Source organism: Coloeus monedula (genome assembly GCF_965178545.1).
Source record: "Coloeus monedula genome assembly, chromosome: 6".
NCBI lineage: Eukaryota > Metazoa > Chordata > Aves > Passeriformes > Corvidae > Coloeus > Coloeus monedula.
Window position 1 is genome coordinate 58,960,292 of NC_138786.1, and position 260,289 is coordinate 59,220,580.

At 45.2% G+C, this 260,289-nt stretch overlaps 3 protein-coding genes across 4 annotated transcripts; all 3 read right to left on the minus strand.

The window, feature by feature from the left end:
• Nucleotides 1–21,185: 21,185 nt before the first annotated feature.
• Nucleotides 21,186–30,264, minus strand: SNAPC1 (small nuclear RNA activating complex polypeptide 1). The gene is made up of 10 exons (XM_082283253.1): nt 30,092–30,264; nt 29,233–29,392; nt 28,016–28,156; nt 27,461–27,565; nt 26,397–26,555; nt 25,903–25,977; nt 25,202–25,264; nt 24,125–24,266; nt 23,367–23,447; nt 21,186–21,555 (listed from the first exon to the last, which is right to left on the minus strand). The coding sequence occupies exons 1-10, from the start codon at nt 30,217–30,219 to the stop codon at nt 21,521–21,523; spliced, it is 1,089 nt and encodes a 362-aa protein (XP_082139379.1). The 5' UTR covers nt 30,220–30,264; the 3' UTR covers nt 21,186–21,520.
• Nucleotides 30,265–33,955: 3,691 nt separating this feature from the next.
• Nucleotides 33,956–68,472, minus strand: HIF1A (hypoxia inducible factor 1 subunit alpha). Of its 2 annotated transcripts, XM_082282808.1 has the most exons (15): nt 68,355–68,472; nt 53,680–53,870; nt 52,585–52,730; nt 52,399–52,483; nt 49,084–49,196; nt 47,818–48,020; nt 46,054–46,160; nt 45,723–45,870; nt 44,572–44,792; nt 44,106–44,386; nt 43,466–43,588; nt 42,853–43,247; nt 41,905–42,013; nt 39,033–39,159; nt 33,956–38,874 (listed from the first exon to the last, which is right to left on the minus strand). In XM_082282808.1, the coding sequence occupies exons 1-15, from the start codon at nt 68,387–68,389 to the stop codon at nt 38,723–38,725; spliced, it is 2,436 nt and encodes an 811-aa protein (XP_082138934.1). In that variant the 5' UTR covers nt 68,390–68,472; the 3' UTR covers nt 33,956–38,722. The 2 variants fall into 2 exon arrangements, 1 of the variants encoding a protein (XP_082138934.1); XR_014226446.1 differs by lacking the exon at nt 41,905–42,013 and having other exon boundaries at nt 38,755–38,874.
• Nucleotides 68,473–112,093: 43,621 nt separating this feature from the next.
• PRKCH (protein kinase C eta) lies at nt 112,094–224,827 on the minus strand (the record flags this gene model as incomplete). The annotated part of the gene is made up of 14 exons (XM_082283005.1): nt 112,094–112,240; nt 113,678–113,821; nt 129,857–130,045; nt 130,975–131,113; nt 156,311–156,465; nt 170,685–170,858; nt 171,575–171,718; nt 173,817–173,944; nt 174,825–174,954; nt 176,563–176,651; nt 177,608–177,642; nt 178,464–178,614; nt 197,797–197,860; nt 224,468–224,827. 14 exons carry the CDS (start codon nt 224,825–224,827, stop codon nt 112,094–112,096), a joined length of 2,049 nt encoding a protein of 682 aa, XP_082139131.1.
• Nucleotides 224,828–260,289: the final 35,462 nt, after the last annotated feature.

Sequence of the window (260,289 nt, forward strand, 5' to 3'; positions counted from 1 at the left end):
AAACCAATTACACCCTGCGAGACGTTTGCTTTTGGTCATTGACATCATGGAATTATCCATTACACTTTGCACATGCCTGCCATTTACAGGAAAGCAGTGTGACCTTGCCTGCCTGAAGTTTGCATCCCTGCATCCTGGTGGAACAGCGTGGCAGGAGCTCGAAGCAGAGATGCCCATCCCTGGCTGGGGAGTGCCTGAGCTGCAGGCTGTGAAAGCTGGGTGAAATTATGAAAGGAGAAGCAGCTCTCATGTCAGCCCCACTCCTGTGCTCCTACCAGGCACTGCTTGCTCTCAGAGATGAGGTGCTGACCAGAGAGATCTACTTCTGACTGCAGTCACCCTTCCCTCCACAGCCCCAGGGACAGACTGGAAATCTTCATTATTGCTCTGTGTTTGCCAGTGCTTCAAGGATGGCTCCTACATCCACCTTCTGCCAGTGTGCCAGGCAGGTCCTTCTGTCTCTTCCCACTCTCACACACCGGGCTAACAATGACTGCATTAAACTCCAGGGCAGGCACATGCTAAAGCACTTGCAAATTGCTTAGACCACCCCACCATCCCTTGTGGCTCCCATACTCCATGGCCCTGGCAGACAGGTTCAGGGGATGAGCCAGGAACCAGCCCTTTTATCTTGGCAAAACTGCAGCAGCCTTGTCGAGTCGCAGAGCGATTTGCGTTCGTGACGCCCACCAGTCCCTGTCTTGCACTTTCTACTTGTAGCAGCAGCAATTCACACCATCCCAGCAGAGCTCTGATGAGTCTGTGCTCCCTGGGAAAGGACCCAGCACCAAAGGGCCTCCCAGGAGGTGCTGTCTTCCCAGCCTCACAGTACTTTCTCTCCCATGTCACCTGCTCAGCAATGGAAAGGAGCTCTCCTGCCACACTGTGACTGACACGTGGATGTGCCCTGCTGCCACACGACTTGGTGCTTTCTTTCTCACAAGTTAGACAGGAAAGTGTTTGTCTCAGCACTAAAACAGCCAGCATTATTTGAGGAATAAGTGTGTTGAACAAGAGCATGCAGGAGAGTGCTGTACCTTCCCTAGCACTGCTGCCAACTTTGCCTTTCCATTTCAGGTGCTTGTTCAGATTTTCTCTAAAGTTGGCACACGCCTGTAGCTCCAGCAGGTGAGGAACAGCCCTCACAACTTGCTCGAGTGAACTGCACTTCATTTTAAAACCTTGGTAAGATCTTCCAGTGTAGAAAGTAACGCCAGTGAAGTTGGGGAGCTGTGATGGTTATGTCTGACCCAGCCTGTAAGCCATGAGCACAATTTTAATGAGAGTATATAAATATATAGAGAGGGAATATTACCCTCCAAATACTTCTCCCTTCTTGCAAGAGCAAGAATTACAAAAGCAGTGACACCAGGAGAAGCCTTAGGACCTAGAGTCATCATGTTTGATTCTCTGAGTTCCCAACTGACCCAGCTGAGTGAGGCAGAACTATCTCTCATTAGTAGAACAATTAACTTTCTGTGTGCCCAGGCACTGCTTATACTGAATCTATCTCAAGTTTCTGGACTTTTCCTTAGAGTGTTGGGGTTTTTATCTCTTGCTGTTAAAAAAGGCAGAATTCAGCCAAGTTCACTGCAGATCACTCCCATTAACAGGAGGCCAAATCCCTCAGGGGAAAAAGGGCAATAAATACCACCACTGCATTTAAAGGCTGACAACCATATTGTGACCCTCAAATTTTAGGAAAAATAAAATCCCTCCTCCCTGTTATTCACCCAATTCTGAACACCTGGAGCATCAGGCAGTCAAAGGAATGGTGTGAGGACAAGCAGAAAAGATGGCCCTTATTTTAAAAAAATACAAAAGAGCACAAAAGAAATGCTAATGACAAGAACTTGCAGCATATCAATTCAATGGCATTAAGCCCGTTGGCTATCTCTCTTCTCCAAAAATCAAAGCAGTCTTAAATAATAACTGTATGAAATTAAGCTGATTTCATACTCTTTAATCTAAATGAAGACAGCACACATGGCTCAGCTTTAAACCATAGAGGAAATAACAAGCTTCATTCAGAAGGAGAGTGTGTAGACAGAAATTTGGCATCATTCTGTTAATCTGCTTTACAGTCATACCTAATTAGGAAACACATAGGGAAATTAATTGGTACAAACATAAACTAGCAGTAATCTCTACTACAATAACACCTATGCAGCATTCATCAGGCAGCAGCCAATCTGGTTCAAAAAAATCTGTTACCAACGGGTCTCCTACTTGACAATGCTACATTTTGGTGTCTGAAAACCAGGGTGGTCTGACAGGCAGCTTGTTAAATTCACCTGGACAAACACCACCAGCAGCAGCTCTTCCAAAAGCTGGAAAGAACCTGGATAGGTACTGCTGCAAAAAGAGAAAAAGTTATGGTAGAACTGTGGCATTTGTAGGTCTCATGTACCTTCTCTTTAAAGGCAGAACTGAAGAAAATAAAGCAGATAGAAGAGAGAGAGAAAACACTGTGTATTTTTTTAATGTATTATTCTTGAAGTATGTATAAGCAATTTTCCTTGCCTCAGATTGAAATGAGAGCATTTTATTTTTCACCTCAGTTATGTAAAGTCCCCTCTCTGTTATCCACAGCCCTTCCTTTCCTCTCATCGTCTCTAATTTTCACAGGTGAACAAGATGTACTCTATTTAGAAAACAAACAAATATGTATTTCAAAAGCATCAGTTGTCTAATGCTGAGCCCACATACAGATCTTTTTCATTCAGCCAGAGCAACTGCTTGGGATCATCTTCCCTCTCCTGCTGTGAAAGGCAGTCAATTTTAATTTGGAAGAAGTATTGCTACCATGAAAGCAAATAGAAATCCATCATGTGCTGCCTTACAGAGGGGTCAGAGCACAGTCCTGGCTCAAGCACTTCTCTGCTGGATTTCAGCATTGGTTCCTCCATGTCCAGCACTGAATGACCCCCTGTCCACATGAGCAGCACAGTCCACACAGACTGGAGACCTGAACTCCCACACGGAGCAAAAATCCATGCCAAATGCTCACTAAATAATCAGCCAGCCATACATAAGCTGTTTATGGGGTAGCAAGGAGCTACCGACCCCTTCTGACAGCAGGAGCAGCCTCCAGGTTGTGGCTCGACATCCTGAAGAGCAGGTTGACACCCTGAATCACCACCCTGCCACTCTGGATGCAGCCTTGGAACATTATCAGTAGGCAGGTGTGTGTGGCACATCTGAGCTCCCACCTGAAGTGAATTCGAAACCTTCCAGCACAGGGAAATTTTGCTTCAAGCTGTGCTCTGCTGCTCTGCTGACACAATGATTTATTGATTTACCTCTGTGCAAGGAAAACAGGAGCACCTCCAGTCAAAGGATGTGTTGCATTATAAGGTTGTGCTGGAGAAGGGGAAAAACAGTGTAAAAACAAACAGTTCTTTTGTGGACTCTGCTAGAAGCACAGGAGGGATGAGCTTTGGTTTGTTTGTTTCCTTAAATCATACACAAATATTGTACTTTCTTTTTTTTCAAGAGATTAAAAGCTTTTCAGAATTAGTACAGCCAGTCTAATGTTCAAAGCTCCTCTAAAAAGAGGGCCAAGCCTTCTTGGTACAAAAAGTTTTCATCTATCAAAATTTTCTGTGAAATAACAAAAACTTCTGCTTAATTCGGTTTTATTTTTATCTATTTTAAGCAATCATCCTGCAGAGTAAGATTCCTATGAGCAAATTCTGGAGGCACTCCCATCACAGGGATGCTGCACTGCCCTCTAGAGCCTCTCTCACTTTCTCATTCCAGCATCTAGGCAAAAATTCTTACAGAATTGGCTCTAAAGACACCACAGAGGGGAGTGCTGTCTACCAGATACGAGGCACAGCCAGTAATTAAGACAAGAATTCAGACTCAAACTCCTCAGGTGGTTGTCAGTGTATTTTGGACAATATTTCACCTGTCCCTGCCTCTATTTAGGAAGGCACTTCTGTGAAATACAGTATTGCATTTTAGGAAGGACTTTCAATATCAGCATCTCTATCTCCTATAGAAATAAATATGCTAACAAAGAGAAAAATAAATATTGTATTTTTAATGACTTGCTCCTTTCCCCAAAGCCACAACTATTCCTGCAACTTGGATCCCAGAACGAAGAATCTACCTGACCCTGTCAAGATGGAAAATTGCTGCACTCAGACCTGCTGCATCCAAACTCTGTGCAGTGCTAGAGAATGATGGATATTGCTCCTGTGAGTGTTTTGCTTTGATTTTAAATTAGTTTTAGCGCCTTTCAGATTCGTAATGAAAGATCCTCCAACACAGCTCACTAGCATACCTACATACCCACCTTCAAGCAGCTGACTGTAATAATGTTTTCCATTCATAATCCAGCAAGGAGAGGATAAAACATACCTTAACCCTAACACATCAAACTACAGCAAATACCTCTGTTAATATCACATCCTAACAGCCACACAGACACATTTGCATCACCCTTGTAGCAGGAGATGGACTGGTACACCTCATCCTTCTCCTCTGGGATTGGCAGAGCATCTTCCACACATCATTCCAGACCTCCTGCTTCAACCCACATACTGCCCCAACAGGTGATATCTGCCTTGCTGTCCTGAAAGACACAATTTTGCCCACAAAAAGGGGATGAAATGAGGACAGGACCTGTTTGGTTTGGTTTGTCACTGCCCACATCAAACTACACAAATGGCTGTGGGAGATGATTCATTCCAAGTGCGTAACAGGACACATGCCTGAAGGGACACAGACACACAAAATACCCTTCAAAGAGCACAGAGACGTGGCTGAGCCACCCTTCTGCTGTCGATTAGCAGCTGCCTGCTGACCTTTGCAGCACCACAGCAGCAACACTGAGATCAGCAACACTGAGGAGAAGGTCTCTGCTTCATGAGCCACAGGGAAAAGGGAGCAGGAATAAGGAGCACTGGGGAAAAAGAAAAAAAAAATGAAAAGAATGGCTGCCCAGTTGCTAAGAGATGTTGGGAATTACAAAACCAGGACTGTTGGGACCCTCTCAAAGTAGTTTGAGTTTATATTCAGACTTACAGAGCCACAGAAAATGAAGCGTCTCTAGAAGATGGTCCTGTACACTGCCCAGACAAACTGCTGGGTGACAGTGGGAACATCAAGGACTGCTTTTTGTGCATGCCATTTCAAATCACAGAGGAAAGGGGCACAGGACATGGCTCTTAAATGTTTTTCTGGCTACATGCCAGCATCTGGAAGAGGACTGAGGTCTCAGAGAGGTATCATGATCTCTTAGTCTCCAGCAAACCTCACAAAAGAGTCAAGAATTTGGGGAGTTTGTGTTATTCTCTGAAGTTTACTTGTTTTTCTGAACACCACATCATCTCTGCTGTACCCTGTCCCACCAAGCTTGAGCTTGCATGGAAATTACAGCACATTAAACTCACTCCATGGCCTAACTAAAGCACCTTGAGTGACACTGAGCCTGCTGAGGAGATCTTCTATCTCCTTTTCTATTAAAGTCAGAAAAGATTACCCGCCAGCTAAAAGACACACTCTGTTGGGTGTCACAAACACAGCTCTGAAGTCTTCAGCTTAGCAAGGCTCAGTGTAACCAAATCCCTGCTCCCTCTCATGACACATGACAAACTTACTCTACAGCTTACTCTCTCTGCCTCTCTCCTCCAGACTGGATCCCCAGGACTGCCCTTAGCTATCTCCTAGTTTGGGTCCAAGCTTGGCTCGTTCTGAGGCCTCTCAGGTGGAAGGAGTTTGCTCTTGACAAAGACCTCACTGTCAGGAACAAGATGTGAATGGACAAATGTGTCCTCATGTTTTTAATGCTTCCCAGTCCTCCTGAAAGTGTTACATTCCTTTGGCTTATCCATCTTCACCTGCACTCCCTTACCTTCTTCTCTGTCCTCAGAGATGTACTGCAACCTCTATCCAAGACAAAGTTAGAAAGCTTTTAAGTTGGCCAAATGTACATCACACTGAGTCACGCTCAATTAACCTAATCAAGTATTTCTCTTATCAAAACATACGTTTCTGGGCTGGCAGTTTCTGACTCAACCACAACTCATTCAATCTTAAGGAAAAATCATTAGAAAAACCATCTGTTCTCTTTAAATAGAGAAGCTATTTTTGCATTCACAATGAGCCCAAGTAATTATAAAACAAGTGGAGTGGGTTTCAAAAAGAAAAATAAAAAGGGAGGGTAGGACAGCTGTTACCTTGTGATTATCACGGTACTAACGCATTTCTAGCCATGTGAAGTTCAGGCCTTACTCTCCTCACCCTATTATGCAACATGTAACCTATTATCATCCCACTAGCACAGTAAATGCTACAGGGAGGCACTGGGGGCAGAGTGCAGAAGAGTGAGATTTGGTGAATGAATATTTACATACTAGAACTGAACACCAGCAGAATCCCAAAGTTAAAGTTCTCAAAAAAGGGTTGATTCTCAAAGGAAATCGGTGACAAGGTCCCACGCAACTGCTATTTTTATGTGCCGAATTCAAGACTTCATTCCTCAAAATCATCAGTCAGTTGACACCTAATCCTAAGGGATATGACATTTTTTGCATTAAAATTCCCTGGGCACCCACCTGCTCACAGAAACCATGACAGCATGAACCAAAACAGCAGAACTCTTTTATACCTTATCCTCTCCGTAACCCACAGCACAGAAACTTCTGCCTACATTTCCTGCTGAGATCATCTATTACTAAAGAGTTGAAGCACCATGTGAGATCATGTGGGCAGCACTCTTCCTTTCCAGCATGGCTACAAGATGGAACAGTCCTGAGGGGAAGTCCTGGCTTTGCCTAGAAGGATCTGAACCCCACCATCCTCAGTGCCCTGGCCTGTGAGGCCCTCCTGAAGAATTAACTCTCAGTACACCCTGCTGAAGCTGCTCCTTTTAAATGTTCAGTGGACCAAAGAGAAAGGCCAGAGAAGCACAAGCCCATTGTGAACTCCATTGTGAAAGAGTTTCCTGACCTAAGGCAATCTTGACTTTTTGCTCATGCTCCAGTGATTGCTGCTGCCAAGCACAGGGAACATGGACAGCAGTTCAGGAGTGTGAAGACTCCTCTTTCCAGTCCAAGAAAGGGGCACATTCCCCCTCTTTGCCGCTCTGCCTTTCACATTGACTGACTTACAGCAATCCACACAAGCTGCTGGCTGCAGGGCTTCCCATGGAGACACCAGGCTGGTCACTGGATCTGTGTGACTCTTCTGTCTGAGGGCTGACAAAAGCTCCTCATGGATCTCGCTGCAGTGTCTGGGAAGGAAACATTCTTTCAGCGTCTCCAGCTCTTGAGTGAGTAAGCCCAGCACAACTCCCAGTTTTCCATTGCCCTGGAGGGAGACAGGGGAAGTGAAGAGGGTGAAGAACTGAACCAAAAAAAGCAAGGAAGCAACGGGAAGGCAAATGGGGAGAAGAGCAGCTCTGGAGGTCTGCCCTTGTGCCTTCAGCAGGGCAAATAAATGACAACATACTCTGTGTAGTCATTGCTGTGGGAGCACTGAAAACAAATGTGCTCACTAGAATCACTCCTTCCCCCCTTGAGATTGCCTGTTGGGAAATCTTTTTCCATTCCTTTTCCTCTAAAAGGGGAACCTGGAGCTCTGTTCCCAGAGTTGGTAGCACATTTAAGTTATTTGGTGTTTTTCTTAACTCTAACACTTGGACCCAAGTTAACACAAAAGAGAAGGTCAGCTTTGTTTCATACTTTTGTTTCTAGGTCATGTTTTTGCAGGAGAAATATGTGGAAACCAGAGGTAAGCAGAGTGAAGGTCAGAGTCAACCAGGATGTGTGTGCTTTTTGAGACTTAAAACTACTGATTTGTCAACATTAGTTTACAGGGTTGGCAGGCCTGGGCTGAGGAACAAGTGGCAACTGTGTCACCTTGACACCTTCACGGAGCCTGAAGGATGTAATTCTTGATAGGACAAGGAGTAATGGCTTCAAACTGAAAGAGAGTAGGTTTAGATTAGATATTAAGAAAAAATTCTTGGCTCTGAGGTTGCCCAGAGAAGCTGTGGATGCCCCAGCCATGGAAGTGCTCCAGGCCAGGTTGGATGGGGCTTGGAGTAACGTGGGATAGTGGAAGGTGTCCTTGCCCACAGCAGGGAAGTACAAATGAGATGAGATTAGATGATCTTTAAGGTCCCTTCCAACTCAAACCATTCTGTGACTCAGACACACCTAAACCAATTTTCAGAGTGGCAAGGAACCATCTCCTGCCTCCTCTGCCCCACTTGGCCTTCACAGCACAGACCCCAGCATGCCCCAGTGATAAAGAGGAAACCCACGAGCAGCACCAAACCAGGACACACTGACTTGTACCAGCATAGACAGTACAGTTTGAGGGCTCCTCCTTCAGGTACAACTTTCCATTTGTCTTTGCTAAATTACAGCTCTCTGGTCATTTTGTCATTTGGGACAGATCACATAATGTGTTCCTGGGTAATGAAGAAGGTGAGGTTGCCAGTATTTGGGCTAAAATGAGAAGACCATCAGATGCAGTCAAGACTCTGTAATTGAGTGGCGGGATCACTATTTTGCCACCCATGAAGTGCCCCTTACACATGGGTCTTATGAATTGGTAAATATAGATATGTAATTAATACACAATTAGGTGCACATCATGTGGTTCAGTCCATGACAACACTGGCACGTGGCTCTTGGAGCCAGGCAGGATGACCACCCTGATACAGATAGAAAAACCTGCAGAATGTCAGATCCCTTCTGTGAACTGCCTTAAAAAACACGGCAGAACTGCCCAACGCAAATGACGGGAACAGAAATACTCCTTAATTTGTTCACAGGCTGTCTGCTGACTTCAGCATGAAATGCACTCTGCTCCCATTGAAAACTCTGTGATATGACAATCATGCAAAATCCAAGTTGAGCTGGGGAAACAGTTATTACTGTTATACTGAAATGCAGGGAGCAAACCAGGTAATTCGAACTGCAGAACAAAACCCAAAGCTGCAAAATGCTGTGAGCATTTGTACATCTCATCTATTACAGCTTCAGTAAAACCTCAACAAGCATTTAGTCTGAAGTACAGCAGCAGAACCTCCTGGGCTAATTTTTCAGTAGGGCTCCCAGCACATCTGTATCCCCCACATGATGACCAATGAATATAATTGCAGTGTCAATGTTATAGAAATTCTAAAGTCATTTTTGCACCTGGCAAATAAAATAATTTGTAACTATACTCATGTTTCATGGAGCGTGCACATTTTTTAAGACTTTAAAGGCAACTATCACAACTTCACCAACTAAATTCTACACCCTCATCAAACACTAACAGGTATTTTACCTAAATGTGTAGATCTGAAGTAAATCATGAGGCAAAAATATCAGCTGCTATAACAAATAACCTTCTAGTCCTTGTGGCAATGAAAAAAAAAAACCTTCTTTCTTTCTATCTGCTCCTCTGGAGAGAAACTCGGGAGATTTCAGGTGCTGCAAAACAAGAAAGAGGACAAAACCCTCCCACATACGAAGCATTTTGTGTGATTTCTATGGTGATTGTGTTGTTCTTCAGGGTTGACTCAAAGTTTTTAAGCACAAAACATAACCAAGGCACTTTATGCAAAACGGGTTTCAGACAACAAACCTTCTTAAGTATTTTCAACAAAAGTTATTGATGGAAAATGTTGGTTCAAAAGAGCCACTAAGAAACAAGAGAGAAGAACCACCCACTCTAGAACAGCACTTCATGCCCCGCTGCCATTGTCTGATAAAGACATAACAAATTCTTTGCTGCAGACAACAACATCAGATCCCAATAGTTACCTTTAAACAGTGGCCCAAATGCTTGAGATTAAATTCACATTGCCAGCAGGAATCAGCATTGTGTAGATGCCTTCTATTTGCAGAATCCCTCTCCCCACACTGGAAGAAATAATGCTTAGGAAAAAAGAAAGTACCGCACTGAAGAGCAATAAATTCTCTTAGAAAGCTCTCTTCTTTCAATTGCAGTGAGACACCACTAGGGCCTGAGCAGATCTGTGTTAAAATCACTGGATTTTTGTTCAGCTACTAAACATTTTTGTTTCCACTGTACAAGCACTTTGTTGTCAGAATAATGTGATGGGAAAGATTTGGGGGACTTTTTTTTAAAATTTATGTACATTAACTGAATATGCTCCCTAAACACTTCTGAGATGTAAACCACGTTTTGATTTTCCACATTTTTATAAGAAGTGCTTCATTGTTTCAAAACTCTGGTTTTGACCCAAAATAAGTAGTTCTGGCATCTGCAAACCCGTATTTTTTATTTTTTTTTTTAGAATAACAGCAATCTTAAAACATGCCTGCCAGCTGTAGGAGTAAGCACTATCTGCAAGTTTCTAGATGCTTTCAAACCCTATCAAAGCCAATGAAGGTTAATTAGGACTGACTCTCCTCTCCTTGGAGGCACCCAGTATCTTGTGCATTTGAGTTATATCATCATCATCATCATCATAAATTTCATTACAGAGCACTATAGAAACAGCACAGGCCAACAGGAAGGGGAAGCAAAACCTCCACAGTCTCAAAGTCAGCATCAGAGCAAGGTCTGGTCTAGTGGAAGGTGTCCCTGCCCGTGGCAGAGGAGTTGGAATTAGATGATCTTTCAGGCCCCTTCCAACACAAACCATTATAGGATTCTATGGCTGATGCCCAGCACAAGTCCCAGCTGTGCCCCCTGCAAGGGGGGTGCTTGTGAAACAGAGGGGTCAGAACGGTGTGAGGTACCCTAAGAGAGGAAATAAACCTGCCCCATTCCATCCCTGCCCTTCCCCAGGGCCACTCAGGGACCCTGCACTCCTGTCACAGGGTGCTGTCGCCAGGGAGCAGCACACAGGTGATTGCAAGCCAGAAACGGGGACTGTGTTAATGGAGAGATGCCACCCATCTGCTCCACACAGACACATGGAGGAACAAGTGTCATTTTGTGGGTTTGCTTGCAGGGTGGGCTCTGCAATACCCTCCCAGTACCCTTTCTTTAGCCAACACTCTCTCTGCCCTCCCCAACCCATCAGTTGCTCCTGATGTAATCAGAGACTCTGTTCTTGAGATCATATCCCTCTCGGTGCTGCTCTTCTCAGGACATCACAAATGGCATCTTGTTTCCCTCATACCCACTGAGAAGGCTGCCACAAGGTCACTTTTCATTGCCTTAACCAAGTCCTGCAGCTGCTGATGGGTAACACTGGCAATTTTAACAACTGTTTACCCACTCATTTAACCCTCCAACACAAAGCCAATCTATCTTAAACATAAAAAGGAAGATATCCAAGAAGTTAATTCTGGATAGCACAGGCAACAGAGTATCCCTGATTGATTAAAACATGCCTGATTGGATTTGATTACAGCCACTGTCACAGGCTGGGTGTATATGTGTCTGGTTGATAACCATATTCTCCTCTGATTGGGAGTTCATCTCCCAAAACTACACAAAGAGCAGTCTGTGCAAAGTCAGAGTGCCTAAATAACAAGCAACCACACCAGTCTGTAGAGGTAGTGGCTTGCCAGCTCTGAGACAGCTTAGACTCAAGCCCTTGCTGAATAATTGATCAAACTTTCTCCATGCACAACCAGAGCCATCAACAACAGATCACACAAATGGGACAGGAACACAAAGTCTCCTTAACTACTGCTCAGCCCCATCAGTCGTGACAACAAAAATAAGGCACATCAGAGGCTGCTTTCAAAATAAAGCCACCTGATGTTTTTAGAAATGTCCCCTGACAACTATGACTGCTCCTGTTTACTTAAGAGCTGTCTGTACATCTGAGCAGCACCATCGAAGCACATACCCAGATGGAACTCACTTGTTTCCCACGTGCACAGGAAGCAAAAGAACACTCCAAGAAGGCAAATAAACACCCCAGACTCCTGCAGATGGGTCCTTCAGGAAGGGCTGGCATCATTACTTGGAGCAAAGGCAAGGCATGGTGCTGCACTTCCCAAAACCTGATGCAGCTGGAAGCGCTCTCGCTGCCGCAGCGCTTCCAGCGCATTCTCAGCCACACCACACCCGCAGCTCTTCCTCCATAATTACCCCTCTGCACCGAACAGGGCCCATTTCAGGGTGACCTAAGCATATTAAACCAGGGCTACAGCCATCAGCAGCACAGCTCGGAGGATACATTTGGTTTAAGGTGTCCTGCAAGCTCAAAAACATTTGGTTTGGTAACTCATTTCTTGTCTTCAAACCTCTAAAAACGTTATTAAAAGCCTGGCTGTAGGATCCACAAGCCCAGCAGCCCTTTAGCTTTTGAATGCTCTCTGCACCTCTGTAACTGCAGCCCACTCCTTCAGCGAAGCCCCCTCCATCCTCTCCTCCAAGGCATATAAAGTTGCCTGTCTCTGTGAAAAACAAACTCTCCTCAGAGGCTGCGTCCCTGGAGAATACCCCCCCTACCTTGAATCAAAACAGGAAGGAAACAGATTTTAAATGTTCTCCTGTTTACGTTGAAGTCTGACTGTGTGCCTGAATGTTTTCTCACGAGGACGGGTGTATATGCACAAATACAGGCTCTTTGTAAAAGTAGCTGTGTTTCACATATTTAGAAAAGCACACAAGTGCAATCAATATTTTCCACAAAGCAGGCATTTTTTAAGATTTGCTTTCAACACAGCCAGGTGTGATGCAGGTCTGTTATTACCAAGAATTTAAGCAAATGAAACACAAGAGGAAAACCAAAACTGAGATACAATGACATGAGCTTTCAAATGGAAGCCAGTATACTCCCAGTGTTTAAAAACTACTCTGAACAGTCATGTGTATGTCTCCTCTTTTAAATATATTCTCTTGGGAGATATTTGATTTTAAAATATACAGAATGGTCTTAATATTACGAGGATACCATCAAATCATGAAATCATTTAGATTGGAAAAGACCTCTAAGATCACCAAGCCCACCCAGCACTGCCAAGCCCACCACTAAACCACGTCCCCAAGTGCCACACCTACATGTCTTTTAAATACCTCCAGGGATGGTGACTCCACCACTGCCCTGGGCAGACTATTCCTATGTTTCACAACCCTTTACATTAAAAAGGTTTTCCTAATATCCAACCTAAACCTCTCCTGGCACAGCTTGAGGCCAGTTCCTCTTGTCCTGTCCCTTGTTCCCTGGGAGCAGAGCCTGACCCGCACGAGCTCCACCCTCCTGCTGGGGAATTGCAGAGAGTGATAAAGTCTCCCCTGAGCCTCCTTTTGTCCAGGCTGAAGCCCCTCCAGCTCCCTCAGCTGCTCCTCATCAGACTTGTGCTCCAGACCCTTCCTCAGCTCCCTTCCCTTCTCTGGACATGCTCCAGCCCCTCAAGGTCTTCCTTGTCATGACAGGCCCAAAACTGAATGCAGGATTTGAGGTGTAGCCTCACCAGTGAGAGTACAGAAGGACCATCACTGCTCTGGTCCCACTGGCCACACTATTCCTGACACAGGCCAGGTGCCATTGGCCTTCTTGCCACCTGGGCACACCTGGCTCATGTTCATTGCTGCCAACACCCCCAGGTCCTTTTCCTCCAGGCAGCTTCCCAGCCACTCTTCCCACAGCCTGTAGTGGTACATGGGGTTGTTGTGACCCAGGTGTAGGCCCTGGCACTTCACCTTGTGGTCTCATACAATTGGCCTTGGTCCATCAACCCAGCCTGTTCACATCCCTCTGCAGAGCCTTCCTTCCCTCCAGCAGATCAACACTCCCACCCAAATTGATGTTGTCACCAACACACTCAATCCCCTCATCCAGGCCATCAGTAAAGGGCTGAACAGGACTGGCCCCAGTACCGAGGTGTAGGGGACACCCCAGGTGACCGCACACCAACTGCATGTGACACTGTTCCCCACCACTCCCTGGACCCAGCCATCCAGCCAGTTTTTTACCCACCAAAGAATGCACTGGTCCAAGCCATGAGCAGACAGTTTCTCTGGGAGAAAGCTGTGAAAATGGTGTCAAAGTCTTTATGAAAGTCCAGGTAGACAACATCCACAGCATTGTCCTTATCTGCTACGTGTGTCTCCTTGCCATAGAAGGGGCTCGGGTCAGTTAAGCAGGGCCTGCCTGCCATAAGCCCCCTCTGGCCAGGCCTGTCACTTGGCTGCCCTGTACGTGCCGTGGGATGGCACTCAAGGTGATCTGCTCCGTGACCTTCCCTGACACCGAGGTCAGACTGACAGGCCTGTAGCTTTCCAGATCCTCCCTCCAGCCCTTCTTGAGGATGGGTGTCACATTTGCTAACTTCCAGTCTCCTGGGGCCTCCCTGGTTAGCTAGAGCTGCTGGTAAATGATGAAAAGTGGCTATGTGAGCATTTCCACCTCCTCCTTCATTGCCCTGGGTGGATCTTATCATGCCCCACAGACCTGTGTATAGCAGGTGACTATTTCCCCTTGGATTATGGGGGCTTCATGCCATTTTTCATCCCTGTCTTCCAGCTCAGGGGACTGGGCAGCTTGAGAACAACTGATCTTACTATTAAAGACTGAAGTAAAGAAGGCATTACGTACCTCAGCCTTTTCTTCATCTTTTGTTACTGTTTCCCCCCACATCCAAAGGATGTGGGTTCTCCTTTTATTGCACATATATATAAACATTACTTACTGTCTTTTACAGTAGCAGCCAGATTAAGTCCTAATCAGGTTTTGGCCCTTCTGATTTTCCCCTTGCATAACCTCACAACATTCTTGCAGTCCTCCTGAGCTGCCTGCCCCTTCTTCCACAGGTGGAAGATTCTCTTTTTATCCCTGAGTTCCAGACAGAGTTTTCTATTCAGCCAGGCCAGTCTCCTTCCCCACTGGCTCATCTTTCAGCACTTGGGACGGTCTGTTCCTGCACCTTTAATTAAAACCATTAGAAATGTATTCAAATGATCCACAGTTCTGTTTGGCACTCACCTGAACTCTGTCCAAGCTAGACTCATTTCCAACTGTGCTGAAGCCATAATTACTGGAAACCAAACTTCCCTCACTTCTGATCCTTGAGCCAGCAGGAATGATGAATAATTAAGCAATTAAACCAGAGCAGACAGCTGTAAAATATATCCCTGATCACCTCAAGTCATCACTGCCACCTCTTCTGGCAGCTCAGAAACACAGAGAAGGAGAGACTGTCTGGCTCCTTTGCCCTTCTCAGACGAACAGCTCTGACACAAGGACAGTAGTGGACACTACCTGAGCTCTCAGGATGCCTCTGCTCCTCCCAAAGCTCCCCAGACAAGGGAATCTCCTGGCCCTGCTGATGGTGCCACTGCTCCATCCAAGTACACGAAAGGCTGGCATCTGCTGAGGTTGGATATAAAGCCAAACAGAACAATCCAGACTTTCCCACTCCAATAAAAATCATAGCTTATATCTAAGTGGAATTTAATACAAGTACACCAAGTCCAAGGAATGACAATTTATTCATTTTAACATCAGGCTTCCCTCCAGTCTCTTTCATTTCAGGTTATTATTTCTCAATCAAAACATCTAGCAATTTTCAAACAGATGAGGAATCAACTGTCAGACACCGATCCCTGCTTTAAAAATCAAACTCATGGAAGGACAGATTCTGCAAGGTAGAAGTGTACTATTACTGCTCTAAACAGACCAGGTTAGTTCCAAATTCTCCTAAGGCCACGCTGAAGCACCAAATGACTCCATGTTGTAGAAAATCCACAACTTCACCCATCAGCCTGGGCCTTGCCTGAGATGACCCTTCCTTAGGGACACAGCCTTGAAAGAAAATGAGGAACAGCAAACACAAAGGAACACCACTAAATGGCAAAAGGGGGAGAGAAATTAGACTCCCGATTAAGTAAAATATTTTTAATAAAAAGCTCAAGTCTAGGATTTTTTCCTGAGAGCTTATAAACTGCTATATGCCATCCTGGCATCTCTTAAAGGTTCACGTGATTATTTTCCCCAAAGCTGGTAAAAGATGAAGCAAAATCAACCTGGCAATCTTCAAGAAGCGTTGAAGTTGGCACATTTATAGTAAATCAGGAGGAGACTGCCAGGACTGTGTCTAACAGCAGTAGTTTAGGTTCAGCAACTCGCCAGTGCTGTGATCTGAAATATTAAGGGAAATACCTGGCAGCAGCACCACTGCCACAACCACGAGCTGAGCCAGGGTGGGTCAGCAACACCATCCATCAAAACAACACCCTCATCAGTCAAAAATCTGGAGGCAATCATCCCTGAAATCATTTCTATTATACTGTGGTGAGAAAACCCAACAACTCCCAGGCTCCCATACACAGACAGGTCCCCCATGATTAGAAGAACACCTGTTCTCCGTTAATATCTCAAAAGCCGGCTTTCCTACTCCTTTATTCTCCCTAAAATTCGGGTGTGTGCACACGAACCCTTTCCGTGTGGAACACACACGCAGCACACCCCGCCACCACTCCCTGTGAAACCCGCGGGCAGCGGCCGAGGGGCACCGCCCGCCGCCGGCCAGGGAGGGACAGAGACCCCCGAACCTGCTTCTCCCACCCTCCGGGCCCCGCGGCGGAGGATCCCCGCCGGCACAGGGGCAGGGCCGCTGGAGCTGGGCCCGGTTCCCCCCTCCGTGCCCGTTCCCGGGGCGATCAGCATCCCTCAGCGCCCCGCTCCCATCAGCATCCCGCAGCATCCCGCAGCCCGGGCCAGCGCGGGGCGCGGCCGGTGCCCGAGCTCCCTCCTCGGGGCTGCCGCCCCCGCCCCGGGCGCCGCCCGCACTCACCGTCCGTGGCCATGGCCGCGGCCCGGCCTCCCGCGCTCGCTGCGCGGAGCGGTGCGGAGCCCCGCGGGGACGCGGCCGGCAGCGCGGAGGGTGCGCGCTGGCCCCGCACGGCGCATCCCCGCCCGGCGCGGGCAGCGGGGGGAGCCGGGCGCGGCCGCGGGGTCCCGCGGGGCTGCGGAAGGGAGCAGCGCTGCCTCTCCCGGGGCGGCACCGGGGGCCGGGGCTCTGCCACCTTTCACCCCGAAATGCGGCTTGAGGAGGGTAAGGGCTTCGCTGCTTCTTCCAAGATGTTGTACCGTATCTTTTCACGGGTCCTCAGGACTGGACTGACCGGCTGGTAGCACGTGCGAAATACAACAGGCAACCCCCACTCCCACCGGGATGGACGCTGAGAGCTCGCAGCCCTGTGTCAGAATCACCTGCTCAGCAAGGAGCACTGAGCCTATCTCTCGGATTTAATTGCTACCTCACTTTCAAAACCCACACAAAACTCTCTTATAAGAAAAAACAAGTTACTCCCCATCTCCGATAACCCTTAGCAGCTGATGGCTGGCTCCTACATCCTGCCTTATTTCCCATATCCAGGTTTACATTGCTGTGACCAAAGAGGAAGCAGTTCGGGGTCTGTTACAGAAAGCTCAAGCTGCTGAAAGAGAATGTGGCTTTGATGGTTTCTATTGCAGCCAAACTATGTCGCAGCATAGAGATTGACCCAAGGGCTACAAAGATGGTGAAGGGCCCACAGGTGAAGCCATATGAGAGCAACCGAGGTCACTTGGTTTGTTCAGCTTGGATGAGACTGAGGGGAGACCTTTCCACAGCCTACAACTTCCTCATGAGGGGAAGAGAGGGGTAGGCATTGATTTCTTCTCTGGTGACCAGTGACAGGACCCAAGGGAATGCCTGAGGAGATTTAGAGGCCAGAGGAGGTTTAGACTGGTATCAGGAAAAGGTTCTTCCCCCAGAGGGTGGTCAGGCACTGAACAGGCTTCCCAGGGCAGTGGGCACAGCACCAAGCCTGACAGAGTTCAATAAGCATTTGGACAATGCTTTCAGGCACATGGTGTGAATCTTGGGGTGTCCTGTGCTGGGCCAGGAGCTGGACTTCAATCATTGTTGTAGGTCCCATCCAACTTAGGATATTCTACAATTCTACATCCTAAGTGCTAAGAGCAAGACAGAGCTTAGCACATTTTTCAGTTCCTTGTAGCTCATGAAGTTCTGCAAGTCCCACTTCCAAGTGCTGGGCTGCACACAGGTGAGGGAGAGAAATATTCCATTGACTGGCTTAATCAGGTGCCCAGATTTGAGGACCAAGAGGAAGATGGACTGAGGAAGCCACATAGCAGGCTTTGTAAAATCTAAACAGGCAACTCCACACATAGAATGACCTTGAAAATTAAACACTCCAGAAAAGAAGGGATAAAATATCAGTGTCATTTGAAGAAACCTGCTAAGCACATGTGATGAGAGAATACAAACACTCTGCATAGGGTCCTGTTACATAAGACACGTAAGTACAATACTAGAATAAACCTTGAAGTATCCTTAGTCCTTTGGGATCTTTAGAATCCCAAGAAAAGGCAATAAAAAGAAAGCAGAAGAGAAAGAGTTTAGTCTGAAATGAAAGGGTTTAGAGTGAATGCAAGTCTTTCCAGCTTTGTAACGTATTTTTATGCAGATAGTGATTAATTAATTGTTCTCCATGTTCACTACAGTAGAGATGTGCAATTTCTAGCAACATGAATTTACTTAATAAAAGAATTTCAGTTAAGAATTTGGCCTTATAACAAACAGCAAAATCCTTTTTACTGTAGGATTCTCCAGTTATTCTAGAGGTGATACCTACATCGACACCAAACTATACCCACCACAGATCTCCACTGTCATCCATGGCATTTGGAATTTTTTCCCATCACTCTCATATTGCTGTTTCAACTTCAGTTTGAAGGCTGCAAAAACCTCCAGATTGAGCACAGCTGCTTACAGGAGCATTCCCAAGCTGGTATTTGAGCTTAATTTGTCCAGCCTTTTGCAATTACTTTGACTTAATTAGACTATGTTGGTTGCTTTAATAAGAAGAATAAAAAATACACCGTAAACTGTCTTCCACTTAAACAGTTTCCAGGTGTTCAAGAAAAGACCATGGTCTGGTTGACAAGGTGGTGATCAGTCAAAAGCTGGACTCGATGACCCCAGAGGTCTTTTCCAAGATAATCGATTCTGTAATTCTGTAAACTGGTGTCACTTGTAGGTGTTTGAGGTTTATTTTGCTTTTCATCACCCACATTATCCTTGCTAACACTGAGCACTGGCTCAAGCCTCACTAAGAGGATCTTTTAGCTTAGCCAAAGAAATGGTGACTACTTCTGGTTGAACAGTTGTGTATCTACCTCAGAGAAGCTTCAGCCAAAACGTACGTATTTCATTTATTTCTGAAAACTGTAACAACATCCAGGTACACACTGTCATATGGCCTCATTCCTATCCATCAGCACAGCTGGAAGTTAGGCTGGCATTACAGAGATTACATTTCCTTCCAGCTTTAAGCTACTGCAGAAGCTGAGGCTACAGGCAGGAGAAGAGAATTTAGATCCCAGAAAGTCATCTACTACTACTACTGTTTGGAAGTCTAGAATTGTTGTGTTTTTTTAATGACAGCTGGTTTCTTCAATGAAGCATTTTAGGAAGTCCCTCTCCTGTTTTTCAGAACCTGTAATTGCGCATCAGACTGCAGCAAGGGATTCTTTCTTTTCAAAATTACACCAGCATTGTGAAACTCTGCTTACAGCTGCCTCTAAATTCTCGGGATTACTGTTTTGAAACATCACCATGCATATAGTTAGCAGTTCTAAGTTTCTTCTTAATCATAACTTCCATTTTACATCTATGTAATTTTATAAACAAATTACAGAACATTTGTTTTCATTATTACAATATGAAAACTGCTAGTTGAATGCATCCATCCTTGTGCCTAGCCAAGCCTTTGCATGCTTTGCAAATCATTTGCAGAGGAGTGCAGGGAGGACTCATGTCACGGTGTACCAAAAATTGTGACAAATTCCATCCCTTACCCAGGTCTTAGGACAGTTCAAAGATATAAGGGGATGCAAATAAGATGCTCATGTTATGAAAAAGTGCCATTGCAGGGAACAGTACTAAACATGTCCCTTAAACGTGTTACTGAGCAAAAGGAGTCTGATTGTTTCCCTTTGAGGTCTCTTTTACGTCTCTTGTACCTGCTCATCAAAAATTAGGAGCAGAAATGCACAGAGGGAGAGTTTGTGCTGGTAACAAAAAAGCACATGCATTGTTAGTCAGAAAACCCAAGTAAAACCAAATTGTACGAATTTTACAGAAATGACACCTCCAAAGCCTTTGTAGCCATAGATGAGTCCTTTTAAACAGACCACATCTCAGGTGTGTTCCATCCACAGCCTAAGCCCAACCTCAGGCCAAAGAGTGCGGTGGAAGAGTGAACGATAAACCAGAAAAAAAGGGTAGAAACAAAATGCATATATGATGATTTTAACTGTATTATTACCACCATAGGGATTTTTAATCTGTGTAGAAGTATTCTTTTTCTATAATCATTAGATCCGGGATAATAATGACTTTTGGATTAGACTATAAAGACTTTGGTTATTCAACTGAATACTCGATTATTCAGTTTACAGTGCAATAAGGTTTGGCTTTATAACAAAGTGTTTCCTCTTTTCTCATTAACAAGGTGGAGTGCAACACTGGCACTTCACCATCAGCTTTTCCAGTGTCCAACCTCTTTGTCATTTAGGCCCATTCCTCCTTGCCAAACAACATATTTCATATTTTTAATAGTAAAACTATTTATATCTCCATTCAACTGTTTTTTCTTCTACGTAAGAGCAATTCCTCTGGCCTTTGAGAATCATACTAGCAAACTAATTCATTCAATTTAGGTCCCTTTTATATTCAAAATCTTCTGAATTTCTATTTTATATTCCTTCTTGTAGAAAAGGACAGTCCAACTCCTTTGGCCTTTCTTGAAAGAACAGCTGTGATCAACTGGAGAAATTCCAAGGAGAGTAACTATCCACATTCTTCTTAAATTGTTGTGGTCAGGTGGGGATATTTAAGGCTACAGCCTACCAAGGCTGAGTGACACAAGTTCTACTGGTTTTAGTGCTTACAGGAAACACTCCAGCTGATGATTCTCAGTCCATTTGCTTTTTCTGCTGCACTGTTGCCAAGAGAACATTTCCCCATGCCGTGCCTGTTCTCAGTACTGAGATCCATGTTTATTTCCACACCCACTTCTTCCACTCCCCTCCAATTTATAAAGATAATTCTGAATTCCAGTCCTGCCCTTGTACAGTTTAGGGTTATCTGCAGAATTAATAAACACACTTTACACCCCTCCATTTGAATACACAGTAACTCCAGATCTGCTGGAGCCAGGGTACAACAAAAGGCTTATCAGCAAGTTCATTTCCACATCTGTGAAGTTTACACACCATAAAACGGAGCAAGTCAACAGTGAAAAATAATTTATTGCACTAATTTTCAACAGTCAACAACCTTATGTTTGGAGATAAAGGATTATAGATGCATCTTATATGGGCAAGTAGTTTCTGAGCCTTCTCTTTCCATCTCAGACAGGACACAGCAACTTTGTCTGCCACATGAAGCATTCACCAGGGGAATAAAGGCACCAGGTGCTGCACCACGAGACAGCTGAAGTATCCCAGTCACTACCAGTATTCCAGCACTTCTGTAATGTTCAAATGTGTCCAAAACAAGCACTTGCTGTTACCTCTGATATTTTCATTTTGGCATTAACACTAGTGCTTCTCCAACTGGGTCCTCTAACGTCGTCTTCTCCTCTTGGGGAGAGATACTTCTGAAAGAAAATCAAGAGAAGGGTTTCTTTACAAGCTTTTAAATCTATCTTCCCCCATGGGAATTGTTCAAGTAGAATTCATTCTATCCAGCACAGGAAATTAACTAGATGAGCTCTTGAGATCCCCTCCCAATCCCTCTCCCCATGTTTTTTAAATAGGAAAAAGAAAACCTTTCTAGATTCTACAGCACAATATCATTCAAAGTATCAACTGAAATTCCATTGATGAATACTGTACTTCAAAACTTACTCCATCTTAAAAGCTTTCTGCTCATCACCAACACCTTCCAGATTTTGCTGTGAATTTGACAAATGGAACACTCACAAAATTAAGCACAAAATATATGAAGAAACTGCTTATGGGCATTTTTAATGCTTCAGAATTTACTGGAAAATTCTGAGAAATGGAGGATTTTCCTGATTTAGAAAGAAACTTTGTCCTCAACAAGTGGACAAGTGAAGGGAAAGTAAACAAAGTGCAATATTAGATGCACCATGGCACCTTCAATCTGACCATTTAAAATTCAATGAATTCCCACTGTCTACAAATAAAACTGACCAGAAAATGTAATCTCACTTCAGTACTATGAGATGCTCTTTTATTTCTAAAAAGAGCATATATAAATGTACAATGTCACTAAAAATGCATTTTAATAGTTATTACACTCCCTTGTATTAAATATCCTTCCTTTACATACAATTTTGGATAGAAAATTAACTGCAAAAGATGTACTCCTCACGCTCATCTATTGCCATCAAAGCTTTCCAGAAGTTGTGGTTAACCCTTTGCTGCCCCTTTAAGCAACTTAATTAATTCCTCTTTTCAGGTTAAGAACCAGTACCTCTGGTCTACCAAGTTTGCTTTCCACTACACAAGCAAACCCCATCAGCCTCAGAGTAGCCAGGGCTGCCAGTGGAAATTCCACTTTTAGCTGGCTAGCTCCTCTCCCAGGAACACCTCCTGTGTTTGAGACAGGGCAGCAAAGCAGTTCCCTGGGCTCTTCCCAGGGCACAGATAAATAATGTATCTCATGAAAAAGAGGATGAAATTTTCTTTGTACTGTGCCACGTTCTCCTCAAGCAGCTGAGAACAGACCCTGAAGCTTCTGAGTTGCAAAGCAGCTCAGTATCATCCAACATCTCCATTTGATGCTTCTGCAGAGCAACTCCACAGTAAGCTTTGAGCAATCTGTTTGACCACTCCTTCCCAATTAAAATGATATTATTTACAGCAGCCTGAGTGACAGCAAAGCCATCCACTCCTCTGCTGCAGTTTCCAGAGTCCTCCCCCAGCAATGTCAGTCAGCTTTCAGTACAGCAGAGGATGCTATTGCTGTAGTGGAGCTCAATCCCTGAAACACTGCCAAGATGAAACTAAGGTTAGAGGGGAACCTCCCATATCCCCTCAGCAAAGGTAAGGGCAGCAAAGGCTATTCTTTCCTGAGTTCCCAGAGTTACCAGAAAATGCATCTTCTGTAAGTGAATGAGTAACCAAAAAAATCACTATTCCCTACACAATGGAATTCCTCAAGACAAGCCTGTATTACAGAAGAATGAGACTCCTTTAAACTGGACCAATTTTAACTCTGAACACACTATGATGAAATCAGTGCAGAAAAAATTACTCTCCGGATTTTGCCATGGTGTTTCAAAGTTTCAATTTTCATGCAACAATTTACAGGCTAAAACCAAATCTAGCTTTTGCAAGGCAGCAAGACATGATCCAAAATATCAGCTTTAGTTTCAGAAAAACACAGCAGAGGGGTATTTAAAAACAAGTCACAGGTTTGCTGGAATTCCAATCACTGTACCTCCTTCATCTGAGTTCTCTTCTGTGATTATTGGCATCCCGATATGCCGAGTAACAGTTTCCTTTGCCACTTGCATTTCACCTGCACACAGATTTTGAGGAAAAACTGTCAGCTTTTTTTTGCTTCTCTGTCCCTTCTCCAGTAGTTAAAAGATTGTTTGCTGCTGCTCTCCTGAGATTCTGGTCAAATGCTGTAGGCAAACCTACTTTTCACAGTACCATCAATATGGCTCACTAAGAAACCTCCAATAACAAGGAATTAACACTACCAATTTAAAGAAAATTAATCACCAACTCAGTTCAGTGATAATTCAAAATACCCTTACTGCTCCCCAACACTTCATCTACTCTTTTAAAGTCAAGCAAAGGCAACACTGCCTAATGCTCTTCTCTGAAGAACAATTAATTTCCTCAGTAACGTTTTTTCTAGCAGAGGCTAATCAAGTCTGAAAACAGAGTTTGGAACTCTGAAATTAAATCCCCATCTTCGAAATAAAGATAATTCAAAAAATAAAGACAATTCAAAACCATTTTGCTGTTTAATTTCATTTAACCTTTAACAAATAAGGAGTAAACAAAAGGTTTAGACAGCACAGCAACTTCTATCAGTTGAAAAGTTAGATATGAGAAAGAGAATTTCCTTAGGAAAAGTAATTTCCCAGGTGTTCCACTGATCAACAGCAAAATTTAACCCAGCCAGCAAAGCAATGGATAAACTTTTGCAATCTCCCCAGGTTCATGGGTGCAATGGAGAAATACCTCTGACTTCTGAAGAACCTCTTCTCCTTGCTGGCTGTGGTCTCCTGATGGATTTTTCACTTCGACTTGGAGCCTTCCCACAACTGGATCCTGCTTCAGAAGACTCTAACTGCACTTGACGATGTCTCCTGGATTTGGAAGCCTGAATGACAAAAAAAAGCTGAATTTCTACAGCCAGATCTTGCTGCAGGTCACTTGAGAAACCAGCAGGGACCAGAGCATCAACTTGGTGAAGGGTGGAGAAAGGACAGAAGGGGAAAGAGGGAGAGAGGATTCCCACTAGCTGCTATTCTTCAGTTCTAACAGGACAATGCCCTTCTATGATTTAATAAGTGTATAACTTAAATGCAGATAATGAAACATTCATTAATTCCCAATCCACTCTCTGTTACTACCAACCCACACCATGTTGCACAGCGCTCCACAAAAGGAACACTTCCAAAATCTGCTGCTCTGTAAAACCTCCTTACCACCATATTTTGCTTAAGTGCCTAGAAAACATTATCAGTGCACATTCACAAGTCCAGACTGTTATAAAATCCAGAGCTCTGTTTCATTTAATGACACATTTTTCAATATGAGATTTTAATAAACAGAGAAAGCTGACATGTTTCTCATAGGACTGCTAAGAAAAACACAAACCAACAATATTTTTTTAAAGGAGAAGCTATTGAAACAAAGTTTCCAAGAACGTGCAACTGACTTTAAACTCCCAGGTCCCATTTTCACAGGCATCTTCCAAAATTCCAGTATCTCAGATTCAAGGAATCTGAGCAATTAAACTCTCAGGTATTTTTATTACATCTCCTTAAAATTCAATCTACTTAAACAGAGAGTAGACATTAAAAGATATCCTGTAAATGAAAGTCCTCCAAGCACAGGCCTTACCTGCACTGTTCCATAAATCTAACAAGAATAAGAGCTTTGGTTTCCCTGCTGGAAAACTAGAACATTCAAAAACTGAATTACAGAGTGCAATTTTAACTCATTCCTTTTTGACCCAACATTTACATTACACTGGTCCTTAAAACTCTTACTGAACAATAATACTTCCCTGTTATGAAATTCTATACCCACCTCAACAACTGCAGAGTAAGACCTGTATTTGATTCTGGCCAGGGCATTTGCTCTTTCAGAACCCTGCAAAAAAACAAGAGTGCAGTCAGAAAAGATTCTTATTCTATCACAGCAGATCTGAAATGGGATATTACATCAGGCAATCACTTGAGCAATATCTCACTACAGCTGTAACTCTATAATTAGTTCTACATAATTTCAATGCCACCAAAATGGTACTTCAAGAAAAAAAGGTTCAGATTTTATTAAAAAGACAGAGCATAATTTTGGTTGCCTTCACTGTCACAAAGCCCAGGAGGAGAAAAATCAAATTTGAAATTTCACATTTTACTCAAGGTTGAAAGCAGACAAGTACAACATGAGACAATTTTGTAGCATAAAAAATGAATATTGCCTTAAGTTGAAATTCCAGGAGGAAGTGTAAAGGAGTTTGGCCAAGAAAATACAGCTCTTTTCCCTCCTTACCTGAGAGAGACTTTCTGTTATGATCATAGAAGAGCTGCTGCAGCAGTAAATGCTCACAGCTCAACAGAAAACAACGTGAGTTAAAAACAAAACTAAGTAACCAGCCTCACCAGCTGTCCCTGGAACTTATTTTGACGCTATCAAACTTTAACTTACACTGCTTAGCCTGGGATCTGAAGTAAAAAAATGACCAGATTTGGCCTGTGCAATGCAGCAAAGTACTTCAGCTTTCTTACCTCTGATTCTAGCAAAGTCCTTTCTTTCTTTTTGTTTTCTGTTTCATCAGTTTCTTTAGCATTTCGGAATAACTTCTGTGGGGAAGAAAAGTGTTTTTCTTTAAACATCTGTCATATACAAGACAGCTAAAATCGAAGAACTGTAAAAAACAAAACAAATATTTATACACATGCCCATTTTGTACATCCACCTTACACTGTGACCCTTCTTTGATTAAGGAATGTGTTACAGAGGTATTTCATGAAGTCACACCTTCAGGGCTCATCTCTCAGCAGTCAGTTGTGGCATCCCAGAGGCAGGACCACACACAAGTCCTTTCCTCCACACCACATCTCTGCCTCAGGTTTTACACACTCCATGCCTTCAGTGTTACAGTTCCTTCTCCTTCAGTCTGAGATTTACCAGCTCAGAGGTAATCACACCAAGAAATCCAGTTATTTCATGTTCACCCAACCTGCTAAGTCACCACAGCACAGTGGTTGGTACTACCTACCATTCTGTTCTGCTGCCATTCCTGATGTTCCAACGTTATGTCTCTCAGATTAACCACAAAGTCATCTTTTATCAAGCTCAGGGCCTTGTCTGGCTGGGATTTGTCAGCTGAAATGACACACTTCATTTTCTGATAGTGGTCGTGAATATTCATCAGTTCCTAAAATTATTAAAAAAAAGAAAAAAAAGTGTGTTTCAGGGAAAAAAGAGATTCCAGCAGTAAAGCAATATTAGTCCTCAATGTACAAACCCAGTGTTACAGAAACCATTCTGAGGAGACCATTGGACCAGGAGGAATGTTAGAAACTGATTCTGGTTAGATCATTTGAGTTTTAGAGAGCAAGAAATCCTGCTACCCAGCACTGACCCATCAAATAAGCTAAAGAAGAAAGAGTATCTTGCATTATTTAAACTAAGAATGTTATTCAGGGCCAGTGTTGACACAGGTTTCATTCTGATACTGTGGTTTATTTTCATCTCTTTGGAGGCAACATTTTACTTCACAGATTTCTGCACCACTGAGGTCAACCTTACTGCTACACATTTGCCAGCAATATATGAAAAAACCTGCAAAGAAAGTTATATCACTGAGCAATATAAGAACCTTTACCTGTCTTGAATTATTCAGGTTTTTAAAAAATGTATCATATAATAAAAAACCCCAAGTTTTGAAAGGAGAAATAAAGGTGAGAGAAGGCTATAAACTTGCAGATAAATAAATTCATATTACCACAAGTATCAATCCTCCAGCTGCAACCTGCAGATATATCAAAACAAACATGCTTCCCCCTATTTTCCATTTTAAGTGACAATTAACCATGTACACCCTTTTACATCTCACTGAGGCAAATACACAAAACATTAGAGCATATTTCAGTATTGAAAAAGGTACCACAATTCTTCCAAACTCAATGCCACGTTTCTGAGTGTCTGGTAAAACTACAGGCTATTACCTTACTCTTCATTCCACAAGAGACTTACAAGGGACAAGACTGTGCTGATTAGAGAAGTTACAGCTTTTGGACAACTGAGGAATTAAAACTCAACATTTAAAAGTTACTGTACCTCCAATACATCATTAGTGATGAGGCTGTTTACTCTGTTACTCGGGTCCTTAAATTCTTCTTTAAAATAATTTTCCTCAATCTTCTTCTTAGTTCTGTAGGTCAGCTAAAACAAGAGACAATGTTTGTAACCTAAAAGAAAACTTAAAATGGTACCACCTCTTGATAATTCCTACTGCATATCCAGCAGTCAGGAGATGGGAGATGCTGAAAAGCATAAACCCATTTCATCAACAACAGCTTTGTTGCTGATGAAGAGAGTCAGCACTTTTCACAAATTATTCTCTAGTTAAGAATTTAATCCAGCAACCAGATTCATTTCCCCAACTGGTAAGACATCTCAAATCTATTAGGAACTTTAGATACTGAAAAAATATTCTCAGGTGAGAAGCACTCAAACATACCCTAAGCTCTGTATCACCTACCTATGTAGAGCCAGAAATACATTTCAACACAGCCTCAAGGCTGAGCTAACCACAAGTACTATTGAACTGTCAGGCATTGAAAGATGAGGGTATTTTGTTTAAAAATGTAATTCATTAATGCAATAACTCACTAGCTTTGGCATTGCTGTGAAATGGAAGGCTCTGGCAAGTTGCATTCTCCTAAAGATATAGGCTGCATCATAATGCTGGGAGTCAAGCAGATCCTGCTGAAATTTCTGGATCTCAGGCCAATCTCTGAGTGCGATTCTGATCTGCAACAAAAGAGTTACATATTGTTACACCAATATTTCAACAATAAAAATTAACTCAGCTGACTACTGTGATCTGACTACAGACAATACCTGAATGTCCAAGGGGTAGCATGTCACATGATCACAGAGCTGCAGAAAGGATCCCACTATAACATTTTTTATTATTATCATCATTTCATGCAAATAAGATTATTATATTATTATTACACTGTTGTATTAAATCTCTCACATGAAGCTTTCTTTGACAGTGACATGGAACACAAGTCCTTTCTGACATTTGAAAACATTAATCCTTCACATTCTGAAGCGTGTGAAAAATCTGCACCTAGGAGATTCCTCTTTGCTAGTGATTAGGAAACAATACTATTACCAGGTTGTGCTGTGCTGTCACTGAAATGCTCATAAATGTTCTCTCTTCCTTCTTTCCTCCTTTCTCTCCTGTCATATCCACTCTGCCCACTTCACTTTCTCTCTGCATAAGTTTCTTGACAACTCATGTACTCTCTTACAGCTGCTATCCAGCAGTGGCTTTAAAATTACCTAAATTCAACTTCATAAAAGTTATTGATTTCTCTGAGGTCATAATATGAGACATCACGGCATCATTGTAGACTACTCCAAATTCAGTTTGTTATTTAAAGAATTTGGACTCAATTTTACATGTGCACACAATATACATCACACAGCTCCTAAGCAAACTACTTCTCCGTGCACTGAGTTTGTAACTCCTTTGGATATTGGTCTCCTATCCTAAAAGCAGCAAGGAGGGTGTCATTCAAGCATGCACCCTCTCAACCCATTCATGAATTAACATGAACTGGAAACTACTCAGTCAGTCTCAATTTTGTTGGAATTCTAAATAATAACTCAGGCTGTAGTGGGGGTTCACCCTACAGATGATGAGTACATTCTCTGTCCCTACCTTTTCCAACAGCTTCCCATCTGGTTTTAAGTATTTTTATGTTTAAGAAAGCAAGAGGAAATTCCCTAAGCATTTATAATGACACAGTAGACAGCAGTATACCACATATCTTATGCCTAGTATCCCCTGAGAATAAAACCTCAGGAACAATTACCTTTTGTTTTGGCTGACAAAGCTGGGCATTATAGAGCCCATACAGAAGGTACAGAGCACCAACTCGGATCTGGAAGGAGTAGGGGGGAAAGAAGTACTGCTGGGCCAGTTCTAGAGTCTTCTTTGTGAGCTTATTCCTCTCCAAAGCTCTTATTCTACCACTAAAACAAGCAAATAAACAAAAAAAAGCAGGATGTTAAAGCAAGTAAATACAAAGCTGCAGGCTTTAGAAAATCCATGAAGGAGAAATAAGTTTTAGATGTCCTAAAAACATAGAATCATTGAATGTCCTCAGCTGGAAGGTACCTGCAAAGATCACTGAGTACAGCTACTGGCCCTGCATAGGACAACCCCAAGAATCACAACCTGACAGAGTTCAAGAAAAGTTTGAACAAGGCTCTCAGGCACAGGGTATGACCCTTGGAGTGTTCTGTGCAGAGACAGGAGTTGGACTCCATGATCCGTGTGGGTTCCTTCCAACTCAGGATATTCTATGATTCTGTGAAACATGCACTGTCCTGCGATCACACTGTTAAATCTCACGAGCATTACACCAAGCTCCCTGCGGAGTCAGCGCTCAAATCACACACATTCCTAATGCACGAAATACACTGAATCAAAAACTCTTTTCCAGCATTACACAGGGACCGATACTTCACTTTCCTCAGATCCCCAGCCAGGCAAGCCTCTCCCTGAGTGCGGCCTGAGGGAGCACACGGCTCAGCCGCACCCCCTTTAAGGCTGCCCGTCCCCCAGGGGGAAGCTGAGCAGCGGGGACTTGGGGGCAGGCGGGGGGCAGGCGAGGGGGAGGCGCGGCTTGGGCTGAGGGGCGGCCGGGAGCCATCCCCTCCCTCACTCACTAGAAGACGGTGTGGAAGCGGCGCTCCCGCCACAGCTCGGCGAAGCGCTCGAAGCGGACCGTGTCGGCCTGCTGGAAGGCGCCGAGCAGCTCCTCGCAGTCCTCCTTCAGCCCCGGCACGGCGTTCATCCCGCCGGCTCCCCGTTGATCCCGCCGGCGCCGCGCTCCCTCCGCGGCCGCTCCGCACATGCGCTCCCGCAGCACCACAGCCCCGCGGCGCCTGCGCGGCTCCCTGGCGCCTGCGCACGGCCCGGGCCGGGAGGGGCCTGGAGGAGCCGCTCGGGCTGCCCGTGAGGGAGCGGGGCTGCCCGCATTCGCGCTGCCCCTGTGTGTGGCGAGATCCCGTCGGTGACGGGCGCTCGCTCTGCCCGCTCTGGGCTCTGTCCCGCTCGCCCCCGCCCTGGAGGGCGAGCCCGGTTCACGGGCAAAAAGTCTCTCCGAGCAGCGCGTCCGGGTAGTCCCGGCGTGCAGCCCGCGGGGACGAGCGGGTTCGGGCGGGATGAGCAGCGGTGGGTCCGCTGGGGCAGGACCACCGCAGTCCCAGACAGCCCGGGGATGCTCTCGAGGCGCGGGGCTTCACACTCCTCGCCCCAGTCCCTGCAGGCGCCCCCGGCACCGAGCTCGGGGGCCGTGACCCGACGGGCTCGGGAACAGCGGTTCCCCCGCGGGAAGGGCGGCCGTGGGGACGTGACGCGCCGCCACGCTCCGGTGAAAGGCCACTGCCGGCCCCCTGCGCCGGTCCCCGCTTCCCCCCCGGCCGTCCCAAAACCCCGACGGCTGCGGGAAGCCCCGTTTCTGCCTGGGCGAGCGCGGCAAGCAAGGATGAGCCGGCGGTCGCCCCCCCCCCCTCCGAGCGGCGGGATGCCGTGCCCTGCCCTTCCCTGCCCTGCCGTGTCATACCGTGCCGTGCCGTGCCGCCCGCTCCCCGCATGCACGGCCACACGTAGGCGGCCGGGGCAGCGGGGCGGGCGCGGAGGGGGCCGCGGCTGCCGAGCCGCACGTAGGGTGGGTGGGTGCGGCCTCGCCGGCGGCGCGGAGCGGACGGCGGGGGCTCCCCTGCCCGCGCTCCCCCGCGCACGTACAGAGAGGGGCGAGCGGCCACCGAGGCGGCTGCCGGGACCAGCGCCGGCGTCGGAGTGCCCCGCGCCGCGGTGAGTACGGACCCGCGGCAGCGGGCACCGCTCGGGCCGGGGGCGGGCAGTGTCTCGGGGGAGCCGGTTGTGGTGCCTGGCAGGCTCCGCAGCCCCTCGGGCGGGTCCCCAGAGGGTTTAGGGACGGGGCTCGGGTTTCAAGGCGGCGTTGCGGTGATCGCCGCCGCGGTCGGTGCTTGGCTGCTGACTGTGGGAGCGCGGCTGGACAGCGGCACCTGCGCCGGGAGCGGTCCCGGGCTGGGCAGGAGAGCGGCCGGGTGCCTGTGCATCCACAGGATGCGGGCTCGGCAGGTGCGAGATCCCCCCTGCGCAGGGGAAGCCGTAACGGGTGAGAAACAGCGTGTAGGGAAAGTATGGAATGCGCATGGGATGGAGCCTTGCGTGGTGCCTTTGGGATATCTAATCCTGCAGGAGTTTTCCCAGCGACCGGCTTAAAAATTCACAATTTGCTTTCTCAAATAATCATGCGCTGCGAAATGAATGTTGAATTCTTCTGGCTACGGTACCATGATGTCCTCCAGTCCACCATTATCATCAACTGATTGATTCAAATGTTGCTCCTTACAGCGAGGCGCATCACGCTGTCAGCTCTTACAATGTCAGGAGCTCCCGCAGTGCTTCAGGCATGCAAGCATCTTTCCGTATTTATTTTATTTCCCAAAAGGTTGCTGGTATCCAACCTTTAGCAGCCTTTATTAGGAGGTGGTTGGCCATCGGCTGAACAGCAGTTCCCTGTGAGCACCACTGGTTGCCAATGTCATTGACTGTAGGAACAGAGAGATTTGCAGAGCTGTTGCATATGAACTGGACAGGGTTTAGCAGCTGTGGGAGGAGAGCTGCACCTGCCGGGGTTTGGTTTGCGTTTTTTTCCTTATTCTGAAAAGACACTTTCATCTATCATTTAGATTCATGTTTAGAGACGTAGAGCAGTGACCCCGTTCATCCAGTACAGGACCCTGACTGCAACAGATTGTACCGATTTTGGAACAGAATGCCAGCACTGTTAAGAAAACAGATATAATGTGCTCCCCCCTCAATGGATTTAAGGATTCAAAGCACAAGGAAGTCAAAACTGACACATCATGGAATGAGTTCATCATTACATGGAGCTCAAGCCAAACCCTGTTTAGTTATAGGAGTTATCCCTTAATTTAATAGGAGCAGAGGAGCCTGGCTCTGGAGGGATGCTGAGCGTGTAAAGCTCAAGTGTGTTTTCTGATTTTTGTATTTTCAGCGTGCAGTGAGTGGGGTGATTTCTCAGAGACGGTGTTTCAAGGAACACTATATGGAATTATTTTTTTTTCTAAGGCAGGTGGGGCTGCATGATGCAAGATGTAGTGAGGATGAGGCTGCTGTGCCCATGTTGACATGTGCTACATCTTCCCTTGCAGAAAGTTTGGGTACAATGTAAAGAATGAAAATGTAGAAGAATAAAACCAAGTAACAGGGCCTCTTTGTACAATTCCCCTTGTGTAGTATACAAAATTAAATACAGTATCAATTTTTAGACTAATTAATTCTCTACTCTTCATAAACTGTTTTCAGTGTTGCTTTGGATTATTCATTAGTACATTTTAGTACAAGTAATGCCTTCAAACTAAAAAAATAATAAATAATTAGATGATGTAAGGAAGAGTATTATGCTGGTTACTGTATCTTCTTCATATTCAACTGCTAAACAAAAGGATGAAATCCTATTTGCTCTATTAATTCCTAGTTTGTAAGTTGCAAGTTAAAAGCCATTTATCCTGCATTGATATAAATAATGGGATTTTCCAGGTGCATATGGCACAAAACAACTCTCTTTTTTAATACCTCATATGATTCCATTAGAACACATTTTTCAAGTTGAAAACATGAAAATAAATCATGAATATATTTTAATAAATAGCATATTCCACCTTCAGTATGTACAAACCTATTGCAGGATCACACTCTACTGGCACATGCCTCCTGCTTTCAGACTTCCCAACAAGCACTAACGTTGCAAAAGCTTTCAAATCTGTGCAGTAGGAAGTGGCATTGATTTAACAGGACAGCAGGAGTCCCATGTTCTTGTCGAGTCATTTGTGTGTACTGACAGCAACTGAAACCACCTGGAGACACGACCACAGATTCAAACGAGTTTGTGTTTTGTTACTAAGGGCATTTTTGGTGTGATTAATCAAAGGCTTCATAAATGTTCTCTGTCCCTCTGGGTCCGTAGCTGTTGCTCTCTCTCTCTCTTTGGCTTCCCCCAGGAAAACCTACACCATCCCCATGTCCGACTTGTTAAATTTTGTGCTTGACCTCTTTTGTTCACGCATGTGATCTGCTTAATTCATGTGGGATAACCACATGTCATAGGTGAATAGGATTCAGCTTATATATGAATATTATATGTTTATATTATACTTACTGTAAAATATATAAATGTTTTTGGGACAGTGACCATGTCTGTTTGATGCCCAAGTTTCTGACAGCAGGCAGTAATGTCTCAAACCTGCAAGGAGTTTGTTACTCTGCACAGTGGTTTAGTTCACTGTAACAGACTGCCACCTCCACCTTTTACAACAGGGAAAAGGGATGAACAAAAAGATCACAGATGTCACAAATTAGAAACAAACCTTCTCTTTTATTGAATTTTATACTGTTACACAATCAAAAAGAAATACAGTCACAAGTACGTCAAAATGTTTCAAGAGAAATAGCAATTGCAATACGTTGTACTTGGTTCCAAAAAAGAATTCCATTAAAATATACCACTTCTTCATGAGAGAATACTGCTATTATTCACAAAATCTACTGTACTGTATAAATCCAGTAGCAAACTCTTTAACTTTTTGGTAACTTGCTCAAGGTAAACAGGGAAGCAGAAGGAAAATGACAATTCATTTCTAGAATTTGGATCAAAAATCACAGTCCTCCAGAATGGAGCTCTTCAGGGAGTTAAATAATAATGGTATTTTTAATGAAGGCTGGATACCCAACTCGTGTGGAATTCCTATGAAAATGAACTTCCTACAAAGTACTTGTGGCCTGTGAGGTGTTTATTTTCATGCTGGACAGTTACAGTTTGAGTAATGTGCCTGAGTGCAGTGACATTTGAGTGAGATGCGTGCTCTGTTCAGGAGCAGGGCAGCAGTGGGAATGGGGACAGATGGCTGACCTGAGGCACATCCAGCCTGGCTGACAGGGGCAGGATGCTCCCAGATCCCACTGCACTGTCGGGAAAGGTTCACTCAGCAGAGTAACAGGGGAGAACACTTGCCAACACATACTGCCTTTAGCTGCCAGTGCTTAGCTGTTTAATTAAACAGCTCTTTAAGTAATGAAAAATTACTACTAAATATGCAATAATTTAACCTGTAATCATCAGAATTATCTGACCCGACAGTTGTATTTCATTGGAAGCAGAGCTGATCATTTCATCCAAACTAAGCTTTGAAGTCTTAAAACCGTCACCAGTGTTATGTGTAAATGGTTCTTTTGGGCCCTAATCTGCAATTCCTTAATTCAGTCATTACTTTGGGAGAGTTTAATGTGTGTACACAGATGCTAGTAAGTTTCTTTTCTCGGGTGAGTTGTTTCAATTTCACCCAAAGGTTTTCAAAGATCACCAAAGTCCAAGCCAGTCTCCCTGGGGGGGAGGAAGGTATGTTAGCAAGAGGTACTTTGGACTCCAGGCTACCTTAATTTACTCAGTTATCCTACACCCCAGAGAAGTTACTGGCACAGCCTGTTTACATGATTTATGGGGAGTTACAGCTGCAGTTAACTGCAGCTACTTTCAGGTAAAGGAAGGAATTATGTCATCATAAATACTAGTTTAAAAATTCCTTTACCCTTTAACAAAATCATCACTGTTGATGATTAAAACATCAATTAAAATCTGTATGTAAAAACAGTAATTGTATTGTGCCCTGGAGAAGGTCTGGCTTGACTACTGCTGTAGTCAGGAAAACCTGGAAGATAAACTGCAGAGAATAACAAAGTTATCACTTTCACCTAATTAGCATGTTCTATATGCAGGAGAAAATACTGTATTTACCCACAGTTTCTTCTTTACAACAAAGAATAAATCACAGAATGATTTGGGTGGGAAGGGACCTTAAACCCCACCTAGTTCCAACCTCCTGCCATGGGCAGGGACACTTTCCACTAGACCAGGTTGCTCCAAGCCTTATCCAACCTGGCCTTGGACACTTCCAGGGCTGGGGCATCCACAGCTGCTCTGGGAACCCTCTGCCAGGGCCTCACCACCCTCACAGTCATTAATTTCCTCATAATTTCTAATATGGTGCCTCAACATTTTAAAAAGACAGCAAGTTGGCAAAGAAAGTATTCAAAATCACTAAGAAAACATTTAGAAGGCTATTTATTCTAGAAGCTTGTACTCCAAATTAGCTCTAGAATCAGACTGTGTGTTCCTGGAGTCTCAAGAGAAAAAAAAAGTTTAACAGGCAAAGAAAAAAGTTAGTAAAACAGCACCAAAAAAGAGCAACTGAAAGATGTATGTCTACATTTTGCAAACTGGCATCTGCATTTAGCAAAGCTCTTATGAGGCAGAGCAATTACTGTTCTTTTTCTGTGCTTTGTTCAGTGTCTCTAGGAGGCTTGGGGGAGTTTTATTAGGTTGTTAGTTTTCCCCTACAGTAAACCAATACAGCTACTGCAGTTCATCATAGTAATCAAAAGGCCTTGTTATTATGCATGGTAAAAAATGTGAGAATTGAGATTCTCAGATGAAATATGGCTCTCTTAAATCTACAGCTGCTGTTGCTAAGATCAGAGATGATCAAGGACAAGGTGGATGGGGCTAGGAGCAACCTGATCTCATGGAATGTGTCCCTTCCCATGACAAGGGTGTGGGAACAAGACGATCTTTGAAGTCCCTTTCAATCCAAGCCATCCTCTGACTTCAGTGGGCTCATGACTAGAAATCACATGGGTCACTTCAGTTTTTCTCTGTGAAAACTTTTTGCCCTCTTAAAGTGCACTGAAGAGGACCTGACAGATCCAAACAGATCAGGCTCCTCCAAAACATGGCCAAGAGAGCAGCAGAACACCTCTGACCTTTCTCTTGGGAGTGCAAAGGGATAATCTCCCCCAGGCCAGCTCAAAGCTTGTAGTACAAAAGGAGCAGTACAAAAGTAGAACCCAGCTGCACCTTTAACCTGCCTGCGAGACTCTCACAGAAACACCACATCAATCCATGCAGAGCTAAGCAGGAGGGATGCCCTAAACAGCAGGGGCTTAACCCAACTTCACCATTTAAACCTCCTAACTGCTGACAGAGAAAGAAATGCTATGGAAAGAATGCCAGCCCAGACACAGCAGGCAGGGAGGAGCTGTGCTGATTTTAGCCGTTAAAAATGCATTAAAAATGTTTACTAGTGAAAATGTTCTCTGCGTGAAGCATCAGCTCCAGCTGACTGCCCCTATATACCTTCTCCTCTCTGTTAAACTTCTACTCAAAATTTTAACAAGTGTGCAGCTATCTTCTGCTGCCAGTACCCTATCATTTTTTTTGTTAATAGTGTCCTTTTAGTTTCATACAGCTGTGGCAGTTTAGAAAGTGCTCCATTCAGTCAAACAGTAATTTTAGAGAACAGGTTAAGCTTATTGTTTTCAAAACAGAGCAATGAAACCAAAGAGTTTACAACATAAAACCAAAGAAACTCCTGTGACACTCCACAATTGATTACTTATATTGGGATAAGGTTTTTAAAAAAAGTAGTTTGGAGAATGCACAGAATATCTTGACCATATTTACACAACACAGAGTTACCAGTAGCATTGTGTTTCATGACAGCACAAAAATGTAGAACAAGTTTTATCAAGTACCAGCTTAAATTTTAATAATGGAGTTTTGTGATAGAAATCCATCTCAGATCAATCATTCTTGTGAATTTTACCTTTTCCTGCTTTCCTGTTACCTTGATAAAGCTTCCAGAGACAAGCCTTTAAGCTGTTCATAAAGATGAATTCTTTCTGCTCTAAAGTAAAACAAAACTCCTCGCTGTCAAGTTTGCTCACTGGTGTGATAACAGGTTGAGAAGTGTAACGTCTTTGGCGAGTGGTAGTACAACACTGTCTAGGAGACTTCAGTACTGAACAGGCTCAAATAATTAACGCAGAGATGTTACAATCAAAATAAGGAAGCAGTGATTTCCAATCAACTCTAAGTTAAAAAGAGAACACGGATGAACAATAACCACTAACAAAAATATAAATTATCTCATTTCTCTTAGATAACACACTCCCCAAGGGGGCCTGGTCCACATATAGTTTATTGATGTAAGAAAACAATACAGTTAGTGTTAGATCCAACCACAAAGAGCAAAAAGAATGAGTGAATGAAGGTTTTGTACAGTACATATAGGAAAATAAGATGTTTGTGACAACTATATATTTCTAAATAAAAAGGCTTCTAAATATATTCAAGTTATTGAAATCTACATGAAAACATATGGATGTTAATAGCAACAAGGTGCATAAAACCAAAACATCAAAATATTGAGCAACTCAATGATGTACTAGATAAAAGTTTGCTAACAATGCAAGATGTTTTACAATCTGCTTGAAATATCACCTATACCACACAGGGTAAGCGGAACATTTAGATTTAAGATCATACACAATATTAGCATTAACTTCAACAACTACAGGCAGGGATTTTTTTTTTAAGCTGGCAAAGTGACTACTTTAAGAACATCAAACTTTCTCTAAATTGAGAACGTATCCAAATAAAATGCTGCTAGCCCTTTCCAGATAAAGTCTTTCCTTTGACTAACCACACTCACTGAAGTCAAAAGCATAAGACAGCATTTAAGAACAATTTATATTACAACGTGACTAAAATAATGACATAATCCAGGTTTAGACATGTTTTCATAGGCAAACAAAAGATTCTTCTTAAAAACTAGTTTTTATAAATGCAGAATATATTGCATGAGGAACTGCTGGTATTTTTTAAGAAAATATATTGTGCGATTGTGGCTACAATGCACCGCTGCAAAGCATTGTTGTTTCTTATAAAAACTATTAAAATAAAAAACTTACTTGAACATAAAGAGTAAGAGAGCACAAGTCTTCCAACTACCTATGAAAAGCAGGATGGAAGTATTGCCAGTTTTTCCTGTGTTGACATTTTACTAATGATAAGTTTTGGTGACCAACTCCCCAGCCAAAAAATAATTTTTTTTTTTTAAATCAGGTGCATATTTCAAAGCTGCTATTGCAAGTGTGTTTTAAATGTAATGGACTTAAAAGTGTATGTACCAAAGAATTATAAAAATGCACTATAGTTTGAGTTATTGTTACATAAAGAACATATTAAAAAGACTGTCAAAATAAGTAGAAAGGGGATCAAAACTGAACTAACTGAATTAGTGCAGTACTGTAGCCAGGCTTCTAAAATCAGATATAGAAAATATAAATAGACTGCTTTAGGTGATGATTCACCAGTGTCCAAAAAAAGGAGCAAGTTTTGTGAAAGCTCAGTTAACTTGATCCAGAGCTCTGAGCAGTTCTTCCCCCTGTAGCAGGTTTCTGTTGCCTTGTATGGGAGCGTTTACTTCGCAGTCGTAACTCGTGAGCTGGGGGAGTCCGCTCTCATCCATCGACTGCCCTAGAAGTTTACTCGCTATGTCTAAAGAGGGAGGGGAAGGAGAAAAAGTGCACTTTATTCACCATGCTTAGCCTCTCCTAGAGCTGTTCACAGGAGCTAAGTTTGGATAGTTTTGGAGACTCTGTTCTCTTTCACACAGCCCCCTCCACCCACTCTGCCTAGGAAAGGAAGATACCAACCAGTTGATAGTAGAATGATTGTCTTTTGCTCCCCTCCACTGTGACCATTTGTTTTGCATCCCTTTACACGTTTCCAAGCAAGTGATGCATTTCCTCCACGGTCACCTGTCTGCTGGAATAAAGACCCCTAGAAAGAAATAAAATGAGTCTTCTTTAGTGAATACTGTATCTTTATATCCCTCCACGCCCCTCTTCCAAATTAACAGTTTCCATCACTAACTACTAATGTAGGCATTGTTATAATTTAAAAGTGGTTTTTGTTCAGAATTTGGGGAGAAATATATTTCCAAGTACACTAACTTGAAAATTATTTAACAGAAAACTGAATCAGATTTCAAGACCTTACTTCCCCTGCAGAAAACAATTACAAAATCCTGGTTATCATCAGTTACCACGCTCAAGATTAGCGTGTACATGTACACAAACACACCTATTTAATTACCACTGCTCTGGGGTGAGTAAGCATCAGGTTTTCACTGGAGTCTCTAATGGCTTTCTGCACTGGAATTAATAGTGTAGGCAGGAGAGTCAGGAACCTCAGTAGTTGATTCTATCTACACATTTAGGATGTAAATTCTGCTTGCACTCCAGTTATTGCCACCAAGCCACCTGACCCAAGCCTTGTGGAAAATGCAGTCCTGCACCAGTCTAGTGCAGATATGGCTCCTTAGCATATTGTTTTGACAGCAGAACAGAAGATATGGAGATTAGGAAGCTGTAAGGGCTTCATAGAATTGGGGTAAGGAAGAAGAAGCTGCCACTGAAACAGATGGGATGGAAGGAAGAAGCACCATCTTAGCATCAAGTCTGCTGGCAAAAGTACTTGAATCTGCAAAGTTTGGTCTTGTTAGTGACACTGACTGCTCCAAAAAGAGGAGAATGTATTTCAGAACACTGCCATTATCCTCAACACTTAAAACAGTGAACAGCATATGTTTTCAGGTTATAAAACACCTGTGCAAGTCAAAAGAGCAGCTGTATAGTAGAAGTTATAGTTAACTCAGAGCTGCAGTTCATAGTGAGATCAGTCACCTACACTGCTGCTGCTTTTTTTTTTTTTACCATGAACGCAATCCAGCCCTTCACGTTAAGAAAGATGTGGCTTGTAACTGTTCCAGTGTAATGATTTATACCATTATTCTATAGCCTTACTATAATACAGTATTTTATAACCTAACTATATCTTATCCTTGTCTGATTCTCCTGTTTTCTAGGAAGCTAAAGTAGTATTTTACTTTGGTCTTCACTCATTTTCACTCTTTGCAAAATACATCCCACTTCCCTAGAGCTAAGAAGTTGTGGCAAGTGTTTATACAACCCTAGAATAGCATGTATTCTAAGCCTGGATTTAATATCATTTTTCTTGTGTGCGTGTGAAAGGCCTGTATATCCTCCTCCCAGAAATCCATTGTAGAGAGAGAAGCCAAACAACAAAAGCACTTACTTAAAATACCTCCAACTAAGACCCAGCTTCATGGAAATTCAGCTTCTGACTCTGAGAAACCATCAAAATATTTATAACACTTTCGTCGGATACAGACAAAAGAAAAAGGTTTAGCAAAGGATGAAGTCTGAACCTGTAAGCATTAAACAGACACTAAGCACAGAAGCCTGAACACTATTCCAGCAGTTAATACTGAACTGCTTGTGTCCTGTGTATTTAATGACATCCCATGCTATTTTGAATATTTTATCAGCAACACTATGACAGCTGTAGGACCACTGCACGAGAAAAGGGCAGTGGAAGGAAATAACATTTCTTGCAGAGCTATGAATTCTTACAAGGCTTCTGGAAGCAGCAGAACAACATGCATGGAAGTGCAAAGCATTTAGCAAATGAAAACAATGGCATAAAAATGGCATAGAAAAACTCATTTGTCTTATGCCCAAACTAGAATGCTAGTACAGGAGTAAGGAGAGCTCAGAGGAAAAATAATCCTGCGCTGTAAGATATGGTAGATGACTACAGGTAGGAGGTGGCCCAGTAGAGAAACAGAGAAGCTCAAAGGCTACATTACAGTAGAAGAACTAAGACTTAAGACTAAGACTTCTCAAAACCTGAGAAGTGGGAATTTGCAGTGAAGATGAGAGAGAGAACAGTGTGCAGTGGCAAAGCCCAAGGTTTCAAAATATGAAAAACTGACAGTGAGAGACAAAGATTATGGAGACAACATACCCTTGCAGAAAATAACAAGCTGGACAACCTCCAATTAAGTGACACAAATCTAGGAGTATCTACGTTTCTTTTGAATAGCTAGGACAGATGAGGAGGAGCTACTCCTAAGTGCCCACACTAATACTAGAGCAAGCATGCATGAAAGGGAGTGGCAGCAATAGACATTTGCTAGGCTATTATTGGAGTTCTCTTCCCTCACAGTTCAGATGGTCTTGTTATCTGATTAAGTAAAGAAATCTCAGACCCAATGGAAAAATAAAAGCATAGGAAGAAGCATAAGAACACTAATCTCCAGTGTTGACAAATTGAAAACAGAGTTTGAATTCAAAAGTTAAATAAATCCAGCAATTACACATTTAAATAGGATTTCTTACACTTGCCCATATTCTACTAAAGAAACATATATGTTCACAGAAGAGTCTCTTCTACCTAATCAAGAAAGATTGGGTGTAGAAGGCACTTCTGAAAAGCTGACAGTAAAAGAGAACTAGAAGTGGAGTATCTGCATATATATATATATATATATGTGTGTGTGTGTATGTGTGTATATATATATATAAATTTCACTATCAATTCTCTCTTATGCCAAGAGTCCACTCCTTACCAACAGCTCAACTCAGGAGTCTGCACTGACGCCTCATTTCAGAAATTGCAAGGTTAAAAGTGAATATTTTAAAATGGTAAAACAAAACTCACAATTCCAACTGCCTGAAAAAGTGAACCATCATGTTCCATTTTTCGTTTTCTCTGAGCATTATGCAAAGCTAGCATCTTTGGATTTAGTTCTTCATCCAGTGCAGTAGATCTAAGAAAAATTGATTCAGGCTGTTAAGACGTTTCTACTTTCCTCAAGCCATTCTTCTTTTGTGGACACTTACATATACAACAGCACAGAACTGAATTTATGAACTCCACTACTTTTCATTCATAAATTGACTTATTTCAACAATAACTTTCTGTGAGCATAGCAAATATTAGCCTTTAATCTTGCTGTGAAGCTCAGAATAAGTTTTAACAAAAATTTTTAAATCTGCAGAAAAAAAAGCATAAAAGTTCAGCAGTTCACTTTCAACAGAAAGAAGGGAGAGATGGGTGAGGGAAATATTCTGAATATTTTTATGTACAGATAAATCTTTTACATATCATAAATCTCATGTTTGACTTGTAGTTTTCTATTGTGATAAATATCTACTACAGGCACCACAGTCCATCACAAAACACATTTAGTTTGAAGAGCAGTATCTATTGCTTACAGATATCTGTATATCTGATATCTGCAGTATCTGTAGCACAGACTGTAGTTGCCTCTTACCTCTAACACAGTGGACAAGGAAAGCACCAGAAATACTATGTGCGTGTAGCTACCTGTAAATTGCTTACTGCATTTTTATAAAAGCTGCGCATCAGGTGCAAGAGCAGAATTTTTACAGTAGCTGCCTTTTACATGAGGTGCTTATGTAAAAGCTACCACGAAATCAGCTTTAGGGGAGTTTACCATTAAAAAAACCCTCATTTGACATGTCCTAATTTAAATGTCTCAATTTCTACTCTGAAGAATGCCAAAGATGAACACACGACAGCTGGCAGAATTTATATCTAATTCCTTGAACAGACACCAGGGCTTAAGCTGCACTTTTAAAATACCTTTTATTTAGAGTGACTGTTAGCAAGCTGGGTGCTCCTGGAGAAGGCTTTTCAACCTGATCCACTGCTGCTTTCCTTGCTCTGATGGGAGAGGCAGTTCGACTCCTGCTCCCGCCGTAGGGCGAGGCGGGGGCACTGCTGGATTCGGCGACGCCGCGCACGGGAGAGGAAGGGACGATTATCGTCTTCGCATCGTCCCCACACTCCGCCGCCACCTTCATCTCCTCTGCACTGCTCGGTGCCGTCTGGCCCTGCTGGAATATGGTGATGGTGGCTGCACTCTGAGAGCTGGAGGAGCTGCTTTCCAGAGGGGACAGCTGATCGAAGGAGCGCAGCTGGAAGTCATCATCCATTGGGATGTAAGGAGCCAACATCTCTAAATCTAAATCGGTTTCCTGGAAGAGACAAGAGGTGGAACTTAACCAGTGAGGAAGAAATATCAGCTATGACTTCATCAAGGCTGTTCCTTTTACCAAATCCTTAAAATGTTTTTTTTTGCACTTTAATCAAAATATTACATAAAAAGAGGAGATGATTTCTGAAAACATTCTAAAAAGGAAAAGAAGTACACTCAGAATAAGATGATTAAGAATTTTAAGTTACTGTATATTACCTGAGTAGAGAATGGATTTTTTGCTTCTGTATCTATGGCAAAGAGTTTCTCCACTAATTCCAGTTTGAATTCACTGGCCATATCATTATCCACATCAAAGCAGTAGTCGTTGGGACTACTGGGCTGTGAAAACATTTTGAGCACAGTTTTAGGCTTCTGTCATTGCATCACTTGGCATTGTTACCTACAGATTCTCTGCAAAATGTTCTAGTGCAGAACTAATCCCAAGCTATAGCTGCACAAAATTAAAATGGAAAAGGAAAATACACTTGTCTGTTTACATTCAAATTTACCCCACCTGGGAAGCACTTGCTTAGGTGGAACCTGGAAGTAGCCTCTACAGTAATTTACTGCAACTACTTTACTGTTTAGGGAAGTTGTGTCTGAACCAACTGAATGAAAAAGACCAATCCCAAGCTCTCCTTATTTCTATCAGATAGCATTGCATATCTTTGCAAGACTCACTTTAATGAAAAGATATGAAAATTTATCAGTTTACTCAGATCATGGCGTGAGCTTAAGTCACAAGGTAGAAATAATTTCCAATTCCTGTCGTGGCTGCAACCTTAACCAGATTTGCCCCACAAGCCCCAACAGCCCATCCATTTTAATGACAGCATATCCAAGTTACGAAACTCACCTCAGGTGAACTTTGGCTGGTACTTGCATCAGAAGGGCTGGTTGGTTGCTCTTGCACCTGAGGCATGGTAAAAGAAAGTTCGAGTGGCTCTGTGTTTGGCTCCAGCTTTGATACAACTTCTCTATTGAGTGCAGGATCAGCATTGCTACGAAGTGGCTTTGTAGTTTCAGAGGCAGGTAGTGGGGACATTGCCATATTTATATTCTGCAATTTCTCACTGGATGAGGGGAGCATTACATCGTTATACAAAGGAACTTCATCACATTGTTGTTCATCAGACTCTATAAAAATTAAAAGAAACCATCAACCTAAGTAACAGTACTGTGCGTGTCTATGGACCTCATTAAATTTAAACAGCAGCTGAAATACCACTGGGCAAGTGGTACTGGGAGGTTATTTTTTGAAATCTATTATAAAACAGTAACTTCGCTAATTAACATGCTCTCCTATTTAAACACACACCCACCATTACTGCTGAAATCTAGAGAGATAATTGTGTCTCCAGCAGCTGGGGCCAGCACAGTTAAAGCATCTGGTTCCTGTTTCAGTTTTTCAAATAGGCTGTTGGTATCATCCAGGTCATCTTTACTGAATATTTTGGTCATTTTCATGTCAGGAGACTCCACTGGTTTCAGCATACACTCAGTTTGTCCAAGGGAAAAAATTAAGTCCTTCTGAACAATTCCACTGTCAGAGAGGAAGATGACTGTTAAAGAACAGCTAAAAGGAATAAATTTTGGCTTAATAGTTTTGTAGGTTGAAACCCACCCACTCCCCCCCATCCCCCAAAAAACCCAAAACAAAACAAACAAAAAACCCCAAACAAACAAACAAAAAACACCCTACCACACATATCCCACAAAATTACCAGGATAAGGGCTTTAAGAATTCTTTTTTTCTTACTCATTCTTTTCTCAAAAGTAACAGAAAAAGCAAGCACTAATTGTCGTGCCATCAAAAAAAAGTAACAAAAATAAACATGCTTTTCTGAAAGCACTGAAAAAGTAAGGAAAATATTTTTAAAAAAAAAAGAGAAAAAAGTTTGCTATTTCCTAAACTACTTTTTCTTGTTTTAAATGAATGTGCAATATCTTGATAGACTGATACTGGTACATTCACTGAAGTTTTGAAAAACTAATTCAGGAGTACTAGACATTTGCAGAAAAAGAGTCAACCAGTCCACCCTCAGCAGAAGCTTTCAATTAAAAGAGGGGTTCTAAGGAAGAAAAAGATAGATGGGATCAAAAATAACACCACTACTGCTGCTCTGACTCCATAACAAAGTTATTAGCAGAATTAACTGCTCCAGACTTGGGACAAAGATTAGAGAGTTGTCTACAATACACACAAATGCTCAAATGCTTCCACTGCAACCATACAGAAGAATCTGGTTCTAGACTCATTTGTCTGCAGAGATCATCTACTGACATCACAAGACCAAGAAAGTGTTTTGTTTTCAAATACAATTTCTAATCCTAGGACTGGCAGTATTCTAAGAAAAATTTCACTGTTAGGGAACAGCAACATCATAACATAACAGGGGATCAATGCCATCAGAATCTGACTTTGTCTTCAGTAAAAATGATGACAAAGATCACCAAAGTCCACTCAACTTACCTCAACACGTAGTTCACACACACTATGCACTGTGGCTGTGAATTCTTAGTGTTGTATATAACAGTTGCTTGAGTTTCAACCCAGACATAGCCACCTTGTTTCGCCAGCATTCTGTACTGTCCTGTTGTCACCTGCCCTTTTGTGAACACTAAAAGCAGAAAGGACACCAGCTTTAATTACAAGCAGAAAAACCCCAAAATTGTTTGAGATGAGTACTCATTGCAGATTCATATCTGCAACTAAAAGAAAGCCCTTGTTCTTCTGCTGCTTTCCCCCAGGGTTGTCTCTCATCTCCTGTAGTTTGAGGGCTTTAAATTCAGTTTGCACTTACTGTCGTGGTGTGTTTTGGTCAGATGATCAGAATCCAGTGCGTGATAGTACTCATAGATTGAGCGACCCAGGAGCTCCTCTGGCTCGTACCCCATCAACTCTGTAATTCTTTAAAACAAGGGAAAAAATTGCTACGTGAAAGCAGACATGGGCCAGCACAAATACCAGAGCATTTGGATGCTTGCACATCTAGAAAAACCATAAGAATCACTTCCATACATTGCAGCAGCAAATTAGGTTTACTGGGACTTTTCATTTTGAAATAAATTGCTATTTTGATGCTTCTTTAAAAGAGAAATTTCAGCAGGCATAGGATTTTACTTCTCATTGAGTACTTATAAATCATGTAGTGGGGTAAGATTAAACAAATCCCCACATTTTAGACTTTTTTTTCTTTTTGCTTCAAGGTAGACCAGCTACTTACAGACCAGCTTAGACAAATATGAGAATTCAACAAAATAACAGATACGCTTCAACAGTTTTAATCCTGCAACTAAGAGAAATTAGGAATCAGATTTACTCTTCCCACTCAAGCACTGCTTGCCTTTAAGGAAAATGGGATTTCTTTAGTCTCTAGAGGGCAGTGCTAACCAGGGAAGTGCTTGTATTTTGCCCCATTCTAGATGCAGAATGTGACCAAATAAGTACCTTTTATGTGACACCATCAGTGCTAGAAAGGTTGTTACTGCAGAGGACAGAAATAACCTGCACTAACCTCTTTCTGCATCTAACTGCAAAAACTAACTAGAAATTCACTTTATTATAAAGTAAAGGAAATGGGTAGTAATAAATAACACCAAATTAAAAACAAACAAAAAATGAAACAAACCAACCCCAACCAAAAAAACCCTTGTGCTGATTATTTCCTTCATTTGCATTTATCAAATTTATCAAGCCAAGTTCCCAGAGGATAGGAAAATCAGTCTTATGTGTCTGACTACACCCCTGCTTTGCACCAGAACACAAAATCTAATTATTCAACAGCAGATGTATTGCATTAAAAGTACAGCTGAACGTCTGGGTTTTTTTTGACAGAAGAAAGCAGACACTGATCTCCTGGGGAAGAGAGAGGGGGGAAGCAGTAGCAATAAAATACATCTGACAAGTATTACACACACACTCTTCAGTCACCAAAATGTCCCATCTTTGACAAACCTAAAATCTTGCTTTTTCAGTGTCTGGAAGAATCTTCTCATTTAAATTTAATCACTTCCACTATAGTAAAGACCAATTTGAAGAGGCAGTTAACTGAAGGCAAAGAATTTATTAATAGAATCATAGAGTGGCTTGGGTTGGAAGGCACCTTAAAGACTGTCCTGTTCCAAACCCCTGCCATGGGCAGGGACACCTTTCACTAGATCAGGTTGCTCCAAGTCCCATCCAACCTGGCCTTGGACACTGTCAGGGATTGGGCAGCCACAGCTTCTCTGGGCAATCTCACTGCCAGAGCCTTAGCATTTTCACAGTCAAGAATTTCTTCCTAATATCTAATCTAAACATGCCCTCTGTCAGTTTAAAACCATTGCCCCTCTAAAAAGTCCCTTTCGCATTTGTTATTCCAAAGTAATAACCCTGCATCCTCCTTAGATCTAAAAATCTGGCTTTTAGGACATCCTGATCAGTTCGGAAGAGCCCAAGTATGCCATGAATGATTGCGTTGTCAAGATGAATTAAGTTATCGAAAAAGCAAACATTAGCCAACATGTACCAGCCCTGCAAATCCTTCAAATGAATTCTCTTTTACAGTATAAATCATATATATTACCTTTCATCACAATAGGAAAATTTCATATCAAGACTGTGACGACTGAGGAACGTTTTACTGTCCAGGGGGACCTCAATGTTTGATGGGTGAGGAATAGGTTCACAGATCAACACCAGGCAGGTCATGGGAGGCTTTTTGTATCCGCAGTGAGTCTGGTTCCCACACGTGTCGTACACACGGATGTGGCCAGTGCAGTGCAGCACCTACGGGGGAGTTGGATTTTAGCAAGAGACGAGGCTTGGTCTATCCGACAACACAATCCTATTTCCACCAGTACACCCAGAGCCAAGTCCTTCCCCTCCCCACCCCTCAAGGGGACAGTGGCAAGGGATGGCTCTAGGAGAGCTGTGTCCTCCTCCTCCTCACCCCACACATCCTGGGATGGGTTCACAGCCCAACTCCTTCCTCAGCACTGGCTGGAGCAACACCAGACATTGCTGCAAGTTCTGTGAACTCCCCTTTCTAGTCACGATAATGACAACTCTGATGAGCAACTGCCTCAGCAAAAAGTATCTCACAATCTAAATCTGAAAGTTATGGTAATAGTAGCAACCCCCATTTTGGAACTTCTGCAGAGGGATGACAGAGATCAAATACATTCTTCAGCAGACAGGAACCTCTGCATTTTGTGGGGTTTTCTTTTAACCATTCTGAAGCAGAAATAGTTCACAGACAGCAGCAAAGGAGTTGTTTGATCCAGAATAATCAAATTCAAATCATAAAAGAGAACTGTGAGCTGTAATCCACTCGATACAGTAAAAGGTTACTTTGTCCAGAGGAGAAAATGCATTCACTGCAGAAAGTTATCAGGCTGGCCTCTTTTTGTTCCAACTATTACAAAAGGGAGAGCCAGCAGCTTCAAAAGAATGGCACTGAAGTCCTTCAGAGAGACCTCAACTGTCGCATTTTCAGTGTCAAATCAAAAGAAATCAGGAATCAGCATAAGTGGTGTCAAGTACTTTTTTCCCAGAGAAGGCTTTATGCAAACATATTTAGTAATTATAATTGTTTGTAAATAAATGACCTCTAATTTAAAATGAAAAATTCATTAAAAGGGTTTTGAAAAACTAATTTTAAAACACTGTTTCAGTTACCTCTGTGATGTATTCAGCACTAAAATTCAGCATAATGAAGCACAATCATTAAATTATGAAGTACTTAGTGAAACTCAAGCTCATTACGTGAAGTAAAAATGTTGAAATACAGTGTTATGACATCTGAAGAGGAAGCTGCCAAACTATGCAAATATTCTTTTGCATCAGTTACCTTCCACGTAGCAGACTTTATATTCACTGTTCTTCCCCTGCTAGTCAGTGTACACTTCATTCTGAGAAAAAAGCTGCGCTCCGTGTTTTGCTCTTTGCCCTTTTTCACAGGACCTAGCAAAAGCAAACAGCAAACCAGTTCTTAAAACTCTCAGATCATCTTCCAAAGCCATAAAAAAGCCTCCACAAACATGTCACAGAACTCTAAGGGAAGATCCAAAAAATAAACTAAAAAGATTCATACACCTAACAGCACTTCTGATAATGGCATCTTTCAGAACAAGTTTTACTATCAAGTAGACAAAAAACCCCTGAAGTTTCATAGAGTTATAGAATGGTTTGTGCTGGAAGGGACCTTAAAGATCATCTTGTTCCAACCCCCTGCCATGGGCAAGGACACTTTCCACTATCCCAGGTTGCTTCAAGCCCTGTCCAGCCTGGCCTGGAACACTTCCAGGGATGGGGCAGCCACAGCTTCCCTGGGCACCCTGTGCCAGGGCCTCAGCACACTCACTGGGAAGGAGTCCTTCCCAAAAACCATCTATCCCTGCTCTCTGTCAGTGGGAAGCCATTTCCCCTTGTCCTGTCACTCCAGGCCCTTGTCCAAAGTTCCCCTCCAGCTCTCTTGGAGCCCCTTTAGGTACAGCAAGAGACTCAAAGATCTCCCCAGAGCCTTTTCTTTCCCAGGCTGAACAATCCCAGCCCTCTCTCAGCCTGTCCTCACAGGAAAGGCTTTTGATGTGGCCCAGTTTCAATGTTTTAAGATCAGGATTGTATTTGTAGCCAACTGCACACTCCCAGATTTCAAGAAAAAGGAGTGGGACAAAAGAAAGACCAATGGGAAATTTAATATATTTTAAAATTGCAACAGAGGACAAGAAAAGCATGTGCAGAATAAGAAGCCCTGTTGAAGTGACTTCTACTGAAATGCATCAGTAACTCACTCTAGGGAGGTTCAAACCAAGTACCTTTTGGGCTTTTTGCTCTTCAGGACTGCAAATTTTTCAATTCAAAATTAACAACTCAGCTGTTTATATGCATCCAAATATTTCCACAGTGATTTACATTCTCAGAGTAAACATGGACCAAGTTTTTAAACACATTATTAACATTCCTGGGAGAAAAAAAGTTGAGAAACCCTGACACAAATCAACATTGGTGGCACTTATTTTCTAGCCTCACTTGCTACCAGCAGACTAAGTCAAGTTTTTGCCTTTACAGGGGAGATCCTTGCAGAGTCAATTACCAGCTACGCTACTGTGGGCAAAGAAAATGTAACTGATGCTATCAGGAGAGCTGCAAGCAGCTCATAATGTGTGCAAGGAGGAAATACAGCACCCAGGAGAAGGAGCAGTGGAAGAGCCAGTTTGCTGAGGCTTGCTAAAGAGCAAGGACCAAATTAAGGCAGAGGGGGAAGTTTAAAACACATGAGCTTACTTCTAATACAAGTTTATACAACAATTTGCTCTCATCCTGCAGATACAATAGTAGCCATGAAATTCTTCATGGTGGCTTGCACTGCAGCTACTGGCTTGACAAAATTAATTTGCAGAACCAAAGACTAAAGGGTTCAAGCACATTTTATGCTACTTTAAAACATCCTCGATAATGGAGGAAGTGGGGGAGAAGCTAAAGCAGAGTTCACAGAAGCAGCAAAAACTTATTTAATTCAGTAAGTTTTAAGAGTTAAACAAATCTAGAAATTGATAGCTGAAGATCACATGACAATCCTGTTACCAAGCACTGATGCTTGAGGCTCTGCTTTGAGAAGCAGCTGTAAAAGATGGAGCAACTTTCAAGTCTGATTCAGCACCGGACATTATTTTTTTAAATGGCCAGCTTTGAAAGTTTAAAAAGCAGCTTCATAAAATAAGAATGCAGTTCTGTTTCTGCCAATCACATTTACATTCACTTGCTCTTGTACAGTCCCAAAGGGGACTATTTAATACTCAATTCAAAACCAAAATAATTCCACTGATGTAAGAGCTGCAGTAGAAGGCAACCTGGGAATACTAATAAATATAAAAATGTACTATTATTACTGTAATTTAGACCTCTGTCTGCCAATGTCATTTGCAAAACAGCTTTTGTAATAATGCTTTCCAGACATCTGATTCCAGTCTGGCCAGTTTAGACATGCTGGAGATGGTTTGCATGAAGCTCAGTGATATGACATTTTTAAGAATAAGCCTTTGCAACAAAACCAGATTTTTTACACTGCTTTAGGGAAGTTGTTCCCCCACCCCCAGGATGCATTACTGTATTCCAAAGGGGGAGGCAGGGGAGAAGTCTAATCTAGCCTGAGAAACATACTTCAATTCTAAGGGCAGACAAGTTTACAAAATGCTTATAAAATCAAAGTTGGGCCCTTAATGCTACAGTATCTCATCAGGTCCTTTCCACTGAATTAAATAGGATGACAATGTAAGACTTACATAAGATTTACAGTGCTACAAGAAAGCAGAGGACAGGTTTATTAGTTTATCACTATCTGGATTCAGAGTCCATATAACCCTCATTTGATGAAAGAGAAAGTAGAGAGGTCAGATTTTAGGCTTCCAACTACTGAGTACAGCAGATTTGTCTGGAGGCACACGGGCTGCCAAGTCTTTACAGCCTTTATCAAATCTTTAGAAGACATGAAAGCTGTAATTCATGGACAATTGTTACATTTCAAAGCACACAGAACATGTAAACACGGTGTTCTGCTCCCTCAGACGGAGAAAAGAAGTCCCAGAAATCTGTGTAAATATACCAATTTCATGCACCAATTAAAAGGTGCAGAGAAGCATCAACACCAAAGCCCTTTCTGGGGCTGTTCAAGTATTTCCAGATTAGTTTCTTAAATACACCATCTTTTTTTGTCGTAGGTATACCACCACAGATTTCTGGAAGAAAGCATTTGTTCTCAGTTGTCCCAGAAATGCAAGGCCAGACCAAGACAAATGCACCAACTCAGCTTCTCCATGTCCCTCGACAGTAATTGCTTGAAATCATTCTCATTCAATCTACCTCTAATTTTATTCCTGCAGGCATTTATTCTTTCAACCCTCAAGAACTCCATTTTAGTCATTAATTTTTTTAGATTAAAGAATGCTAATGAAGTCTTATTTCTCCTGTAATTAGGATATAGACAAAACATTTTGGTTATTCCTGTTGTTAGTGTGTCTCAACAAGGTGTAATTTGAGATTTAAGAAATAAAAACATACTAGCTTTTTAACTCAACACCATTTTCTGGCAGATATCCAACTGTATTAATGCCAACAGAAACTCTCCATAAATAAATTAAATTGATTTTTTTTTCTTTCTTCTCACCATTTCTGTGTGTAAGCATTTCTCTCAGCTCCTCATGGTCACACGGATGAGTGAAATCAAATACACTGTGCCCCGTCAACTCAAACTGCAAAAATTAAGAGGTATACAGGTGTTTAACTTCACATACACAAAAATGGAACAGCTTTTGCAGATTTGAAATAGTCTTAGGAAATGTCAGTACTTCACCTGAGTGAGTCCCATACACTTGTTCACGTTTTCAGACATGTAAATCATGTCCCCATCTTCAGACAGAACCATGACAAAGCCATCAAGAGCTTTCAAGTAGAAACAGTTCAGTTCCTTCTCCATTTTGGCTTCTGTCTCCAGCTCACCTGCAAGCAGCCACACATTTTTGTTTCAGCAAACACCAGTCATTCTTCACTTACCATCAGGAATTAATTCTGGCACCAGTCTGCAAGGAGTCAATCTTGCAGGACCATTCAAAACCAGTATAATTCATTTAGATAAGTGATCAGTTCAATTCTTCAAGCTCTAGCAATGGTATCCCAAATCACAGAAGATCAGAGTGAGGTTAACCCTCTGTGCTGCTATGTATTAACCAATAAACCTTCCAGATTAAGGAAAAGGTCTGTGTGGCAAAAAATTTACCACCTATCTCAATAAAGCATTATAAACTTCTCTCAGGGGCTTTCTGGGAGAGATTTCAGAGTGTGGCTACTGAAGTTCCTCCTGTATACAGTAAAGGTAGACATGCATGAGCACAAATAACCAGTACAGCACCCATGGCAGGCTATGCAGCTTCTGGTTCACAACCTGACTCAGATACTCCTGCAGTTGCATGGGCAGGTGTAGCTGCAGAGACAACATATCCTCAGCTACCTTCACCTCCAGTGGAGCACATCACAGAAACACAATTTACAAAACTATTCCTTGCAGTTTATATTAAGGGGACACAACTATAGTTAGCTCAGTCAGCCTTGCACCAATTATCTACAGTCAAGAAAGCACAGCTGGAACAAACAAGTTTTGGGGGAGAAGAGATTCAAATGAAGGAATCTAACTTTGGGAGAAGGGTCAAATGAGACTGAAAAGGGCTGTGATGAGACAACCAGGACCACCAGAATAGAAAGGGAAAAAATGAAGTCCATTGAACAGTGGATTTTTCCTGTGCCACTGCCAATAGCTGATTTCTACTGTAAGGTCTCCCACCTTCCCAGAGAAGGGACACAACCTATTCATTTATTTTACTGCTGACAGGTCTTACAAATAGATTCTTCCTCAATATCCCTTCCAGATGGTGCCACCACCTTGTTCCCTTACCAGCATCCAGCAGCTTCCTCATGCGCAGGTAGCTGATGGTCAGCCTCATGATGGACGCCTTGTCCAGGTGCGCGCTCACGGTGTGCGGCAGGGGCAGCTGGTGAGCCAGCTCATAGAACACTTCCGACTCCTTGCTCCTCCGGCACCGGGCTGCATCCCTCGACTTCTCTTTCCTGCGTTCAGAGCTAATCCTATGGAAACAAAGTTTTGGTTTAATATAGGCAACAGAGCTCTCTGTGAAAGGCATATTTGAAACCAAGTTGCCCAGTGGCCAAGTAACCAGTTGCGGAAGTTGAATAATGTACAGCTCAGTTTAAAGAGCAAGTGTCATTCTTTGTATCAACTCCTGCTCTGGCTGGGCTCTGCCAGAACTAAATTGACACCCACAGAGTCTTCCAACAAGATCAGTTCTTCAAACAGATGCTTTCATACTCAGAACCCTTCCTGCTTATCTCATACTTTGAGTGCTGCCTCTCCAGCCTCCAAATCCTGACCTCTCAAGTCCATTCAACAAATTACAGAGCAGGTAATTTCCAGCTCGATGCTCCAGCATCACATATCATGTACATTCTCCAAGTTCTTCCTTTTTTGCAATCCTACAAAGCTCACCTAACAGGTCAGATAAGCGAAGATATTCATTTAACATAAGATATGCTGCTTTTCAAGCAATACAGAAAGTCCCTTTCCCAAAACCATTCCATGATGATTCTATGATTCACTCTTTCTCCAGAAAAGCCCCTTCCAGAGTCTCCCCTACACTGGAAAACAATACCTCATTCTGCTCCCACTGCCTCTATAGACCTGCCTCCTCCAGAACACGAGGTAAAGAACAGCTCACTGAGAGAAAGCACTGAAACAAGGCTGCCAGTCAGTAACAGGGAGAATTCCCCCTTTTCCCAACACCAGGTCACATCTGCCTCATGCATCTGGTCAGATGTGTTTTGAACTAAACATTTTCACATGGGAGCTCCAAATTTTTCACATGTGCAAATAAGAGCTCAGTGCTGCTGTTGTCCCTGAGGAAATAAATGTGCTCTTATTTTTAAATGAACTATATGAAACCACACACTATTATTGTCCAGTTTTCTTTTTATACATTTACATCTTCTTAAGGCACCGCCTTCATTTTGCACACACCTGAGAAACAAAAGCCAATTGCTATTTGGGAATTACTTTTTTTAAGATTTCACTAGACTTAAAAGCCATCTACTACCACTGCCAAATTCACATTGCTAAGTCTGTGCAAAAGTTCGTTTTAGTTAGCACACATCTTGTGAGAGGTACCACAAACTACAGAGCAAAGCAATTCACGAGCTAATGTTCCCTGGGACATAATGAACCAGATTCAAAGAATCACAGAATGGTTTGGGCTGGAAGGGACCTTAAAGATCATCCAGTTCCAAATCCCCTGCCGAGGGCAGGGACGCCTTCCACTAGGCCAGGTTGCTCCAAGCCCCATCCAAGCTGGCCTGGAACACTGCCAGGGATGGGCAGCCACAGCTTCTGTGGGCAGCCTGTGCTAGGGTCTCACCAGCCTCTGAATAAAGAGCTCCTTCCCAAAATCTAATCTCTCCTCTTCAGTATTAGCAAATACATACCCAAAAAAACCATTTTCAGTCCTTTACCTGCAGTGCTACCCACAGTGGCCAAAAACCTGCTTAGTTTGTGCAGAAACACAGGTGTGACAGTACCATTACAACTGATATGGGAAGCACGAATGCTTTGACATGTGGAAGAAGTTTAATAACCCATGAAAAAGACAGAATAAGCTATCAGAATCTCTTTCACAATTACCTTCCTTTTTACCAACTTGATAAAACTGTATGCCATCCCCACCACCCTCTCTTCCTACTTTTGCCACTGCCAGCAGAGAAAAACTATTTATGGGGAACAAGAAACATTAATAGATTGACATAATAATAATAATAAGAATAATCACCTTTGAAAACTAACTTATGGGAATTATAGCTGTAAAAAACTCTGGACATACAGTAGTCCCATTGATTCCTGTAAATATAAATTCATGTCCCTCAGAAGGACAGCCTTAAATAACTGACAATATTTCCCCATCTTGCAGATTTCTTCACACTCAATTTCCCTGTGACAACAGATGTTCCTGTTGTAGTGATGGATATCTTGGTCTGAGAAGCTTGAGGCTCCTGACATACAGGTATATCTGGAAATAGCCATTACGAAAAGTCTGACCTTTAACAATACTGCAAAAATATTTTAGCTATTTAACCTGATTAAACATTTCTTACTGAAGACAGGCCTCAAGTACCTGTTCTCCTGCTGGAAAACTTAGGGTGGAGATGAAAAAACATCTGAAACATCTGGATTCTCTTTGTCCTCTTTCTTGGACCACAGATTTCACTGTAACTCTATTTTGTTAAAGGTATTTCAAGGTAACTGTCATGGTTTAACCCCAGCCCACAACTAAGTACCACAAAGCTGTTTGCTCACTACCTGTCCCACCCTCATGGGGTGGGGAGGAAAACTGCAACGAAGGAATAACCCATGGGCCAACTTAAAAACAGTTTAATAACTGAAATAAAATAATTATTGCAATGACAAGGGAGACAACATAAAGAGAGAAACAAGACCCAAGACACAAGTGATGCACAATGCAATTGCTCACCACCCTCTGATGCCCAGCCCATCCCAGAGCAGTGACCAGCACTCCCCAGTTTATACACTGGGTGTGACGCTCTGTGGTTTGGAGTAACTCTGTGGTCAGTTTAGGTCAGCTGTCCTGGCTGTGCCCCCTCCTGGCTTCTTGTGCATCTCCTCACAGGCACAGCATGGAAAACTGAGGAGTCCTTGACTCACGGTGAGCACTGCTCAAGAACAACTAAAGCATCAGTGTGCTATCAGCACTGTTCTCCAAAACAACAGCCCTGCACCAGGAAGAAAATTAACTCTATGCCAGCTGAAACAGTAACAGTAGCACAAGCAATTCTGCTGCCTTAAACAGATTCACCTTTATGCCTTTGATTTTTGTTAGCTACTCATTCAAGATCCCTTCACCTGCAGAATGTCCGTCCTACAACAAAAACTCAAGAGAGAATAACTGGAAGTAAGTGGTTGCCATCCACCCAGATTCCTGTAGTTTTGTCACTGCTTCCTTTTCAACTGCAGACACTTTTAAGTTAAATCCCCCCTGCTTTGGCAATCAAGCTGAGCACTTCAAGTCCACAGGTTTGTCAGGCTTGTGTGAATCACACAGGGCACGCAGAGAAGGACAACTCAAGAGATGAAAATAGACACTAACCTCACAAGTGGGGATTTCAGCCCTTGTATTTTCTTCCTGACAGCCTAATGTTCTCAAAAATATTTTGGGTAGTTTCCAGATTTTTGCCAGGCTTTAGCACCCTTGGCAGCAGCCTTCAGCAGAAACAGTCAGAACTTCTCCCAACCATTGAATTATTAATTACTGACTAAAATGCTGCTCAAATCCAGCCCATAGTGCTTTCTTTTAAAAATTAATCCCAGAGTAAGATCATTAAGTGCTGTCAACTGGAGCTGATGGGCAGAACCCAAGGAAAAGGGGATGTTGGAACCAACCAGTGCTGCCAGAGTGGCAGCGTCTCCTCTCCCTTTTACTATGTGTTTCCTTTCTAGAAAGCCTACTACTATAGATAGATGTTTAAACTGTACAGCACAACAGTTGGCTATTTTTAGCTGCTATTTAAACCTAAACTGTAACCAATCTGAGTAAAACCCAGCCATGTAAATAGGAAGATTAACTACCAGCTTCAAAGAGCGTTTCTTTAATGGATCAAATTAATAGGGAAAAGGTCTTTCACAAATGAGGTTTAATTACCAAGTGAAGTCATTGTTGCCTCAACACTGAAATGCCACCAAATTAAAAAAAAAATTCTTTACTATTGCAACTACTCTAAGCTTTGTCACAATTGCATAAAGTAAATAAAACACCACACATCAGCATGTATAGCTCACAATTAATTGTAGTCAATTAAATGACATTGAATTCCTGTAAAGAAAATGTATTTCCAAAGTGAGCACTCTCTCGACCAGAGGGGAAGGAAAGGGAGCTCAGGGAAGGGGATTTTAAACAGTGAGGTGTGAAGTACCACAAAATCAGTTTAAATAAATCATATCACTTCTCTTATCAGTTCTTTCAGAACTGCCCCTGTGTAAACCTCATGATCTTCACAACAGAAAGAGCATTCTGTAAAAAAGGAGCCAAGCTCCATTTAAAACGAACCCCAAACTTCAGAGCTGTGTTGCAGCCTTCTGCTGTCAGTCTGGCACAAAACAAAACACCTCAAGAGTCTGAAGAAAACCTCAGCTGCAGAGCGGATTATACATGCAATGAAAATATCAGAAATGCCGGTACTGGACAGGAAATTGCATGCATTTGCAGGTCTGATTTTTCCTGAACAAATTCAGTGCCAGACATTCATTTCCATTTAGTATTTCTACCACCAGAATACAGAAGCAGACAATCTTAAGCACGTTATCCATCATAGCTCACTGAAAGCAGTTTCACTGACCCCTTTAAACCCAATACCACTTTCCATATATAAGAGATGTTTACATGCAATACCTGAATAAAATCTGAGCTCCAGAAGATATTTGAGTTAGAGACCCAGAGCAAAAGGGTATTTCATGACCAGGACTCACTGCAGCTGAACCAGGGGCTCAGCTAAAGGATATAACCCTGACTCCCACTCACTACCTCAAATCATGGTGAATTGAAACAAAGTTTTACAGCAAGAATTTACCCAACAGCCTTGAGAGCAAAGCACACCAGCAACAACTCCGTGCCCACCAGCTACAGATGCTAACTCGAGTGCACAAGTCCTGTCATCCTGGTCATACAAACCATCTGGGCCACAGCATCTCCCAAATAACACATTGTTTCCCATACCATCCCAAACACCCCTCCACAGCAGATTCCTACAAGTGAGTCACCAATTGTCTAAATGCAGCCCCAATTTTTCATCTCCTTGAGTGAAAAACTAATCAACGGCCACAGATATAAGCTTAGTTCCTTCTTATATACCAATGGCAAATAGACAAAAAAAAAAAAAAATCCCTGGAAAATACCACCAGTAACTAGTAAATTTTGGTTGAAAATAATCAGATAAAAAATGGTCAATGGATAGAACTTAAAATGTGTAGCAGTCAATTTTGTCTCCTTCTAGCTTTTAAAATCACCACCCAGTGTTATGATATTTTTTATACTGTTTACATAATATTAGATTAACAAAAAAAAAAAAAAAAAAAAAAAAAAAAAAAGAGAAAAAAAGGAGGTTTCCTTTATGTCACTTTGCTGTGGTTATAGATTTTCTAGCTTTTCTCCCATTCTAACTTACTGGTCCTCTAATCAGGTACATTTTGCCCTGTACGTGTTTTCCATTCCCATGTAAAATAACTATTGTACATGATTAATTAACCCAGGCTCATCTTTCTTGATACAGGTTTTGAGAACATCCTAAAATATAAACACCTTCTCATAGCAATTCACATTCTTCTCTTTAGATTTGCTTTCTACAACCAAGTGGCCTTGTATTTATCACATTATTTGTTATTAAAGTTTCATAGAAATATACCATGTAGGAAACAAGCAATCCAAATTAGCAACATGCCTCAAATCTGGTAACATCTCCTTATTGAACTTGAACCAGTTTTCAGTTCCAACATTAACTGCCATCATTTGCCAGTAAACGATTCAGATATTTCCATGTTTGTAACAATCTCTCCTCTCAGACTAGTCTGGGAAATAGCTGGCTTAGAAATGGAGTCACAAAAACGATACCCACTATAACATAGCTTCATTTTTTCTTCATTACACAAAAAAAAGATGCAAATATTACAATACAGTAATATACTAAAAGTATATGACATCACAATGGTATTGAAACTTTAGACAGTACACCTGCAAGTGGTCTCACGTTTAACTTTTAAGGCTGAATTCATTCCTGTGGTTGGTACAAAACTTGGTCACCTTTTCAGGCCCAGCCTAAGCCAGGTATTTCTGGCAGCACAGCTGAACAGGACAGAGGGGCAGCTCCTGGTCTGAAGCCATACCCTGCAGAACACCCAGAACAACCAGCTGTGTCCATGTGGAATGTGAAGGGCTCAGTCCTGGGCATGGCCACACCAACCACTCTCACCTACAGCCAAAGAGTGTTAGGACAGAGCTGGACTCTCCTGACTGTGCTGAATACACAGTCACTTGGGGTTTTTTCACTGTTTGTAAGATCTGTGTTTTGTCCAGAGCTGCTTGCCATACTTGCTAAATTATTCCTCCATGGAAAGAAGGCCCAGGCAAGCCCAGCACTTTGCACAGAGAAACTAGTGCCCTATAGACACCTTCATACGAAAAACCGATTTATGATGAAAGAGAACACCATTCAAATCCAGTTACTCAGATATATGGAGAGCTGATCAACTTCAGTGAGGGGGGACAGAGCTGCAATGTCAGCACCATCTATCAAGTCTTGAGACAAACACAAACATCACCCAGAGTCACAGGCAGCCCCGAGAGGCCCATTCCCTCTCCCTCCCAGCCCTGCAGTGACATACTTGCCTGGCCTGACCAGCAGCCCAGACTGTTCATCCCTCAGCAGGCAAACTTTTTCCAAATTGGTTGGGAGGGGTGCTCCTTCCTCCTGTTGCAGCTCTAAAAAATTAGTGCACTCTCTCAGCTGCCAATTCTCCATGAGCTCGGGGTTACAGCTTTGACCCGCCTTTGACGTGATTTCCTTTTAAAGTATTATTGCTTTATGACCAATTTTATTTACTAGTTCTTCTTATGTTATAGTCTGTGTAGAGAGCTCTTGTGAGGAAAAAAAACCCCACACTCAAGTCTTGTGTGTAATCAGAAGCATGTGATTACACAGAAGAAAGTCTTGCTCTTCATGAATTAATGAACATCACAGCCCACTAATCCAACTCAGGAAAAGAACTCAGAAATTCTTTACATACAGTATGAATGATTTAAAAGAGATTTAACTGCAGAAACTAACTTAATATCCAAGCAGAGACAACACCACTGCATGTAAACTATCAAAATTCATTCCTTTGTATATTTCTTTCTAACACAGCAATTTAAACCATTTTTTTTACATGAGGGTAATTACAGGCATTACCCACAGCTTGACTGCCACCAAAACAAATCCCTAACTGATAAAACTCTAACAAATCAGGAGAGCAAGCAGGCAGGTCAGCCTGGATTAGCTACAGCAGCACAAACGCTCTGAAAGCCACTGCTGTTTGCAAAATGAGAGTGGGGAGAGGCAGCAAGAGGAGACTCCACTGGGCTGCACATCAGCTCACGTCTTACTGTTGACACCACAAAGTCCATATAAACACCCATCTTGCAGACAAATTACAGCACAGGCAGGAGAGCCTTAAAGCCCTGCAGCCAGCACAGGACCACGCTGTCAAGATAATCCATCATTTGGATTTGGCCTTGAATTGACCTGAAACCCCAACTACCTCCCCACATAGAAAGTGTGAGTGAGTTAAGAAGGGAAAAGCTTAAATATTGTAATTTCTAATTTGGATCATGGTGAAGTGATTCTATCATGTTTTACTATACAGCCTAACCCACTGATAGGTTACCTTTGAATCTTAATTTACTGTTTTAAAATAACCACATGGCATACAGTGGTAATATGTAAGAAAATTCTTTTTTTTTTTCCAGCTAGGTTATTTGGCTTTTTCCTTGAATATATCTTCCCCCCCCAATTAGTTGTGCTCTACCCTTCAGGATGAAAAGTACGTGGTAGTTAAATTGTGTTTATTATTACAGAAAAATCAGAGCTATTCAAAAGAGATATCAGAACATGGGCTTGACAGAACTAGACACTAAGTGCTCTCCTCCCTTCAGTCCTTCTGCTTTTGCTTCTACCAAGCTCACAAAAAATGATACAAAACATATCCCCAAGATATCTGTCAGGCTCTCAGATAATAATGTTTTAGCTAAGAACTGGTCTACCTTCAGACAGATGCAGACTCTTGATAAAGTAAGTAATTTTAGTCTAAATCATGGCATTAAATTATGTATCTTCTGTTTTGTTCACTGCATTCAGTTTTCTAGACTGGAGGCTGGACATTTTCCCTCACTGCTCCCATCCAAATTCTCATCCCTTCAACTCAAGATTCTCAACTGCTTTCAGCTAACAGGGTATTTTGTAATCAAAAGTTTTAAAATCAGAAAAAAAAAAAAAAAAAAAAAAGAAAAACCAGAAGATATAAAATCTTAGTTTTCTGTATGAATAAAGAACAAACAGACCCACTAAGCAGTCAAGAGAAGCATTTACAACAATAGCTAGGACAAAAAGCCTGCAGCAATGTCAGCTCAGCATCCAGTTGATTCAGTAGGGTGCAAGGAAAAAGTCATTTCTGAAGGACTGAGCACCAAAATTCCTATCTCCAGCTAAACCATTCTTTTCTTAGTGGGGGCTGCAGCCTTTATATCTGATGTGGATTACTTCTCTTCCTCAGACCATATTCCCATGTCTTCCAATGGAGGAGAGCAAAGAGCAAACATAAGGAGGTAAGCCTCTAGTAACTCCCTGTATAGCATAATAGTCCCTTTACTACTCTCATTAGTGAGCAAAAACAGGAGGCTTGGCCTCAAATCCTTTTGCTTCTTGAAATGCACAAATTTTCAGAGTGGCATCAGTCTAGTTTTGGTTTAGGACTGACAATGAAAGAACTCATTCTGGTAAACAAAATGGGTCATCTTTTTCAGGTAACACTTCCAGGATTATCACAAATGGAATAAAAAAAGTTATTTAAGTAAGTTGCTTGGTAAAATCTTCCACTGTTGCAATTATAATCAGCGCTGCTGACTCAGTATCCTCAGTTCTTCACTTGAAGTTCAGGCTCGATTTTAAGGCAGTGAGTTAAAAGGTTTGTTGTAACATTTCTCAAAATGCTTAAGGAGCATTCATTCACACCAAATTAAACAGAAGCTGCACAGTATCTCTGTTAACACACACACACACACAGAGTTTGTTATGCTTTGGTGTCTTTACTGGACAACTGATGGACCATCTTGAAGCACCAGTTCTTCTCCAGTGCCAGCAAAGCCATTTTGAGTGTCTTGGTACTAAAATATCTCAAGGTTTTAAAAGGCTACATTTCAGTACAAGTCCCAGTGTTACCAGACTTCAGCAGGAAGAAAGGACAGATCATGCACATGATGAAACTGCTCTTTATCAAAGCACTTTCTCTGAGATCTCAAACCCAACCCCCAGGCTGGTATGAACAGGCATAGCTTCAACTGAGGCTGTGGCTCCACATCAAAGAACCTTGAAGTGTTCGTCACCTACGTAAACTGCATTCAAAAAATACATATCCTGGCATGCATTCACTTGATTCCATGTTCCAAATGATTTCAGAATGTGATTTTCATAGAGATTTTTATTCCAAGCTAAATAGCAGAGATCTCAGTAGAGGAAAACCTCAACAGGCTTCATATCCCATGGTAATTTGGAAACCTGTATCTTCCTTGATTTTTCAGTCATTAGTTAAAGTGCAAAGGCTCACCTTCTCTCCTGGGCCATTTCTGTAGTCCCTGGTGTCATAAAACCTCCCTGTGTCTCCCATTTCAGAGCGGAACTCAATGGAAAACTCAGATTCTCCTACATTCTCTTCCACCCACTCTAATACAAAGGAAGTTTCTCAGGAGAGGCTCGAAAGGCTCAAACTTTCTCAGATTCAAAAGGGAAAGGGCTGTTATAACACGAAAATATGATTAAGGTCCAAGCTCTTTCCATGCATTACCTAGGTGGTTTTTCTGAGGCATGCAAACATCTGCCCATATATCTGTGTACATGAAGATAAAAGGTGCAGTTGAGCTGATGACTTGGAATCTGGAACATTCCTTCCTTTTGGACACCAGCTTGCTAGGAACAGGTATGGGTTACTGTGCCTTCTTTAAGGCTCCTGCAAGATTTGTTTTTGTTTTGAATCGGTTTGTTTTTTAAAGAACACATCTTGTAATTGGATTGGTATTTGCATCTCCTTGGAAGAGCAGTATCATCAGGAAAAGCTTGATGCTCTTGTATACCACCCCTGAACCACAGGGGACTTCCCTCCTCGGTTTATTGAGCAATGCACACTTTACAACCATGTAAAAATTAATTTGTTGGCATATCCTAACACCAAACTCTTTGGGAATAAATTAATACTGCCAAATTCTCTTCTGTAGCACAAAAAAAAAAAAAAAAAACCTCAAAAATCAGCAGCTTCTGTCATTCAAAGTCCCCTTTAATATCAAAAATCTCATGCAAGCCTACTTGAAATCCAGCATTCTAACAGAAATTGGTTACAGCAATATTGGAAACAGCAATATCACTACTGAGCAACACAAACACACTCAAGAATTCAATCCACTGTGTTACATAGGCTCAGCAAGAGTCCTCCAGGCTTCCAGCCTAGAAGCACACCAAAGGGAACATGTGCAATCTTAAGAGTTTTGGGCTTACACTGCAACGCCACTGACATTTGACAGCCTTATTAATATTTATTGACTAATTTTTTTTTTCCATTTCACCACCAGCAATCAGAGTCTTGGAACTAGCCGCATAAACTCCAGGCATTATAGTTCAAGGATAGGGAGGAACAAAGGTCTGTGGTTGCTTTCACAATGTGCAGGGGAGGAAGCAAGCACCTGCAGGTGAATTCATGTGTTACACTGCTGACTGAGAGCGACACATCACAGCAGGATGGTCTCCTACGGCCCCTCTTCTCGTGGCAGTAGAAAGACAGCTTGGCACTGCTTCTCAGCTCCTTAAGGCTAACAAAGGACATGCCACCTTAGCCTAGCCTAAGTAAACCCTTGATGGGCACTTCTGATAAGAGAGAAATCAACTAGGACATGGGGACGGTAATTAAATGAGAGAATAAAATGGGTTGTCCACTTCACACCTCCACCTTTAAACCAACAGTTGACTTAACTGCCACACTTAAGCTGCTGATAACAGTTTGCATCTACGTTTGTTCCCCCCACACATCTTCCAAAAATGGTCCAGGATGTGCCTCCAGAGACACCAGAACGGAAAAGCACTTCTACAGAAGGCTGAGTTGCTAGAAAAGCTTGAAAGTACTTGAAACAAAAACCTCTTATTATTGCATTACCCTGTTACAGACCCCCTAACAACCTGGACCATCTGATCACAGCTGCACTGGCCCTCCTGGCTAAGTGTGGACTGGTTGTTGGTATTTCAGGCACCCCAACCAAGAGACCCAGACTGCAGACTGGAGACACTGTGTTTTAAAGGGCACAGCAAGCATGACTGTAAACAAAAACCAGAAAACCCTCCTGCTGCTTCCAACAGCATACTGCCAAATTATCAGACCTTCACTGATAAAAGGGAACCAAAGCACCAGCAGAGCACAATTATGGAAAATTTCTGCACCAGGCAAATCCTCCACAGCTATTCTTCCCTGATTTTCAGCGCCTTGATGCTGATAAGGATGGGCAGCAGCACTATGCTGTCCCCTTCATCTTTAGTGGAAAACCATTTCTGGTCATTTTTATTAAAGGAATTAATGAAACTTTTCATGTTTGAGGCAGTGCAAAGAACAGACAACACAGGTAAGCCCTATGGCAAGGCAAACAATCCAGAAAAATCCAGAAAGCAGTAAAACCACCGTTCTGTGAGCCAGAAACCACTCAGCCTTCCCCATACCTGTGGGGAGACTCTACAGGAGATTTACTGAAAGATTCCTCCTCTTCTTACAGCACAGAGAGTGTCCCAGTATACAAAGGGGTTTTGTATTCACTTTCGACTCTAGTAATGGTGGTTCAGTTCCACCAGCGCTGAAAGAAATTAACAGACAAAAGCAGTGGCACATACAATTCTAAAGACCTCACACAGGTTTAAGAATAAACAGGGGTAGCCACTGCCCTCAGTGCTATCGGCACAGGATACAGGCTTCTCAAACAGATTCTGGAGCTGGACTCCAGCAGCAAAGATCCAGCAGAAAACCCCCAGTCTTCCAAATCATCCCCCTTAGACACTAAAAATTAAGTTTCAAGACCCAGCTCCGAGAAACTGAAAAGGTGAAGTTCTTCTGCAAGGCACTCCTGTCAGGATATTAAATTTCAGTGGTTTATACCATCTTAAGACCCAGAATGAACACTCCAGAAATCACTTCTCATTTTTATTTAGCACCTATAGCATTAAAAATACGTATTTTATGCTATACAGATTTACAACATAGTAGAAAAAAATGAATCTGGGTTACCTACCAGCTGCAAGCTACACAAAAGTAACGACTAAACCCATAACCCTAAACGGCTCGTTTACTTAAAAAGGTACCAGAATTCCTCTGCTTAAATAGTGAAGTGTCACAGCACAGACCTGAGGAAAAACTTTTCATTGCATCAGCCATCTGCACACTAGAGTTCGTTAAAAGAATATTGAGGAAAATGTCATACTTTTCAACAAAAGCCTTAAATTTGGCTCAAATGAGAGTCGATGAGCAAACAAAGCTCCCAACAACTCTGTTTCACCCACTCCACGCACTGAAACACTCTCCTTGTAGCACCTGGGGGGAAACCCAGGAGCACATCAAAGTGATATAACTACTGAAGAATGGCTAAAGCCCAAATAACTCAGTATCTAATCATGGTGCTGATGGCTTGATTTCTCAGGGAAGCTTGACCCCTGTACATATATGAGAAGCTTGAAACCACATCAAAAAACGGACTCAACAGGCCAGCATAAAAGTCCACACCTCCAGATACTGTTATGACTAAATTTCATTTTAAAGATTGAGACACAAATTTGGTCAAATTCCATACTTTCTGAATCTCACAGTATTTAATTAAGTAAACAACAAGCTTTACATTAACTATCAAAAGATAAACACTATCCACACACAAGCAGAGGGAGAGGCAAGAAATAAAAAGATCTTAACCCATGCCAAAATTGAGGTGTACTGTATACACAATTAGCCAAAGTTTTATCAGCAAAGATGATAAAGAACAGGACCTAAAGGACTTCTCCCTTTAAGGTATTCTGAATATGGACACTATCAAACCTAAAGCCTTCAAAAACCCAGGTTTTTGAGAAATGATTGAGATTTCCACTAAGTTCTCTGCTAAGCTCATATCCTTCCTTTTTTGCTTAGCCATCTTCACTCAACTGTACATCCAGAGCCCCCAGGATGAACGTACCACAGACACAGCTTTATGTTTTCCATTAAAACCCTACAACAGGAGTAATCTGAATATTCCTTTATAAGAAACATTCCCAACTCTGAACTCGGTCTGCAGGAAACAGAAAACAACAAATTCTCTTTCTTAAGCCCTGCCTTTAGGAAGGAAGGATAAGCTTTGCATACTGATTCTTGCATTCTGAAGAAAGCAGATTACATCCAGGATAAGGAAATTGCAAAAAAGAAAAAGTCCTCCAGTGGGGCAGAATGGTAAGTAAAAAAAACAAATGCTCAAGGGCAAAAGAAGAAGGGGGGGAAAAAAAGATCAACAAAAAAACCAATAAACCAAAAAAAACCGGAAAAAAAGTATCAGAAAACAACTTAAGTCTCAAACCCCCTTCCTAGACCTGCCACTAAATTAGGGCAGCAGAGCAAAGCACAGATCAATCATTTTGGTCGCAACATTTTCTCCCACGCTTCTCAAGAGCCATCAGCTTGGAGCAGAGAAGCTAAAGGCTGAGTGCCACCCAGGTGTCCCCCGCTGGGATTTCACTGGACCGAGAGGCGCTTCTGCCCCATCCCATCCCGGCACCCCGGTGACGGCTCCAAAGGCGCTGGGAGCCGGCGCTGTCCCGGCGCTCCCGATCCCTCCTCCCAGCTCAGCACAAAGCTCACCATCCATTTTACAAGGCGGCCAGGCTCCTTCCCGACACAACTTACAGCCTCTAACACTTACTGCGCTTAACCTGCTCAGATGACCCTTGGATACAAGGGCAGGCAAAACCCATCTCGAATAATTAAAAACCGAGTAAAGGTATCGATATCCCTATAAACAAACCTTCTGCAGATGGCGATTACGGCAATTAATCCCCCCACAAAGCCCCACCGCCGGGACCTGCTCACCCGAGCCCCCCGGCTCCTTAAACTTCACCGCCTAACAAAGGCTTTTAAGGCTTTTATTCCCCCCCCCCCTTCCCCTAATTTGCGCTAACAATCCTCGGTGAATTATTCATACTCCTCAACTCACATTGTCCACCCGCCACCCCTCCACACACCCCTTACACCTCCCCAGCGCGGCTTTTGGGGATTTTTTTTTTTTAAGCTTAGTATCTCCAGATTGCGAACCGGCCCTTTTCCGCACAAAGCCAGGGCACGGCGGGCTCGGAGCGCGCCGGGCACGGGGCACGATCAATCCTTGCCCGCTCCTGTCCAGGAGCGGAGCAGCCCTCGGGTCGCTCCCCGGCACCGCGGCCGACACCGGCCGCTTCCCCCCCGGCCCCGCCGGCGGCCCCGAGCCCCGGCCCGCTCCCCCCGCCGACAAAATGGCGACGTGGACGGCGGGGACGAAGAGGAGGAGGAGGAGGAGGAGAAGGAGGAATGGAAGAGTGGAGCGCTCCGCGGGCGCGCGGGGAGGGCAGCGGGGAAGAGGACGGGGAGGGGGCGGCGGTAACAAAGCAGGGGGCGGCGGGGGCCGGCAGCAGCGAGCGGGGGGAGGCGGGGGGCGGGCGGCGCGGCATCAGTACCTCTTCTTGTCGGTGACGCCGCCGGGGCTGTCCATGGCGGCGGGATGGCTTCTCCTCCCGCCGGCTCCCTGGATGCGAGGCGGCCGCGGCTCCAATGGCCGCCACGGGGCGCGGGGAGATGGCGGCGCTGGCCGGGAAGGGGCCGGGTCTGGGGCCGCGCGGGCTCAGAGCATCGGGGCACAGGCTGCGGAGAGGTGCGGGCGCCGGCGGGCGCGGCAGCAGCGGCGGCGGGGGCGGCGCGGGGCCCGGCTGCGCCAGTGAGGAGCGGCGGCGCGGCCCGGCCCCTGCGCGCGGGGTCAGCTGAGCGCTCAGCTGGGCGGGGGCCGGCGCCTCACGTGCGGCGCTCTGTGCGGGGCGGGCCCGGGCCCGGCCGGCCCCTCACGGGTCCCGCAGCGCCCGCCGGCGGGGGCTCGGCCCGGCACGGCCCGCTCGCTGCCGCGCCGAGCACCGCCCGTGCGGATCTTGCAACAAATCGTACCCCTGTGGGCACAGCGCGAGGAGTTAGTCCCTTTTATTTTTTTCCTTCTTTTTTCCTTTCTCAACGTAACTTTGCTCAGTGCTTGACTCCGCTGCCTTTCCCGAAGGTGTAGTACTAGAACCCCAAGACGTTTACAATCATAGAATCACCGAGGTTGGAAGAGACCTTCAAGATCATCCAGTCCAAGCATCCACCCGGCACTGCCCCTGCAGCCCCTAAACCAGGTCACTCAGCGCCTCTCAAGCACCTCCAGGGATGGTGACTCCACCCCGCCCGGCCAGCCTATTCCAATGCCTGACCACCCGAACAGTGAAATTTTTATTTTCTAGTATCTAATCTGAATCTCCCCTCTCTTAGCTTAAGGCCGTGTCCTCCTGTCCTCTCACTGCAGCCACGGCAGCAGAGACCAGTCCCCACCTCCCTACAACTTCCTCTCTGGGAGTTTTAGAGAGCGATGAAACCCCCCCCTGAAACCCAGCTCCCGCAGCCACTCCTCACAAGACATGTTTTCTAGTCCATTTCCAGTTAAAGGGTTCGGAACCTCACTTTAATTAAAGGGAACAGACAGCTCCACAGCCGGACAGCCCAGAAGGGGAACGGGCAGATAATTAAGCACATTTCGAGCAAGTTTTACAACTTCCCAAACCCCAACCAAACCTAACAGCAGAGCCGGGAGGCTGGACCAGGGCTGTGCTGAGGCCCTGTGACCCCCACTGCCTTCCCTGCTACCCACCCAGGCTGGCCCAAATCCAATGCCATCATCCCAGTGCCTGCGTCCAATTTTCTCTCCCTCCTCCCCCTGTGGCAAGCCTGGCCTCAGGTACTGCTCAACTGAGAGCCCCAGGATCTCCTTGTCTGGCCCTGGAGGCTCCGCAGGAGGAGCTGGACAGGGGACACCTGGCACAGCCCCGGAGGCAAGTGGCCCCTTGGATTAGGAGCCAGGACACAGCCATGGGGCAGCAGGGAGAGGAAAACTGGGGGCAGAGCCCACACATTTAAAGTTAAAAGCCTTAGCTCTGTACTCTTAACTCAGGGTTGTGTGTGTGAGCACTCTGGCAAGGCAGGAAAGGCACAGTTCCAGGCAGAGCGACCCCATGGAGCTCAGCATTTCCTTTACATCTTGTGGGCTCCCTCCAGCAAGGACTTTAAGTGACCATCTGGAGCTGAACCTTAGGAGACTACCCAGTTTGCAGCTCAGCGGTAATGATACCTTCAAAAAAAAAGCAGCTTTGACAGGCATAAGTGACATTCTTGTGCTGCTGTGTGCTCGTGTGGTGACGTAAGAAACACCTGCAGGGCAAAGTGATGGTGTTTCAGTACTGCACCTTCCTAACACTTCTGCTGTGGATTCCCAACTTCCAGGTAACAAGCAGTTGTTTTTTGCACGCAGTCATGAGTGTTCTGTGTTTGGGGGGGTTATTTATTCATTTATTTTTAACTTTATTTATTTATTTATTTATTTATTTATAAGAAGAAGGATAAAAAGCAGTGTCCATGACATTTGATAGTAATCACAAGGAGTTCCTGTATGAAATGAATTTCTTCTGCCTGCAGCAGTCAGATACACAGAAGAGGCACAGGTGTTTCTGACTCCTTTTATTCCTTCAAGGTTTTCCATCCAAACATGGACAAAGCCCAGCTCTACTTTGCTTATGAGCTGTGACAACACGATAGCCCGTGGCAGTGTGGCTGTGAACTACTGATATTTCTGTTGTTCTGTGCTCACTGGAGCCTCGAGAAGAAAAACAATCTAAGCAGGACTCAACCTTGAGTGTCTTGCATAAGTACCAAGAAGCCCTCCCTAGGGGCTCACAGACAACTTTATCAAAATGAGGTTTAGGCAGCTGAAACATAGGAAGAAATTCAGTCATGCACTGCAGCTGTGCAATATTTCAGTCCATTCACAGAGTCACCGTAACAGCCCCTAAAGAACTTTCTGGATAAATAGGGGGGGGATCTCCGGGTGGATGTAGAAATGACAAGGCCAGCTCAGTGTCACCTTCCCCATCAGAGCCCCTGGAACGCATTGAGGGAGTTTTGGTAGTGAAGTGGTGATAACAGAGGAACTTCCATGCCTTACAGGAGGCTGGTGCAACTCAGAGCAGCCGTTGCAGCTTCTCTAATCTGAATGTGAGGTTGAAGTGGTTCCTGGTGAGCCTGGCACACTTGAAAGTGAAAGCCTCTTCTGCACTTTGACTGCAGTCTCAGTGCCCTTCAAAGACAAAGAGGCACTTGATGTGGTCTGGACCAGGCACTGTCCAGTTGTAACCTACAAAACCCACCCTACCCTACCCAGTAAGATCTTATTTTCAATCCTGTCACTCTTTGAATGACAATTTTAGTGCCTATAATCATGGGTGTCTTAGGATCCCCTTGTGCACCTTTATTACCACTATCCAAATTCACATACAGTGTAATACGTCAAAAGGGCTTCTCGTTGAGTATTCTCACATGAGGTTCTGATCACTTTAAATCACTTCGGCATAACAGCTCGAGGTGTGTTAGTGACCCCTGAGCAAAAATCACTGGAGAAAAATCCCAGTCTACACTTTGCTAATGCTGCTCAAAAGATATCAGATTTCCCAGCATGAACTGTCTGGGGAGCTGTGAATAAGTGTTGTGGTCTCCTTACGAGACACATTTCTTTCATGCCAAACATGCTTACCCCGAGCTCATAATAAAGAATAATGCTTCAAAACCCAGCTGTGTTTCAGAAGGGTGTTAGTGGAAACTTGTTCTGCAATTAAGCATTTCATACTGTAGTAGTTCTTGAGAGATGTTAAGCAAATGCTCTCCCTCACACACATCCTCCCCTTTATTAAACTTTTGCGTCACTCCTCTGAAATTCTGCATATACACTTTCTTTCCCGCTTTCCCAGTGGCTGATATCAGAAACTTATTACAGTATATGATGCCTCAGTCACTTTTCTTGACCTTTATTGCTGCTCTAAGTTCATACTCCAGCTTACGTTAGAGAACTTCCTGAACACAATGGTGTTTGCATATGACTAATTAGGGCAAATGCTCAAGCTGATGAGTCAGCAAACGGCTCGGCAAGGACAGCGGCAGCGACCTGGCAGCAGAACAAGTCGGGGTGAAGATGTGAGAAGCCTGTGGCTTTGAATCTGTTTGCTGATGAGCCAGGTGTCACCGTGATGGGCTCTGTCGGCATTTAGTCTCAGGATCCAAATGCATCCCCATCAATAACGACTGTCAAAACTCCTGACTTCAGTGGGAAGAAATCGGGGGGTTAATTAATGCATCTTCCCTCCCGAGAACACTGACCATTTCTGAGCAGGGACTCACCAGGCAGAGGGTGTTAAAGAGAAACTTCATTTATATCCCTGGAGCTGGCAGCTCACATCACAGGGGTGTCACAAACAACCTCAGCACTAACTTTCCTGGGCTTTTGCTTCATTGTACAGCTTCATTGTACATTGTACAGGGAATTAACACTCATTGGTTCAATAATTAAGCTATAATGAAGGGTACATTCTAGTCTATCAATATTTGACAAAAACACCTGTCTTGCTCACAGCGCCACTGTGGAGTGTTGATTTGACAGAGAAATGACACGAGGTCTCAAATGCTGTGCAGACCCAGGGCTCTGTGACACAGGCTAATGGTTGTTACTACAACTTACTGTGCTTAACTTACTGTGCAAGAACCTGAGATGTTTGGTGGTCAACTCATTTCACAATAGAAAAATGAATTGAAATTTGAATCAAATTCAAACTCAACCACTGGAATTGGAAGCCTAATGCTGCTGTTTCTCAAATATGGAATATTGTCTGAAACAAGAGTACGTGATGGGAGACACAATCTCCCTTTGGCAACTGCTGTTTGCTCTGGTCTTTTCTAACCTCAGTACTTCTCCTCTCCTTCTTGTGCCAAGATCTTGTTTATTTTTCCTTTCGCATCTGCACAATCCACATTTTTTAAACTATGACCACCTCTTCGAGCTTGCTCGGGTCAGTGTACACTTAGGCATTTGGAAATACTCTCTGGATTGTTATTTGTACACAGGTACCCCCATATGGTAACAAATTCTGCAGTATAATAAAAGGACTATGTCCAATTCAGTGCAGTTAGATTTGAGGAAGGATTTTCTACCTATGAAAGGAGTTTAACAGATGAAAACGAAAGGCAAGCAGACACTCAGCAGGCTACACTGTACAGTTTCACCAGTCAGCTGCATCCTGCCTATCCCAGGTCCCTCCTGAGCAGATACTGCCAATTGCACAATGGTTTTCCTGATGTGGACAAAAACCAGCATGGCATTTTAAATTTGTCCTTACAGAAAAGATGGGTTTGTGGTCAAAGCCCTGAACAAAGACTCTGGGGGCCAAGGTTTGGTTCCAGGCTTCCTGGAAGACTCTATGCGACTCACTTAGAGAAAGGCTTTCTGATTTCAATGTTTTGCCACAGTGCGGAGTGGAGGAATCCACTGCGTGCTGTGCACGAAGTCCAGCTCCCCATGCAGCAAAGTGGCAGATCTGGAACCCTCAGGAAGCAGCTGAGGAGGGAGCAGCTGAGACAACCACAATGTAAACACAGAAAAAAGGAGTGCTGCTTGATCCCATGGCCTTGTCAAAACCAGATCCAGGTTTTGGCTTTCAAGATGTGTCTGTGCTCAGTATCCCCATCTGGTAACTCCACCTTGCAGTAAGTCACTTGGAAAAAGCAGCTGAAGTCTGGGGGCTAAAGTGCTCTCTTGGAGGTCAGAGATGCTTGTTCATCTTCTGTCCTGTCCAGCTCAGACCAAGGTTTGGCAAAAACTTTGGAAAATCTTCCCTTTTTCTCTCCTCTGGGAACTGTTTTGATTTAGCCCCGTAAGTGCTGTTTCCAGAGGAACACTTGGAACATGAAGAAGCTGAGTTTAAATCCTCCCACCAAAACAGGCAAAAGAGATTTGGGCAGAGCTTTCCCTGCTCAGAGTGCCTGAACAGTGGTTTTGGTGTTCCTTGGTGTGATCCTGAGTACTCCTGAGCTTACCAAGCGCTGTTTTCATGGCCATCTGTCTCACTGTGTGAGATGGAGACACAATCACCTCCTTTCCTCCTCTTCTCTGCTCACACACTTCAAGCACAGCTTTCTTGCAAGGCTGTGGTGACCAGGGAAGCACAGTCTGTCATCACAGTGGGAAGCAGGACACTGGCTGGTTCTCCTTGTGACCCACAAAGTGGTTTTAACCCACATGTCTGGAGCCAGCAGGACACTCCCCATATGCCAACCAGCCCATAACACCTCAGACCTACCGGGCTAGTTTTACTTTCTTCTTTGCACTGCTTCCCTTTTGAAGGCACTACAAACACAAGTGAAACGCTTTGAGGACAGGGAAGGAAAGCCAGACGAGCAGCCAGCAGGAGCAGTGTGAATGGGGTGACAGTCTTTGCATAAGTTATAACCTAGAGCAGAGGGAATATGCCTTTCTCAGAAGGAGTGGTTTCAATTTCATGCAGATTTCTGACTCCTACAGCTAGTTATGATCCGCAGGAACATTCAGAAAGAGTTTTCTTTTTCCTTCTTTTGATCCTTTTCATCCCTCCTACAAAGCCCTTTGTTATTTTATAGCCTGGACCACAAGTTTCTCACACAGAGCAAGAAAGAGTCCAAAATAAATTAAAAGATGAAATTAAATGGACTGCACTTGTAATGAAAAGGTAAAGGTGACCAAACTCTTTTACCTGATGCAACATAACGAAGTTTCAAATTCTGATTGAGTTTTTTCCTGGTTTGACATTAAAACACACTTTCTTTCCAATTATACAGTTTCTTAAGTGTTTCTGCCTAACATTTCCCCAACTTGGATCTAGCTAAAAGACAAAGGGCTTGAGGTTTTATTTGTTTGTTTGTTTGTTTTCCCAGCAACACAGTAGAAAATGCAGTGCAAGCTTTAATGACTATGTCTGTTTTAACATGCCTTTTGGAGGACTGTAGGCATTTATGGGGGAACAAGGTAATTAACATATTACTTGGGCATGCAAAGACAAGTTCAAAGCAGCTGTCTTTCTTCTCTTGATATGGCAACACAATCGTTAAAACAATGCCTTCTTATATCTTTCTTTTTTTCCTCTCTGTGTTCACAGACCACTCAAGTTGCTTGTTTAAGTCAAAGCTTTAAGAGCTCGCCAAATTTTCTGGACCAGTAATTTCTGTCTCTAACACACTGTTCCCTCTTACTTATTTGAAGTAGCAAAATAAAAATCAATACCTCAATCCCTTTAAGGAAATGTTGAACTCAAGTGCTCCCATATTCTCATTTCAGCCTCTAAATAAATTACTTCTATAGTACATCCATTTTTCTTCCAGACTTTGCAGATTTTCCACCTATTAATCTAGAACCTTCATGGTTCTTCACATTAATCTCACCTTCACGGATGTGGTGAGAGGTGGGTTTAGCTGATCCAGCCCACTGTGAGAGGTGTCAGGTACCCCTGAAAAATCTGGGAAGCACAAGCAGATGGAGGAAGGATCCTGTTGAGACACTTCCTGCCATGCAGAAATCCAGGTGGATAGGTGAGGGGGGATGCCTAAACCGGTGTTTCTAAATCACAGGGTCAAGGAGCCGATTGTTGCTCTAGGCAGAAACAAGCACCCTGCCAGCTTGATAACAACAGAGCTGAGACACAGATTACAGTTCCTTTAATTTTCTTCCAGTTAATTAAATGATCAATTGCAGCGCTGGCTTTCAGCCATGGCAGTGCCAGCTGAAATGAGCTCTCCAGCTTCTGAGAGGGTAATCAATAGGCATCATTTGCAGCAGCGATGTAGGGCTTTATTTTAAAGCCAAATATTAAGCTGCAGAGGCAACATACTGCTCAGCAAACAGATCTTCAGCCCCCAAAAAATTCCCAGTGAAGAATGGCACAAGTATTTACAGCTTTAGCTTGCATTGTGTTTTCACTTCTCTGCTTACCATAGACTTCCTGCATGACCACAGAAAAAACACTTAAGTCCAGATATGCAAAACTATCCTGGCAGCTGAGATAAAAATCAGTTGGACTTAGATACATAAATAGTCTGTGGATCTGGTCCTTTGGAAAGGAGACTGAGTTCTCCACTTAGGAACGGTGTAATAGGTACTTTCCACCAGAACTGCAACAACTCCTGGCACAAAAAGCCAAGGCCAAGTAAGAGCTGAGGTTGGGCAGTGACTGAACAGCTCCAGGTATCTGGCCACAAAGCAGCATCTGAGCATTCTGCCTGGTGTCCTCTCCTCAGTGCTACCCACCTTAGCCAGCAGCAAGAGAGACCAGCATACCCTTTGATGGCTTTCCAGTTGTTTCTTGGTTCAAACTCTCCATTCCTTTAGGTGGAGATGCTGTGGAGAGCAGGAAGGATGAAGTGTGAGGCAGTGAACAAGGACCACCAGTGCTGGGTTGTCAGAGCACTTTGGCAGGTGAGAAAATCAGAAAAAGTAATATAATGGAGGCATAGAATGGGCTGGGGGCATTCCTATATTGTTAATGAGGAATTAGGCAAGGTTCTGGTAGGAACTAATAAGCCCAGCATTTCAGAGCCCAGGAAACCCCTGGGTTTATATGCCAAAAGATGTCAACACAGGATGGAAGGAGTTTGCCAGGGAACTGAGTAAGCAAAATTCAGAACCATAATGACAAAGTTGGTGCATCAAACCTCACTTTACTATCTGAGATCAAGTGTTAAATAATGAAATGTTCATCTGTAAGAGGTAACTCATAAGCGTGGGAAACAAAGATTTGTAGGAACTTGATCTAGATAAGAATGACCACAGACCTCACCGTTTTCAGAACCAAATGAAAATTTGTTTATGCTGACTGCTTTTGCTCAGGGCAAGCCTTTAGTACATATAGGTATTCATGCACCCAACAGAGAGAGACACACATGAGCTAATCAATTTTTGGTTTTTTCCTGTTGTCTTGGGAACAAGAAAAAAAGTTGGTTCATGGATGTAATTTTCATTTTTAGTTGAGAAGCCCTTGGTTCATCATGAACAAAGCACATCATCAAAAAATGGATGGCAAGGTGAGAAACCAGTTAAATTTCATCACCATTTCGTGACTTTATTTTTAAAAATGCAAGAGGATTGTAGCAATAGCATCTCTACTACTCATTTATTTTACTAGAACTGTTACGCAAAACCGAGAGAAGGCAGCACTGCTGCAATCTCCCCCAGGTAAAAGCAAGCATAGGCCTGAGTACAGCAGCTTGTGGATTATTGATAGGACCAGCAGCTGAACAACTTCTCCCAAAGCAGCAGAAAAGAAATCTAATTGCAGGAGTAGAGCATGTATTTCTGAGAGGGAAGGATCCATTCTGGTCTAACAGGAACACTTTTGAAAGGTTTTAAATTCATGTAAGCTTGAAAATAAACAAACAAAAATCAACCCCTTAGGGAATGACCTCAGTGACATCTGAGGCTCCTCTCTAGCCAGCCTGGCTGGCTGAGCAGTGTCCCTTACTTGGCATCTTGGTGTGACCTTTCTTCCCCACAGGTATGGGCAGAGGAGGGGGCAGAGCTCGTGTGAGGTGTCCCCAGTGCACCACACTGCAGCAAAGGCAGGGACAGGCAGCCTGCCCCAACTCTGTGGCTTCTCAGTGGAAGAGATGTGAAAACACAGCCACAAAAATAAAACCCAATAAAACCCACCCCTTTTCCCCTCAAAATAGGCTTGGCTCAATCCAAAGGTCACTGTCAGCCCACTGACTTCTTCTAGATCACATAGACAACCCGTCAGCTCCTCAGGGATTCAGTCTCCAAATTCACAGATCTGTGAGGTAACCACAATCTTCCTAACAGAGATTTTTTATAAACAAAAAGTCCCTCATATGTTTTTACTCCATCAAGAAAAGACAAGTAGCTTGCATCATACAACTTTTATGGTTTTTCCCTGCTAAGCAAACTCATGTTAAAAAAAGGCTGAAAGTGACCTAAATGAGCAAAAAACTACCCAGGAGCAATGTTTATTTTGCAGAACAGAATTCTGTTCAGGAGCCCTCATTAATGTGAAAAGTTTCCGCATGACCTCAGAGTTTCTGTAGCCTGTGAGCATCCTGCAGCCTCTGCTGCATGTAAAGAAATGGTAAAGAAATTGCTGCTGCAACCCCGTGGAGAGAGTAATGAAGTTCTGTCAATCATGTCTGAGACAGCACGAGTGGTTTATTTTTTAAAATAAATTATAAAACCGCACATCTCAGTGCAAGAACTTTAATGGTGCAGATGGATTCTCACCTGAAAAATGCTGCTAAGCAGAGGCAGCTGCTGGTCCCAGGGCTGTGGCCTGTGTCAGACACATCCTGAGGTTGGATGTGGCCACCTTCAAAGTGCTGAATATCAGTGAAATCAGGCCAAGCTCTTGCTGGCTTATAGGAAGGGTATGAGGAAAAAAATAATTTCCTGGAGTTAGCCAATTTATCAGACCAGAGAAAGTCCATAATCTCATCGATTAGCATCTCTTCTTCTGTTGGCCCTCTCTAATCTCTCCTGTCTGGGCAGCTCCTCCCAAACACCTCATTGCTAAATAGCAATTAAAGCATAAGTACATTAGCAAGTCCATATTGTAAACTGGCTTGCAAGCCACACAGTGCTGCCAACCCTCTCCGTGGCAGTGGAGCTCTGCCTCATCTCTGGCCACTTTCCCGTGCCAGGAGTATTGATCCATCCCTCTCAAACAACACCAGAGTTCATGTCCCGCTGTAACACCATTTTGACCTTTAGGAAGTGACTGCAGCTTCTGCAGGGCAGGAGGTGTTAAATGGGGCTGGGTTCAGGTGATTGGCCCTGTTCCCAGGCAGCTCCTGCTCCAGCAACTGCTTTTTTCTCTCCACTTGACCAGGCCAGGAGTTGTCCTTTCTCTTTTCAGATGATGGGAAATGTTCATACTCAGTCATATATGCAATGGCATTTTGCAACTCTTCAGTCAGTTCTCTCTGCAGCACTGACAGTTTGCTCGCAGAGCCCGTCAGGCCAGGGAAACCCAGGGCTTTCAGTAGCTTATGTCCAGGAATATGGGGATCAGCCATGGAAACCTGGCTCCATTTACCCTGCTGGGTGTGCAGAGGAGTTGGGATGGGGTTTGTGAAGTTGAGGCAAAGGGGTTTTGACAGGAAAACATTGTCTGGGAAGGGAACCAGGTGTGATAACCCCTGCAGATGGGGACTCTCTCACTGCCAAATTGAGGGGATGTGCATAGAAGAAGGGAGGACAGGCAGCAGGAAGGCACTGACTCCATATTTCCCCCATACACAAAATAATCTCTGTTTTCCCAAGTCATCTCTGTGACGTTTTGCTGTGGCAGGGTCATAAGCAGCAGTTTCCCAGGAATGAAATGGGACACTGCTCCAAAGCATGTTGAGTTTGACTCAGTTTGCTGATGCTGCTGAACACACGAGTTTGCGGGCAAGCCGTTCCCCCTTTGCTGCTCCGTTCCTTCTGCATATCAGCATGGCCAAGTTCACTTCCCCTGTGGTGAAACAAGGAGCTAAAGAGTTATTTTAGAGTCCTGGAGACTTGTGTGAGAGCATGGTGAGGGCCTCCTCACTTGTTTTCATGCCATTTTGGTGGAGAAGCAAATAGCCAAGCCTAGAAAGAGGGAGGCTTTCCCAGGACATCCTTGGAGGTCCCTGAGCTCCTGAAGCACACAGGGGATGGGTAAAAGGACGGAAGTGGCCCTAGAGCACAGGGATGGTGAACACATGACTCAGCCATGAAGTGGTTTCAGCAGAGGGATGGTAATGCACAAGCAGCAAGATGGGAGGCACCAGCACAACATTTCCTGTTTGCCACACACCAGACTTGCTTGGCTTTCCAAGGAAAAGATACCAGGGAGGGGAAACAGGGATCTGCTGAGTAGCCATGGCTTGGTCCATGCTAAAACCTTAGACATAAAAGATAAGAGAGGTCTGAGTACACATGAGAGCTGCAGCAGGAAATGAAAACTAAACAGGGGTAGAAGCAGGGTGAGCTCTGCAGAGAGGCAGGAGAGAGCCCACAGTCTGGCAGAGGTCTGGCAGCGCTGGGGAAGTGCCCACCAGCCCTGCACAGAACTCCAGTCTGAGCTGGGGCTTTCCCAGGTGGGTTCTGCTTTTTTTTCCTCTCCAGCAAAGGGGATTTTCGCTGGGACAGTGATCCTGTGCAGGGCTGGCTGTGGGGCAGTGCTGCCATCCCTGTTGTGAGTTACTTTAATAAACACTCTCTGCCAGCAGCCTTTTAATGGGAGCTTTGCCTCTGGAGGATGTGACGAGTGGTAACAGTCTGTCTGCAGAAACACTTGCCCATCTGTGTGCAGAGAGAGGCCAAACTAGGAGTTTTCTCCTTATTCACACATGCACAACACACAAAAGCAGTGTGTTTTTAACCTAAAACTTGAATGTTTTTGTGGAGCACGAGCACGGTGCTGTCAGATGCTGGGGGATAATTTTTCTCTCCATCACACACAGCAGGATCTGCTGCCAGGCTGCCCCATAGTAGCTGCTCTGAGTGCCTCTCTTTATCCTGGTGGAATATATTTTATGCTTCCCAGCACTTGGATTTACTGAAGTCCAGTACTTACAGAAAGCCACCGGATATTAAAAAAAAGCACTTGGATTAAAACTGTAAAAATGTACAATGTTAATAGCAGCACTGATTTTTTAAGGAGTTAACATGTGGAAAATAGAGCTGACCGCATTTCGTAAATGTTTAAAGGATGAATGGTATTTTGTGGCAAAATGCTTTTTACTGGCAGGTGGGGAGGGAGCATCTGAGGCAGAGGGACTAAATGGCATAAATTTGTCTTCCTGTGTATTTTGGAACATGATTTATTTGTGTCCATTGACATGACAGCTTTTTTTGGTAATTTCTTCGTTTCCCAGCAAAGAAGCCTTAATCTCCTTACTGGAAATTGTACTATTTATGCAGAAAATCCTGCCCCTGAGATTGCTTGAGATCATGAGTTATGTAACCCAAACAGATGGAGCTGGAACTTTTTTTTTGAATGTCAATTCATATTATAATCCCAACGGGCTGCAATCATTTATCAGCTCATTTGTAGCACAGAAAAAATAGAGTGAGGATTTAAAACGGGCATTTAATATACACTTCCACAGAACACTTATGCCAGTGATAAGACTGTCACTAAATACCAACAGTAATAGCACTTATTACAGACTTTCCTCATTCTTATGAACACAAGGGCTCTGTGTGACACACACAATAGTATGGGCATGATATTATGACCCTCACCCTGCCACAACATGTCTATGGCTGTATTTACCCATTGGATAGATGAGTTTATCTGCAGTGCTGGTCTGAAGTCAGACCTGGGAGTACCCAGGAGATCAAAACTGGTGAATAAGCGGGAAGGGAGAGGCAGAGGAGAGCAGGGTTGGAGCAGTCCAGGGCAGGGCAGTCAGTGTGGGGAACCTGATTAATGCTGCCTTGTCCAACTCTGGAGCAGTACTAAGCCTTGTACTGATGAATCACCCATCTGGCTGATCACGTGGGTGCACTGTAAAAGCCAATATATCATACACAATACCTAGCTTTAAATTTCACATTTGCTTAATAGTCCTTTTGCTAATATGGTCAGACAGATAAAATCCTAAAAGGCTCAATTACCCTTGCAGAAATCTTATCCTTTTATTGTTACTAATGTGGCTGTTCTCTTTTCATGGGACTCTGAATCAAGACCATAGGAAAAAGAGGATGAAAAGGGATGGCAGGGAAAGGTAATAAGATTATTCCAAAAGAGAATTAATATAAATGGAGTAGCTAGGTGTTCTTAAAACTGACAAGGGCTTGATCAGATAAATTTGGGAGGAAGAAGAGAAAACAAAAGATTAATTTTAACACAAATATAATGTTCTATCAAGGTGAAGTTTACAAGGGCTTAGAGAAAAAAAAGCTACTGCATTTAGATACAAACTTAGTCCAACAACATTACTTTTACTCCATTCTGTGGGAATTCCCACTGTGACACATTTGCATATTTGGGCCCAAACTGTAATCTAAGGCTCAAACCACGACAACGAGCTTTGCTAGAGGAGAGCTTTCAGTGCAACCACAGAAAGCTGAAGCAGAGCTCCTGGCATGACGCAGAACTTTCTGCAAAAGCAAAACCAACACCAAGGGATGATGCAGCTGCCAAGGCCGGGCTCAGGGGTCTGTGCACTGAGCTTGACCCCCGTAGACCTGTCTGTGTGATGTGTTCAGGTGTCACTGCACAACCACTTGGTTCCAGCAAGGGGTGTAAGGTGGTGGAATGGGCTCTGGGCCAGGGAATGTAACAGAGACCCCAAGACCTGGTCTGTCTCCAACACCCTCTACAACCTTTCCACGCATCTGTGGAGGCATTTAACCCTTCTTGAGACTGTTGTGGTGCTTGCCCTCTGGGTTGTAATTCCCAGGGATGTGACCCAGGATTATGGCAACAGCTCAGGCTCCATTGCAAGACCAAACCTTACCTTTTGATCCCATCTTTCATTTTGCTAAAGCTCAAGCACTTCCTCTGGGGAAAACTTTCAGGGGACCAGCCTAGGAAACTGAGCCAGAGAGCTGCTGGCAGCCAGGCATGTCAGCATCAGCCCTTGTCAGGTCTCACCACTGACAACAGATCTTACAGTGAAAATATTTCTGAACAGGACAGCAAAAACCAAGTCAGCAGTTAAATATTTAAATCCAGATGTGCTTATGGTCTCTAAATTCTCCCATCCACTCTAGCTTCACTTTTTTTCCCCTTCTCATATTGCTTTTAAGACTGCAGAGAGAACAATATATTTTAGTGAAGCATCAAGTGATGGAGATTGTTAAAATATGGTCTGACAGTAGAAGGAATTACAACAATTCAAAGATAGGCCCAATATAGCCAGGGGAGTGCCATTGCTTATACACAATGCTAAGCAGCACCTTGATCTCCTTTCTTCTGGGCTGGGGGCTTTACCTACTTAGTACTACTAATGTGAGAAAAATTAAAATGAGTTTTTAATTCATTCTGGATCTTGGCCAGTTAATTAATTTAGTTAGATGATTTTCTATTAGCCAAAAAACTTCAAAGATCCCATTTTTCTTCCCCCCCCTTTTTTTTTTTCCTCACAAGAAAAGTAATGAGCTTCTGCTTGTAAATATATGTAAATGTTTACCTGAGCAGGATTTTGCTCAGGCTTATAGAGCGTGAGCTTTCTTTAGAATAGCTTTTCCCTGGATGATGTAATTTACTTGACTGGGTATTTTCTATCCTTGCACAACTCCGTTAGTCGATCTAAGCAGATTAACCTAAGCACCAACCTGGCACTCGCTTTGCCAAACAGTTATTCAGTGCCTTGCAGAGAAGGTCTGTTATTTTGGGGAGGCAAAAGAATCCCTTCTGTGTGCCTGAGATGACTTTCAGATGGGTGTTAGTCTGTTTGTGTGTAAATAGGTCTGAAAGCTCCAAGGACTGATGGGCAAGAGGAGCCAGATAGTGTATTAGCAGTTATGTAATGGGAGCAGCTCTAAGAGGAGAGAAAAATGCTGTTTTCTTCCCATAGTTACAATGTCAGTCGAGAGTCAGATGATTTAAAGGGCATAGAGAAGGTTTTAAAGAGAGCATCCACAGCCCTGGTTACGTTCCCTAAATCTTCAGCCCCACAGAGTTCTTGGTATCAGAGTCTGGGTTTGTGGAGGATGGGGGAAATAAGAGTGGGCAGGGAGAAACAAGGTTTATTTTAGCAAAAAATGATTCTCATACAGGGGAAGGGTGACAGACTGAGGGCTTTCAGGAAATGTTTTGTTTAAACTGAAAGCACAGAATGCGGGAAGCAGATTCAAGCCATCCCCACAGCACGCTCCAAAATGCTTCAGCATCACCCGGTCAGTCTGCCCTTAAGGGCGAGATAATTACAGCTGTGCTGTCTGAACGAGGGATTTTTTGGTTCACTGATCAAAAATCTTCCTTGAATCAACTTGACATTTGACTCCCTGTTTTTGTTAGAGTTTTGGGGAGCTCGGCATTTCCCCTCTTTTCACTTAAAATTTTTAATGTCATTCAGGCAATGTTCAAGAAAACAATTTTTCATTAGAGCTAGGGAGATTTTAAGGCAAAAAGGCATCATGGGTAATTTTGTTATCATAAAAGTACTTCCAAAATTCAGCTCAGATAACTTGTTCACCCCAAAACTGCAGGCCCCTGTGGTGAAATTTCTTTCTGCATTTCTAGTGAGCTTTGAACTAATACTCAATTTCTCAATATTCCTGCCTATTAAAGACATACATTTGGCATATCCAATCACATCTCCCTCTTGTGGCTACTTCCCAGGACTAAAACGACCTGCTGTTTACTTGGCATTATATAGGATTATATAGGTTGTACCCCATTTTCCAGCCCTGAGCTCTGCTGATGACAGTACGTGGGTGTTTGAGGGGCTACACCACCATTTCCAGACCTGTGCTTCCCAAACAAGATGTCACCAACCCCCTCTCTGAGCTTGGGGACACCAGTATCAGACTGGAGGGTCCTGCCAGCCCTGCTCCAACCAGCTCATCTTTTAGACAAGCCAAGAGAGTTGTTGGGAAAGAAAATGCTTCTGTGTCTGAGTGATGGGCAGCTGAACAATTGTTTGTTTCATCACACAATCCTGATGAAACTTGGGCTTTATAAGGAGTTTTGCCCTCTTGAGCCCTTGTGGAGATTTCCCCTTAAATTACAGCGTTTTGCTGCTCCCCACTTGGGTTTTACAAATAGCTGCTTTTATAAGTACATTTATCCTCCTGCTAACGGTTTCACAGCAAATGATATTTCATTTTGATGAGAAAGCTTTTGAGCTGAAGCCAAATTGCTGCAGGCAAAGCAGATTTTGTTTTCCTACAGTTTAATCAGTAGGAAATTAAGAGGCCAATATTGTGTTGCCACAGACGTGGAAGCAAGCAGCTGCCTTTGCTCGGGTGAGTTTTTCCTCTCCTGCACTCCCCGGGACACAACCAGGAGTCAAAAGCCACACTGTCTAACATAAATCCAATGGTCTCAACCCTCAGCCCGTGTAAATCAGCATTGCTCCATCAGGAGCAGGTTTACAGCCTTTGCATCAGTCAGCAGGTACAGAGCATCCCTCACAGAATAGCCTGTGATCAGCCAACCTCTCTCATTTGTTTAAAATTCAATTTTATGTTTTAAGAGAAAATTGAAGGTGTAATACAGATTCCTGTTTGTGTCCTTGCCTCCAGGGAAGGCAGCTCCTAAGCAGCTGCTGGCAGCTGGTCAGACAGTACGAAAATCTACTGGAACTCTATATATAGATATTTTCATGCTGTCTGGAAGGGTCAAGGGTTGGCTGCTCCAAGGGAAGGTGTTTCGACACAAGCATTAATGCGACATTCTATTTACAAGGGGGTGACTCAGCCACAGAAATATGTGCCTTTTATCACACATTTGTAACTCAGTGAAAAAACAAGTTTAGGGGACTTCAGTGTGCTTATTCCACAGCTCAAATTGTCCATCCAAAAGATGTTTATCTCACAGGTTTTAGCTAATGTCAGACAGTATGGACTAAATGCTTTCCAAGCATATGGATTTTCTGTGGGAAATGCAATACCTGTGTTTCTGTAAAACGGACCCCGCAGTGTGATTTAGGTGATGGCTTCCCAGTACATGCATGAAAAATGATGAGGGACCTGTAAATTCTGCAAGGATCTGTCCCCACGCAGTCTCACTTCACAGCAAAAGGCTTGCTATACATCCAGCACCCATCCTCGGGAGCGAAAGCTCCTCGCCGGGATGCAGAGTGATTCCAGAGGAGTTTTCTGCGGTCGGCACAGAGGAATGCTGCCAGCAGCCGCCCTGCAGGGCTGGAGCGCTCGGACTTCTACCCGGGGTCATCTGAGGCTAAGAGCAGCGGGGGCCACGTTGGCTCAGGCTCCTCCTGCCCTCTTCTAATCAGGATCAACCCAAAACTCATCCTAGTGCCGGGCCTGGCCCCCCTGCTTCAGCCCGGGGCGGGGGATTTCCACCCGCTTTGCCGGGTTTTTAAGGGGAGACATCTGCGAACTCCAGCTCTCCCCGGCTCTCCTCGTGTTCGTGTTGGAGCAGGCTCAGCCTGGGAGACCCGACGGGCTGGAGCCGGGAGCGGGGGAGCAGCCGGGAGATGCCCGCACTGAATGGCTGTGAAAAAACCCTCTTGAGAGGAAGGCACCGGGCTGTGGCGCTACCCAAAGCCAGCTGAGCTGCCTCCCACCCTAAACAGGTCCCCCCACGCCGCCAGCCATCCCCTGCACAGCATCCAGAGCCCGTGGCGGGGCTGATCCGTATATTCAACAGGGAAGGAGCATCTTCCATCCCTGCCCCGGCGTTCAGCGGCTTTCCTGGGAAGGCAGCTGCTGGTAGCTCATTGTAGCAGAGGAGGGGCGGCATGGAAAACCTTGTCACCCTTCTCAAGGTTTCCTCACGAGGAGAGTCAGCACTTTATCATATCGCTGGCGGAAACCATTTAGAAGCTCCTTAATTAGCCCGTGGTGTCAGGCAGTTCCTGTGCCGGCGGCTGGTTGGGTCTGGGTGACACCACAGGCTTCGTTTTGTCACATGGAAAAAGTTTTCGTGTAAACCACAGCAAAACCGTGTGTTTGCCTGACTACCCGGCGGGCTGGGGGCAGCGAGAGGACGTGGAGAGGGGGCACTCATGTCACACAGGATTTGTGTGACGTCCTGATAGAGAGCGACAGGCTCTAGACGAGCTGGACTTCTGTAGGTCTCACCTCTAAAGCATTCTCTGCTGCCCAGCTCCCTGTGCCACGGCTGGTGGGAGGAGGATGGCAATTCTTCTCGGAGAAAAGTTACTCAGCACCTGAAACGACCATTCCACATCCTGCCGCACAGCTCACAGCCAGTGAAGACAGTTTTCTTCTTTTTTCTCTACCTGAAGTCTCACAAAAGACTTTTTTTGTAAGCCTTTCTACCATGAACTGTGCCCTGGGTACCATTACTGCAGCAGCTCCATCTCATCCTCCTGCCTTTACCAGGGCTCCCAGCCACAGCACTGGGGGACTGAGGGTCAGATAAGGAGCTCTTATCCATTTCATGCCAAAAGTAGAGGCTGAGCTAAAGCTTTTTAGACACTAATATTATTGTTTAATTAGGTAGCTAACTGAGCTGTTTACTCAGATGAGAAACCTACTTCCCATCTGGGAAATGCACCTGCTTCCCCCAGTGTTTGGGCCAAGCCCAAGCAAAGCCAAGCTATGGCTCCCCAGTTAGAAGGAGCACCAAATCCAGAGGCTCAGAGACTTCTCCTCACTTCTCCCCTCCTCAGGCCTGTGCCCCCCATTCCTTATTCAGCCCCACATGTTGCTCATCCCTCCCAAAGCTGCTGATCCTGCCTGTGGCACAGCTTCCACCTCCTCTCTCTCTCAGCCCCCAGCACACCTCTCCTCCCGCCTCCCCAAAATCCTTCCTCTGGCATGAATATGCATCATGCAGCTTAGGGCTTTTCCTTAAACACAGGGGTGCCCCTGAGTGCACTCACATCTGCTGTTATGGATATAAAAGCAGTTTTACAGATGTATGAGCATTCATGTGAATATGGTCATATATTACAGGGAATTGTTTCTCCCAAAAGTGTCCAGAAAAGAGCAATCTGGGACTGCCTGTTGCTGATTTTTCTCATCTTTACCCCCACACATACAGGGGAAACTTCCACAGGCAATAACAACTGGAAATAGATTCCTGATGAAATCTAAATTAAGAATATTTTCCTCTGCTTAGGCAGGCATTTGACAGTGTAATTCTTAAATAGACTTTATTGCTATTAAATTTAATACCCATGAAGGATTACATATCTGCTTCTTTGCAAGTCTGACAGGATTAGGAGAGTGGTGTCTGCTTAGTGTTCTTAAAACATCAAACACTAACAAAGCCCTGAGCAAGAAACCTTTTCTGAGGGCTGTAAAATGCCAAGGGTCTGGGGAATTGCAGTGTGCCAGGAAATCGGATGGAGTGCCCTTTGAGGAGCTCCACATTCCAGCTGCTGAGGCACGTGGTGACAGAGACACAGCCGCTGTGCCTGCACCCAAATACTCCAGATTCTGCTCCCTGGCACTATAAAAACACTGGCTTCAAATCAGGCAGCTGGCTGGAGGAGCAGGAGCTCACACCCCTTCTCCAAATGCTGAGAAACTCTGGGATTCGGGGTGAAAATTCTATTTGCAATATTCACATTGCAAGGAATTAATTGTTCAGAGTTGCATTGTTTGTAATGATCTCCCTCTTTCACAGAGATATATATGGAAAGAAGGTCAGTGCCTCTACGGATTTGTAATGGGGATGTTAAATCCTTGTTAGAGCAGGAGGCACAGGCCAGGATGAGATGAGCCAGGCTGCCTCCAACCTTCCTGGAATGGCGAGGGATTGGCACAAGGCCCTTTTAGGGCTCTGTCTCTTTAAAATGATCCTCAGTTTCTCAAAAGAGGCTGAAAGACAATATTGTTTGCTCTAATTAATGGCCTCCCCAGCTCAGGCACCAGCCCTAGGCAAATCCACCCCAAAAATCCCCTGGAATAAACACTACCACTTTGATGATAGCTAGGAGGTGACTTGCCTTGCGTTACAGTAAATTGGCATGTGGGAAGAGCAAACCAGCCTCGCCACTTCCCAGCTCCCTCTGGAAAGCTCCTGTGCAGCCTGGGATCCTCCACCCTCCATCTCCAAGGAACTGGGACAGTGCCCTGCAAGTCAGAGCCATCCCTGCCAGGCTCTGAAGGGCCCATAAGCACCATATGTATAGGTACAGGGAAGCTTATTTTTGTTTCAGCTGCTGTTAGGGTGACTCCAACACCTATAAAGATGGATTAGCTCTGGATATTTCCAGGAATAAGGGTTTGGCACTGGAAACCCTAGGAAAAAAGCACTTGAATTAAAGCAATGGTGGGGATTTTTTGTATTAATATTACTAGTGTAACAGGTCTGGGGAGGGGAGCATGCATGGCAGGAAGGCTGGAGGCACCTTCACAGGCAGAGCTGATCTGCAGAAGGTGAATGACAGCAAACAGCAACTCCTGACAGGCACAGAGAGGATTCACCCACCTCCAGCATGATGTGATAGCCAGGAATCCCTGGAAAGCTCATTTTCTGCTACAAAAGGGGAAGAAAGAAGAGATTAGAAAAGAAAAATGACTCTAAGAGTTGCCTTCGAAACTCCAGTAGCACATTGAAATGTAATCTCCGATACTTCTTTACCTCAGAGCTCAGCTCAAATTCCTCCTAACTGTTTCCTTTAGATCAAAGGCACAGAAACTTGAAAAAAAAATAATAATCAAAGCAGCAAACAAATCATGAAGGAAAAAGGGCTTCTTAAAGCAGTGAGTGAGCCAGGTCTCCATTTGCCTAAGGAGAGCCCACAGACAGAGCCTTGCAGTTGCTTACTAAAAGATAGGGTCACATGGGAAGGCTCTCGGCTAAATCCTCTGCCCCAAAACCCACATCTAGGCTCAGGTGAGCCTGGTTTAAAGCCTTGCTTCCAAACCGAGCTGCTTGCACTGAAAAACAGCTGGGGGCACAGGAGAAAATCCGGAGTGATTGCCAGGGGCTGGGAAAGGGGTCAGGCACCTTTCCAGAGGTTCCCAGTGGCTGAACCTCACCCACAGTTACCCAGCCCCAATTAGCCTAATGGGAAATACGAGTTTTCATTAATAGACTCCAGGGTGGGAGGATGTCACTGTGTCACAGGTTTGAATCATCTGCTCAATACAAGATCACAGCATCAGTCAAGAATAAATATTTCCATCCTCATCTCAGATTTGTTGTCATCAGAGGCTGATGAGGACACACAGCCATCTAACATAGGATCACAGAATCACACAATGGTTTGGATTAGAAGGGACCTTAAAGATCATCTTGTTCCAACCCTGCTGCCATGGGCAGGGACACCTCCCACTAGACCAGGTTGCTCCAAGCCCTGTCCAGTCTGGCCTGGAACACTTCTAGAGATGGGGAGTCCACGACTTCTTTGGGCAACCTGTGCCTCACCACCCTCACAATCAAGAATTTCCTCCTAATATCTAATCTCACCCTGCCCTCTTTCAGATTTAAAGCCATTCCCCCTTGTCCTTTCACTCCAGGTCCTTGTCTAAGGTCCCTCTCCAGCTCTTTTGTCAGCCCCCTTTATGTACTGGACGGTGCAATAAGGTCTCCCCCAAACCTTCTGTTCTCCAGGATGAAAAACCCCAACCCTCTCAGCCTGTCAATATGGGGCACAGCACTTTTTTCCCAGATGGCCTAGTGGGAAGCAGCCCTCAGAATGCGTGGGTAATTCATTACCAGCCCGCAGTAATAAATGCTGCACAGCGTATGCATTCCTGACGCGGGACTGATGGGTCTGGCAGCGAGCAGTGCACTCCTGGGGAGTTTCCTTTGCATTAAGTGCTTTTGACACTAATGTTGGTGCCTAAGCAAACACATTAGGATGACTAAAACACCCGGGCTGCTAGGAATCACAGAGCACACACTGGAAATGCATTGGAAGACCAGGAGCGAGAGGAGAGCAATGTGCTTTTGTTTTTAAGGCTGGCCTTTGCACGGGTGTATTGGGTTCTGTGAGGTGCCTGTGGGTGAGACAATGACACTTCCTCACAACACTCCTTTGCTATTTATGAAGCAGACCTAAATATTCTGCATTAAAAAGTCACATAGGTGGATTATGCTCATGTGAAGAGTAATTGGATTTGATTGTGCTCTTTGCTGATACAGGAAGTAAACCCACAGCCTGCACTCAGTAGAATTAGTGTTGTAAGGATGGCTAAAAGGAGAATAAATTCAGCTTCATTGCCCATATTTCCCAGTGCTACCGCACAGCACTAAAGGTTTTGTTGCTCAGATCTGCAGCCCAGATATTCTCATTTGGAAGAACCTGAGATTCCAGGGATTATAAAGGATGTGTGGGAGTACTAGGCAGATCTCCATGCTGAAGATGAAAAAGACTCTCATAGAAGTACTTCATGGCCTTTGATACAAGAATAAAGCATGCAGGATATTTTTAGCAGCCTGCCTGCATTTGCCAGCACCTGCATCTGCTGATGGCAGAGGCTCCCCAGGGTCGACACTCAGCACCTCTCGTTGCCACTCCGCTCCGGAGAAGCGATATAAGAAAAGTGGGAAACGACATGCTTGGCTGAAACAGGGAGTGTACCCCTACTAAAGGATCCCTGAAAAATCACCTCTGAAAGACGTCAGGGATGATGGTTCCCCTTCTGCCAACCCGTTTGTGCTTTGAAGATGCCACCCTGGAGCACCGAAGGTTGTATGGTGGAAATGTCCCTCAGGGCATGAGAAAGACCACGGTGGGACTTGTCCATCAAGACTCGACAAGCTCCCTCCTCTGCCCACCTCTTCTCTTGATTAAGGACACAGTTTCTCCAACCAGATCCTCCGTTCTGGACTTCTTTCTGGAAAGCCAAGTGGTAGCTGTTGCCCCAAGACAGCAGCACTACCCAGCTATGGAAATGCTGAAGTGATGCGAGTTAAAATTTCTTTGGAACTCACACTTCAAAGCATCATAAAAATACAGAGTGGTTCAGTGTTTTGCATGTTTGCCTACCACTCCAAAGAACAGTTAGGAGCAGGTCGATAAGTGGGGCTTTGTAATTATCCTGTGTGTTTTTCCTCTCACCCCATCTGCCATTAGTTCCCTTAAAAACAGGCACACACACTGGAGTGAAGCATTTTCCCATGAAAAACTATCAACACCAGATTGTGTATGTTCTTAGGAAATTACTTGTTTTTACTTGTTTGGTTTTTTGACATTAAAAATTTGTAGTGTCTGAATTTTCCAGCAAGAGAACCCTAATCTTATTGTATAAGAATTCTCCCAAGCCAGTAATAACATTTCTGAAGGAACCAGTCATGGAAAACATGTTTCTCAGAACTGTTCTCAGGACAAGAAATTTCCTAGGCAAATCTAAAACTCAAAAAAAAAAAAAAAACCAAAAAAACAAAAAGAAAAAGAAAAATTTGAAGCCAAGGGGTTTGGGATAGAGGGATGGCTGGAACTGCTGTTTAAGAGTGATAAATAGGAATTACTAAGTTTCTGCTCCTAATAAGAAGATTTTCCTGCTTCACCAGGATGGCCAACCTGGTTAGACTATAAAGTGGGTTAGACTATAAAGGGTCATCTCACATGGGAATAAACCTATCAGTTTATAGGAGCTGGGTCATGCAAATCCACACACCACTATTCATCAGTTTTCAAGCTCAGTGAGACGTCCAGGATGATTTTCCTGGTTGCCCAGTTGGTGTACAGTCCCTGGAATTATTCAGAGTCAGGCTGGGTGGGGCTCAGAGCAACCTGGTCTAATGGAAGATGTCCCTGCCCATGGCAGGGGGTTGGAACTGGACAATCCCTTCCAACCCAACCCACTGTGGGATTTTATGACATCCAGCCCACACACAGGGTGGCTGTGCCCTGCTGTGGGGGGCACTGACACAACTCCTGTCCCCAGGACCTCCCCTTGCTTACCAAGTGTAGCTGCAGGGACGAGCTCTTCACCCAGAGCCCCACATGGAAAATACATTTTGCTGACAGAGTCATATCTCTCAATTCTCCTGTTAGAAAGGGAGACATGAGTTTTGTCTCTGCTAAGGCTTGTGTGTGCAGTAAAAGCCCTTCTATCAACAGGCACCAAGGAAACGAGCTGGTTACATCCCAACTAAACCATGCAAGATCCAATCTAACACCTCACAGCTTGCTGGATTATTGTCTGCTTGAGCTGAGGGCATTCAGCTGGAGCAGGGTCTGTGACCAGGGCTCGGGGAAGAAAGGAGTCACATCACCTTGAGCCTTCCTTTGGGTTTGCCTTTGCTTCTGCCGTTGTGCTGTGCTTTGTATTCACTGGACATCCCTTCTCTCCATCAGGGCATCCTCACTCTGCACTCTGATGATCCAGAGAAAGTTTGGCTACAAAGGGAAGAGAAAAAAAAAAAATCATACCTACCAAGGACTGTAAAGAGCAGCATCAACTTGATAAATACTGTTCACTAGTAGCAGTAATGATTTATTGATTTTTTCAGGGAACAGATTAATTTAGAGCCATCTAACATAGATCTTTCTTTTCCTCTGTATTTATTGCTGCTGCTCAAAGTCTTTCGTTGTGATCTATGGGCATGTTGCAGGGCTGAGCACTGCAATAAGCATGGCTGTCCTGGATTATTCGCTTACCAAGGAGGATCTTTGTAACAGGAGGCCAAGGGCAATTCCAATCCCATTCTGAAAAGCCAGATTTCATTCAGGCATCCTTTGAGGAGCAGAGTTTTTCCATCATCTGAAGCTATTGCCTTAATCTAAATTGTTGGTTCAATTGCTATCCATGAATTTAGTACTTAAAGGGATTAGGGCAAAAAAAGCCTTGATTTTCCTTCTGACCTTTTAATGTCATCAGATGAAAGTTGGGACATCAGTAAAGGGATTTTAAGTCAATAATTGTTTTGTAGTGATGGTATGTTTGTAAGCCAAACACTATCCCTGCCCTAATCCTTGCTCCCTGTATGGAGCAGAGTCATCTGCTGCAGTCTTCTGCGTTCAGCTTCACAGCAGCCTTGCCAACAGGACAGAACTTGCAAACAAGGCAAGAGAGCAGCGATCCAAATAAAAATTGCAGAGACTATGCTGCTCTGCTGGAGCCCTAGCAAGTTCTCTAAATGGACTGTTGCTGAAATCCTGACCTTGTTCGCTCTTGGGCTGCCCGAACTGCTGCCTACCCTGTAGCCAAGATTAATTAATTCTCATATTGATGTGTCGAGCAACTGCCATGAAACCATAAAACAGGCAGAAAGCTGTCGGCATCCTGTAAAACTTGAGGAGGAGACAGGGAATCAACACGTAGGGATTTACTGAGCAGCGTGCCAAGCTAGCACAGCTTTAATCTCAGGTTGTGTTGCCTGGAAAGAGGCAGATCAGGTACCTCATTCTGCACTGTTACCTTGGGCAAGAGTTAATGGATTTACACAGGCAGAAAGCAGGCACAAGTGAAAGGACAGTAGCTGAGGAAACCAGATCCTTATTCCTTTGATGTCTCTTCTCTTACACCAGGTAAGAAGCTGAACGGAGAAGGTGTCCTTTGGCAGACAGGTTTAGTTACAGAGATGGGCTGTAGGTTAAGATTTCCTCCCTGGCCCTGTGTTGGCTTCCAGTTCTGTCACTTCATACAGTTGCAGCGACGTTGCTGGAGTCAGAACAACTATTTTCGAGTAGTGTGGTTCTCATGGAGGAGATAGAGGGGAAAGCAGAGCAGCTGTGCAAGAAACAGCAAGGCTGGGAGGAGCTCCTGTGGCAGGAGCCTCTCACCCCCATCCCCTCAAAGAAGAACGTCCATGGGGTTGTGCAGTCCTTGGCTATGCTGGGGTTGGGCTAGGTTGCTCGAGCCACAGTGAGGTTGTGACAAGGACCCACAGGCTGCCCACAAGGCCAACTCCAATTCCTTCTTTCTGCTTTTGCAGGTCTGTTCTCTGCCTGCTTGGGAGGGAACCAGCTCTTGCAACATCTCTGCACTTCCCAGCACAATGAGCCCCTGTCAGGAGCCTTCACTTGTTCCAGTACCAAAGCACAGGGAAACCAGAGACAAGAACCGTGGTGTTGCAACACCATTGTGCTGTCACAAGTCATCTCAGCTAAAAATAAACTACTGCTAAACAACGTTCCTACCCACTTTCACCAAAGGCCGTAAGGAGCACTAACTCAGGGCACAAACAGCTTGAAAAACTATGAGAAGTTTCATTTTTTGCCTCTCTTCTGAGGGTAAGTCCCCCCAAACCCTGTCCTGATTCTCTATCCCGATCAAGTACCCTGGAGGACCTGTGGCTTCTCCACAAGCTCTCCAACGTGCAGATTTTTTTCCCTGCTCTCCTCACTTCAGGGTTCTCATGGAGCCCCAGGAGGTCACATCCCCACGTGGGGACAGGAACAACCCTCACCTTTGCTTTAAGCTGAGTTGGAGAGCCCTGTGAGTTCTGGTTCTTAGCTCACCAGTTCATGTTTCGTGGTGCTATGCAAGCTTTGCACAGCTTTGCAGGGAGCAGGGAACCAGCCTTGCGGAAAGCTGCCCGCCCGCGGACAAAAGCCGGCAACAAAGCCCAGCGAGCTCTTTTGTCTGAGCCAGGACTGCTCCGTCTCCGGCTTCTGCTGGTACTGGCAGTGGTGGAAAGCCAGGGCAGCTTCCTCAGCTGATCTTGCTCTAGTCTTAGCAGGTTATCTGAAGTTCAGCTCTGCCCCCTGCCCCTGTGTGAGCATGTTGTGTGGTACCTGCCCCGAATCACAGCCACACATCTTCCTGTTGCTCGAAAAGCTGTGCTAGGCAGGCTCCTGTCAGCTCCTCACCTTTTAAAACGAGCTGGAGAGAGTGAAACTGCCCCACGATGCTCCTGAGGACACTTCTGCCGAGCGGCTCTGTGTACATCAGATCCAGTCCCACTGCAGCAGCTGTTTCCCCTGTGACCAAGACAACAGCTCTCAGTTCCAGAGTGTGTCTCACACAAGATTTTCCTTCCCTGTCCCATACACTTTCTTTCCAGTATTTTCCAGCTCGGTGAGAAAGTTGAAAACCCTGAAAACACAAAGCTAGATCTTTTTCTCCTCCCTCTCTCCAAAATGCAGAGGTGGGCTGCAGCCCCACAACACCCACCAGCCTCTCCCACTGGGCTCAGTGGGAAGCCTTTGGTACCTCTTCAGTCCTGCCATCCTACAGACCTGCGTAAGACACCAGGATGTGGTCTGGAAAATTCTGGGATTTCACCAGTCTAAAATTGGCGAGGGGGACAGCACAGCCCCTGCACCAACCCCAGCTCCAGCACCTCCCCATGAACCCCATCAATGGCAGCAGAGACCCCATTACCTCTCACCCTGCTTGCTTTGCTTCAAAACAGCCACATGCTTAACCCACCGAGCCATGCCCAGGAGGAAATTCCCCACCCTTTATCCTCCTGCTTTGCCTTTTGACCTTTTAAGAAGACTTGGACTAAATAAGGGGACAGGACACAGAGCTGGAGGGCAGGTCAGGCTGCCTTCCCACACTGCCCAGGCACAGGCAATCCTGCTCCATGGAGAGGTGACATTCAGTCCTCACCTGGACCATGTGGTGGGTGTCCTGTTCTCAAAGCTGGCTGCAGAATTATGGCCTGGCTTGTGCTGATAGGTCATGTAGAGAGCTGGAAAAGAAAATGCCTCTGGCTCCTCATCTGCCCTCGTACAGCATGTCCCTGTTACCAGCACAGAGCAGCAGTGGGACATGCAGTGGTGGGAGATGCAATAGTGGGAGATGCAATAGTGGGAGATGCCTGGGGTTCAGCACAGGCACCCAGGAAGACTTACACAATGTGCCCTGTTTCAAACAGGACCAAGTCATGGAAAGGTTTTGATTCAGAGATATAAAACTACTTCCAACTTAGAGCAAACACATCTTCAATGCTCCTTCATCCAAGGGTTAAATTTTTAGCCTGGCTCAGCATGATACCTCACTGGGACACTGCTGAGTGAGGGCAGAGTGTTTTCTAGTGCACAGATCTCTGATGCAGGGCTTTGGGGCTGCCAGTGGGATCATTTGCTGCTTTGCCAGAAGAGTTCATCACCAGAGCCCCTCTCAGAATTGCTTAGCAGGGAGTAGCATCGTGCTGAGGAGTGTGGGGTGCCAGAGTGGGGCCAGACCACCTCCAAACACTGCTCTGACCCAAATCCCAGTTGGAGCAGGCACAAGCATGAGCTGAGCCCATGTTAAACAAACAAAATGAAGTTTTGACTGGAGCCCGGTGAGTGGCAAGCACAGGACGCACTCCAGCTCCTTGTAACAAACCATTTCAGCGTCAATCCCATGGAAAGGCTTGTGCTCACAGAAATTGCTGAAAAGCCCTAGGCACAGAAATCTCTGGGCAGATCAATGTGATCAGCATGGAATCATAGAATGGGTTGGGTTGGAAGAGACTTTAAAGATCATCTTGTTCGAACCCTGCTGCCGAGGGCAGGGACACCTTCCACTAGGCCAGGTTGCTCCAAGCCCCATCCAAGCTGGCCTGGAACACTGCCAGGGATGGAGCAGCCACAGCTTCTGTGGGCAGTGTGGGCCAGGGCCTCAGCAGCCTCACAGTGAAGAATTTCTTCCTAATATCCCATCTAAACCAACTGTCTGTCAGCTAAAGGCTTGGGCTTCTGTATTTTTTCAATCAGCCTGATTTTCCCTGTTTCTGCATGAATGCTTAACGTTCTTCTGAAATGGCCTTTAAAAATTTTCCATTTTGAATAAAATCTGGAGGGTAAAAGAATAAAAAAGAATTTAAAAAAAAAAAAGCTGCATGTAGCCAAAACAGACAAAATTGCCTGTATAGAGGATTTGTGCTGAATCATTGTTATATTTGGCTCTTCCTTATGTCAATACCCCTGTGCTTTTGAGGCTGCATTAAAAATATAAAAAAGGACCCAGACAAGGACAAGGACAGTTCCGGCCAAACTTTGGTACTGTTGAATTGGTCAAATATACAAAGCAACTGCTTTAAAGTCCAGAATCAATATTTTCACATCAGAGCGCTGCACAAAACACAAACCAGAGAAATTGGGGAGGTTTTGACAGGATTTTCTTTGGAAAGTCCTGGATGGGCTGAGGTGGCCTGGGAGGCTGGGCTGGCAAGGAGTCAAGGCTGCAGGAAGCCTTTATTGGACCTTTGTGCAGGGAAAGATCCTAGTCTTTTATGGCTTTGCAGCTGTATGGGCCAAAGTGGAATTTGCTGGGCTACAAGTATTTTCCACTGGATCTACTGGGAGCTGTAGCTGCTATTGCACAGGATAAATTTGGTTATGTGGTGATGTGAATTTCCTCACACAAAGAAAAACATTTCCCTGCCTGGTTTATGTGTCCTGAAATATACCAAGAGGAGGAAAGCCATGCCAGGTGGTGCAGAGCAGATAGAACCCCGTGGTTTGCACCCCACATCATCCTCCTGGCTGACTGCACTGCTGAATAAATGGTGCTGCAGGGATGGCAAGTTGGGATGCTGCTGCTTGGAGAGTAAATTACTGCTTTGTGAGTGAAAGCAGCAAGGTCTGTTCATCAGATATAACTTGTTCCTATTAGGACGGAAAAGCTCAAGCCAAGGAGCTTCTCTCCACAAAAGCATAATTTGTGAAGCAATTCATGCCAGGGAGTCATTACTTTTCTGATCAAAGCGTGTTTAAGATTACTAGAGGATCTCTCCATATACAACATGTATATGCACATGAATACCATGTCTCAACTGCTGCGTAGCTCCAGGAGATGGGAAGGTGGGGCAGCAGTAAAAAAGCTGGATTCATCCAGACAGCACACAGACAGCTGGCTTCTGAGGAGGAAAGAAAGAAAGTGGTTAGAAGAGAGCAGTTAAAACAAAATGTTCAGGGTGCTGAGGCACTGGCACAGGTTCCCCACAGAAGCTGTGGATGCCTCATCCCTGGAAGTGTCCAAGGCCAGGTTGGATGGGGGTCTGAGCAACCTGAGGTGTCCCTGCCCATGGCAGGGGGTTGAAATGAAATGATCTTTAAGGTCCCTTCCAACCCAAACCATTCTGTGGTTCTATGAAAACTCTATATCAAAACAGTATCAAAAAAAGAAAGCCCTGAGATGTGAGTGGGTTGCTCAGTGCTGCAGTGCTGGGCTGGGTTTGTGTTTCCCTGTTAGACATTTTCTGTTAGTAGTTCAGATTACAAATTGAGAGAAGTCTTTGAAAATAAAACTGGAGCAAACTCTAAGAGCAAAGCCCACTTGACCATGCCTTTCCAGGGTTTGCTTTTGCCTGGACACATAGGGCCAGGCTCTCCAGCTGCTTCAGTCACCCTTGCCAGGGAGGGAAGACACCACTAAGACAGGGACAGAACAAATCCCCCCAGGCCACTGCTGACCACCACAAACTGCTGCTGGAAATCAGCGTGCCGTGAAGGTGATCCAGTGGCTCAGGCAGTGTGAGGAAGGCAGGAGTGAGCCACAAATACACCCCCAGACACTCTCCAACAGGGCAGAGGAGCTCATCTCCCCAGCCTGTGACACCCCAGCACCTCCCATTTATGCACCCTGCATCCCATAATTGCCTGGCTCGGAGCTTTAATCAGCCACAAACACAGGGGCGCAGTGAACTGAGGGAGGGAGCCTCACCCTGCTCAGGCTCCCTGATGGGTCTGTAGGGTATCCACCACTGTGGTGTGGGGCAGGGGGGAGGAGTTGTGACCCTTCATCAGATCCAGACCCCAAAGGCAGTTTTAGGATGCTGCAGGGGTGCGACCGCAGCTCTGGAATCGTCTGCTCCACACCTTGGCATCTCAGGGCAATGGCTGTACCCACCCAGCTGGAAGCTCCCTGTGTGGTATAGCCTGGTTTAGGGCCACATCCAAAATTTGGGCATGCTCCAGCTGGGCTGGCCTGTGAACCCAAGGAGGGCAGCCATGAATTGTGCCCCTGAAGACCCCATCCCTCCTGATCTACAGAGGGGAGGAAAATGAGGCAGCAGGCATGCCCAAATGCATGGTGTTAAAGCTCATTTCAGGATGGGGTGAGCCTCTGGGATACCCTCACCTCACATCCCAGGCCCCAGAGCACACTGGGGAGCATCCAGGATGCTGGGAGGGCCAAAATGTCCCAGGAGAAATTTAACTGGGGTGGGCACGTACCAGAAATGTGCTGGGTGCTGCAGCTAAATCCTCCTGGGTCAGTGAGGCAGAGCCCTTAGTCAGCCCTGATGCATTCCTGGGAAGGCAGTGAGGATGCTGAGCCTGTCTGGCTCACAGGGCTGGCATGGAAACCCTGGCAGCTTGGAAACAGAGCTTGGAAGTGCCTGGTGGGCCAGGAGATGAACCCTGGTGTGCCAGGAAGTGAAAGGGTGAAGTAGTAAAAAGCTCTGATAAGAAAGGCCATGTAATCAGAACAAATACTGAGTGATTCAGCAGCAACTGACCCAGGAAGGAGTGAAGGGCACTCCTTGCAATGTTTGACTTGTCGGCTGCGATGGCGCAACAGCCTCAGACGAGGAGAAGCAGCAAAGGCAGGAGCGGGCAGCTCCTCCTGTCACCATGACACCTGCTTGGCTTCTGCAGCTGGGACCCCACAAAAACAACCTCTGGGCTTCCCTCAGCTGGAAAGATGCCCCTTTCTGTGGTAGGCATGGGTCTCCATCCCACAGGGATGGCAACAGTCCTTGGTATCAGCTGCCAGGCAGGAAGGCAGCACTAACAGCCGGGTTGTTGGCTGTGTGTGCTGGTGGACAAACAGTGCCACGGCCCATATTCCTGCACCAGGGATGCTGCAAGAAACACAGCCCCTTCCCAGCCAATGCCTTCCCAAGAGGCAACTAAATGTCCCCACAGCCTGTGTTCCTTGTGACTTGAGAGCAGGTCTGCCTTTAGCCCTCATTTCCCAGTGCCCGGGTCTATCCCCACAATGTTCACACCACCTCAGCTCTGAGCTTGGCAGCTGGGTTAGTGCCCAGCATGGTTATTGACTTTTTTCCCCCCTGAATCCCTGCAGCAGGTAGTCAGGAGAGGGCTCACTGACTCTCTTCCCATGGGATGCACTGGGAGGGGTCACACAACGTGCTCAGGCTTTGGAAAGCCGATGGTGTTTCAGGTCACTGACAGGCTGTCCATCACCATCACCAGGAATACAGGCCTGGAGTCCAGGCTGAGCATCCACCTTCAGAAATTCAGGCCTCTTGATGAGACCTAGATCTGCAATGCAAAAAAACAAGCTGGAGAATACCAACCCAACCCCGGCGCCGCCCAAAACCATGACCCGAAGTTTACTTCTGAAAATCCAGGCTCTCACCCCATATCTAAACCACGGGCGTGCTTCCTGCTGGCTCTACCCTCCCACCCCGGGCATGGCTGTTGTTCCACAATACCCAGCTGGCAAAGAAGTCTTCATCTTTCCAAGCAGAGACAGATGCCAGCTGGGGTTCTCTGACATGCAGAATTTCAGCCCTTTTTCTATCACACATAGGCCATGGCTCAGAGGAAGGCTGGCGGGACACCTCTGGTACCCGTGGAAAACTGACAAAGTTCATGGGGAAAAACAGGCAACAAGAACGGTGGTGGATCCTATGGGCAAGAGCAGGAACAACTCCCTGTGCTGAGAGTGCCTGTCCCTTTCCATGGAAAAGGAAAGCATGGCCCCACCGCTGTGCTGAGCAAGAGGAAGCACTGCCCTTCCCACCAGTGACAGAGAGGTGGCCATGCCACCACCAAAGCTGGCCTTCAAACCAATGGCAACCTCTGCTCACACCACAGCAAAGACATCCCTACCCAGCTGGGCAGAGCTGCGCTTACTTACCACCTCCAAGTGCTGACTGAGCACTGGAGTAGCTCAATAAGCTGGGAGAATGAACAACAAACAACCCCCCCACAACAAAACACAGGCTCCAACAGTGATAAAATCAACTTTTCAGAGGTCACATTGATACTTTTTCCTTGGTACAATGCTGCTCCTCCCCAAACAGGGAGCTGAAACAGCACTGGAGGATCACAGGTGGGCAAAAAGACAAAAGGAGGAGGATGAATAAGATAATGCACAGATCCTGCAGGTAAGGAGCAAGGTGTGTCTCTGGGCTGGCCTGGATGAACCTGGATTTGCAAAGACTTGTCCAGTGATTGACCAACCTGCAAGTGCTGAGGTGCAGCTGAACATGACCTGCTAACGAGGCCAGATGGAAAGTCCCTCCAAGAGCTGCAGTTACTGGCTAAGAATTAGGGAAAAAAACCCCAGAAGATTTTCCTGCCACTGGAGAGCACAGTTCATGGGACAGAAATGCTTCCCCATCAGCATAAGTGAAGTATCATTGGGGTCAGATGTGGGTTGGAGCAACCTGGTCTAGCAGAAGGTGTGCAGGGGAGGTTGGAACAAGACCATCCTTAAGGTCCCTTCCAAACTAAATCACTTCATGATTCCATGAAAACGTGAAACATTCGTCACAGGCTTCTTGCCACCGGCACTTGCTGCTAATTTAACTCTACATCCAGATTCCGTGCTCCATCTACACAGTCCCTGGCCCTTGGGAACACAGGTAGGGAAACACCAGGGACCTGCCAAGAAAGCCAATAGCTCTGGCTGCCCCTCCTCAGCCCCACGAAGAGCTGCTGCCATGTCACAGCGCCCTGAGTGCCCAGCACTGGCTCTGGACACCACGGACACTTTCCCTGCCCACACCCCAGCCCTGGTGCTGCAAGAGCTGTGGCTCATTGCATCATCCTCACTCCACCTCCCTGGGGCAGGTCTCCATCAGTCCCAAACCTGCCATCTCTCCCATGGGGATCTTCACCAGCTGGCCCTGTGTCCCAGAAAATACCCAGTATTTCAAATTGTTTCCTGGTCCCATGGCATGCCAAAATTAAGACCTTTTCCAGTACCTGGTGAGCAACACCAGTTCCTGGTATTCTTCTAAGAGACAATACCAGAATCCCTGCTCCAAGCCCTCTGTGCCAGCTCCTGCCAGCTTGCAAAGACTTGCCCCAGAGGGACAGGGCTGAAGGGTTTGGAAGCGCCTGGAAAGGGCTGTTAAGGGCATGTACTCAGCTTTAGCCATCTCAAGCAAGAGGGTCTTACTCAGATTCCTGGGAGACCAGAAATTAAGGTAAAAATGGAGTAATTAGCCTCTGAGGAAAGGATGGAGAGGGGATGGCTTAAGGACAGTTTGGTTGTTTCTCAGCCCTGAGCCTGCCAGAGGTCAAGAAATGTTTGGACAACACTCTCAGGCACATGGTGGGATTCTTGGGGTTGTCCTGTGCAGGGCCAGAAGCTGGACTTGGATGATCCTTGTGGGTCCCTCCCAGCTCAGGATATTCTATGATTCTATGAAAGTGGAGCCTGAGTGCTCCCAAGAATGCCTCAGTAACACTGTCAGAGAAAAGCTGCTTCAAAACAGCTCGGGCTGGAGAGCAACCAGCCACTGCACCCCCATTTCCATGGCCAACCCTGGCTTTCTCCTGGGCTGGAAGGCACTGGAAAGCTCCCTGTTCTCCTGCCCCCTGCAGCAGGGTGGCCTGTGATTCTGCCACCAGCCTAACACAGCGAAGTCCTATAAGCAGATGCAACTGCATATTAATATAAAGCCATCAGGAGCTTTTGTCCTGAGGGATCTATGATATCTGTAGAGAGGGGGCCAGTGCCAGAGCTGGCTGAGGACCTTGGACACCCACCCGTGTCTCAGGGCGTGGGGAGGGAGGGAGTGAAGCCATCGCTGGGCACCACTGCACCACACCCACAATTTTTTCAGCCCTTCCTTTGTGAGCTTTTCTATTTTTGACCTTCTGCCTAATCACATAAGCTGCTTTCCAGAGCAACTACAGCATTTTCAGCTTTTATTGACGTCCTCTGAAAACATGACTGAGGATTGCCAGGAGGGAGATACCAGAGCCACACTCACTTTGACATGGTTTCTCACCTGGATTGTTTGTGGGCTTCAAATAATGCCAGGCAGGCAGTTGGGCAAGTGAAGAGCTCGCAGTGCCCAGCTGGCATCTTGAGACTCAGAAGCAAAATACATTATTAAAGCAAGAGCTGTGTGCTTACAGCTCTGTCCACACAGCAGAGACTGAACTGGAAAGCCAAATCACCCTCTACTTCACCATAAACAGTGGGTGTTGGGTTTTAAGGAGCATCTCACAGTGACCTCAATGGCCCATTTCATGTGTGGTGGCATGGAAGGGAGCCCAAAGGTGAAAAGGCTTAATTAGTAATACTTCAAGCTGATTACCATGGCCCATATATAGGGTGACCTGCATCTACTATCACTTAGCATGGTAATGACTAAGTACAGTATGTGGTTTAAATATCTCCCTAACGCTAAAGCTAAACGCATCTATAGCCCTAACCCTCTAATTGACTGATTCTAAATATGATAGATTAGCTTTCCATCTCATTATATGTATCTAATCAGGGGATGAGGGCTCCTATACCCTTGGTTTTTCATCTCTACTGTCCTACAACAGCAATTAAAAGAAAGTTACTTCTCTACTCAGGTTTGTTGCAGGCTTATCTCGTACCCTATCTCAGGAAGATGCTGGATTTAGTTTATGATAGTCATAAAAACAAGCTGCAGAACCCTGCTTTCTGTCTTGGTGGACACCAAGATTTAGAAGCTTAGATGTTGCCTGTGTGACCTTTTCCTGCTGACCCTAAATCAGCACAGGGCTCCTGCTGCCTGTGGTCATCACTCCATAAACAACTGGCTCAGAGCAGCAGTGCCCAGTGGGAAAGGCTGGGAGCAAGGAGCAGGGGAGGTCTAGCCACCACCAGCAGCTTAGGCTTCAATCACCCTTTCTCAACTAGAATGCTCATTATTGTCTAAATGAGGGCGGTCCTGTGCAGGGCCAGGAGTTGGACTCAATGATCCTTGTGGGTCCCTCCAACTCAGGATATTCTAGGATATTCTGATTCCAATCCCAGGTGCCTTTTCCTGCATTGCTCAAGCCCAAGGTCCTGCACACCAGGTAGGCTCCACTGCTCCAGGAGCTGCTCACCGTGGCCCCAGCCTGAGTGCACAGGTGGGCGGAGGACTAAGGCAAAGACCCTGAGTGACCTCAAGTGCCTCTTCCAGCCCAGCTGAGCACTAATAAGCTTTCTGTATTAAGGCTTTCACTCCAGGCCTGGGTAGCTCCAGGCAACTCCTTGCTCACGCCTTGTCTCTGCCTAGGAACCAGTCTCCAAGGCAGGATACTGTGGACCATGTGCCTGGTGTGGAACTCCAGGTGCTCCAAACCCATTTCTTAGGGCTTGGGAGCCCCCAAGATACACTCATGTTCCACCAAAACTGTGAGACACCTACATGAGGTCACCCTGAAAATCTGGCCGCCACCACCAGGCTCCCTGGCACCTCCCTCTGACCCAGGAGACACGTTACCTCTTGCTAAGAGGAGAGAGCATTCATCCATCCCTCCACCCCCTCTTCCCAGGCCTGGCCAAATGGGAGGGAAGAGGAGGTTGATGGCTCTTTGCCCAAGATGCTCTCAGAGGAACTGAGGACCACCCACCTCTAACAATTGTTAGGCCGTGGGTGCTTTGTTTCGCTCATGTTTAACCCAATACAGAGGCCATGGAGCCAACAGAAAGGCTGGATACCTTTACACTCACCCTGGCTGCTCCAGACTATGTGTAGGCACAGAGTAATTGACCACGGGGATATGAACCATGTTATAATTTTGTCATTTTCCACTCAAGCATCCTGGGCACTGATTGCAGCTTGGGGATTTTCCATGTCAGACAAATTACCAGACTCCACCAAAATAGCTGAGAGACAGCCCCATTTTGGGTTACAACATCTTCACCAGATGGGCACAGGCAGAACTCCCCTCTGTGTGTGCAGGAGACTCGGGGCTATGGTAAATTCGGGCACTGGAAGGAAAATTAAAGGAGTCACGGTAACAGATGAGAGAAGACACCCCAAACGGGCAGAGGAAGCTCTTGCTCATTGTAAGCAGAAACAAAAGAGCCCTCGGTTGCCAGGGTGTAATTTAGACACAGCTTCCATGTGGTAATTTCCATGGGTCTGCAAGGAGCCCTGGTGAAACTTGAGGATGAAGGTTCCCACAAGTGGAGAGATTTTGTTAAAGTCCAGGCCTAGCTGAGCATGCTTAAAGGTCACACGTGCCTTTTTTCCTCCAGTTAAAATTGGGTTTTAAGGTATTGAGAATAGCATTTGAAAGGGAACATTCTCCTGTGACATAGGACTCACTTGACCCTTTTCCTCAGGCAGGTTTTCCCCACTGTCCAGGGAAGTGACAGAAGCATTGAGCTGAACAAAACCTCCACCCAGCCTTCCCCTTGGAGAAAGGGTTGGTGATGAGTGAGAATAAAGGGCCCGAGAAGAGGCAAGCAGAAAGGCTGCCCCAAGGAGTGCAACATGTCCAGATATGTCTGTCAGATAACAATACCTCAGCTCAAGCCCTTCACAGTTTAAAAATAATGATGACTCAGCTCCAGGTGAAATACTCACCTGTAATGCTGCCCTCCTGCCTCAGTCAGGTTTGAGGTACCGATGGTGCTGCCTTTGCTTCAAAGTGGGGAGACAGCAACATCCCAGAAGCTGGAGGAGACACGGTCCAGAGTAATTTGCAAACCTAACAACCCTGTTGGTGGGGTAAACGTGACAGTGTGTCTCAGTTCTGAAGAAAACTGTGGTTAGCATCAATCTCTAACAAAGCTCTTGACACCCTGTTTCTTCCAGACAGCATTTGGGAAAAGAAAGCCAGACTTTCGTGCAGGAGGCATCCCTGGGCAGCAGACAGGCCTGTAATAACTGGGAGGTCTGGAACTGCTTCCCGTCTAGGTCTAGCAGTAGATAAGATGAAGATACATGAAATTGCCTCTCACTCCCAGCTGAACTACAGCACACCTTGGCCAGTCTCCAAAAAGGGCTCGTTAATAACTCCTGCAACGTTCTTCTCCTGGCAGATGTGGAGGTTATAGTGGAGGTGTTGAAGTTGCAGTGGTTTGAAGATCTGGAGATCCTGTTCCTGGAATCAAGTGAGGTTCCATTTAAGAAGAAATGCAGTTTTAGTCATCTCTGTTGTAGAAAAACTGAGGCCCTGACCCCAGTCCACATTAAATGGTTGGAAATGAGAAACCAGGTGATGAATAAACCCCTCATTTGAAGGAGGGGGAAGGAGGCACTGGAGGAACTGAGTCACCAGTTTTGAGCAATCCTGAACTCACTGCTAAAGTCTCTCAACTCCACTTTTCTAAGACCTGCTGCCAACAACAGCTCTGGGAGCTCAGAGCTGGAGCAGAACGGACACCACGGGCAAGTTAGAACTGTTTCAGGGCTAAAACCATCACACTGACACGTTACCTGGGGGAGCCCACACAGGGAAGGCTTTGTCCTTGTCTTACCCATTCTAAGCTTCCTTCTTTGGATGAAAGGGTTTGGGGATGTTCCTTTGCAATTCTGCCTGGCAGCCTTTTGCACGACGCAAATTCCCACATCCCTGAGACCTGTGGTCCCCAAGTTTCCTGGATCAAACTTCCCTCATGGAGGGTCTTCCCCAGTGTGGATGGGGCAGAAATGATGATGATTCTTGCATGCCTTCGCTGCCTGCAAGTGGCCTGAGGCACTTCTAAAATACAGTGCATCCTGTCGGTCACAACCCAGAGCTGTGACCCCATTTCGTGAAGACACTGCCCTGTCTCCTCTCTTTTTTAGCTTCTATTAAAGGCGTGAGAGGGGAGACAGCCTGGCCTTCTCCCTCAGCTGCCAGTCATGTACATGGACATCACTGGGACACTGGCTGTACCAAAGTCCCCATGAGAAGATGCCAAGGTTGCCAAATGCCAACAGCACTCCCTTTCCTCCATGCTTTTTGACCTCCTGCTCCTCCTTCAGGCCTGGCTCCATAAGCAGGACACTTCCAACCCATGGCAGCCTGAGGGATGATGCCGAGTGCTGTGCCCAGGGGAAGGCAGGACGGGCAGTGTAGGATGCAGAAGGTGCCAGGCTTGTGCAAGGGCTGATGCACGAGTTCAGAAATGCTGCTGGACAAGCCCTACACACAGTGACTACACAACACATAAATGCCTTCCCCAGCCTTCTTCTCTTCTCCTTCCTCACTCCTGTGCTTTCTGCATGCCCTGCTCTGTGGGTTTGGAGACAAGGAGGCAAGGGTCCACACTGTGGGGACTGTACATAAACAACAGGAAGAGATGGAAAAATACATAAACCCTATGCCTGTTCAGTTTTATCACCCACCTCTTGGTGTTTGGCATCTTTCTCCATTCTCCAATGCCTGGCTTCACATCAATTTACAGACCTCAGCTTTCATCTAAAAAAATTATAATTGCACGACATTCCAGCCCCTACTGATGTGGAAAAGTGCAAGTCAGGATCCAAAATATTCATTATACAGATGTTAAAAAAAAAAATAAGGAAGAGAAAGAAAAAAAGCAAGAAAAGGACTTTGACATTTATTATTTTGGAAAGCTCTTGATTCCTGAGTTAGCTGCAATTTTCAGACAACCTGACTCATCATTTCTGAATGCTTTGGTTTGGCAGCCTTGTATATATTTAGTAATACAAACCCTGACTTGCAGCTTACAATGAGAATCCTAATGGCATGATAAGACAGATTTTCATCTCATTCACGTCATTTCCAAATATCAGGACATTTACTTAGCGGGAAGAGTTGTAAAAGCTGTGAAATGGTCTCCCTGGGGGGGAGCAGAAACCTTCTGGCTACATGCTTGAGCAGCTGAACAAACCGAGGGAGAGCAAGCAGCAGTGAACAGCTCTTTCCTTTCTGGCCAAGGGACAGAGAAGATGATCCCAGACATGTTTTCCTCTTCACTGCTCCAGGCTCTGGGCATTGCTAATCAAGTCCATTGCCATACCACAGCCACCGGAGCCTCTCTCAAATCCAACTGGAGAAAGAGCAGCTTCTGCAGAAGGAGCATGCAGCACCAAGGGAACAACTACTGTTGAAAACCATTTAGGACTTCACAAGGAGAGGAACCTGTGCCAGTCCTTGAGAACGCATTCAAAGCATCCTCAGCCAGCAGTAAGAATTGAATTTTTTACTTTAAAATCCCTTGGGCACTGGAAGTCTGTGAGATTTTTTCCATTGCCTATCAAGCAGCAGTATTAAAAACGATGTCTTTGGCAGCACAGCCAGCATGAGTAGATGCGAGATGATTTTCATCTCTTCATCCCAGACCATCTGCTTCTTACCCTCAACTTTCAAAGGCCTTGAAGGAGACGTAGGCCACTGAATTTTATAGCTAGATTCCATGAACCTTTTGAAAATGAAAGGATTGCACCGAACACAAATTTACAGACATCAAAGGGATCTTCTCTTTTCATGCAAGCACTAAAAGCAGTGCAAAGGGAACTAATTACAATTTGCTCAATTGCCAGTTTTCACACTGGAGTGAATACAAGCATTTTATGCTTTAAACCTTACAAACTTGTGGCTGCCAGCTTAATATACTTCTGAAGCCAGAACCAAATTAATAGACTAAAACCATCTTGCACCCACTGAGGCAAGCAATGAAGCCAAAAGAGCTGCAGGGTAGCTCCTGGAAAACTCTTGCTTTTTTTTTTGTACCCCTGCTTGCCTGTTTTTTTTTTTTCTTTAATAAATCAATATTTCTTTACATATTCAATGGCAGTGTAAACACTAATCCAGCTTTTTCCAAAGCAAAGGCATTGCATAGATACTTTTTATTGAGCTGATCTTCATCTATACTGCTGACAGAGTCTCAGGGAACACAACTGAAATGGCAGCTCCTAATAAAAAGTATGGGAGAGTTCAGGGATCTTGGCCAAATGTGGCTGACTCAAGATCTGCTGACTTGAGTGGTTGAAAGCATTACACAGACATATGAGTTCCAGGCAGGCAGTGAAGGGGAAGAGCTGCCCTGAATTAGAAATCAGGATCCAGGTGAAAATTGTGAAAATAAAGGAAATTCCTATACACAGAACCTTAGGTTTCGAGGTCCAACCACAGATCTGTCCATGAGTTTGGATCCAGGATGATGGAAGGGTGGAGTGACACAGATGTCACTTAAAATCAAGGAAAAGAGAAGCTGGTGAAAACACTCCCTTTGTCATTTGATCCCTGCTCCATCAAGCCAACAAGCCCTGAAACACAGCAGGTACTAGCTGGCCACAGTGAGAGCTTTCCTGCTCCCCAAAAAACCATCTTATATCCTCCAGAGATGTACAAGCTTTCTGGTTTGCAGTACACACAATGCAAGACACCTCCAGAGGTGACTTAATTCCCATTCTCCAAGCTTTCAGAAGACATATTGGTGGGTATTGATAAGAAATATGATATTGACACACCAATAAAGATCTCCAAAGGTGGCTACTGCACATTCTTCATGCTGTCAGTGATGTAAATACTCAAATCCTGGGACCATGGAAATGGCATCACATTTTGATTCTGAAGGCAACACTGCGGCAGTAGCTTCTCCAGCAGGAACGATTCCATAGGGTCTCCAGAGCCCCAAAGAACAACACACCTGAAACCCTGGGATGATAACACCGTGCTGGCAAAAAAGGGTGTACCACTTACTGTTCTCCAGCACTGACCTCCAGGGAAGGAGAGGCTGCTCACAATCCTTGACAGTGGGGGAGTCAAAAAGCCACCAACATCAAGTTCACAGACAGTTTTGGGGCTCCCACTCTTGGTGGCCAACTCAGCTGCACTTACCCCTTGCCAAGCAAGCACTGCTGCAGTTGCAATCCGAGGAAAACTGAGTGGGAATTGGAGTGAGGAATTGCCTTGGGTCATGTCTGCACCAGTCAGGTGAACACCACGCATCATTCACATGCCAACAAGGTGCCACAGTGGCCCCTCATGCACATGCATCCATCCCTCTACTGTTTCTTCCTATGTGGGAAAGGAACTCAAGCCAGCCTGCACAACTGGTTCTTGGATCATTTTTTCTGGAAATCTGCCCTTTTTCTCCCACTTACACAACAGAACCTGTCTTTCTTCCTCTCTTGCCCCACTTTGGAGGAGCTGGGTATCTACAGACCAGCAAAGGGATGAGCTGCAACATGGCCAGAAGGTGCCCATGGAAGGGAAGGGAGACCAAAGGATGAAGCTGTGCTTGCTGGAAGGGGAGACACAGGAAAGAAAGAGGGAGAACTGATGTAACACACAAGCACAAAGGCAAGAAGAGTCCAAGCATGACTGAGCCTCTGCCCCATTTGTCCAACAGTTCAGCGATGCTTTAGAGGTAGAAGTGACTCAGCCAAGTAGAGAGGGACTGGAGTGGGAAGGAGTAATTCTTGCAAGTAGATCTCACCTTTGATTTCTTATTTCTAACTTGGTCTCTAACTTGGAGAAGCTGAGCACGTACAGACCAGGGGGTCTGTGCTGTTAGGGGGGTCATGCCTGTGCAACTTCCATGCCAAAGGCTCCTCCTCCCCTACACAGCCCCCACAGCTGCAGTGGGACAAGGTCTGTGCAGAGCTGTCCCTCTCTGCTGCACCTCACCCTTCTTTCAAGTTAAAGCCTTTGGGGAGCCCTATACAAACATCATCAGTTTTGCAAGAGGGCAAAAATCCTTTTCCTTCCCCAGCAATTCATATTTGCCCAAGGAAGACGCTATAAACCTGTCATCCAGCTTCAAGCCCAGCAAGGAGGCCAAAGGTGTGCCAAGGAGCTACAGAAAAATCATCCAACTTCCAGGAGAGCAGGGAAAGCACAGAACCATCTCCCAGAGTATCTGGGTTCTAAAACCTGCACTGAAAAGTCATCTCAGTCTGCCTGTGGCAGAAGCTTGAGGATGCAACCGATAAAAAGTGCCCCGTGAGTAATGAGCCCTTAAATCCAAACCAAACCAAGTCACTCTGTATCTCAGGTAAGGTTTATCACTCTCATGGGATAAAAGTTGTCCTCTTCCATTACCTGTTGGTTGACAACTCTGCTTGCAAGCAGCTTGCCAGCTCTGCAGGTCCCATCACAATAACACTACGAATAATTTAAGTGCTACCACTTTGGATCAAAATTTTAATGAGGCACTAAACCCACAAAAGGGGCTCTGTGTAACATAATTAAATAGAAAGGGCCTAAATAAACAGTACAACAAGTTGCATTATAGTTGAAAACAGCTGGGAGGCAAAGAAAGGAGCATTGAAGATGCATGATGTAAAAAGGCATTTCACAGAATGCAAACACTAAAACTTTTCAACACACACAAACAGTAAAACACTATGAGCACATGACTTCCCTTTGATTTGGAAGAATTTGTGCGGGGCACAGGGCATTTGTTTTTTTTTCCTTCTGCTAGTCAGCACAATGAAATATTTCACATGGGAACCCAGACAGTGTCAAAGAGAGCCATTTGTGCTTTGGAAAGAAATAAATACTGCAGGAAACAGGTAAAGTCAGTAGGAACATCTGGTTCAGTCAGGCCACGGGATGTTGGATCATGTCTCCAAAATGCTGGACACTGCTGGGACTCCTCAAAAGTCATGCAAACAATCAGCATTGTAACAAGTCTGTTAGGCTCAGGGCTGCAAGACACTTGTTTCATGCTCACGCTGACTCCTCGAATCCACTGCAAGTGGTGACATTCAGGCTGAGCCAACCAGCTCAGCATCCAATGCTTGGTCTGCACCAGCTATTTACAATATCATGTTTGTTCCACCCCTGTCAATATTTGATCCAAGAGCTGCAGAAGTCCTACAAACACAGGAAGGTTCCAATTTCACATTAAGGTAACATTGACAGTGATGCTGCTGTATCGTGCAAGTCAGTGCACTGTTACTCCTTGAGAATGAAATTACTGGTAAACTTGGTTTTCATTTCATTTCCTCCCAGTCCTCTCAACAACCTTTCTCTGGAGCCACAGCTACTGCTGCAGTTCTGGGCTGGTGAATGAAAAGTTTCTAAATTCATCTTGGTTTATCATTGGAAGGATCCCTTCTTCAATGGGAGTCAGGATGGGCTCCTCTTTTATAAAATCTGGATCAAAGTTGCTCACGTCATCTTTGGATTTCTGTCAAATGGAACAGACAAAGGAAAGATACGTCAGAAGTATGTATCATCTGCTTGATCCTTGTTCTGCATCTGAGTGCATTGAACCATCACTTCCAGAACACAGGCTGAGCTGACTGAGAGCTGCTTCTGGGCTTGGACTGGGAGCAGCTGCTCCCACAGAGCCTCTTACAGAACAAAGCCTTTTCCAGCCTCTACAGGTTTCTGACAAGGAACCCCCTCTCAGATTTCACTAACAGCAACTCTGGGGGCTTGTCTGGCCAGACATGGCAGGGCAGGGCACATAAATCAGTCCCTTCCCTCAAGTGGCAGCACAGACCCCGTGCAGTTATCAGCTGTGTTCCCAAGTGGCTGACTCCACACAGTCCCTCCTTATCTGCAGAGTGTCTCAGCTGGGTTTTGGGGAGGAGGTGGAGGACACTCCTCTTTGTGCCAGCCATTAAACTTGCACAATAATGAATTACTGGGCCGTGGGAAGACAAATGGCTGGCCTCCAGGTGCTGGATGCCTTGCTGTGTGCCACAGAGTGGGGCTCTTTAGAATGCACACACACACAAACTAGGCTTGTGGCACATTTTCATGAGACATGTGTTTTTCCTGCACATAGAGCAAGATATTTTATTGACACTGAGGTCAATAAAATTTATTGACATTGAAGTCCAACATTCCCAGATCCTGCCCAGCTCATGGCAGACTGAGCAGGCTCCCTTAGCCTTTGATTCAGGCAAAGGGGCAACTCAAGATTCTGCTTTTGAGCTGTCACACCTTCCCCAAGTACCTGGTCCTGCACCCAGTGGTCATGGAGCAGGACTGGGTGGACCACTGCCACTGAGAGCTTGCAGAATGACCACAGCATGAGACAAGCCACTCCAGGCAATAATTTGAAAGACAAGGAAGCCACAAAGACAACCTTGGACAGGCTGTCCATGGAGAGCACCACTCTGCTCTCACAGAGCATCCTTAGGCCTGTGTGGCACTACTGAGGACAAGGGCAGCACCGTGTCCTCTGCAGCCTCTCTGACGTTTAAAAGCACTCACTGACAGTGGCCTGAGCAGGGAGCACTGTGCTGGGTGCTGAACAGACAAGGAGGGACAGGGGAGAGCCAGCCCTGCTGTGAACGGGTAGGTGGAGCGAGCAGGATGAGGATTACTTACCCTGTTTTACCTTCGGGGCAAGGCAAAGGGTACTTCAGTGCCTAACCTGCTGCAGTTGCTTTTACAAATCTGCATCTTTTCACAGAGCTGCCTTTGAAAATCCAGCATGGAGAGGAAAGGAGGTGGCTCACCAGGTGGCCAACCAGCAGCCAAGCCAGGGCCAGAGGCCTCAATTCCCTTCCTTCACCTCTTTCCTGTCTCACGGGAATAAATCTGCTAATAGAGCCAAAAAGAGGAAAAAACCCCCCAGGGATCCCTTTCCTCCACCCTCCTCCCCACGTACAATGCGGGGCCTGAAGGGGGGCTCCATCTGCCGCTGGTTCAGCAGGTCCCAGTCCAGCTCTTTGAAGTAGGGGTGCCGCAGGATCGCGCTCTCGCCGCCCAGCCCGGGGCTGCCCAGCCGCATCGTGGGGTTCTTTGTCATGAACTGCAAAACAGAAAGGGCTGTTTGTTCCCTCCCATCCGGCACGGCCATGGGAGAGGGACCCATTAGCAATCACACAAAAGCTTGTCCTCAGCTTTCCTGTTGAACCCAGTTGCTGGCCAGAGTTCTCAAGTTCCTTGTAATGGAACCGCATGCAAGGAACTTGACTCACTCCCCAGAGGGAGAAGTCAGGGTGTATTTCTGCCTGGTCCTTTAGCATTTTGGTGAAATCCTTGATTACCACAATAAGAAAAGAAAGTTGACTTGCATAATTTGCAACATTACAAATGTTGCCCAGTGGGTTTCGTCATTATTTGTTTCTGTATTAATTTCTCAGGAGTACGAGCTTGCTCTCAAATGCCGCCCAGCAGCCAGCCAGGCTTTGGCCTGGAGTCAGTCCTGAGCTGTGTCTTTTTCCTAAACCTCTCCCTGCTGAAGTACTGCCAGATGCCTACGCTTTCCTTCCTGTCATCTCAGGAAACACAGGAAAACAGGCAAGGCACTGGCTTTTGGAGCACCCTGAGCTGATGCAAGCAGACAGGTGACCATCTCCCCTCTCGCTGCTGAAACGCCAATAAAGGATTTAATTTTGTAACATTTTTATTCTGCAGCCAGCAAAAAGAAATCTCAAACCTCAGCCAAAGTGCCCTGCCTTGCCAGGGAGCAATGAGGAAAGCCATACATTACACAGATGGTGTGAGAGGGCCCTGGTGGGTGCCCTTTAGGTCCTGATGAAAATGATGGAGTGCTGTGGACATTCTTTAAGAGGAGGAGGAGGAGAATCCTTTCCCCAGGAAGGAAAAGAGCTGGTTGGCTTGTTAATTTAGGATTACAGTTCTTGAAAATTCAGTCATAAACAATCTTTCCCCTCCCCTCGAGTATTTCCAATTCACTGGAGAAATCAGGTTATGTTTAAACTGGGAAAATAGCTGCTTTTATTTGCCTATTGAAACAGCAGCATAAAGCAAGCTGCACTCCGGTGGAGGTGTCCAGACGATTTCCTGGAAGATGAAAGAGCATTATGTTTAGCAAACAGCTGAACCAGCCAAACCAGACAATCAGTCACTGTTTCAGGAATGGCCAAGTCTGCTGCATCTCAGCAATGGGGAAATGAAAAGAAGAGACCAGCTTCATTCTGACTGCAGGAGCCTTTCACAAGGTACAAACTCTCCTAGGACAAGTGGATAAAAGGTCTAGTCATTCCCCATCTAGAGAGAAGGTGGGGAGGAGAAAGATGACTGCCTGATTTATAGAATTCTCCCCAACACCCCATTCTGAGGGGGCTTCAGGGCCAAAGCAGATGGGGCATCTTTAGCTGACACCTTGCAGGACCCCAGACGCTGCTGGCATCAGCACAAATCCCCCAGTTCCAGCCTAACCCCCTGAGCCCTCTGAGGACCATTTTCCAGCATTCCACCCAAACCATCAGTAGAAAGAGCTGCAGAGTGCACCCAGATTTGTACGAACAGTCACCAGGACAGGAACAAAGATGAGGTGGATGTTTCAGCTGGGCTCTTCCCATTCTCCTCTGGACTCTTCAGCCCATGGTGATGCAGCATTTCCAGGGTCAGGCCCAAGGACAAGCACCACTTCTGTGTCTCCCAAGCCCTTCCAGCCTGTTCTTCTCCCTTTCTACCACCAGAACTTCAACACAATTTGTTTCCCAAGAGAATGCCCCAACATTTCTGTGGGATAGCGATCCCCAGACACAGCTTGGTTTCCAAACAAGTAATGGGTCAAGCCAAAATCTCTGAGAGACCTGGTTCAGACAAGCTTTTGCAAGTCTTGAACTAGGCTTCTTTGTTTTGCAAAACAGATCAGAAACCTCCTGGCAGCCCTGTCTTTGTCTAGAAATTCATTCTTTGTCCCCATAGATGGGTATCTACACCTCACTACCTCTTATTTGCATTGCTGGAACACCTAGAAAGCTCAAACAAGACCAGAGTTCTGGTGCCGGGAGTGGTATAGACCAAAACATTCCAAAAAGACAGGAAAAAAATGGAGAAAAGATCTGGGAATACACTACATGTCTCCTGGATCCTGCCCCACCACCACCTCCATTACACCAGCAACCTTCCGTTAAATGTGGAAAGGGAAAAAATAATCATGAAAGTAAATAAACTCTGAAAAGGACTGGCAATACACTTTGCTTGGGTCTTCATTCATGCCCAACCATATAAGACCAAAACCTGAACCCAACTGCCCAGTTCCAGACCAGTTCAGAGCCCTGGGATATAAAAGTGTGTTTACATTCCTATTTGCTTGATTTATTCCATGTGATGCCAAAACTGCACCAAGCAAAGGCATCCAAAGCAACAAGTCAAGAGCCAACATAAATTCATTCCTGGCTGCTTAAAACACCCTTGTTGTTAGGACCATGAGAATTAGGCAAAGACCATCCCTTAAGGTGGGCTGTTTTGAGGTCTGAGAAAGTAAAACACCATTCAAACCAAAACTGTTCAAATTCAAGCAGCCAGCTCTGGTTTGTCCATTGGATGCAGAGATTGGGAAACCTCAGCTGGGTAACTCTAGGCACCATCCACCCCACAATGAGTGCCTAAAGGAGGCAGGAGGAGAGTGAAGGATTCAAATTCATCCACTGCTGGAGCACATTCCCCTGGTTGGCTGCTGAAAATGATGCCGGGCTTCCATAAAACCTCTCTGAATTATTCCTTGCCTCCAACAGGAATGAGCTCACCTATGCTCAGTGCTGCTGCCTCTCTGGCTCTGTAGAAACAGGGCTGTGAAGCACAAGGGGCTGCAGTGACCACACAGCACCATAAACCACTCTGGAGAGGATTCTCTAAACCTATTTCCCGGGTACTGGAAGCACCCAGCACAGGCTAGCAGGACCTTGAAAGTGAATTACAGACCATGCACTCTAGCAAGACTATCAAGACTGCATGATGAGGCTCCCCTTTCATGGCAGTCAAATTCACACTGGTCTGCTTCAGCAAAAATGTGGCACAGGTTGCCCAGAGAATGCCTCATCCCTGGAAGAACTCAAGGTCAGGTTGGATAGGGCTCTGAGCAATGTGGCATGTGAAACACAGCCCTGTACTCTGGGCAGTGCAGCTCCAAGCCAGGTTACTCAGCCTGTGGATGCACACACACCTCTGGACCCAGGGGCTGTGATGGAAAACCACAGGCTGGGCATGGCTGCTCCTCCCTCACATAAAATCACCTGGTGAATTTTGGAGGTGGCAGGTCCGCCACAGCCCAGTGAAGGGGGTGTGTTTGTCTTGGAAGAGGTTCCAGCCTTTATCTGGGCTGAAAAGCAGGAATGCAAATGATGACTCCAACAGAGACAGCACTGATGTTCTGCACTGGAATAGCTGCCTGCTTTGCTGTAAGAGGTAAATAAAATGACAGAACGAAGTTTTTGAAGCCCGCTTCCACTAAAATGAATAGCAAAGCCTCTCAAACACTATTTGAATTCACCAGAAATTACTGCACTGACACAGAAAGGGATGAATTTTCAGTTTATGTTGCCCAGTAGGCAGGAAAACCCAAAAGACTCCAATGACCTCTCAAAGGCTCCAAAACCCATGAATCCTGCTTCCTCCCTGCCTGAGGCAGCACTGACATTTCTCTGCTGCAGCAGGGCAGCATCAGGCAGCCCGTCTTGTGCTGCCTCTGCTGTCTGACGGCACTTCCAGCAAAGCAAAGAGCTCAAGATTTCTGAAAAACTTAATTACAAGCTCAGCCTCCATCTCTGAAATGAGCATTTGCAGCCCATACCCCTGTCCTGACCGTGTGAGAGGCTCTTGTGCAGCAGGAGGGGTAAAGTCCCCAGATTACACAGACACAGCCCTCTGCACACACAGCGAAAGGGTCTTCAGAAGTGTAGCTCCTCTTCCTCATGATCCCTTTGGCTGCACCCAGAAACAGCTGAAAAATGTGTTGGCTGTTCCTGGCATTCCCGGGAAGGCCAGGGTTTGACACTTGCTTCACGGGTTTGATAGCCCTCAATGTCCTTCCAAGGAAAACCCTCCAATGCAGGTGATGAGAGATGTTCAGCAGAAAGTTTTTAGTGCAAAGATGTCATCTCCTAATGTTTAATTGAGTGTCTCTAATTTTCCACAATATCCATGAATGCAGCAGAAACCTCAGTCTCTGGCACACAGATGAAGAAATAAAGAAACACAAAGAAAAAAAATTAATAGGCAATAGGCAATAACAAGGCAAACCAGAGATGTTCCTGAGCAAAAAGAAACCCAAATCCAAGATGCCTCCCAGCAAAACCAATAGCAACACTATCAAGCTCAAACCTGAACCAAGCTGTCAAGCCCTTGATCTGTGACCACAACCAGCCATGGGAAATTATCCCATTCCCAGGGTAAGGAGCCCCTTGGGAGCATCCTCAGACTGGGATCCTTTGGGCTACACCAGTTTGCTGAGCAGCAAACTGGAGCAAGGCTCTCCCTGACCTCAACTAACCCTCCCAGCAGCATCGCAGCCAAAACCAGCAGCTGACATGAGCCAAAACCATGACTTCATGAGATCATTTGAAAACCTTTACTGAGACAAAATGCAGCAAGCCATGACAAGAAATTAAAAGCTGGGGATTAGTCCACAGAGGGCCCGTGAAGCTACAAGGAGAAAATGCTGCCGTAGCAGTGCCAACCATTGGGGAAAATCTGCGTCAGCCCCGGGAGCTCAGACTGCAGCAGGTGAGGGGGATCTGTGCTGGTCCTCCCCTTCACCCACAGCTTAGACCACGCTGGGAAGGGCTCAAGGACTCCTGGTACACAGAGCAAGGCTGTAGTGGACTCTTCCAGTGCTGCTCACATGCAGCATTGCAACTTCTGTCTCAAGAGGCTGAGTCTGCAAATCAGTCTAACGGCCCGGGAGTCACTGCAGGGATGTTTGCACAAACCAGCCGTTTCCTGGCGTTAATTTCCTTGAATTATAAGTCACCTTTCTCAATACTGGAATCCCTGACTGGTTTTACGTAACTGATGTATGTGTATTTGCATCAGAAAAATTAATTTCATGAGTAATACCACAGATTATGTGAGATTGCATCACATTCTAGGAAAACATTAACAAGGCTCAATTTTGTCACAGAAGTACTGCATTTCAGGAAGAGAAATGCAACTTTCTGCTCAGGCAGTCCCTTCACATTGTCAACCATCTGGAAAAGGAAGAAATTATTCTTTTTTGTACTAAAAAACAATTTAGACACACCAGTTCCCCCCAGGACTCTGGTGTATTTACCCTATAAGAGAAAGCTGTGCTGTGTCCCAGCAGCTCATCTTTCAAACACAAGCACAGAGCAGACATGGAGGATATTCCCAATCATACAGGCAGGAAACAGAGACCAAGGAAAATTCATCATTTTATTTTGCCAGGAGCCCAAGGACAGCCTGTCACAGATAGGATGGCAGTACCTCAGTGTCACCTCTGCATCACACCACGTGCCTCACAGGGCCCCCTGCTCAGATTGTGGCAGCGTAATAGTCAAGTCAAACTGTTAAAGGAACGGTAGATTTGCCTGTTCATGGTTTTAAAATTCACCTATTGGTGTTTCTCCCATGTTGCTACCAAAGTAAAGAGCAGCAGCAGCAGCAGCACAGGAGATTAATGCCCCACAGCCTCCCCTCCAGTAATGAGGGAGAGCAGGAGATCAGGAGATACCCAAGGTGCTTCTCTTCATTAAGATTCATGAGCTAAACTAACAGGGCAGAAATTAACTGGAAAGGAAATAAGATTTCTCAAACATCCATTTGATCTCAGACAAAAGGGAATCATTATATAAATAGAGCAATTACTCTAATTAAGGCTTCCCTCCATGTATCTCTAGACTGAATGCTGTAGTTGCTGAAAACAGTTTGGCTGCCTATTATGTAAGGCAAACAAACCCACGGTCTGAGGTGCCATTAGCCCTCAAACAAAGGAGAAGAAAGATGGTTCTATGGCTCTGTCTGTTAATGCCTGTAGTATTTTTAATGACTGGAAGCCAGGATTTTTTTTTTTTTTTTAATAAAATGCTGTTCATTTTGAGCCAGAATTGTCTTTCACTCTCCTGGGCAAAGCTTCCATCAGCCTCCACCCCAGTCCTGCCAGGTGATGCTCACAAAGATGCCTCATTTTCCCATGCAAGAGCAATCCAGGGCTTAGACACAGGAGTGGGTTACAGGGGGTGAGGGAGGCAGCACAGCCCAGTTTCACTAAATGCTGTGGTCAGAGAGCTGTCCCATGAAGTCCCTGTACTTAGGGCAGCTCAGCCAGTGCCTGGTTGTGGGTGTGAGCCATGCACTTGGAAGCTGGAATCTTCTTGGCCTTCCCTGAGCACTCTGCTGCTGAGAGCAGCACTGGAGTCACTGTGGCACCTCTGTTTCACTCTGGGGATTTGCTCTGACTGCAGCCATCAGAGGCCATATGGTGTTTCTGCTCCTCTCTTGCACACAGAAGGATCAATTGCTGAAAGCCCTCATTCCTACCAGTGCAGTTTATCATGGTGCTGAGCCAAGATGTGACCCCACAGTCCTGTGGTCAGTCCTGGCTACACAAAACTGGGAGCAGGTGAAATCCCTCAGTGCAGAGAAGGTCCAGCAAGCACAGTGCCAGGGTTCAGAAGTACAAGACTGCCCTGAAAGCATTTTGAGGAGGAGGGAGAGGAGGAAAAGGGAGTGTGAAATATCTGTTATCTCCTTTTCCAGATAAAAAGGGAAAGGGAGGTAAAAGTAAGTCTTCAGCCCAGCTCCCTAAAAGCCAGAAGACTGCAACAATAAGCCTGACAGTCACATGTCCAGTGTGCCAGCCCCAGGCAAGAAGGACAAAATGTCAGTGCAGTGGACATTAAGCAGATAAATTTGATCTCACTTTCCCCTGGTGCAGAAACGGCCGCTCGATGCTGCCCAGACAGAGCTCGAGGGAACAAGAAGGATTAACTGGATTGCAAACAGTGCTGAGCAAGAGAATAGCAAAATAAACCAAGGTGGACAGACTAGCAAAATAAACCCAGGTGAACAGAGCAACTCCCATGTGGGACAGACACATCTGGCTCCAAATCTCCTGGTGGTGTAAACTGATGAGACTTTGCTGACTACCACAAAGAAATGCTGTCTGAATAGCTCCAAACTTCCTTGCTGTGCTAAAATTTACCTGTTTCCTTGCCTCTCCCCACTCACCAGCAACTAACTCATCAACACTAATGTAGAATAAAAAGTATCTATAAAGTGCATTGGCCCCTGAGGATAACTAGTGATTTTTGATGCTTCTGCTTTTGGTACTCCTGTAATAAGCAATAATAAGCAGAAATTAACTTTAGTCATTAGATATACTGAATATTTGACACAGGTTTTAGTCAGGATGACACCCCAGAAAGCTGTGCTTTCAGGACTGAGGAGTTGTCCCCAGTTCCCACATGGGTCACCAGCTGCAGGAGCTGCTCAGACAGTATCAAAATCCTCCTGCTGGTTTTCAATTACCACAGTCAGGCTATAGGTACAACATGAGGATATGCAGATCCATTACTAAATAATACATCAATCAGAGTAGCACAAACATGAAGAAAGAATGAGCATCACACTTATTAACAGACTGGGAGTGTGATCCTGCTCTTGTTTTGAGCAGGAGTAAAATCTCCCTTGGGTTGCAGGGGAAGACAATTAATCCTTTTCTGATAGTCCTGTCAAGAGGAACTAGGAATCTGTTACACAACCCTGGGTGGTCTATTTACATAGGGTCAAGTACAAAGGCAACTAAAGTGCCCTGGACAAACCTGTAAAGGCCAATTCAGAAAAAAAAAATACATCAAAGGAGCCTTTTTTTTGTAGTCCTGGTTGTATTTCAATTCTTTTCATTTTAAAGTTCCTGAAAAGACACAGCATGTCATAAAGTTCAAAGTTGGAGGGACGAGTAAGACCTAAAGCCCTGAACAGCTCAGTCAGTCAGAGTTTTGTTACCTCTATCACAGTGTGAAGACCTCCCAGTGAGATGGACTGGCCCCCTCTGCCAGTGGCTGCACAGCCAGAGCTGGCCTCATCATCCAGCAATCATTCCCAAATGCAGGTTGGACCCAGGTTCTTAAATGAATCCTTGGGCTTTTCCCCAAGACTGGATTTTAATGGACCTCACCAAACCCCTTTTGTGGGTCTGTAATATCAGTGTAGCTGTGGCAGAGCTGAGGAAGGAGCCTGCACCACAAGTCTTAGGCTTGGACATGGGAATCGCTCCTTCCTGAGCACCAGGGAGTAAGGAGGAAAAAAACACAGGGAAGACAATGTTGGCACAAGGAATAAACCTTCATTTTCCCCCATCCCTGGCAGGAAAGAGGAGGATGACTCAAAACGTTACAATAGGCTGGTTTAGGAGCTTTTACTGAAGTAAATCTGAGCTTGCACACTGCAGACTTAAACGAGAAGCTAATTTCAGCCTGTTGGAAAGGGAATGGTGAAAGACCTAATGACTACTTCAGGATGAATTTGGCCTTGGCAAGCTCTATACAGATGTCTGTAGTTTTCTTTCAGAGTGAATTATTCAGAAGCATGGGACTATCACTGTGGGGAAGAGGAGCACTTGAGAAAGAGGTGTGAACAATCAACAGAAGAGATTAAAATCACTGGGGAAAGCCGTTTGCTGTTTGAGAATTAGAAGGGAAAAAATAAGAGCAGGTTACAGATATGGATGTGCAAGCTCAGGCAGAAGAGGTAAGAAGGCCACCTGTGGTGGGGCACAGCCCTGTCACCTCACCACGCTGTGTGTTTATGGCAGAAACGGTCTAGGCAAAAGATCATTTAAAACTGCAGAACTCCTCCCCAGCTGGGAAACAACAGGCTCCAAAGTCCTGCTTTTGCAGCAGTGGCTGTGGAGCCAACCAGGAAATACAAGATGAAAGCATTTCTGAAAAATAAAATTAAGGAAAAATGTGTACACAGATCCAGCACAGAGCTTCACAGAGAGATTCAAATATCAGCCTCACGCTGAAAGCCAAGGCTTAATCAAATGGTGCAAGAGAATTTATGGAGACTGCCAACTCTGAAGAGATGCCAAGGAGAATAATTTATTGGCATATTTGAAGGCACTTTTAATATCTGCCTTTGTTAGCAGGCTCCTCAGCTCTGAGGCTAAAGCAATGAGCTCATCCAGCTCCCTCTTTGATTTCAGTGGGTCCACCATCGTGCTGTCCCTTTTCCTTTTGAACTTTGCCTAAAAAATACTCACATCTGGTTCATTCAGAAACAAGTTCATTCTGGCTGTTCCAGCACTGAATGCGAAACAGATTATCTGCCTTTTTCTGTCACTTGGAAAGAAAGAACCTGGCCCAGATCTGCAGGATACAAGTGCAAAGGAGAGACAAGCCTTGTGCAGAGTTACACAAGGGCACCATCAGCATCTGGCTGTCTCTTTTCACTCCTTGGAGGTGCTCAGGAGAGGACTGGGAAGCACAGACACAGGGGGGTTTGGTCTAGTTTGCACAGTGGCCAAACTGACTGCCCAGGACTTAGGGAAAAGGTGAGGCATGAAGGCAGCAGAAAGCACATATGTTATAAAGCATGGTGTGCTGATGGAGGATGCAGACACCCCTGTGGTATCTGAGTTGGTGACAGCTACTTCTGACCTCCCCAAATCTAGCGGTGTTAGACCCCAGGCAACTGCAGAGTACAAACAGAATAAACTTCTCTGAAGTTCAGAGGACCTCACCAGCCTGCTGATGTCAGGGGCAAGCAGCTGCAGTGAGTAGGCAGCTGGCACCATCCACACCTCTCCTGAACTCAGACATTCTTGTCAGCAGTTTGGCAACAACCTTTTCCCCTCCGCTCCTCTGTCACAGCAGACTGTTTGATTACATGAAAAAATCTGCCTCAAAGTCTTTCTGAGGTAAAAACTACATCCCTTTGCCTCCTCTTCTCATTAAAGGCATTTTCAATTTGCCCACAGTGGTGGGGCCAGTCTGGTTCAGCTCAGAGAATTCACCATCCACAAAGCCTTTCTGAAAATAAGGGGTCCTCACCAAGGGTTTGGGCACTCCTGGTGGCATCCTTAGGGTGGGCAGTTCACTCCTCCCACAGCACAGCTCAGTGCTCACTTTGCTTTCTGTCCCTTAGTGAGCCCTGGATGAAGTGTCCTAGGGAATTTTCTTTTGTATCTGTACATGGACACTTCCAGTACTTAAAAGGAGCTTATAAAAAAGAGGGAGAGGGACTTTTTACACAGGCAGATAGGAACAAGGGGAACGGTTTTAAACTGAGAGGACAGATATAGACTAGATATACAGAAGAAATTACTGACTATGGGGTGGTGAGGCACTGGCACAGGTTGCCCAGAGAAGCTGTGAATGATCCTTGGAAGTGTTCAAGGCCACGCTGGATGGGGCTTGGAGCAACCTGGTCTCGTGTCCCTGCCCATGGCAGGGGGTTGGAACTGGATGGTGTTTAAAGTCCCTTCCAACCCAAACCATTCTGTGATCTCTCCAATCTTCTTTTTTCTCAGCCCATTACAGCAAGGGCCTTCCCAGCCTGAATCTCCAAAGGCTCTGCTGGAGCTGTTATCCTGCCTCCAGCCAAACTGGACTGCCCTGTGCGCTACTCACGTGGGCCATGAGAAGCTCCTCAGTATTTCTTTCTGATGACTTGGAATGATGACTTGTACTCCCTAGGGAGTCCTGGATTCAACTCACACACACAAACATAGTAATAAAATTTATCTCACTTTATCATCACTTAGGATTCCTGAAAAATGATGGGAAAAACTTGTCACCACAAGGAAGGACAGAGGAAGTTACCCTTCAAATACAGTTTTTCCTCACCTAGTATCAGCTGCAAATTAGGGAAGAAGAAAACCATCCACGTACACATTTCCTAACTTCCACCAAACTTATTTCTATGTATGCACAGGGGTACACACAGGAAATCCCAGTGCTCTCACCTTGTGGTCTGACAGCCAGAAACAAGTCCATAAAACACAGGTCATTAGAGCAGGACCCAGCTCCTACTGACACACAGAGCACCATTATTGCAGCAGCTGAGTCTGAAGCACCACTCCCAGACAGGACAGCCCCTTGAGTTAACCTGACAGTGCAAAGGGGATTTTACACAATTCTGCAAGAACAAAGTCTCAGTGGTATCTGGAGGGGGGAAAGGAAGTCAGTGACACAAAGCAGGAGAGAGTTCACTCAACCAGACCATTTGCCTTTTGAGTCACTCCCAGGCTGCTGTTCTCTACAAAAACAAATCATCTTCAGGTTTTTCTTTTGCATCCTTGGCACTGTAGTGCTGATGCAATTTTTCTCATGCTTGCCCTCACAGCCAAGCTTCCTCACTTTTCCATCCCTCTCACTCTTCACACTAATCCAGGGGCATTTGGACTCCCCAGTGCTGTTCCACCTGTGTTGAGAGAGAGCACAGTGCTGAAACCACAGCCAATCTCCTCTGCACCTTCCCCTTTTCTTGTCTGGTGTTTATTTTTCACACAAAAACCACTTGGAGGAGGATATAACCACTTCTTCCCACTCTCTTAACTCTAGTAATGTTTTTTAAAAATGCATGTCTTTAACCAGCTGGAGGAAGAACAGGCTTTAGTCTCATTTGTGTCCCCAAAATATAAAGCTACAGGCAAAGCTGCCTAAGCCTCACATTTGGAAGGAGCATTTCAGCTAGGCCAGAAGTGTTTCAGAGCTCTCATTAAGACTGGGGGTTAACATAAAAATGCCGAGAGACATCCTTGGCTTCAGCAAACTCAGCTGTGACAGGAGCTTGGAAATCCAGCGTGCAGAAGGCAGAGAAGTATTAACAATTCCCTAGGGAGATGCTGTTTTCCAGCCCCTGCTGTTACCAGGCTCTGAGGGTGAAAACATCAAAGCTGCAATTGGTCATCCAAATTTCCAAGCTTTTGGGCCAAGCATTGCTACTTGAGATCACCAGCCCATGGAGCAGCTCAGTAGGCTTAGCCCTTCTCTCCTCATCCGAACCCACACTCGGAAAGGAAAATCCCCGCAGCTTTCCCTGGGAATTTGCTTCCCATTACGCCATCGACTTTTGAGACCTGATTTTCACTGTGTCCCTCCATTCTCCCCTCAGACTAAGCTGCCTGTGAGCAAGGCAGCGTGGCTGAATTGCATCTGAGAAAGTTATGCACAAAGTGAGTGAAACACGCTGCCAAAACCCCACCCCGCTTATGGGAAACAAGAGGATTGTATTTCATTTTGCAGTTCACTCAGATGAATCCCAAAGCTTCAGGCTGCCTGGAAAGCTCCCCTCTCTGTTCCAGCACCTTTTACTGGTGACAATTAACAAATTCAGAATATTGATATGCTGTAACAAAGTAATCTCTAGCTGCACTCTCCCTGTAAGAGATCTGGTGCAGCAGTCTCTGCTCTCTGCACACTCACACAGTTTCTCCCTCACAGCTTCTCCATCATCAGACCCTGGTGACTGCTCTGTCAGCTGATGGCAAAGACTATTTGAAGGAATTTATTTCACACACACAAACCAAACAGCTCCTCTGCCATGAACTCCTTGTAACTGCATTCAGGTAGGGCGATCGATAAATCCTTTTCCTTTAGGAATTAAAATCAAAGCAAAACTGATGTCTAGAATAAGCTGAAGTGGTCTGAATCCATTCAGCACCAGTTCTCCTCTCCTGCACTTTTATTATTCCCACAAGCAAACCCATGCCCAGTTTGACTTGTTCACACAAGCAGAGGAGACCTCAGTTTGAGTCCTCTCCTCCTGACTTGAAGCATCAGTACCTGAATTCCCCAGCGACACATTCAGACAGGGCAGGGTCCACAAGTGAGATGTTCAACTTTCCTCCTCTGGGAGTACTGACTCCATCAAACCCTGCTGATCTGTCCCACTCCCTCCGCAGCTCTTCAGGGGAAATTTCAAGGACAAAAACAATTAGAAAGGGAAACAGACAAAAACTTTTTTTCTGGAGCACAAATACTTCTGCTTTCAATTCTATACAAAGTCCCAGGACACTGAGGTTAGTTTTGTTTTCCTTGCTACCAGTGCTCACAAACCCTCCAGGAACACCCAGTGACGTAAACGAGGTCCTAACAATGTAGTTTTGTTATTATCAAGAAACTGCAAAGATGAACAGGGTGCAATCTTCAGAAATAGTGTGGTTTCTGATGGGGGGAAGTTCGTGAAATGCAATTACGCAAAATGAAAGCAAAACAAGGCAACAGCATCTCTGAAATGAGTCCTAAAACTTACTATCCTTGTTTAAAATGAAGCTCTTCACAAAGGCAAATGGATCACGTGCTTTCTAAACCTAGATATATCTGCAGGGCATCTCTAGGCACCTAAACCTAAGTGCACCTTCCTAGCAGAGGAATTTGATTTTCATTACAGAGCTTTGTACCATTCAAACTCAGTGAATTCTCACTAGTCTGTTCAAGGTTAGAGGCCAGAACTTTCAGTGAGGGGATAATCCAGTTATTAAGGCTATTAAGGCCTTAGCCTGCAATACAAGAGAACCGAGGTTTAATTCCCTGATCTTCCACAGGCTTCCCTGTGCCATGTAATTACTTATAATCATTTATGTCACTGCAGTAGCATTTTCCAGAGCTCTTAGCATCATGGTTAGAAAGCACCGTCACAGCATTAAATCAGAGAGCTCAACTGCATATTTTGGTGGAGAAAAAAAAATAGCAATTAGAAGATGCTCATTTAGTCATAATGCTGCATCTAAGACAAGTATTAGCAACAGAAGTATGTGTAAAAGAAAATCTACATATTTAGCAGATAGAAAATCTGCTGTCTTCCTTAAAATAAAGTGGTTTACCATTCTGTTATACCAACAGCTAAGAGTACTGACCAAACATTATCAGTGCACTGCAAATATAATACCTCAGCAGTGATAACATTTGTTATCATTCAGAAGAAATCAAAGTGTGTGTGGTTTCCATGCTAATCTAGGACCCCAGACAATCTCAGGACAGGATGTTTCCTTCCCATGAAAGCCAACATGCTCCAATGCCCCTAAAAACTCAGCATAAGAAAGAAATGAGGAAAGAAGGAGCTCTTCCAGTGAACAGCTCTTGGGCCCAAAAGCAGCTACCGTGAAGCTGCAGAAGTTAAGACACAAAAATCACCTCCAAGTAGCAGCACTCAGGGAGCAGAAATACTGAGGAACTGTAAGGAAGGTGCAGTAAACATTTCAGTTGTAACTTCCCACTAGTTAATCACAAGACCCCTGGTGAATGCCCCCAGTTTCAGCCTTTTTCCCAGAGCAGACACAGCGTAGTGCTTCTCATGAGCAGTGCATGTGCATTTCAGAGAGGCAGTGTTGCTTTCATTTTTGTGTCACCAGCAACACACAATGCAGCAGACAAGCAGAGGGGCTGGAGAGGAGACTCTCTTCCAGGCAAGGAACCAGCAGTTACTGAGCTGATTGTGTTTTGGAGATGCTCAGTCGCTTTCTATTTAAATTCTCACCTCCCTCCTCAATTCTGGCCCACTTTCTCCAGTGTCCCTCATCATGCTCCTTGCCTGTTAATCACAGAAGAAGCCTTCAGCTGTTAAAATTTGGCCTCTGAACACAAGCTAGAGCAGCCTGGGTTGACTGCAGCTGGCACTGGCTGTTTCTGGGATGCCCGATCAGTGAGGAAAACTCATTTCATCAAGAGGCTAAAACACAAATCATATTTTATTACACCCTGAGATTCCTGTTACGACAAGCATCTATAGGACCTCATTTTACCTCCATCTCATAATTATGCAATATACCTGCAACAAATACACTCCTCTAGCACTTGTCACTGCAGAAGAGGAATTGGTACTTAAGAGGCACTTAAGAGGCCCAATCCAACCACATGAACACTGCTCCAGAAGCTGCACTGAGTCTGAAGTTCACATGTTTATCTTTTAAATATGTAGTGAGTTATTTCCAAAACCCAAGAGAGCCTCCAGCATGACAATCAATCAATTCTGAGCACAACCTGTGATTTCAAAGCTCCTCTTACTCCTCCAGGAGTGGATTTTATTGTCAGTTGATTTCTGTGGAATTTATCAGATGTGTTTTCAGCTACAGGAAGTAGTTGCTTGAGTCATATACAACAGAAACCCTTCAGCAGAAAATTTCCAGATTTTTACTACTAAAAACTCTCCTTTTTCCCTTAAATGATCCAATCACTGACTACGCCATTTCTTTGGGTCAGTGCTCCATGAGTTTCTATAAATTATTACCTTATCCAATTATTTCTTAGATCCTCTATTACTATAGTATTTACTGGTATCCAGTCTTTAATGCATCTTTGTCCACAGTGCTTTTACAAGAAAAGGGAACACGCTGACCCTTCTCTTTCCAAAAGGTTCTTAGAGATATGATTTGATGAGTGCCAGGAAGAAGTCAGTAGCAGAACAGCCAAGTTAGGTCTCCCAATTCGTAGTTTAACACTCTTGTCACAGGATCACCTTTTGACTCATTACAGAAAAGCCAGGCAGCTCCAGTCCATTAGACTCACAGCTCAAAATCTTCAAAGCTTAATTCCTATGTCACAGGCAAAGATGTGAGGCGTGTGGATAAAAGAACTCCTGGAAAAAGTCAGGGATACACGGCAGGACAAGGACAAAGCTTTGCCAGCAACAGCTCTCCTCAAACTTTTTGCTGTACAGCCCCAGGGTTTTTCCTCCCAAACACACAAAACTCAAACCTCTGTCTTTGCATGCAGGGAGGCAGCAGTCCTGGGGGATGTTGGCATTACCAGGGAGGATTATCAGGAAGCCTTCACTTCTTGGCCATATGGTTGCTACTGATTAAACCCTGTGTTTACCTGCTGCTTCTGTTCTGGGTGATGACCACACATCGTCAATCATTAAGCAAGCAGGGGAATGCCCAGACACACAGACAGGATCACACTCTGCTTGCCAAGCTGGCTACTAAACCCTATGAAGGCCATAACCATGCAAACACACCTAAGTGTGGCAGGATGTTTTTTCTGTTTACCCTTCAATTCGAGATAAGAAGAGGGTCAGGGTCAGGGTAACTGCGATTTCTGCGTGCCAACACCCCGGCCCTGCTCTCTTTTGCTGGAATTAGGCTGGAGAAAGCCAGGACAGAGAGCAAACAGCCAAAGGAACTCACTGCTTTGAGGATTGCCACTGCATCCTGCTGGAGCCACGTTGGGTAGACGACTTCATCATTCAGAATGGCCTCGAAGAGGTCGTCCTCGTTCTCAGCCTCGAAGGGCGCGTGGCCACACAGCATCTCGTAGAGCAGCACTCCCATGGCCCACCAGTCCACGTCGGGGCCATACAGCATCTCCTGCAGGATCTGCAGCACACATGGGAAAGAAACACCAACCTTGAAGCTGTGTAACTGAGCAGGGCAGGAAAAAAGGATTTGGAAACATTAACGCAGAAGTTCTTGCTATGCCCTAACAGTGCTCTCTGTTAGGCTGGTGGATGTCCAGGAACATAAAGTGATCTCACTCTGGGAACCCCCAGATCAGCACAAAGGCACATCAGATGCATGAAACGAGGGCTGAATTAGCTTGGCTGGGTCACCTGGGGAACAAGCCCTTAGAATGATGCTGGGGCTGAGCTGGAGGAGAAGAGGCACTCCAGCAAAACTGCCTGAGCCTCAGAAGCGGCAGAGCAGCCACGTGTGTGAGCTGACCTTGCTTCCTCCTCACCCTTGGGAAGAAAACACCTACCTGGCTCCAACAGCAAGGCTTTCAGCTGGAAAGGGGAAGCAGTGTGAGTGAGGGAGAATGGTGCAAACATCAACCACAGACAGGAATTCAGTTGTGTTGAAGGATGTGAAGCCCTGTCAGAACATCTGGAAGCATCTGGAGGGCAGCTGTTCCTTATAGAGGTGTTTATTAATTTTGTACTGAGACTGGAGAACGACAGGAAGTGTGAGGAGGTAGAAAAAGGAACTGAGTAACGAAGGAGAATTCAATCTCCTTCCAAATCAAGCCGGGACAACATCTGTATGTGCCTCTCAAGCTTTTTGCAGCTGTATTTCCATTTTTCACCTCACATTTTCTAAAGAAAAATGAAAGCTTATATCAGTGCATACAGCAGCCTGAAGATTTACTCATGCTTTACTTCACAAGGGGCTGATAATACACCTAAGGAGGAAACCTTGAGCTCAGCAATCACATAAGGCATAGCCAAAGTCACTGGCTGTTCCAAAGCTAACCTACACTTTTCCATATTGTAACCAAGTTCTCCTGACCAAAGAAAGGTTTCCTGTACCTCTGGAGCGATGTAGTCTGGTGTGCCACAGAAGGTGGCTGTGGTGATGCCATCGTGAATGCCCTCCTTGCACATTCCAAAGTCTGCCAGCTTGCAGTGCCCCTCGTAGTCCAGCAGCACATTGTCCAGCTTCAAGTCCCTGCAATGAGAATCATTCAGTCACTGCGTGCTTGGAGCAGCCCCACAGAGATGCAGGCAGCATCCCAGGCCTCAGCAGCTCAACCTGCAACCTGGACAAGCCTCATCAATGTAAAAAAATAAACAAAAGTCATGCAGGAGGGGTTGGGGTTTTTTTTGCTTCATCTCACATAGGGGAAGGAGGAAGAAGTGTCACTCTGCTGAATGGCATTTAATGCAGGCAGGTGCTGCAGGAGTTGGCCCACACGGCTTTCCAAACACACCACCAGCCTGGCTGGCAGCGCTCCTGCTCGCTGAGCTCTGGGACTCACTGGAGCAGAGGTTGCCAGAGCTGTCAGATTGCGTAAGGGTGTTATGATGCAGCAGAACGCTGCGCATGGGCCACACTCTGATTCAGCAAAGCTGCACTGGAGCAGACACTGGAGCTGGGGAGCAGAGCAAAGCCTCTGCAGAGGGGAAGCACGTTCCCTATTCTCCTGAGGTGCTGGGGCTTCAGTCCTAGATTTCCTTGTTATCAACCTGACTGATAAACCCCACCTGGAGCATTATCCAAGCTGAGAAGAAAAGAAACTCCCTGCCAACATCACACCACATGGGCAGGGGGAATCTTCAGGCAGCACAGGATGCCTCCATCGTTACAGCAAAGTCTTAAAGTCCTCCCAGCTGTATCCATTCCAGCAGTGCACTAATCCCCCATAGTGCACATTGGAGTGGGGACCTCCTTGACACTGTCACAAGAGATCTGCAGCCCAACAAGCTGCAGAGGGACACTTTTTCCAACACGTCACTTCTAACAGCCTGGGAGTTCCTCGCCAGAAGCAGAGCTGCCAAAATGACAGAGCCCTAACAAAGCTTATCAGCTTGCCTGACCTTGAGATCGCCCACAGGAATAGCCTGCAGCCAGAAGCACTGTCAGGATCATGACCAGGAAGCACGGGGTCATCTGCACACTTAGGCGACGCCTGCCTAAAAATACACCAACTCGGAGCACCTCCACTTTGCAGCTGCCAGACAAGCTCCAGGCACCACTGTGGATGCAGAAGAGGAGCTCTGATGGGAGCTCTGTGCAGCACAAACAGGTCACATTCATTTTTTGAACTGTCTCAGGTGTTGGCCCAAGAGCTGCCCAGAGCCCTCACAGCAGCTCTGTGATGGGAGGGTCCTTGACAGAGCTATCTTCAAAGTTATTCTGATGCCCACATCAAGATCAAAAAACAAAATACATTTGAGGGTCTCAGGGTCCCTTCATGAAATCCATGCTGGATCTCAATGCATTTTGCCCTTTGGTTGGTTATCTATTTCCCTGGAAGGGGGAGCAGTAGGGAGGGTGGTAACATAGGTGGTGACATCTCCATACCAATATGAAAACCTATGGTCGAGCTGAAATCTGAATTCAGCTTGATCCTGTTCATCCTTGATCTACGATCCTAAAGTGAAAATCAGGGGGTTGATGGCTCTGTTGTGCACTGGCATTTTCCACAGCCCACAGGACTCAAGACAGCCCTCCCTCATTTACACTGCTGCACTGGAAAGATCAAGGACACATTGTGTAAGACAATCAGAGCCACATCCTCTCCTAAAGAGATAAAGAAAAGTATTCTTAGCCTCTTGTGAATGGATGGGAGAGCAAAGGATAGAAGTTAAGAAATTTGCCTGTGCCCCCCAGAGACAAAGCTGAACACCAGCTTCCTGAATTCCAGCTCCGGATCTTAATCACAAGATCACACATCCCCTCTCAATTTTAAGATGGCCTGGCAATACAAGACAGCAAAAAGCCTTCTGCAACACTGGTGCCCTTCCCGGCAGGCCCATGAGCTCTCCAGTGGCTGCTGAAATTTGGATGTGAAGGACAGTGTCCATGCCTGTCTCACACTGCAGTGTTTGCTCTAGGTGGGATGCTCAGGAGACATTTTCTCCCTTCTGAGAATCACAAATGATGGCTGAGGCATGTGGGCAAAGGCTTGTCCTGGAAAGGCTTTAGGCAAGCACAGGGAGAGGTTTGTGCGTGGTTGCCCACGACAGCCCGTCTTCAGCAGTAGTTTACAGCCAAAGCTCCTGTTGCTCTTCCCTGTGGTTCCTGGCAGGGCAAGGAAGCCCTCCAAGCATGAAGGCAGGCCTTGTTTTCAGGAATCTGCCACGATGTGGTTGAAATGCACAGTTTATTCTTGGCTCAGATTTAAATGCAGCAAACACCTTCTCAGTCCTGGGCAGTGCTGACTGTTGCGGTGTGCCCCTAAAGGTACAACTGGAAGGGGAACTTTGGTGAACTCGCTTGGAGATCCCCCTAGCAAACCTCCCCCTGTTCCCTGGAACATGCACCATGTCCTAGCATGTTTTGGGACTACCTCAAAATACACCATCTGAGCCAGCAGAAACACAATCACAAACGTGGAGGAGCAGAGGCAAGAGACAGCTGTGGGGCTGGGCCAGCTCTGCTGACCACGTCACCAGGGCATGCTGCCACTTCCCCGTCTCTGCCCCACAGGACATGCTGCAGGAACCCCCAAATCCCTGCTAGCTGCATAGTGCACCATGCTCATCCCAGCTCTGAGATGGCAGGAGTTCTGCAGGTGCAAGAGTGCTGCGCTGGCTGCGTCCTCCCAGAGAGCCTCTATCTCCATAATTGACATTAAATTTAAACTGTCTGCCTCTCGCTGGGTAAGCATAGTTTTAACCACATGAGGCAAAGCTCCAGCCCTTGGCTTCTCCACACTGCACGTTAAACCCATTAACAGTGTCTGTTGTCTCCTCCTGACTTCTGTCCAGCAGTGTGAAACCCAACACTTGCATTTTCTATTTTCACATAACCTGTAATGTGATGTTACTCTGGCTCTCACTTGCTCAGGCCCTTGGCTACGTGCAGATCATTTCAGAAGAGGACCTCCCATGACCACAGAAGGCTGCTCAATGCTCTTTGCTCAGCAAAGTGACAGGAGATGATCCCACATGTCCCTCTCGAAGCAGGTCTCGTGGGCCAGCACAGTGGCAGCCTCAGCCACTGGTTCCTCTGGAGCCTGCTCTCTCTGGCTGCCCCATAAGATAATTCCCTGGGAAAGCTGTGGTTTGAGCATTTGTCTCAAGCCATCCCAGCAGTTGTGAGCTCTGAACTCACTGCTTGATGCTGAGAGGTCTCCCCACACACCGAACCCTGTAAGCCAGCACGGCCACATGAGAGGAAGAACACTGACAGTTCTCTGAGATTTACAAGGAGCTCTTCATTTTCGCAGCAAGGATTCCGGGAAGCTGATGAAACTGGAAGCCATCCAGCTCAGAAAGGCCAAATCTACCTCATTTCCTTAATACTTGCATTTTCCATTCAATATTTTTAGCAGTTCCATGAAGCAGTAACGGCAGAGAGGTTTTCTGAGGCTGCGTTTCTAAGGTCCGGCTGAGGTTCTGCCTTTCACTGGCAAACCTTCCCTGGAAAACAGGCTTCATCCTGACTCAGAAAAGGCTGTCTTTGTCCTCACCCTCAGCTATGGCACACTGGCTTAATGGCCTTGTTTAGTCTAGACCCAGAAGAAATGATAAAATGAGCTGCTTCAGTGTCACTCACTGGGAGAGGTGTTCTTTGCACATCTGCTGCTCGAGTTTGACATTCATAAAAAAACCCAAAATTACAACTGCAGATGATCTGATCCTTTTCCAAAGCATCTGTCAAATGCAATTTCCCTGCACTGGGGAGTTTTGCCAGGGAATGTGTGTTATACACGTACTTGCCACTCGCTCCGACCATCTCACTCATGATGTAGAAACTGTATTTGGAAGGATGAAGTTTGGTGGGTTTTTCCCCTATTTTGGTTTTATCATCCTGCTGTGGTAAGAGCTGTACATGTAAGGATCCAGAAGAGTAAGGGTGGCAAACACTGGCTTCCTGCTTCTGTTCAAGGTTATCCCAGGTTTGCTAATCTCAAAGGTTCAGTTTAAAGCTCATTAAAGCCTAGTGTTCCCATCTCAATGCAAATCATTCAGTCATGAAAGCTGTGGGTGCCAGCCACAAAGGTAGGTGTGACTAACATAAAACTCCAGCCAAATGGTTTTCAAAAAATACACAATGAAAAACAAAATCCCCAAACCTGAAATTACCTAAATGAGTAACTTTGGCATTTCTGAAGGGGAAAAACTTTCCCTTTCGACACTCCCTGGAAACATTTTTGGGTGAGCAAATGTGCATTCAAATCCCTTTGCAAGCAGGGATGAGATTTTAGTTTTTCTCCACCTCTTCTGCTGAAGTCATTTTACTTCACAGAAATACTGCAATCTCCATCACGATGCAGAAAAACGTGCTTCTAATGCCTGCTCTGGTAGCCAGAGTAATACCCATTTCCAACTCCTGCTCCAATGACATTGTAATTTTTTTTTTTTTTTTTAATGAAGCAACTTCAGCAGAAGAGAATGAAAGATGTACAACCTGCAAAATAGCATAGTTGGTAAGGCACTTAAGGAAAAGGTAGTATTTTTCGAGTTGAAGGCTTTGCTCCAAATATAGTGGACAACAGATTTAAACCCATACTTTGATTAAATAAGGAGGAGAACAGATGGAGGTCTCAATTTTATGTAAAGCCCTAAATACTCATGTGGAGCTGATGCTGTTTCCCATTTTACTTTGCATTCATTAGGAACATGCAAACTAAAATATTTTATTTTACCTGAAAGCAATGCTCTCTTGACTTGCAAAAAAAAGTTATTGCTTTAAAAAAGCCTTAACATTAATTCTGAGCCCTCAAAATATTTTTCTATCTTTCTTTCCATACTAAATTTTGGAGACTCAGTTAGGAAACGCAAAGAAAATAATTATTTTCATGAATCTATTCCCATCAGCTTTGGACTAGGGACCTCCACATTTTGTCCCCAAGACTTTACACCACTTTAGGAATTAAGGCTATTTCTGTTGCATGTCTTGGGTTGTAGAGAACTTGCTTATAAATTCCTTCACAGAAAATGGTTCACATCTCCCACATTTTTTTAATAACAGCCAAACATTATTTATTTGTATGATCAAGCAAGCTTTTATAACCAGAAACTCGTACTCTCACAGCCCCAAGGAAGAGTTAAGCATGTCCTAGGCCGTGGTAAAGTGGAGTGGCAGCAGTAAATACAGGCTGTAGCTGACACCTGCAACATATTCCACCAGAGCTACGACATAAAAACGCAAGCTGAGCTGCTGGTATTTGCTTAGGCACATCTTTAGGGCAGGAGGAAACACGGAAATCACAAATGAAACACCAGGTTACTGGCCTTTGATAAAGGGAGTCACAAAGCAAAGATCAGAAAAAGATCAAGCTGCACTGAGCTGGAAAAAAACAGTTGAAATCCTGAGTTTTGCTACCAAATAAAAAGATGAGCTGGCAGTCCCTTCCAGTCTTGGAGGCTTTATTTAATTTGACTTCTGTTCAACTTTACAGGGGGAAATTAGCACAGCTGGAGCAACTCCCCGTGCTTACAGAGGGACCCTCGTGGGCACAGCACCAAGGGAAGAACCAGAGGCAGGACAGGGTTGTTCCCCAGCAAATAACCAGTGTGTAGGCATTTACACACACCACTGCATGGGAACTGCAGGCTGAGATGGAAAGTGTTGCTCTACACACCTGCAGCTTCCCAGCACAATCCCTAAAATCCCATGGGATTTAGCCTGTGCGCCCCATTCTCCGCGGCACTGCACGGAAGTCATGTCGAAATACACAGCGTCTGCAAAACATAACTCCAACTCTTTGTTTCCTCGAAAAACATTCCTTTGGGTAAAGAAAACATTTATTCTGGTTTCCAAACAACCTCTGAGGTGAAACCCACCCAGACCACTGTCAGCCACACAGACAACCTGGCTACAGCAAACTGCAACCTGCAGTGCAGCGTAACAGGACAGAAATGAAGGGAAGATCTCTCCAGGTATTTGTAACTCGTAACTACCAGAAAGTAGGAATGAAACATAGCAAGTGCCCTTCTGCACTGGCCTAACAGCCAGAAGCTGTTTTCAAAAGCTGACCAGACTTAAGTGTTTAGGGACTGTAAATACAGCCACCACGGCTCCAGGCTGACCTTCTCATTTCTCACAAACAAAGCAATAGCAGAAATGTGATATAATGATTCAAGGATCCAACTCAGACTCAGGGTAAGTGGCACAAGTAAGTGAAACTCTGCTGAAAATCCACACTCACTGCGGGGCCATTTAACAGAAGACAGCAGCCTGTCCTTGCTGGCCGTGGGAGCCAGAGGAGGCTTCTGGGAAAGCTCCATCCTACAGGCACCTTAGCATCTGAGTAGTGCTCCAGCTAGGAGCCCAGCACCATTCCTGGGGATTTTACAGCCTCATCCCACCGGAGCACATCCTGTAGACTCCACAAGAGAGCTGGGGAGGGGAATGTGGCAGAATGCAACAAGAGCCTCCTGGCTTGTCTCTGCTTCACCCAACTCGCCCTGCTGGCATGCAGAGCACAGACCTTTGGAAAGGCTCTGCACCCATGGGTTAGGATAAAGGTGTGATGGATTAGGGACACTCAGCCTCCAAAGCAGGCTCCACCTCTCTTGCAACACAAGATGTTATAGACTGATGCAATACGGACTCGAGTCCAGACTCGAGACGCAACACTAGAACATTCTGAAAACTCTCACCACAGCACACGGCCAAGGACCGCCCTGAGGGCAAGGTCAGGGGTTTGTGAATTAGTGCAAGACAGATCCTCACACCTGCACCTGTGCTCTTCAGGTGTCTAAAGGCACTTGGTATCAGTCTTGCACACTCACAGGGGTAAGTCTAATTAAGCTCTAAAATACATTCTTGCTCTGTTGCTTGGGCTTCAGACTAAACAGACTGGCAAGCACTATATCCAGAAGTGCTCTGTTATTATTATTATTTTAATCTTAAAGTAAAGCAGCCCTTCAAGCACAAGGACAAGTTTATGCAAGCAATCGGCCTGCATGGAGGCAGCACCATGGGGTTTTTGGCAGACACAGACTGGCACGCAGCACTGCTGGCTGTCCATCTGCCTGACCCCTTCCTGCCAGCAAGGGCTCCCTGGAAGCAGTTCCCCAGCCCACATCAGGGCACTGGCCCTCTCCTGGTAAACTCCGGGCTGCTGCTCTGAAGACAAAGCAGTGCCCAAGGCACTGACTTCTCTTACAGCACAGGACATGGCATTACCCAGCATCCAAGACCTCTCCGGTGGTTTGAAGCACCAGCATTCCCACCTCCCCTCCCCTCTGGGCACTTCAGAAGGGCTCCTGTGGAAGCTGAACACAATTACTCACAGGATTTCATTGCTGCTGAGATGAGCAGGCATGATTCATCCTCCAGTTAAAACAAGAGTGGTAGGCTCAAGTTTAAAGGCAGAGACTAAAATCCCAGGGCATACCACGAGAGATAACCACAGAGCTTCCTCCACGTTGGTGGTACAGACCCAGCGGGACCTCACGGGTGCCCTGAGTCCCTCTGGGGTCGGGCACACCTACAAGTTTCCCCTTTATTACACCCACAGCAGCTGTAAGGGGGCTGATGACAGTGTCCAAAGGCAGCTTTACAAGGGCAAAAAGACACTCTTGTGAAATGGGGCAGCCACGAGCCAGAGCCATTACTGGTGAAACACAGACGCGCTGGAGGTTGCCACACTGGAGTAATCCCAAAGATGGCACAATCCCTATAATGTACTTACACATCCAAATTGGTGTGCTTGCATTTTTTATAGATACTTATATATAATCTATGTATTATTTGCTGCACTTTTATGTGGAACTCTAATCAGGAAAGAGGAGCTACACCTGAGGTATTTCCCTGAATCCCAGAGCAAATGTCCTCCCATTTACTGCAGAAAGGGGAGAGGTGAACAGAAAAAGGCTTCGTGTCCAGCTTTTGGTATGCACGCCACACGTTCCCCCTCCAGATGAGCTGCCAGCCTGGTCCTGCTCCTCAGTCCCACTGGGCAGCAACACTGGAATTTGCTGGCCCTGAAACATTACTTGCTGAGTTGCTCCCAACAGAGCTCCTATTTTACCGTTGCCAGAAAAAGAGGGAAAAAGGAAAAAAAAAACCCAAAAAAAACCCCCAACCACAATGCTTCTTTTTGTGCATCTCATTGCCTGAAGTCTTCAGAGGAGGCACACAACAGACTCAAGACCCAAATGCAGGAACAAGAATCAGGTGACTGATGGAGCTAGGAGAGGTTAAAAAGCACAAGCCTGCTGTGTCACTTTGACAAAAATAGATCAATGTTGATTCAAAGCCTGATACAGAAATTAAAATGAAATCAGGTTTGTGCCCGCAGCACAGCGCGGTCTCAACACTGTAAGATGGAGTAAGAGTTATCCAGGATTAGTCATCACCAGCTGCCCACAGCCCACCACAGGGCTGCTGAAGGCCCTGTCCCAGCTCCAAGCTGTCCTGGTAGGATCAGGGTTGGCCTATGCTGCTGAAAAGGCTCCTCCTTCCACTGGCACACAGTTACAGGTGCCCATTTCACTGCTGTGTGCCACTAAGCCTGCCCTGGGGGAATGACACAGTAGCCCACACCAAAGCAACTCTCCTGCTCATCCCACAGCTGACATGGAATCCACCCTCCCCACACTCCAGTCCTAGGAGGTTTATTTCACTCCCAGAAATACCAAAGAAAATAAAGGTGTCCCTGTCCATCAGGATGATGTGTGCAGACTGCCTCTGGCACCGGCTTGGGCAGAAAACCAACCTGTGCTGGTACTGGCAATGCCAGCAGGGCTCTGTGGCAAGGACATTACTGCCTGGAACCAGTAAATCTGCTCTCCACATTCATCTGACATAGGTAAGGTTTGCTGAGCCTGACTCTGAATCCAGGGAAATCAGTGGGAAAAAAAATCCTGTAAAGTTCACTCGATTTTGAATTAGGCCCTGAGAAAAAAAAATTACTTAACCTTATTAAGGCTCTGAATTACAGATCCAGATTAATAAAGCTAAGGCTATAGGTGCTAATCTCCTTTCTACAATGGAATAAACAAAGCTGAAGGCAGAAGTACTGTATTTTTAGACAGGCTTTTTTAAAAGCACCTTGCTTTGGCCTGTAGATTTCCACTGCCAAACCTACTACTAACTTTTGAGGGAGCATCCGTGCTGGCCTGCTGTGGATGCTTTTTAAAATCTCACCATCTGCACTGAATTTTTATGCATAGAGCAAATGAACAGTCTCCTTGCTAGTGACACATTGTGGGCACAAAACACACAGCCATCCCACTGCTGCACAGGAGGGGGTTCTGCCTGGTTCCCCTTGGAACAAAGTTTAAATTAATTTCCTAGGAAATGCTGTCTTGAGAGCTGTTTCTTAAAAAAACAAACTGACACCATCACTGATATAATTGGCTCTTTTTTTTCTAAGACTCCAGGGAACAGGAACTCCAGTGTTTGGGCAAACACAGTGCTTTTCTGACTGCTCTGATCTCCCTGCTTTTGGCCACACCAATCACTTAAATATAAAATGGAAGAGGCTTTTGTAGGAGCCTAGCAGATGGGTCATTATCCCAAGATTTAGATTCTCGTTTCATGTGAATTACTGTTGTTATTCACTCATTACAGGTGATTCACCCAGAGCTGTGTGAAGCCAAAGGATCCTGGATAAGCAGGGCAGAGCCAGGTGGAATTCCTGGCTGGACATGCTGAGCTCTCTGCAGTCCCACTCCGACTCCTCCCAGGCTGCCTGTGTGCAGGAACCAGTGACACTGACCTTTGTGCCAGGCCAGCAGGGACAGACTAGATCCCATGTCACCCCAAATGCCACACAGCATCAAGCAGACCCCCAAACTGCCCATGAACAATGCTGGATGGTGTTGTCCCCACTTCACATCAAGTACTTAACCCACAAGTCTCACTGGTCTGGGCTCCCTCTTCAGCAGGCACAGGGGAACAGATGCTTTCCCAAGCCACTTCAGCCCCTCTAAATTTGACTCACCAGCTGACAAAGCTACCAAAGTTCTCAAATTGGGTGCCTTAGGTGGCTGCCTGATTGCAAGCAGAAGTAACTCAGAGCAGGGGTCAAGTGATGGCCACCTGACATGGCTACCAGGCACAAGGAGCTGCCAAGTCCCTCATTCCTGCTATACAGGAAACAAATGAATGGCAAAATGAAATAAGCACTGTCTCCACTGACCCCATCAAGGAAAAAAAAATACAAATGGCACATGAATGGGGAAAGTCTGTCTTTACACTGCTTAGCCCTTGAATTTTTAGCACTTTGATATGTTAAGTCCCAGCAAGTCCCTTTGGCCTCTGCAACATATGACCATGGAGAAGGATACCCAGAGTACTGTGTATGCCCCTTGTCATATTCAGATTTTACTATTCTAGCTGCGGAAGATCTGAAGCTGTCAGGTCCCTCTTGCATACCTAGGCTCCAGCTGTATGTCTTGCTTATAAATCCCTTTGAGTCAGGAAGAAGACACCACAAATCCCCACTGAAACTTATTTCTAGTCTAGGGAGAAAAGAAACATCAGGCAAAAATCTTGGTGCCTCTTGCTGAGACACCACATCAGATCAAAACTCAGAATTACAGATTTTCTACCTAGACCTCCCATGTTTACAACACAGGCCAGAACTGCACAACAACACACATTTTCTATCACAATACAAAAGTTAGTCAACTTGAAGGCAAGATGATTTTCAAAAAACTCCTTGTCTGTGCTCACTAAAGCTATACCCAGGTGACATCTAAAGTGCATTGGTTTTTAGCTCATGTCCTCATCAAAGTTTAGCACTCTCCACCTACAAGACTGTATTTTTATTCTGTGGCAGGAAAGCAGTTCTTAATGTTATTGACCATTCCAGTGGGTTCAGCCATCAAGTACTTCAAACTCATCTCCACAGTCAAGTGCTGCTGCTCACAGACTGGACTGCAGCTTTCAGACACTCTCCCATGAATAAATAATTGATTGAGGACTAATGGAAGACCATAGAGGCTCAGAGAAAGCAGAATGACTGTACTGTCCTGAGAAGAAGGAATAAAAAGGGCATTATTTTAATACCAACATGCTGAAATGCATCACCCACAATAGGCACATTAAAGCTAATGAACCCCTGGAACTTTTCTAGATCGATTTGCAGACATGGAGCAATAGATGACCCATGTCCTCTCTGCACTTTGGGGACATAATTTGTAAGTGGTTTACCTGTCCTCCATCTCTGTTCTCAAGCAGACTCCACAATACTTTACTTCACAAATGGTTTGTAAACTTCTTCATGGTTTTGCAAGAGGAATGATTTCACGGTACCTGAAATGATCCCATGGCTGTGAGAGCACAGGACACTGAGTGGGGGGTGGTGGTGTGGGTGCTGCAGTGTGCTTTGTCCTGCACTGTTAACAGGAAAGCAACCAATCACACCATAACACAGCAGCCACTTTCTCATGAAGGTTATGTCCAAGGGCATTTGGAATCAGCTTTTAAACACTGGGTTACTTTCACTTCCCACCTCCCATTGTCCCTGTGGTGACTTGGGAAGCACCACAGTGATAAAAACGCAAACCCATCCTGATTCCTCTCCAGCCAACCCCTTAATTTCGTGCTGCAAGTTTTGAATCCCTGAGTTTCCCTTGCACATGCCTGCATCTCCAAAACCACCTGGAACTCAACCCTTGGGCATCAAGCGCTTGCTGGCACTCCTGGCACCACCAGCAACCATCAGCATGGCTGGAATGACTCAAAACAGAGAACACCCAACAAGATGACAACGTTTATCAACAGCCTCTCATCCCTCCACAGCAACCAAGGCGGCTCCGCCCAGGCACGGAGCAGGAGCAGCCAACACCCAGGGTGATGCTCGGATGCAGCAGGCTCTGCCCCAGAGCTGATCCAAGCTGCAGGGATCAGGCAGAAACACTTTTCCTGCGCATCCCCAGATGAGCCTGCCTGGCAGACTTCTTTGCCAAGTGTTTCTCCACCCTGGCTTTCCATCTCAAGGAGAAGCACTCCACAGCCCACCGGCTCCGATGCCCACACGGCACCTTCATACCACAGGAGTCAGAGCTGTGGCGTTGGTGACACATGACTCAAACACGTGGTGAACTGCTCTTCATCCCAGCAGCCGAGTGAGCAGAGCTCCCCTCTGTCCTCAGCTGCCCTTTTCTGGGCAGCTGCAGCTTTTCCTGGCATCTGACTAGAAACCCTGTGGCTTTTACCTCATGTGTATGAGGTAAAACATGGATTTGGGCTTAGAGCCTTCCTGCATCTTGAAAGGGACGTGTCTGGGTTTAGCACTGTCCAGCTGCTAAGATGGCATCGGGGCTGCTTTTTAGAACCTAGACAGCAAGATCCCTTTTTCTGGTGATTTAAGCCTCCTCCTCCAGCAGCATGGCCACAGTGCTCTCCAGCTGTACTTGCCTTTTCATACCCTGTCCCATCATCCGCATTTTTCAGGGCAGTGAAGGTGCTGCATGCCTGGCAGGCGGTGCCCTGCAGGGAGCTGCAGTGATGGAGGGGGAACCCAGTGCTTCCCCACACCCTAAAAAATCCTCAAATGCAAGAGAAAGGCCCTGTGTGTGGCACAGTTGCAGGCTCTGCCCTGGGCAGAGGACAGCACTTCACCTTACTCATGTTACTCAAGCAGTTACAGGAACTGAGACGTTTCCCGGGTGGCTCTGGCCAAGCTGCCCCCACAGCTCTGTGTGGTGCTACACAGGACTTCAGAGAATCATAGAAGAGAAATCACAGAATGGCTGGGGTTGGGAGGGACCCTAAAGATTATCTCGTTCCAGCCCCCCTGCCATGGGGAGGGACACCTTCCCCTAGAGCAGATTGCTCCAAGCCCCACACAGCCTGGCCCTGAACACTTCCAGGGATGGGGCATCCACAACTTCTCTGCACAGCCTGTTCAGGTGGCAGTCTCAGGGACTTCAGCCGGCCCCTCTCCTCCCTATCACACACCCCGAATTTTGCCAGACCCTGCTTGTGTCACACTCTGCTGCTCCACAGCACTGTCCCCTAACATGGGCTGAGCCTTTCCTAGGATCAAGTACCACTGAGATGAGCGAGACTGGAAAAGTCTCACCCCACCTCCACACAAGTTCTACATCAGCCTGTTGTTGGTATAAACCACAAGTTACTTCATGACTTTCTGGCACCCACAGTCGGCATCATCAGCCAGCGAGTGGGATGGGCTGTACACGCATGAGAGCAAAACCACAGAGGGGTTAACCCTGCAGTGGGCTGGGAGAAAACCCATGGTACTGAGAGCTCTCAGAGTAGCCAGAGAGCCAGAGGCTGTGACTCACTGGGAGAGGCTGCACAAAAATAGGGCTTTCAGCAAGGCCCACAGGAATTTCTGCAGGGAGATTCTTCCCCTAGAGACAGGCAAGGGAACTCACCTCACCTTTCCCATCAGGGAGCAGATCCAATGACTGCTCTGCCAGGAGAGGAATTCACTATTGTCCGGCTGGTTGTTTCCAGTCTGGCTAAAAATGGGATCACAGGAGACTAATTGCTTCACTGGAGAAATAAAAAGAACCAGTCTGGAGTGACGGAATTATTTTGTAGACTGTTGTTGTTTGGGTTTGTTTCCATCCTGGCTTAACAAGCATTAATGACTTCAGATGGGGGGGAGGAAAGCCATTAGGGAGAACATGATCCACACAGATACCTCTGGCCCAGCACACACTTCTGTCCCAGCCAGTCTCTACAGCCCTGATGGCATCCCTCCCTCCCCCAGCCCTTCAGAAGGGAGGAAGATGGCTGAGAGAAAAGGAAATGTTAATTTTTCCCTTTTAATCGGCCTGACTGGAAGTGCCAGCCTCCCTGCAGCTCAAATACTTGAGCATGTTAGCTATGCTCAGCAGCATCTCCAGAAAACCTGCTGTCCCTCCTCAGCGGCAGGGAAACAAAGGGAAAACGTCCCAGAAGAGCGGATGCTCCTGGCAGAAAGCAGCAGAGCCCAGAGCCCGTAAAATAAAGTTTGTTTGTTTTGTTTGCAGAAGCCACATGGAACCTTCTGAGACTCATTCTGGTGTTTGGAGAGACAGAATGAAACCCAAAGCCAAGACAGGTAATTAATGTTGAAATTCCTCCTTACATAACAGCGCCGGGACAGACACTGACTTGGCCAGTGCTGTGCATGGCTGTGCCAGCACAGCCCAAAGAAAGCCTGGGAGCAAGCAGTGCCTGCGCTACACCCAGAGGCTCCACACACCCTTACATACTCACTGTGGGCTTCAGAGAAATAGGGATCTTATGGCAATGATGTGCTTATTTCTACAACCCAACTCTACTGAAGGACAGCTGTCTTTTAACTGCGTCCCCCAGGGAACAGGAGAACAACCTGAACTACCCCAAAGCACAGCAAGGTCCCAAGGAAGACACAGGCAGAGCAAAGACTTGGAAATATTAGGAGCTTCCCTGGAGAAGAGATGGAGAATTTCAGCATGAACCTGGTTGTAAGAAAGTGAAGAGAAAATAGGGAAGGCTCTCAGGCAGTCAAACTGTGACTTCAATTAACCTGTCCTGGACATAACAGAACGTGAGATAGCCAATACTCCATACCACATTTAACTCATGCAGAGGCAATAGCCAGGCCTTCAAAGACTATCCCCTCTCTTCCACGTGTCCCCATTCCAATGTCAGCTTACTGGCAATATTTAGCATTTGCTGCCTTGCTTCCTGGCCAGCAGGGATCCAGAGATGCCACTGGCTGATGCTGGGAAGCAGCATTCAACAGCTCTGGCAGGAACTTCTGCTGACTGTCCTGTGGCCTGGTAAAAATGTCAGTCCTGAAGGACTCCAAGGCAGCTCTGAGTGGAGATGATGAGGGGCAGTAAATAGGGCAGGCTGCAAGATAGTTTCCCATTAATTTTATCACACCAAATAGCTGTCTTTCCCCCAGGGCTACCCCTGTCAGGGCAGTCACCAATTTGAGTGAGTAGGGCAATTTCACAAGATCAAAAGAGAGTAGGGGGATCTGTGACATAGAGACTTTCCACTCATGAATCCAACTTCAGCCCACTCAAGCCACAGATGACTTGTGGCTTTAGGGGTTTGAAAGCTGCTCTCCCTTTGCTCTGGCTCATTTCCAAAAGCTCATGAGTTCCAAGAAGCAGCACAGTTTAGTACTGCCTTTTTTGAAAGCAGACAGGGAACTATGTTTCAAGTGGCTCAGTCACTGATAAAAGCTATTTATTTAACAGATATGGTGCCACAAAAGCTTATTTGGGCATTTTCTCTTTGTGTAAGGATAGGGGAGAAAAACATGAATTCAGGAAGGAGTTACACCAGTCCTATCTCAAACCTACCACCAGCAGATCACCTGCCATCCATCAGCCACCCCAACTTCAAAATTAACTCTGTAGTGTGAGGCATGAGCTGACTGCCTCAATCTTCCCTGGCTTGCTGCATCTCAAGCAGGACAAAGGACAACGAGAGCTGTCACCCTGCCATGGGGGTTGGCCCTGGCCCCAAAGAGACCCCAGCAGGAGCAAGAATGGCAGGACCAGTTCTGTCTCCACACTCTGTGCTGCTGCAAGGGTGGAGTGGCCAGGCAGTGCTGCCTTCTGACCTTCCCAGTGGGTGGACTATTACTTTGGGAGTTTGGCCAGCTGGCAGGAGTTACAGCTTCTCCTTGGCTTTCTCATTTATCTCAGCTGGGCAGAGCAGCAAGAAGCAGGAGTCAGCTGCCAAGGTTTTTTCTCCCTCTGTGCTCAACAGAGTCTGAAGGTAGGAATTCTGGCTGTAAAGCTGCTGTTTGGGCACAAAGTTTCAAGCTACTGCTCAAAATATATGAAAAATGATATGAGTAATACTGGAATGGGGAGCTCCAGCTAGGAAGAATAGTTATCAAGTAAAAGAAAAAAAAAAAAAAGAGAAGGTGCAGGAAATGTCAAAGATTACATTAAGTTGGTAAGATTGTGTCAAAATCCCCAAAGCACAGGTAAGTATACAATTCCTCAACTTATGGTTGAGAGATACTGACAAACAGAAATACAAAGCACACTAATTCAGCTTTTAGACATGAGTCAGCAAGGACATGGGACCCTGCTACTTTTTCACGCCCAGGTAAATGGCAAAAGGAACGTAACAAGATCCAGAGAAGGGAGGAGAAAACCCAAAGCCTGCTTGCTAAATGTCACACAGCAGCTCAGACTCTTAGTCCAAGTGCCACGGAGTCTGGACACCGAGACACGCTGCAGCCTCGCTTCAACAGCCCATGCTGGCTGAGTGGAATGTCCTTGGAGAGTCTGAAGGGAACACCTCCCACTGCCCCTGCTACCACACAGGTTTGCACACGGCTTAATTTCCCCCTGCTACCTTGTGCAGCTAACCCTGCTTTTCCCAATTTAACCCCTCCTCCACCCCCCTTCCTTTTCCAGCACAACCACCAAAGGTGGCATGACCCACTCTGGCCAGGCACCATGACAAAAATGCTTCAGATCAGAAATGCTTCAGATGTGGAGACACACATCCTATTGGGTAGACTTAGCCATGGCAGTATGCCTAGATCAGGGATTTAGCTAGTAAATAACCTCTCCTACTTGGAAGTAATTTTCTTGATTCATGAGCACTCCCCTACCACGCTGCCGAGAGATTTGTGAAAGCGGCTCTGGATGTTAATAATAAATCGTGCTTGTGAAACTTTAATTGATTCAGAAAAAATCAGCTCAGAGCGTGGAGTATCTCTGTGGTTTTGAATATATCACATTTGTACACGGTTGAGACTTGAAGGCTTGCTCCCCTTTCCATTGTTGTCAGCTGGAATACTGCCACTGCTTCAGTGGAACAATAACCAGGTAATACAATTCCAAGATTAAATTGTGCCCTTAGGCACAGCCTCATAAAAGGGGAGGTTCTTCATCCTATTAACAGCAAAGGTGCTGTGACTCAGAGGCCAAATGATGAGCAATGCTTTTCCCTTGCTCCATGGGAACAGGCCCCACAAACTGCATCCTGGCCTGCACCAGCAGCTAAGGACAAGCCCCAGCACCAGTTCAGCTGGCATGCAGAGGGCAGAAACAAAGCTGTGCCCACCATCCTGCCCAGGCTACCACTAGCAGAAGAGGGAATTCTCCCTCACAGAAATTCTGAATTGTAAAACAGTTATTACTGCAGCACTACCCTGTAACAGTTGAAATTTTCCACTGTGTTGTTATTTTTAGCTTATATCTGTATCATCACAGACAGCTCTGAACAGGAATCCACAGACAAGGTGTGACAGTGGTGCACCATTGATACCAAAAGTTGCTGGGTGGCTTTACAAAATTCCTCTGCCTGCACAAAAGCAGAGTAACCCACCTGGTCCCTGGCATAAAGAACAAGATCTAAACACTGGAATTACTGACCAAGGAAATAGCAGGTGCCAATCTTGCTACAGAGTAAAGAAAACTTGCTAAAAGAGTAAGCCAAAGTCTCCCTGGATAACTACAGCTGTCACTGCAGGCCAAATATTTCAACACTGAGCCTCTCACTGTGTCCCTTACAAATACAGCAACTTCACTCACTGCAACACATTGTGATGCAAGAAATCTTCCATTTCAGCAAGTCAGAGGAGCAGATGCAACAGCATTTTGTCAGCATAATCCTTCTTCCAAAAAGTTGTAGAAAACATTTATTAAGGTTGACAGAGAGACCTTTTCCCCAGCTATATATATCAGCCTCCCTAATGCCAACCCAGGGCTCATGTTCTCTGAGAGTGACACTGAAAGCTTCCTCATTTTGAGATGGGTAAAAAGATCAATAAAATTACTGGATTAATGCTGGGCAATTTTAGAGATCTCAGAGCAAATGTTTTCAAAATTCATGAAATCATAGACCTGAATGCCCTTGGCATCAGGGAACATGTGAAAAGTCAGACGAGCATTTCTGGCTAAAAACATAGCAGTAATATTTAGGGGCGGTTTTTAAAAATAAATTTTAAGTAACATAAAATATATTTCAGTTTTTATGTTTTCTCCTTCTGATGACCTTTATGCCTTTAAAATAGAATGAAGAGAGCAGGAAAGACAGAAAAACCAGTATTTTTGTAGAAAAGTTTCTTAGTTTCAAGAGTTCTAATCTAAATATTCCCAGGTGCTTTGGGACTTAAAGATTGAGCCTAATTCTGGTTTCTAAGTCTCCTTTCTTTACGAACTTGTCTGTAATTGTTACACATAGCCATTTCTTAATTGTATCTGCATGCTCTTTAATTGTGAAATGCCTCCATGGGGATGTATTAGTCACAAAAAGAATGCCAGAACACAACCCACATCTAATCACTTATCCCCTCCACAGATGAGCAGTACTACTTATTTTTATTGCACCAGCACCAGAATTCTCAAACAACACTGAGCTCTTATTGTAAGCATTCACTAAATGAGTCTGTGCCTGTAAGAGTTCACAAGTTTTTATATGCAAATGTAGCAGCTACACCAAAAAAGAGGGAAAGTATGAGAGACTTGTGTTCAGGTAAAGGCTCTCCAGCCTTGGGGCAGGTGGATGAACTACACAAACTCTTGAGGCCCCTTCGAGCTGGGTTTTTTAATGATTTATACAAACTCATTATGTGCAGGGTTTGCAGGTTTCAAATCAATCCCTTTAAATAACCATAAAGGAAAAGTAGACACTGGCAGAGCCAACAACTTCTGTAGGCTATTCAGTAGTCCTTAGTCATGTGGAAAGTTCCACCAAAGTTCACAGACGATATACAGTGGAGTCAATGGGGCACAGAGATCTGATATGTGGATCTCAAAACAGGACTGCTCTTCGTAAGCATAACTGTAAATCAGGACTAAACTGTCCTGCACTCTGACTGATTAAACATGACACGGAAACGTGAGAGGCTGGGGTTTTTCTCTCTCTGCACTTTCCATTTGATCAAGTGCAGAGAAACAACCCTTTAAGCACTGCATGCCAGAGGCTGTCAAAGAACCCATCTCACAAGCATGCAACAACCACATCTGAGTGGAAAACTATGTCGAAGATGCACTGTCTAGAAGGGAAAATCAGTCTACATGAGCTGTTGACTAGCAGATAAGATAGCCACAGACATCACCACACTCCTGACCCTCAGAGCCTCCCTTTATGTTTTCTAAAGCTGAATGAAGCATTTCCAGAGACTCCAGCATGAAAATTCCTCTTCTGCACTAAGCAGTTGTTGTAGGGATGGGACTGCTGGTATGCTGTTCTGTGCCAGTTTGCAGCTTTTAGCTGATTTGCTTCACTCATTCACCAGATAATCAGCTTATATTTCATCCCTTCTGCTGCTCTCAGAACACAGCATATCCTTCATTTTGCTCTGCTTACATATATCCTCTCTGGTCTTCAGGGCCCCAATCCCACACAGCACTGAGCCTCAGAACTCTCCCAAACAGAGTTCTTGAAGTGACAGCAAGCAGATCCCACAGCTGAGGTTATGGAGACTCACACCCATTTTGGCACTAGCTGAGTTGTTTCCCACCCTTTCCTCAGATGCAAACAACTCTGCCCACAAAGCCGAATCCATGGGGAAGAGAGGCATAAAATACATCAAATCAGCAAAGATTACCTATAGAGGCATCGACTGTAGCACATTCAAGCAAAAACTTTCACTGAACAATAAAACAGTTAGGTTGGAAGGGACCTTAAAGATAATCTCATTCCAACCCCCACTGCCACAGGCAGGACACCCTCCCTGTCCAACCTGGCCTTGAACACTTCCAGGAATAGGGCATCCCCAGCTTCTGGGCAACCTGTGCCAGGGCCTCACCACCCTCACAGTAAAGAATTTCTTCCTAATATCCAATCTAAACCTACCCTTCTTCAGCTTAAGGCCATTCCCCCACGTCTTATCACTGCATACGCTTGCAAAGAGTATCTCTCCAGCCTTCTTGTAGACCCCTCTTAGATATTAGAAGGCTGCTATCAGGTGTCCAGGCTGCTATAAGGTCTTTCTCTTTCAGAAAAGCTTAAAAACACCTCATTGAACCAAAGGCTTATCTTTATTTGCCAAGAAAACAAAGCTATGCACAGCACCTAAGCAAAGCAACAGTAATCCCTGGATAGTCCCCCACCCGGCCAGTTTGCCCTGCAGAGCACTGCTGCTATCAGTCACAGATCCAGTTCAACTGCTCATTTACCTCCCTGAGGAAAGCCCCTTGACTTCAGGGGAAACAAGATCTGGCTCAAGATGTGAAAAAGGGCATGAGATGAGAATAAACAAAATCACCAGTTGCCAGGAAAAAAAAAAACAACTGAAAACAACAGAGTGAACATGAGGAATCCCGTGTCTACACTGTCTTGACCCATGGAAAAAGCAAACAGCACACTAATAAAAGTTGCTCTGTTAACAGTGGCTGTATGTAATTAGGAAAGGCATTCAGCTTCTGTTTTCAGCACGTAATTTTTAATTGATTTTGCTGAAAGAAACCTTAGTGTTGTTTCAGTTAGCAGGAGTCTTTCCAGCAAAACTGGTCTCCATAAAAGCCTTATGTAAAGCTTCCTTCAAGTGTCACAGGCTCATTGTCTGAATTGGCAGGGAATTAACCTGTTGCAAAGAGGCCATTCCCTATAAAAGCCAACAGTCATGAGACACACAGCTGCAGACCTCATGGGTCTCCTCCACTACGGAAAGGTGACGATTTCAGAGACCTGGACAGTATCCAGCAATCTGTCCAGATCCCAGAGGATGAAGTTTTCCCCTGTCATAAGGAGTACCCCACACACAAAGGAGACGCTCTCAGTTAACACACAGAGGACTAAACATTGCCTGTTAATATGCTCTTCTTATTTTCCCCAAGAGCTGGAGTTCAGCCCCAAGGCCAGACCATGTTCTTTATCTGGGTAAGTGGGGAATCATCTTTTGCCTTCCAAAGGGACCATGCATCCTATTAAACACCACTGAGTCACAGGACCTACACACCAGAGCACAGGGATTCTTTGCACACCATCCCACATCCAGAGGTGTGATAGGGCACCAGCAGGCCCCCAACATCTTCAGACAGGTCAGCTGCATTAGAAACATCAATACAGTCACAAAGGCACTGGAATGAGCTGATCAGCACAAGCCCTCAGGATAAAAACAAGGTTCTTCAGACACCCAGTAACCAGTCCTTCTCCCCAGCCTTTCAGCTCCTCTGGGTCCTGGTCAGCTACATTACCTTCATGCTACACCATGGGTAGCCTTAAGGATGTATCTGCCTCCATGCCAAGCAGTGAGTTGGGGCATGGAGGTGTCTTTGTTGTCCAACTCCACACCTCAGGCTGGCAAAACCACTAAAGTACAGGGTGCACAGCTGACACTGTGTCCTGCACGCTGTATCACCTCTGCAGGTAGTGGAGGTGTGTTCTCAAGAGTGAGCCTCTCAGCCCAGGCATCCTACTAGCGAGACACATTTGCAGAGAGAGAAATGTTTGTCTTAAAAGTTAAGGCTGTACCACTAGGCTGGGCTGACTGCTTTATGTTGCCTTTAGAAAGGTCTTACTGTAATCTTACTGTAAACCTCAAAGCCCCCTCCTCCAAAAAAATCCAACTCCACAACAACCAAAGTTAAGGAAATATTCGCATTTGCCCTCAATACACAAGTAGGTGACCTTGGCATGTGGATCCATCCATTCCCAAAGCTGTACATCAGTCTACAACAAGGTTTGAATTTGAGGGCAGCAGGGCAGACCAGCCATTTTTACAGTAGTGCTACACAGAAGAAAATGCCCTGCTTTTGAAATAAATCCTTATAATCATCCACTATCCCTCTGCATTTTAGCAGACTGTGAGTGGACCAGCTCCCTCGCACTAAGCCACTGCGCAGCCTAATTCTGCTCAGATACACTGCTTTGTTTTGTTTCTGGCATGCACAGAAGCCAAAATATGCTTCCCCTACCCTGGGAACTGCTGAACTGTAAAGTGAAAGTCTGCAAAAGCTGCCTCAAGAAAAACAGCACATACAGCCATTAGAAAAAATGACAAACCAACCGACCTATCTGCAACAGAACCCAGCACAGTCATTTCCTTTAGAAATAATCCTGGTGAAAGCAGCAGTGCACAAATATCACCCTGTGAGCAAAGATTTTATTTACAATAACCATGATTATTACCTAACGTTTTCCTGGCAACAACCAGCATAAGCTGTTCCCAAGTATGTCCTTGTCCTACTCCTCTGTCAGGGTCAGGGGTACACAATACACTGTGATGTGACATGTAAAGAGATTGTTTTCATGTCTGGATGCATTCCCCTGTATGATGGGATAAGGAACCCCACTGTACTTGCTGGTTTTTTTTTTTTCAGGAAGCAACTATAAATAGGTGCTGCTATGTTGACAGCTAAACCTCAGCTCAGGGCAAGACAGAGACCTTTCCTTGATAAAGCCAGAAAGTTATCTCTCCTTTGTAGTGCTGCAAATGAAGAGAAAAAAAATAAAGGTTTTTGAAACTGAAATCTCTCTTTTAAAGAGCCCCAAATACATACAATGTATGTTTACGGGACTCCTCCTATTCTGGCCACAGCTTAGTAACAAAAAAGGAGTTTCCTCAAAATGAGGCTCAAACTCACTGAAAATTCCAGCTGAATCATGAAAACCATCCCATGAGGGCACCAATCCAGCTGTAACCCCAGTTTTAACATTAAAAATCACCTATAACCAAAATGAATCATCTGCCTCAGGAACCCCATTCTCAGGGATTTACAGTAGCAATTGCAAAAGTACTGCACTATAGCTATTTCAAATTGCTTGTGTGTGGCTGAAAAAGGAATCAGTGAACACCTGATTTTAGCAGCCACCAGCACCATCCTCCCAGGCCACAATGATGAGTTTCAGCTACTTCTTGATGAACTTTCAGTGCTGTCTCTCAAATCTCTCTGGCATTTCAAAGAAGAGAAAACTCAGCTTTTGGCAGTGCTTGTGGCAAATGCAACTTGACTTAACCAGGAGAACACTGGTAAATGCAGATTCTTTCCTGAACTGCTTAATCTTGAAGGGAGCAAGGAAAAACACAGCATTATTAAGTCAAGCCCAGAAGAAAAACAAATGATGCAGAGTATTCTAGGAGCTCTTTTCCTCCACTCACCCTTGAAATCCAGAAAGAAGAGACACCTTGAAGAGCTTGTGGCAAAACCCTTTCTGGTCAGGCTATTTCTGGTGTCTCTGCCCCCTGCTCCCGGCTTCCTAAGCAAGCACTCACATTCTGATCCTAAGATCTGATCCAAACTCTCCTACACAAGTGCAGTGATTCCATCCTGCACACTCTCCCAGAGCCTGGTGTTTGTGACCCCACAGAAGCAACCTCAGCTCAGTACAGCCCCAGCCAGCAGCTCTCTCCTCTTACATCTTCCAGAACCCCAACTAATTACAAGAAACCAAGTCACCCCCCTGCAGATCTGCCCCATGCAGCTGAAGCTGACTCCACAGCTTAACCAGTTTCTTAACAAGATCAAAGCCTGTGCAGTTGTTCGAGGAGCTTTTCAATTACTTCTCCAGTTTCTATCATGAATTACAGCAGCACTCGAAGAGTGCCAAAACCCAGAGGGATCAGTTACTCCTGCCCTGTGACAGGCAGCAGGCTGGGGCAGACAGGACAAGCTGTAAGCACACGGCATTACATTATGCACAGACCCAGTTTTGCTGCTGAATGATTGACAATAACTACTGGATGTCACTATTTTAAGGGTAATGTCATTTGCGTAATTATCTGGCAGGGTCTTTCCTCAGCGGCTGGCATTATTCACAAGGGAAGAATTAGACTGAAATCCAGCTGTAGAGTAAGGAGATTTGCTATTCCATAGAGACAATCACTGTGCTTTAGGAGCTTGATACACAGGGTGTATCATTAGTCATCTTCAGGCTCTCAGGACATGGAGAATATCAAAATGACACTCCTCTATTTCACTGTGCCATATATATCACATGAGTTCATACTTAAAAATATTTTACTATTCTCTGTCCTCACCTGACCATCTGTTTCTTACTGGAGATCAAGGTAGGAAGAGACAGAGAAGCTGCCTTTGCTTGACTGATCCTACCATCTCACCATCAGATAGGAAAGTGCCCCTCGCACAGCCCCCAGGCCTTTGGCCACTTCAGCCCTCAGTTGTTCTGGTTTTAGTGAGTTCAAACCTGGGTTTATCTGTCATGGGAGGATGCCCTACTGCCTGGGTTAAACTATGTAAAGTCCCAAATCAGACAGCGTGTGACCCAACCCACAGAAATGGCACTAACAGAGCTGGACGGGATTGGGACTGGTCTCATCCTGCACCCAGCTCTGGATCCCAGCAGTACAACTGTAACCAAGCAGCAAAAGAGAATTGACATTATTCTTTGCAGTACTGGCATGCTGCAAGTGGGACTGAGCAAGGCTACAGCAGATCATGCTCAAAAATGTGTGCTTTGCTGCTGGATTCCAGGTAACAGCATTCCAAAGAAAACAACTGTCTGCTCCTCCTCCCCAGTGCTTTGGGCACAAGGATGCCAGAGGTGTTCTGTGAAGTATGGCAGAAAGAAACCTTTCTGTACAACCAGACTGTGGCAGTGATGACACCTCTCTGCTCCAGCTGTCCTCCTCCATCCCAGAAGAGGCCTTGCTGTGCCCCTGGGGCATAAGGGAAGATGCTGGTCAAATGGTCATGCTGGCCAGGGACAGTTCTGCACAGCAGCCTGGCTCTGATCCATGCTGGCTGCTCTATGCCTTTATGCTTGAGCTGACAGGGGAGCAGTTCAGCAGCACAGAAAGGAAAAAATATAACCAAACTGACCCCGTGAGTACAGAAAAATGACAAATAACAAAGGAGAACTATGTATGGGAAGCAGCTTCCTGAGAACAGCCTTGAGACTTGGAGCGGAGGCTGACGCATGGAGGCAATGATGCTCCCGTCCTGTTCCAAACACAAAGATGCCAGACATGGACAGGAAGGAAAAACTCCTGCTGTAGGACCATGGCAGGAATGAAAAGACTTTTAGTGGCTGAGATGAGTGGCACTGAATAGGTATGTGAAATAGATAGGGTTTAAACAGGGAAGCAGAGGCTTTGGTGTGACCAGTACGCATTAGTCTGGAAATAACACGGCACACTGTGGCAAAAGCAACAGATCCTTACATTCACCTCCCAGAAAATCTGGGAAGGTTTAATTTAATGCCTGCCCAGAAATCTCACTCCCTCCTGGAAAGTGGTGCACCTTGGCCAATGTGCAGAAGGAATGTGGAGGTACTGTTATGGCAGCTGACAATTTGTTCCTGGCGGGCAGCAAGTGACACTTCTTTATTCAAGCAGAGAACTCCAGCTCTCATCTCAGCTGTGGGGTTCAGACAAAGGAAAACAATGAATGCAGAGCTCACCGGTAAATGATGCCTCTTTCATGGAGAAACATGAGGGCTGAAATAATTTCTGCAGCGTAGAACCGGGCCCGATCTTCGTCGAAGCGCCGCGACTTCTGGATGTGGAACATCAAGTCCCCGCCGTTGACAAATTCCATCACAAAGAACAGGCGATCCTACACACAGGCAACCACAACAAACATGAACAGCATTAATCACATCCTTGGCCAGGCTTAGAAAAGTCTTAGTAAAACAATTATCTCTCAAACAAAAACAGATTAAGTAAACATGAGACTGTGTGGGGGGGGAAAGGCTGATTTTTTTCAGGGAAAATCAAGTCAATACTAGGAAGATCTGTTAGTACCTCCTTGCCCTGCACTCCTCCCAGAAGTTTTGACCCCAGTTGTGAAATCAATTCCCATTCACATGTGGATTGGGCACATCAGTAAGTATGTTCTCATCACTAAGCAACTCCCATTGGGTTTCCCTGAATTACCCTTAGCCTGAATCAGCAAGGAATGATAGCCCTTCATCAGTACTCTCTGAGCTCAGTGGCACGAGAGGAATCTGCAAAAAAGCACTGACTCCCTAGTAAACACCTCAGACCTCTGGGAAAAGCTGCTCCATAACACAACATACATAATCAGAATGCAGCTTCACCACAACATTGTCTCGAGGATATCCCAACATTATTTCTGGAGAGTGTGGGCTGTTTTCCAGGATGGGATTTCCTGCCATACACTTGCATGGCAGCTGCTTTTTGGGCCCTCATGTTCCAGCTTTCCTCTGATTAGGAAATGATTCTATGCAGAGAACCTGCACAGAGACCTCTGCAGAGGTTTCTGGGCAGTAGAGGAACTGATAAGGATGAAGTGTAAATAAAATTTCTGCTGAGCAGAAAAGCAACCTGTTTGATAAAGTTCAGTTCATTAACCACAGCTGTTAGTCTCTGAGGTTTCTTTTTTGGCTTTGTTCTGGCTTTTGCAAAAGCCTGCAGACAGGGAGGCACTTGCTTAAGCTGTGTGCTCAACAGTGAGTAGGGCTTTCACATGTGTTCACTTGACTGTGAGAGGAAGGACACAGAGAGATTTGGCACAAAAATAAACCCCGAAATTGTTGCAGTCTAGTTCAAAAATTTCTTTTAGCAATTGTTTCAGGACTTTCAGTATTTGTTGTTTCAGTTTTTCTCTGAGTATCAGGAACAACCAGATTGGAAAACAGGCATAGAATTCAGCTGAGACCAGTCAGGCTTTTAATGGTAGTACATGCCTTTCTTTCCCACAAGCCCCTTCCCAGGTCTGATGTTAATTATCTACAAGCTACCTTTAAACCCTCTCTAAGTTTAAGAGGATAAGCATTGTCATGCTCCACTTTCTGGCAGTCAGCCAGCTTGAAATGACCATTGGTATTAACATCTTGAGATGCACACAGCAGAAGAAAAACAACCAGAAATTCCCTCATTTCTCAATGGAAATGAGCAGGAAAGCAAATGGCTTGTGACACATGAGGACAGCTTGCTTCGCATAGCCAGCCTGGGCTCTGCCATGAAGCTCCTTCTGGGCTCCTTCCAGAAGGTAAAGATCCTTAAATCATAGAATCATTTGAGTTGGAAAAGGCCTTTAGAGACCATCAACCACTAAGCCAACTCTGGCCAAGCCCACCACTAAACCATGTCCCCAAGTGCCACACATCTACACGTCTTTCAAATACCTCCAGGGATGGGGACTCCACCACTGCCCTGGGCAGACTGTTCCAGGCAGCTTGACCATCCTTTCAGTGAAGAAATTGTCCCTAATATCCAATCTAAACTTTCCCTGGTGCAACTTCAGACCATTTCCTCTTGTCCTGTCCCTTGTTCCCTGAGAGCAGAGCCCGACCTCCACCTGGCTGCACCCTCCTCTCAGGGAGTCGTAGAGAGCGAGAAGCTTCCCCCTGAGCCTCCTTTCCTCCAGGCTGAGCACCCCCAGTTGCTCCTCATCTTGTTCTTCAGACCCCTACCCAGCTCCACTGTCATTCCCTGGACACACTCAGCACCTCAATGTCTTTCCTGCAGTGAGGCTCCCAAAACTGAACCCAGAATTTGAGGTGCAGCCTCACCATTGCTCCCAGCACTCTCACACCACTACTGCAGCACCAAGGCCATGTGCTGAATGCTATCTCCAGTCCATATAAACAACACCACCTCATTGTTTCACTCTGTCTTTATTAGAGGGCACCGAAAGACACCCGAGCTGGCTTGTCTACAGCAGCAGTCTGAGCCAGAGCAGCATGGATGTGCAAACCCACCAGCAGCCTTGGCTCTTCAGCCCACATCAGCCCTGTAATGCCACATCTTCACTGCACCTGGTTAAGCTCAGTCTGGCTGTCCTGTGCCTGCCTGTTCCTCCAGCTGCAGCACAGGCATCACCTCTGCCTCGCCAGTCAGGCTGGCTTTTACATCTCCTTGTTATTCTTTCCCACCTCCTTCCTTGCTGATCTCTCCACATGACACACACTTATCTAGCCCAGCTTGTCCAGGCATCTCCTCAAGCCCATACTTAAAAAAGAAATCCCTCTTGCCAGATCCCCAACAGGAAGCAATTTAATTTCCCAGCAGCCTGGTGAGGGATGGCGTGTGCGTATTTATGTGATACATATGCCTGTATAAACATGCATGCACTTAGGTGAACACACATGGATGTTCTATTCTTTCCTTAAAGGTGACCTTCAGGGAAACAAAATTAACTCTTCCTATCCTAAAACATCTATGTCCAGCTTCTCCAGAGCAGGCGAAACTCCACAGCCCACCTCAGACTTCTGGTTATACTCGTCTCCACTATGATGCTTACAGGAAGACACTACTTCTTTCTCAAATGTTCAGGTGAGCACCAAAACAGCTGATTTTGAAATTCACATCACTGCTGCCATGGAATTAGCAGCTTTTTGCTAAAAACTGCTCTTGCTTCAGACTAATTGCAAACCTGAGCAAGCATAACCACATGTGTTATACAGTCACACCCACCCATGGGCTCATTTCACTGGTCAAGCATAAATACAGAACTATGGGTTACTCAACTTTTAATTTTTTTTTTTTTAATTTAATTTTAAAGAAGTCCAGCTTATTGTCTGCCCACTTTCCTAACACTTAGAAAGCCCATGGGGCTGCTGAAGAAAAAAGCAGGATGGGTACTACAACTGGTTTATAATGCAGCATTTGTGCATTGGTCTGCTACATGCCTGGAAACAAGCATTAGGAAAATGAGCACTAATGACCATCCTTTGGGGAAAAGCATCTAAAAGCCAGGCAAGGCCTCCCATTTTTACTCTTAAGGAAGACCATCAGCTTGCTAAGCTGCAAAGACCAACCACTCCTTCAAGAATCATTAAGAAATAAAATAACCAGTGGTGTCCTATTAAAAAAAAAAAGAGGCAGGAAAGGAAAGGGGGGGGGAAGGAAAAGAGAAGAGGGGGGCAATGAAAAGAAAAGAGAGGAAGAAAAGGAGGGAGAGGCAGGGAAGGGCAGGGGAAACAGGGGAGAAGAAAGAGGGAAAAAGAGGGAGGGAAAAAAAGAGGAAAGAAGAAAAAAAGAAAGAAAGCAATTTGCAGCTGGAAGAGTAAGACTGAGTAAAGAACCTTAAAAGAGGCCAGGAAAAGTAAATCTTAAAACAGCAGATAGTTCAGACACTTGCAAATTTGACCTGACTTAAGAGTCAGTTATGTGTCTCCTTTCTTGGGGACCACCAGTGAGAATAAGGAGCAGTTGAATTGTTTTTCGACAGGGCCCAATGCTGAACTCCTCACATGTGTATTTTTCTATTGTGCTTTGCCCAGAAGTCTCCCTGATCTGGTATCTCTGTTTGACGTGGTAAGAAAGGAGCATTTGAGTCAACAGGAAACAGTGACATGAAAGGTTTTGCAGCAAGTGGCAGCCGCAGGAGGAAATCACATTGCACCATTCCTGGACTGGGATCAAGATGAATAAAGTCTCAGAGCAATTGTTACTGTAAATTAAAGAAACACTTGAAGGAAACAAAATCCATGGGACCAGGCAGGTTAATTTCAAGGCTGGACTACACCTAGAGATTAATCCTATCAATTTTCATGCAAGAGAGCAGTCTCTTTTATTTTTCTTGGCTTTAAAAAAAATTATTTTTTTAATTTCAGTTTTCCATCCCTATTTGCTCACTTATTAGCAGGGCAAAGGCTGTTGGAAGCACAGCAGTGGTTGACAGTAGCTGTAAATACCCATAATATTCTTTCATTGTCTTAGGGGGTTTTGTGGGGCTTGAAGAAAGTCCCTGACTGCAAAAGCCACCAAGAAGGACAATCCACACACTGGCTACTGCCCCTTGCAAACACTGAAAACCATCTCAAGCATCACTTAAGCCCTTTGTCCTCACCAGCTCTACAAGCTGTTTTGGATCCTCATACCCTTCCCTCTTTGTCATCACAGGGGAAGAAAAAATATCCAGGTTTTATTAAAAGAGCATCCTTTCCCTCCAGTGTGATGGCCAACTTCTACCCTCTTCTACTCACAGTTGATGTCCATGTACAACCCACACAAGACCAAAGATCCCTGAAGACACTTGGGACCTTAATCTCCAATCACAAGGGTCCAATTTACCCCCCTGAAAAATAAGCCTGGCTCAGGAATTCCACTTAGTTTGCATTTCATCTTTTTGGAAATAATTCATGCACACAACTCCTTAGAAAATCAGCTTTGGGTTCAATCTGAGTTCACTGAAGCCAAAGGGTCTCCCCAAGAAAACAGTCATTTTTCCCTGTTTTGGCAGTTAATGCTTTGCAGAGCAGAAGGCAGGCTTTCCAAATCATCCCCAAACAGAGACAGCTGTGTCACTGCTTCCCAGAGAAACTTTTTTGTTTCCAAAAAGAGTAGCAGGGCTTAGGGAGCGTGCAAGCAAATTATTACAAGATAATTACAAGAGCTGGCAGGCTCTCTCAGTGTTCCCAATGTTCTCCCTTCGTGGTCCACAACCCCCACACAAAGCAAATCTGCCCTAGGTCTTGATGGGAGCGAGCAAATAAACCGTGATTTCTCAGTACTGGGCTCCAGAAAGCCACATGTCCAACTCCCCAGCAGTGCAAGTGGCCATCTGTATCTGGGTCAAGGCACTGCAAAGCATAGGATCTGGAGGAGGAATAATGAACAGGTTTGTAACTGAGTATTTATCTTCGTAGGACTAACACAGCCATGCCCCACTCTTAGATGCTGCTCTGTGAGGAAATGCTTGTCCTCCATACCCAGCCCTCCACAGATTCTATGAATTCCTGTTGGAAATGCTGCCCCTCCCTCACTGTGGTCTTCAACATCTTCATGAGGGGAAGCAGAGGGGCAGGCTCTGATCTCTTCTCTGGTGCCTAGTGACAGGGTGTGAGGGAATGGCCTGAAGTTTTGTCAGGGGAGGTTTAGGTTGGCTATTAGGAAAAGTGTCTTCACCCAGAGGGTGTCTGGACACTGGAACAGGCTCCCCAGGGCACCAAGCCTGGCAGAGCTCAAGGAGGGTGTGGACAATGCACTCAGGCACAGAGATGCTCTGTGCAGGGCCAGGAGTTGGACTCAATGATCCTGATTGGGTCCCTTCCAACTCAGCATATTCTATGATTCTATGATTTCATACCCAGCCCCTCACAGAATCCATAGATTCTATGAATTCCTGTTGGGAATGCTTCCCCCCAGTATCCTGCCCCTGAACCAAGGTAGCACCCTCATGAGCTGCCTGCTGCTCCTAGCTCTGGGGGTTAAGGAAGGCAGGCTGTCCAGGGGGCTTACACATGGCTTCAAATCCAGGGAGGATCACAGGTGTCCTGTGAACAGGCTCACCATGAAGCAGTCACGACAACAACTCTTTTACAAACACGTGTGTGAGCACAGGAGCAGATCTAATGAGCTCAGCCCCACATTTCCAGACAAAGCCACTCTCATCTGACTGCAACGGAGCAAGGCAGTGACTTATGTCAGGTAAAGATTTGGTCCTTTGATTTCAAATCACAGCAACTACATCAAGGAACACCTCTGCACCGTGCTGGCTCAGCTGGAAGTCCATTCACATTATAGGTGATGGCCATGGCATGGCCCAGGACTCCCAAGCAGAGAGGCAGCAGGTTTTACAGCCATATGCTTGCCAAGCAGTGCTGCTCTGTGGGCTGTTCTTCCTCCCTGCTTCAGTGACCGTGGAAGTGCCCGCCAGCCCCAGGAACCAGTTCTGCCTCAGGGAACCAAGCCACAGACAGCACATCCAGCCCTGAGGCTACCCAGATGAGGGGATCACTGTGTGATGCAGCTGAAAGGCTGAGAAGGGGAACGTTTCTTTCTTCTGCTGGTTTTGGGTGATTTTTCAAGCTAGAAGGAGGTGCAGTGAAAATTAAGCCAACTCAGAATGGGCATAAGCTGCATGTGGTGTCTCCTCCAGGCTGGGCAGCTGGTGAACACAGTTCTGAGAATCTCAAGTCACTTCCCTACTCCAGGCTCGTTTTTAGCTCCTTTCATAGTCACCAGCCACTGTCACAACCACATAAATGGGGCAGTTATCCTTGGTTATCACCCCACCACACTCTGCTCTCTGACGCTGCTGACAGTGGGCACCATGAGGCTTCCTGTGGGACCACTGCAACAAGGCACATACACATTGCCCAGAGAATCATAAATTGGCTCTTGCCATTTGCATAAATAAAATCTGCAGGGTCCCTCAGGGTAAAGGCAGCCCTGGCACTCGGGTGCACAGTGCAGCATCAACGCTGAGCTCATTCCAGAGGAGCTCAACAACAACCACTAACCAGGGCTAGCTGAGGGGAGTTGTGGGTTCCCACTTGCCCCAGGGAAAAAAAAACCAAAACTAAACAAAAAACCCCAAATCTGACTGTATCCTCCAAATTCCTGTCCCTATTTTCTTAACCACTTGGCTGAAATTTCAAGCTCATACGCTGGAGAGTTTTTGTAACAGGCAAATTCAGTCATTTGTCTGGAACAATGCTTCTTCTGGGGTATTCAAGTGAACCATACACACATCCTTCCTCCTCATCCCCTCCCTGCAAGACAGCCTAATTCACAGCAGCATTACACTATTAGCTCATCTTTTCACTAGAAACTTTCACACAGCGTATGTGCAAAAGGATGATCATTATCTTGTTCACCTGTGTGTGTTCCATTTGAAACAAGACCAGACCCGAACTAGAAAAAAAAAAATCAAAACTCAGGTAAGTCAACCAATTATGTGAAAAAAAAGTCTGTTTTTTTAATCCCAACTAAAAAAAAAGGACACGTGGAGCATCATTAAAATAAGATATTACAAGGATAAAAAACAAATTGAAAGAAGAAGCAAAACAAAATCTTCCCCTCCAGACCTTTTAAAATGATACAGAAAACTACATAAACTTCTTCCCACCTGAAAGATTAAAAAAATTCAAAGGACTGGCTGAACTTAGAGGGGAATAAATTGAGAAATAAGGAACTCGAGTGTATGACTGTAGACATTACCTGTTAATCAAAGATTTATAGGACATCTGCACCCCTCAGCTGGCTGCTCGCATCTTGGTGTCTCAGAAGAGAATAACCCTATAAATACCATGCTTTTTTTACACCCTTCAGTTCAAAAAGGCTACTGAAATTGGTGTTTTCAGTTTAGAGTGACCAACCTGCAACAGCTCTTCCCATTTTACAAAATACTGAGCTCTGCACTATCTGCTGGCTCAGGCAGGGCTAGGGAAGGCTAGAGACCTCTATGAGCTCAGCCAAAGGTCTTCACAAAAATTAAGAGTGCCAAAACACCCCCAAAGCCACCTGGAAACAGCTTGCTGTGAGGGTGTGTAAATCACCTTCTCACCTTAAACATCACCTGGAAAGCAATATGGATTCAAAGAGACTGAAAGCTAAAGCACCACTGGCTCACACCTCAGTTAGTTACCTCTTCTATGAGCTTAGATTGCCTTTGTTTTTTCTTCCTCTTCCTCCTCAATACTGACTGGCACCTGCTTGCTCAGGCTGCTTCAGAGCTGCTTCCATTTTGATCCCCTTTTATGTTGCAACTTCCTTGATTTTAAGGCCAAAAAATATTAGTTTCACATACTGTGGCTAACCATAGGCAACACACTTGGCTACCCTTGCACTGAGCTTGATGATTTCTCCAAGCTACACTCTCTCCCCTAAGCCACTGCAGATGGAGACAGGCATTTATTTCAGCTTCATGAAAATGCAAATATCCAAAGTCCCTCAACCATCTGGGGTCAGAAAGTTACTCTGGGGAACTACGACACGACGATGGCAGCTGACCCTTCCAACCCTCCAGCTCATGTTTTCACCTCAGCTCACATCACCTCAGTGTGCAGCCCAAGTGTGGACGCCCAGCAAAGTTCACAGATTAGAGTCAGAAATGTCAGTCTGATCTTGTTTCACCTCCTGCCTGCAAAAAAACCCCAGCCTCGGATGTTCCTGCAACAAAGTCACCACTGCAAGGTGTCACTGCACAGATCAGAAAAAGCAGAGCCTTTCCGCGCAGGCTGCGGAGGCCTGGCACGTCTGGTTCACTGACAACTGGAACCAGTGTGCCAGCAAACACATCAGGGGTTTTTGGTGGATGTGAACACTGTCAAACCACAGAAAGGTGCACTTTTGACCAGCCAGCTTTTAGGCTGTGCTAGACGGGACGAGAGACAGAGGAAAGCAGAAATTGGCTGTCCCTGCTGTGGTCACAAAGCCAACATGAGGGCACCACGGTGCACACACCTGCAGGAGCTGCACTGGCAAGCGAAGTTGGAAGAGGAAATTCCCCTGTACCTCCCTGTCAAAAAAACCCCAAAAACCAAACCCACCACCCCAGGTAAAGCATAACTCAAGCTCCTTCAAGCCTTACTTGCAGAGCCTTCCAGCTGAGTGGCTTGGGGCTAACATGGGTCTCAACTCTCAAGAACAGAAGTCTCAGTGCTTGCAGAAGAGCATCCAAGACGTGTATTTGGCTGTCACATGAATGCATGCAGAGAGTTGTGCCTCCACGACATGCCACAGAGGGAATGCTGGGGGTTCAACACCTGGGAGTGGATCAAAGCCATCCTCTCTGCTCCTCAGTGCCTTGCAAAGAGAACATCAAAGAGGCCTCACTAATTCCTGAATGCCCACCAGCACACTCCGAAGTCTGTGTCAGGGCACTTCCTCATCTCCCAGAGCCCCAGGAAAGCTGTCACTGCCACTCCAGCCTCCCTCACCTCCACCACACCGTGCTCTGCCCTGTGCTCTACCCACCTGGTGACACTGGAGTCACTGGTGGACAACCAGGCTGATGCTGATGATCCCCTGGAGGGACCATGACCGAGGACTCCCCTGGACAAACAAGGGCACTTAGGCCTCCCTTGTGGCACCTGGGGGCAAGGGGTGGGTGAGCTGCCACCTCTCAGTCCCACCACTTTGGCTCGTGGGCCCTCACTTCAAAATGATGTCCCTGTTGAAGGCTCCAGGTCAGCTCTAACACTTCTGGGAGGTGAAATACAGGCTCATCTCTCTAAACAATTAGGTGACCCTTGACAAGATGCCCACGCTGACCGTGGCAGAACTGCCTGAGTGTCCCAAGAGCCAGTGGAGATGTGGAGAAACCTTCCTCTTCCATGTTGATCAGCCTGCAGCCAGTAAAGGGGACAAAAAACCTGCATGCCGAACAGCAGGCTGTCCTTGTAAAATGGGACCAGTTCCATGATTATACTGTCCTGGAGTCCCAGGCCAGTCCTGCCTGGCTTAAATAGCACCCTGCTCATTATTATCTTGAAGGATGCTCGTTATAGAAAAATCACATCCCTCTGCCAAGTTCTCGTGTCCCACTATTTTTGGAACAATAGGGGCATGCTCTGAGCCTCAGCAACTGTCAGCAGAGCCAGAGGGAAAGCAAATCCATATAACGATCAGGCTGGCTGACGAGGACAGTGCTGGGAACAGCATCGCCTGGGGGACAGTCCCCTGGAAGGACTCTTTGGCTATGAGAAAAGGGATAAGGGCAATAAACATAAAACCCAGAAGCTATTCGACACTATTTGCATGGGAAGCTGATCTCTCCCAGCCCTCTTCATTCTCATGCATATGAGTGGAGACAAAAGGATTTAAAAGCAAACCACCTGTGCAGGAAGGATGGCTCCTAAACCCCAAAGAAGACAGGACCTATTTACCGCAAGCTGATTTTAATTAAAACATTCCAGGATTCACATTCCCCAGGATTACATTCCTGACTTATTTATTTATATATATAGCCTCTTTCACCTCTTCTAGGACAGTACTGTTGAAGTGTTGGATGACACCAGTGTCAGGTAAAAGGAAACAAACACTTTTTGGTGCTTGTGACCCCTAATTCAGGATCCATGATTATCCTCAGGTCCCAGCACCTGTCAGCAACTCACAGATTACTGGAGAGGAAGCATAATCCTCTCTGACACTAAAGAATTATTCTAAGGCCCTAGAAAAAAGCAGAGTTAAATGGCTTAAGCAAGGTGGAAAGCTCCCAAGGCAAGGCCTTCAATTAAAAAAAAGTTTAAAATTTTAAAAAACAGAGATCTGGTGAGCAAGGAAGACCTCCCACAGATGCAGCTGGAGCAGGACTTTAATTACCCCCCTGCAATGGAGCAGTTGGACTCTTTCCTTGCCTTTCACAGGAAAGGAATCTGGAGGTGCAAGTCCAAAACTGCCTAGCCCAGTGCTGGGCACACAGATGGCTACATCCAGCCTCTGCCAGCCTGCTGAGCTGCTGCTATTTCATCTTTAGGCTCTGAAAAGTGTGACCCACACCAGGCAGAGCTAGCCCTTGCAGCTCCTACCACCTAGTGGCTGCAGGATTCAGCCCTGATGGAGCAAGGAGGAGGTCAGGCAGCCTCAGCCCACCCTGGGCAAACAAAGCCACCCTTGCTGGCAGGCATCACTTAGGCTGCAGCTGGGACTAAAGCAGGGTCACAGTGAGCACAGAGGCAGCACAAGAGAACAGAAAACCTTTCTGAAAACCGTCAGTGGCTAATGTAAGCTCAGAAAAACCTCAGCCAGCTCTAAAATAGGCAAGCAGAAGCAGCAGCAGTATAGATGAACTCGGGTAATGCATTGCTGTTTCGGGTACTTGTGCCTGCTCAGCTAATCATAGAATCATAGAATGGTTTGGGTTGGAAGAGATGCTAAAGATCATCTAGTTACAACCCTCCTCTCTTGTACAGGGACACCTTTCACTAGACGAGGTTGCTCTGAGCTTCATCCAGCCTGGCCTTCAACACTTCCAGGGATGGGCATCCCTGGAAGAATGGTGCATTCCTGGCACCAGACGACATCACAGCGTGCAGAACAGACATGTCCCAGGCTGTTAAAGTCACCCTCAGGCTCCTTAACCCAGGGGAAGAGTTTGCTGGTTTGGGTGGGATATTATAAAAGAACCAGAATTCAATCTGCTCTGGATCCAGCCAAATCCTCAGACCCCATGAGTGCGCTGTCCTCAAACTGCAGCAGCATCTCAGGCACTTCCAAGAGCCTTCCTTTTGAGTTTCCATGATTTCTTCTTGAACTGGGAGAGGTGAGGCCATAACTGGACACCCCTGTTCTAGGTGCAGCCTCGCCAGTGCCGGGAAGAAGGGATAATGACTCTCCCGAGCTCCTGAAGCAGCCCAGTCCATAATTTAGCTCATGTTCCATGGGGCTTCACTGCTGGCTCATACTGAGCCTGGCACCTACCATAAGCTCTGTCTGCCCTCCAGCTGGGCTACTGCTCTGCCAGTCAGTCCCAGCTTGTCCTGACCTATGGGATCAGGCTCTGACTTGGCCTTGACAAATGGTAGGAGGCCTCGAAACAGCTAGTTCTTGAAAAATGACTAAAGGCAGTAATAACATAGGTCATTATGTATCCAGGATCTCCATGGCAGCCGGGAGCTGTGCTTTGTTTTTTATAACATGAACCATTAATACCACATTTTAAGAGTCTGGGCTGTAACTGTGATACATGTGATGTGGTTTCCATGTAATTGCAAACTGGGTATTTGTGCTACCATGCCCCCAGTCCATAGCTTTTTAAATATGGCTGCAGGATGACATTTTGAATAAGTGGTTACTCTTTTTATATATATAATGGTTTATATATATATATATAAATATATATAAATATATAAATATATATATATCTTTTTCTGCCAAGGTCTTGTTAATGGAGGGGATATCCCCATGCCATACAAAAAATAAACAGAAATCCCAAGTTTGTATCAGCCTGGTTAAGACCTTGTGGAAGGATTGTGTCCAGTGAATACCCTGGGGTTGCAATCATTTCTCTACTATAGCAAAAGGGTTTAATTGTGCTTTTGTAAGCAATTTAAATCTGGTTATTCTGGATTGAAGTGGGTGTCACTGAGTGCAGACCATGGGCAAAAGATGTTATGAACCATCTACACTTTTTTTGCAAACACTTCCCTTTTTGGTGTTGTTTATCATCAGAGGGGAAGTGGTTTTCTGTTACAGACAATCCAGACAATGAAGCAAAGTCGGATTCAAGTAAAAGAGGAACCCAGGAAAGACTGGAAATAGCAGGGTCCTGCTATACAAGCACCACTCCCTTGGTACCATTTCAAGGACTGACCAGCTCTGTGCTCAGGGCACCAAGGGCTGAGGGGTTCTTCCCTCTGCTCCTCTGATGACAAGCTGGTCCAGAAATTCCTGTTCCAGGCTGCTCTACTGTTTAGCAACCTCCTTTTAATTTCCAGTCTAACTGTACCCATGGCCAGTCTAGACTCCTTTAATCTTAGCCAGCATCTTGACAGCTTTGTTTCCCTCCTCAGTTTTTGACATCTGCAGACATCGATCAGATCCTCTTTTTACCTAAAATTTGCTAGTCTAAACAGGCTGAGTTCTCCCCTTTTCTTCCTCTTTGCAAAAGACTCTGCAATTACTTCACCAGTCCAGAAGACTCTGCCTGCACCCACAGCAGACTGCGTTCAATTTTTTTTGAACATGACAAACAGCGCTCACACAGTGACCTTGAGTCTTCCCCAAGTTCAAGGGAAACACTCTACACAGCTCAGGAGCACATTTGCTGTTTTCACATCTACACTGCAAATTCAGTCAGCAAAGCCATAGCAAAGGCCATAGCAATGAGTGGCAAAACCCACATTTCACCTCAAACAGAACACATCAATACTGAACATTTCCAATACTTCAGGAAAGTCATTACAATTTGAAATACCATGAAATAAAAGTTTCCTTGGTTACTAGTGACAACGGTGAGCTATAAGTTTCATTTCTGCTATACAGCACAGCTGCTCTGTGAACCATGTGAGCTGTGTATTAAATAAAACCCAACACAAACCATTCAATTTCAATTATGTGAGTCTACCCAAGGGCTCCACCCTAAATGAGCACAGTTCTTCACCTCCAGAGCTGGCTGTTGCATCACCCCAGTGAAAAGAGAAATGGGCGGGTGGCTGAATACATTTGTCTGCTTTTTTTTGTTTGGTTTTTTTTTTGAAGTATTTTGGGTTTATGTAGGAGGAGAAAAGCTGCAATTAAAAGGGCAAGTTTCTCCTGCCTCTTGTACGAGGAAAACAAGCTCTACTGCCCCATAGCAAAGAACGAAATGCAACTGGAAAAGAGCCCAGGCAGTTTTGAAGATCTACACTGCAGAAAATGCTTTGGTCCTAATAAAAGCTTAGCTGAGGGACTCCCAAATTCACCTTGTGGCCACTGCCTCTATCTTAGACACTCCCCCCTCCACCACCCACACCAGCAAGAGGCTTCTAGCCACCAGCTCACACCAAATGAGTCTCCCAGCCAGGCACTCAGCCCACGTGCTGTCCTCCACTGAGGTACACAGGGCACAAGGGACAGCAATGCTGCCAATTTGTCTTCCCTACACAAAAAGAAATACCAACTGTACACAGATCTGACTCAGTGTCCACCCATGTCAGGCAGACCCCTTCCAGGAACCCCAGAAGGATCTTTCATTCATTTCTGAGCAGTCTACAAAGGCTGGCAGAGACAGGAACCTCTGGTTCCAAGTACAAATCTTTAAGTTTGCAGAAGACTCAATGCAAATACAGTCCAGCTAAAAATTCAGGCAGCAACAGAGCAGAGCCTGAGATCCCAGAGCAACCAGAGGACACTGCAGATGTGTAGACATTTGCATGTGGAAACATTCAATGGAAATGTTTCTAGGGAAGACACAAAGAAAGGCTTTGTGCCTTACCAATTTGCTAGGGAGCTTAGAAAAAGCCAGGATTTTGTTTGCCAAATGCCCAGCAGATGTTAGAGGTGGAATATAGCAGAGTGCTCTGTTCATCCTCAAGCAGAGAGGCTTCTCCTGGGTCTGAAGTGGACATTTGTAACAGGTCAGCAGCCAAATACACAACAGGGTTCCTCATGCCAGCCAGTGTCAGAAGGAAGGCTGGCCTCTGCCTGGGCTATACTTACAGGAGTCTGGAAGCAACAGTAGAGCTTGGTGAGGAAGGGGTGGTTCCTTGCTAAGGAGAGGATGCGTTTCTCGGTCATGGTGCACTCAACATCGTCATCCTGCAGAATGACATCCTTCTTCAGCACCTTCACTGCATAGAGCTGCCCACTCTCTTTCATCTTGGCAAGCATCACCTAAACCAAAAGCGAGTGTGAATGGCAAGGGCTGAGCCCTCTGAGCAGCACAGAGCCTCTCACACCTTCCCAGGCTATAAAGGTCAGTTATCTCATGACCAGGCTTGTGGACCAAAGTGAGTCAGCCTGTGAGCATGGGCATCAGTGTATAATCAATGACACACACTACTGCCTGCAGCAGGCTGCTCTGGACAGAAATACCCACACACGCTGCTCCTGTCTGGCACACAGCTGGCTGGTTGAAGGTCACTCACTGTGCCAGCACACACTGCCTGGGCAGGGACACTCATCCCACCTCCCTCCTCAGATTTAAAACTCAAACACACTCTTTCACATCAGCTTCGTGGCAGAGAAGCAAAACCCCCATCTCACCACATTTGAAACCACTGCCTTGTTGCCTTTAAAGGAAAAGTCTTTACATGCTCCAAAAAATACTGCCCAAACGAGTGTTAACACACACACTTGCAGCTCCTGGTATAGGCCCTGGCATGCAGCTGTTCCTTCAGGTGCTAACTTCTGTGATATCCAATTCCTCACTTTGCTGTCAGCTTTCTTTCTCTTCCTTTTTCTCTTTGTTCTCTGTAACCAACTTTGTTGCACAAAGGAAGTACTGCTTAGTACTTACTCTGGAGTACCACGGGACAGCCTTCACCTACCTTGGGGCTTCTTAAATAAGGAATGTGGTTTCTCACAAAATAGCCACGAATAATTCTCACCTTTCCAAAGCTTCCCTTTCCCAATACACGAAGGAAGGTTAAGTCTTTGATCCCAAGTTTGCTTGCTGAACTTTCACTCATGTTGTTGCCATCCTTCAGGCTGCCTTTTCCTTGATGTTTCAACGAAGATCTCGAAACCAGTTTCTGTGGAAGAAAGCAAAGAAGTGTCAGTCTGTGTAGAAATTGTACTTCTTCCTCAGAGGTGCTCACAGGTGATCAACCCACCAACCACGGCATTTGGGGCCTGTTCTGGGGCACTTTACGGCTACTGGGACAGAAAGTGTGTTGGTAGCATCACACAGCTGCCACATGTGGCTGGCCAAAGCTGGCACTGCTCAGGGCTGTGCTGACATGTCAACACCAGCTCTGGTGACCTGGGCATTTCAGGTTGTAAACCCACTGCCCAGCACATGACAGATGGTCACAGAACAAGCTGAGTTGGAAGGGACCCACAAGGATCATCAAGCCCAACTCCAGGCCCTGCACAGGACCATCCCCAAGAGTTGAGAGGCAAGGTTGCCTCTCTCCATCCTCACTCCCCACAAAGAGAAAGAGAATGAGTGGGGGAATCCAAGTCTTCTATTTGCCAGGAAAGTAAGGAGGACTGCATAAATTCTGCAATAGGCAAAGTGCTGGTGAGATCTCAAACCCTGGCAGAGAATTTCATCTGAATTTCTTAGGTTTCTACGTGATTTTTAGACTCCTACTCAAAGCCCAGTTCAGTGGGAGCCCAACTTCAAAACATGCTTCTTTTCCACATCTGGGCTGCTGGTTTCCTCCACTGCTCCGAATTCAATGGAAAGCTGTTCATTCCCCTGCCAGCAGTGAGGTGCTGCATACTTAGCACACATTTCCAGAGCTCGTAATTTTGAAGTACACAAAGATCAAGCCAACCTCCAGTGCCCTCTGCTCACAGCTCTCCAGGTATGCATGTGCATACAAACGAGCACTTCTATTCAGTTTACTGGTCTAAATGAAGTCACACGGACTTCATGAGCTCCATCTTGTGACTACTTTGGTGTACAGCAAAGTTCCTCCTGCACAGGAGACTCGTCACCATGGGCAAGGAACCAAGAGCAGCCACAGAGGCAGAGAATGGTTTGTGTTGGAATGAACCTTCAAGAGCATTTAGTTCCAAATCCCTAACATGCAGGGACACCTTCCACTAGACCAGCTTGCTCAAAACCCCATCCAACCTGACCTTGAACACTTCCAGGGATGGGGCAGCCACAGCTTCTCTGGGCAACCAGTGGCAGGGCCTCACCAGCCCCACAGCAAAGGATTTCTTCCTAACATATTATCTAAATCCACCCTCGTTCAGCTTAAAGCCATTCAGGGCTGTCCATACAGCACAGTCCAAACATTTCCTAGACTCTTTAGCTCACAAATAACAAGAAGAGATCGTTAAACACCAAGCACAGATTTTTTTTTTTTCTGTTTTCATCTCCTTTGATGTGCAGATGATGCAACAACAAGCGTTAACAAGTGCTGATTTTTGTAGAACAGAGAAGGGAGTAGGGGATTTCCCTGTAACTCCCAGGATAACTGTCCCCCTGAACTGCTACAGGGAGAAGAGCAGAGGTAAGAGTTTGCTACGAACCAACTGAAATCAAAAGGGGCACCACAGCCTAATAAGCCTGCTAGGTTGATACAGCATGATGTGGTAGATCAATGGCTAATTGTATGAGAATATTTACCAAATCTGGAAATTATGGTTTGGGTTTTAATATTTTCTTTTTGTTGCGTTGACAGGGACCACAAATTTTGGCTAGGGATGTAGTGAAGAGTGAAATGGGCTCCCCAAAATCACACAGAAAAAGTGACAAAGCTGGGAAGAGAACTAGGTTTCTTCTTGAGCTCTTCTGCTCTATCATACACCACACATGCAGACAGCATTTGTGCTTGCACTAAAAATAAAAAATGCATGTCATGAATTATACTGATTTCTAATTAGTCAGGGGGTCTTATTCTGCTCTCATTTGTGATAAGCACATGGAAGAGTGTTGAATAGTCACAGCACTGTGAAACATAAGCACAGAGCAAAGGAACACCTAGAGATGAAAGCCTGGACATCAAACATCCGTTTTCCAGGTGAGGCCTTTGCCACAAGCCACAGACCTATTCCTGCAGTCCACCACCCAACACTATCTGTCCTATGGGAAGCCTCTGCCCTCTCCTGCACCCATATGAAGATTCAGTTGTAAATGTTTTAAATAGAGAAGAAAAAAGATAAAAGACTCACCGAATTTGGGGAAATGCTTCCCGGTTGCAGACCCATGCAGGCCAAGGTTTTTGCAAGCTCTGCTGAGTTCACCCCACAGTTTGGAGCAACATTTGCTTGGCATCGAATGTGGACGTTCATTTTGCAGACTGACAGGGGCAACGGAAAGTAAAAGCAAAGGAACAATTAAAATAACTTGGAGGGGTTTGCTGCTGAGAAACAATTTAGTAATCCCACTTCAGGAAATACACCCATCTGGATCTACTCTGTATCTTTACACTAGAGGGATTTTTGCCACTGATCTAAGTAGAAGTAAAAATTAGAACTCTTGTAAGAGAACAAACTCCTGAAAACCAGCAACAGACCCCAAAGTCTCGAGGCAGGATGCCCCACTGCCGAAAGCTTTTCATAAGCATGTATTTTTGAGGTACATAACTACCATTGTAGCTATGCCTGTAAGTACAATTAGTGTTTATAATGCCATAGAATTCACAACAAACATCCTCTCCATTTTCATGTATCTAATTTTAAAGACAGTGTTCAGTGGGAAACAAAAGTCATTCTTGCTCTAACTCATGGGCACACACACACCCTCTTGTGGGAGGTGAAGGCAAGGATTTTACAGTCTGGATCACGGAAACAAAAATGTAACACCAGGACATGCTTAGTCATCAATTAACAGGCTTAGCAGTCAGCCTAAAGCAATGACCTTTTTTTCCCCTCGGATGCCTTTTCACTGCCTTATCTCACCAGCTGAGCAAAAACCTTCAGGTAAAGGGAAAATACGAACGCAGGAAGCAGAATACTTTTAATAATGCAAGTTAAACAAAGCTGTGCTGAGAGTGCTGAGTAGAGTCCTTCTGGCAGCCAGAGATTAAAAAGGAGATCAGCCTTTTTTAACTCTCAACAAAGAAGAATGTTCATCACTCAGCTTTCTCCTGAAGGTTGCACAAATCAAGCTCACACGGGGCATCAAGAGTCTAAAAATAAATGTATTTTGTGAAAAGGCAACAGTGAGAAGCTGCTCACTTTTACACTGTAGACCCTGTCGCATGATCCCCCAGAGCAAGGACCCGCAGTGGTCACAGAACGTTGGGACTTTGTAGTTGTGGACGCTGAATTTATGAGGAATGTTGATCCCAAACCTCTGTTCAGTCACCTGAGGCACCAAAAGGAAAGCACAGGTTTAAAATTCAAATACACATATATAAACTGGTGTTCATTTACATACAGGCATTTAAGTGCAAACCTAAGATGATAATTTCAAGTCAGAAAATGTCCTGATCCATCACCTCACTGAGGTTTACTGCAAGTGAATACTGAATTAAGAGCCTCACCTGCTGTGGGCCAGCTTTTCCTTGCTTTTCCAGACTACCTGGAAAAGCAGACTTTAAAATAATGGCTGCCTAGCCAATTTTAAATTCTTAAAGACAAGTCAGAATTAGATTACCTCAAAACAAACCAATCCCACTGCAGTGTGAGCTACAGCTTTTTTAATCCCGCAGTTATGACATCTTTGACTTGCATACTATGTGCAAAAACATGTTAACTTTAGGTCAAACTGTTGATTTTATTAATTTTAATATAGAATTGCTTTCACAGCTCCTCCTAAAATTCTCATTCCTCTTCTCACCCTCCTTGTAATTAACAGCCTTTCAGGCACACATTTCACTATCACTTGCAATCATCCCCTTTTTAACCTTGCTCTTTTCCAATTGCATATCATTTAGATCCCAAGGACACCTTTAAAAAATGTTCCAATGGCTGAAGAAACCAGTCCCCATTTAGCAAATTCATCACTTTTGACTTTGTTTCTCAAAGTCAGATGCAGATCCTGGAAAGCTGAGGCGGAACCCATAACTCTATTAAGGAAAAGTCAGGGGTGTGACTGGAACAAGAAGTTTAAGGTGAGTGGTGCCTCCTCACTTCTGCCTTCTTTTAAAGTTGTTTAAATGTGTTATAAAACCTTCATAATCCCGAGGGAGGGGTGAGGACATTCACTATTTAACTTGCACTTTACCCTTAGGCTTCTTAGCTTATTTTCATCTGGCTTGTCAAGGGGTCATTTTAAGGAGTTCAGCTCAGCAGTTTGGAGGCAAGAAATAACAAAAGGTGATTGCATGCCACAAAACGCAGAGCTGCCTCGTGAATAAATAGATATGATTTGATTTTTTCTCAAACAGTTATTGAGCCATTTCCAGTTCAGAAATGAGACATGCAAGGCACAGGGCAGCGTTAGGCAGGGATGTTACTCCCACCAAACACAGCCAAAACTAACACGAAAGAAAACCTTCAGAAACACAAGTTATGCAAGGGCTCTTTATTACAATGTATTTCACAGAGCAAAGGTGTGGAGCAACAACTAAATGGGCCCTTCAGGCAACCAGAAAAGAAAAAAGAGGCAAAACAAAGACCAGTGGTTGGCCAGAGAAATCCACATTAAGCATCGGGCACCAAATTTTGATTGCACCACAGTTAATCATGCAAGAAAATTACCAAGAAAACCAGTGGATTTGCTACTTTTTGATGTTTTCCAATGAAGATATCCTGACTTCCTACATGATGTGCTAGTCCAAACAGCTAATGGCTGTTCGACAGAAGAAAAACCAGATGACACTGCATGGCCTTTATGCAGATATCTATCACTTTTTCCTCACTTTTAAACCCACGAATAAAGGTAACATAGAGTAAATTCTGCCACAGGACACACCCAGCAACCCAGACAACCCCAAAGTATGATGACCCAAAATAACCAACGTGACTTTACCTTGAGATCGTTCTTGTTAGTATTGTTTTGGCACGTGCAAGCTGTGACAATGAGGTGATGGCAGCGCTTGTGTACAACACAGGTGCACACTAGGAAATAAAAGAGGCACGCTGAAAAGAGCCCTTGGAAGACTCAGAACACATCAACCCACCAGCTGGGCTCCTTAAGGCTCAGCTGCATCATCAGCACACCGTAAAGACGTGAAAAATAATCAGTGGCTTGGAATTAACAACAGATCTGGAGATGTATCTTCAACCTACTGCAACAGAAATTCTGCACTGGATCATTCACACAGCCTAGAGAACAGCTGCCTATATCAAATATGGGTGATGGGCACAGAAACAACAGTGTAGCTTCTCAAACTACTCAAAAAGTGCTGCTGAAATAATTATCCAGGGAAGAGTGGTTTTTGTTCACATGCAGCTTTCTTTCACAGGAGGACACCAGTGCCCTTTTACACTGAACAGGAACAAGCTGTGTTAGGCTATATTGAATGACCATGAAGCAGGTAATTCTGGGAAAAAGGGAAAGGAAAAAATAAAGGGGAAAGGCAGAACATAATAATAATTAAATGCAAACAAGCACCACAGGCATCTCTACAGCCAGTCAGCCAAACCATGTGCTCAGGCAGAAGTGCTGTGCCAGCCCACGAAGTCACAAACTCCCTAATTCTACTTTGTTGAACTTCATAGGGAGAGAAAGGGAGAGGGTGGCCATTCCAGCAGGTCACTTTGTGTCCCAATACCAGCTGGGCACTGTCCTGAAGGGACCCTGGGTGTTGCATGTAGCCAGCAACTCAGTGGACTTGCACAGGATGAAACAGCAACCGGACAACCTGTTTGGACAGGAATGTCAGAGGCTGCTCCTGCAGCCACACAAACCTGACAGAGGCTCAAAAGCACAGGCCTGGCTGCCTGGGGAGGAAGAGGAGTGGTGACTCCAGAGCAGCTCACAGCTGCAGGATATCCCAGCAGACCAGGAAAGCACTCCCAGAACAGCACATCCCCCCCACACACACACACCATGCAGGAAAGGAGCACCTTACCTTGGCACTGGTATCCCTGCTTCCCAAACACGCCCCTGGCCAAGAGAAAACACAGACACAATTTAATGGCAAAAAGACAAGTCATCTTGCAGACTGATTACAGAAGACAGAGCCAAAATGCAGGAGGATCCCAAATTATCAGATCCCATGGTAGAGCTGCCCAGCAGTAGTGGTGCAACCCAGCACAGGGGTGTGAGGGCACAGGAAAGCACTGGGGACAGGCCATGGCTCACAGGGCAGGCTGTCAATATGCCTTGTATTCCCCATATTCCCCCTCACTCTCATTTCTCAAATACCTCAACTTCATTACAACACACACCACACACATTAGACTGATCCCAACAGCCTACACCCTCTTATTATCTCTCCCACTCCATGTTCTTTTGAGACATATCTATGTTTTCTCCCTGCTCTGCCCACTCCTCCACGTGCATCACCTCACACCTCTCTGATGGCTTTTCTGTTGTCAGGAATTTTCTCTAAACTCTCAAGCAACTGGTTTTTTCTCAGTGTAATCTCAATGCTCCACTGCAGTGAGTGGGGTCTTTCTTCAGGTTGCCTCGTTACTTTTTTCTCCCTTGAAATAACATCTGTGGTTACAAGGGAGGGACACTGCCCCATCCCCACACCAACTCAGTTTGCTTCCAGCACCCAAGATACATATCACCTCTGGCTTCTCTGCAGCAGACTCCAGTTTGCAGCATAAACGTAACCTGCCAAACCTGACTGGCCAAGAGGCATCACATCGGAGGCCCTGGGTAAAGACCTAAGTGACTGATTCAGGACTGGGGGTGCCTTGTCCCCAGAACACAGAAGACTGGGGAGCTCTGTGACAGGGTGTTTGAGCTGTTCTTACCAGATGAACTCCCTGCAGTGAGAGCAGTACGTGGGCTGTCGCAGGTAGGTGGCCATGAACTTGTGCCCGTTCACCTGGTGCACCCGCCTTCGCATCGCCCGCTGGCGCTTCCGAGTGAGGTTCTTAAAGATCCGGTCCCTCTGCAGAGTCCCTGTGCAGGGGGGAGAAGGAGAAAAAAGGACAACGAAACATTAGGATCATCACACACAATTATCACTCCTGGTTTTGCTATGGCATTCGGTTTGGGCCCCCAACCTAAGGAGGACGTGGCCAGAGATAGCCATGGAGATGATGCCAGGGCTGGAGCCCCTCTGCTGTGGAGACAGGCTGGGAGAGCTGGGACTATTCAGTCTGGAGAAGAGATGGCTCTAGAGACACCTTAGAGCCCTTTCCAGTGCCTGAAGGGGGTTGCAAGAGAGCTGGAGAGGGACTTTTGACAAGGCCATGGAGTGACAGGACAAGGGGGAATGGCTTCCCCCCGAAAGACAGTAGGTTTAGACTGGATATTTTGAAGAAATTAATGACTGTGAGGGTGGTGAGGCCCTGGCACAGGTTGCCCAGAGAAGCTGTGGATGCCCCGTTCCTGGAAGTGCTCCAGGCCAGGTCGGATGGGGCTTGGAGCAACCTGGTCTAGTGGAAGGTGTCCCTGTCCATGGCAGGAGGTTGGAATTAGACAATATTTAAGGTCTCTTCCAATACAAACCATTCTATGATTCTACGATAAAACACTTTCAAAATCACAATTACACCCCTGGTTTAGAAGTCAGGGGACGGTGGTCTAGAACGAGGACGGCATCTGGGACAGGTACAGAACTTAATTGCAATGTCCCCTTTAGCTCAAAATTACATTTTTCATCTAGAAAAATTTCCCCCTTCCTCTCACACATTCCCATGTTGAGACATGCCATTAAACTATTAACTCACAAGCTGTAAATGGACCAGAAGCTCAAGGCTAATGAGTTGTCATAACTCACAGCTTTTTGGACAATAACTCCTGAAAAACACGACTACATGTAACCAACTGACTAGCACCACGTTGCTGAGTGAAAGCAGTGCCTTGCTTTGTGAACAGTGTTCATCCACCTTTGGTATTCTCATGCTACATTTCTTTATCACTATTAGCAGCATTTTCACATACTTCCAATACTTCCTGTACTGGTTAAAAAAAATATAGGCTACTTTTTCAATGATGATCAGTTTTTTGATATGTGCCACATTCAGCTTTCTTTAAAGGGTTCATTTTCCAAAGGTTAGATAATATTTGATAGTTCTGGAAAGCAGGGACCCAGGAACCGCTGGCATTCAAATCTGACTTGTCCCAAAATTTAATTTAATTTTAGAACAGAGTAGACTATTTCAGTTGAAAGGGACCTAACATAATTGTCTAGTCCAACAGTCTGACCACTTCAGAATGGACCAAAAGTTAATATATTTTAAGAGCATTGTTCAAATGCTTCTTAAACATGACAGGCTGGGGGCACTGACCACCTGTCTAGGAAGCCTGTTCCAATGTCTGAACCACATCTTGTTAGAGAAATGCTTCCTAATGCCCAGTCTAAACCTCCTCTGGTGCAATTTAATATCGCAATTCAATTACCTACCAATATAATTTAATCTTTTCACTGAGTTTAGTTCAGCCATATAACAATTTCCTAGCAAAGCTCAACTTACACAAAACAAGTGTCTTAAAAGGCAGAACTGAGCTCTAGATCAAGAAAGTCATTCACATTTGGCAGCAGCCATCCAAATTGCATATTCCAGCCAGCTGGTCTCTGGGATCCTCAGACAAACCTGGTCGGACTCAGCTGAGCTTTCCCAGATCAAAGCATCATCTGGGGCACACTTGCCTCAGAAGAAAGAAATGAAATTTTCAGTTTTCAAGTTAGTTACTTTGCAAAGTAAAGGCCCTGAAAACAAGGGCATTTGGTGCAGGGGGGATGCAGTGGAGTCTGCCAGAGGTGACTATGCACCAATGTTCTGTATTCAGGACTCTTGTTTTGAGCATGGACTGGATGTAAGACAAAAGCCAGCTCTTGCCAAGCCCTCTGCATGGATATAATGCCACAGGAAGGGACAGGTCTGTGAACTCCTGGAGCGCTGGCCTGGCAGCTGGACCCAAACACAGCTGTCACCATCCCACTTATCTTCCCACAAAAAGGGGGCAGAGCAATTCCCTGCTTTCAACTGGCTTTGCTGATTAACCACTGGGGGGAGGGGGGTGGTGGAAATAGAGGAAAAGCTGTCAACCTGATCAAGGCCTGAAATGTAGGAATCCCACATCACAGGCGTATTTCCCGGTCCTCTTTGTAGGAGTCAAGAGAAGGGAAACCATCCTGTCAGTACTGAGCCCAGCCACTTCAAGGGGTTGTGAGCCACAGGATGTATTCCTCTTGGTATTCTTGCTACAGGTTTAAAAGCAAAGCCAGCCATAAAGCTGAAGGGTTTTTTTTCTGCTGTGTTCTCCCAGACATCCGTGCATGTGTCCCTTCCACAGGCACTGATGGAAACCTCCTACCCAACGGCATCACTGTGACACAGAGCACGGCTTGACTTCAGGACAGCCTGCACTTATTTTTTAAATGGAATTGCATGCGATAAATTAGGATTTTCCCATTTACACACAACAAGAAAAAGGATGTGGTAAGACTGATCCAAGCACTTAACAGAAACCTTCTTTCTTCGGTGCAGAGCTCCAAGCAGCTGGACAGAGACTGGTGCAGAAGAGCCTGCTTTTGTAGGGAAGTGCTTAAACATGTGTTTAATTCCCACTGAGGTCAACAGGACTCAGGGATCACAGGAATTGCCAGACTGAATCAGAACATTGGTCCATCTAGTTCAGCATCCTGCCTCTGTCAGTGGGCAACCAGAAACACATGACAGCAAGATGGAGGAACTCTGCAGCTGGGAGATAATTTGCCTCTTTCCCACACACAAGATGTCATTTTGATCTCCAGAAGTGAGATCTGATTTGCGGAGATTTAATATTCCTTTCAAACGTTCAACCATCACTGCACAAGTTCAACTGCCTTGTTATCTACCACAGGAAACAAGATTGAGAAGAAGCTCAAGAGGTCAACCAAAAGGTCCTCAAGAAGGAAGATCAAGAACCAGTTGCTTTGCTGAGCCTGAGCCTCCTGCAACTTCATGTGAGAATAAAAAAAAAAAAATCCTTATAGTATTACAGAATGTGCCCAACTTCAAATTCAAGAGAGCATCTCTTTGATCTAGGTTTAAGCAAACAATTAAGCGTTTTTTCCTGGATCAGGGCCAAATACCTCAAGTGCCAAAGTGTCCTGTATTGGTGTTCAGAATGTAGAGGAGCATTTCTGAGGCACAGAAAGGGAAGCACAGGGTTTGAGTGGGTGGTGAGCACATAAGTAACTCACCTAAGGAAGCAATCCAGTTACCAGCTTGCTCCATGCCAGCTGCTCCATTAGAAGCCCAACAGCTGATGCCCTTTAAGCCCCCATTTAGCAAGGTTTAAAAGAGTATGTTCCCAATTTAGCTCCTGCAGCTTCTGGTTGTGTCACGGTTCCCATCAAGGACCAGCACGGGGTAATCACCTCCCTGGTGCTCTCCCATGCAGTGCAAACCACACATGGCAAGAGGAAACCAATCCTTGGCACCAGGAATAGAGAACACTTGACAACAGCCTACAAAGCCACCAATGGGACACTGCTGTGCATCCCTGTGGTTTGCCCAGCTTCAGACAGACTGCAATTTTGAAACAGTTCACAAAACCCAAAAAATTATAGGCACTTGGGGTTTTTTTTGAGCAACAGAGGAAGTCTCCATGCTGCCTGCACTGGTGGATCACATCCAGGGCCAACCTGAAGCCTTCTCCCCTGAGCTGTACTTAGCCTCCATCCCCTGTTTTCCAGACACCAACATCCCACAGCACAACAGCTCTATCTTGCAGACGCACCTCTCATTAAAGCACATGCCACAAGTTGGGGTTTTTTCTTTACTAAAAGCTAACTCATATTTAAAGCACTCCTCAGATCTCACATTTTCTCACACTACTTGGCTGTCAGACCCCACTAAGGTTCTGCTGATACTGCACATCTTTCAGGTGATCCTCATCCGTGCTTGTGTTCACCTCAATTTACATTACAACAAAGCTGAGTGTTACTAAGCAGGCTTCAGGAAGGCCTGAATTACTTTCCATATGCCATCAACTCTTTTGGGCACTAGTCTTCCCATTTCCTGGTGCTGGCTCAAGGGAAAAGGAGAGGAGAGCCCAGCACAACCTCAGCCATACCCTGAGCCCAGCTGTAGCTGCAGGAGACCATCCACCACATGATCTGGTGCATCTACACATACCATCACATCCCACAGAATAAATCCCCCTGTCTCAGGGCTTGGGTGCTCATGCATCCCACACACCACACCACGGAGCTGGCAAGTTCAGCCCTCCAACAAGTGATTTTGAAATGGTGGAACACATGGCTGCCAAAACCTCCTTCCTCCCAACCACCAGGACGGCAGTTCCTCAGCTCACACCCATCCCATCTGTTCAACATGTCCCAGTGCCACTGGGTGAGAGGCTGTGGGCAGAAATCATCCATCAACACAGCGCTGAAGTCTGCTAATGGAAAGGCCAAGAGATTTGGGATTGTTCGGCCTGGAGGAGAGGAGGCTCTGGGGTGACCTCATTGCAGCCTTACAGTACCTGAAGGGAGACTACCACAGATCTGAAGAGGGACTGTTTACAAGGGTATGTAGTGACAGGACAAGGGCGAACAGATCCAAAATGAAAGAAAATAGGTTTAGATGAGTTATTCAGAAGAAATTCTTCCCTGTGAGGGTGGGGACACCCTGGAACAGGTTGCCCAGAGAAGCTGTGGCTGCTCCATCCCTAGAAGTGTTCAAGGCCAGGCTGGATGGGGCTTGGAGCAACCTGGTCTGGTGGAAGGTGTCCCTGCCCATGGCAGGGGGTTGGATGAGGTGATCTTTAAGGTCCCTTCCAACCCAAACCAGTCTGTGATTCTGTGACAGGGTGGCCAATGCAGCAGCCTCTCATGCCTCCCATCTTTGGTGTCAGAGGATATAAGCCATCAGAGACATTTTCCCAGCTCATGTTTTTCATTCTGGCCAGTTTCCTATAGGACATATATTTTTTTTCTGGGCACAGAGAGCATTTTACAAAACAAAGCCATTCTAGACCATTAAAGAGACTCAGGCTTTTAAAAGCCTCTAATCTCTGGTAAAGCAACAACCACCATGAATGGTTCAAATGTCCAAATACTGCTATAAAAGCAGACAAGTAATTGCTCAGTGAAGGGAGTTTCCACATCCGTGGCTAAACTCTGACATCTGTAACTATGGGGTATTTACTGTGTCTGCCTATGTGCAAAACTTAACTACAAAGTTCAACACTAAAAAGCCTCTTCCCCTTTCCCTCCTCTCCACTCCCGCCAAACACGTGTTCATAGCAGTGGAAATTATACATGCAGCAGGAGAAGAGAATAAATAACCCACCAAGTCATCTGAGGACATGTGCAAGCACCAGCACATCCTCACCCACTCAGCAGCCTTTAACACCATCCCACCTGCCCCCTGAGCTTACCTGATCCTGTTCTTCCTGGGCAGAGATCTCCCCTTTCCCCCCCGCCCCAATTTGTATTCCAGGGGGTTATGTCAGGTATATCCTTGCAGTGGTGGCATAACTACAGCAGGAAAACAAGAGGAAGAGCTGCAGGATGAAGTGGTGTGCTTGGAACTATTTGACTCAAGTAGTTAAAGCTCGTCAGGTCTCATCTATTGGAAATCAATCTCACTGTTGTGCTATCGACCCCTGCTGTAACAGCAGCACAGCAAAGGTCAGCCAGGTACCTCCTCACAAATGACAATTCCTAGTAGTGTTACACTCCCATATGGACCAGTGGCATTTTTCTTTGGAAGAAATAAAGATATTCAAAAAAGAAAAGTAAAAAGCCTTAAATCAATAATGTTAATAGGTAAAAACTTAATTAAGCCTTTTTTTGTCAGTACCAGGAGCAGTATACACTTATCCTTCCCTGGGAGCACTGCAAGCAAGCTCCCCTTGAACTGAGACACAACCACTGAGCTTACTGGACTGTAAAAATCAAGACAGTGGATTGAGAGACCCCTCACCTCCTGCAAGCACTGCAGCACTGAAAAACAATCTCAGATCATGCTAAATGATCATCTACCCCATGCCCTAACAGTGAGTAGTAGTGGGTGTTTTAGGAAAAGAATACATAAATCAGGTCAAGTTAATGAATTCAGCCCCCCACCCCCTCCAGGCACCAGTATGTAGGTGTTCTCTCAATATTTACCTAACAGTGGGCTTCCTCACATCTACTAAATGTAAACTGAGGCTAAACCAAGATGTTTACTTCCCTGGCTGGAAAACATGTCAGTTATGACAAAAATCCCTTACTAAGGTTTTGCATCTTTTAAGCAGAAGTTTTATCACCATAATCCTGTGGATGGTCAAAACCATGGGAAGCCTTGCTAATTAAAATGTTACAAACACAACACACCATTGAAGAAGAAGCTGACAGCCTGACTCTGAAAAGGGAAAAGGTTTTCTTCCTTTCTTCCTGTTCTGCTTCCCTAATACAGTGCTGCAGAGTAGAAGCCTAATCTTTCCTATTACAAAGCTTTTCTTCAGTTCCCCTCAAACATTAACCTGGATGCACAAATCAGCCAAGTGGAAAACAGCCACCTCCACAAAGATCACATTAACCACACGGAGTTTCTCTCCCAGCAGAAGTTGCTCCTTCTGTTGCTTTTGCCAGTCTGTGCACGATCTGGTCTCTGCACTCTGGTTCCGATCCCAGGAGAGGCTCCTTGCAAAGCAAACACGTGGCACATCAAACACAGGCTGGGACTTATGTTTGATCCAGCTGCTGCTTTGCCCTGAAACTGGATAAAGATTTGAAGATCGGAGAAAGAGCCAGCTAGGGCTAGGGCTGGCAGCACTATGCTGTCTTCCAGGACTTCACAGAGAGTCATGCTAACGGGCAGCTCATCTTTTAAGATGCCAACCTGTCAATATTGTCCAAAAGAGTAAGAAGGAACAATGATGCTCTGAATCTAAAAAACATTTTTTCCACTCATGAGTGTGAAACAGCACTATCAGCAGTCTTGGAAATGCAAACATGTAATCATCCCTGCATCACATCAGACACAACTGTGCACTGGAGGTGAGGCCTCTGTTTCTTGTCCAAGTGCTGAAGCAGGGCAGATCCATCTTCCTTGTTTTCTTGCCAGATCTAGGACATAAATTCATCTCAGCTTCCAGTGATTAACAGCATTTGAGGACTGAAGCTGAAGGATGGTGTTTCAGTGTGGCAGCAGTGAGAACAGGATCAATGAAGTTCACCCAACAATACTGGTCAGCATGACAGTGTTCAGCTATTGCTACAAAAGCCCACCACAGGCTTCTTTCTAGAATTACACAATGATGCCAGAGCTCTGGTGGTACCAGTAGGTAACACAGAAAAGCACCTTTTGAGGGGCTCAGTTTTCTTCAGTCTCTTGGCTACAGCAGTGCCAAGGGCAGCAGGACAGCTCTGCAGAGCTGGAGTGACCAGTCTGGGGCTGCTGGGAGCATCCACACCTGCAGGAGGGGAGATGGCTGCAAAGCCAAGGGTACAGCCTAGTGCTGGGGCTGAGGCAGCTGCTTTTTATCTGTTTGCATAAATTCTGTGAGAACATGAGAGAGCAGGAAGAAGGCAGCTTGAGAACCTCTAAAACAAGTATTCTGCTGCCTCTTCAAGTCTCCCGACCAGTTATGAACTCCATACAGGTTATTCTGCATAGAAATTTAACCCCAACTGCCACAGAGGTTTTCAGACATGCACAGAGCAGCTTTTCCACATCTGCTCTTTCATGAATTTTCTTGGAAAAGTTTTTTTTTCATCCTAGGAAAAGTTGGTTTTAGACATTTGCTTGTAGATGTTGACACCTCTAAAGCAAAGGCTGAAAAATGGGAATGGAAAAGCCTTTCTACTCATTTTTATAGTGAGTAACCTTACCATTCCATCTCTGCAAGTTTGTGCATTCATTTGCAAAACCTCAGGGTGTATCTGTTTGCCAGAGAGACCAAACTTGGGCAACAATGGCAAAGAACTGTCTCAGCTTGCACAGAGAGGAGATTCCAGGAGAGAAGGATTTTATTTAAAAATTAGAAGAGGGATTTGAGAGAGACAGGAGAAACCTGAGCACTGAACTGAGGCCATCAGAGCCCCAGACTGGCACTGTGACCGGAATGCCACCTCGTATCTGTCCCTTACCCAGCAGGACACAGTTTCAGAAAGCAAAATAATTTAGTCTAGTCATATTCCAGACAGGTGCTTCCCTCTGGCTGTAGCTGAACATGGTCTTCCAGCAGAAGTACAGTCAAAAAGCCACCTCAGCCCCACTGTTCCCTCCTCACAATGGAGCCCCCTCCCTGCCATTTCGGACCTACCAGCATTCAACTGCTCCATAACCCACTCCTGTCACACTGACCTACATAAAAACAGGCAAAAAAATTAAAAAACCAAACCCCAAAACACTTCTTACTGCATGGCTCATTAGAGCCTTAACAAACTGATTCCTCTCCCTCCTCCCCTCACTGTTACAATCATTACTATTTCCTTGTGCTTAGGCAAGCTAATTTCCATTGTAAAACCTCCTGTTAGTCCTTCCCACTTACTAAACTCAAGAGAAAAACGTTGAGATGTGATTTACTAGGGAAGGAAACCATTTAAATGCATTATTCATTAAAAACAGGAAAATAAAACTAACAAAGCAACTTTGATCTTTGCCATGATTAATTCATGCACCAGAAGCCCTCTGGTTTAGAAGGTCTCAAACCCCGATGGCTGCAGAGCAGAAGTAGCAGTAACAAAGTGACAGCATTTGTAAATCAAAGCTCCCATCACTTGTGCAAAATCCTCGAGAAAAGCAGAATTGGAAGCAGGGAGATCCTGAACCCTCCCTCGGGACTCCTGCGTGTCACAACCATCAGCAGCTCACATGCTCGTGGGTGGTTCCATAGCAGGGATCACAACTCGCTCTGAGGAGGTCCTGCCCACACAGGGAAGCACGAGATGCAAGTCAAACCTATTTTTAACCAAGTGCAGTTTAAAGCTATTTTTAAAGTGGATGCTCTGGGGACATCCCCCTTTTGGGGCACGGGGAAGTCGGTTGCTTTGGTATTGAAACAAGGGTGTCCATACAAGGTCGGGCAATCAACTAAATCTGCTTAAAACTCACACCTTTATGTTCAGGCACTGTCATTTTCTGGAGACACAGGTTTAACATCAATCTTAAAGAAAGGAGGAGCAGGAGAATACTCTTTATGGAACACAAAGACACACAAAGAAATCAGGATGAACCAAAATCCAGTTGAAATGGGAATAACATGCAGCTTGTGTCCATAGCGTCCCAAAGTTTTGCAGCATCTCCACAAATAGTAACCACATTCCTCAACACAGCAGCCATCCCTAGGATGGCATCTCAAGCCTTCCTCACCAAGGGCACTGCACCTCTCCACAAGAAAGCAAACTGTATCCCAAAGCACAACCGGATTCTAGTCAGGAACAAGGTAACTGGGAAAGCTAATACAACAGGACAAATTAAACATTCCCCTTTTTCTCCCACTGGGGCCTCCAACTGCTGCCATGAAATGCCTCAGCTTTTCCCCAGACCCTGGAGGGGCACTGGGGCTCACCAGGCAGGATGACCAACACCTGAATCACCACCCTGCAACAGCTGGGTCCTCCTGGTGGACTGGTCATCCCACAGCTGCTGGTCTGGCAGCAAACTCAGCTCTGATCACACAGCTGACCCTGGAACTTTTGAGCTCTCCATGTGGCAGCTTGCTAACGAGTCCTCTAATTGCAACAGCCTTAAAAAGCAGGTTGTTTACCATGTTGCTCTCCCACGCAGGTTCCCACACACCATGGGCTGAGTAAGACACTGCAGCAGCAAAGCATCTGTCAAGAAAAATAAATTCAGCCTCTTGTATTCCCAGCTCATTGGGAAGAGCTCTGCCAAGAAGCAGCACCTCTTCTCATCAACACATCCCCACCTAGGCAATGCAGCAAGGAAATACTCACTGCTCAGGCTGGGGATTGCACAAGCCATCCTGAAACTTCTGCAGATGGCAGGGACCATGAGTGCTCTTCCCCTCCCAGTGCCAGGGGATTATTGTGATTTCCCAAAGGGATTTCCTAAGGGTTGCAGGCCAGGAGTGGCACCTTCAGGAAATGCAGCTGTCCCCAACAGCTTCCCAGCAGCTAACACAGCCCGACCTGATCTCTCCCCCTTCCCCATCTCCTCCCAAATGTGGTTTTCACCCTGCAATACATATTTCTCCATTTCTGAAATACATCTCTGGGATATCAAAAGCGGATGTCCCAAATTCAGACAAACACAGTTTTAAAAATGCTGGCTGCCACATGGAGAGGGTATTGCTTACCTTGGCTCAGGATCCTAGAATCATAAAGGTTGGAAAAGACCTCCAAGATCCTCGAGTCCAACCTTTGACCAAACACATTATCAACTCAACCATGGCACAGAGTACCACATCCAGTTATTTCTTGAGCACTTCTCGGGATGGGGACTCTACCACCTGCTTGGGGAGACTGGTTTCAGCAGCTCCATAATGTGACACCCCTCAATTTCTTTTTCCCAAATGGGTGGCCCTTTCCAGCAGGTCTAAGAGTAGTAGCAGTAAGTCATATCCTGCCTCCCTGTGGCCTCTCCCATCCCACTCCTCTCAATTAACAAACAAGCAGAGGTGGGTGAGAAAGAAGAAAATCACTTTCTCCAACAGCTTGTGAGAGACACCTAAAACCTGTAACTCTCTTTGTCTTTTTTCCCAGGCCTTTAATGGGGAAGAAATTATCCGAGAGGGAATTTATTTAGGCTCAAATGACAGGAGATGAAAGCCAGCCTGTGGTTTGATGGTCACAAGAGCCCTTGCACAGGTTTAAGCAGTCCTCCCCACACACAGCACCCTGCCTTCCTTCCAGCACTCCCTTCCACACTGCCATTTTCCAGCCAGAACACGGGACACAGGGATTTCTCTGCCATGGCCCTCACGTGCAAGTTGTCATCAGCCCTTCAAGATGCAGCACTGGACCCTTTCCCTGAAGGATTTGTTTTGCCCATTTCACCTCCCATTCACAAGTAAAATACAGAATCCAGAGTGAGTGCAAGTAAAAACAGGTGTAGGACTAAACTGAGGCCCTGGATTCCCCCCTCACCACCTAAGAACTCTGAGCTGGGCAAGCTGGACAAGAAACATTTTTCTGCCTTCATCCTTGCTGACCTGCAAGTGTGACCTGCAAGTTTGTACTGTGAACTATAGGAAAGACACGTTTTAGACACAAAAATTCAGCACTGGCTTTTGGGAGTTTGATTTTCTAGTGACATCCTTCAAATGAAAAGGTTTCTGGCTTTAAGGCAATTTCCTACATTTTATAAACAAAGGAAACTATCACTGGAAGCAAGTTCATCTGCTGGAACTGGAGCAGTCTTCCCGGTCCTGGCTCAGCAGCAAGGCTGTGGTTTTGAGTGCACAGCTCTGTGGGAGAGGAGAGAACTAACACGGGAACAAACACACACTTCCCAGGAAAGGATTGTGCTCTGCTGCGTGGATCTGTGCTAGCAACATGCTCAACAGGTCTGGCAGCTAGACGGCAGAAAAGAGCTGAGATTCTGGGATTAGAAACAGTTCCAGACTCTAGCAAGAAACAGGCTTTGATGGTCACAGCTATGCTGCTGCAGCCTTTCCTTGTCCCCTGCAGCTCCTCTACAATCCCTCTGTCCATTTTCTCCTCCTCCCACCTCCTTTAACCTTTTGGGCCTCTTTAAGCTACTTCTTCCTGACAACTCCTGCCTATACCCATCCACCACCACTCCCCAGACCAGTCTTCTTCTATCTCTCCTTATACTCCTCATCTCTGTCCTTGCAGACCCTTATGGCTCTATTTCTTCTCAAAACAACTTTTCCATTGTTTCCACCACTCAGTGCCCTTGCCCCTTGTCTCAACAGATGGGGCAAGGAGAGCAGGACACCTGCTCAGCCAGACCTCCTGCCTTCCTCCCTCCTCTACACCACTGCTGGGGCTTCCACTCCTGCCCCCCTGCAGCACCCAGGGCAGGGCTGAGCTCAGTCAGGGAGAATTCTGGCACAAAACCCAATCACAGCCCTGCTCCAATTTCCCAGTCCAGACACCTGGTGCAGAACTGGCCCCACTCAAGGAACCCCCAGGGAAACCCTGGAGCATCCTTTTCAGACAGATTTACCCTCAATTATGAAACTGCCTCATTCTCTTATCTGCAACCACCAGCAGTGCTGGCAGTGCCAGGAGCAGCAGCTACCAAGGTGGGAACCTGCTCAGTGCAGGTGGTGTCCACAGCACTCCAAGCCATGGTGATGGCATGCAGTTTATCCCACATCACAAATTAGCAGATTTTCCCCAAAGACAGCAGACAGGGACAGCAGAAGCTTTCATCCCTCCCTCTCTTGCCTCTGCCAAGCTTGAGGTCACCCTGGCCAAGCAATGTCAGGATCTCTTTGCTCTAAGCTCTATTTTGATTCAGCATTTCATTCTGGAAAACAAACAGATTCACTGCTGCTGAAACACTCCAGGAAACAAAAACAGCTGGCACTGAAGAGCAGGAAACTCATTATTTTATGTTGTGCATGGTCTGGAACAACCTAAAACAGGGGTGTATAAATTGAAAGTGTGAGTATTCATCTCCTAAAGCACAACTAGAAGATGAGCTCTTCTTCCTACCAGCTCCATGCCAGCTCACCTAATGCTGAAGACCCTGTTCTGTCCTTTGCTATTTGGGACACACTGCCCTCCTCCAGTGAGGTGCAGGACTGAACTGCACAACGCCCTCACCATGCAGCAGACTGATGCTGCTGGTCCTCCTCATGTCTGCAGAGCCAGAGGGAAGCTTGGGTCTCCCCAGAAGCACTAAAGATGCCTGAATAACTCCCAGGTAAATTCAGGTAATTAAACACTGTGGCACAACAGCATCTGGTTCCCTCCAGGTGATACGGACTTCTGGATGCCGGATAGACTGGGCTGCCAGGCACCCAGACACAAGGAAAATCCTTGACTGCGGTGGTACCACCTAAATCAGGAGTCTCCTCCAGCAGCCAGAGTTGAGAGACTTGGATATAAAATGGGATACAGTCTAATTTGATAGTTGGTGGAGCTGAAGTTATATGTATTTATAATTATATACATAACAAAACAAACAGCATGGTTTTGTTGGTATTTTTTTTTCCTCCAGTTTCTGGTACAGATTTACAGAGTGACCCTTGTAAAGCACTGGGGGTTTTGGACAGCCATTTGCCTATTTCATCAGCCAGGCACCTCACAAACTGTGGTCTAGAGAAATTCAGGCACAGCCATGAGGTGTGCTAGTGTACAGGGCAACCCCCTTCATCCCAGTCCAGGGTATCATCCAGGTGTCCTCAACCACACTGGGTCCAGAGAGGGATGGCCATGGAACAGCCATCAGAGTGCAGCAATCAGGGCTGTGCCAGCACCCCTGGATCCCAGCACTCACCTCCTACAGCTTCATATTCATCTCCTTCCATCCCACACTCATCATCCTGCCCCACTGCAGCCCAAACACTGGCTCCAGCACAGCCCTGTCCTCCAAGCCCAAGCAGGTTTAAGCTCCTCCGGGAGCTACTGTCACCTCTTCCAGGAATCACATTAAAATAAAGCAAAGAAACCTCTGTTCCTCATTACAGCCAGGAACACTGAAATCCCAGGGCTGATTGCAAGCTTGCACATTTATCTCTAGGTTTCAGAGCCCAGACAAAACACAGTCCACTGAGGAAGCAAAGTTAACCCTGACACTGCTGCTTGTTGCGTTTTTACAGTCCCTGGATATCTCTGCAGTTGGCAGATCTTGGCAAGTCACAAATTACTGACAAAAAACTCTTGGCATTAGACACACTGCAATAGCTGTGGGGTTCCTATGCATCATTTTCTGAGAAATAAAAGTAGCCTTGTGGGTATGTAGCAGGCTGGGGTGCTGTTCTCCTCCTGGCTCTGCATTACAGTCCCTCTATAAACACCAAGCAAATCATTTCCCAGGGTCTGGCTCTTCCTGCTAGCAGGAATAAACAGCTTTGTTTGTTTGCCTTCCTGTTGAAATCCTTTTTCCCTGTGAAAATTCAGAATTTACCAAACTTGCCTTGTCTTTTTTTTTTTTTTTTTTTTTTAAATGGAAGAGAGGCATATGTGAGATATCAGAGTGCCAGGGTGCAAGAATACTTGGGTTCTCTCCTCAGTATTTACACATGAAATGCAATGTATACATTTTGAAAGTTTCACTTTGAAATACAAAAAAAATAAACTCCTGGAGGCTTCAGGACAAGGAGAGAGCTGCCCTTGCTCCCACTGGCTTGGCTGATAAACATCTGTTGGGGTAGAGTGTGACCTCCAGGAGAGCAACACCTGCTCAGGACTTCAAGATCAGCCTCTGGAAACCTTCTACTTTTTAACCTGATATTCATTTTTTCACCTGACTGACATCTTTCAGCAAGGGTGGGGATCCACTGAAGTCCACCTGCCTGCCACACAGAGATGCACAGCATCTGTGGATTATGCTCCTGGTCCCTGCAAGGGCTCAATCTTCTCAGGGCACACTTAGGGCATATTTTCTCCCCCATGGGACTCAAAACTGTTCTGACCTATCTCCATCTGAAAATGCAGAGCTGAACCAACACGGAGTGGATCTGGAAATCCCTTGCCTACAGCACACAGGTGTGACAAGCATAAAGCACTGGAAAAAGTGCAAACATTGGAAAAATATACAAGAGTGTAGAAATACATGTCTCCTGCTGGTCTCTGCCACATAAGACTTTGGACTAGACATTAAAGACTTCCATGTCCTCAGACTGTGAACCAAAGACAGCAGAACTTTATCTTATTCTGCACTGTTTAGACCAGGAGGTTTTTTAGGTGGTGCCTACTACAAGCTTTAAAACTCTTCTTGAGCCAGTAAACCAAAAGAGAAGAGTGGCCCAACGAAACAGGAGATGAGAACAGGGCATTTTTTTATTCCTAGTTCCTAGTTTCCAGTATTTATTCCCTTATCTACAAAAGATGGGCTGAAAGCAGTCATTACTGCAGTTTACAGAGGACTGGTAAAACTCTTCTTCCTCCCTGTTATGCAAGAGCCTATAAACAGATCTGTCAATAGAAATTTTATGGGGCTGAGAAGCTACATAATAGTGCAGAGCAAGGATCTCCTTAGCACAATACCTATGCACCACTGCAGAGCTTTTGTGGCACCTGTCTCAGAAAATGTTATTTCTTAAAAAACACTTTGTTTTTGTTAGAAAAACGTATTCTAAGAAAAACGACAGCAAAAGACCAAGAGTCTTGATGTTTGAGAACAAACCATTCTGATGTGCCAGCTGCAAAACAGAGAAACATTTCCTGGCCTAGAAGCAGGTTTAGGCTTCCTGAACCTGCTTCTTAGGTTATCCATAGGTAAGCAGGTTCAGCTTCCCCCCTTGGGGGGAGTGGAACTAGATGATCCTTAAGGTCCCTTCCAATATGATTCTATGACTCCTTGCTGCTGCAAACCCTACCAACATGAAATATTTAACACTGGGTGCTGTATCTGCTCTACCAACTCACTTGGCTTTTCGATATTCTCGTTGTTCTATTTCTTGCCCAGAACTCGAATTTGTCATTGTCTTTACTGACACTGAAAGAAAAGAAACAACCATTACTTACCTCACAACGACAAAATTAAAACTGAACTTCATGCCAAAATTATCACTTTGAGTGACAATGTGAAAAAAAAATAATAAAAAAAGGCAAATTGCAAGAGTTCAAAGCACTAAAATAGAAGCACTCTGTTTTCTACAGGGTTTGCTTCATTCATTAATTCAGCCAACTACTTCATTTGTATTAATTTAATTAGCTTTGCTCAGAATTAAATAGAGCAAACAGAAAGAGAGGTGGCAAACTGAGGGCACACAGCACACCTTGCAGGCAAAGCAGAGAGGGGACTGGGCTGGCTCTGGGACTCCAGTGCTGCAAGGAGAGAGGTTCAATCCATCCAGACACACACCTGGGGCCTCTCAGTGTCCAGCCTGACCTTGCTGCAGCCAAACAGCCTGGCCCAGACACCATCACCAGCTCTTGGGTATCTCTTCTAACTTCTCACAGGGGTCCAGAAGCACCAACCACAGAGTGGTTCACCCACACTCACTGCAAGGCTTTTATTTCAAATCAATCATACCCTGCCCAAGAAGAGTTGACTCATGATTTGCCCTTTCACAGCTGAAACCAGTATTCAGTGGGAAAAAGCAACAAGCAGGTCTGAGTTCATGTCACCAGCTGAGCAACACCCTCTGGGGCACCCCAAGAATAGTACAGATTTTAGAGAGCAATAAAGCAGATTTTTTTCCCTTTAAAGAAGGCCTGCAAGAGTTGAGATCTTGTGGATTATCTCAAAGATCTGGGCACACACACAGGATCACACAGAAGGAAGGAAGCAGGACTCTCTGGGTTCTGTCAAACCACAGCTCTTGCAGTCCCCAGGGCTGGGCAGAGCTTGGTGTGGTCCCACACACTGCACCCTGCTCCTGTTCCCAGCTCCTCAGCTGACAATGTGCCTCACATCCACGGATGGGGCACATCCACAGCAAAAACACACCTCAGAGAAGGCACATTCATTATTTTTAAGAGAGCAGAGGCAAGGAGACACAAAGAGAGACAGAGAGAGGTAAGAAATGCTAAAGACACCCTTGGGGGGAAAAAAAATCATATTTATTTCCAGAGTAAAAAGAATAAGGAAGTTTTTAAAAGGAATCATAATTTTGATGACTTGAAAAAAAAATCCTATTATCAGGCAGGGTGAAATAAAGAAAACCCAGAAAGAGTAAATAAATTCATTTGAGAAGGGGCAGGAAATCAATCCCTAAGCAACGCCTGAAGTCTAGCAGGCAGAAGTTAGTCCTCACCTTCTTTATGAAACAGACTGGACTGAAACAGCTCTTGGGCCAGTGAGGGAGTTGGCTGGGGAAGATACTTCCCTCCATCCCAGCTGGGTGCCAGGGCCACCAGGACCCAAGGATGTGTCACCCTTGGGGAGCTCAGGATTTGGACTTGGCTGATCCTTGTGGATCCCTTCCAAGTCAGAGCATTCTGTGATTTCTGTGAGAGGTAATCTCCTCCCAAGGTAAAGAGATTTTCATTTTAATTTTGTACTGGTTGCTTTACACAGGAAATGTCAGCTGAATGAGGGGAGTTAATATAATCAGATACAGCTTAGCCAGCAAGTATATCCAAGCAGAGAAAATAAAGAGAGGCAGGTATAATTTCTCTAGACCTCCCTCACTTCCTATTGCTCTGTTGCTTTCTTTTTCTGAAAAACTACATGTATTTTTAACACATCACACGCAGGTCTCCCTGCCTCAGAACAGCAGGGTAGCACTGATGGACACAAGAGCCATACAGGAACCTGCAAAGAACTGACCTCTTCCCAGCTGTATGTTTCCTGTAGTGCCCTCACATCCTCATCAGTCCTCAAATGCCTCTGGCAGACTCACAGGAGTGACACCCTGCTCCCCCATCCCTGCTGTAGGTGAGCAGAACCGAATTTCCATTTTGGTCAGAAGAGCTTTCAATCAAACCAAAAAACCCCCACTCCTAAAGTCCAAGCACCACCAGCACTGCCTATTTTGGGTAAGCAGTTGAAGACAATGAAACAGGACAGTCTCAAGTGGGCCTAAAAACCCAGTTTTTACTGTTTGGTTGGAGTTCTTTGGGTTTTGCTAGTTTTTCTTCTTCCTCCTCCTATTTCCTCCCTCTCTTTACCCACTTTTTGGACTTTTACTTTACTGGAGGTAGACAACGGTGCCTGAGACCCCGTGAATTTGGCTATTCCCATAAACAAAACAACTAGCTAGGCATAAGAAGTCATAGGGAGCAGGGAGGATGCAGCAGTTGCTGCCCTCCAGATCAGAGGAACAAGTGGGAAGCTGCTTTTTGAGCTTTCAAGCCATGAATTATTCTCAGACTTCTTTCCAAAAAAAACTTTAAAATTTCAAATACAATCCTGATCCTCCACATTTTCAGCAAATAAACATGATGTTATGAATGAGAGCTCACTATTTATAAGAAGGAAACCCCTTCCTCATGAATGCGTCTTTTACCCAATGACTGGGAAGAGTCAGCATCTGTAATCAGGCTTGCCCTGAATTAGGACTTTTCTTGGAAACTCTAAATGTGACCATACATGGGAATGACCAGCCAAGAAAAAACCCAAGAGCCATCTTTGATCTTCCTGCTCTGTAAGCCTACACATCCTCAAGAACAACAGAGGAAAGAAAAGTGAATTATTTCCAACATTTCCCATTTCCCTCAGAAAGCAGTAGCTGTACAAACATCTGAGTTCTTCATTTCTCATCTCTGAGACCTTGTTAGCAGCATGCTCAGCCACCAGCACAGATCTGAAACACACTCTGGATTTATGCTCATGCCCACCATCCCTGCTCAACCCTGCTTTAAATAGCCAAGCATGACACTCTTGCACGTGGATACAGTAAAAGCCAGTAAAAGCCCTCCAGTTTCTTCTCTTTCCATCACTGGCTCTGTCATAGGCAATTAAAGCCAATTTCTAACATCCTTTTCACCCCTGCAAGAAATTTCTCCAGGCCTCCCCAGCACACCCTGCCACTCTCCCTGTTCTCTAGTTACAAATAAAAGGATTTCCCGGGTTGCTCACATCCACACTCACATCCACGCTCGTAACTGCTATGACAATAACCAACAGGGAAATCAAAACCATCACACTATAAAATACAGTTACCAAAAAAAAAGCTGCCCAGATACTTTTTTGGGGCAGCTGTCACACTAAAAATTTGCAAGTTTCCTGTGTGAAGTGAGCCTGGGAAACAGAAATCCTCGTGAAGTAGATGGGAACCATTACGGAATAAAAATCATCCAGATGTTTTAAACATGTTCTATTTTAAACATACTCCACTTTCTCCTCAGCTTGCCCTTCAAAAGGCACCCAGGTGAAAAGCACAAGTGACAAAAACAATCTGTCTGAAGGACAACTTCAGGGAAATAAACGAGAGCGAGCATGAACCGGCTCCCCAGGTCTGAGATCAGAGCAGAGGGCACACACAGCTCCAGCTGTCACCAACAGCCCCTTGCAGACCTCCCCCATCACTCAAGAAATCTCAGGCACACCACAGCATGTGGCCCCTGAAGAATCCAAACGTCTGCACCGCTCTGGAACTGATGGCAGGAACACAGACCAGAGTCCAGCTCTGAATGGAAAAAAGCCAAAGTAACTCCCTTACCTTCTGTGAAGCTTCCTGTCAGAGTTATGACAACAAACACTTTGCCTTCTGGCTCCAAATCCACCTGAAAGAAAGGAAAGGAAATGTTAGAAGATTGGTTTTTTTGAGGTAGAAATTCTTCTCGGGATTTTGCCTGACTAATCCTGCCAACATCTGATAATATTTGAACCTGTATGTATTCTCATGCACACCTTTAATTGAAAAAAAAAAAAAAAAATCAAGCATCCCGTGCCCAAATTGTTCAGCATTCAGAGCTCCATAAAAAATAAGGAACTTGATTCATTCTTTTTCCTAGAAGTGCTGAACAATCTCAACCTTGCTAGAGGAAACAGAAGTATATAAAAAAAATATATATACAGTTAATAGTGTTCCAATTTGTGAGATAAATGAAGCAGGACTAACACTAAATTTTCTGAAAAGATCAATGTGCATCTGTTTCGAGAATTATATGGATATTTCCTCCCTATTATATTTTATCTCAGTGAAATTGTTTCAGTCTCTCAAAATACCATCAGTGCTGAGGCAAATGCTGATTTCTTATATAAATCACCTTTTGGCCTTAAACCACAGGAAATAGAAAACTCTCAGTGCTGTTACCTAAGGACTTCTTCTCGTTTAATCTAAATTAGATAGAGATAGAAATACAGAACATAATTTTAGGGATCAGAGATTCAATCCCAGTGTCAGTCAGCCTGTCCTTGAAAGAAAGCATTTATTTTTTTGGTGAGTAGATTTTTTGAGATACATTTTTAATAAAGGTCTTACTTTTAGTATTTTTTATTTACCAGCTAAAATGACAGCTAAGGATTCGTGAAGTTTGAGTCAGGCTGTCACACAGAAACCTCAGTTAGAAAACAAAAACAAAGAAAGAAATAACAAGGCACCCCCTCAACTGTTCCCACAGATTACAAGGTTAAAATTAGCAAAGAGGAGCTTCACACCTCGTGGGTATTGATCACCTGTGCAGAACGGGAATTTTGAAAATGGAGCTCCCTGGGGGAATGAATAAAGATTGCTCATCCAAACCCTCTCTGCTCCTCCTGTACAACCACAGGATGACGAGCTCAGGCTGCCCCCTTCTTCAGGGGTAACACACGGTGTACCCTGTCAGCCCTTTGATTCCTCTCCAGTGTAAACACACAGCACATCACTGGAATAAACCTCCAACCTTCAACCTGAGCTCCCAGAGCAAGGGCTGCAGACCACCCCTGACCCAGACATTCGCTCGTGGTTTCCCAAAAACACTGCTGCCACCAACCAAACAGTCCTTTCAAGGCAGTAACATTAACACACTGGAAAAACAGAAAGGTGAACCCTAAAGAGGAGCCAAACAGCCAAGCTGCAAACGGAGGTGAAGCACCTGCACAGCTGAAGGTGGGAGGAGGTGTCTGAGCTGGGCTGACTCTGCAGGGTTAAGGTACAGCAGCACTTTCTGCTGGCACCTCCACTCCCAGGAATGCTGACACAGCCCAGAAAAAACAGCCTTCTGGGGTAAGTGAAGGGGAAGCACAGCTAGCCATGCATTTCCCTAGCCCACAGTTTGTGGCAGAAGTAGAGAAACTGTTATTTAAACTGCTGGGAATTTGTTAGGATGAGCAGAAGAAATATTTTCAGGAACAAGAATGAGCAACCATCTCATTCACACGGCTCCAGCTACAGTTCCGAGGTGCCACACACACACTCTTATCAGTGGGACACACAACAGGGATGCTACAACTGCTTGGGAAAATCCTACCAAAATGCTGACTTTATGGACACTATACTCTCCACAAAAAAATAAAAATTAAAAAAAAATTAGAATCAGTCTCACAGAAAAATTTAAAGCAAATATTTAGCTTTGACTCAATATTAATTTTTGTGCTTGTTTGCACTGCATATTACACTGGTTTTAGGAAGCTGTGTTTGAACAGCCCTCTGTCTCATTCCCCACAAAGATTTCAACTCCAGCAATATCATGCATCATTTTTGCCTAAATTTCAGTTCCCTGGAGAGATGCGCAACTTTGTAAGGAGATGGTTCTTTCCAAAATATATAACAACATGTAATAACATATAATTACGTAAATTGATTTACGGGATACCAAGAATTCAGGTTTTATGGAAAAATCCTTACTTACTTAGGTTTCCAAAATCATTCTTCAGTGCTTATCATTTTCCTGCCAGTCTCCATACAGGGTATGTCAGACTCCCGCTTCCACAGTGACAAAGAGGATCCTTCCTCCCTTCTTCTGACACACAGTATCTCTGGTGGGATGTGGAATAAACCCTGTACTCCTTGTTCAGTCTTAAAAGCAAAGGCTTGTCAGAACTCAAGCAGCTGGGCTGAGCCAGGGGATCCAACGAAAGCATCACCCACCTTCGACAGAGGGCACAGACAAAACTGGCCCAAAGTCCTGACAGACCTTACTCCCCATCTCTGCAAACAGGATTCCTCTGCCCCTGGCACAGCACAGTCCTCTGCCCCTAGCAGTCTTACAACACAGAAACAAAATAGTTCAGAAAGCAATAGCAGGAGATTTATGGGAGTTATAAAACAATCTCTCTCCCCTCCAGACTCCAAGATTAAAGACCAGTCAAATCCCCTACACCTACTAAGCAGCTATGCTCATGTTGTACCACAGTCCAAGAGCACTCAGCCAAGAGGACTTGAGCTACACTCAAGATCTTCTCACAGAACATGTAAGGAGGATCTAATTAAAAATTACAGCTGAAAGGCTCCAAAATGAGCCTGAAGCCCCAGCATGCCAGGAGCTGCTGCAGCTTTGGCACAGCAGCACTGCTGGCTGCAGGACCAAAGGGGAACTCTTGTCCTAGACAAGAGTTTAAACCAGACAGTCTTAAGAGTCTCTCTAGTCTTAAACTGATAGCAACAACATCAACAAATGATAATGAAATTAAGTAATAACAGACCACAGGGAAAAGTCTGGCTTTTGGACTTGCTGGGATCTCCTTTAAGGATGAATTTGACCAGCTAGGTAGCAGCCAACACAGTACCTGAGATAACTCTTAGACACGTGGAACGTGCCTGAAACAGAAAACAACGCCTGACCTAAAAAACTGAAAGGAAAATGTCTGACCACAGACCTGAGCTGGCCCGAGAAACATCAGCAGCTCCCTGAGAGCAACACCTGCCTGACAGGACGTGCTTCCCACCATGACACAGACACCCTGAGCCACAGCCACACCGCCCGAGTGGCCTCGTGCTGGCAGCAGCTGATGCCTGGGAGCTGCTCACACTTGCTGGACCCGTGGTGCCAGGGCAGCCCCATGTGCTGAGCTGGGTGTGAACAGCGAGCACCTCGCTCGGGCCCCAGGGGTGAGCTCAGCCAGCCCTGCAGCACAGCCCCTCGTGCTCCTGCCCCTGCTTCACACGCTCGGCACCCACCTTCGCACCTTCAGCACCGCCGGCACCCTCACAGCGCAGCCACAGAAATAGCACACGCTTCGGGAAGGCTCTACCAACCCAGCAACTGCAGCCAGAGCTGGGCAAGCAGAAATTGCCCAGAACCATCTGAAAGCAGACACCCACAGATGAGGAGTTTGGTACCCTACTGCGTCCCCAAAAGGAGAAATTCCTGATGTAAGCCCTCCTTCAATCTTTCCAGTCACCAAAGCACTCCCATCACCCGCACCTACTTTCACAGACGGAGAGGGCTTCTCACCGTGTTCTGTCACTTACTAAGAACTGAGCACTTCAAAAGGAAGCAGCTGCCAAAGGACTGGCCCTCCAGCCACGGAAGGGATAACCCTACCTGGGCTGGCAGCCCAGGCCCTGACTCCACAATGGCACAGCTCCAGCGATTCCAGTACCTCCCAGCACCAGCAAACACCCTCGGGACCCAGCCTCCTAACAGCAGTGTGGGTGTAACACAAGTACCGTGCAGACGCCAAGTTTTGCTCCTCACTTCTTTTCTGGTTTTTTATTTCCCAGCACTGATTGTGGCTGCTTAAAGGCAAAATCCCTACACTTTTGCAGAGAAGCAGGGTTTTGCAGTATTAATCTTGACAGAGTTATTAAAGTTCAAAATAGACCATGAAATCAGTTTGGGTCAACAACGCAGCTGATGTTCTTTCTTAAAGAAAGCAGAAGAGGCTCACAGAAACTCAACAGCCTGAGGGCAGCACAGATGATGCTCAGGGAGAACTCCTACACCACAATATACGAGATAAGTGATACAGGAATCTAACCATCCATATGTATTTGACACAATCATCAAAGAGTAATACATACAGAGAAAAGTTTCCTACTGCCAAGATCTATCTGGCATGGGATAACTTATTTTAGGGAATCACAGCCTTATGCCTGGAAGGTTTAGTAACAAAGCCAAAGAAAAGTCCTGTTGTATTGGGAGAAGCAAAGGAGAAGTATGAAATTCTATGCATGCCTGATACCATGAATGCTGTGAGGTGCAGTGATCTCAATAAATCAAACTAAACTGGTGGCGAGCAGCATCACACCACTGGCAGGTAGACCTGTGAACAATCATCACCCTCCCCTCCCTCCAGTGCTTTCATCCACAGCCCGGTCCCCCAGGGAAGAACCAGGAGGAAAAACATAGACTTTCTGGCTGGTTTAGAGGTAACTTGGCCAAGTTTTAGCTCACTGGGAGAGGAAAGTGTGCTTATCAGTGTAGTAAATCCTTTAGTCACCCTCAAAGAAATGAAGGCAGCACGTTTGTCCACAGCACAAGGGGTGGAAAAGATCAACTGCTGGAGCTCAGCTGTCTCTGTGAGAACAGCACAGGATTTTGGCCCAGAGCTAAGCACACACTTTAACTTCTGCTGAACCCCACGGCCGTACCCGGGAAAACAAGCACTGGAGGATTTTGGCAAGCGAGCTGGAAACGGGCAGGTAAGGATGTTGAGTTCAGCCACGGCTTCATTACATTTCCACTGCGAGGCACAAGCCCGTGCCAGGACAGTGTGCTGGGAGTTAGGAACTCCACTGCTAACCCAAACCACTCACATGGTGCCCCATGCCTGAACTTGTTGGGATCGTGCTGCTCCACGTGACTTCAAAGGCAGCTACCAGGGACTGGTTTCCCACAAGGAGGGGCCCCAGTCAACCACCTCACACACCTTCCCCAGAAAAGGGCTGTACTCACATCGTTCCCAACAACAGGGCAAGTGTTATTTACTCCCCTTCTCTGCATTACAAAAAATAAGCCAGTTCAGGAGCGGAACAGATGCAGGGAGACCAAAACAGGGCTCCTTAATCACATCCCTTCACACATATAATAAAAACTGGTCGTGCGTGATTCATCAATGGAAGAGGTTTGGAAAACAAATTCAGAAGGAGGGTAATCTCTCAGGCAACATATCAACACCCAGCTGAAGCATCCACTGAACTCGAAGAGCAGGTAGAGTGAGTTGGCCTCCGAGAGAGCCCGGCCTGCCCCTGGGAAAGGATGGGAAGAGGCAGATCCAAAGGGTGCCTGCCTACAAGTCGCTCACTCTCCAAAGTGAAGATGAGGTATAGATAAGGTGGGCCTCCAGGATGAAAAGACATCTTCGACACAGCACCTGGCATGAGCATTAAATCTCACAAACACAAGTTTACAAGATTTTTTTTCTTTTTTTTTTCCCTCCCATCCCCACAACAGATAATCCAGTCTGGGAAGTCTGATCTGAGGTACATCAGAATCAGTGGGAATCTTTTTATCGTGTTTGGATCAGACACAAAAGATGACTGGGTTTACCCTGGAGCCTAGAACATCCTTTCTCCCATTGCTGCCCCATCCTTCCTTCCCCACAGGCACAATCCATAAGCATCCCAGAAGAACAGCCTTTTTCTAAGGCATGTCAATGCTGACATGGCTTCAAAAACAGAACAGGCCAGACACTTGCAGTGAGTAAAGCAAATATAAAAGCTACCTAGGGACTTCATTTGCTTAATTAAACAAGTAGCTATATCTTTTGACTTCCTACATAATTTTTAATTTTAATTAACGGAACTGCATATGTAATCAGTCATTCGTAGAGGCAATTCCCAAGGCTCTGTTCAGTCGAAAGAGCTGAAAGTCTGAGTTAGGCTAAAGCTGGTTTTTCAGATGCCTCTAGTTATTTCTTGTCATCTTTCTTGTTTAAGCTCTTACCAGATCATGCTTATGGAATGTCAGATCTTTCTGCATTTTAATAAGGTAGCACCTCCTTGGACAGGTCAAATGGCAATTTTCTCAGCCAAACACACGGTGTCTGGATTAATCAGTCCCTCTCATACTTTTCGAGGCTGACACGCACCTGTCTATCAAGTCAGACACCTCTGAAAATCCTCAGGGCTGTCTAGTACAAAGGGGATTTTGCATTTCCAGACCAACAGACTGAAGTGCTTTTCCTGCAAATGCACAGCATGCACTTTTTAAGATTCAAATTAGGGTGCCTAAAAGAAAAAAAAAAAAAAAATGCAAACACACACACAACAGGGTACCAAGTATCTTCTTATTCCTGCAAAGGCTGGCAAGTGCTCAGGGCAGTAATTCCCACCGCAGGTGCCAGGGGCAGACATGGACAGCACTGGGAAAACGCTGCCAATCCCACCTGCAATCACCAGGTCCACATACCCTGAGTGCTGAAGCCCTTGCAGCTCACCTGAACACAAGTTTAACACTCTGCAGCTAAACTCACACATGGGTGGAAAGTCAGTCCCTCTCAAAACTCCTATAACCAGTTATTCCAGCTATTACTGTAATATTGTCATTCTAATTTTTTGTTTCAGGACAGCTGCTTAAAATATTACTTTTGTTTTCGTTCAAGCTGCCTAATTACAAGCTGTGCACCAGCCATGAACAAGCATGCATAACTAATGACTCTTAGCCAATCCTGGACTCTTTCATCAATTTTAGTCTGGTTTCATCCAAGAGATTACCCACCTCTACAGGAGATTTGCTCAGGTAGGAATAGGATTTATTTATCCTGTGAAAATTCCTGACAAGAAAACTTGCTTTAAGAGCTACAAATAAAATATAGATAAAAAAAGGAGGTTTCAAATCTTAAAAAAAACCCCAAACCTTCCAAAAGCATGAGCCAGAGCCTGCTCCTAATGGTGTTACACCAATTTATATTGCTTTTGAGAAATCTCACCTCTAAAGCAATGAATAATTTAAAACTAATGGTTGCAGGCAGATGCTCTTTAGTATATTTGAAAAATAAAATTGGTGTTATAAAGTTTAAAAAAGAGAAACACAGACACCACTGGTTCAGGGACTATCATGTTTTTGTTCTCCTTCTATTTTCAAATAAAAACAACAACAACTCTCCAGAGGGATTTTTTACCTTTTTTTCCCAAGCTATGTAGCAGGGGGAGGGGATCCAATTGCCTGTTTATAAATCCCACAGTACTGAAGTTCACTGAGGACAAGGCACTGATCCCAACAGTACCATCACTGAGTAAGGACCCACTCTTTTAGAAATTTAAGGGCAATTCAAAACAAAATGGGAGGATGTGGGAGAGTCTACGAATGCCATGCACACACTGGAGTCTGCAGCAGAGGAGGGTTTCCATCCACAGCCTCATAAAAGTGTGGGCCTAGGAATGACTAGGCTGGAAAATGGACTGAGAAGAAAACATGAAGGATGACCAGACCCTCCCAGTGAGGACCCATTTTCTGAGGGCACAGAACACGCCAAGCACAGGATGACTCTGCAAGGAGCCACGAACAGCAAAGCTGCTGGAACCACCCCAGTGATGGCACATGGTGGCCAGGGGAGATGCCAGGAAGAGAGAAGAGGCTGCTCTGAGCCTCCCTGAGCAGCCCCTGCAGAGAGAAGGGGCAGGACACCACATCTGCCCCCACAGTTCCCTCCCACAGCCCGTGTGAAACCAGAACCACGTGAGCAGGACGGATGCTGCCTTTCCCTACCACAAGCACATACAAGCAAACCTTTAGCTCTGCTGAGCACAATTAAACCTCAATTATTCACCATATTTCTTTGTAAGGCCATACCAAGTACCACCATGTCCAGTCCGTCCCTGTATCTTCCTTCCAACTCCTCTTGCCTTCCTCCTACAGCTAGTTTTTTTTTAATGGATGGGAAGGAAAATCACAGATTACTTTAATTTCCCAAAGGCAAATACTGACATCAATGCAGGACCACTAAATCAAAGGATGGCAAATGCAGGGCTTCATTTTCAGCTGTCTGAACACTTGATTACAGCAAATACACCCATGCTCACATTCAGTAGCTGCTATCAGGCTAACAGTCTTGCATAACCAATGTATGGCAATCTGCCTGCAAACACCTCTGTGTGCAACTGCAGGCAAAAGAGGCTGAAAGTGGGAAAGGGTCTCTGCTCTTGAGGGGACTTCAAAACTGTTGGGAGCTTTGACCAATAAACAAACAACAAAAATTTTCTATTTCCACGCAATGAACAGTAGCAACACACCAATGAATCTCAGTAACCAGTTACTACCAGCAAAACAAAAATCTCTGAATAGCTGTAGAGCTGGAGTTGCAAAGGGATGATGCTGACAGCTCACGTTCTAGGTCTATCACTGAGCACACAATGCAGGGCTTGCCCTCTTCTATCTCCAAGATCCCGACATTATCAACAAGCATATTTTCTATCTCCTACATTAACTCAAAATAACTTGGCAGACAAGCCAGGAAATTGTGCCACTTCTTCTGTTTGCAGCAATAAAGAAATAAATTCATTGACTGGTGCCAAGTAGGCAAGTTGGTGGCACCTCCCACGTGGAAACATTCCAAGGGCCACCACAATGAGGAGCTGAGCGGAACTTTCTCAAAGTAAAGCAGTGACACAGCTGAGCTTAGCACTGAGGCAGTGTCCCCCAGGAGGGAAAGAGCAGTGAAAAAGCAAGCCCAGGTAGCCCATGCACCAGCCAGTGCACACCAGAGACCTGGGTTTGGCCCAGAGAGGAACAGAACAGGCACCAGGCAGAAATACAGAGGGGAAACAAAAAAGATTGGGCAGAGAAGCAACAACAGTTCTCTCAGTCTTGAGGAGTCTTCCAAGGCACAGCATTCACCTTCAGTTTTAATTAACCTCCCTAACAAATCTAGGCAGACTTTATGAATCATTTATGGCTTTACATTAAGTAGCACAGTCTGCACACGGTCTGAGGTTCTGTGTCCAGGGCACTCCTGTTGGTCGCCAAGGGACCACCACTGCACAACTACAGCAGGACAGCACTTAGGTGTAACTTAGGAGGAATCCATTGGGTTGTACACTGTCAGGCAGAGCCCCCAATACCCTGTTCACAGATCCAACCCAAGGAACAGGGACCCCATAACCAGCTGCTACACTATGCAAAGACCCCCTCTGCAGCTGTCTCCCCACTACCTTGTTCACTCACTTACTTGTGTTGTTCTCCACTATTCAGTGCTAGGAAATATTTTCTTGTTATTCATAGGTTTTATTGCATAATCCTAAGCTTCTGAGAAATTATTCTCATTTGAGTCTCCATTAGGTGTGTCACTATTTTTAAAATATCTTCCTACTACATATAATTCATTTGGTGTACTGCTGCTTTTCCATTTTTGTTCAATAGCTCTCTCTTCTTTCTAAAACCAGGCCACAGCAGATGAGATCATGAACCATTAAAACCCATTAGTCCTCCAGATACAATCCATCAAATTTCTCAACACCTCAGGTAGAAAGGGGAAAGGTCACAACTTTTTCCTATTCCAACAACTTCTGTCAGATACCGAAGAGCCAAATACCATCCTTTTAACAACAGTTAAAAGTTAAGTCCTGGTGGTCCAGCAAAAGGCAAACTGATGGAAAAGTTCAGTTATTTATGATGCTTGATCACTAATAATGAGCACTGTAAAACTAAGAAAGAAGGATTCTGGAGGGAAATGTGATCAGCATCTCAATGCCTGCAGCTCAATGGCAGGAAGATGTGGTTGCACAGCACAGAGGCACAGATGCAAACCAACAGCTCTGCAGAGGGCTTAATTTACAGGCACCTTCCTTCTTCTTCCCTCCGTTCGACACCAAGCATTGGAAAGATCTTTATTGATCTTTACTACACTGGGGACAGCTGGAACCCTGAAAAGTGGATGGTAGAAGTTTCAGGAAGGCCCACAGTGCTGGCTGTCACCCAGGCTGCCATCCTGGTGTCACATTCCTATGGTGGTGTTGCTGTGTCTCTCCCGAAGCCAATGCGACACCGTACACTCCAAACACATCCCACACATCTCCACCTTTCCAGCCAAAAGCAGCAAAGCCCCTCTGGGTGCTGAGGAAATCTTACACCATCAATTTTACAGACAAGGAAAGCAACAAATGGGGGTGGCAGGAGCAGAGGTAAAAGCAGGGCTTGGGGTCTTCAAAAACCAGACCTAGCCCACTGCACGGCAGGCACACTGCTTGGAGAAGTACAAAGGGGACTCTGCAAAACCCACAAAAGCAACAGGTGCCTGACTCCACAGAAGTCCAGACATCAAGAAGAGTCAACTGCTCCAAAGCACCAGAACTCTCAGTCTTTCCGTGACTTTAAAGCCTTGAGCTAAGGGCATTGAGGGGCACACGACACCACCCCTGTCAGCATCACAATGAATTAATTTATGTGCAGGATCAAGCTATCAGCAATATTTCTGGCAAAACCTAAGATTTCTAATGGCATATCTTAGGGGCATGGCAGTCTTTGGAAGTACAGCTCCCAACACAGCTCACATCCCCATTTAAAGTCTTAACCACATTACTCATCCTTCGTGAGGATACAAATAGGAGAGATTAAATCCAGAAACTTTCAATCGTGGCATGGGCTGTAATACCACGGGGAAGCCTAAGCATCTCTGCTCTGATAACTCTTCCCAGATCTGGAATTAATTATTCACAGTGACTTCCTTCTTCCTCCTCTCACTTCCTCACCTGGCACTTTCTTAGCACTGAAACCATTAAGGACTAACATTTATACCCAGCTGGTATTAATCCACCACATCCCTTTTCCATGTTGCAAGATGATTTGCCCAATGATTTGAGCCAAAAGGATGAAGAGCAAACTACCAAATATGAGTGCCATCTCAGAGGAGAGAACCTGCTTGGGACACAGGGAAAGAGGAAAAGAAAGGTTTAAAAGTACTTTACCCCACATACTCCCTCTCCCATTCCCTGCCAACCACTTTTGGGATTGCTCCACATCCCTGGTACACACATCCCAGAACACCCTGTAAAAGCAGTAGCAGTTTCTGTTCTGGCTGCAAAGCCAATGAGATGTTTCCAAAGGTACAAAAAAAAAAAAAAAAAAAAAAAAAAAAAAAAAAAAAAAAAAAAAAGGAGTGCCAAGGCATGCACTCCCCCAGCATTCCTGAAGGTATGATGCTTGCTCCTGGAGTCCAGATGTTCCTGCTCATGTCTCTGCTCCAATCCCCACGAGGTCCAGTGCTGAGAGCCACAATCAAGTCTTCAGGCAGCAAAAAGAATGTAGGTTGCAGCTGACAACACCCAGAAAGGACACGCCATTGCCAACATTTGCTTTGCCAAGTTAGATCATATCCTATTTGTAAAGTGGGTTTTGTTCATGGGTTTGGTTTTCTGTTTGGGGGTTTTTTTGGTGAGGATGAAGGAAGAGTACAATCAAAATATTTCTGTGAAACAGCAGTTAGAAAAAAGGGTGCAGAGGTGAGGTTTTTCATGGGGAAGGACAGTGGGTTGGATATCAGTACCAAAAATAATTAGGAAAAAAAAAATTGTCCTGAAATCCTGAGGCCAAGCATTACAATGAGAGACAGACTGTCCAAGACCAAGCAATTTTTAGTCCCATCAAGTCTGTGATTACAGTTTTCCTCATCTACCTCATGAGAGAGATGATCTCACTACCCACTTGTGACCATAAAGTCACAGCTGTGACTCCAGCAATCAAGCTGAGCCAGGAAGGAGCTGAACACCATTGGCCTCCAGCCTTCCCAAGCCACTGGATGGTGACGAGGTGCCGTGTCACTGGGATGTGCTGTTCAGCTGACCCAGCCACTTGCTTCCCTCTGAAGGACAGAAGGCTCCCTGGGGTTTGTTACCACTGCAAGCTGACAGGCAGCTGTCACATATTTCCCCTTTTTAGTATTTCCTTTTCCCTTTCCAAAGTGTGGTTTTAAGATGAGGAACCAACGTGACCAAGATTTACCTTGGATTAAAAAACACCAGAGGGTGGAGACACCCAGAAAGGGAACGTAGAGGAAAAGGTCAGAACACGGCTGGAGTGGTTTTGCTCACAGGTCGATCGAAAACATAACTTGATGCTGACCACATTTCCCATTCAAAACTCAAGAGCACCCACAAAGCTGCAGATAAACCTTCTTCTCTTCAAACAAAGCTTTTGCTGAGGATTGCCACAAGCCCCAGCGCATGGCAACCCCAGGTAAGCCAAGAGCAGGACAGGCTCACTTACAAAGCCAGTCATATTTAGGACAACTGCTGTCATGTTCCTTCCTTAACAAATGTTTCGTTTCTTTGTGAATGGAAGGCCTGGCATTTTATCTGTGCCAGAGTGCTGCATGTGTTTTATATACAAACACACATGCTTTTAACTCCAGCACACTAATGTGTTTAAAGTATAAATTCCCTGCTGGTGAAAAGCACATCCCCATCTGGGTGGCACTGCTAATGTGGACCTTATGCTCCTCTTCCTGCTGACAAACAGCCCTTGCTAAGGGGGACACATTCCCTTAATTCACAAAGCAAGATTTTATTCACTCCGGGAAAAGTCGTATCAATTTTAGTCTTGTACCTTAACTCTCACCAGCTGAGGACAGAAATCCCTTGGACAGCGTTTATCTCTGCTGAAAATAAAATCAAATCACTTTCCTTCTTTAAGATTTACCAAGCCTTGTAATATAAAGCCAAGAAGCCACTCAGCTCCTGTCCTCTCGGCAAGCACCTTGGCAGGAAGCAGATGAAAGAGATCCAGTCCCTCTAATGACTGATTCACATTCAGTGAAGGGAAATAGTACAAACACAGTTCCCTAAGAAAGATAATAAAACACCTAACACTGTTCAACTCCTAACATACATTATATTGAAATAGCCCGAGATAAGATTACCGTAGCAAGGAGTTTGATGGAACCATAAAATAAATCATAAAACAGTTTTGTTTGGAAAGAGCATTAAAGATCATCCAGTTCCAACCCCTTGCCATGGGCAGGGACACCTTCCACTAGAATGGGTTGCTCAGAGCCCTGTCCAGCCTGGCCTTGAGCAATTGATCCTGACCTGGAGCTGCTGACTGGATCTTGGCTGCACCACAAATTGTGACTTTCCATGATTCTAAAAAACTCCTCTTGCAGCCCAGTAGAGTTTGAAAGGCTTCAAGGGCATCACCACACAGAGCAACATGAAACAGGGGGGTGGTTTCAGATACTGAGATAGACAGTCTGAACAAGTACTGACCCACTGGAAAATTCACAGCAAGAGATGGAAAGATCTGGTGCTCTTCAAACACCTACATGTTCTGGCTGTGGCTTTGATGCAAGCCACAACACTGTCCTTTGTAAAGAGCACTGTTCCTGTGGAAACACTTGCTTAATATTGTCAGAGATGGACTAAGAAGAAATGCTATAGGTGTACAGAATTTTGCAACTACCCATTTACTGGCTAAAATATATATAGCCAAAAGAAAAAAAAATTCCTTTTCTTACTGTTAACAGTGAAAAACATTATCAGGCACTTAAACAGAACATTTTTGTGCAGCTGAAGTAATTAAAAAAACCCCAAAAGCAACAAACCCAAATTTCATAGAATCATAGAATGGTTTGGGTTGGAAGGGACCTTAAAGACCATCTCATTCCTACCCTCCTGCCACACACAGGGATACTTTACCTAGACCAGGTTGCTCCAAGGCCCATCCAACCTGGCCTTGAACACTTCCAGAGATGAGAGATCTGCAAATTTTTCTGCAAATGAAATTTCTTATGACCAGGATTATTAACATGAAGAGACAGTTTAGCCAACCTAGAAAGGAACCACAAAACTGAGAAAATGTTGATGAGCTTTTCTGAGGTCACAAAGATGTTTTCAGAGCAGTCTTTCAGAAGCCAAGCACGGGGACACCAAGGGCTGTTTAAAACCAGCAAGCTCAGTTACTCTTTTCTCACCTAATGCTCATGTTGAAAACAGGAACAGGCGCTTCAAAAATGTTACTAAAATAAGAAGTGCATTGCTTAAAAACAATGAGTACTGCATATGCATTGCTGAGGCAAGTCTCTTTGCACTAAGCTTATTTATATATAGAAATAACACCAGTGACCTCGTATTAATCACAGACACAGCTTTCTCCATGACAAAGGGAAATGACAAACTTGCAAGGGCACACCAGAAACCTTCCGAGATCACATCCAAGTATGCCAAAACATGTGACAACTTGAATGATCTTTGCTCCTCTTTGCAGAAATACACTCAGATCCTGCAGTATTACTCTTGACAAAATCAGAACCGTACAATTTTAAAATGAACCACATGATGATTTTAGATATGGCTTCAACTCTCAGTTCTCAGGTTCTTCTCAAAATTCTGAAGCTTTCAATTCGAAGAATTTTAACCAAGATAGTGCTAATCAGAAAGAACATAACCAGCCAAAAGGGTTTCTCCCTGCTCCACATAGCGCCAAGCGAGACCTGAAATGAGTGTGTGTCGTGTCCTGTCTGTGCCACAGCACGCAGGCGTTCCCAGGCAGCTCTACACCACAGCATGAACATCCTGCTCTCCTGCAGATATGCAGCCACACACAGCAACTCTCACCCGAGAGAGAGGGGAGCAGCCACGGCTCCCAAAACCCCTCCAGTGGAGCACAGGTAACCCCAGAGGGGGCTTGGTACGTGTCCAACAGTGGCCATGGGAAACTGATGGGAAAGCACAGGGTTGATGATGGTTTAAGATGAAGGAGGGTGCATATTAGAGATTAGGAAGAAATTCTTCCCTGTGAGGGTGTGAGGCCCTGGCACAGGTTGCCAAGAGAAGCTGTGGCTGCTTCATCCCTGGAAGTGTCCAAGGCCAGACTAGATGGGTTTTGAGCAACCTAGTGTGGTGGAAGGTGTCCCTGCCCATGGCAGGGGGTGGAACTTTGATGACCTTTAAGGTCCCTTCCAACCCAAACCGTTCTGTGATTCCGTGAACTGATAAATCATTAACCAAAACACAAGAAAAAACCATCCTGGCATCAAGCTTTGACCAAAAGCAGATTAAGGGCCCCAGCTGCCCCAAAATTCCGCCCCCGCCTCTTCTTCCGGCCGCCACCACTCCTCTGCAAAGGCAGCACAATGGACGGCTGCTTTCACACGACTCCAAAACCACAGCTAACAGCCCCCCACACGGACTCGTCTGATGTTTGATGGTTTCTTCAGCAAGCTCAGCTGTGAAATGGGGTAGGCAAGAAGCAGAGACACAAGCAGGAAGCTCTCCACCTCTCCTGCTGCACAGCGACTGCCCATGGGGCAGAGGAGGGCAAAAACCTGCCGGGTGCCCTCCTAGATCTGCCCTGTGCCAACTGCCAGAGCCCACAAGTCACAGGCCTTGTTTAAACACAAAACTCTTTCCTAGACTGGGTGTCTTTGCAAGTATTACATTACCCCAGATGGAAAGGTTCATACTAGCACACGAACCTATTTTGTCTACAAGGGGCTGAAAATCATTCTCTGAGGATGTGCAGCATAGCCCAAATTTTTGAAGATTTATTCCTGAGCCTCCAGAATCCAGGAGTCTGCTCTTCATTTCAACACTGTCACTCCAAGTGGATGACAAGCCCTAAGGATGTGGATACAGGGAGTCTTGGCCTGCAGAGACAGCTCCTCTACAGTAAATATGGGAGGGGTTCCACTGTCCTTCAGGTAGAGCTGGAGATCTCAGCCTCAACCTGTGGGAATGCACCAAAGAAACTTTTATCTATTCCTGTACCATTTATTTTGTCTACATCATACCTTCTTTGTCCCTCAAAGGGAAAGAATAAAGCCCCACTGCCTGGGCTCACTAGCACAGCTCTAGACCTTGCTCCTTTCTTGGACATGAGCAAAACGAATTTGATGATCTAGGTTTTGATAAACCATTCAGCAAGAAGAAAGTGAAACATGTTCCTTTCTAGAATCAAGGAAACAGGGAAAAATATCATCTTTATTGACATGACAGGCTAGATGTTACTAAACCTAATTATTTGAAAGCGTGGTCAAAATTAGTTCCTATCATTAGGTATTGATAGGATTATTGTAACAGGGGCTACTTTTTGAGAGGAAGATGGCACTGCTGGGTTTCCACCCAGTTCTGCTCCACCCTAAGGTGAGAACAGCTTAGTTGCTTGTAGAGTAGCTACTAAATGACCACAGGTATGTCCCATTACGTTCAAGAAGACTAAATAAACCAGCATTTCTTCTTAGCTGCCACATCACGAGTCCCTTGCAGAAACAAGGGACAGAAACTTCTAAAAAAGGAAACTGATCACAGGGTCATTTTCAACAGCCTCCAGTAAATCACCCTCTCTCACAAGCCAGTCTTGTACTCGAGAAGTACCCAAAGCTGGACTTTTTACTGCTACTGAGTAAGCAGATAATGAAGCGGTAAGCGTGGGGCTCCGTGCTGAAAACTGATTATCAGCAGCAATACTCCCACCAAGCCCTGTTAGGAGATGGAGGCTCACCCTACACACTCAACACCACCGTAGCTTTTGTATTAACAGTGCGTTCCAATGAGTAGCTTTGACAAGAAATCCCACCTTGGATTTGGACCACACGGGAGCACTTTCCTCACATGGTTGTATTTTCTTCCAGGCTCAGGAGCAAACTGCCTTAGAGAATAAATTTTCATTGAATATATTAATGTGAGATGCCTCAGTCTGTGAATAACCCAGATAATAAACTCATTGACAGAAGCCAATTCCTTCCTTTCTCAGAGCACCATGGGCACTCGCTGTGCCCCATAAATAATGTACAACCCAGCCATCATTATCAACTCTGGTTGCATGCAAGGAGGAGGAAGGAAACGTGTCCAGTTCTTCTCCCAATTAGCCAGTGCAAAGCTGGCAGCGTAACTCCATGGAAGCCATGGGGAATCCGCTGACGTAAACCTGACAAGCAACAGCAGACGCAAGCACCAGGCTCCTGTTCTCCAGGAATCTCACAGAAGAGACAGGCAAACTTTTTAAAAACAAGTGAGAAAGGAAGAAGGCAACTTTCACGCTGATGTTATTAAAAATTGATGCCAGAAAGAAGTGAGGAATGGAGAGCTCCATGTGTGTGCCAGCTTACACGTGAGGGGAGGGTAACATTTAAAGCATGTAAAATTTAAAAGAATTGAAGGATACGAGACAGAAGAAAACATGCACTAAATCAATCCCAAATTTCACTACTTGGAATTCTATTTTTCCTCTGCTCTTCAGTCCTGGGGAAAAGGCCAACAAGCTATATGTCCTTGTTTACCAAGAAAATAAATGCAGGACAAAGGAGGAATTCAAACAGGATAAGCTAGTCTTTCATTAGTCATTCCTGATTTAGACAACCTTTGTTATTCTGAAGGAGCAAAGCCCAGAACTGAATACATTTAGCATGGGATGAACACACTGACCAGTCTAGGTGGAGAGAATTGCTCTAGGAACTAACCCACATGTGGACAAGCCAGCTCCAATGCTACCAGAGACAGCACTGATTTGCCAACTATTTTGTCAGATAAAAGCACTTCGGAGCACAGACATCCCATGCTGACTTTTATTGTCATAGTGAAACTGTCATCCCCTTTCCTATCCTGACTGTGGAGCCAGCCAGCTCCAGAGAACTGCCACAATCCTAAATGATCCCTCTGACAGTGCACTTCTCTCTCTGACTCACATCCACAGCACTCAGCACCACTACAACTGGTCCTGCTTGAACCTACTACAGCATCTATGAAACTGTGAATGATGGCAAAGATTTTTCTATCCAAAAATGACAAAAGGATTCCCAAACTAAGACCACTTTGCTATCACAGAAGGTTTAAGATACTAAATGAGGCAAGTGGACATGTGCATGAAGACTTTAATTTACATGGGATGTCTTGCTTACATGACAGAGTAAAATTAAATGCACTCGTGAGAAAAAATGCGAAAGACCATGCTATGCTAAAATGCAGACTAATGACAAGGAATTAAAGAAAAAAATAAACAAGCAAAGGCAAAACAGAAACCACAGAGCAGGCCAAAGAGCGAGAGAGGGCTAGAACCCAGAGGTGCTGTAGAGAGGTGTGAGCTGCTTTTTCACACCAAATGAGACCAGCTGGCAAGTCAAAACCCTGTCTCCGAGAATGGCTGACATAGAATATATGAGAGAAAGGCAAGAAAAACACCTCCATGTCAGATATGGAGCTACCACCTAAAACCTCTCCTCAGCCCTTGGATGCACACCATCAGACAATCTGTCACTGTGATTCTTACTATTAGATATGAAGTCCTGGGACAGCAGAGACACACAGCCTGTTTCTCACATCCTGTCCCTCAGTCCCCTCATTCTGAGAGACTACTGGGCTCTACTGATCTGTTAGGTGATTTCACACCGCAAATGATTTTACTGATTTTTTTAAACATACAGCTAGCATGCAATATTCAAACAGCAAACCACACATTTAGAAATGTGTCTTGAATGGATGTCTTTTCCTCGTTTTGATAGAAGTATCTGTATTGGAGTAAAAAGTTTAAAAAAAAAAAAAAAGAAAAAAGAAATTCCACTAAGTCCTAAATACCATTCTCAAGCTCCCAAAGCTGCCCAACTCATGTTTCTGAGCCAATACTTCCTCTCCTGCCTGTTCCACAGAAAGATCTCTCCTGGAAGGAGTCTGGAGAGCTGCCACTGTATCACTGATACAAATACAGCCATACAAATACACTCATGAAACTTAATACTTATGAAACTGGGCAGGTGAACACCAAGAAAAAATCCTTATGTAATGTCATCTAACAGATTCATACCTCCTTCCCTCCTTCCTCCCCTGCCAACATTTTTCTGTCCTGGCAAAGCTCCTGGGTAAGCACAGCCACAGCAGCTGGGTTTTAGGGCAGTGTGAGCTGGGCTGACCTGAAGGGCAGGTCCACATCACATGACAGAGCACAAAAATTCCCATCCAGAGCCACGGAGGTCCAGCAGACAAGTGAAAATCTTATCCTAGACCTGACACCCCTAACACCCTGTGGCTTTGCAGCCCAGGATTGCCATCTTTCCCAGGCTAGGCTTCATTGCTCTGCAGTGTGGCACTCAGAGGAGACAGCCCAGAGCATGACACCCATCTGTCAGACAGCACACAGGCATCCCATCTCTGCCTTGAGGGCTGCATCTCTCCATCAGGACACAGATCACTGGTGGGCTAGAAAGCACGAGGCTTTCTGGAGATGCAGTGGGTCTCACAAGGAAGTCAAAAGCCAAAAAAACCCCGGGCAGTTGCCAGAATGACTTTTCTGCCTGCAACCTGCCCCACACTGGAGGGGCCCAGGACAGAGCAGTGCAGGGAGCGGGGCCATCAGCCGGTCAGACTGCTCTGGCAGCCTGCAGGATAGATCTGGACATCGATTAGATGCCTCTGGTCTAGCACAACAAGGGCACAAAAGGTCTTGCAGGGGCAGTGAAAAAGCAATTTTTTCCATCACCTTGGGCCCAGGACAGACGCTGAATATCAAGAGCATGGGAGTTGCTGAGGGATGCTTGTTCCCACACGGCATCGCACTAACGCGACAAAAGCTGGCTTACATCTGCTCGTGGTGCTGGCTTTAAATTATAGCAGGACAGTTTCCTCAGCAACTGACCTCCCTAAGTGATGAGAACATCTCATGATATCAAAGCATAAAACAGTATCATTGGCACTGCAGAAATACAGTTGTTTGTCTGGCTTACCCTAAGTGGCTTAGCAATGTTAATTGGACGCTTCAGGATGTGCTTTGTTTTAGATACACAGTTCTTATCTTTGATATCATTACTACAAAGCAGGCCTTTCCCTCACAACCAGCCAGGGATCTTGTACCAGCACAAGGGCATGGCTTGGGAGAAGAACAACCACACAGTGATCTCCACCAGGACACGGCGCCAGCTTAGTTAGCCAGGACTCCAGCCTGGGTCACTGCATGGCCCCACAAACAGCACAGGGGTGGAGCAAGCAATCCGAGCAAAGACTGCTCATCCTCTCCAGAGGACATTAAACTTGCAGCATGGTCTGACGTGTCTTAACTGCATGCCTAAATAGGATGAAATTTGGGAGGCAAGAAGGTGCGATGGCTGATCCAGAGCCCTTATAAAAGCTGCCAGTAACTAATTTCATGTGGTAACTCTTCTGCTCATCTTCTCCATGGTTACACAAAAGGTCCTCAGTTTCCTGATTGTATTAACAAAGCACAATAGCTAAAGCCTAAAACATGAAAGGAGCTTTGATAGTTTGTGAAGAAAGGGTGGGAGTCTTATTCACTTCAGTAAGGGATATGTTTTTCATATTGAATTACCCTGTAAATCAGTAGACTTTCTAATAGCATTTCAATAGCTTAAATGGCCCCCTTGATGATCCATTCTGCAGAGTTTATTGCCTATAAGCTCAAAATGGCCAGAAACCAAATCATTACTCAGAAAATATTCCAAACAGAAAGCCTCTGACAGGCTGGGTGAAATGTGCTTTACTGAAAGACCTGTGCAAAAAGCTAAATATAAACCACCAAAAGGGTGAGGCAAGGCCTGCGGGACGCAGAGCTGGGGACAGAGCTTCCTGGGGTGCTGGGCTCACTTGTGCTGCACTCACCCTGCTGCCCCCTTCTCCTCCTCACAGCCTCTCTGCAAAGTGCAATCCCGAGGCTGCAGGTTCAGGTCTGCAAACACCCTCTCATGGGCTTCTACCATGACCAACGCTGCCAAAAGCAACGTGGGCATCAGCCCTTGGCTGCCTCTTCTCCCTCCAACCAAGGCTTTCAACTGATCCAGCAGCAACACCATCAGCAGGAATGTAAAGGTACCCCTGGCATCAAAGTCGCCCCTCACTCCAGCCAACCACATCAACAAAGGGCTTGACAGAATCACAGAACAGTTTGCGTTAGAAGGGACCTTAAAGACCACCTCATTCCACATCCCATGCCATGCACAGGGACATCTTCCACCAGACCAGGTTGCTCCAAGCCCAATCCAACCTGGTCTTGAACACTGCCCAGGATGGGGCATCCACAGCTTCTGTGGGTAACCTGTGCCACCCTCACTGTAAAAAACTTCCTCCTTATATCCAATCTAAATCTCTCCTCTGTCAGTTAAAAGCCATTACCCTTTTGCTGTCTCTTTGTCAAAAATCCTTCTTCAGGTCTAGTTTAGCCCCTTTAGGTACTGTAAGGTGCTACGAGGCCTCCCTTTGGCCTTCTCCAAGCTGAAAAACCCCAACTCTCTCAGCCTGTCCTCATAGCAGAGGTGCTCCAGCCCTTTGAGCATCTTCATGGCCTCTTCTGGACTCCCTCCAAAAAGTCCATGTTCTTCTTTTATTGAGGGCCCCAGGCATGGATGCAGGACTCCAGTACATCATTCCAGTCACCTTGAGGTGATTGCCACTGCACTTGGTAGCAAGGTCACTGCAGCACCTGATTGCCTGCACTCTGTCCTGCCTCGTCCTGCATTCCCAGAATTCTGGCTCTGCCCCTGTTAAGTTTGTTACCATTTGCTCGTGTGCAGGAAGAGATTAAGACAGATGAATGCACAGATGCACAGAACTCTCTTCCTCAGCCCCAGCCCCAAGTGAATGCAGTGACAATGTCTTTGAGAGGACGGGAACACTGTCACTTCACTGCCCATATGGCTGCCCCATTACAACTCCAGAAAACCTTGAGAGCCAAACCCACATCTTGCTGCACTCAGTTCAAAGCCAGGACACGAACTCCAGTCCCATGCACCCCTACTGACACCAATCACTGGAAACTGGCTCTTCTCATACTTCGGTCAAATCTTCCCAGCCAAACACGCTCTCAAGCAAAGTGCCCATGTTCTCCAAGGATTCTGACAGTTGCCAGACAGGCCATTTATTGGGGAGGAGCAAGAAACAGCTTAGCTCCACTTCTGATGCTGGAACAGGGCAGTTCTGCACAAATGTGCACAGCTCTTTGTGACAGTCAGCTTCTCATCTGCCTCAATGAGAACAACTGTTTTTAGCATCACACCCCCACAGACTATTAAACACCTGACAAATAGCAACAATTTTTCCCTTACTTATTACAGCCTTTGCTTTAGGCCACAGGGCACTCTCAGGCAGCCGTGGTGCATCAGACTCTGTTGGCATTTTGAGGGGTCTGTTCATAGGGCCAAAGGACAACTAAAGGAAAGCAAGAAAAGCTGAAATTCCAGTAGCTTTCAAACCCATCTTACCTTCTGCAGTGGGTGTTTCTCTCTGCAAGTCCTATTCAACATAATAACTGCATATCAGTAATAACAATCACTGAAACAACTTAAAGCTTCCAAAAAGTTAGGGAAAGAACTCATTTTACACAAGTCTAACTAATATGCAGTGTGACCTTCACGCAGATCAGAGATCTGCACTACGTACACCACTGTCATGTGCATGGAAACAGAAGTCAAATGTACAGATAACTCTTGCTCTTTATCTCAGCCTGCTCCTGCCCTGTGGAAGGAGACACCACTTATTTCAGCTCTGCAAGCTGCAATCCATCTCTACAATTGGGCAGACACAAAATACTGCACCATAAAATCCTCTGTCAAGAGTTATAAAGTATTTTGGCTTCCTGAAGCAACTTTTGCCTACCTGGAGAACTTGCAGCCAAGCAGGAGTCAAAAGAAGCAGCAACCATATCATACTTGACCTGCAGCACCCTGGCTCTCTGCCACAGTCATGATGCTCTGGAGAGAAATTGACTTATCTTTTAAATCTTCAACTTAACATTCAACAAATACAGTTGTATATAAGCATGGGTAAAACACAATTATTCCTGCCTCAAAAAAGAAAAAAATCATAGGGAAGGATACAGGCAAAAGAGCTGAAGTGAAGGAACGCACAAGAATTATTTGTTTTAATCTCTTCCTGCACACAAGCAAATGGTAACAAACTCATCAGGAAGTTGCGACCAGCTCATTAATCTTATAGCCCATCTGTTATGTGATTTCCTTCAGTGTACTCTGATGATTTGCTATTCAAGATCAAAGTTTAAATTTCTACTCCTTGTTAAAGTCTTAGAAATTATGGCATCTCCACCCAGGGACTAACAATTTTTACAACTGTGGTTAAATAATTCCCTTGTAACAATGCCATTCAGTATCTGTAAAGAGTGTTTCCCCAAGGTTAAAAATTACTTCAGCTACTACATAAAACTCATAGGAATAATCCTATGTATTGTAAACATCTCCCATTTCAGCTACACTGAGCACTCCATTTGTTTCACTGATAAAGGACAGCTTTCTATACTGCACTCAGAGACAGTCAGACAGGCGATAATACCTTTTAAAGGTGCATATGCCAAGTAAAAAGATCCCAGCACAGGCTAGTGCAGAATTAAATGCTTTTAAGAGGCAAGTTTCAGCCCTGATGTAAATCACAGCAAACAGCTTCAGAGAGCAGCCAGCTCAGTTCCCTCCTGCCCTGCACCTGGTCATGCGCACCTGTGTAAAACAATTCAGGTTTGCACAATCTCACACCCACACAGGCAAATGCCTACCAGAGACAGAACATGGCACCGGAGAGATCGCTCTCAGCTTTGACTGCATTAAAGAATGCTGAAGGCAAAATGGCATTTAATTGACAATGTTAATGAAAACTCCTGTGCTGAAGCCTGACAAGTAAATATAAGGAAAGGGAAACAGCAAGAAGGATCTTGAAGTTAATAAGCTCTTAGAAATGTGATCTGTGGAAAATTAGTCAAATGTGTTTAACAACTTATACGCAAATTAGAAGATATCCAGACCATGCTAATGTCGTTACTAGAAAGACTTCAGAAAACAACCAAAATGGTTAGAAGGAAAAGGGTCAGTTTTGAAGTCTCTGAAACACAAATTTTAAAGCAAACCATGAACAGAGAACTCTGTCCCAGCACCCAGTGGGATGACTCAGGTGTATAAGCATTACTGATGAGACAGCTCATGTCCATACACTTACTCATCTGCCTAATTGTTCGGGGTCATAATTGCAGTGATGTACCTGCAAGTCATCTGGGAAGCACCAACTCTTACACACCAACTGCTCCTCCTTGCCTCTCGCTGAAACTTCCTAAGTTCTCACAAAAGGTGCTGACCAATGTTACAACTAATCACTTTTTTTTTTTGTCAGCGAGAGAAAATCCATGTTTATAAACAGAGCAGCATGAGCCTGAGAGCTGACACCAAGACTGTGACAGGTAATTCCTGAGGCAGCCAACTGCCCTGCCATGTTTGCCTGTTATCATTCATTTGGAGTTTACCAAAATACTGTTTTCCCTGTCTCTGAAAAGTGAACATAAAAGTTCTATTTCAAATCAAAACGAAAAACTGTGCACAGCCAAGTAAGCATAAGACAGATTAAACTTAGGAGGATTCATCGATTTTCCTCTTACTCGATTCATTCCTTACTTGCCTATCTGTGCTTTTGTTTTGGGGATGGAAAAAGGAGAGAAAAGAAGGATTTCAGAGTGGAGGTGTTACAAATCATCTACATGTCCCTGTGCTGTTTTGCATTGTGCCAGCAGTTCATGGACCTTGGGTTAGTACAAACCAGCATTTCCTATCCTTCTGATTACACAAACTCCCGTGACAGCCTTGCTGGATTTATCAAGACATATTAAATTATCAGGGCAAGATGCTGTTCCCTGTCATCATGTGATCCAGGCTGCACGCCATGCGAGAAGCTAACAAAGCAAATCAGAAGGGAAGGGAGAGAGAAAGGCAAGAGAAGACAAACATTTGCTCATTCCCCACTAAATCCACCCCAGCTATAAGTTTTAGACATTAATTTCAAGGGAGAGCAGCAGCTCTTAGCCTCTGTCTACATGCCCAGATACAACATCAGTTTACATCAGTCTAGTTAAAAGAATTCAGTGATTTCCCACCCCACTGCACCCATCAGCCCACAGGTACAGGAGTTCATAAAACACATGTCTATCCTGCAAGGATTAGAAACTTCTTCCTCACCAAAGACCAGGTGAGTATTTGAGGCCACAGACTGCATCTGCCCTAAAAATCAGCACTGCAGGATGGACTAAATGAAAGAAATGTATGTGCATCCCCACCAGCAGCAGTATTATGACAGGTATTTTAGTCATGTAAATAAGGCCACCACCTTTCCAGAAGAGCAGTCCCATCCCACATGTAGCCAGCTCCAGTGCGACCATGACTCCAGCCTCCCAAGAGGATAGGGCCTCTCTCAAAAGCAAACATCCCCAGCAATTCAAACACCAGGAAAACCCTCAAAAAAACCCAGTGCTCTATCCCGAGCTCACTCCTTTGCCTTGCCCGTAGGGGTCTGTTCTTTATTCGAAACTGGTTTAGCACAAATCCCAGGAGCAGATTCTTTCCAGGGGGACAGGCAGCCTGGGAAGCTGGGCATGCATCTACCAGGAAAACCCCATGACCTCAGCTCTGGCTGGGCTGTCAGGAGCAACACCTCAGCCAAGGCTTTGGAGAGTGGCTTGGACCCTTCTGTCTGACACAAAAATCGCATCAGGGACTGTCTGAGAGAGAACACCTTCACTGCATGACCCTCACGCCTATCCATAAGGTACCTAAGTAAAATTGCCCCAATATACATTTATTAATCATTCTCTGTAATCACCCCAAAGGTGTAACATCACACCTCAGCCACAGACACTGCCTGAGAGCAGAAAGCCCCAGCATTCTCCCCCGTGATAGGATCAAGATGTCTATCTGTTCTCTACACTGTCAGCTCTCCTTCCTCAACGTCTGATTTTATTGTGGTGGTTATCTGACCGCATATCCTGAACTTCTTGGCCTCAAAAACTTTATACCCATCACAGTCTTGAACATTCTCAACTGTTCTGCATGTTCTCTCCTCAGAATAAGTGCCTTTTTTTATTAACCTATCTCTTAACAGCAAACTACTGTCTGGATCAAAGCAATCATCCCCTCCTCCTTTACAAGACTGGAAGCAAAGGCACAACTTTAGAGCCTGTACTGTTTCTCTCACCATTGAGACTAAGCCATAAATGAGGTTTTCTGGGCTGCATACAAGTGACATTTACCTGGAAATAACCTAGAATTAGTTCAGAGTGAAACTGCATAGACCCAGAGCAGTGGTGTATGTAACAGACACAAGACTAGTCCTGTCATTCTGCTAAGAAGTCAAAGAAATCCTCATGCACACATCAAACTATTGTGCAAGCATGTGTAGAGCTGGGCAGAAACGCATCCAACCCAGGTAACCAAGTCTCCAAGTGCACCTCTGTGTGCTGAGCAGAAAGAGAAAAGGGGCACCTTTGTGTGAATTTGCTGGTGTAGTTTGCAAGTTATGTATTACAGGTCTTCTCTCTGCTCGTCTACAAAGAGGAAGAGAGACTTCACAGACCTCCACTACAGCGTCTTCACCCTCAAGCTACCGCAGCTGAGGCTTTCTGTCCTTAGGGTCCCTAAGGAACAGCAGCGTGAGCAAACGTGAGGCAGAGGGGCACAAAGAGATGCGTGAAAGAACACACCTGTGTACCTGCAGACACACACCGGGCTGCGTGTCTGCGGCACAGGCATGCAAGGACAAGCCCCGGCTCCACGAGTGCCCTTCATTCATTCCCAGAGGAGCTCTGCTCCGGCTTCTCCTCCGGACGGGTACTCACCCAGCCCTCGAAGGTGTCGCTGGGGGCGGCGGAGCGCAGCAGATCTTGGAAGTGCAAGGTGCAGTTGGCCACGAAGTCATCGTAGCCGATGGGGGTGTCGTGGAAGACGGAGAGCTCGATCTGATGGCCGTCGGTGACCGTGGCCGAGAACTCCTCGTTGTAGGTGGGTTTGTTGGTCTTCTGCTTGGTGCTGGTCTGCCCGACGCGCACCTGGTCCACGCTGACGGTGACATAGGGATCCAGGAGCTGGTAGCCCTTGCGGAAGAGCGAGTGCCGGAGGGACCAGCGGGTGGGCTGCAGCCCCACCGCCTCCCCGATCCGCACCTTCAGGTACCCGCTGAACTTCATGGCTCCGGACATGGCCGCGCCCCCGGGGCGCCGGGGAGCCGGGAGGAGAGCCAGAACCCGCTCCCGCCGGGAGAGGCACCCAGCCTCTCCTGCCGGGCCGGCGCAGCCCCGCCGCGCCTCCTCAGGGGGCCGGGCGGCGGCACCGCGCCCGCCCCCGGGCTCTGCCGGGGCTCCGGAACCGCCGCGCCCCGCCCGCCCCCCGCCGCCGCCGCTGCTCCGCCGCCCGGGCCGGGCTGCTCCTGCCGCGGGGAGCGGCGCGATTCGGCTCGGGGACACCTGGGCGTGGGGCGCGGGCGGGGAGGAGCCGCGAACCCGCGCCGCGAGGGCGGGGATGGGCGGGCGAGCGCTCGGCTCTGCCCGTCCCGCTGCAGCCGAGGCGCGGCCCCGAGCCCCCGGCGCGGGGCGAGGAGCGGCCGCTGCCCGGCCCCGGGAAGCGCGGCGGGGACGCAGCGCCGGGGCAAGCTCCGAGACACCCCGGAGGGGCTCCAAGCCCCTGTTCAGCGGTTCTGGGGCTGCACCCGCTGCTCGGACCTGCGGCCCCTCGAACACGCGACCCAGAGCATCGCTGCCTCCGCCGCCCGCACCTCGTCCGTGACAACCGGCGCCTCCCCGCATCGCTCAGCCGGGAGAACGTGCGCGGAGAACATAAGGATGTGTTGGCTTTGCCGTATTGTAACAACTCCGCCGTTTGGGGGTTAATTGAAGCTGATTAACGTGCCTGGCATTCGGCTTGCAGGGTTGGTTTTAGGGTGGATTTCTTCGGGGGTTTGATCGCACTTAATAAAGTCGGAATTTAATTAGTTTTAATTGCTTTGCAGATTTCACAGGAAAGCGGTGTGAACTGGGTAGGGAACAATGAAATCCTGCCTTCCCGGTGGCACTGCTTAGCCGACATCATCTGAATTAGGTTGCACTCCCTAAGATGCGGTCCTTTGAGTGACCCCACCACAGCTGGATGGTGCCAAGACTGGCTGACAGTTTGCAGCCTTTTTTTGGTGTGTTTCTTTCTTTTTTTTTTTCTTTACTTCTCCAGACCTCTCCTCTCACCTTCAGCTCTGCCGTCTTTCACCTTCCCTAGCAGACTGCTTCTGTTTTTTCCTCACCCCTTTCCTCCCTTGCCCCCTTTTCCACGTTGTTTTCTTCTTCTAGAACTCCCAAGTTTTGCAGGAGCACCAAGCCAAGGTTTCTTCCAAGCCTCAGACAAAGCAGGTTGTCTCTGATTGCCTCCTCTGGAGAGAGCAGGTGGAACAGGTTCAGTAATGTGATCACTCCTCACATGGAACCAACTGTTCTGCCAGAAAAATTTGTAGACTCTTAAATCAGACTTCTGACAGGTTTCCTTTCAGGGCTTTTAAGTTCCTTGATCTGTCACTATTAACTGGAAAAGATAAGTGTTTAAGATTTTTTTGAACTTGGTAAGGACAGCTCATCCTCAGGAGGAATACAGGCTTAGTCTTACGAATTGCCACCCCAGGTTCTGGGATTTTGTTTCCAGGAGTGACCAGCTCCAGATCTTTTAACAGCAGGTACAGCCAAGTAAACACAGAGTACTCTGTTCTCATAAAAGACTTGAAGATTTAGGATTTTTGTGTTGATGTTCCTTCTGAAATTAGCTGTGATCATTCTAGGCAAGTTTATTTTCCCTGGTTTTAATCTTCGTACCTTCTTGGATTCCGGTATCCCACAGCAGTGAGCTGGTCAGAAATAAATATTTCTCTTTACCAGCTGTATATCTGCTACTGCTTTCATGTCTGGATTCACCATTTCTTCTTTCATGACACCATAAAATAAAAAAGTCCATCATTCACTTTTTCAACAGGATCAGTATCTGTCATTTTCTACTTTTATCACTTCTGTCCTTCCTAGTTATGAGCTGTCCCATGAAGCCAGGGTAGAATCCATACTGTCCATCATGGGCAACCCAGAGTTCTTAGAAGACTTCACCAGGACTCGCTAATGGCTGCAGACAAAGTTTAAAGACAGACTAAACTTTAAAGCACCCAGCATGAGTGCCCAGAGGATAAGGCTGAAGGCCTTAGAAAGGCTGGAGCACTCCCTCTCTAAATTCCAAATCATCAAATACAGATTTTACCTTGCTTAGAGCCCTTCAAAAGGCTCAGTGCAATAGCAGTGAAGAGTGTTTGGAGGTGGAAGACTAAGTTAACAGATAAACATGAATTACAATCACAGACTGCTGTAATACCATCAAAATTTCCTTTACCTTTTCCTCAGGTTTCTGAACAGGCAGAGATGAAAGTCATCCCAAGCATTACTTGTTAGAAGTAATGGCTGGCTCACATATTTACTGGCAGAAACAGGGAGAAGATAAAAATCTGCTGGTTAAAAGCTCAGACAGTGGCATTTCCTCTGCTTAATCACACAGGGTGAAGTACTTTGCCCTGCTGAAGTTTCATCTGTAATAGCAATAGGAATGAGGACTTAAAGAACTTTTTCTATACAGTGGTTCATTGGAATCTCATGTGATAATGTGATTCCTCCACCCAGACTTCAAAAAAGAGAAAAACAGCAAGTGTTGTAAAACCTATGGAAAAAAGCAGGTGAGCCATAGTTGTAAGTATTTCTGGTGAGCAGCATTGCGAGCCAGTTTTCTGCTGGAGGAAAAAACCAATCCTGTGGACTCATATGATGTGAATCTAATTAATTTTGTTTATCCACTCAAACCAGTCTGGAACAGATCATCTCAAACAGCATCTGAACACACCCCTATTCTGAACTCCCAGCCAAAGCCCAAATGTCCTGTTCTCAAAGAGAACTGAGCAGTGATATGAAGTCAGAACATACCCTGCCTACTCTCCAGACATCCATGCAGTGGAAAAACATCCCCAGTTCAGTATTTTCTTCCAAGAATCAAAACATCCCTGCACACAATGACCTTGCAAGGCTGAATGCAGCAGCACCATCTGGTGATGGCTGCATTGATCCTCCTTGCACAGCTCTGGGTGCCAGTCAGGTCTGCAGGAGCGTGGATTCTCTTCCCTTCCTCAGCAGTACCTCAGAGACCAGGCTCCAGGCATGGCAGGGTGATTCATTCTCTGCCCTCGGGTGTTCAGGGAGGCTGAGCTCTTCCCAGTGCTTCCTGCCAGGCTGGATGGCCAAGCAGTCAGCCCATGACACAGAGTTGTTCAAGGAACCCGCTGAGAAGAGTGAACAGATCTCCTGATGTGCCTGAGCAGCAGAGTGGTGGGAGACATGCAGTGGCAACAAATAGAAAACAAAGGAGATGAGGCAGTGCAATCTGAATTATGGGTAAATTACAGGATAAACAAACCAGGTTACAGGCAATCTTATTAACCTGCCACTCTAGGAGGTTTTAGTGTAGTGGTGGAGAACCCCCTGGAAAAAAATAAACCGCTTAGAGCTCACCAACAATCAAAAAGACAAATAGATTGTTGGTAATTGTTAGAAAGAACTGACAGCAATGCCAAAACTGTCACTCAGGCACTGTATAAATGACACACTCATACCATTTATAGTGTGCAAGCCTGCTGGTCCCTCCATCTCAAAAAATGCAGAATAGAACTAGGAAAGGCACAGAAAAAGATGACAAAGGTGATGAAAGGCACAACAAATGTTTGTGAAGGGAAAAAAATTGCCTAGCTTAATATTTCTAAGTCTGGGAAGGAATGAATGAAAAGGAAAATATGAGCAAGATCTGTACAGTCATAAACCACATGGGCTGTATAAATGGGAAAGGTTTTTTTCAGTCTTTCCCAGCCAAGATCTAAGGGACAGTTGCAGTTGTGTTGAGGTCAGACGTTTAAAACATAAGAAGCAAATGCCTTTTCACAGGATGCATAGTTATAATTTGGAGTTTGTTGCAAAAAATGGAGGCCAGAAATATAAACACCCTTATACAGGTTAGGACTAGGTGTTAATGGAGGATAGACTTAATAGTGGCTACTGACCATGAGATAAACCTTGGCCCAAAAACTTCTTGAACCACAAATTGCCACCTGAGAGGAATCAACAGGAAGGACATGGAACAGCATGGCTGAGGTATGATGAATCTAGGAGGGATAAAGTGAGCTTATTGTGTTCCTCTGGACTGTAATTTCCATATCTAAGTAAAAAAACTGAGGAGTGACATCTTTTTAGACTGGCTTAGGCACTACTTCCTGCAGGTGGGTGAATGGTCAAAGATGGGAACAACTCTCTGAGTTTGCTTCTGCATTCTTCCTTCAGGTCACAGAAACCTTAAGGATGAGTTTATGCAACTTCTCTCTTATGTTTTTGGGAATCTGTGTGAAAAACTTGCAGTTCAGCTCCACAAACAAAGCCAAAGAGCTTGGCCAAGTCCTGTTGTAATATTGTGATTTAAGCCTGGCCTCATCTCACACTACAGATACACACAGATTAGAGCCCATTCATGCACCCTGTAAAAATCTCCATTTCTTTTTTTTACCAAAGTGTGCATTATTCCTTTCTCCAGTAACCTATAACTCTTTAATAATTTAGTATCATCCTCGTTTGGCAAGTTAAGGGCAAAGGCTTAAATTGCTCCACTTCAAATTTCTACCAGACCCTGGTCGCATTCAGCTATGAGTCTGTAAAGTGATGGGAAAACTTTGGCTTTCACAACTACCACTGCAAAAAATGCCAGTGACACTTTTTGTAACTCAAACTGCAGCTAAATACACTATAAAAAATACAAAAATTAAGAGAACTGTAGAGGAAATTAAAGCAGGAACAAACTCTATTTTGTTCCTCTATTAATTTTAGTCTATTTATACCACTTCCCTTTTATAGTTCTTTCTATAAGACTGCTTGTTAAAGCTTTAAACAATGACAGGTTCTAAAGACTGAATATCCCATATGTGGAATCATTTGTGGTCTAGGGGGGGAAAAAAAAACAAAACAAAAAAAGATCAAATTCCTCTCTAATGATAATAATTACAGGATCAATGCACAATGCACTGAAGTCAAAAGCAAAGCTGCCACTCATTTAAGATATACAATAATCAGCCCTGGTTTGTATGTTTGCTGTTGATCCTGATTTATTCCAGTGCAAAACAGAAAAAGAGATTGTAGCCTAATATCAGCTTTTCCTAGTTGCCATGCATACTGATTTTCCACTACTAAATTGCAATTCACCTGATTTTTTTTTTTTTTTTTTTTTTTTTTTTGGAAAACACCAGGTCATTTTATAAAGTGCTGGTATTATAAACTGCAGAATATAGTTTATAAGAGCACTAACTCCTACAAGCCAACCATTAATACAGCTAATGGTCTGTTTGTTGTATTAAACTGCTCTCATTTGTCTGGGTCTATTAACAAATGCAGTGGTCATTAACTGTTAACAGCAACTCAGTTATTAGATTTTATTACTTGTACAGGAAACACTGGAGAACAAACTGATTGTTCTGGTTTACTGGGATTTATTTCTTTCCCAGCAGTCTTGCTCTATTATTTATAATTTAGTTTCTCACTTATTCCCGAACATGACGGACACGCTCAGAAATGGGTTCAAGGCATCCATGGGGACACTCAGTTTGCATGCCAGCCCCCCACCCCTAGCCCAACAAACCTCTCCTCTAAACCACAGAGCTCTGAGGCACCAGGCATCTGCAGTGCCCTCTGCTTTCCTGATTTTTCTGTGTATTTTTGTTGGGCAGCAGCTTCCACCCACATATGTAATAATGGGATTTAAGTAAAAGACACAGTAATGTGTACATAGGAGGCTGGAAAATCTGCTTCATTCATGGTTCTCTCATTCTAATTCACTGAAATCCAACATTCAAGTTTAAAAATACCTTTTACTTCCTTTTCATGGGGACTGATGCATCAAGCAGGGGTGAATACGATCTGTCCCTCATTAACATTTAGTGCAGATAATTGTACAGTTCTCGTCTGGCCATGTGGTTTACAAATGAGCTTAGAGCCACAATCTTGCAAATGCCTGCACATGAGCAATATTGCCCAGTATTACCAAGATATGAAAGACATTCCCTCCCACATTTTGAACGCTGAAGACACCTGATCCACTTTTTGCTCTGCTTTTTTCACATTTTTGCAGTTCAAAGCAATGGAAAAACAACACCAGTGTCAAAATGCCATGAAGGACTGACAGCAGCTTGTCATGGAAGTGGCTTTCATGGAGCAGTCTGAGCAGTTTTCTTCAACCTGCAGTGCCATGGTACACAAATGAGGGAGGAGACACCCAGAAATGCATTGTTAGTGCTCTATGGGAACAGGATCTTCCGGACTCCCTCCAATCAGTGCTAGACCCGACTGGTGTTGCAAGAGAACTATCAGCACTTCAGAGGTAGGGATATGTGAAATGACTGTGCTTTACCCTCTGTGGGGTTGGGTACATTTAATGGTATTGAAATAACTCAATTTCTGAGCTATTGGTCTTTTTCTACTGCACTGCAGTTATTGATGGCACTTTTAAAGTTCTTCTCTCCTACAAAGGCACACGTGGTATAGGTGAGCCACCCTGTTCCCTAAAGGCTTGGATCAGTCAGATAGGGCCACAACCAGCACAGGGTATTGGTGGCACATGTGGTGCTTAACTCTCTGAAGAGGAGAGGTCACACTCCTCCAAATAAAGTGATTCAGTGCAGAATCTGAATGCATTGCATTGGAGATGCCTCACCAACCCTGTTCCAGTTTGGCCTCTGCAATGGGATCTTGTCATGGTTTGACTACACACAAAGTGGTCAGAGGACAAGCATGGAGTTCAAATTTGGTCAAATTACAGCAGCTCAGTGCTACCTGCGAGCCCATTCAGATGCTATGGCAGCCAATGGATCCAGTATCGAGAGGAAAAAGGTGGGAGATTTTGCTAACAGGCTCAAGTTTGTGCTGGTTTGTACAACCAAGGATTAGAAAGTGCTTCAATCATCCCTGGGGCAGGGGTTAAAGCCTCTTGTGTATGCCCATGCCTGTGTCTCACGTGGTATGAGCATGGGGATGTTGTAGTGCTGGGGACTCAGAGATATGAGTCAGCTTATCTGCTCCTGCCTATAAACAAGGCACTTGGGATACAGCTTCCCTCCTATCAGCTTCTGATAACAACTTCCTTCCTACCCTCTTTCCCAAGCCAGCACGTGCTAACATGTTGTGCAACAGAACCAGTTGGACAAGAAATTCAGAAGTACTTAAGAAGCCCAAGGATGTGCACATGGTTCCTTTAAGCAGCAGAGGCTTGCTGGGAATGGCCCCAGACCATCAGGTGTGTGTGCATTCTCTTTACCTTTTGGAAATGAGGTAGAATAAAAGAGCATCTCTGCCTCTTTCAGCTTCTGGTCAGCTCAGAACATAATAAATCCCAGGATTTTCCATGAGGAACACCAGGGCTGTTCAAACAATGAAGAGACCCCAGAATCTTTGCCCAGCTGGAGTGCTGCATCCAACTCTGGGATCCCCAGCATGGGAAGGACACTGAACTGTTGGACATGGTCCAGAGGAGGCCATGAAGATGCTCAGAGGGCTGGAACACCTCTGCTGTGAGGAAAAGCTGAGAGAGTTGGGGGTGTTCAGCCTGGAGAAGAGAAGGCTCCAGGGAAACTTTTTAGTACTTAAAGGGGGCTTGGAAGACAGATGGGGACAGACTTTTTAGTAGAGCCTGTTGCAATAAGAATAATGGTTTTAAACTAAAAGAGGGTTGATTTGTATCAGATAAACACTGGCACAGAGAAGCTGTGGATGTCCCATCCCTGGAAAGATTCAAGGTCAGGTTGGATGGGGCTCTGAGCAACCTGATCTTGTTAAAGATGTCCTTCCTCGCTGCAGTGTTTATCTAATATTAATATTATTCCTTAAGAAGTAGGATGTTGTTCTTTTCTTGAATAATTCAACTTTGCATTTTTTAAGTCCTCCAAAGACTGAACTATGACCTGAGCTAAAACAATAGCAGACATTGTTTAACAGCAAGTAGACTAAAGAGGAGAAAAAAATAAATGTATTAATGTTATGGAGCTATTATGACTACATGCTGCAGACTCATTATATTAGCTAAGAATACTTAACTGAGTTGATTCCTTTAACACTGGCAAAGGATCAGCAAGCCCTCAAAGTTCTTTTTTCAGTCAAGACTGAGGCTGATCTTTCAGTTTCCTGCTATGTCTCTCATAAATTTCTTTTTCTCATTAGAACGAAGTCCCATCTGCCAAGAACTGCCTATTCTTTCTTCATCTCAAGTGCTGAACTCTGTTCCACTGAAATGCAGGCATTGACCAATAATTTCTATTTATCTGTACATTTCTTTTCTAGTAACCACAAGATCTGTCATCTTTAATACCTGTAGTACAGATGGAAGTTGAAAAGGCAGCAGGAAAGGGTTAGAAATAATGGTGTTAAAAGTATGCTGATGAGAGTACGCTGTAGAAAATATAATGATGATGAAGGATGCTCAAAGGGAGAAGAGAACAATTACCTGGACTGGATGATTAGAAGGAAAAGAAGCACATAGGCGGTACTGGGCATTATTAACCTTTGAATTCCGTCTAAGGAATGTTGATTTTTATTCTTCAGTCCATTACAAAGAACTCTCCTTTTGGTTCAGAACCAAACCCCAACACAACCCCCAGCATTTGGTTGCAGTCCTGTGGCAGGGTTGCACTCTGGAATATGCTATGCAGGGGATGTATCTCTGTGTTTGTGCTTTAATCATCACTGAGAGGAAGAAAAAAAGCTCTGTATGCACTTTTACTGAGATCTTTTAAATCTCAGTGAAGCACAAGAGCTCTGAGATACGAAGATGCCATCCCAAGGACCCTTTAAGTCAGACTGTTAGATTCCTAATTACTTAAACTAACACTTCTGTTGGTGCACACCTATGAGTAAAAGTCACCTGCATGTCCCCATCCCCACTCCCTGGTGGTTCCCACAGTGGTACTCTTCCCTTCTTTGGGATCAGAGTGTGGACTCAGCCAGAAAATACCAGCGCAGGCTTGAGCACAGTCCTCTCTCACACATTGCACTGAGAAATTCTCAGATGACTGTAAAGAATCAGGGAGAAACAATGCTCAGGACCTCCCTGTCCATCCCATTTCTCTCCCAAACTCTGCACACAGACAGCAAACTACACATAGGGATGCTCTTGCTGAGCTGCATCTCACTCTGAGTAAGCTGGGGAAATAAGAATAGCTCAGGATTGCTCTAAAAGACCGTGCTCCAAAAATCTTAGAACTTATAAAACATTTAGAAACCAGAAGGCAAAGCCACGCTGAACGAGAGAAAGCACTCCCACATATACATCAACACATACAACAACACTGCATCAACAGAAACTCCTAAGAGCAGAGCTATGAAAACCAGGATTTCTTCCCTTGTCACAGACCTCTAGATGGAGCTGCCTCTTTTGTTTTCAAACCAAGAGCCGCTGAAGTGCTGCCGTAAGGCGAGGCAACAGGAATATAAAGCTTAGGCATTTGCAACGGGACAATGGAATGGGAGCATCATTTTGCACACGTGTTGTGCTGTCATTAGATACTGTCAGCTTTTCCATAATTCTTTGAGAAACCAGCTGTGTTGCCAATGCCCTTGCTAACAAAAGTCACTCCTTCCAATTGTGTGGGAGTGAAGAGACAGTCAGATTCAACTGGAGAGTGCTGAGATCTGAACATAATGAATACCCCTATGAAGAGGGAAAGGCTGCAAAAATCTGGGTAACAAACAACTCCTTTTCATCCCATGAAGTGAAGCTTAATTTCAGGAAGACCCATCCCATTCCATGGGCAGTGGAAGCAATTTTCCCAGCAGGGCTGGCCAGACTGAAGAGAACTGACAGCCTGAGTGTCATGCTCAGCCTGCATGATCCCAAAAGCCTGGAGAATAAGCCTTGAGGTGACCCCCATGGCCACACCTCGAATCCTGGGATCAGTTTTGGGATACTCACAACAAGAAAGACATTGAGGGGCTGGAGCATGTGCAGAGAAGGGAACAGAGCTGGGGAATGATCTGGAGCACAAGTCTGATGAGGGAGCTGGGGGGGCTCAGCCTGGAGGAAAGGAGGCTCAGGGGGGACCTTCTGGTTCTGCACAACTCCCTGACAGAAGGATAGAGCCAGGTGGGGATCAGGCTCTGCTCCCAAGGAACAGGAGACAGGACAAAAGGAAATGGCCTCACCAGAGGAAGTTTAGATTGGATATTAGGAACAATTTCTTCACTGAAAGGGTGGTCAAGCTGCCCTAAACAGGCTGTTAGGGGAAGTGGTCGAATAACAATAACAGTCCCTGGAAGTGTTCAAAAGACCTTTAGATGTGGCACTTGGGGACACGGATTGGTGGTGGGCATGGCAGTCCTGGGATAATGGTTGGATTTGATGACCTAAAAGGTCTTTTCCAACCTAAATTCTTCTCTGCCAGCACTATGCACAGGAGGAAACACTAAGTGGTGTGTCCCTCTTTGCACTGCACTTATTCCCACCAGGCCTGGGAACCACAAACCCCCGATTTTGGGAGGATTGAAGAAGCACACCTCTCCCTTTAAATGTGACCCCTAAAATCACCTGCACCTTCCACAAAGAGAGCAGCACAAATGGGCAGGATCCAGAGGCAGCATTTCATGTCCCCCAATTTCTCACCGGCCTTAAAAATCCCCTGGGAAGACAAACCATCCCTGTATTTCGCTGCTGCCAGTGCCTGTTCCTCTAGAGGGTACCCTCAGCCCACAGGGAGCTCTGCTGAGTGCTGCTCCTAATGAAACCTGAAAGCCAGGCCCAGGAAAGTAAAAATAAAACTTTACAGAAAAGCATGCTGTAATTTTATGGTGTGCTTTAATTTGATTCTGGTTAGTTAGACCAGCCCCCTGGGCAGGCTGGGACTGCACTGAGCAGCACAGGGCTGTGCTTTCAACTACCAGCTCCAGCCTCTTCCAAGGATGTAAACATTAAAGCCTCCTGTGCAATCAAAGCTGAAGATTACTTCGGGGTGTAAATGAAAAAAAAACAGGAGACCCACAGGAGCTCACATTTAAAATACATATTTAATCTTATTAAATATATAAGAGCAAAAATGTTCCCATCTCTCATTTTGTTTGCTTTTTAGTGGTGCCTTAGGGGAGTTAAATAAGCATAGGACTGCCCTGTGCTTGGAACTGGGCGGACACCTAGGAAGAAACACACAACTTGTCCCACAGAACTTGCACTCAAAACAGACAATGCAGAAGGGAAGAAGGAAAACAGAACAAAGAGGGAAAAGTGGTGGCCTGAGACTACTGAGCAGATGGGACAGAGCCAGGAGTAGGATGCAGGTCACCCAGTTGCCCTGCCAGGGTCCCCTTCCTTGGCTCACACTGTCTCTCTGTGCTCACAGTGTGCCCTGGTTTCCCGTGGTTTGGGTTTTTCCTCATAGGATACAGACATGGATGCACAGCTCTTCTGAAAGCCAGGGCCCCCCCAGTCCTGCTTCAGCTAAACTAAAGCAAGTCACAGGAAAGACTGAGCATGAGTAAACATTAACCTAAACTCTGACCTAGCAAAAGGAACCAAATATTTGGAAATGCCACCTCTTTTCAATTTTTCAAAGGAAAATACACCTAGCACTTCAAACTCTGCCTGTTCCAGTACTTCCCATACCCCCAGAGACTGGTGGCTAAGTCTGCACCTGCCATATTCTAAGGGAAGCTCCAGATTTAGTGAGCAGTTTGGCTCACATGCTAGCAGCCAGTTTTCCATCTAGGCTAGGGATATCATCCTGGAATTCATGAAACTCCATCCAGAAATGACAATACAGCAGCAAACTCACTGCTCCCATTCTGCACCATAATTGGTGCAAGAGCTGGTTTCTCCTTTCTACTAAACTGGGATCTTTCAACAGCCTCAATCCAATGAAAATGGAGTTCATGTGAATACCTGGAGTCACTGCCAGAGTGTCACTGCTGTGATGGGATCAAGTCATGAAGGAAATGTGGATGTGTAACAGACTGAGATCCCTCACAGCAAACACTGTGGAAGGAGCATTAAGTAGAAGGGCAGAAGAGAACTGTTGAACAGAATGGGTTGAAACATTCCAGTGAAAGGTGCTGGTTTCCACCCAGCTCCCAGGGGAAAGCTGGCTCAGCCCAGGGTGGGATTTAGGTCATCAGGGAAAGGTCAGCAGGCAAGGCACACTCTTGGGATGTGGCACACCAAGGTACAAATCCAAACTTTGAAAAAGAACATGAATTTCAGTCTTCACCACCTCTAGGGATTGCCCTAACCACAGGGCTGTTGGCTATGTTTGTACCAGCTCTCTTACATGGTAGTTTTGTAGTAAGGTGAGAAAAGAAAAAAATCCCCTGAGTTAATAACAGAAAAATTTTCTCTTCAGAGGGCTAAAAATTTTTTAGTTCCCCATACTAATTTACTTTACATGCCTAAAACCCTCCCTGATGTCTAAAGAGCAAGTTGAAAGGGATCTTTGTGAGCTGAGCACTACTGGACTTGCTGTGAGAGCCAGGAAAACCTGTATGCAGGAACTTACTGCAGAAATTATTAAAATCCTTTTGACATTTCTGGGAAACTTCTGTGTCTGAAAAAGGGATAAAGGGGTCTGTCCTATGACATTAAATGTGACTGTTACAAGACTTGTCCAGATAAAGTTGGTGGTTAATGTTTCTTTCAAACTTTTTTTGTCTTTTTTTCTTTTATTACCATTATCATGACTTTGCGGGGGGGAAGTAAAGGGAAGGGGAAATAAACCATAACAGATTTCTCACATGAAATTATATGATGTGGTTTTGACTGATATGAACATTTCTGATCTATGTGTCTGTACAGGCCTGCCTGTAAAACATTTCAGGAGCCTTGTGCACAAGATGTGCTCTGACATAGGTAGATTACACACGAACAAGCAGAGCAATGAATACACCCTCACGTGCTCCCCAGCCCCCTGTGGGATGGCAGATATCAAAACCAGAACCTGAAATTCCCTTCTGGAGGCATTACATATGTGCTTGGAGCTTTCTCCCAACTGATTTACAAAATGAGTAGCAGATGAAGGGCTGTCATTTCCCTGCTGATTGTGACACTGGCTGCACCCTTGTGGCAATCAATGTTCTTTTAATGGAAAACACCATGTGTTTCCATTGGATTGCTTGGTTATATTTTGGCATTCTGTTTACGACAGAGAATTATTTGTTATCAAATCCTTAGTGGTCAATAGCTTCAACTTCATTCTAATTACCAAGGCAGCCAAGTCATATTTTTTCTCCATTTACAGAATTTGTAGGACTATAACCACAGAGCAAGCCACGAGTGACTCGGCCAGTAAACAGTGCAGTTTGCTGACTAGTGTTTGTTTTATAACCTTTGGCATATCTTGATATGTATATAGTAACAGTTCTTAACCCATAAATAATATTTTACAGAGGTCACACTATAGTTATTTAAGTTCAGGGGTTTATTTCCCAGAACACTAAGTAGCTGTGAATGAATTATGCTTAGTCTGATCTGCCACAGAAGGGTCATAAACTTACAAGTTGTAGCAAACCATGGAATATTACTCCTGTATGTCAGGCAAACTGTAAATGTAAAAGAGTAATGCTTGATAAGGGGAAAGTCTTTTTATTTTGTTAAAGTAATATACGTTCCTAGGGAAAGACTGTAAAATTTCATGTTAAGTGACAGGTTGGGCAATCTCTCCACACACAGCTTGTGAATTCTGCTTGCTCTCTGGGATTCTCTCTGCATTTCAGAAGGGCTACAAAACCTACTCTGAGCAGGGAATCTTTTTCTTTCTTGGCTCCCTTAGCCTTAGAGTGTCCCAGAATCCACAGGAGGTGATGAGAGAAACTTTAGTGCCTTTGCACAGGGCTAATAAGAAAAGGGGTCATGTAAATGTTGCCAAAAGTCTGTTCCTCTGCAACAGCCATGGACAAGGAGAAAGCTTCTACCTCATTTGTTAAGTATGGTGAACATCTCAGGGACTGGGAGGGAAGAAGACTCAGCTGCTGATCATCAGGTGGGGTCTTGGATAACTTTGGAGGCTGCTCAAGGCCACCTGACAAGAGAGGGAATAGCAGAAAACAGTGGCAGGGAATTGCAAATGAAGAGACCAAAGGGACTGTAGGTTCTGGGAAAGACACCATGTTCAGGAAACAGGAGATGCTTTTATCATGAAGGATGTTGATTTCAGGACCAGCTGAGATAAAGAAAGCATGCAAGAGAGGAGCAGAAAAGGATCCCACGTCCTGAAGACAAGACATAGCAAGCATGAGAAAGAGCCAGACCTGCCAGAACTCTGCCTTGATCCCAAAGAGCACCCAAAAATGAGGAAAGCAGGGCAGTGCATCTGAGTCTGTGTGCTTTTGGTGTTGATTACAGTAATGCCTTCAAAGCAATAATTGAATTTAGAACCTGCTGCAAAAACTGAATTTCTGTGTGCTCCCCCAAAACAGTGACCTGCATGGTTAGAGCCCTCAGAAAGGGCATTTTTAGGGAAAGAGGAAAAAACCACTGGTCCTGAGGCTGTTCAGCTGCTGTGTGTGTAACTCCTGTGTCAGGGAAGAGGCAAGAGCCTGTGCTGAGGTTAAGAGCAGGGCAGAGACCCCACTCAGCTCATCAGATGAAAGGATGTGGGAGAGCCAGCTCAGTGCACATGGACACACACTCCTGGCCCCAGCAGCAGCTGGCACACCCGAGTCCAGGTCACACTTTCCTTCCAAGCCTTCCTGAGCATGGCACTGTGCTGTCCCATCTTTTTGTTACCAGATGAACTGGAGGAATCTGGGGGCTCTTAAAATTCTGAGAAGTTGCACAGGTGACCTTAAGAGATGTTGTACTGAAGGGGGGAAGTGGTGACACTTCCCAAACCAGAAGTAAATATGAACCAAGAGGCCCAGCAATGAAGATCGAATCATTCTGGTTCTCCAAAATTTTCCAACTCCACTAACTACTTTGCTCCTGCTGCAGGGGGCCTTGCTGTGGAATTCTGGCTGCCCTGGAGGCTTCTGAGAGGAGGAGATAAATAAAAGTGAAGCAAAAAGTCACCAGCTGCATTTCTCAATTTGGACTCCTAGTGCTGGATGCCTGAATCCAGGATTAGCTGTTGTGAGAGGGCTGCAGCATGGTGAGACAGGACCTCGTTCACCACCCAGCAGAGCCCTCTATTATTTGCAAGTTGTGTTAATGTTCTGGCACTCCTTCTATGCAAAATCAGCCCTGCCTAAATGAATAGTTGTGTATCGGTGGGGGAGATTTTTAAAGAAAAAATATGGCAGTGAATTGTTGAGTCTCCACTGAAAGCCAGCAGGAGATGCATGCCTAACTTGCCCATTTGCCTTGAAAAACTCCAAAGAATATTATTTGAAATTCATTAACTAGAAAGAAAATAAAATTTGGGTGATTTTTCTTGACTTTTAAGAAGTTTAACAACAAATTATTTCTTCTGTGCGTAACCTTTGAGAGAACTCATAAAAGCAAGCCTTTTAAACAAAATAAAATCACTCTTAAGTGTCCTGACCATTCTGCAAGTATTCCATTTCATAGATGCTATTTTATTATTAATTCAAATTGAATTGTAATTTTGGGGGGTGAGAGTCTAAAACCAAGAGTTTCTGTCAACACCATTAACTTGTGAAACCTGTGGCTGTGTCTCATGCTTGGATCACTCTAACACAGCATGAACTCCAGCACAGGCTTCTTCTTTTCTTGGGGTGTTCAGTGTGACTGTTTCTCATGTATTTCCCATTTCTATCAGTACAGCAGGAGCTGTGCTGCTGCCTCCCTCTCGGGGGGGCTTTTATTTGCATCTTTCACAGAATCATCACAGAGTGGCTTGAGTTGGAAGGGATCTTAAAGATCATCTCATTCCCCTGCCATGGCCAGGGATACCTTCCACTATCCCAGGTTGCTCCAAGCCCCATCCAACCTGCCCTTGAAAATTTTCAGGGATGGGGCAGCCACAGTCTCTCTAGGCAACCTGTGCCAGGGCTTTACCATCCTCACAGGGAAAAATGTCTCCTAAATCTCTCCTCTTTTAGTTTAAAACCATCCCCCTTTTCCTATCTCTATCTGCCTTTGTATAAAGTCGCTCTCACTCTTTTTTTATAAGCTCCCTTGAAGTACTGAAAGGAGTTTTCATTTTACACAGATATCCCTCTTCATAAAACCTGTAGGAATCCCCTGTGAATCCTTACTTTAAATCTTCTTTCTGCTTGTCTGATTTGGTTGCAATTCCCTAAAAATTTCACACAACTTTTACTGGGTGAATGGAAGCCAAAAATACAGGTGTGGGAACATGTGATGTATTAGGTAGTTTTGTTTGTGTCCTTATACAGAGCCATAAGGATAATTGCAGCTCTATTTTATCCCTCACTTTATTTATTGTGAAATTTCAATTCAAAATAATGGGAAAATATAATAAATTGACTAACCATGACATCTCCTAAGCTCAGACAGGTTTGAGGAACAGAGATCTTGGACTCCCTGGTGACACGAACAAGTGATGTGTCACCAAGTTCTCAGCTGTGTGGAATGACCATTCATTTCAGAGATAGCAGCATGAGGTCATGTCATATTTTTAATTACCTGTATTTTAACTGAAGCATTTGAGATTACAACAAATACCATCACTGTTACATAAAGCACAATAATTATGTAAAGAATGAAGAGTGGATGTCTTCTCCCAAGAGGTCCCCTGCCCATGCCTGGTTCTGTTCAATCCACAGACACATTTGTGACCATCACTTCCTTGCTGCCTACAGTTACCTGTTACAAACCCAAAACAACGCTGTGTTCACAGGAAATTCCACTTTAAGCAGCATTTTTCTGTGCCTGCAGTTTTTCATGAACCAAAAACCTAAACCAGTGCCACTGGAATTTCTAAGGAAAATTTAATCAAGTAAACGAAGTCAGTTAGTTGGTTGCTTAAATAAAGCTGGAAGTGTCCTTTTGAAAATCCTAAGCCTGCAAACTTAGGTGCACCAAAAACTAAAAAAAAAAAAAAAAAAAAAAAAAAAGAAAATTAAGCTCCTTCTGTCACTATAACTAAATACAGTATATAATTCATTTAAGACTGTGTTCATCCTTCCTAGACATGAATCATTTCCTAGCACCACAAAACATCACTCAAGCACCATTCTTTGCTCCCTATAATTTACAGTGTAATCAGCCCTGACTAATCATCCTAATTATGTCTGGTACTAAGGACTGCAATTCCCTCCTTCCCTCTTCCCAAACACACACACATGCAGGATTAGCAATACTTTGAACATACGATGTTTTCTTCACAGCTTTCAAAAGTGATATTTCTAAATTACTATGAAACCATTATTTATTAATTACAATAGTGTCTAAAAATCCCAAATGCCATTTTCAACCAGAACACACAGAGATGTAAAAGCCCTCTAGATGAAAGGCCCAGAGACACAATCAGTTTAAATCACTACAGGTCAGCAAAACTGAGCACATGCATATCCTTAACCTGTTGCAGTAAGGCATGAAGTGCATTAACTCAAACCTCTCTTTTTGAGATGTGGGTGTATTTTACCTTGCTTTCACGGCATGGTCTCAGTGAAGAAGTGCTGCTGAGCATCTTGAACTCTGCCACAGTTCAACCAGTGTGTGGACAAGACTCCCAGACACATAGTGTGATTTTTGGGGCTGTCCTGTGCAGGGCCAGGAATTGGACTCGATGATCCTTATAAATCCCTTCCAACTCAGGCTGTTCTGTGATTATCTGTGGTGTTAAGCTGGTGTAAATGCTTAGGACACCTGAGCCCCATGGCACCCCTATCACCCAGGTGCCATCATCCCTGCAGACCTTGGGTGGGTGGGGTACTGCAAAGCACAAGCCCAAACTCATGTGCCTCCTGTGACCCTCTGCAAAAAGGGCAGATTAATAGATAATTAACATGTATTAGCTTGTCTTGTGGTGCTTATAAAATGTGTTTTGCATTATGTTTTTGTAACAGTTGGCCAGCAAGCCTTGACCTGTGAGGGTTAGGATGAATACCTGCACAGCTGGAGCCTTCAGTGGCCAATGGCAGCCCTGCTCTCATCATTTCCCCCTTTTACAAATGTAAATATTGGAGGTCTTGTTTAAACCTTCAGAACCTAAACATGTCATCACTATTAATAACATATGTTATAAGACACCACATGCTGGCAAAATAACCTGCGGTAAATGACACCAAAAATATTGAAAAGCTTAGCATAAAATTGAAACTCATTCATGGTACACTGTGCAGTTTGGCATACAACTAGGGGCAGGAATTCCTCACAATGGGACTGTATGAGTGCTAACAGCAGGCTCCCACAAGATAAAATAAACTTGTTTTATGGACATGAGGAATTGATTTTTAATGAGATTCTGCTCGGCCATAACATCATCCTGGGAGGGTGAGCTGGTTCGCTCCTTGCCTCTGGTGCAGAATTATAGTTTGCAGAATAAAGACTCACTTAAATTAGGCCTATGGATTTGCACCTTCATCATATTAAGTGAACAGTAGGTGTTATCCCAGGTCTGGCTGTTAAAATATCTACAGAGGAGGTGTCCTCTTCCCCACATTACCTATCTGTATGTTCTGGGATCAGGGAGGTCGGCCTACATGCAGAACGCACACTCCTCGAGTTCTTTCAGAGATAAACTATCTTGCAAGCTGATTTCCTGAGGACAGAAGATTAGTAATGAAAAGGGATAAATCTGTCTCTCTAGAGAAGCTGAGTACAGGAATTTGAATTTATCTTCTCATGTCCAGGTCTCAGCTGCCTGTTAAGAAAACATTAAGAAAGATATAAAGAGGTTGTCAAACTTGAGGTTTGGTGTCAAGTCACCGTCACATTCAGTCACAGCAATGAAGTCCCTTTGCTGTCTATTCACATTTGATTATCTTTCTTATCCATTCCATCAATCAAAACCAATACTAAACCTCCTCTTTGAACCCCAGAAAGAAAACCAGAGTCACACAGCTGGGAAGTGCCTTGTAACTGGGCAGCACTTAGGGAAAACAGAATACAAAAGCAAGAACAACTATCAAACCTCTTCAGCTTTAAACTCAAAACATTTTCTTTGCAAAGAAATCACATTTTGCTTCCCAAATTGATGTCACTTGGCCCTGAACAAGCTGAGCTGCACTGTGCTGTTGCTTTTCTTTCTTCTCTGCTGTTGTGGTTTGCACTGTTTGTGTGCAATCATTGGCTTTTAATTGCCTTCTATTGCCTGTTTCACTTGTCAATAAATAGAAAGTGCAGACCTATCACCAAAGGCCTTACATCTGTTTCTCATACATCTTAGCCACCCATGGTGCCTGAAGCTAAAGCTGTCCCCTACTGCTAACCAGGCTACCAGTTTATTAGGGTTTTTTCCCTGCCCTTTTAAAAAGATGAAAGCCCCTAAAAGCTTTCTTCCGTGCAAGTGGTGGTTGAAGTTAATGAAGTAAGCATCTGTTAGGTGAGAGAAGGTCACCCTGGGGTTGGGCACCTCCCCGTGGTGGGACTGGCATTCACCCAGCGATTAGTATGTGATGACAACACCTTAAAGATAATTAGTTGACAATGAGTTGAGAGCCTGTTAACCCCTTTAACACCTTATAGTTTATGATTATAATGAAACACTTTGGGACAAAACAAAAGAGATGTCGTTTTCCTTGAGTGATTTACCATTTTTTCGGTGTTTTCACTTATCATTTTTGTGGCACTCTGCCAAAGGAAGAAACAGCTGCCAGCAGCTCTAGAGAACGATTCTTCATCAGCCTGGGCTGAAATGTAGCACCAGTTTTCTGTACACTTTCCTCCACTGGCTGTGAGCTGAAAGACTCTTTGGCCTGGGGTAGGACCCATTGCTGGGGTAGATAGAGCCGTGAGAACAGAGAAGGGGGTTAGTTGCATTTCCCACGTGGCTGAAATGTCAAGCTGAATGGGTTTTTTCAGGTGTTTTTTTCACGATGATGTGGACATATCCCTGCAATGCTGATGGAAGCCCCTGGATTTGACTCACCTGAGTGTTCTAGATGGGCTTTCCCCAGAAACAAGGATTACTTGGCAGAACAAGAGAGAAGCTTTTGTAAACTAAGCTGTAAGAAAGGCAGGATCAGGACGCATCTCCGTGAAAGTGAAGCAGTCAGGAAACAGCACCGATCATGAGTGTTGGGAGACACCAACGAGGAGGAGCAGGAGGAAGCAAATGGAGAGCACCTGGCAGCCTGTTGTGATTTATATACGCTGGCATTTCCCATCTTCATTCAGTCACTCAACGTGTTTAATCATGGCGTGGGAGCTCAGATGAGTTATGACTGGCAGTAGCTCAAGAAATTTGGCAATAGCAAAGTAAAACAAATTTGTGCACAGCAATCAAGAAAAGCCTGTCTTGATATTAAAAATGAAATTCCATTTCATTTAAAGAGATACATATCTTGCTTCCCTCTTCCTTTGCACTTTTTAGTTCAATGTAATGAAGGCAGTACTGGTGAGAAAATTTCATGACAACGTGTCTCTGCACCATTTTTTTGACACAGACCCAGAGAACAAGGACTGGTCTTGTTTTCATGAGGTTTAGCACAGGACTTCTATTGATTTCAGCAGGAACAGGCTCTGTGTTGGTAAGTACCCAAATACATGGCTATCTAAGCTATTCTGTAGACTTTCTGCCATGTGTCCATCGTTAACAGCCGCCAGGGTCCTGGGATGCACAATAGATCCTCACAATTCTCATTTCTCCTGTCCTTTCCATTTCAGTCCTTTAAAGCACTTTAAAAACATCAGTAAATTAAGTTCCACTGTGGCAAATGCTCCCTGGGGAGACTTTTATTCCCAGGTGACAGGCAAAGGCAAGGCTTGCAAAGGATCCCCACAGCAGTTACAGCCCAGACCTCCTGGCTCCCAGCCCCGTGCTTTACTGCTAATTAAATACATCTAGATTAATGCAGAAAATGTAGAGTTTTGTTATGCTTTTTAGATTTAAAGGCAATATATGGATTCAACACTGTATCAAATGTCCATAAACTCAAAAATAAAGTATTTCCAGCAACTTCTAAGTCCCTCATTAACTAGCTTGTACTTCTGGGTAGTACCAAGCTTAAGGAAAACTTGCTATCATTTATCTTAATAGAATTCTAGGAGTAGAAATACTGTTGTCCTCCAGAATTCAAGATTGTTATCCTAAACTGATCCATCTGTCTGATGTTATGACCATCAGTTCTTCTAGCAGTCAAAAGAACTCACAATAACTCCATCTTTAAGTTAACAAAGGTAATTTGCTAGTATAGGGAGATGGGTCATAAAATCAGAACTCCTGCTTGATTATTAAATGTGGTTCAGGGTTAATTAATCAATCTGCTTTATGATACAGAAGAAAAATATTCTTCAAATTCCTAAAATGCCATGCAGAATCAGATTCTCTTTCCTCACGTGAATTGCTCTTTTATTGGTCTTTAGATTAACTGGTCCCTCTTCCCTAAATGCAAGTTTACTCACAATGTTAAGTACAGAGTTATTTGTCTGACTATGAATTACAACAATACGGCTCATAATTAATGATGGACATAAAATGACAACTTTATGTGCTGAAACACCAGTATAACAGAGTATAAAAAGGCTCCACTAGTTTCAGCAGAGCTACAGAAATTTAGGCCAGCTGAGGATCTGTCCTCATCTTTCCAAAGTACTTTTGCCCAGTTATTTCCTTTATCCATTTTTTAACTACTTTAGAACATTGCTCTGGGGAACACATCTAAAATATCTGTTCTGCATCAAGCTGCACAGTCCTGTTGAATTCATGTCTTACCTGCCTTTCTTGTTATCAAAAATGATGGAAACGCACACCCATTTCAGCTGAGTCCAGAAAACACCCAAATTGGACAGGTATGTTGGAAACTGGAGCTATGCAAAAGTCTTTAGAGTAGCTAGACATGGAAAAAGTGGAATTATCAAACCAAGGCATGGTGCTCTGTTTTTGTACAATTCAGGATTTCTTGCAAAGATGTTTGCAGCACTGTTGCCACCACCCTGCTCTGCTGTGGGCTGCTACCTCCTCAGGGCAGGGGTCAGTCCAGCTCACTTTCCAGCTGGGTTTGCATTATCCCAGCAAAATGGGAACAGCTGGTTTGGTTTTGTTGATCATAAAGTATTTCCTTAAGAATTTTCAAGCTGTATAGAAAGGTCTCTAGGCATTTTCTGCTTTCAATGAGAGCAATTTGTCAATGTACAAGGATTTGTGAATTAGGTATTTCACCCCACCACATAGTCTCACAAATAGGTGAAACCAAGGCACAGAGGCTCTTTAGGATGGGTTTTGATGGAGCAGCAGCATGTCTTATAAGGAGGAAGGAGCAGTATGAGCTGGACATTCTGACAGACATTGTCATTACTGCTTAGTTTCACAATGTGGTTCTACAGAGGTGTGGCCACAGCCAAAACACAAAGCCTTGCAGTGGCTGATCTCCTGGGCAGCTCCTGTGGCAGCATTCTTACCAACCAGCCAGGCTCTTGAGACTGGAGAGAAGCAGAGCAGGATAGACATGCCCATCCTGTTGTCCAGTCATGAGACCCACTCAACTGCCTGCTCAGCAGAAAGGACACTGAGCAAATGTCTTTGACTGAAGACACTGCCAGCATTGAGCCATTTGAAAAATAAAATGAAGATCTGTGATGAGCAGCACTGCAGATGGAGAAACTTTCCATTGGTATAGAACTAAATAAATACTCCTCTCTCAGTGTCAGCAAAATGCCTCCGCCAGCACAGCCAAGAAAAAGAAGGAAACCAGCGTGGGAGCCAGCACACAGCCTTGTTTGGGGCTGCTTGAGACAGGAATGAAGCCTGATACATTGCCATTTTCCATGCACTGGCCATCATGGAAAAATAAAAGTGACAGAAATAAACTTTGTGGGACTTCAAAAAGATGAACAAAATTTTCCAGACCCCCTCATGATTCTACAGTGTTAAAAGATTTGCTAGATCAACCAACAAACTTGCTGCCAAGCCCTTTTCCTGAAACTGACAGAGATCCCCCTATAGCTTATGACCAGACCTAAGTCTACTGAAAAAAGGGAAATGTTGAGACCATCTTAGTGTCTTTTCAGTAAGAGAGACTGGGAAGATGGCAGGATAATTTTCATAGTTTGCTTTGTCACCTTTATGTTTAGAGAAGTTCATACAAGTTGTGAGCCTGCATAATTGGCTTTTGCTTTCAGAAAACGCTGAAGATTTAAGCAAGAAGGGCAATCAGACACCTCCAAAGGTCACTTGGCCTTATGTTTATTTAGCAGCAGCCTATGTTTGTCACACCTCATGCCATAGAGTTATCTGTGGCCTGTTTTTCAGGATGCCAATGTCACTGCAGCTCCACCACGTCTCGTTAGGGCTGCTGCTGGTCTGCCCATGAGCACCAGCTTTGGGAGATTTCCCTGTTCATACACCAGCTGGTGTCTGCTCTGAAGGCTCTCCCAGTACCCACTGGCACATCAGGAGCAAGTAACACCAATCCTGTCATTGTCTCTGAACCAAGATGTCTAATTTATTCCGAATTATAAAGGCGAGTGACTTAACATCCATAATAAAAAGCCATCAAACCTTAACACTCCTCTTTTCATATGAAGGTTTCCATGGATAAAGAGTCTGTTTCTGCCCACATCAGACTTTTTCCAGTTTGGATTTAAGGGCAGGAAGGGACTTGGGCAGTGTGTTGTTTCATGGGGGACCTTGCCCATGAGACAGCCTTGTCCAAGGGCCACCTGGCATGGGAGACTGGGAGGTATGAAATTAGCAGCCCTTTTGGGAAGGGACAGATACTGACTTCATTTTCTGGAGGAGAAGGCAGTGGGATTTTTCATGGAATTAGAAGCAGTGAAAAATATGTGAAAAGGGTGAGGAACTTTAAAAAAGCAAATATGCAAGAAGTGTTTCTATTTTTTTAATCTTTAATTTTAAATTTATCTCAGAAGCTGGTGTAGATTACCATTATTAATTAAAAAGATTATAAAACTTTATTCATCAATTGTCTGTGTTCACCTGTTATGTACCTCTGAAAATATGACCTCTAAGTCTTGAGAACACAGAAGCTTGGAGCTCTGCAGAGGATATTTGTACTGCCTGGAGTGTCTTTAAGGTTTTGTGCAGGTTCAAGAGGATGATAAAGTCAATTTTCGCAAAAGAGAATGGAGAAAATGCACCTTAGGAGGGATGCCAGATACAAGAGGACTGGGGCATGTCATGCCCAGTCCATTTCAAGGGAAGATTAGGATAAACAGGTCTTGTGTGGTGAGATGCACACACAGGAGCCAGTTGTGTGTCCAGCTGGAGAAACTCTACCAGGGCCATGTGACACACAGTGTTCAGGTTTTTTAACATCTGTGTGGTCCAATTTTCTATTACTGTCAGCAAGTTATTTCTAGGAGTGCCAGGTTATTTTGTCCATAAACATTGTCCCCATCACACATTTCTAATTTTAACCCTATTTGTCTCCAGTTGATTTATATTTGGCCAGAAGCAAATTACCTATTGGAAGCATTTATTGAAAATTAATTAGGTGGCTAAAATACCTCCAGCAGATTCTGTTAACAGTGTCTGTTCCTTGTGGCTCTCCCCAATTCAGCATTTTCCAGTTAAAACACCTAGCAATTAAAAAAAAAAAAAAATCATAAAATAAATGATATAATTAGTTCCAGAATGGAACTTGGTCTCTTTGAAATCAGATGCTTTCTTCTAAGGCTGCAATGCCATACAATAGCAAGGGGTTTATAGTGCCAGGGGATTTTTGATAGAGGAGGGAGTAAGCACTTACAATAACTAAGTCACTGCATGAAACAAAATGAAGGCATCCTTGGAGCTTAAAATCAGCCAGGCACGCAGGAGAACTGTGCAAATACCAAAGTGGGGACAGGAGAAAAGACAAGATGTATGAAGTGAGGTTAGAAGGAGAAATACAGGATTAAGTCAGAGGCAATCACAGCACCCAAGAACATGGAAAAACACCCTGCATCTCTCTACAGAAAAGCCAGGATGTTAACATGATTTACTGCAAATAGTTCCACAACATTAAAATGAGTTTTTATTTTCTGTGTGTGCTGCTTCAAAGAACAACTCTGTGGGCTCATAAAAATGCAGAGAACAAATAGGGGCCTCTAAGACCAATTTATATGCCATGCCCACTGTGCACTGAGACACATATAATCTGTAAAATGTCAGCTTCAAAGTTCCACAGAGATTGGTGTTAACCCTGACCCCCGACCTTGCTGACTCTAGCTGGGCCCTCATGCTCTCTTAACCAGCTGTTTTAGATAAATGTGCTCCATTTTTAAAGAGATTGTCTCAGAGTTTTACGTGAATAGTAGTAATATTATTAACTCTCGCTGAAAAAACCACCTTAACCGAGAGTCTTTACAGATGGGCCAATCAAAGTCTTACCCCATGCAGAGAGTGGTGGGTTAATAAATATGTCATTGGACTGAAAATATTTAAACAACACCGGGAGAAAAGAGCAAGGCATACGACAAAAGGAAAGCATATTAGTACTGTTTCCTGTCAAAATACACAGAGGAAGCACTTTACTTTGACCATTTTCCTCATAAAGAGACACGGTAGGCCAAAACAAACAAAGCTGAGGAATCTGGTTTATCCCACTGTTGGATATCAAGGGCTATCAACTTAAATGAAGTAAGGTTGAGTGACCAAAGCCAGGTTCTCCTTGACAAGACTGTTAATTGAACATATCAGCAAAGGTAGCACACAAACTGTGGCCCTGTCGATCAATACTTCCATTTCATAAGGCCTCATTTATGTTTTTCTTATTTTACTTTATGTATCACTCCAAAGGTAGGTGGGGGATTGGTCCCTCGTGGTCTGTCGGAAGTCCAAAAGTATGGGGTCGCCTGCTGGTTTGGCAAACCCTGGACAAAGCCTAAATCATCCTCTTAGAAGGAAGATGTCAAAGTTCAAGGGCACACAGTATATTTCAGACAACAAAGAAGCAGCTGGTGTCCACTCATAATAAATAAAAATAAGTTGGGGTCAGAATTACAAGTCAACTGACTCCCTATTCACTGAACATGAGCCAAAGATAACTGGAGTCACAGGGAAAGCTCAGAATGATTTTGTGAGCTTTTGACTCAGACCCACTGGGAATCCAGACCTACTTTTCATGTCCATGGGGTGAGAATATATCCTCAGATTTCCATGGGACTTGTTCTTCGGCATTGCATTCAGAACCACCCACCCTGCGTTTTTTGAGAGTGATATGTTCAAAATCTTTCTGAATAGATAAAGGAATAAGATGTAACTCCTTAGAAGACACAACAAACACAAAATTACAGCATTTGGGTTAAAAAATTGGAAGATTCCGAAATGTTCCCGTTCTTTAAAATAAAAAGTATTTCAGTTCAGTTAAATTCAGTTTAAATACTGTAGCCAAATTGTTTTCACTCTATTTACCTTTCAGGGGCCACAGTACAAACCAATTTTATCACTGTGCTTCTAAATCCTCATTGTAGACTTTCTGTGCTAGCAAAAAACCATAATATTGAGAAATCAAATACACAACTGTCAGAACATGGAAAGATAGATCTGAAAGATCAACCTTGGCTCTTCCCTCCAGCACCTCTTGACTCGTAATAGAAAGTCCCCTTCTCATTACCAGTTGTTTGGTTGCTGCTGTAATACAAGCAAGAATCTTGCTCCCATTCGCAGTACCCTGCCTGCAAAACTGACTCGGTTTTAAGCATCAAAGTGAAACCAGCAAGAAAGGGGAGTTTGAAGAATAATCCACAATCTTCCAAGATTTAGCATATTTAAATATTTGCTTTCTCAGCTGGTTTGGCCTTAAAGTTTGAAATTTTCTGAATTCTTTCACAATGTCAGTAAATTAGGTTTGAAAGTTATTCTCCATGTTATTGTATTCATGTTTTCTAAACAGAGCATAACCTCTCACTAACACATGCACTTCTGGGAGAAGTTGACAGAGACACAGCAAACTGAAAGGGAGAGAAAAAACCAGAAGCTTCAGTAGATATAATACATACAAACAAAAATACAAATAAATACAAGCAATAAATATAACAAATGCAAATTTATTATTTAAAGTGTACTATTGAATTTATATAATACATCATTTAATATTTAATGTAATATGAAACATCTAAAACACTTTCCAACAGAAGAAGCATTAGAAAGTATGAGGGCAGGGCATACAGAAATCCTTTCCATAGGACTGATCTGTGTCTGCTTTGCTTTTGTCAGCCTTCTTTAATACATAAGCGGGTTCCCCAGAAAATCTGTTTGGTTTTGAAATGTAATCTGCTTAAATGGCATGGGAGAGAAAATGAGTTTAAATTACAGACAAAACAAGTTTGTGAGGGTAAACATTTTGTTTTCTAAATACCCAAAATAGGTTAATAGTTTTGAGTTCTGTGGACTTTGGAAAGTTTGCCTTTCCCCACAAGACAGATTCCCTTCCTGTTCCCATTCATGTCCACAGAAATTCTGTTGACTAAGAGGGAAGGAGAAAAGCAGACGAAACACATGAACAACCTAAATAAGAAACATGTTTCTCAGTGCTTGTTTATGTTAAAAATCCAATTATGGGTCCTCAGGATATCTGAAGGATACGAGAAAGCCCTCAGGAAGTAGTAGATTGTCTTGATTTCAATTACAGCTCTTTCAAGGAGTAAGAAGCTGTTCATCCTTTTAAGCTGATCCATTTCTTTAAGCTGAGTGTCATTTCTACTAGAACCATGTACCCATCCTTGCCTCTCATTAGGATGCTCTGAACTGTGTTTGGAAATCCAACGGGAAGCCCATTACAGAGCAGCAGTGACCCTCTTTGTAACCCCTCCTCTGATTTGTAAATCTGACCTTACATTTCTGTCTGCACCACCTCTCTGCTTTCCACATCCAACACAGGTCTTTGTCCTCCCTCTCTTCCCCCTCAGCACAACTCCCTTGGTGGTAGCACTGCCATGTGCCGGTTCTCTTTTAAAATTATCTGGGGGTAAAAAGCATCTCTTGCTCACCCTTAATCTGGTCACTGCTGCTCTTGTGTTAACAGAGACATCACAGCCCTGTGGCGAAGGTACTGGTGTCATATTTGGTAAACTTGAGCTCACACCCTTTCTTTACCAAGGACCTCCACTGTGGCCTTGAGTGAACCACAAAAGGCTTAATCTTAAAGCACCTTTTGGTGCTCAGCCCACACACAGACTTCCAACACCTGGGGTGTGGTGCCAGTGGAGCTGCACCTCTAGACTTCCACCCTCACAGCCTCTTCTTGCAGGACACCACTCCAACACTGAGCACATGTACAGCCACTCCAACAGTTCAGCCACAAGGAAACATTTACCAGAGTCCATACAGCACAAAACATTGAGAAGGGAGATGTGTGGAAAGGTGTTGCTTTTATACATCCAGTATAGAGGAGGAGGGAACTTTCCCTCCACATGTGCTAAGCTTTCAACATTTTTTCCTGCCCAATTCAAGCCTCTCACCTTCCGAGACATTTCCCTAGTTCCTGCACTACAGGATATTCAGAGGTAGGAAATATTCAGTCTCTCCTGTTTGTACAAAATAATTAAATGCTTATTAAAGTAGCTGCTAACCACCAAGCTAGAATAATTCACCCTCTGCCCTTCACGCATCTAAGTGTTCAGAAAAATTACTCCTTGGAACATTACAGAGCTGCAGTTTTCAACAGTTTTCAATTTACAAGCTGCCTACTTTTTTTTTTTTTTTTTCCAAAAGAGGTATGTATCCTTGTATAGGGAATTTAAACCTACTGACAATAGGCTTGCTCCTGTTAGCTGTTTTTCATGGACCTCTTGGAGTATTCTACAGCTTCCCAGGGGCACACAGACCACAGGCTGAAAAATAGTGTTGTGAAGGGGGAAAAAAGCATAGATTTAATAACATTGGCTCATTCTCCTGAGGCCTGAAGTCTGCTGCCTTCCTAATGCATGTTCTGCAGGCCTTGCCTCTGAGGAGATGGAATATGAGACACCACCTAGATGTTCACCTGCCAAAGGAGGAAAATCTTTTCCCTCCCCAATGAGACACAAATATGGGCACAGGAGGTCACTAAAACCAAGTGCTGTTGTGGTGACATGGGTTTGAAAAAGACAGATGTGTGTGCAACAATATCCATGAGATCCCACTGTACTACAAGAAGGTCATGTGGGAACACTGACACAAGTGGAGACTGTTCAGTTTTGAATTGCAGAAGACATGGTTTGCTCCCCTTTGCCCTCCCTGCAGACAAAAAGGACAGGAAAGAGACTTGTGTTGATGGAAAGCACATTGCAGCTGATCTGGAGGCATTTCTGAGCTACAGCTTATGATAATAATGTCACAGCTACAACACCTGATTTTTAGAATCACCCTAAGATACTCATAAGGAGTAGAGCTCAGCCTGAACCTGGTGAAAGAAATGCAATCCTGAAATCAACAAAGTTCAGACTTTCAGACATCTCATTTCTCTAAGGACTTAGAATGGATTTTGCACTTAGAGGTCTGCCTTGTAACCACTTAAAGCTCCCTTCAAGCACTGGAGAGAATGAAGATGAGCTCCGTCACTTCCAGGTCTGGTCCATCTGAATTACTTCAGATGTCTTGAATGAGATAAATCACAAACTCCATATGCCTTTCCCTCCATGGACTGTAAAGAAATGCAGAATATTAGCACAGTGCAGATGACTGCACTGTAGGCACTTCCACCTGGGCACATTTCACTAGTGCTGGTTTAAACTGTCTGGTGAAATAGCAAAAATGCTGTGTTTTCAGCAGAGAAAACTTTGATTTCTGTGATCAACTTTGCAGATACATTTTCATTTTCCCCACACATGACTCAACAAAGCAGGAGCTGAAGGCCAAGTACCTCAACCAAGGTCCAGTAGGCCAGAATGTGTAGCTTGGACTATTTCCTGTGATGAACTGTGGCAGTTTTGGCAACCAGGAGAGAAAAATCCAGCTACTACTTATCTGGAGCTGGAAGAAACTCCTTTATTCTGGGCTTGCATAAGAAGGGGATTAGGAAGAAAACGCTGAAGAGCTTGAAGCCAGATGGCTGATCTTATTCAAAATGAAAGCCTCCTGGAAGCAAGCAGGGAACTGAAGCAGCTCAAGAGTCCAGTGACTGGGATATAATCAAACAAAATCCTGCTCCGAATCAATTACTTAAGTACTTTGCCTCGGTCAAAAAATACGGGCATTTTTATCAATTCCAGTGTGTTTCTGCAGCACAGAAACTACAGAAGAGTAACTAAGACTGTAATTAAATTTTCCATAAAAGGACAAAGCAGGTATATGAGGAACAATGTAGGTTACGGTGGAAATTGCACTGCTGTGTTCTTCCAGTGCATTGGTTATGGCAGGGCAGGTGTTGGATGATCACCAACCACAATGCTGTTGGCTTTCCTGATTCCTAACTCCAGAATAATGCCTATGGAAGGGGAAATATGTGTGCTCAGAGTTCGTCATTTTTGTTCTACCTGAAGTAAACTTCTTCCCAAAGTAGTATTTTGTGCATAAGTTCTTTCTTAGCTACCTCCCATGGCACAGTGCAGAGTTACTTCTGAAAATCAAGAACTCTCCAGCACTTAGAAAACAAGTCTCAAAAGCTCCATTTCAACAAAAACCTGGGGTTTTTCAGTATCCAAAGCCCAGACAATGATACATTTACAGATTATTTTTAGGCCATAGGGAATCATTGTGATAAACAAGTTAGATCTGCATTTCACAAGCACAGAACTTTTCCCTGACACTCCCATAGCCAGAACAATGACATACAATCCATCTAGATCTCAGATGGAATCTCAGTTATGCTATTATGTCATTTTAAAAAAGGGAGAAGGGCACAAAAATCTAATGAAAAGCAAGTTGGACATATAGTAAAGCTGTTGAGTGTTCTTAGAAACCCTACCTCCTCCATGGAACAGCATCCAATACCAACTGATGGGGTTTAAGCATCCTTAGGCAGTGCTTTTGGTGTGACTATCTCCTCAGGGCTGCTGTATCCTTGCCACGACTTCCCCACTGCTATTTTTACATGGTAATTTGAAATTTTTGTTAAAATTCTCGTGCCTGCATCTATATTTGAGAGTTTGATGTAGTTGCAAAACCTCTTTGCTCTGTCTGCTCCCTTTGTTATTCTTGCAAAAAGAAATATCTCAGAGTTGCTGAAAAAACAAACCTTCATCTTTTGACCATTGGTTTTATATTTATTCTTCCTCTGCTAGGTATCAAACCCACCACTTCTTTCTTTTTCTTTTTAATAGACAATTTTAGGTTTGTTTTCTTACAAAAGAAGAGTTGTGCTCTCATGGTGTCTGTGGCTGTGGTTCAGTGTGGATTTAAAGCAGGTGCTGCCAATGTAAAGACAGAATACCTGCACCCCCTCACCCCACTCCTGCCTCTGCAGGAAGGGTTTGTGCAGCAAAGCAGAAGAGGGAATGGTGCTGGCTAAAAGAAGTTAAGCCATGAAGGTATTAACCCAAACCCAATCCTTCACACATATTTAGGTGTGATCAGTTCACCATCCAACTGTGAATTACCTGTGCCACCAACACCTAGAGGAGCAATGCTGCTGCAGGGAGGACAGAGGGTGAGGGGGTGCTGGATTTTCAAGGGGACAGATTAAAGGGCCACCAGACTACTCCATGTGTGCACATGTATTCATCAGTCTTTGCTATTCTCTCCCTGTACAACTGCTAAATCCCTCTGGACATATCCCCCAAACCTTACAGCAGGGCTGAGGACTCAAACACACCGAGTTCCTGCTTCTCACATTAGACATCAGAAAAGGGGAGAGATCGAAGTCAGAGACTCCCCAGAGGAGGAGAGCCACGGTGTGAGCTCACCTTTTTATTGGCCATCAGAGAACCCACATGTGCAGCCACTTTCAGAGACACTGATGTTATTGGCCACCAAAGCATCCACACTGCAGGGGCACAGGAAGCCTGGATTCACAAGTTCCACTGCTCACTGAGCAACTTGTCAGGTTTAGGAGCTTTTATTCAGCTGTTTTGGGGCCTCCAAAGAAACTGCACAAGAACAACATGTTCTGGTGCTGGCAAGTAATTAGAAGGAAAAGAACCAGAAGACCCATTAAAACAGTAAAGGCAACTTTTTAATCCAGGACACCTAAAAGGAAAAAAAAAAAAAGAAAATTACTTAAACTCAATTTCAACATGTAGGAGGAAAAACACTTCCCAATCTGCCATACACATCACACACATCCTGTCCCCCGATCTCAGTTTGGTCCTAGAGGGCTTGGAAAAATGTTAATCCCTTTTTCAGTGTTAGGCTGAGTTTCACCACTGTGTAAATCTTAAAATTCATAGCAAAGTGTCCTAGGCCCTGACTTTGCAAGGAGCTTCTCACCCTGAACAGAACTTCTGGCAAGAGTTTATTACCCTTCACAGCCATTCTGTGCATCAGTGGGAGCAAAGGAAACCCTCTTTGAGGAGGGCTGGAGCTCATACAAAAATTTCCCCTGCCCCTTTCTGTAAGCATACACTGTGAGTTTGACTCAAGAAAATAGGAAGGAGGAAGGACTTTCTCCAAAAAGGTGGGAGAACACTTACTTTTTAGCAGTACTACTCCGAGTTACATTCAGCCTGATTTTCTTTAGACCTGCCATACTTTGTCCTGCAGAGGTCGGTCTTGCCTGCAACACGCTGCAGACTGCAGGTCTGCTCCTCCTAAAACACTTCAGGGATTAGGAGAATTAGAATTTGGAAAGATTTCATCCCCTCCTCAAAAAACAAGATTTGTTGAAGTTTCTCTCTAAAACAGAGATATGGGGGGTTTTTACAAGAATTTATGTTCCAAAAGAATAAAAGTGATGACGATCCTCCCAAGTCATATCAACTATCCAAAGAAATGTGAAAAGCAAAGGATAAAACTTATTTCCAAAGAAAATTTTGGTAACTGGAGAATAAGCTAGTTTTGGTGTAAATATGCTGAATCAAGGCTTTTTATCGCCTTTTTCAGCCCAACATTTGCACTTGCACTAACCAAGGACATAAAAAATTAAGAATAGCAAGCCACTAATGCAATCAGCCTTTCTTCCCTTGTAACACACACATTGTCCACGTTGGGATGCAGCCTTGCTCCTGCAGCAGTACCAGAACACAATCTCAGAGGCTGCAGCATGCTTTAAATCCCGCTGTAACTCCACAATTCTCAAATGTGTGACTGCAGACATCTTTTCCTGACACTGCACCATTAGATATACTGTATGAAATGGACTGCCATTCTTCAGGAGGAGGAAAAAAAATCCCAGTTCCAAAGCAAGGAAGCACTGTGATTTTGCTTATCTACCCTAAACAAGATTTGACATATCAAGTGCTAAAAGCCCCTTGCCTCTGCACTGTGAGGGGGGTTCTTATCTCCTCCGTGCCGCTGAAACATGAGCTGGGGGGCAGCTCTCTGCTAAGCTGCTTTTGAAGGCTTTCACCAACATTTTCCAAACCGGTTCAACTTTCCCACCATCTCAGGACTGGTCCCCAGCTAGAAGTATTTAGTGTGGCAGCTGCTTCCTGAGACATTTGGCCTCCTGAATGCATTCCTCTGGGACTAGGAAAAGGATTTGGAGGAAGCTGGAGATAGTTCACTTTCCAGCATTTTGTGGCCAGCCTCCTTTCCTCTCCTGCAGCCCTGTCAGCAGGGATCCTCAGATTAGAAGGAAAGAGAAATCCCTGTCATCTTAAGAAACTGGGAAAGAGCAGAGGCTCAGATCACACACAAACCCTCAACTTGCATTTGTGTGAGGGCAAATTAAATCAGAAAACTTTTTAAGACCCAATTGCTGTCAGAGGGAGGACACCACCTATGATTTTTAGTAGGAAGATTAGGAATTCATTAGTGGGAATGAAGGCAAAGGTTCACCTGGGGAAACAAAAAGTTTGTCTGGAAGGTGACAGGGTCCTTTATTTAGAAGTTATCCTGCCTTGCACATTCCTATCTATTGGTTCATATTGTCATGTGCTGGTTTGGATGGGCAGCTAATGGCAGCTGGCCTGATTTACACAACAGCTTGAGATTACCTTCAATCCAAGCAGCAGAAATTTGTGCTACTGTAGCTGTGGATGCAGACAACCTGACTGCTACCTATGCCTTGTAACAGGCAAGATTTCCTTACAACCTCTCAATACTTTCCAGATGAAATCACTGAATCCCTGCTGGGGATTATGTAGAGGATGGATCACAGAGAAGTAGATTTTTGTCCATAGTTATGTCTCCTTATTCTTGTCTGGCAAATGTATGCTCTCACCTTTATTTGTCACCTTTCCTGCTCTTACACTTGTAAATGCTCCCCACAAGTTAAAAATATTTCTGAAGTGACTGGTCAAATATATAAAACAGATGCAGAGTTGCATCTTGGGATGAATTAATTCTGTCTGTGTGTGAGCAGGAGTATAAATGTATTTGTGGGTCAGGGAATATATTGGACTAAGCACACCAGCTGATTTTTAAATCTCTGGATCTCAATCACTGTTTCTTTGTGTCGGATTTTCTTCCTTCTTAGGTAGAGGTGGAATTAAGCAAGGACATTTTAAAAGGTAATCCCATGTCAAGCATTGCATTTAAATTTAAGTCAAACTTAAGATAAGGCCAAAATGTATTCAACACTTTCAATTATTTTTTTCTGTTATTTGAAGTATAACTCAAAACCAGCCAAGTTGGCAGGAATTTTTCTCTAAACTAGCAAGGCAAGGAGCCAGCTCTGTAGGCCTTCTTTCAGAGCAGTTCCTGTAGCCTTCCCTATCAGCAGACTGTACAAATACTGACGGGGACTGCTAGGTGTAAATGAGGTTACCTCATATGCCACGGCGGACGTTCCATGTGGAGATCCAGGTTCCCTCTGCGTATTTTGAACAACAGTTCTTTGTCTCGGAGTTGGACAACCTGGCCCTGCATCTCAAGTGTCAGGGCTACACGAATTTTATGGCAAGGCTCTTATCTTCTCGATTGCATATTCACCCTGCACTGAGAGACAGTGGACATTGCTCTTTTGAGAAGGCAGGAGCTTGGATAATTAAATCCTCGCCCCTGAAAATCTGCATTATGTGTTCACATCCTCCACAGACAGTGCTTCGTGGCAGAAATGTTAACACAGTGACTACCAAACTATGCTTAATGGCAAAGGGGGATGGCTAGTGAAGGAGGTTCTGCATAGCCATGTGACCATCTAGGACTCCAGGTGAGACATTTGGATCACTGAATCTAATTTGAGGTATCATATGCAAACTTGTCACCAACGTTTCCAAAAATTCAAAGCCACATGCTTAGGACAAAGAGCCACCGGCCACGGAACACAGGTTCCTTTCACATCACTGTTTGATTACCTTCAGAAGGACAAGTGTTGAAATAAATTATGTGATTTGGCTCTCGAGAGAACTCAGCTCATTACCTGATACCTTCTTATACAGCCTTGGGCACGGGAAACTCAGATCCACCAGATACAGTCAGTCCATTTAAGTCAATGGAAATTTTCACTGAGCCACATTGAGATGTTTCAGGTTTTCAGTTTTAGGTGACTCAGTTTTCAACCTGCAAAATTCCCTGTTTGTTTATTAACTGTGGTCTGTTTCATGGGAAGATTGTGAG

Bases quoted from the DNA above. Each gene is read 5' to 3' on its own strand.
- SNAPC1 (XM_082283253.1), bottom strand. From the start codon at position 30,219: ATGAACGCCGTGCCGGGGCTGAAGGAGGACTGCGAGGAGCTGCTCGGC. The intron at 25,978-26,396 runs GTAGGTAGTACC...TCTTCCCCACAG, and splicing joins AATGGCAGCAGAACAGAATG to AAGTTATTCCGAAATGCTAA. The intron at 24,267-25,201 runs GTGGGTATAGAA...TTTGTCATTCAG, and splicing joins CTTACTCTGCAGTTGTTGAG to GCTTCCAAATCCAGGAGACA.
- HIF1A (XM_082282808.1), bottom strand. From the start codon at position 68,389: ATGGACAGCCCCGGCGGCGTCACCGACAAGAAGAG. The intron at 44,793-45,722 runs GTAAGTTGAGTG...CCTCTCTGACAG, and splicing joins TGTGTGAACTACGTGTTGAG to TGGAATTGTTCAGAAGGACT. The intron at 38,875-39,032 runs GTTGGTATCTTC...CTCCCTCTTTAG, and splicing joins AATCATTCTACTATCAACTG to ACATAGCGAGTAAACTTCTA.